The sequence below is a fragment of the Gouania willdenowi genome, chromosome 19, assembly GCF_900634775.1.
Source record: "Gouania willdenowi chromosome 19, fGouWil2.1, whole genome shotgun sequence".
NCBI lineage: Eukaryota > Metazoa > Chordata > Actinopteri > Blenniiformes > Gobiesocidae > Gouania > Gouania willdenowi.
In genome coordinates, this window is record NC_041062.1 from 3,001,420 (window position 1) to 3,267,944 (window position 266,525).

General features: G+C 37.2%; 14 protein-coding genes across 50 annotated transcripts; 10 read left to right on the forward strand and 4 right to left on the reverse strand.

The window, feature by feature from the left end:
• Positions 1-831: 831 nt before the first annotated feature.
• plekha4 (pleckstrin homology domain containing A4) lies at positions 832-17,726 on the forward strand. Of its 5 annotated transcripts, none has more exons than XM_028476938.1 (24): positions 832-1,033; positions 4,326-4,395; positions 4,495-4,593; positions 4,665-4,737; positions 4,826-4,926; positions 5,687-5,805; positions 5,894-6,097; positions 7,111-7,381; positions 8,340-8,399; positions 8,481-8,621; positions 9,546-9,605; positions 9,700-9,780; positions 9,907-10,059; positions 10,160-10,258; positions 10,345-10,453; positions 11,335-11,402; positions 11,475-11,579; positions 11,665-11,755; positions 12,257-12,312; positions 13,218-13,355; positions 13,427-13,810; positions 14,461-14,582; positions 14,697-14,794; positions 14,923-17,726. In XM_028476938.1, the coding sequence occupies exons 1-24, from the start codon at positions 993-995 to the stop codon at positions 15,978-15,980; spliced, it is 3,801 nt and encodes a 1,266-aa protein (XP_028332739.1). In that variant the 5' UTR covers positions 832-992; the 3' UTR covers positions 15,981-17,726. The 5 variants fall into 5 exon arrangements, with proteins under 5 accessions (XP_028332739.1, XP_028332741.1, XP_028332740.1 ...); XM_028476940.1 differs by having other exon boundaries at positions 8,481-8,597; XM_028476939.1 differs by having other exon boundaries at positions 5,894-6,082.
• Positions 17,727-19,688: 1,962 nt separating this feature from the next.
• LOC114481348 (liprin-alpha-3-like) lies at positions 19,689-50,537 on the forward strand. 4 transcript variants are annotated; one of them, XM_028476093.1, is made up of 32 exons: positions 19,689-20,047; positions 26,396-27,124; positions 30,390-30,491; positions 31,671-31,835; positions 32,834-32,908; positions 33,020-33,079; positions 33,280-33,408; positions 34,891-34,983; positions 35,201-35,253; positions 36,621-36,714; positions 36,840-36,974; positions 37,678-37,761; positions 37,967-38,098; positions 38,185-38,247; positions 38,318-38,397; positions 38,485-38,671; positions 38,747-38,940; positions 39,020-39,263; positions 39,356-39,495; positions 39,588-39,736; positions 39,856-39,952; positions 41,121-41,202; positions 42,057-42,257; positions 42,350-42,412; positions 43,991-44,017; positions 45,516-45,691; positions 46,923-47,020; positions 47,105-47,280; positions 48,510-48,578; positions 48,883-49,045; positions 49,964-50,031; positions 50,118-50,537. In XM_028476093.1, the coding sequence occupies exons 2-31, from the start codon at positions 26,789-26,791 to the stop codon at positions 50,014-50,016; spliced, it is 3,720 nt and encodes a 1,239-aa protein (XP_028331894.1). In that variant the 5' UTR covers positions 19,689-20,047; positions 26,396-26,788; the 3' UTR covers positions 50,017-50,031; positions 50,118-50,537. The 4 variants fall into 4 exon arrangements, with proteins under 4 accessions (XP_028331894.1, XP_028331893.1, XP_028331896.1 ...); XM_028476092.1 differs by having other exon boundaries at positions 19,689-19,943; XM_028476095.1 differs by lacking the exon at positions 33,020-33,079 and having other exon boundaries at positions 19,689-19,943.
• A 5,502-nt stretch (positions 50,538-56,039) lies between these two features.
• Positions 56,040-59,508, forward strand: fgf21 (fibroblast growth factor 21). Its single transcript, XM_028476104.1, has 3 exons — positions 56,040-56,133; positions 57,860-57,963; positions 59,218-59,508. Exons 1-3 carry the CDS (start codon positions 56,073-56,075, stop codon positions 59,506-59,508), a joined length of 456 nt encoding a protein of 151 aa, XP_028331905.1. The 5' UTR covers positions 56,040-56,072.
• Positions 59,509-60,815: 1,307 nt separating this feature from the next.
• Positions 60,816-67,113, reverse strand: LOC114481351 (potassium voltage-gated channel subfamily A member 1-like). Of its 2 annotated transcripts, none has more exons than XM_028476103.1 (3): positions 66,709-67,113; positions 65,765-66,528; positions 60,816-62,100 (listed from the first exon to the last, which is right to left on the reverse strand). In XM_028476103.1, the coding sequence occupies exons 2-3, from the start codon at positions 66,440-66,442 to the stop codon at positions 61,207-61,209; spliced, it is 1,572 nt and encodes a 523-aa protein (XP_028331904.1). In that variant the 5' UTR covers positions 66,443-66,528; positions 66,709-67,113; the 3' UTR covers positions 60,816-61,206. The 2 variants fall into 2 exon arrangements, with proteins under 2 accessions (XP_028331904.1, XP_028331903.1); XM_028476102.1 differs by having other exon boundaries at positions 65,765-66,525; positions 66,709-67,106.
• A 7,106-nt stretch (positions 67,114-74,219) lies between these two features.
• LOC114481349 (potassium voltage-gated channel subfamily C member 1-like) lies at positions 74,220-125,532 on the reverse strand. Of its 6 annotated transcripts, XM_028476097.1 has the most exons (7): positions 124,970-125,532; positions 116,816-117,507; positions 93,208-94,189; positions 91,713-91,907; positions 90,779-90,907; positions 85,175-85,215; positions 76,245-76,282 (listed from the first exon to the last, which is right to left on the reverse strand). In XM_028476097.1, exons 2-5 carry the CDS (start codon positions 117,434-117,436, stop codon positions 90,786-90,788), a joined length of 1,920 nt encoding a protein of 639 aa, XP_028331898.1. In that variant the 5' UTR covers positions 117,437-117,507; positions 124,970-125,532; the 3' UTR covers positions 76,245-76,282; positions 85,175-85,215; positions 90,779-90,785. The 6 variants fall into 6 exon arrangements, with proteins under 6 accessions (XP_028331900.1, XP_028331897.1, XP_028331901.1 ...); XM_028476099.1 differs by lacking the exon at positions 90,779-90,907 and having other exon boundaries at positions 74,220-76,282; XM_028476096.1 differs by lacking the exon at positions 85,175-85,215 and having other exon boundaries at positions 74,220-76,282.
• Positions 125,533-133,846: 8,314 nt separating this feature from the next.
• Positions 133,847-138,650, reverse strand: rexo4 (REX4 homolog, 3'-5' exonuclease). The gene is made up of 8 exons (XM_028476184.1): positions 138,190-138,650; positions 137,081-137,394; positions 136,187-136,333; positions 135,349-135,542; positions 135,174-135,262; positions 135,011-135,085; positions 134,388-134,462; positions 133,847-134,304 (listed from the first exon to the last, which is right to left on the reverse strand). The coding sequence occupies exons 1-8, from the start codon at positions 138,442-138,444 to the stop codon at positions 134,146-134,148; spliced, it is 1,308 nt and encodes a 435-aa protein (XP_028331985.1). The 5' UTR covers positions 138,445-138,650; the 3' UTR covers positions 133,847-134,145.
• A 208-nt stretch (positions 138,651-138,858) lies between these two features.
• Positions 138,859-142,422, forward strand: pigp (phosphatidylinositol glycan anchor biosynthesis, class P). 2 transcript variants are annotated; one of them, XM_028476185.1, is made up of 5 exons: positions 138,859-138,967; positions 139,061-139,145; positions 141,575-141,647; positions 141,713-141,831; positions 141,913-142,418. In XM_028476185.1, exons 2-5 carry the CDS (start codon positions 139,064-139,066, stop codon positions 142,041-142,043), a joined length of 405 nt encoding a protein of 134 aa, XP_028331986.1. In that variant the 5' UTR covers positions 138,859-138,967; positions 139,061-139,063; the 3' UTR covers positions 142,044-142,418. The 2 variants fall into 2 exon arrangements, with proteins under 2 accessions (XP_028331986.1, XP_028331987.1); XM_028476186.1 differs by having other exon boundaries at positions 138,875-138,973; positions 141,913-142,422.
• A 1,684-nt stretch (positions 142,423-144,106) lies between these two features.
• LOC114481763 (putative nuclease HARBI1) lies at positions 144,107-146,801 on the forward strand. Its single transcript, XM_028476799.1, has 2 exons — positions 144,107-144,920; positions 146,254-146,801. The coding sequence occupies exons 1-2, from the start codon at positions 144,215-144,217 to the stop codon at positions 146,673-146,675; spliced, it is 1,128 nt and encodes a 375-aa protein (XP_028332600.1). The 5' UTR covers positions 144,107-144,214; the 3' UTR covers positions 146,676-146,801.
• Positions 146,802-146,876: 75 nt separating this feature from the next.
• On the reverse strand, positions 146,877-161,800 carry LOC114481761 (receptor-type tyrosine-protein phosphatase H-like). Of its 4 annotated transcripts, none has more exons than XM_028476796.1 (19): positions 161,461-161,800; positions 160,406-160,436; positions 160,045-160,314; positions 158,787-159,056; positions 157,241-157,510; positions 155,983-156,252; positions 154,780-155,037; positions 154,455-154,694; positions 152,892-153,158; positions 152,705-152,798; positions 152,577-152,624; positions 151,332-151,413; positions 151,112-151,202; positions 150,502-150,578; positions 150,234-150,368; positions 149,966-150,088; positions 149,104-149,264; positions 147,156-147,291; positions 146,877-147,090 (listed from the first exon to the last, which is right to left on the reverse strand). In XM_028476796.1, the coding sequence occupies exons 1-19, from the start codon at positions 161,530-161,532 to the stop codon at positions 146,962-146,964; spliced, it is 3,024 nt and encodes a 1,007-aa protein (XP_028332597.1). In that variant the 5' UTR covers positions 161,533-161,800; the 3' UTR covers positions 146,877-146,961. The 4 variants fall into 4 exon arrangements, with proteins under 4 accessions (XP_028332597.1, XP_028332596.1, XP_028332599.1 ...); XM_028476795.1 differs by having other exon boundaries at positions 152,577-152,627; XM_028476798.1 differs by lacking the exon at positions 158,787-159,056 and having other exon boundaries at positions 152,577-152,627.
• A 2,238-nt stretch (positions 161,801-164,038) lies between these two features.
• Positions 164,039-167,417, forward strand: LOC114481217 (ferritin, lower subunit). Of its 2 annotated transcripts, none has more exons than XM_028475800.1 (5): positions 164,039-164,158; positions 165,560-165,663; positions 165,754-165,900; positions 166,002-166,127; positions 166,980-167,417. In XM_028475800.1, the coding sequence occupies exons 2-5, from the start codon at positions 165,562-165,564 to the stop codon at positions 167,127-167,129; spliced, it is 525 nt and encodes a 174-aa protein (XP_028331601.1). In that variant the 5' UTR covers positions 164,039-164,158; positions 165,560-165,561; the 3' UTR covers positions 167,130-167,417. The 2 variants fall into 2 exon arrangements, with proteins under 2 accessions (XP_028331601.1, XP_028331602.1); XM_028475801.1 differs by lacking the exon at positions 164,039-164,158 and adding an exon at positions 165,282-165,380.
• Positions 167,418-170,612: 3,195 nt separating this feature from the next.
• Positions 170,613-173,719, forward strand: LOC114481537 (synaptotagmin-1-like). The gene is made up of 8 exons (XM_028476457.1): positions 170,613-170,847; positions 171,494-171,669; positions 171,744-171,842; positions 171,927-172,094; positions 172,256-172,423; positions 173,080-173,197; positions 173,290-173,423; positions 173,510-173,719. Exons 1-8 carry the CDS (start codon positions 170,613-170,615, stop codon positions 173,717-173,719), a joined length of 1,308 nt encoding a protein of 435 aa, XP_028332258.1.
• A 1,748-nt stretch (positions 173,720-175,467) lies between these two features.
• mfsd1l (major facilitator superfamily domain containing 1-like) lies at positions 175,468-183,715 on the forward strand. Its single transcript, XM_028476407.1, has 13 exons — positions 175,468-175,599; positions 176,678-176,778; positions 177,567-177,676; positions 177,764-177,819; positions 177,911-178,054; positions 179,035-179,193; positions 179,275-179,390; positions 181,036-181,136; positions 181,245-181,356; positions 181,439-181,576; positions 181,913-182,049; positions 182,145-182,256; positions 182,323-183,715. Exons 1-13 carry the CDS (start codon positions 175,578-175,580, stop codon positions 182,476-182,478), a joined length of 1,464 nt encoding a protein of 487 aa, XP_028332208.1. The 5' UTR covers positions 175,468-175,577; the 3' UTR covers positions 182,479-183,715.
• A 2,391-nt stretch (positions 183,716-186,106) lies between these two features.
• LOC114481494 (actin-binding LIM protein 1-like) lies at positions 186,107-206,682 on the forward strand. 7 transcript variants are annotated; one of them, XM_028476367.1, is made up of 21 exons: positions 186,107-186,962; positions 191,650-191,790; positions 193,648-193,831; positions 193,913-194,022; positions 195,592-195,718; positions 195,851-195,944; positions 196,044-196,131; positions 196,212-196,270; positions 197,395-197,451; positions 198,303-198,380; positions 200,143-200,313; positions 201,618-201,647; positions 201,731-201,851; positions 201,972-202,058; positions 202,402-202,452; positions 204,338-204,402; positions 204,555-204,600; positions 204,692-204,699; positions 204,901-204,975; positions 205,160-205,240; positions 206,243-206,682. In XM_028476367.1, exons 1-21 carry the CDS (start codon positions 186,647-186,649, stop codon positions 206,354-206,356), a joined length of 2,103 nt encoding a protein of 700 aa, XP_028332168.1. In that variant the 5' UTR covers positions 186,107-186,646; the 3' UTR covers positions 206,357-206,682. The 7 variants fall into 7 exon arrangements, with proteins under 7 accessions (XP_028332168.1, XP_028332169.1, XP_028332172.1 ...); XM_028476368.1 differs by having other exon boundaries at positions 202,405-202,452; XM_028476373.1 differs by lacking the exon at positions 186,107-186,962 and adding an exon at positions 187,898-188,015.
• Positions 206,683-209,031: 2,349 nt separating this feature from the next.
• LOC114481938 (myosin phosphatase Rho interacting protein) lies at positions 209,032-257,682 on the forward strand. Of its 13 annotated transcripts, none has more exons than XR_003676287.1 (27): positions 209,032-209,790; positions 212,170-212,247; positions 213,712-213,777; positions 228,503-228,654; positions 230,690-230,774; positions 233,278-233,331; positions 233,853-234,072; positions 235,061-235,604; positions 236,570-236,705; positions 236,830-236,946; positions 238,973-239,029; positions 239,118-239,186; positions 239,289-239,378; positions 240,687-240,796; positions 240,942-240,980; positions 242,581-243,346; positions 244,352-244,468; positions 245,242-248,925; positions 250,386-250,533; positions 250,623-250,728; positions 251,449-251,608; positions 251,691-251,798; positions 251,862-251,948; positions 252,040-252,202; positions 252,767-252,852; positions 254,429-254,513; positions 256,523-257,682. XR_003676287.1 is itself a non-coding variant. In XM_028477018.1 (27 exons), the coding sequence occupies exons 1-27, from the start codon at positions 209,671-209,673 to the stop codon at positions 256,592-256,594; spliced, it is 7,341 nt and encodes a 2,446-aa protein (XP_028332819.1). In that variant the 5' UTR covers positions 209,032-209,670; the 3' UTR covers positions 256,595-257,682. The 13 variants fall into 13 exon arrangements, 10 of the variants coding, with proteins under 10 accessions (XP_028332819.1, XP_028332817.1, XP_028332818.1 ...); XM_028477018.1 differs by lacking the exon at positions 254,429-254,513 and having other exon boundaries at positions 242,581-243,007; positions 243,101-243,346; XM_028477019.1 differs by lacking the exon at positions 254,429-254,513 and having other exon boundaries at positions 209,033-209,790; positions 235,061-235,229.
• The last annotated feature ends 8,843 nt before the right edge of the window (positions 257,683-266,525 follow it).

The window sequence follows — 266,525 nt, forward strand, 5'->3', positions numbered from 1 at the left end:
AATAATAATAATAATAATAATAAATTATATATATATAATTTTATTATTATTAAGACTCCACATGAGGAAAGTGTCCCACCTCTGCTTTGAATGCGGAGACTTGCTCAAAAATAAACACCTCCAGAAGTTCCAGAATGTTCATATCATTTTCAAGTTCATTGTAATATTTTCAAATCATTGTGGCTTTTATATTTTTGATTTTTTACATACAGTATATTACATGACATTGTACAGTGTAATAGCTATTTTTCAATAAAATGAGTGTTGTAAAATTTAAAAATGACACTTTCCCTGTTCTTTGAAACATTTATGAAGGACTAATCATCTTAAATATATTTAAATATTTTGAATAGGTTTGTATTTTTTATTTTTTTAAATGGTGGAAATACTTGCTACAAGGGGATTCTGGTTATATATATATATATATATATATATATATATATATATATATATTTTTTTTTGATAAATGTGACTTTAATCGTTGTGTTTGTTGGGTTTTGATAACTGGACCATTATAGAGCATTATAAGGAGTCTAGATCTATATATATATACTGTATATATATATATATATATATATCTAGATGAGCATGAAGCTGGAGTATTCAGGAAAAATAATTTTAAACTTATGGGAGAACATGCAACATGCAAACTGCACACAGTCAAACCATACAACACTGTACTGTCAGGGTTAAACAGAGTTTTAGTTTTTTTTTTACTATGAATTCCTGAGTCCTAAACCCACACTGGACCAAAGACAGTGAGGCTGTGATGGGTCGGCTAAGAGGGAGGAGCTAAGGAAGAATGAAAGGGTTCACACAGAGTCTGCAACTAGACAACAGAGGAGCAGAGTTAGTGTCTATAGGTTAACCAACAACGCTGCCACAAACCAGAACTGACCGAGAAGATTCAAACCCAAGGTGTGAAAGCTGTTTGGACCAAAGAGGCCTGAGATCCAACCAAAGGAAAGGAAATGCAGTGAGAAAACCAAGTGATGGATGCTGAAGCAGGCGTCAGACGGGCCAGAATAATCAGGTACAACACCGTCATCATCTCTAGTGTTGATATATAACAGGAGGACTATAGTAATGTGTGTTTTTATTCACTTTTTGAATTCAATCTAAATCTACAGTTATGTATTGTTTGTTGCTCAGGCTATAAAATGTATTTTATTAATATTTAAATGCACAAATAAAAGTTTTGAATGTGTTCAGAAAGACTTATTTCATTCTTATGCCTTGTGTGTGTGTGTGTGTGTGTGTGTGTGTGTGTGTGTGTGTGTGTGTGTGTGTGTGTGTGTGTGTGTGTGTGTGTGTGTGTGTGTGTGTGCGTGTGTGTCCATAAACGTCACTGTGTTGCTGATTAGACTTATCTGTATTTCGATGGCTTTGAAAAGCACAAACCTGTGGGTGGAATGCAAATGTTTTGGTTTATGGGAGCGAGAGACATTTCAACATGTCTCTGTGTGCAGACTTCACATGATGCTCCAGTCCTCGGGGCGTCACAAAGCACACACTGTGCCCTCCACAGACCCTGCGTTTGTCCTCCATCTCCTTCCCTCTTTAGCATTTAAAGTCTTTCTCTCACTCCAAGTCAACCCCACTGATTAGGGACGAGATTTTCCAAATACTTCACGACACCCACTTAAAACCCCAGTGGCCATGATGTTGTTAGTCTCTGCTCTTCATCTCTTACAAGGACTCTATTGTTGTCCTGTTTAGCTGCTGCTGTCCCACTAATAGATGTTAATGGTTGATACCAACATTGTCTGTTCACGACCAAACCATGACAAACCTCTGGGCCACCCACGAGTGCTTGTGAAGAGCTTCATGTGACGTTTTTGTCTTTTTTCTCATGATGATTTATCTTCAAGTTCATCTTTTGCAGTTTGCCTGACATCAATAAAAAACCTATGTTGAAATTCGATCAAGGTTAGCGTAAAATGTCTGAGGTCGACTCTAACACTGAGCAAAAGTGCATCAAACAATGAAACTCAAAGAGGATATAGTATTGAATATGTGTACTGTGTATGAACGTAGGGGATTACTATGTTCATCAACAGTCAGCGTTATGAATAATGACCAATCTGAAGCATTAGTACAAGAAACAACAAAAGCTTTGTGTGTTTTCTCTGTTGTTCTTTGTGTTTTTGTCATTTTGTGTGTTATTGTTGCTGTTTTGTACATTTTTTTGTCATTCTGTATGTATTTGTTTTTCTTTATGAAACTGTGTATTTTTGTTGTTGTTTTTCAAGTCTTTCATACATTTTTGTAATTTATTTTATTGGCATTTTTTTTTTTTTAAATCAGTATTTTTGTAGTTTTTGGAGAACTTCTGTACATTACCTTTAGGGACCACATAAAAAATAGTTGTTCTTTGTGTATTTTCCACAATTTTGTAATTTTTTTGGAGCTAGTTTGTGTGTTTCTGCTATTTTATTGTGAAATTTGTGTGATTTTAGAGTCACTTTGCACAGCTACTTTGGATAAAGCATAAAATTAGACCAAGGGTTAGTGCTGAAATGTCTGAGGTCGACTCTAACACTGAGCAAAAGTGCATCAAACAATGAAACTCAAAGAGGTAATAGTATTGAATATGTGTACTGTGTATGAATGTAGAGAATACAATGTTCATCAACAGTCAGCGTTATGAATAATGACCAATCTGAAGCATTAGTACAAGAAACAACTAAAGGTTTGTGTGTTTTCTTTGTTGTTTTTTGTGTTTTTGTCATTTTGTATGTTATTGTTGCTGTTTTGTACATTTTTCTGTCATTCTGAATATATTTGTTATTCTGTGTTTAATGAGTGTCTATTTTTGTTCTTGCTTTTCATTTTTTGAGATATTATATCATTTTTTTTTATCAGTTATAAGCAGTTTTTGAGACATTTTATACATTCAATTTGGGGACCACATAAAAATTGTTGTGATTTTGTGTACTTTTGTTGTCCTTTGTGGATTTTTCTGCGATTGTGTACATTTTTGGAGTTATTTTGTGTGTTTCTGCTATTTTATTGTGACTTTTTCTTTGATTTTGTGTGATTTTGGAGTCACATTGAACATTTACTTTAGGGGATGCAAAAAATAAACCAAGGGCCTCAAGATACGCATGTCTGCTATATTTAATATGATTTAATATGACTCAAAACAAAGCATCATTTGAAAAAAAATACAAAATATATAAATAAATATTGAAATATTATTTTTTTATTTATTTATTTATTTTAATAGATTGAGTCATTATTGCATCCCAGGTCATTATTTTATGTTTGTATAATAATAATAATAATAATAATAATAATAATAATAATATAAACATAAATATAAATATAATAAATACAGATAGACATTAGCTGTAAATAATTAAAATCCAAAATAAAATAAATAAATAAAATCTGAGCAATCTAAAGGTTTAAAAAAAAACACTGAAAACAAATAATAATTTGAAAAATAAATAAATACAAAATATATAAATAATATAATTTAATTGTTTGTTTTTTATCTTAGGTCATAATTCGTCTCCTTTTTCGGCATGTACAAAAAAGAAAAAAAAAAATGTAAAAAAAAAAAAAAAAAGTGAATGTAACCATGTCGGAAATAAACTGAATAAATAAAATAAAAAATAAATATGTTTATGCAATAAATAAAAAATATTACAATGTAAGTAAGTATATATATATATATATATATATATATAAATATATATATAAAAAACACTAAAATCAAAGCATAATTTGAATATATATGCCCAAAATACCTTCTCCATTTCACTTTCTCTCGACAGTTGACTTCTCTCTCTCATAGCGTTTCAGGATTGGCCTTTACCCTTCACACACACACACACACACACACACACACACACGCACACACACACACACACACACACACACACACACAGCTGTCACCTGTCAGTTTTGTAGTAGCCGTTTCCTGGTGTAGCTCAGAATAGCTTAGTGGGAAAGTTGCTGAAAGTAAAAGAGCAGAACATCGTGTGGGATAATGAACAGATGACCACGAGAAATAATCTCGGCCGCAGTGGAATGTGGTGAGTGTGAATGACTGTTGATGGAAGGTAAGGCCTGTTTGTCCAGAGAAAGTATAGGATGGTCTCAGGTTTTAGCCACGATGACCTTTACAGCTTCATTTAAAGGTTTCTATAAGGAGATGTTGATTTGCTCGGTTAAAGGGTCATTGACAAGTTAAATTTGAGGTGATATTGAATTATATCTATGACTTTGTGTGAGTGTTTATCTCACAGCTTCATGAATGCAACCATCCCACTTGTTCCTGCATTTCTGATGTTTTTTTGTCTGTTTTCGTCCTTCAGAATGGAGGATCAGGACAGAGTCAGCCAAGCTTCCAGCGTGGCCACCATTTCCTACTTTCCTGTCAATAAGGTTTGATTTAATGCGTGCACGTCTCTTATTATGCAAAAACATGTTCACTGGATGGGAAATACTTGTTATATATATTTGTGTGTCTTTGTGTGATGACAGCAAAGCGATGGAAAGCTGCAAACATTTGGAAAGAGATGTCAGTCCGCTAAGAGAGACCCAAACTGCCCGGTGATCATTCGAGGATGGCTGAACAAAAAAGTAAATTCTTGTTATTTTATTTTGCAAATATTGCCTAAAAAGAATGGTGTACATTATATATTTTTTTCCAGGACAGTGCTGGTTTGAAGCTGTGGAAGAGAAGGTGGTTTGTCCTCTCCAACTACTGTTTGTTTTACTACAAAGGTAGATTAAAACTACTGCAGCCATGCATAAAAAAAACCTGTCATACTGTCTGTATTCTGTTATTGGCTTTTTTGTCGTGTTTTCACAGACAGCAGAGAAGAATCAGTGATGGGTAGCATCCCGTTGCCGAGCTACAAAATCCTCTTCTGTACGCCACGAGAATGCAGGAACAGGAAGTTCACCTTCAAGGTAACACAAATGCAGCCAAATAACACACACAGTGCAATAAAACAATACAAGTAGCAGCAGAAGGAGTTTAATTATGCATATAGTGCAAAAAAAAAAAAAGAAAAATGGAGATTTTGATTCAAAACTGTATGTTAAAATTAATGCTAAAAGTTCAGGATAGATACACATGCCAAAATGCTTTTATTGTGTGTTATGTTATGTTAGAATCAGAATCAAAATCTGTTTTTATTGCTATTATGTGAATATGCGTAGGCTTTTATACACAGAACAAAATTGTGGTCAGAAGTCTTGGCTTTTACCAAAAAAAAAAAGAAGGGGAAAAAAGCATAAATGGTCAGAAAGAAAATGAAATGAAATACCAAACAGAAAGGCAAGAATAGCACGTTTCAAACACAAGACAATTCAATGTGCGTTTACATGATTAAAAAGATTTAACAGTTTGAAAATCAATAACAACATTTCAAATCAGCAGTAAAGACATTAAATCAACAATTATGTGATTAAAAATCTCCCTCCCAATCATACGCAGTAGAGAAAAAACATAAACACAAGTAAGAAAATATATACACATCTGAAAAAACATCTGAAAAAAGTATAGCAAGTTGTGTGATACAGAAGGAAAACTTATATTTTGGATCTCTATGTTGTACGAACGATGTATTTCAATTATACAAACGTGATGTTACATTGTTTGATGCATGGAAATGATCACCAGTCCATATGTCTAATGGATTGTATCACCATCATTGTGTAAAACTAGGTGGTGCACCAGGGAATGCGCTCCTACTTCTTCAGCGCTGACACTCAGGAGGACATGTTGGGATGGGTTCGAGCCCTCAGTCAGTGTGCTGCTATGGAGCTGGACAGCGCCTTAAACCGGTGGGCTCCACCTCTGTCAATCTCTCACTTAAACTATACGTCTTTGCACTAAATCAGACAATCTGTGGTCCATTTCTTATCCTTTTAGGCGCTGCTCAAGTTACCAGGATTTCACACATTTAGGTGACAGCAGTGAATCAGTGGACTTTCCTAAATCCCCCTCTGATGAAGCAGGGCTTTCCCAGAGGAGGAGAAACGTCAGCAGGACTGTGAGCGAGCCGAATCAGCTCAGTGGAGGGAGGATGGGGATCATGCAGAAGGAGAGACGAAGTGTGCGGCAGAGGAACAGCAGGTTGTTCTACCTTTTTAGAGCCAGGGTATATCTTTTCATTGAACAAAATCCCAAGGCACACTTCGTAGCCTATATTAACAATAGAGGGGGTTCTGTGACCATACCAGCCTGTCATTGCCCAATCTCTTTAGATCTCTGAAGCTAAGCAGGTCTGGTTACTAGTTGGATGGAGACCACTGAGAATTCCAGGTGCCACAGTGGGGTGGCAGTCGTTTCAGTGGTATCTGTCATTGTGTCCCTGGGCAAGGCACTTCACCCACATTGCCTAGTATGAATGTAGTGTGTGAGTGAGTGAGTGTTGGTGGTGGTCGGAGGGGCCTATGGCGCACTATGGCAGCCTTGCTTCTGTCAGTCTGCCCCAGGGCAGCTGTGGCTACAATAGTAGCTTACCACCAATAAGTGTGGAGTATAAGAATATTGTCTTAATTCTGTAAAGCGCCTTGAGTGTCTATGATAAAGCGCTATATAAAATCCAATGTATTATTATTATTATTATTTTCACCTATGTCATGTTGTGGGCAGTAACCTGGATGCGCTGCCATATTGGAGGCACTCGGAGGTAAACACTGCAATAGATAAATGTCCAAAACCACAGAAAAGCTCCTCAAAATGCGTTATAGATGAGAAGGCATACAGGGAAGGACTTGGTCACCATATTTGGAAAAGTTATGGTTTATTGGTGTATTTTTACCAGATTTTTATGAATAAAATGCTAATGAGACTCAGACTCGTGGAACAGGGAGGGTTAACAGGGTCTCCTCTCTGCTCTGACCTGCAGCTGTGGTCGGGGGTTGTTGTGAAGCTGACAGGCTGTCTGTGCTCACAGCAGTTCAACGGCATATTTACACACAATAAATACTTAGGTTTTAAAAATGCTTTTTTGACCAATTCAGTGAAATTGAATAATTTCCTAAAGGACACCTGATGCAAGCGTGCCGCCTCACTACGGTTACTTAATTCAGACATTCCTCCACAGTGTATCATATTATTCTTCTTTTTTTCTGTTTTCACAGCCCATCAAACATCACACCAAGCCCCTCTGGCAGTGGCGCCCCCGTCAAAAACCCACCTTTAGATAAAGACGTGTTGGTGCCAGGGTCGTTGGTTTCAAGGGGTCAGCTGGGATCACGGTCTCACACACCTGTGGGCCGGGTCGACATTCGACCCAACGATGAGCCGCTCATGCTGGGTCAGACTCTTTACTTCGCACCTGCCTCCCCTCAGCTGGAGTTTAAATCCACTCCCACCACCCCTGACACGGACAGATGGCAGAGCCTGAGCAAGGTCAGGCCTGACTCAGCATTATTTGTATCCCAACCATTGGGGAAGTTCATCTAAAACAATGTGATGACGATTTTTTGGCCGGGCTACCGGACTCAAAACACCACTCCCTTTGTTGTTGTTGTTGTTGTTGTTGTTGTGTACACTAGTTAAAATCATGAGTCAAATATTACGACGGTTGGTGGTATCGAACCGTTGGCATATACCAATATATAAATGGGGCCCATTACTTCGTACGTGTCAAGTGGGCGCCAGGGGGCCCCATTTTTTAAATGACTACTCCTCCATTAGTTCTCGTTAGATCGGAATGCAGTATAGTATGAATACTCTCAAAAAATATAATGAGATGCTCTGAGCTGTTTTTTGCAAGGTGGCTCGGGGGCCCACCCCCCATTTCCTGTAATTTCTAAATTCATGGGAACATAGTCATGTGACATATTGTTTCAAAGGTAATTCAACGTAGATTACGATTATGCCTCGCACAATTTGATGAGGGGCCCGAGGGGCCTGCCCCCCCCCCCCCCTTTTTTTAGGCAATTTCCATTAAAGTTGATTTCTCATTTGTGAGTCAAATATTACGACAGTTGGTGGTACCAAATCACTGACTCATACCAATAAATGAATGGGGCTCATTACTCCGTATGTGCCATGGGGGCACCGGGGGGCCCCACTTTTCAAATGACTACTCCTACGTCTGGGCTGTAATTTGACATGGATATTCTATGAGCGGATGTCAAGAGCCTTTCGGAGACCTTTTTTTACACGGTGGAACTGAGTCATTTGACTGAATTCTCATGAACGTGGTATGTGCTATTCGGCGTGGAGACGTTCCACGGGCCCGGCCGTAGTTCAGACAAACTTGTTAATTAACCTAATGATTTTATAGCCAACTGTGCAAATATTAAAGCTTTTCAGCTGTTCCCACTTAACTTACATTGATTCTATATGTATGTGTTTGTAGCCTGTTCCGACATACGGCTCCGTCCATCATACACCAAGTGGAAGAAGACCACTAGAAAAGGTGATTATATATATATTTAAAGTATAAATCATTTTGTGGGTGTTTTGTCACTTTTCATGCCTATTTTCTCTCCTCTTTTAGAGCTTTTCCACAGGAACGCACACAGACCTGCTGCCCCCCCTACCTCCCTCATCCAGAGTGTCTCACCCTCCAGAGCAACACCACCACCATCATCACCATCACCGCAGCCATTTATCCGTATGTGTGCTGCCTCCTGCCTTGGTATAACTGAACTATGCACATGTCTTTTGTATAATTATTAACTTCTATTGGGCAACGGTGTTGGTATTCTCACTATACAATTATGAAACTATGTCACTTTACACACAAAGTACACACAGACATACTGGCAGCTGTGGTTGCCAGGGCAATTTGGAAAAATGTCTGTAAATCTAAAACCATTTCCAAATTCACTGTAATTTAGTTATGTTGTGTTTAACAATTACATGTTAAATAAACAACAATTAGGTGTAAATTCTACAGAAAAAATATTTGTTTATTAGGAGCATAGTCATAGAAATTCACTGGAAAGGGACTGGACTGTTTAAATTACACATTTTAACTCATTTGAGATTTTTTTTTTTTTTGTTTTAAATTAAAGGTCTATCATAAGTTGTTGGATTAAAACTGTAGTATTAACTTCAAAAATGTAAAGCCATTTTTACATTTACAAATTATTTATTTTAAATCCCACTGCTGCTCATAAACTACATTTTATTTTATTTTATTTTATTTTATTTTATTTTATTTTATTTTATTTTATTTTATTTTATTTTTTATAGTGTAACAACACTAATTCTGCTTTATGTGTTTATTATATGTTTTGCTTTCTATGTTTTGTGTCTAATAAATAACTTGATCTATTTGCTGTATTAATACACTTGAAGTTATAAAAAGTACATTTCTGGTTTTCTAACACAAGTATTGCTTGATCATGATTCGGATCTGAATTGTATTAAATTGATAGTTTTTTGTAAAAGAAAAAGCAAATGCACAGTTGTGTGTAGACATATTATAAGTGGTTGTAATAACAGTCATACTTATTTTATTTTAATTTGACTACATTAAATGCTGATTATTAATATTTTTCTTTGATTCTTTAAGAGAAAAGTTTTATGAACATAACAATGACTTTATGCATTTCAGCCACCAAAAACAGACTCCAGGGAATCTCAATTGGTTTGGCCACTCGAGGGTGATGCAGATGTAAGTATTAATCAATCAGAGATCAGTGATTATTGACTATGATACAGATCATCAGCTTTTATTGTAAGGATGTGTTTTTGTTGTCTCTCTTCAGGCTGTGTTAACCAGGTTGTGTGGCTGTGATAAACTGCTACAGTCTCTGTCTGTAGAACTGGCTCAGCTCACAATGGAGAAGGTTTGTCACCAAAAACACATGAGTTCAACATTATTATGGTGTGATCCAGACAAAAACCTCATTTAAAACCAATCTGGTTCATTTTAAAGTTGTTGGTTTAAATGAAGTGGTCTGGGACTGTTGCAGGACAGTGTGCAGTGTGCATTGGACGTGTCTAGGATGCAACTGGAGGAGTGGAGGAGTCAGGGGCCCCGAGCCCATGATGAAGTCCTGACCCAGAAGGCTTTGCTGCAGGAGGAGCTTGTTACAATCCGGGCAAGGATGTGTGATGTATCTCTGGTGTGTGAGAACACGCCCACACTAATCATGACGCTGAAATCTGTCTATTTTAACATAATATGTTTTTTTTGTTTGTTTTTTACTCTCTTTCCCTAAAAAGGAAATGGAGCAGGTGTGGAGTCAGTATGAGAGGATGGAGAGTGAGCTGTCGGTCATTCGTTCACACCTTCAGCACATCTGTAACTTTGGAATTCCCCCAGTATATCCATTATTATTATTTTTGACACAGCATAATAATCACGTGTCTCTGATATATCCATTGATAAACACTTTCTATCCAATCAGGAGCAGTCTCTGGCTCAGAGAGAGCTGTGGATGATGGAGGATATCCTTACTGGACTGAAGGTCAACAGGGATCACATCTGCTTTCAGCTGGGACTGCAGAGACATCACAGTGGGTTACGTTATGTTCTATAGTGACTAGGGTTGGAGTCAATTACATTTTTAGACTACAATTACGTCTTAAATAATCCATGTTCGATCACAACTCATTTAGGATTACAGCGACATTCCAAATAGAATTTTAATTAAAATCATTATTTTCCCCTGAAAGTCGATATAAATTATGTTCTGAATTACTAAAGTTCAATTACAACTAGAATATTTGCATTTCTTGAAGAAAATGCAAGTGAGGACGCAGGTGCTCGCCCGCATCGCACTGCATTAGCATTAACTAGCATTCGTGTTAACTAGCATTTGCATTACCGTTTAATAAATAAGCCCATAAAACATAACCTTTCTCTTGTGTTAGCTTTCTGTTAGCATCTTTTATGATAACGGGTCAGTTTGACCCATGTCTTAAATCAACTTTAAATTAAACAAAAAAATATAATTGATCATCTAATTTGTTTTTCATCTCTTGGTTACGTTGTTAGGCTTCCTAATCAATAAAAATATTGGTATTAATATTTTTGGTGTGGGTGTCGGAGCCATTTTTCTGTCAGTATATCCCTTAATTCATTTATTTTATTGTTTTATGGTAAAATGAGCCAGAAGGGAATTAACAGGTAAATTTGAAACATATTTTTTAATTGTTAACCATGTGTAAGCCATATAACTCACATGGTTCCAGAGATTTAATAACATTATAAGTGACAGTTTTTAATAGAATGTTTATGACAATTACAATTACAAAGTAATTTATCAACAGCAGCATGTTTTTCCAATTATGATTAGTTATAATTGTAATAATTTACACAATTACAATTAGAATTGACCCCAACCCTGATAGTGACACATGTTGACTATGGTGACCATTTTCTGTCTCTTTGTCAGTTTTTCAGTCTCCACATCCTGGGTCTCCAGGTTCACCAACAGAGAGGCTACAGAGTGGACTGACAATGGTAACAAACGACCACGTCAGTCTGTGTCTATAGAATGTTCATCGTTTAATTTTGTTCATATGATTTCTTCAGGATTTAGATCAAGCCCCACCAGTCCGCCCACCGTTACCTCAGGAGCTGCAGGAAGTCCACCAAAGCAGGGACCAAGACTCTGTCCAGACTGAATCACCCTCTGATGTAGTTATTATGATTATTATCAACACTGAACTTTGAAGTTTTGACCATATACTTACGTTTATGTCTCATTATTCTTGTCTTTTAGGTATACTACAGCCACACTGTTGATCCGGTGCACACACGAGAGAAGAGCCAGCCTGACCTCCTTAATGTGAATCCACAGAGAGATGCATCTGGTTGGAGCAAATCTTTCCATCATGCATGACATGAATAGACTGAAATTATACTACATTTATGTATTTATTTATTTTTCCAAGTATTTTTATTGGGTTTCATATATATTCTTACATATATTCTTCTAAAGGTATACAACACATTTTTGTTATTTTTCAAACACACAAAATATACACAGAAATATGTAAATTTAGATAAACAAAGGCATTACAGTGTGTTCCAAGTTGGTCAGTACAACCCATTAATGTCCACAATGTTACACAAACTGTCAAATATACATTAGTCTTCCAAAGATTATATATTATTGACTAAGGAGAGAAAATGGCCCCAAGTCTTATTAAAATTGTCTGAACAACCTCTTAAACTGAACTTAATTATCTCTAAGTAAATGAAAGCCATGCTACAATTTGCTGTGGATGTATTTGTGAGATCTGCCTAAACTATGTGCCAGTTTCTTGTGATTTGAACCTTTTTTTTTGTCTCTATCCTTGTTTCATCTTCAGAATCACAGTCTGTTTCTAAGTGGACCCCACAGGACACAACCACCTATTCCACCAAGGTTTGTCCTCATAACGTTCCGTGTGATAGACTGATCCAAAATGCTCCAAATATAGAAGCCTTCAAAGCTGATTTTTCCCACTTTGCAATCACAGCCAAATTCCAATTCTCTGATTCTTTCATCCTCCTTGCAATTAGGGCATGTTGCAGTGTCATTTACAGCCATGAGGGGGAAGCAGAAGCTCATGTCTCCTCACTGTTCCTCAGTGTCACTCCAAACACACACGCACACACACACAACCCCCCCTCATTCTCCTCTGAATGCATAAATGCACACACAGACATATAAGTCAAAGCATGCCAGCTGTCCTACGTGTTCATTTACACACTGCTGCATAGATGCAACTACAAAGCCACAGTTTCATCAGTCAGGAGGCTTCATTTTGTTTTGCTATGCAAACATTTGCTTGGTCCTTGAATGTGGCTAAAGTAGTGTTGTAAAACTCGAGACCGGTCATAGATTTCAAAGGTCTTGGTCTTGTCTTGGACTTGAAAGCTTCTTTATTCGATCCCGTCTCGGTCTCGGAGTGCCCGAACTCAGGATTTTTTTGTCAAGACCAGCGTTTATTTATGCTATTCTTCAACTTTACTAATGTGAGGAGAAGAACTTGGCTTCTTTGATTCATGCGTAACCTTTTTTTTGGTCTGTCAAATGTATTATAAAGAAACTAAAACTAAAGAGAGGTTCTTGAACTCTTCAACCTTGTGGTGGTTTTTGAAATTGATTTTTATGGCCTTGGTCTTGTCTTGGTCTTGGTCTTGTCTTGGTCTGGACTTCCAAAAGTCTTTATCTTGTCTTGGTCTCGGGCGAGTCTTGGTCAATGGTGGTTGGTTAATGTGGTCTTAAGCACAACACTAGGCTTAAGTACCAAGCCAATTATTTCATAACATTGCCATGTCTCCTAGAAAATAAAGATAAAGATGAGTGAAGAAGAACAGATTGAGAGGATGAAGAGGAACCAAGAGAGGATGATGAAGAAGAAACCTCCAACATCTTCTCAATCAGCCCAGGCTCCCAGTTCAAGCTCAGAAGCCGGAGAGGAGGTCAAAAAGTCATTTGAACTCTGACATCATACAGTCAAATAATGTACTAATGTAAACTTATGTTTCCTTAGGGTGCCTTTCCTTTAAGGGTTACCCGCGTCGTCACAGCCATGCTGCCCTCCTCTCTAGTGGCCAGAAGAGTTTCTGTGGAGGCTCCACCAGCTGAACTTGACACGCCACTTCCAGAACAGGTACCGGCAGAAGTGCAGCAAAAAAAGGCTGAACAAAGAAGCAAAATGTTAAACAAACCGTCCAGGCTGCTTTACTTGGACCGCAACGACCATAGTCCATCAGCTGTGGAGAAGAATGAAGATTATCTCAATAAAATGAATAAAAGACAGCAAGGCGCCTTCAGGAACTTTAAAAGGGAGCATTGGTTGGAGGGAACACCTCAGACCAAGGACGTCCCAAGCAGCCAGCAAGAAGAAAAGGAGAGTGAAAATCTAGATAACAAGGTGAGAATTACAAGTTTTCATCCATCCATTCATTTTCTGAACCACTTGCTCCTTCTTAAGGGTCGGGGGGGTCTGCTGGTACCTATTTCCAGCTTTTGTTGGGCGGTAGGCGGGGGTACACCCTGGACAGTGCGCAGTCTGTAGAATTACAAGTTTGAAAAACATAATTTAAGAAAAGAAACATGGTGTCCTCCATTCATGTTAATTTTGTTAACACAAATGTACAGTTGAAATACGAATAAAAAAGGAAGATTGTTGCACTTCTTTTAACTTAAAAATAATGGACCCTAGTAAATCAACAACGTACCTTATACCGAACCCTAATAATGCATATTAGAAGGAATCAATAAACATATATGTGTATAAAAACATAAATGTATCGTATAAGAAAGAAACTAATTAAAAAAAAATCATCACCACATTATACATCAGGTATAAATAATTTATGAATATAATATATTTGAAAAAGATTGTTTTTGTGGTATTTTAGGTTTGTTTTATTTATTTATTTCAGTTTTGTTAGTTTATAACTAATTTGTTGCATTTTAAAACCTATAGTTTTTTAGCTAAAGGCTGCAGTTTGCTTTGAATTGGGTTTTGAAAGCTTATTAAAAGACTGCACTGCTTTAAATATAAAACTCTTTGAACAGGCAGAAGAAGAATCATTAGCCCATGTTGCCCGTGACACCAGCGCTGACATCTGTCTCACCCCTGAGCAGCGGGAAGCTAAGCTACGTCGAGTGGAACGTATCCGAGAGAGAGTCATCCAGAGGTGGCAAGACTTTTAATTTCATTTTTATTTGCATATAGTTGTGATTATGATAACAATCCCCCTTTGGACAATGACCAACTTTACAGATTCTTTAACATACTGTATGTCTTTCAGTGCTGTCAACGATAATGCAACTAAACTTGGAAAAATCGAAAACCGAGGACGGAAGATGGAAGTCTCCAAATTGCTGAAAAATCACAGAAGTCCTACAGGTAATCACAATTAATGTAATTAATTTTAGGTCAAATGGGTTTAATGTATTATCTGTTGATTTTCTTTCAACTTGTTTCACTTTGGGCCACATGTATTTCTTTGAATCTTGCCTGTTTCCTCTGTTCAGGTCATGAAACTCGTGATGATTGCGGAAGCAGAAGGAATAACTCAAAAAGCTCTGCACAGCTTAAATGTTCAAATCGAACCGATGAGTGTGAAGATGGAGAACATCAACATGCTAATAAATCTAAAAGTCAGGTCAAGCCAGAGAGCAGATGGCCTCACAGCGGGAGACCAGGGTTTGCCAAAACTAAATTAAGACGTCCGGGTTCTCCATATCACATCTCGTCAATGACTGTCTATCAGCAGGAAGGAGGAAAGGGATTTGTAGAGCTTGCAGAAGACAAACGGAAGAAGCTTGAGGAACAGATTAATGGTGAAGATGAAAATGATTTCAACACCTTTGATCAGAGAGCCAAGTGGTACCTTTCCACCAATCAGTGGCAGGGATTCATACCTTTACAGATCCCTGGGATAGAAACACTGTGTGAAGAAGATGCAGCAGATGTTGAAAACCAAGCAGTTTGCTCTGATGACATCACTGATTCCAATGGATTTTCATCAGCAGTGAGTGAAAGTTTAGAGAAAATGAAGGAGAACCATTCACTTTTCTATAAGATTGCATGTGACATCAGCATATCTGACTCGGATCTACCAAAAACTGATGGGAATGCTCAACCATCGTCAAGACCAGAAGAAGAAGAAGACATAATGCAACAAGATTCAAAAGATATTCAGGAAAATGCATCGATCAAAACCTCAGAGCACACCCCAATGGAGAAAAGTGATGATTCAATAATCCCCACAAATGAATACAAAGATGAACAGATTACTCAAGGAAGTCAAAGTCCGAACAGTCTTCCTGATCGCATACAAGACAGCAATGCATCAAGAAGAGACAAACCTAGCTTGACACAAGAGGTTGTAAATGTCCCAATAGACCCAGAGTCATCCCAACCATTGAAGAGGTGCACAAGTTTAAGTAAGGACAACAGTGAAATCAGCCAAAAACAGTACAACAAACATGATGATGATGTTTCAGACTCAGCACAAGAAGGTAGAAAAGTGATCCGAAGTGCCTCTTTTGGAAAGGCAAGAGTAACAGTGTTAAGAACGAGTTTGTAGAGGCAAAAATGGGATAATCTTAAATAGATTATGAGAAAATACTTCAAAAGGACTTAAAATACCATGAGACAAGAAAAAAGCTGAAGAGAAGGAACGGAAGAAATTTCACTGAACCAAGACCACACAAGCTTACTTCGAATAAGACATTTCATTGGACAAAAAAACGAGTATGACCAGTGTCATTTGGGGTGAATCGCACAGATTATAGCTATAATGGCAGCAGTAGGTTAAATTGTATTACCATGTTACCACGTTTGCCCAGATGATGTGTTAGAAGGTATGATTCTTTGAGCCATGAATGGATGGCCCTGCCAAACAACCGGAAGTTTCTTTTCCAAGTACACGACAGTGGGTTTTGTTTTGTTTTCTAAACAAGGCTAATCCCAGAATATATATTAACAAGAGCACTCAAAGAGCGCAAACTTCTGCCAAGTGCCATACATCCTCCAGTTATCTGGAGGTTAAAGGAACCAACTCAACTTAACTAAGTCAAATTTCATAGACTTTGGTTAATTACGAACTGAGCTAGGAATTTTTGAACTTTCGCCAATGGTGAAAGATGTTTTGATTATTTAAACTGATCCAGACTCAGTAGATTGTTCCGAATCCTTACCCAAATACAATGGAATCTTCCATGGCATTAGGTCTATCTTTGGTTAACATTTTGTCAAAATATGTTTTCTGCTTTTGATGTAATCCTGCTAACACACAAACAAATAATTAAACGCTGGTTTAGCAAACAGGAGTTGTAGGTTGCTAATCTTTATTGGGTCATGAATCGTCATCTGTGAAAGTAACACCAATCCAGCTCTTATAAGTTTTAGTTTGAATCCCCAACAATCTATATTTAGTCTACTCATAATTACACTTGAGCTCCATTTATTTGATTTTATAAATGGTTCTTTATGATGTCATTTTTTTAAACAGCTTTAATTTACTTACTTGCCTCCCCTTGCACTGTGTTTAGTATGGTTAGAGGTTCACATACCCTTATTTAAAAACAACTGATCTTGAGGAATCAATGGTTTAAGGGGTCAATGATCTAAGCAAAAGTGGGACCAGCGCAATGTTGGGCTAATGGTTGTGAAAGGTTTTTTGTTAAACAGAAGCCAAGAGTTGTTCTATTTCTCAGTTTAGTTTATTCTAAGTTATAGTCACAAGTAAAGATTTTATTGGCTTGCTGTTTCTAAAAACTAAGCACTCACATAGATGGCTGTGGCAGAAGGAAGTATACAAAATCTTGGGAGTTCAATATTTATCTTCTTGAGCTGGTTTCGGCCTTGTCCAAGGTGGAGACTGGTGCAAATGAGATTGGTTGAATTATCCACAAGGAAGTCCAGTTCTCTCCCTTGTAGCCTTGAGGGTTATGTGAATGCTGAACAAGGCATGTATCTAAAGCAACAGGAGATTTATTCCTGTTAAAAAAAAAATGTTAGAAGGGAGTTTTTCTTCCTACTGTCGCTTATGCTTGTTCATGTGGATTTGTTGGGTTTTGCCCTTTTTCCTTTTTTATTACGAATTTTATATTTTGATAGCACATTGAGATGACTTTTGTTATAATTGGCGCTATATAAATAAAGTTGAATTGAATTTAATTGAACGAGGCTTTCAAGGCCTACAAAAGAGAATATAGAGGGTTTTCACCTCCGTCACGTTCTGGGCAGTAACCCGGATATTCGGCCATATTGGAGGCACTCTGAGGTAAAAAAAAACTGTGATGGATAAATGTCCGAAACACAGAACAGCTTCTCAAAATGTGTTATAGATGCAAAGGCATACTGGGAAGGAACAATATTTGGAAAAGTTTGGGTTTAATGGTGGTGCAGATCCATACGAGTTGGCTTCCTCGTCTTAGATCAATGACGACCCGGAGAGTCTTCCGTCTATTGCGTATCTTGATATGGTCACCTACTTGGTTTTAACCATTACCCAATCTGGGTCATCCTTTAGATAAAGGAATACAATGAGAAATACAGCTCTATATTTTAACAACTGTGTTGCTACTGTAGCAGGCTATTAAATGTGATTATATTAAGTCAATAATGGCACATACAGTAGCTTGATATGAATTTTACAATTATTATCACAATGAGAAAATGAGTTCAGAACCGCTGCTATCAACATTTCACTAACCTGACCGGAAATGGGACGAACAAATTCAGATGTTGTCCAGATGTTTGCCTCGTAGATCCTGGTTTAGCTTCGCTAACCACAAGCGCCTCCTTTCCTCTGATAACTTTTGACATTGTTCTCCCTAATTTGTTCTAACTTGTGTCAGTCTATAAAACTCCAAATGTTTTGATTGGAACAGCCAAAAACACGGCAATAATTCACCATTTCCTTTCGTTCGACATTCGGGATCTGCTTTGTTTACCTGCTGAGTACCTCCAATATGGTGACTTCCGGTTTGATCACGTGGTGATGACGCGCGTGAAAACCCTCTATAGTTTACATACAATAAAGAAATCAAAAAAATATATTTCAGTTAATATATGAACGAAACCTAAATATCTGAAATAGACACAATATTTGGTCATTGTGATTAATTATTTGCTCATTTCTGTTTTAACAATAATGTGAATTAAAAAAAAACATTAACATCTGAAACTGAAAACTGAAATGTTGTTGCTGTAAATTACATGCAAAGTGTATGAGGTGTATTCTATAAATTTGTTGCAAATGGGCTTCTGAGAAAAAAAAAATAAAAAAAAAATATGGCATTAAAATCCTGTTCTGCTTTTCCCATAATAACACTGTGTGTTTTGTACCTTAAAAATCCTGATTATTAAAAAAGCCCACTGCCTCACTGAGACTCCAGCATCCAAACTATGCGTCCACTGTTCACATTTATGTTCCATCCTTTTATTCTTCTCCCACCACAGCTATGGTCCCCAGGGGTGCTGGGCTGCTGCTCTGAGACCTGATGCAGGATTACATGGAGCCCCTAAAAAAAGCCTTTGTCACTTTAAATCCTTTGCCGTGTCTCAGTCGATGACATCATTGTCTGTGAACACATTACATCACCCCTTCCCAGGCTCTCTCGCTCTTAAAGACAGCACCACCTTATGTTTACTGGCACACAAACTCGGCTCAAACTCATTTTTTAGTACAAATATAATATCAATACTTACACGAATAGTAATGAAAAATTGCATTTTGATATTAAATAATTAATTGTATTTTTTTTTTTTTTTTGCAATTAAATCAAGCCCAGTTTTATTTGAAAACCTTTGGTTCTGTAATCACTTTATGTCACAATCGTCCATTTAAAGGCATTTTTCATGCATGTATCATTAATAAAATGAGTTAGATGAACTAATGATTGCATACAGTGTGGATGGGAGCGCGTGCGTGCTGCAGCAAAGAGAGGAAATGGGAATAATTCTTTTTTTAAAACAGAAAATAATGCTAATGTTGTATAACAGTGAAGCTATGGGGGAAAGGGCAGTTTGCATAAGGCAAAAAGTAAAAAGAGTGCTTTTCTATACTTTGTTAGGCTTTTTTTTAAGAGTAAAGTAAAATATATATATATTTTTTTTTTTTGCAATTTGAGGGAAACTATCAGTATTTGTTGCACAAATACAAACTGCATAATAATAATCAGTAATAATAAGGTGTATGATTATCCCCGTGCAGTGCGTGTTTGTGTCGTGATACGCGCGTGTAAATCACAGAGACGCAGAGGATGCTGAGCGAGTGTTTCTTTAAGAGCCGACAGAGGGGGGGCCTGTGCTAAGGTGGCGTAGCGCCTCTCTCCGCGTTCCCTTCATGTGGATAAAGACAGTGGGGGCTACGGATAACAATACTACATAATAATAGCTAATAACAAACACGCCGCACAGTCGGTTCCACTCTGCGTAATCTGGATGCGGTGCGCGCGGAGGGAGGGAGGCAGCAGCATCCGCGGACATGGATCTATAAGGAATATTTAACGTCAAACATGGACACTACAGGATGGCTGTGGTAAGGATGCAACTTCACACCGCCCCAGTTTCCTCTGAGGAGGAAGCATGAAGATGATGATGATGATGATGATGATGATGGAGTCTCCATCCCATCCATCAATGGTGCGGTAACAAGTGATGGAGAGGAAGGAAAGGAAGGAAGGGCTGTTATTGGCACCATTTGCATTGGAGTAAATGGGTTTAAATTGATTAGCCTGGTTTGACAGGTGTGTGCATGTGTGTGTGTGTGTGTGTGTGTGTGTGTGCGCGCGCGCGCGCGCGCGTGTGTGGCAGCACAGTTTATTTGGGGGGCGCTCGGTGGTGATGATTCTCTCTCAGATCATATGATGCCATTTTCTATTGCCCTACTATGTGTTGTTTGGAGCTAATTAATCATGGCTGCAGCCAGGCTTGGTGCCTATGGGGAGATGCTAGTTGGTAGTCAACCCTCCCTGTCACCGGCCCTGTGGGCTTGATTAGGATCCTATACAGACTTGGTGAAGAGGATGGGTAGAATGGGTGATGATGATGATGATGATGATGATGATGATGAGGTATTTCCAAAAATGCCTCCAATCGATATGCTTTGATGGTTTGCGCTCTCCAACTGTCGGACTTCTCTACTATAAGAATGTAGATCTGCTGCACGTCATCATCAGATGGTACTACCCTCCACCCCCCCTCCCCAACCAACCAACACTCAGAAATGGAGGTGTGGATGGAGCATCCTCAGAGTTCCAACCTGCAGTGCAAATATTCTTTATGATTCAGTTCGATTCCCCTGATTAATGAATTTCGACCTATCGGTTCCAATAATAATTTTCTCCATATGATTCATGCATGGCATACAGGGAGGGAGGAGGAGGAGAAGCGTTATTATTTTTCATGACTCTGGCTCTGTGTATTTTTCCTGATTGTAATGCAAATGATCAGCATCAGCCATGCACGCATTCCTTCACTGTGAAGGGGATTTAACCTTTAAATGGACGCAAAAGCAAGTATGAGGAGAAAACCCCCTCCTCCTTCATTCTTCAGCTTCCCATTGTCAGAAACTGCACAAAAAAAAAAAAAAAAAAGAAGAAGAAAAAGAAAAAGCCCTCTCCCCACCCTAAACTGTCTGGCTTGTTCTGCTGCTGCTGCTGCTGCTTCTCCTCTTTCTCACATTAAACACATCTATGACACCAAACTACATGTTATTTCCTCATGTTCCACAATATATGGAAGCGTGACACACAGAATAATCAGCAGCACAGACTGGTAAAGTATTCCTTATGGCTGCTGATGAGGATGATGATGCTCTCACATGTGCAGACAAAGTTGATGACACTCACTCTTAGTTAATTTCAGAGCCGTGCCAATATAGCTCATTACAGAAGCTCATGAATGTGCTTTATAGGAGATGCAATCATCACTTCTTTGTTATTGTGTCCCCATGCTCTTATTTTTGGAGCTGTATATTTTTTTATAGATAATCTTCATAATGCTCATAAAGCTGCATTTGTAACGGTTGCTTTCCATGCACTTATTAATCTGTCTTATCTCCCCGCATGCTTGTAGAGCAGAGATGAGCAACTCTATCACAGCGAGGGCCACAAAAATGTGATTGTATCTGATCTGAGGGCCACATTATCAACTTTGGTGTCAGCGTTGTGAATAATGATTGATCTGAGCATGAACATGGGGGGAAAGGGGTTTTGTTTTTCTGTCTTTGTCTGTGGTTTTGTTGTTTAGTCAGTTTTTCATCATTTTGTGTATTTTTAGAATCAGTGTGTGTGTGTTTTTTTTTTTTTGTTATTTTTTGTGTTTTTGTTGTAATTTTGTGTTTTTTCCTGTAATTTTCATGCATTTATGTTGTAGATTTGTGCATTTTTGGGGTCACTTTCTGTAATTTTGTGAAATTTTGTTAACAGTTTAAGTGTCTTTGTAGCTATTCTGTGTGATGTGTTGTTGTTTCTTGTGTTTTCATAGTCATTTTGTTTGTTTAAGTGGTTGTTGTGTCTGTCTTTGTTGTCATTTTGTGTTTTACGAGTCATTTTTTTGTATTTTTGTGTCCTTGCTGTCGATTTTTGTGTTTTGGGAGTTTTTTTTTTTTGTGTGTATTATGTTTGGGCTTTAAATAACTTCTTGAAATACAATTTTTAGGGATTTGTTTTTAGGGCCACACAAAATTAGACCAAGGGCCACATGTGGCCCCCGGGCCGCCGGTTGCCTATGTCTGCTGTAGGGGTTCAACACACAGATCCTGGAGCCACGTGACCTCACAGCGCGTAGTTCAAACTTCCTAAAGCACTGCTATGTTTTGTTTGGCTGCAGGTTTTAGTTTTTCTCGTGTAAATGATCAGAACTCATCATATTGTAAAGTCGAAGGACGAGATGCTTCTTGTAATTGTCGTGCGTGAAATCTGAGGCACGAATCACAAAAATGACTACATTCACGAATCACGATTATCTCATAAGAATTCTATCACATTCCCAGAACTTCTACAATAGTGTTGCATCCTGGTGTACCAGCAGAACCCTGTGAGCCTGCAGATTATGCATATTAGTTCAATAAGCTTCTGTTAAATAAAGACTTTATTTGTATATTAGTTTTTCACCACCTTTGTAGTAGTGCCTGTTGATTCGCTAATCGGGGCAGCTGATTAATCAGTGGGGCTATATATTAAAGAGGCTTACATATTTTTGCTGTGCTTTGTGCATTATAAGTTGCTGATTCAGCAGTAATGATTACAAAATGACAACACTGGGAGAAGTCACTAATTCATTGTTCACTGTTGAATTTTTTGCCTTTTGTGATTTTATCCATATTTACTGTTTGAGTTTTGAATTAGTTTTTATTTAATTTTTTTTGTTTACATTGTATTCTGTAAACACAGTTTGTACACATTTTCATTTTCTTATTCGTCATTAGCTTTACTGTCCTTATGTTGACAGTGTTACTGACTAAAGTTCCTTATTTTGGTTTAGCAGTGCTTCACTACTTTGTCTTTAAATTATATTTTGAGGATTATAAGAATTTGTGTTCATGTACAGTATAAATCCTGTGTATGTCAATGTTTTTATTTCATAAATCTACTGATATATTGGATTATCGACCTACATTGTGTATCAGAAATTGGCCTGTGTTAATAAAGACTTGATTTGTATAGTTTTTCACACAGGATACAAATACAACAGGTGCTGATTTTCTGTTGGAGAGAAGTTGGACTAAAGTTTATTGTGTAGCAACTTTATAGTTAGGGATTGTGATATAGATACTGTATATAGGACAATGTGACGGTTATTGTGAGCCTTCTGATTAAACATAGCTAGTATATTTTATCAACTGACTGATTTAAAAAAAAAAAGTTCATTATTGACGGCACAAAACCTGCATTAGAATATACTGTATAAATGCCAACATACTTATATCAGAAATGCATGATCACATGATGGTCATCATTTCTAATCACAAATCGCTAAAAAATCTCTCCAAAATCCATTAAATGTTTCTCTAGTTATTCTACAAATTTTCCTCAAAATGAGTAAAAAATTGGTCATAAAATGAAAGGAATGAAAGTAAAGATGTTTCAGGGACTGATATAAGTCACGTATTGCTTGAATAATGTCGATGCCCTCCTTATTTTATATATCTAAGCATTAGGTGGAAATGTAAGATATAGGACACAATGTTGAAATGGCTTTATTCCGCCTAAAATCTGCGTAACACTTCAGTATTTAGCCCCTAAACATCAGTTTTGTAAGAATGGAATTATTATATGTGATTAGTTCCTTGAATTTAGAATTAATTTTGTCATTATTGACTGTTTCAAATGAGGAAGCAGGTCATGACATGGTCTATAAAAGTAAATGCATGAAAACATTGTATATGTGAGAGATTGTCTGCATGCAGCCTTCAACTTCACATTAAAGTAAATGTTTTAGTTTTATGTTGACCATTCATTCAAATGACCTGCATACAGTATTTACCTATTAACCTATACCTACTTACATACATACTGTTGTTTTAATAAGTGCTCCAAGATGCAAGAACAACAAAATCAGATAATTACATATTCCCCCTCCAAATACGAGCTACCGTCCAACCAATTCTCAATGGAACAGATATTCTGCAGCGCATAAAACTCCTGACTACGCTATTTGTGCAATATCATCCCTTTTTATAGCCTATTTATTTTTGCTATATCACATTTAGAAGTAATAAAATCAGCAAATGTGATTATTTGACCACTTTCGACAAAGCTTGTACAATCTGACTGTGGCATGCATTTATTCGTTTCTCCAAAGTGTTGATTTTTTAACTAGTTAACATTTTAATTATCAGTGTGGTGCCAGGGATGGAAAATATACAAAAAATTAAGAAGGCTACTTGTTAGTTCTGTCCAATTAAGATAAATGAATAGGTTTTAAAAAAAAACTAGAAAAGCCCATAAAAAATGTGCTCACTTTTCTTTTCATTTATAGAAATATACTAATAGATTAGACTGGATATATTTAGATTTATCAACCAATGAAGTTCCTATATCAAACAAACCAATCCTTATTGAAAATGAATATTTTCGAGTGATGTAGAGCATCATTGCGTCACTGTTCTAGCACAGCTGCCAGATTATTTGTCTATATTCAAGTGTTTTATTAATTATTGCAGAGATTAAATACATAGCCAACAAAAACACCAAAAAATAGCCAAACTAGGTCAACATAGTTTAGCATTAATTTCGAAATACCTCATATGAGGCTGACTAAAATAGTTATTTGCTTTACGTCATTCATTCATTCCTTTCCTAGATGTAATTATTGTGAGAGTTAGTACTTGGTGCATGACATGAAACAGCTTGGACATGTTGCCAGTGTGGGTTTGAATCTGTGTAATTTAAGCTTCTGTGACATATACAACAACTCCTACTTGTTAACGCCGCTGGTCATTTTCTTGTTAAACCTCTTGAAACTGTTTTTTTGCCAACGTGGGTAATTATTGTCCTCCTATTAAAGCAAAAAGTCTTTTCCATTGCCCCTAGAGCAAATATTTTAACCCATAATATCCTGATTGAAATACCAGTTGTAGTATTACAGTATATTTCTAAGACTTCTGTCACAGCGGGGGCCAGAAACATGTGATTGTGTCTGATCTGAGGGGCAAAAAGGGTCGTATTTGCCTGTGGTTTTGATGTTTTCTGAGTTTTAGGTCATTTTGTGTGTTTTTTGGAGTAATTATAAGTGGTTTTGTTATTTTTTGTGTTGTGTTGTAATTGTGTATGTGTTTTTCTATCATTTTCTGCATTTTTGGTGTTGTTTTCTGTGTTTTCCTGTCATTTCTTGTATAATTTTGTTTACAGTTTGTGTGTCTTTGGCGCTATTCTGTAATGTGTTGTTGTTTTGTGTGTTTTTGTAGTCATTTTGTTTGTTTAGGTGGTTGTTGTGTCTGTCTTAGTTGTCGTGTCACTTTGTGTATCTTTGGAATTTTTTTTGTGCATTTTTGTGTACATTTTTGTACATGTGTGTACTTTGTGTATTAAATGTATTTCATTTCTGCTCAGTCTTACCATTATAAAGATGCCATTTAGTATTTAGGACTAATATAATATCACTACTGCTACATGTATTTTGGAAAAACTCCCCCCTGATGTTTTTTCGCCCTATCAGGAGCACCCTTTGACTTTTATTATGGGTTGTTTTGATGTCGGACTCACCTGCAATTTCAACACATTCTCACTCCCAACTCGTCACATGTTGACGTTTGGGAGGGTACGTTTGGCGTCATGTAGTGACACCAAGGGTCGGCCTGTGGCAAATTGGCTTATTACAAGATAGATTGTGGCTTTACAATTGTTTTTTATTACATTTCTAGTGAGAAATTTACCCGTAACTTAAGGTTAGGATTAGGTTTACTTTATAGTTAGAAGTCTTATTTTGAAAAGCAGCTTACGGACCCTCAGCGTCGAAAATGAACACTAAGGGGCTACCGCGTGCATTGAATACTGGCACTAAAGGGTCGTTCTGGAATGTCGAAATGTGACGAGTTGGGAGTGAGACTGGGTTGGCAATTTGTTTCAGTAGCCATTATCCAGAAATTCAAGCCGTTCATTCATGTATTTTTGGTGTTTTGATTATTTTAGATTTTGAACTTTAACTTTGTTGTGTCTTGAAAGATTTGTGCTGCAATGTATTATTTATAGAGGAAAAAAAAACTCCCTAGAAGCACCTAGAATGACTACGATATGTCAGAAATTACCTGAAAATGTAATAGAAGCTATGATCAAGAGTTGATTCAGAGCTAAAAAAATTCCCCCCATATCTGATGTATTATCTTATATTTACCTTTGTCACATCTGAAAATGTAAAACCCCTCATTTGGTATTAGTGTCACACTGTGTAACTATGGCTCTTCCCTTTACTTTGGTCTCTCATTTGTAATCTGCACAGTGAAACCTACTGAGGAGGATCTAATGCAGTGTCTGCTTTGTTTTTCAGCTCTCTCCACCGATGCTGTGAGGAGCTCTGCCTCGTGGACACCATTTAGGAGCCCTCCCTCATCCCTCCATTCCCCACAGCCCCTCACCCTCCCCACCCCCCCGCCTGTCCTAACTTCCTACTGACGGGTTTTCCCTGAGGACGCTGCATTTTCTTCTTCTTCTTCTTCTTCTTCTTCTTGCATAACAAAGGGACACATACGCATTGTTATCATTTATCATGTAGGGTGGGACAGTGAGGAAAAAAACCACCAAAGGAAGTATGTTTTTGAAATCTAAAGATGTCAACGCTTAGGATTTTAAGCTAGTTTCAACCCAAGGCTCCACAACCCTTTGCACACACAATCCCTTGATCAGTCGTCATTAATAAAACCGACTCACACGCCAGGGTCTCATGATGATGTGCGAGGTGATGCCCACCATATCTGAGGATGGGCGAAGTGGGACTGGCGGGGGTTCCTCATCCCCTGCTGGGGCAGGAGTGGGTGGTCCCAGTGGTGCAATGGGCGGAGGAGGGTACAGCAGCCGGGAGCCTCGAGGCGGAGGCGATGAAGGCGGCAGCACCGGAAATCTGGAGTCTCTGATGGTCAACATGCTGACGGAGAGGGAGAGGTTGCTGGAAAACCTGAGGGAGACGCAGGACTGCCTGGGCACGGCTCAGCTTCGCCTCCGTGAGCTCGGACATGAGAAGGAGTCTCTTCAGAGGCAGCTATCCATCGCCCTGCCACAGGTAAACAAGCATGGATGGATGGAAAACATCACTGTGAAGTCCACTTATGTTACAGTAACGCCTTTCCAGTGACATGAATTCTTTAATGTGGCCGTAGTGGCCTAAAGGTTAAAGGTCACAGGATTGTAACCAGGGTCATTGGTTTGAATATAAAGACTGGTAAAGGAGAATGATGGGAGAAAGTGAAAGGCAACTTCCAGATTACAACCACTTTGAGTCCTTGAGCAAAGTCTTTAACCCTCAAATACTCACCAGGGCTTTTCAGTAGCTGCCTCTGGCTCTAAAGGAGGGGTTCCCAAACTTTTCACAGCCCCACACCACTTTAGACATTTAACCTGAAGCCATGTACCCCCTTTCCTGTAAACTTCCATCCATCCATCCATTTTCAGACCCGTTTGTTCCTGTTTTTCAGGGTTGCAATACAAATACAAATACAAATCTGTAAACACACACAAAAACACCTAATTAATAAATATTGCTCGATTTATTTAATTATTGTTAAATAACAACTGGCATTGTTAAATTTGAGAGAGTCTGATTCTGAAGTCTTGTTCTGTATTTTATTTTCACGTTTTCTAAACTAAAAATCATCTTTCACACAAGTATGTGGTAGAAAAGAGTATCGAAGTCTTGATAGCACGTTTGGCTAGCACACAGCTAGCGCTTTTTTGATTATGGCCAGTCTTATATTGGCAAATGTGTAATTTGTGGCACCTGACTGCTGGTCGATTTATATTTCAGTTTCCAATTTGTATTCACAGACCCCCTATGACAATTTGCGCAACCCTGATGGTACCCGTACCCCACTTTGGGAACCTATAGGCTCTGAAGGGATTGGTTAAATGCCGAACATGAAATGATGACTAAAACTAGTGCCAAACTGTATATTTTTGTTAGAAATGTTTTAGTTTATTCGACCAAATCCTCTATAGACTTTGCCACCCAAAGCAGAGCGGAATTAGAAAAGAATGAACCACGAATATTCTGTAAAAACAACAGTTTTCTAGATAATTAAACTAATTACTGTCACCAAGGAGGTTATATGTTCAACGGCGTTTATTTGTTGGTCTGTTAGCAGGCTTATGTCAAAACGATTTTCAACAAAATTGTAACCAAAGATAGACCCTTACACATTGAATTTTGGGGCAGATCCGGATCAATATATTGATTCTAGATCAGTTTAAAAAATCCAAAAGTCTGTAGTATACTGTATATCTCATTTCAGTTATCTCACTGATCCGGATTGTGCATTTTATTGCGATTAATCAGAAGAAATACATACAGTATATCCATACATTTTGTCCTATTTTATTATCATTATTATATTATTATTATTGGTGATATAAATTTCTTCCAAGCCTTTAAAGTGTGAATGATCAAGGGACAAACATATGTTACATTACTTCATGAGATATACAGTAAATGCCTTCAAACATAGGTTTCTAGCTCTGGTTCATTTGTAGCCCCTGTCTCTGGTTAGGTTTCCAAATTAAAAAAATGAGGTTCATGTTTTCCTAAAACTAAATCTACTAGCTCCTATTTTAGAGGAATACTTGCACGAGGAATTGTTTCCAAAAAGAGCCAGTAAAAAGCTGACCCCTATCTAAAACACAATCCCAGTCCCTGAGGGCCAAAAGCCAAGGGACCCACTGAGTGGCCATCTGTAGCGTCCTCTCTATCAATGCTTTAAATGTCAGCTTGAATCAAGGTTTTTGAATAAGAAAAGAAAAGATCCTGAGCTACTGTATATAACGTTTAACCATTACTGTTAAACACCAGTTGCGCCCTTGCATCCCTTCTTTTTTACGAGATGTAAGACATCTGTGAAGGTGGAGTGCACGAGTTTCACTAAGAACCACGTAAGACGTCACATGTGCTCCTGTTTGTGCTGGAGGGGAAAATGTATTCAGTGTGACATCACACATGACATATTGATGCTTGGTTTGGTGGGCTGGGGGAGAAATTGGGGGTTCTCTGGTGCATTCCAGTGCACAGCCATTGTGTAACAGTGTGTGATGTAATCCATCTATGAATGTGAGTTCACGGAGGAGGGAGGAGCCAGAGTGAGTGATGCTGGGAAGTGTGTCAGTGCTTTACGTGGTTATTATGTAGGTTTACATCATGAATGTTCTCCTATATCCCTGGTCTGAAGAATGTTCTTCACAAACTTCATTCAAAATATACACTATTTACATATATGTAGAGGTGAAAGTAACTGATGATGATGAAGTACTCATCATGTTACTGTGATTGAGTTGTGTTTATGGGTACTTGTAGTTTCTTGAGTGTATTTATAAATCAGTAATTTTGCTTGTACTTACGTATGTTTTAAAAGAAGTAATTTGTTACATTTCTAGAGCCAAACTGCTGAGAAAATAATAATAATAATAATAATAATTATTATTATTATTATTATTATTATTATTATTATTATTAGTATTTTAAATGATCAACAGACATTGTGAAACTATAAAAAAAGAAAATGACCAGACAACAATCAAATGCATGACATCATAGGCGACCAATCAGATTAAACGTAATGTAACGCACTAAAACATCATTAAATGCTGGTTATTTTCTCAGTTTTAGAATTCATAAATGTATCAATACTTATAGCCTCATAATTTTTTTTTTTTTTTTTTGATTTTGAATTGAATTTTTTTGTGTTATTTTATTTAAAAAAGAATTATACATTTTGACAAACCTTTTATTTCATACAGATGGAAAATAAATTAAGTTCCAATTGTGGCAGATTTAATCTCTTCCTTTTTTTCTTTTTAGAAAGTGTCTATTTGTACGGTTGCCGTACGGACAACCCCCAGTGCTATTGGTACGGTTACCGAAGTACATGTGCGTAGCGTCTTAGGGTTAGGTTTAGTCTTAGTCACATGACCTAAACTGGCCAAATAGCGGCGCTACGTACGGATAGAATGTTGGTATATTGATACGGCAACCGTAGGGATAACCACTGCCTTCTTACTTTTACTTGAGTATATTGTCTAGTAACAGTACTTCTACTTGAAGAGCATATATCAGTACTCTGCATATGTGTGTTTGCATGTAGGCTAGGATTGAAATCTGTCATTTAAAAAAAATAAGAAATGTGATTTATTCATTTATTTTAGAATAATATAAATGCTTCTTTAGAACTCTCACTGCAGTCAAGCTGTCCCCTTAAACTATTAAAGGCAGGCATCCATACGAACAGTTTGTTTTCCTGCCCCTGAACGCAGCGTGTGTGTTTTGTGTTTTGGTTTTTTCGCAGGAGTTTGCAGTGTTGACTAAAGAGCTGAACGTTTGCCGGGAGCAGCTACTGGAGAGGGAGGAGGAGATTGCTGAGCTCAAGGCGGAGAGAAACAACACACGTGTAAGATGTTTAGCAGCCAATTTGCTTATTAGCACTGTAGCACCCTTTGTGTTATCTTCCTCACCCAATGTGCGTGTTGTGTGGGTGCAACACTGTTTCATTTTGCTTCTTTTCTTTTTCTTATTGTTTCAATGCTCTTCTCTCCTCGTGTTTTTTGTTTGTCTCTGCCTTTCTTTCGGGTGGAGAACAGCTGATTAGTTTGCGTTCGCACTGCACTTTTCTGCTCCAAAATGGCAGCGGAAAACCCATTAGTGACAGAGCTGCTGGTTTTTGATGCACCGTAATAACTCAGATTGTACAAAATTATGCAAAAAGAAGAACAGGGTAAAAGTAAAGTATGTTAGCGACTCATTTACTCACATCACAACCTGCATTGTTTGCCCTAAACATGTTAAAAGATGTTAAAACATGTTAAAAGATGTTAAAACATGGTAATTTTAATGAGTATCTCAAAACATCCACACACGCCTTCCCCTACTCCACATGTGTCCAACTCAAGGCTCCAGGGGCCGAATCCGGCCCTTTGGAGTATCCAATTCGGCCCCCAGGAGACAGCGAAAATAACAGAGAAAACATTAATTATTGTGTAAATGAAAACTCAACAATATTTTCAGGGGTTCACAGTTTTTACGGTGCTTGTGAGTCATGATTGGAGTCATTTTTAATGTTAAAACTGTTGAAAAAAAAATCCAAAATCTTACAAAATCAATTTTTGTTAAACTATTACATAACATTTCCCTTAATTCAATAGAAATTGGCCACAAAACCTAGGAAATTTAAATTGAAAATCCTGTTTCTGTCACTTATTGCTTGGATATTGTCGGTTTCTTACATAATTTGTATTTTATGTATACGTAGAAGTGTAAACTAGGGCATAATATTGTTGAAATTACTTGTTTTCCTGCTTAAAATCTGTGGCCCACTTGAGATCAAACTGCTCTGTATTTGGCCCCTCAACTAAAATGAGTTTGACACCCCTGGCACCGTCGGTTGACTAGTTTTTTAAGGCTATATGGTGTTTTTTCTTACTTTCTTACTTTCAGAGGTGGAAATCTGATTGAAAACGTGCTAGAATTTGTCTACCCAAACATAGCGGACTAAAGCAAACATCTGAAATGCTTCCTAACATCTGGTTTCCATTGCTTCTCACGCATGTTGCACTTCCTCATGATTTGATAGTTGCTGCTGGAACACCTGGAGTGTCTCGTGTCTCGTCATGAGCGCAGCCTGAGGATGACGGTGGTGAAAAGGCAGGCCCAGTCCCCCGCTGGTGTCTCCAGTGAGGTAGAAGTGCTCAAGGCCCTCAAATCACTGTTTGAGCATCACAAGGCTCTGGATGAGAAGGTATGAAACGATGCCATCTTTTAAATCATCATTTTGGGTTAATTACTGCCACATACTGGCATGGATGGAGGTTTGCATCACTAATGAACTTACAGATGTTAAATGCACTAATGCTCAACTTTAGTTAAATAAGTACCCAAAATTATTGCAACAAACAATCTTTAAACTATTAAATACATTTGGGGTGATAAAGAAAAAATAAATCACAAACATTTAGTTTCATTTCAATAAAAAAAAGTCTGTAAAACAAATTCAAATTCAATACCTGACATAGTCATGACTTAATTTTCCTTTAGAAATCAATTATTTAGTGCTCTCTAGAATATACAGTTTTTGACAATGTTCTTAATATTATTTTTGGATGGCTTTACAGTTTTTTTTTGTATATTACATATGTATTTTATATAATAATAAAAAAACTCTATAATATTATATATTAATAATATGTTTTATTATATTTTTTATGTAATAATAATATATTTTATTATATTTTTATGTAATAATAATATATTTTATCATATTTTTCATGCAATAATAATATATTTTATTATATTTTAAAAATATATATTGAATATCAAAAGTTGCTCATAAAATTTATTTTTATCAGCTAACCATTAAAAGGTTGTTGTATCATATCCTTTGTTTTCGCCTGTTAATATGTATATATATGTATCCTTTATTCTTTTTTGATTTTTTTCTATTTCTATTTCTATTTATGTATAGATTCTATTATTTTTTGTTTATTTAATTTTGTCTTCATTGCACTATTTTTCGGGTGTCTTTGGGGTTTTTCTGTGCGTTGTCTTTTTTGCACTTTGTACATTTTATTGATCTGTCACGTCAGTAAATGTTGCCCCTGCCGTATGAATAAAGAATGTCTACTCTTATTATATTTGTTATATTTCTGGTATATGTGAAAACTCTCAAACCAATCATTTTATAAACGTTCTGTTCTGTACTGTATGAAAGTGAACTCATATTGATGTGTTTTTCTGCAGGTTCGAGAGCGGCTCCGTGTGGCCCTCGAGCGCGTCTCCATGTTAGAGGATCAACTTGCTGCATCTTCTCAAGAGGTAACGCCTCAAACCTTCTTCATATGTGACGACACTTTGTTTGTTTGGCTCAGTAGGCAGGAACGTCATTTATTTGTATGTTTTGTTTTGTTTTCTATCTCCTCTTTTCAGGTAATCTCTTTAAAAGACCAAATTAAAAGACGTCAGCAAGGGGTGAACGGCGGGAAAGATGTAAGGGAGGGTTATGTGCATGTTGGTTCCAGTTGTTTTTGTGTGTGTGTGTGTCGAGATAGTCCGTAGAGCAGTAGCTACGTAGTGGGTACCTTGGTGTGTCGGTGTGCACTTTCATACTGTGCGTCTCTATAAACTGGCTCTAACTGAGTTCTCTTTCTTTATCACCCTGGTTTTTGGCTGTATTGTCACCATGCCAGCGACTTCCCAACGGGCCCTCCTCTGGCCTGGAGGACGGGGAGCTGGAAAGGCAACGGGAAGGAGAGATAGAGCGGCAGAGAGCAGAACTGTCCCAGCTCAGGGAGAGGCTGGCCCTCATGTGCCGGCAGGTGAGTTATTCATATCTCTCATGAGTCATGGCACCCACAGGTGGTTGAGAGGAAAATACGTTTGACTTACACCACATGTGTCAAACTCAAGGCCCGGGAGCCAAATCCGGCCCTTTAAAACATCCAAATCGGCCCGCAGGGGAAAGTAAAAATGGCTGAGAAAACAGTGTAAATGAGCAAATAGTTTAGTTGTGGATATCTCAGTAGAGTTGCGAAGGGGCGTAAAATATCTGTCACATTTCCACGGGAACTTTAGCTCTGGAATTTTGACAATATTCTTAAATAGAAACTTTTCATGGGAATTATTTACTGAAATTAGGCAGAAATTGGGGGTATTTTTGAATCACTGTATCATATCCACTCATAAATATCAGCATTTATGCAAAATAATACACTTAAAAAAAACAAAAAAACATAACATTTTAACAGACCTTTACAATTATTCAAGTGGAATTTCATTGAATTTTACACAAATTCAATGAAACTCTACAATATTTGCAGGAGTTTGCAGTTTTCACATGCTTAGATAACACGAAGGAAGTCATTTCTACTCACAAATTGTTGAAAGAAACCTAACTTTTCCAAAATCCTGCTCATTTCTCAAATTGTTGGGCAAAATTTCCCCAAATTAAATAATTCTAATCACTGTCATCTATTGGTTGGATATTGTCAGTGCCTTATACATATTTCATATAATTTATACATTGTACACGCAAAGTAGCACTATAGTTGAAATTGCTCGATTCCAAACCTCTGTGGCCCACTTGAGATCAAACATATCCGTATTTGGCCCCTGAACTAAAATGAGTTTGACATTCCTGCCTTAAAACACATTCAGGTTTTCACTACACACAATTTCTGATTTCCGATATTAACCGATACCTATAGAAACTTTAAACCACCAACCTAATTATAGCTCACAACAACATATACAGTATATTGCCATGGTAACACCTTATGCCTACTTTTAATGTAATGCCTCACTGGAAGTATTTTACATAAAACATGCAAAATAAGAAAACACATTTAATTTCAGTAATGGAAATAGTGCCATATTTATTTTATCTCAAACAACAGCACGTACATTGGTAAAAAAACATATACCGATGTAACATGCCGATAATATCGCCGATAATATCGCCCATCTCTGGTTGTAATCACCATTTTCCAACATTGTTTCCACAGTAGATTTATTGTTGTTTCTAGTCACTGTTTCCTCTTGTGGCTCCTTTAAAAATGGAGTTATTGACATGTTGTATGTGGCACTGGGTTGAAAATGTCTTATCTTCACCTGAAGATTACAAAATAAGGAAATAACTTGGTAATAAATTACCAGATGAGAAGCTGACAGCCAAATGGATCGGACACTTTATGACTTTTGTGATCAATCACTGTCTTGTCTACGTACAATCTGCATTGTAGCAGTTGACAATGTGGACTGAAAGGTACCTTTTCACTCGTTGTCCTTCGGTGTCACATCAGGTCGGCGAAATAGAAGAACAGCTTGCAGCCGCCAGGAGGGAAGTGACGAAGTCAGAGGAGGCCAATCAGAAGCTCCAGAGGGAAGTGAAAGAGGTCTGTTAGGCCAAGTTTTCTGTTTCAGGCCAAAACCAGCAAACAGAGAATAGCATATAATTAGCATCATGTACCAATATGCTGTTGATACTTGTGAGCATTTTTGCTTAGTTGTGATTTATACACAATTATTTTGTTGTTTTGCTGAGGAAACACTGTTAGGTTCTGTATAAAGAGTAACCACACTTATTGTGTGCGTTTATTGTCTTATCTGCAGGCTCTTTGCCAAAGGGAAGACATGGAGGAAAGAATTACGACCCTAGAGCGCAGGTAACAACAGCTGAATGAGTTTGTATTGTCTTAAGTGAAAAGCTGAAGCTAATGGCTGCTGAGGGATTGACCATGTGTTTCACTGGTTTTATGGATCAATGATTCAAGGATTTTTTAATTGTCATTATGTACATAGTGTACATAATGCTGTAGCGTCCTCATTCAGTAAATAATAATACTATAAAATAATACAAATAGAAAAACACAGGTAATATAAATAGAATATATACACATATAATACAAATATACAATAATAATACAATATTATACAAAACAACAGAACCCCAAGAGCATCAGCTTTAAAAAGACCCACATTGTTCACGAGATAATCCAAAGATATCTTCCAGCATTTTTTGTACAATTATAATTTTACATTTGTGACTCCAAGATGTATTTTCATTGCCTTAATGAAACCAAACAGTTACACTATGACAGTGGTTCCCTATGTGGGGTACGTGTACCCCAAGGGGTACTTGAAGACCTCTCAGGAGGTACACAGAAACATTTGTCAGTTTATTTTTTTAACATTATAGATTTATTTTTTTACATGCACACAGACTATTTTTTTCCTCATCCATCAATAATTAATTCTTTAAAATACACCAAAAGGTGAAGTTAAAATTCTAAAACGAGCAAAACATCAGAAATAAATAATAATAATAAATAAATGTGACGATACACTCAGCTCACGAGACGAGAAAAACTAAATATATGATGAGACCAACAGACTTTTATTTAACCGCACATGCATTTTGAAATGTTTTATTATAACTCTTTACATGCATGATGTAAGCATGAGCTTTTAATAAACTTCTTCTTCCACAAATTGAAACTAGAATTAAAATGTACTCCTCCTCCTCTTCTTTTCCTTCTCCTGCTTTAGGTTCTGGCAAGCTAGATGTAGCAAAGGTGCATTACTGCCCCCACAGGTCACAAATAAAAGTTAAAAAATCGAGAAATCTCATCGACTTTAATCTCGCGATATCTTGTTTGCACGAAATCTCATCACACCCCTTGAAATAAATGAATAAAAAGGCCTAAATTCTAGGTTAATGTTGGACGAGACACAGGAAAGAGTTTAGACGAGCCTGCAGACATAAAATAATGAGTGTATAATATGAGCTAAGGGGTACTTGCAATAAGAAATAAAGTCTAAAGGGTACATAGGGTATTAAAGTTTGGGAAACACTGCGCTGTGACATATTTATTTATTTATTTGTGTTATTTAATAACTGAAAAGCATAAGAAAACTAGTGCAATAAAAGTCTGAATGAGTGTCCTGTTTTTTAAGCTACACTCGAGCATGTGTTAGCTTTAGTATTTGAATAGCTCGTTGGTATTCTTACTCTCTGATGTTTGTAATGCAGGTACCTCAGTGCCCAGAGGGAGGCGACGTCGCTTCATGATATCAAAGACAAGCTGGAAAATGAGCTGGCAAGCAAAGAGTCTTTGCACAGACAAGTGAGTGTGTTGAGCTCAAACACTCCTCTGTATAGCGATGCTCGATGGTCAACCATTCCTGGGTTTATGTCTTCTGCTCTAGTTTGATGTGCCAAGCTTTAAAGTTTGTGTTCGGTGTTTTCCAGAGCGAAGAGAAGAACAGACAACTGCAGGAGCGTCTGGACGAGGCCAAACAGAAGCTTCAACAGACGCTGCAGAGGGCCGAGACGCTGCCTGAGATTGAAGCCCAGCTTGCCCAGAGAGTGGCTGCACTCAACAAGGTGCTTTACCAGTAAAGCTGGGGTATTCAGAGAAATCCATTCTGCAGCTTTGTTTTAGTAGATTTCACAAAGACTTAGAGCACATCAATTAATCAATATCGTTGTTGACTTTGATAGCTTATAGCGCATAACCCTTTAGACCACCCAATTGGCCCACAGGAGAAAGTGAAAATGACAACGTGAGTCATTTTGTAAATGAAAGTTGACATTATTTGCAGATGCTCACCATTTTCCCAGTGCTTATAAAGTCATTTCTAATGTTAACGTGTTAAAAAAACTTAAAATTCTTACAAATACCTACCATTTTCCTCAAATTATTACATCATATTTCCCTCAATTAAATAGAAATTGGTCACAAAATCTAGGAAATTTGAAGAGAAGATTATGTTGGGACTGATTTCTGTCACTCATTACTTGGAGATTGTCCGTTTCTTACATATTTTGTATTTTATGTATATGTAGAAGTGTAAACTTGGGCACAATGATGTTAAAATTACTTTTCCCCCATAAAATATGTGGCCCACTTGAAATCAACTGCTCCGTATTTGGCCCCTGAACTAAAATGAGTTTGACACCCCTGGTTTATACAGTTCAAAGTAAATAGGAAAGGAATAAAAACACCTAAACATGAGGAACTATCCAATCCTTGATTGTTCCTCAGTAGACTTTGTGACCTAAACATTTTTTTACATTTGCTTTTCAGGCAGAGGAGCGTCATGGAAACTTTGAAGAGCGTCTTCGACAAATGGAAGCTCAACTTGAAGAGAAAAACCAGGAACTTCAAAGGGTAATGTTTCCTGTCTCTGCTAGTCTCAGTCACTCAGGTCATGGTAGATCTTCTAAACTCTATCTAGGCAATTGGTACTCCTTATACGTTGTTAAAAAATGTTTCCAGATACCCTTTATCAGTTTACGGTGGTGAAAGCTGCTTTTGGTTTCTGCTTTGATCCTCTGATTTAATATAGTTATTTAAATGCCTCTTGTGGATTTAGGCGAGACAGAGGGAGAAGATGAATGATGAACACAACAAACGTCTCTCAGACACAGTCGACAAACTTCTGTCCGAGTCCAACGAGAGACTTCAGCTCCACCTCAAAGAGAGGATGGCAGCTTTAGAGGAAAAGGTGAGAAGCAAACAAATCTGCTCTGAGGCTCTTTTTGTTTGTGGAAAAACCTAAAGAAAGCTTTGTGTATCGCTCTGTGCTGCTAGAACGCTCTCTCTGAGGAACTTTCCAACATGAAGAAAATCCAAGACGATCTACTCGCAAATAAGGTATTTGTGAGAGCCCCAGATCAACATTCTAATAGTCAGATTTCTTTTACAAACGTATTCTTCTTTGTAGGAGCAGCTTCTTGCTGAGCTGGAGCGAATCCAGGTGGAGCTGGATCAGCTGCGAGGAAGACCAGGCTCTTCATATTCCAGGTTGTAGACAGGTTTTCTTGTCTTTTTTGCCTTTAAAATAAAGATGGAGTGTGGAATGTGCAATAATTATTCTGGATCTCACTGTAGGGCGGGCAGCGTGAGCTCACTTCCCTCAACGCTTTTCCGAAGATCTCTTCCAGGCAGCGCCTCCGAGCTGCGATACCCTCAGGGTGGAGGCTCACTCCCATCTGGTTACGGAAACTCCACGAGTGGGGTGGTGGTCCGGCGGGCTCACCGTGGTCGGTGGGGGTCTTCTAGAGATGACGGCAACAAGGTGCAAAACACTTCCAATAATGATAATGTCTGTATCGTCTGCTGTTGCACTGACACTGTTTATTCCTGGGTCCAGTACGGAGAATGGGACAGTGGCAACATGATGGGTCCTGGGTACGAGGGAGGTGTGGACGGAGGGTGCTCTGACGATGAGGAGGACAGAGAGACCCTGTTTGGTTCAGAGCTTCTCTCGCCCAGTGGACAAACAGATGTACAGACTTTGGCCATTATGCTTCAGGAGCAACTGGAGGCCATCAACAAGGAGATTAAGTGAGTTGAAAGTCTGTGTTTGAGGCCAATCACTGTTTAAGTCGAAGATATATAATTGAATTACTCTTGTTCCACTCAGGCTGATTCAGGAAGAGAAGGAGAGCACGGAGCTGCGGGCAGAAGAGATTGAGAGTCGCGTTAGCAGCGTGGCTCTGGATGCTTCCTCTCTACCCCCTTCGTCACTGGGAGGACGGGACAGCGTCGGGAGGGGCTACATGACTCCCTCCATCACCTCCTCCACGTTAGCGTCACCTTCTCCACCCAGTTCTGGACACTCCACTCCCCGTCTGCCACACTCCCCCGCCCGTGAGACAGAGAGACAGGTGCTAAAGCTGATAAACACCACTGAATTCTGACATCTAAGAACATTAAAGAGTAGATTTGAATCAACTGATGATTGATTTCAACTGTTCAGAATAGCAAAGAAGGAGAAGAATGCCGAGCTCTTGCCCTGATTGACTCCACTCCTCCACCTGTTCCTCGGGCGTTACGACTGGACCGGATGACACACACTCATCCAGGGGCAGGCCTCGATGACCTTCGTGAATTTCGCAGGTACTCTTATGAGTGACCACCAGCTTCCAGTGACCTATTTGGCTTAGAAAGTAGCTATGCATTGACTGGGTTTGTCCCGCTTTTTCTTGCAGCCTCTCGGCTGATGGTGCCACCACAGCTAGCCAGGATTCCCTCCACAAAGCCAGCAAAAAGAAAAGCATCAAGTCCTCCATCGGGCGACTCTTTGGCAAAAAGGAAAAGGGACGGATCGGCGCTCCTGGACGTGAATCAAGCTCACTTGGTTAGTGGACACTGCTTTTCCAAAAGCATTTATTCACATGGCAGTTTTGTTCTATATTTAATACAGTAAGGCTGAAAGAGAAAACAAACAATAGTAATTTTATCTAATGTTTGTTACAGCTTCAACACCATCTGATGACCTGGGCCCTGCAGATCCACTGGGTCTGGCTAAAATGGGGACTGGAACCGTGGAAAAAGACCGTCGCAGCAAAAAGAAGTGAGATCAGCGTCCGTAGTTGGACGCTTGTGCTCATTGAATCAGACGCTTCGTCAAAGACGCTCTGGACTCGTGTCCAAACAAGTTGGGAAGAGGGCGGGTTGAGTGCGTTTAGGGGAGGGGCTTCTTTGTTGCCGGTGGTGTTCATACAATGGATGATATTGTGGCGATCAGTTACGTTCATAATTCACCCAGTGACTGTGAAGTGGTGGAACATTATTGTGTTGAGAAGGCGGTATTTCCGGTTGGATATATTTTGGTGTGACTCGGTGTGTGCATTGTATGTCGGAGGGCTATAGAGAAGTGTGGTTGAATGGAGAATAAAGTTTGGAGTTCCTTGCTGAACAGGCCGCCTCCGACCCCCGTTCATCAGCTCTACGTTATCCAGAGAGTGGCTTGGCTTTATTTGCGCCTCGGCGCCGTTTCTGGATTCACCAGAGCTGCGCACCAGATGCACGTCAAAAGCTTGAAATCTCAAAACCAAAGCTTCAAAACGTACGAACATGCAGCGGGACCTCGCGACATTCCTAGATGCGCGTCCACCATATATTGTCTATGTAAACCTGATTCTTTCAACGCTTTTGACGTGTTTGGTGTGAACGCGCCATTAGATTAAGTTTTTAAACTCCTTCCACATTCTATCCTAGGATGATACCATGATGAGAGATAAGGGTTTATGTTTAGGAGTCTTTGTTGGGAAATTATGTTTTCCTCATATTTGACCATTAAATATTACACTAAATACACAAAGTCCAAATTAATTTTGCCGGTCATCACAGTGCTAACACGTCTTAGACTGTGGGAGGAAACCAGAGCATGATAAGTGGGATCATACCAACTCCACATAGAAGCCCCTTGGCACTGTGGTGGGTAAAGCAGATCATCGTTTCCTTTCTCTTGTCGCTAAAAATAATCTGCCCACTGAGCTTGGTTGATTAAACCACTTTCAGAGTAATGGGTTTGTTCTAAGTTTAAATACATTGTTTCTTTTTTTAGAGCATGTGTCCATACTTTGTTTTTCACACGTATCACAAGTCACAACTGTTGTGGTATCAATCATCTCATGTTCAATGTGGATTTCTATTTATAAAGGGAGACAGTGTGGTAAGGTGAGACATGAGGAAATGACTGTGATGTCCAATGCCTGTGTTTCCGCTGCCCTTTCCAGGCACGACTTGTTGGAGGAAGCCTGTCGTCAGGGTCTGCCTTTTGCCTCGTGGGACGGCCCGACTGTCGTTACATGGCTTGAGGTACGCTCATAAACCTTATTGATTCAAGATAAATCAGGGAGTTTTGGATCCCTTTGATCTGTTTAAGCCAGACATAGGCAACTGGCGGCCCGGGGGGCACATGTGGCCCTCAGTCTAATTATATGCGGCCCCCGAAGTAAACGTACAAAATGACAGAAAAATACACAAGTCAAAAGCAAGAATACATAAAAAATACAAAGAATTACAACCTTGTAGGAAGATACAAGTAAAAGAGAAGAAAAACAGAGAAAATATTCCAAAAACAAAACTACTCCCAACAGTGAACAAAATGACAACAGTACTGTAATACACAAAATTAAACAAAACAACAAAAAAACACAAAAATACTATAGAAAATTCAAGAAAATTAAAAAACAAAAGTACACAAAAACTGACTCTGCACACCCACAGTACTAACAAACAAGCTAAATTATAACTGAAATACACAAACATTACTCCAAAAATGCTAAATGACAATACAAATACACAATATGACTCCAAAAAACATACATTTTATTGGAAAAACACACAAATGGACTACAGAAATGCACTTAATGTCTTAAAACAAGCAAGACAACAACAAACATACACACAATGACAGAAAAACACACAATTACAGTAAAAACTCTTTGTTGTTGATTGGTCATTATTCTAAATGCTAACATGGATGTTGATTATTTGATCAAACAAACACATTTTCGTGGCCTCCGCTGTAATAGACGTTGCCCACCTCTGGTTTAGGCTTTAGGGTACAACGTGTTTCACCCACAAATACAACGATGACACTCATCTTCGTTCTGTCATCTGATTGTCTGTCCCATCGTGACAAATTGTACTTTGTTCTGTTCACCCAGCTGTGGGTCGGGATGCCAGCTTGGTATGTGGCGGCGTGCCGAGCCAACGTGAAGAGCGGCGCCATTATGGCCAACCTGTCGGACACCGAGATTCAGAGAGAGATCGGGATCAGCAATCCTCTCCACAGGCTTAAACTCCGCTTGGCCATCCAAGAAATGGTTTCCCTCACCAGCCCGTCGGCTCCTGCCAGCACTCGCTCTGTAAGACCGTGAACATCTGTCTAACCACACGTGTGATGTTAATTTTTGCCTCCATAGAGAAGAAGAATGACGTTTATTTCCTGTCGTTTCAGTCAACCAGTAATATCTGGATGACACACGCAGAAATGGAGTCTCTTGCCGCTGCCACGAAACCCGTAAGAATGAATATTACATTTTATCAATAATTAAAATAATTATTTATTTTTATTATTAAATCAACAATTTTAAAGCTACTGGAGACAAAAGATTTGGTAACACATTAGTTGAAGTTTTATACATAAGGCTGACATTACGCTGTCATTAGCGGTTATTAGCATTAATAAGGTGTCATGAAGGCTGTCATTAAGTGTCGTTCGCTAAATTATGACACCTTTGGAGCTATGTTGGCATTTTGTGGGTTAGGTGGAGGGATTTAGTGGGGTTAGGTAGGGTTAAGGTTATGTAAGGTTAGGTAGGTTAGGTTATGTAAGGTTAGGGTTATGGTTAGGTAGGGTTAAGGTTATGGTTAGGTAGGGTTAAGGTTAGGAGTTAGGGTGATGAACAACACATAATAACAGCCTTCATGACACCTTATTCATTCTAATGACAGGGGTCATGTCATAATAATGACAGCGTAATGTCAGCCTTTATGGTAAATGGTAAATGGTAAATGGACTTGATTTATTTAGCACTTTATCACCACACTGAAACAGTCTCAAAGCGCTTTACATATCAGCTCATTCACCCAATCATTCTCACACCAGTGGGACAAGACTGCCATGCAAGGCACTAGTCGACCACTGGGAGCAACTTAGGGTTCAGTGTCTTGCCCAAGGACATTTCGACACATAGTCAGGTACTGGGATCGAAACCCCAACCTCTCGATCAGAAGACGACCCACTACCACCTGAGCCACGGTCGCCCTTTATGTATAAACCTTCAAGTAAAGTGTTACCAAAGATTTTTATCAGATAAAGACACAAAGATCAATAAATCAAAGTTCATTTGCTCTAATAAAAGATGTAAAAGGTTGAAATTGACGCTCGAAAGTTTGTTTTCATCTTCATTGTAAACGCTCAGGTTTCCCACATTGCATTGTGGGATGTTGAGTCTCGTAGACTGATGCATAGTAGTATTTTCACGTCATTCTTACCCACATTTCTTACATGGACAGATAGTTGATATTACAGGGAATACCTGGAACAAACTGGAACAAAAATGCACAAGAAAACACAATAGGAATGGAGTAAAAACAGTTCTATGTTTCCATCTATGGGACTCCACATCCCACAATGCAATGCATGAAACTTTTACAATAATGTCGATAAACACATTTACGATGGGAATGAAAATAAACTTCCCTGCAGCAATTTTTACAACCAAATTACTTTCGATTGTCTTTACCTGATAAAAAATAAAATAATCTCCAACAGTGTTACAGAATAAGGAATTGGAAGCTCAGCTCTCTCATTGATGAGCCTTTCTCTCTTTCTTTGTTTCTGATTAGGCTTGTTTGACATCACCTTTCCCTTGCTACTCCCTGAAAATCTGTTTTGATGTAGTGTTTCTTGACTAATTCTCACTCACTAACATAGATTTTCCTCCCTCTGCCTTCCCTACCCCCCCCTTTTCACTTTGTCCTGACACCGATTCACCATAACAAACACACACTTGCACACACACAAACACACTTTCCCTGGTGATTTTTCCGTGCTCCCTTTTCTGTCTGACTTCGTCTTCACCTGAATCACAAGGAGATAAAGGAGTTCAGCTGGGATCAGGTGAGTGAGTGGGATTTGAGGACACGTTAGTGTTACACGCACAATGCTAAGGAACATTTTAGTACACATTATGGTCCGACCTGAGAACAAGCTCAGATGAACTACGGCCGGGCCCACGGAACGTCTACGCGCCGAATAGCACGTACCACGTTCCCGAGAATTCAGTCAAATGACTCGGTTCTTCCGAGTAAAAAAAGGTCTCCTAGAGGCTCTTGACATCCTCTCATAGAACATCCATGTCAAATTACAGCCCGATTCAACGAGCATTAATGGAGGAGTAGTCATTTCAAAAATGGGGCCCTGGGGAGCCCCCTGGCACATACGGAGTAATGGGTCCCATTCAAATATTGGTACGTGTCCATGATTCGGTCCCACCAACTGTCGCAATATTTGACTCACAAATAAATGAGAAAACGACTTTAATGGAAATTGCAGAAAAAAAGGTGGGTGGACCGTCGGGCCCCTAATTAAATTGTGCGAGGCAAAATCGTAATCTACGTTGAATTACCTTTGAAACGATATATCACACGACTATGTTCCCATAAATTTGGAAATGACCGGAAATGGGGAGATGGGTTCCGCGCCCCATTTTAAATAAATCTCATCATATTCATTCATAGAGTATTCATACCAAACTGCATTCTGATCTAACGAGAACTAACGGAGGAGTAGTCATTTCAAAAGGCGCCCCAATGGGCCCCTTTTATATATTGGTCGTAATATTCTTTTTTGGGGGGGGGGGCCTTGGGGCCTCCCTGGCCCCCAAATCAAAAATCGGGCTCCAAGCATCGATGTGTACACATTCATAGATTATATCTACCAAATTTCAGCCTGATCCGTTCACGAATAACAGAGGAGTAGTGATTTTAACTAGTGTACACAACAACAACAACAAGAAGAAGAACAAAGTCAGCACATTTTGAGTCCGGTAGCTCCACCTAAAAAAAATACTTTATAATTTAACTCGTTGCCAGATGTGTACAGAACAATTTCAGCTCTATGTGTGTAAAAGGCCCATGTTTGTGTAAAACTGATATGCTTATTTACATTTAGTCAAAAATCCAAAAATAAAACAGGCATGAAAAAAGCAACTTAAGTAAACACTTATGCATGTTTTATTTTTGTCAAATCAAAAGCTTGTAAAAGGATGACACAAATTTGCCGCCACTGATGGTTCCTGCCTTTCGCTCCTCATGCATCATGTGACTAAGCAGAGGCACGTTTTGCAAAGCCAGCTTGTGCTGTGTATACACAGGTGTAGTTTATAGAAAGCAGCCAGGAAATGAAAACATCTGGAGAAAAGCCTGTGGGAGGACAAATGTTGTTACTAATGGGTTGTTTTGTGTTGAAAATGACTGACTGTAAATATTTACCTTTTACTATTACTTAAATTTTATTCCATTTAATGTAATTTTTTGTTACGTCATTCATTCTGATTTGTAATATATTTATGTATGCGTATCAGGCTTTGTGATAATGAACCTTTACTTTTTCTCAGATCCTGGCCTATGGAGACATGAACCATGAGTGGGTGGGGAACGAGTGGCTGCCCAGTTTAGGTCTGCCCCAGTATCGCTCTTACTTCATGGAGTCGCTGGTGGACGCGCGCATGCTGGACCATCTCACCAAGAAAGAACTGAGGGGTCAGCTGAAGATGGTGGACAGTTTCCACAGGTTTGAAAAACAAAAGTATAGGAACACATTTCTACACAGGTTTATCTGAAACTATATCCTACAAAACAACAAAAGCAAAAGGTGGAACTTTCGCCTCACATTTGTATAATTCACTTCAATTTGACTTTATTTACGTGACAATAAGTCATCTCGTAGAGTTTTGTTTAACAAGGTTAAAATCTTAGAAATAAAAAATCAGTTTACATTTTTTGTTGATCTGTGTCTCACCTTTTATCATCTTCCTATCTAATATTTTATGGTAAGACTTTGCTAGAAGTTTTATTTAATTTAGTGTCATGAAGGCTGTCATTAAGTGTTAAATTATACTAAATTATGACACCTTTCGCTCAGGGCCGGCTTTAGGTCATTCGGTGCCTTAGGCAAGAGTGACTTTAACGCGCCCCCCCCGAATAAATCAATAAAAATAGATAACGTTTTTGTTTTTTTTATCTATACACAGTGTGTACATATTGTTATTTATTTTGAATATCAAGACAAAACGCGACGCAACAAACCAGTGGGAAAAAAAAACACAACCTATTTTTAAAATGAGAATAACACACTATAAACCTACAGGTACCTACAGGTATAGTGCAAATGTCTCGAGGGAACAACAACAATAATGGTGCAAAAGCAATGCAAACTAGTGCAATCAAAAGTTAAAATAAAATAAAAAAGTTTCAGTGCAAGGACATTTTCTACTTTCCTACTTTAACACAAATCATAAAACCAAAGAACACAATGTGCAAAAAACACAATAGAATTATTAAGAATAGAACAAGAATTAAAATAAAATAAATACAAATATGCATAAATATGGGTCGAAGATCAGCTGGTATAGTTTAAGATTAATATTTGGGTGGGTGCCCCTCCACCAAAACATATAATTTAATTTACTTTGGAGTCACTTACAGACACCTTTGGAGCTATGTTGGCATTTTTGGTTTTAGGTTGAGAGATCTAGTGGGGTTAGGGGTTAGGGGTTAGGGTAACAAACTACACTTAATGACTGCCTTCATGACACCTTATTAATGCTAATGATCATAATTATGACAGCATAATGTATAAAACTTCAAGTAAAGTGTTACTAAACAAAAATGATACATATTAAGAAATAAACACATTTCAATACAAACCTTTGCTCAAGTTGCTGCAAAAGGATCAACAAATACAAGGAAATGCTAGTTGTTTGCTAATTTATTTGAAGCTTATGTATGTGCCTTGTTCACAGAGTGAGTCTTCACTATGGAATTATGTGCCTGAAACGCTTGAACTACGACAGGAAGGAGCTTGAAAGAAGGAGGGATGAAAGTCAACATGAGAACCAAGGTCATTACATAGGATTGGTATTTTTTTATAGCACCAGTTCAAGTAAAAGATAACCATGGTAACCATTGGACGTTTCCTGCCCAGATGTGATGGTGTGGTCTAACGAGCGCGTGATGTGTTGGGTGCAATCCATCGGTTTAAAGGAGTTTGCCGACAACCTGTTAGAGAGCGGCGTTCACGGGGCTCTGCTAGCGCTGGACGATACTTTTGACTACACAGACCTGGCTCTGCTTCTTCAGATACCAAACCAGAACACACAGGTATTATAAAATCCATTATTTTGGATTTCTGCCGTCCGTCATGAGAAAAAACGTCACTTTTGGTTCTTCTACTTTAAGATCAGGAGGTTAAAGTTCATTAGAAATGATGGCCACATACTTACATGATTTACAGAATGTTAAACCATGGTTTGTTTATGGGTTTTTCTTCTTAAAACACAAATACAGTGTGTGCAGTTTGTCCATCTATGTAAATAAGGGGTGTCAAACTCATTGTTGTTGAGGGGCCAAATATGGACCAGTTTGATCTTAAGTGGGCCTCATATTATAGGCGGGGAAAATGAGCAATATCAACATTCAACATTCTGCCCTAGTTTATGTATAAATGATATATAAAGTACTGTATGTATGGGAATAACAATATCCAAGGACAAGTGACACATATCAGTTCCCGCAATAGCTTCACTTAAAGTTCTTTTGATTTTGTGACCATTTTGTGTTTAATTTGGGGGGATTTTGTGGAATGATTTGAGGAAAATTGCAGGAATTTGGAAATATTTCAGCAATTTGAGATTAAAAATGACTTCTATTATGTGATATAAGCATGGAGCAACTGTGAGGCCTGCAAATATTGTAGAGTTTCATTGGATTTGTGTCTTTGGAGGGGCTGAGATATCTACAACTGGAATAATTGAAAATGTACACAATGTTTCAATTCATTTTAATAGATGTTTTAGCCCCTTTAAATATAGCCTGACGTGCACAACACTTTTGTGCAGTTTGTCTATCTATGTATATAAGGGGTGTCAATGTCATTGTAGTTCAGGGGCCAAATATGGACCAGTTTGATCTCAAGTGGCCCTCAGATTTTAGGTAACGAAAATGAGTAAATTCAACATTATTTTACCCTAGTTTGCGTTTAAATGAAATATGAAGTATGTTAGTGACAAATATCAGTTTCTGCAGGATCTTCACTTAAATTTCCTTTGATTTCGTGACCATATTCTTTTTTATTTGAATTTAGGGGAATTTTCTCTAATAATTTGATGAAAATTGCAGGAATTTTATTTTTTTTTAGCAATTTGAGATTGAAAATGCAAATATTGTGGAGTTTCATTGGATTTGTGTATTTGGAGGGGCTGAGATATCTAAAACTGGATTAGATTCAAATGTACGCAATGTTTCAAGACGTATCGATCAATTGTTTTACCCCTTTAAATATAGCCTGACATGCACAACACGTTAATCCCTAATTCTGTTATCTTCTGTAGGCAAGGCAGCTCCTGGAGAAGGAGTACAACGCTCTTATATCCATGGGAACCGAAAGGAGACCTGACGAGGTACGACAAAGAAAAAGTCAAACTCCACTAGTTATTTTTACCAATAACAATAACTTTGAGTGGAATTCTTTAGCTATTTCATCAGCTATTGTATCAGACTCCTGCTAGCTTGTTGCTGCTATGCTCTTCTAAGTGGTTCAGCTGTGTTTTCAAGGCGCGCTAATCGCTTAGTTACAGCATGTGCTCCAAAGGCAGCAATTGTGCAAAATTGCCCGCATTAGCTCCCTACAAATGCATAAAGAAGACCCTAAAACAGACATCTGCCCCCTGAGAGCTGTAATTTCCAACCCCCTGCCATCTGCAGGACGGCACAAAGACGTTCACCCGTTCGCCATCGTGGAGGAAGATGTTCAGGGAGAAAGACCTCCGCGGTGTGACCTCAGACTCCTCGGAGACATTGCCTGCTAACTTCCGTGCCTCGGCCATCTCAACCCCGTCCGTGACCCTGAGGAAAGTCCAGAGCGAAGGTGAGACGTAGCAGAGTGAAAAAGAGCAGAAAAGCCAGAGCTGCCAGTAATAGGCGGAGTTTGTGGGAGTTTTCGTTCCAGGTTTCTCAAATTCATTTGAAAAAAAATGCAATTCTTAATATACTGTAATGTATGTGATATACAAATATTTCGAGTGCCATAAAACACAGTGACTGCACAAAATATGGTGTGAAGAGTACTGATATATCTCACTTCAGTAGAAGTACTGGTACTTATTGAAATTGTACTCAAGTACAAGTACAAGTAAGTATATCTACATTTATGAACTCTAAACCTGAGGTCAGCAGTTTATGAAGAGACCATGAAACGGAAATAAAAAATTATAATCAACTCAGTAACGGTTGGGTGTAGAAATGTAATGAATGACTTTACTTCTTTTAAAACGTACTTAAGTACAAGTAAAATTCCTAATTTAGAAATATACTCAAAAAAAAAGTACAAGTACCCATAAAAGCAACTCAATGACAGTATCGTGAGTACTTGTTGTAATCCATTACTTCCACCATCGTCTTCTTCTGTTGTGTAATTCTTCTTCACAATGTAAATGATGAAGCAACACTGCACCCAGCAGTTCATGTATGGTACTGCAGCAAAACTGAAGCAAAAAAAAAAGATTTTATCATGAATTAACAACATTAAACGACTCGTCAACACACATGTTTTCAGTCAACATTATCAATTATGTTACATTTTTGTTTTTTTGCATTATTGTATATGTTAAACACATATACACACATACACGAATCTCTAGACAGTCTATATATTTAATTCTAGTTCTTCTTTTTTCATTCTGTTCCATCTTTTTACTCCACAAATTAATATACACTTTAAAACCTTTACATTTAACTTCACCTTTTTTGGCCAATAATGTGCATTCTTTATCTATTTCCCTTCTAGTAAATTCTGGTCCACGAGGAGAGTCTGCATCTGTGAGGACGTACTCCTGTTAAAAAGAAAAGCACACGGTAGGGAAAGCACCACATGAATGCAGCTAAATCTGCAATAGCTAATACAATTCATTTTCAAAACGTGTTTTCCTTCATTTCTGCAGAAATGAACTGAATAAATATAAATATTTGAAGACTTGACGCTGAAAGATGACCAATGATGTTCAAGACCTCATGTCTGGAAATATCAAAGACATTGACCGGCTGGATGACTGCTTGGAAGATGATGATAAATAATGAGTGAATGTGTGTTTTTACCCATGGGTTTCTCTCCGTCTCTTCATCTAATCCATAGTTGTGGCATGATGCTGTTTGACACTGTAGAAAGTGGCCTGTAGAAAGTGACCATCGTGAATTCATCTTCTGTTTTTTCAAGCGCGAGAAGGCAATATCAACACAATGAATTTGTTGGTTTTTTCAGAGGGGGGGGGGAAAAAAAAGGTTCCTTTAAAAGAATGAATTTTTAAAAACACACAGAAACACAGTCGTTTGTCTGAATAGGGATCGGACTGATCATAAAGCAAGCCAAGAAAAGATCAGATATTTGGGCGTACAAACATGTTCTTAAGCCATAACTGAGACAAGAATCAACCAATGTGAATAGGAGGCAAAGCGAGTTTCTTTATGAGACAATTGTATTTAAATTGAGGGTGAAAAAAGAGTTGAATTAGTCAGCATTTGTGTTCATATGCATGCCAGAATCAACCATTTTAGAGTGAACGTCATGATATCAATCATCTAATGATGTGAAAGCTTGGATCAGGACTTTGTAAAACGTGTGTACTTTATTTTTTATCTTTTTATTTTTAATGATAACTGCTATTGTATGTATGTATGTACAGTATGTATGTATGTATGTATGTGTGTGTGTGTGTGTGTGTGTGCGTGTGTGTATTAAACCGTATGTTCATTTCATACTTTGTTTCAAGACTGACGGAAATTTCATTTATGGTCCAAAAAAAAATAAGAAAAGAAAAAAAAAAAAGAAATATGTTTTAAATTGTTGACATTTAAAGATATGCTACTTGTATGTGTACATTTTGGGGCGAAAAAAAAACAAAAAAAAAAAACAAGCAAATTGTGTTATGATTTAAATTCCTATTATTGGAGAATAGTGAAATAATTGAATATATTATGATGATAATGATAATGATTGTAAAAGATGTAATTAAAAAAAAACAAAAACATACCCGTAAGCATCTTGGTGATGGAGTTATTTCACATTTTTTCATGCATTCACTCACTCACAAGGGATTTACAGTGGATATAAAAAGTCTACACACCCGTGTTCAAATGTCAGGTTTTTGTGATGTAAAAAAAAATGACACCAAGAAAATTATTTCACAACTTTTTCCACCTTTAATGTGACCTAAAACCTGTACAATGCAATTAAAAAAAAACTGAAACCTTCCAGGGAGGTGAAGTAAAAATAAAAAACTGAGAGAATGAGGTTGCAAACGTGTGCACACCATCTTATAACTGTGTTCAGATTTAACCAATCACATTCAAACTCATGTTAAATGGAGTCAGCACACACCTGTCACCATTTAAAGTGCCTCCGATTAACCCCAAATAAAGATCAGCTGTTCTCGTAGCTTTTCATCTTCCAGCACAAGCCATGGTCCACAGAGAACTTCTAAAGCATCAGAGGGATCTCATTGTTCAAAGATATCAGTCAGGTGAAGGGTACTAAAGAATTAGATATAACATGCAACACAGTGAAGACAGTCATCATCAAGTACAGAAAATATAGCACAACAGTGACTTTACCAAGAAAAGTGGTCAGGGAGGCTGCCAAGAGGCCAACAGCAACGTTGACGGAGCTGCATGAATTTCTGGCAAGTACTGGCTGTGTAGTACATGTGACAACAATCTCCCATCTTCTTCATATGTCTGGGCTATGGGGTAGGGTGGCAAGATGGAAGCCTTATCTTACCAAGAAAAACATCCAAGCCTGGCTTCATTTTGCAAAAACACATTTGAAGTCTCCCAAACGCATGTGGGAAAATGTGTTATGGTCTGATGAAACCAAGGTTGAACTTTTTAGCCATAATTCTAAATGTTTGGCGCAAAAACAACACTGCACATCACCAAAACAACACAATACAATGAAGCATGGTGGTGGCAACATCATGCTTTGGGGCTGTTTATCCTCATCTGGAATTGGGGTCGTAGTCAGGGTGGAGGGAATTATGAACAGTTCCAGATACCAGACAGTGTTGGCACATAGCATTCAGGCTTCTGTTAGAAAGCTGAAGAGGAACTTTATCTTTCAACATGACAATGACCCTAAGCACACGCCCACATCAACTGAAGAGCCAGAGTCCAGACCTGAATCCGTTGAACATCTGTGGGGTGATCTGAAGAGGGCTGTGCACAGGAGATACAATCACAATCTGTCACATTTGGAGCAATTTTGTAAAGAAGAGTGGGCAAATATTACCTCATCAAGATGTGCCACATTGATAGACCCAAAAACACTGAGTGCTGTAACAAAGTATTAGTTTAAGGGTGTGTATGTTTATGCAACCAGTTTTTTATTTTTTCCCTTTTAAAGGTTTCAGTTTGTTTTTCAGTTGCACTGTACAGGTTGTAGGTCACGTTAAAGGTGGAAAAAGTCGTGAAATTATTTATCTTGGTATCATTTTTTTTTTTACATCACATAATTTTTGTGCTGTTCAACGGTGTGAGCTATTAAAATGCAAATCCATAGTTTATCCTGGAACTGTCGGCTTGGTATTAGCATGAGTGATGGAAAGTAAGTAAGTGTGTGGCATTAGAGAGGAGCTGTATTCCTTTTGGTCTAATAGTCGTTAACCAGTGACAGCTAAAGCTCAGTGATGCATGAGGGGGGGGTTGAAGGCTGGAACAGGTATGCTAATGCTAAAGAAATAATCTGTATATAACATTCCTGTTTTAGCTCCAATCCCTATATGAGTATTATCTGCATAACATTATAACTATTACAGGTCAGTGTGTTTCACTTACATTTAACCAATATTTTAAGGGAATTTAAGCATTTTTACAGTTTGGTTGAGTTAAACTTTATAAACGTACATTAAATTTTAAAAGATGTTGACTATTTCATTCAACAATAAATGTTAAATTGGTAAATAAGAATTCCCGTGGTTAGAATTTGCTTAAAACCAAAAATATTTAAATCATTGGTAAAGTATTTTCTAAAGTCATAAGCTTATGAATGTGAATAAACCTTTATTTATTGGCTGATAAATGAAATGATGTACTTTAGATTAAACGTCTTTGGACTCTTAATCTGAAACTCAGCTCTTCCAACAGCTCCGTCTGAACTGACCTCCTCATTACATCACATTCAGAGTGGCAGTGATGCAGTGCTGGGTTTACAGTGTGACGTTGAAAACATCTCCATGTCCGGTAAACACTTGTCCTGCATGTAAACCAGTGTCTCCCACTCCCTCCCACTCTCTCACTCTAAAACACCCATCATAAAAAGATCAAACACAGTAAAACTCAAAACAGTCTGAGTCACTTCCGCTGCAAACACGCGCTTGGCCGTGTTTCCGTAGATGACGCAGAAACGTGTTTACGTTACATCTTCTTGTCATTGTGAAACTTGGACACTTAGTTACTGAAAAATCTGTGTCTCACACATGAATAAGCAAGAATTTTTGTCATTTCACAAAGGTAAAAAATGAAATAAATGAATTTCCTATGTTAGGTATCATATCACGACTTATTAAGACCCCATAAACAAAGACATAGGGGCCAGATTCAGCCCTCGGTCTAATGTTATGCGGCCCCAAAGTAAATGTACACAAAAGAAGAGCAAGAATACATTAAGAAACACAAATAATTAAAACACTGTAGGAAAATACAGGATTAGACTAGAGAAGAACACTACAAAAATTAACAAAACGACAACAGTAATACACAAAATTACTCCGAAAAATACACAAAATTACAGAAAATGACAACAAAAGTACACAAAAAGATAAGAAAACAACTCAGCAACCCCATTGTACTAACAAACAAGCAAAACGACAACAGTAATACACAAAATGATTCCAAAAAAATGCAAAATGACAGCACAAATACACAACATGACTCCAAAAAACATATATTTGACAGGAAAAATACACAAAAGGACTACAGCCAACAAACATACACAGAATGACAGAAAAACACACAAAACTTGTTATGAATTCATGTTGGGTGTGGGATACATATGTATGTGTATATACGTATATATGCATATGTGTGTATCCATAAAATGAAGAGTCCGTCCTTAAGACTGCTCTATTGTAAAGTGCCTTGAGATACCATTGGTTATGATTTGGCGCTATACAAATAAAGATTGATTGATTGATTGATTGATATTTCCTGTATTAATGCTCAGATTTCTCATTATTCTAAATGCTGACATGAATGTTGATCATGTGACCCTCTGATCAAACAAACACATTTTTGTGGCCCCGATAAAAGTTGCATACTTCTGCCATAAACCATTACTTTAACAAGACGTAATCTGACACAAATTTTTAAAAAAATCAGTTTTTTGTCCACATAGAAGTTTCTTGCTATACGCAACCCATGTAATTGCATAGAGCCCATGAGCCACTAGGGGGCCCCAAAGTAGATAGCCTGTCTTTATCCCTAATATGCCCATAGAAAATGTATGATATATACTAAATAAACTGACATTTTAAGCTGTCAACAGTGTTTTGAAGTTGTAATCATGTCAAAATCATTGGATTTTAAATGCACACAGTGTGTGACATCAGATGACAAGGATTATAGGAATAATTGACCTTTTATTCATTAGTTTGTGGGCAATTTGTGGTTTTTATGCCGTTCATTTCATTTTTCATTCATTTGGGGGTTTTTTTTTCGAGCAGGGACAAGAAAACTAAAACTAAAAGGAACAAAAAGAGGAAACAACAGAGAAGAACAATCAGAGGTGTTCAAAATAATAGATAAACTCCATGTTTGTAATAATATGTCTGCTCAAAAGGAAGTGAGAAGGAGAAAGACTTATTTCGGTTTGGTTCAATTCATTGTTGTTTTGTTTTTGTTTTACATTTTATTTAAATCTATTTTTTTTTTTATTTTTTTTTTTATCTTTTTCTAATTAATGCTTGTCCCACAGTTGTGCATTTGCACTATTATCCTATGTTGGAATTTATTTTTGTTCTTACTGTTTACTTTTGCTATTCTATGGTGTTTCCTGCAACATATGAATTTCCCCTATATAGGAGATCAATAAAGGTTTATTATATTATATTATATTGTATTATATTTAATGGAATATGAATTGATCCAAGTAGCAACACGAGCTGGAAAAGTTTAACTTCAAACAGAAACAAAGGCATTTCATAGGAAGGTCACACAGGAAGCTGTGTTTACGCTGCTACAGAAATGTTCTTATTTATATTAATGTTCTTATTAATATTATTCCTGCAATTTCACAATTGCCTACTTTCCAGATTTAACAAGTTTTGTACAGACGACAAAAAAAAAAAAAAATGTCGTTTTGCTGGTGAGTGTTTAGCAAAACCTCTTCACCCACTTCAACTCATATCAGTCACAATGAAACCAATCCTAATGTATGACTTTTCTTCTTTATTTATGTACAAAGGTCTGACTCATGCTGGTGAAAAGGACCTCCTTCTTCAAACTGCTTTATAAACTCTTCAAATTCTCCTCAAGTACAAAAAAGTTGCTCGCACAGATTCCTGTATTTATTATTTATTCTTGTCTTCGGGATACTTATTTATTTCTTGTATTTATTTTTTCTTTTTAAAGCTTCAACAAGTGATTTTTTTTTTTTTTTTTAAAGAAATGTTTCTGTTTACAAACGCACGGTTTTCCTATTTTTCCTCAATTTTTCTAGTTCTTCCTTTTCCTTTCTCGTTATCGTTTTACCTGAGTGACTCTAACCCAATTCTAGCCTTTGATAGCCACGTCAGAGAGACGCATCTCTTCACAGGTACTTCACTTATTTTCATATCAATGTCACGTCTTCTAATGTGTTGTATAATCTTGTTTTTATTCTCCTTCTTGCAGCTAATCACAGACGTGGGATGTATTTGCATATTTCACAGGATGGAAAAGTCTCTGGAAGTGAATCCCAGAGCCCGAATAGTGAGTAGAAATAAGTCAATGATGTATTAGAACAGTGGTTCCCAAACTGGGGTACAGGAGAATTTAAAAAATAATCAGAAAAAAAATTAAAATAAATAATTAAAAATAAAAAATAATCAGAAAATGTTCCTAGTTAATTTCTAGGCTATTTTTTTGGACAAATTCACCACAAACTAATAATAAAATTGCTCTAATAAATACTATAATTTCTTGTAATCTATTGAAACAGGATTATTTTATGCTGTAAAGGCTTTTTTTAATCACACTTCTGACAATAGGAGACAATAATTAGATACATTTTTACAAGGGAGACTGTATCAACTATAACTGTATGACTGAAGTAATCATATAAATGTTGTAGTTTAACTAAATTCCACTTTAAATTTCACTCATTGTCTTGAATTTGTAGATTAATCCTCAGAGAACTAATGTTCGAGACACATTTAGGGGTTTTTTATTTCATTTTTTTAACTGTATTTCAATACAAGAGCGTGACAAAAACAAAATAAATGACCAAGGGGCACAAACATACTGTACTTTTATTGTTATTGTTTAAAACAGTGTTTGAAATACGCCATACAAAGCACTCGATACTGTATTCTATATTTTATCCAATTTTAGTAGCTGTAATTAATACATCATTTAATAAATGTTGTTTCTTGTTCATAGGCAGAGTGAGTTGTACAAGTGTTTTCTTTCATTCACGTGTTTTTTGATTGTTGTAATGTATAGTTATGAAATGAATAAATGAGTTAACTTTTTACGGTGCACCATGCACCACTGGGAGGTTAGCAACTGTATTGTTTTCATATGATGCTTCCAGGGTTGGGGTCAATTCTATAATTGCAATCACATAATTGCTAATTATAATTACAATGATTGTAATTTTAAAAATAATTGACTTTGTAATTGTAATTGCCATAAAAAAATTTTATAAAAATTGTCATTTATAATTTAACGCAGAATTGGGGAACCATGTTACAGTTATGTGTACAGTTCTACACATATGTAGTTAACAGTTATTAAAATATGCTTCATATCAAGCTTTCCATAATTTTACCATTTTAATAAATTTAAATCTAGAGGTATACTGACACCAAAAATATTAAAACCTATATTTTTATTGATTAGGAAGCTTAACAAGGTAACTAATAGATATGAAATAAATTAGATGATAGATATTAGTTTTTAGTGTATTTTACAGCTGATTTAGGACCCATTAGCATTAGAGATGCTAACAGGAAGCTAACACAAGAGGAAGATTAACTTTCATTAAAATATTTAATTCAGGCTCATTAACTGTGATTCATTGTTATTGAACTTTGAGAACGTGATTGTAATTGACCTACTGAGGATAAAAAAATAATTGTAATTTAATTGTAATTGGGAAAAATGCTGGTCAGTTGAATTGTAGTTGAATATGGCTAATTGAAAATGTAATTGTCATTAAAAAATGTAATTGACCTCAACCCTGGATGCTGCTAATGTTGAAAATAAAAGTGATGGTTGTTTTATATTTATATTCACTAGTTTTGATCCTTACTATATAATAATAATCAGTGAGCAACTTGCAGTTATCTTTATTCTATTTAGTGTTTCCAGGAAATGACGTGTTCATTAATGTTGTGGTTCTAAACTTTGTGGGCTTTTATACGGACCCACTGTATTAGAACTTACTGGATTTATGAAACATTGGGTAAGAAGAAGCATCTGTTCCTGTTTCCAGGTTTACTGCTGTTAAAATCAGTGAAACCAGGACACACAGTGATCCAGGGTCAGACATCATCCTTGTTTCTGTGCGTGGACCGAGCAGGACACCTAAGGGGGCAGGTAGGCTATGAACACTGAGGACCCCAAGGTATACAAAACACATTTACAGTTTTAAAAATTAATATACATAAGTATCTAAAAAATACAAATAGCAAAACACATCTACAATTTTAAAAATATATATATACATATTCATCTAAAAAAAAATGTATATACAGTATATATATATATATATATATATATATATATATATATATATATATATATATATATATACAAATAGCAAAACACTTTTACAAATGCCACGACAAATTTACAATTTTAAAAACACATTTTCATAATTAGCAAAACACTTTTACAAATATTGAGACAGATTTACAAAGGCACATTGTAATTTCAAAAGTATTTCCATATTTGTTCATTTATTTTGACCTTTTGTTAAAGTGTTGTAATAATTTTAAAAATGTGTTTTGCACTTCTCAGCCACCGTACCATGGTCAGGGTCAGGGTCAGGGTCAATTATAATTGTAATCACATAATTCGTAATTAAATACAATTATGACATAATTATAATTGTAACCGTAATTGGAAAAAATATGTTGAATAGTAATTGAGGTCAGATAATTGACTGTGTAATTGTAATTAGCATGAACATTCTATAAAAACTGTCAATTACAATTGAAATGTAACAGTTCTATTTAATCTGATTGTGTGAGTTGTAATCTGATTGTGTGGGTTGTACTCTAATTGATTTTGTGGGTTGTAATCTGATTGATTGTGTGGGTTGTTATATGATTGTGTAAATTATAATCTGATTGTGTGGGTTGTAATATGTGTAAATTGTAATCTGATTGTGTGGATTGTAATCTGATTGATTGTGTGGATTGCAATCTGATTGTGTGAGTTGTAATCTGATTGATTGTGTGGATTGTAATCTGATTGATTGTGTGGGTCGTAATCTAATTGATTGTGTGGGTTGTAATCTGATTGATTGTGTGGGTTGTAATCTGATTGATTGTGTGGGTTGTAATCTGATTGTGTGGGTCGTAATCTGATTGTGTGGGTCGTAATCTGATTGTGTGGGTCGTAATCTGATTGTGTGGGTCGTAATCTGATTGTGTGGATTGTAATCTGATTGTGTGGGTCGTAATCTAACTGTGTGGGTCGTAATCTGATTGTGTGGGTCGTAATCTGATTGTGTGGGTCGTAATCTGATTGTGTGGATTGTAATCTGACTGTGTGGGTCGTAATCTGATTGTGTGGGTTGTAATCTGATTGTGTGGGTCGTAATCTGATTGTGTGGGTCCTCACCAGAGTCACTACTCAGAAGACGAGTGCACCTTCAGGGAGCTCCTCCTGGCTGATGGATACACCCGCTTCCTGTCCTCCCACTATGGATTTCCTGTGTCGTTGGCCTCCAGACGATCCACAGACCTACACTCACTACCTTTCACACGGTTCCTGCCGCTGAGGAACGCTCTGACATCAGTGAGTGCATCAGCAACACCTCCAGACGACCTGAGGAACATTGATGTGGACTCTGACGACCTTTTTGGAATGGGTCTCAATTCAATGATCAGTCCTCACTTTTCAGCAGAAAAGTAACAAAAAACAAAAAAACAAGCACCAATCTGCACATATATTTAAATATTTATTTACAATAAGAACTTTGTTTGGTGTAAAAATGTTGTTACTTGAGTAATTTTTTTTTATAACTTATTTATTTATTGATTGTGTTCTGTTGCTATTTAAAGTATGGAACTGTCTTATAATTTATTTTATATTTTTTTGATCTATCTTATAATTTATGACAGTTTAAAAGTGTTGAGAGGAAACAGTGGATGTTTGGAAAGAAAAATTATGTTTACAATTATCAAGCTCAAATGTGCTTTAATGATTAATAAAGTTGAAATAAATATCTGATTTTTATTTATTTATTTTTTCCCCCCTAAATCAATGATCATACAACAATCCAAGCTTGAACTATGAATAAAATCTAAAGGGATTCAACTGTGACGTTAACAGGAATAAAAAGTATAGTTATTTTGAGTCCAGGGGCGCCCTCTAGCGGAAATAACAGATATGCAATATTTATTTTATGTTTTTACTGTATTTTTTACTCAAAAAATAAAAAACAAAAGGAATGAAGATATAATTCCTTCATTCATCTCACAATTTACAATTTAGAAACTCAAATTAGTCCAATATACATGTTTTTTGGAAGCATTAGGAGAACATGCAAATACCACATAAATCAGTCCACCCTGTGCACCCAGTTTGAAGTCAGGGCTTTATTTCAGGGAGACAAATGTGCTCAACTAAATAACATTTGTGCTGCACATAAACATTTAGTTACATATCAAATGATGACCACATTCATTTTCTTATTATAGTCTAATTGTAATAATGCATGCCTGGAAGTTTAACATCAAATGCTAAATTCTTTTTAATTGTTATTGTTGCTCAAAACCTCGTAACAGGCATTCAGAGTCACATACAAATTAAAGTACACACACATCAAAACACATTTTATGAAAATTATTCAAATATAATACAATCTTTATTAAAAACTCAGGGCACCTAAGAAAGCAGTTGAATTATACAGAGATGTTGTCTTTAGCTATAGCCTGTGTAAAAGGATGCATGAGTTGCGTATTATTCATATGTTTGCTTCCACTTCAATCCTTAAGGCACTAAGTGGCATTACTAAGACATTACAGTTACTTTCCAAGTGCAGGCATTCATCATAAACAAATAAAACACAGATAAACAACAATCTAAACCCTGAGAATCAGACATTTTTAAAATTCAACTATAGCTTTTATTTGTTTAGACTGCTTTAAAGTCGCAATAAATACAATTAAATACAACTAAAAAGTCAGAAATGTCTTTAGGAGGTATATCAGTGTTAGCTTTTATATGCAAATGGAGAGCTGCTTGTTTGCTGGTTTCTCTCTTTAGGAACATCTACCTTTTTACATAGTATGTGTTTCACTTCATCAGTCATGAAACAATCTTTGTTAAAAGGCAGAAATGTACGGTGGCTGTAAAAGCTCACAACGCAACACGGCAGTCTGGTAAAAATCCACGAAGAAGAGCGAAGAAAAGGCTCGGCCACTGACACCAACGTTATCGTCGCTATTCTTCGTGGATTTTTCCTCGACCGCTTTCGTGTTGTGTTGTGGAGTTTGTGTGTGTGTGCGCTTTCGTTTTGTGTGGCGTTCGTCATTCTGTGTTGTGTTGTGAGCTATCAGTGCGTTTTGTGTTGTGTTGTGAGCTTTTACGGCCACTGTAGAAATGACTCTAAACTTGAGTAACCAGAGGTTGCCTCAGATACACGTTCCCTCCTCTGTAATCTCTGTTCTGTCCCGAACACAGTCCACTCAGCAAAGTCCCATTCAGAGGATTACAGATGCCTTCAACTGCATAGTATTCTCCATCTGGATCCCTGTCCCCTTCCTCAAGTTCCTCCTCAGCCGGCTCCTCGTCCTCCCACAAACTTGTTGAGACGTGAGTGTACTCTATGTGATCTTCACATTCAGTCTCCCGATGGTAGAAGTAGCTGAAGTTGGACACGATGACAGGCACGGGTAGCGAGATGGTGAGGACACCAGCGATGGCGCACATAGAGCCCACCATCTTACCCCACACCGTAGCTGGGTACATGTCACCATAGCCCACTGTGGTCATCGTGACCACCGCCCACCAGAAGCCGTGCGGTATACTGACAAAGGCTGTTCCGTTGTGGTCGGCTTCTGCAAAGTAGACAGCGCTGGAAAAAAGGATGACGCCAATGAAGAGGAAGAAGATAAGGAGGCCCAGTTCACGCATGCTGGCCCTCAGTGTCTGACCAAGGATCTGCAGGCCTTTGGAGTGACGGGACAACTTGAAAATCCTGAAGACCCTCACCAGCCTGATGACTCTGATGATAGCCAATGACGTGGTGGGGGAGGCTTCGTCGCTTTTGGCTAGCTCTGTTCCAAGAGTGACGAAATATGGTAAAATGGCGCCCAAATCAATGATATTCATGACGTCTTTTAAGAACTTTGTTTTGCTGGGAGAGCAAGAAAAACGCATGATGAGTTCGAAGGAGAACCAGCATATACATATGGTCTCCACCATAAAGAAGGGATCTTGGAAGATACTTGGTTGGGGAGGCATTGGCTCCGATCCATTCTTGGATGAGGAATGAGGCAGCTGCAATGGAAAAGACAGAAACATATGAATTATATTTGAAAGTAAATAAATCATCATTATTAATAATAATAATAATAATAATAATACACCATATATACTGATTGTACAATGATGACCATGTTTAATTTTTCTTTTATTGAACACACTTGATCTTTTTCTCGTGGTTTGGTCAGAAAACCCTAAGACAAATAAAGTTCATTGACCAAATTGTCAAAGGATCAAGTGCAGTGTTGGGTGAGTCACAGATGAATTTACATTCACTGTACAGTCGGCAGGTACAGACAATAGTTAACTCCCACCCTTTGCACTGTCACTTTAAGCTTCTTCCCTCTGGATGGCGGTTCGTCCCCTAAATGTAGGACTCAAAGCACTTTATTCCTGTTGCTGTTATGTACACAAACGTGCTGTGTTCAGTGCTATAAGTTATTTTTTTGCTCTTACCTATGTTTTCTGTATTTATATCTTTGTCTTTGATTTATCTTTCAATCCTCTATTTGTGGAACTAAAGGTATTTTAATCAATGTCTGGTTTGCTTGTCACATTCTTGTGTTTTGTGTGTTTTACTGCAAAGAAAATGTACCTACGGGTACAAATAAAGTAACCTGACCTGACCTGATTAGCCAAATCTGATTGGTGACCAGTTTGACAACCAAGGGTCTGATTGAACATTGGTCTCAGGTGTGAGTGGGCGGGGTTACCAACTATATAAATCCTGCAAAGCCCCTTAGCTCAGTGGTTGCCATTCTTGGCCTGACACTGCAGCTATGTGTTGCTTTCTTTGTGGTTTTCATGTCACTCAAAGTTGTTTGCTGCCAATTCCCCTCCTGACCATGACTTCTGTCACCCACCTGAGCCATTTGTGACGTCACTATTCCTTTATTTGATTTTATTACGTGGCGTTTTGTTGTTGTATGTGCACGCCGTGTTGTTATTTAACAAACAAGAGCCGCAGTAGCATGTGAAAGAATCTCCACAGAGTCCCAACAGCCGGGAACCTCCATCCCATGCTGTTCACCAGCCTGCTCACACACTGCTGTGGGAACGTGTCCCATTCTGCAACAATCGTTTGTTGCTAGTCAGCCAATGTGCTTGGGTTGGTCACTCTGGCACAAAATGCACAAACACAAAAGCCTAATGACAGATTATTACATCCAAAATATATGGCAACACTCAGCTCTGCTGCTAATGTGGCTTTTACAAACAGATAATGAATAAACATTCACACCTATTGTCCACAAGCTGTTTTGTATCAAAGAAATAACTAAAAAAAAAAAAACGGTGTAGAAACATTTTCTCGGATCTCGAGACAATCCAGGATATATTTGAATGTGTGAAAAAGTAGTTTGATCTGTATATATGAAATGTAACCATAGATTGCATAATCAGGCTTTGTGGTGTATGTGATTTATATATTAAATGTGCACAAGTATTTTCTTGGTTAGTTGGTTAAGTTTTCCTGTTTAAAGTGATAACGATCTTTTCATACCTGGTTGGGCCAATCTACAACAATATTAATCTTAAACTATGAATTACAATTGTTTCTTGATGTTGTCCTTAGGCAAAATTAGAAAATTTGGTTTGAAGCTTAATTAACTCAGTTTAGCAGATGGAATGCTTGCTTTTTGTAACGTGACTAGTATATTTCAAGAATGGGTAAACCTGAAAAAATAAAAAGTAAAGTATGTCCAGTTCAAAGGAAAATATATTTAAATTAGCTCTGGCTTTATCCTCTGTTGGATCTGATATGATGCTAACTTCCGAGTTGACATTCTGTAGCACCTAATAGAGCATTCATGTGTGAAATGTTATTTGGTCATTGACAAATCTGCACAGAAACTATTTCACAGTAGAGACGCTTCAGCAGTGCTGGTATTCTAATAAACCACGGTATGTTGCTTGCCACCTTCGTCCCATTGGTTCTCACTTTTGGCAACAACATAAAAGCATTGCGTCATCAGCGGTTTGCCATTTTGCAGCTCCGGTCTGTTTTTCAGTCCACCTGTCATACTCTTCTGTATCAGCTAGCTTCATATTCAAGAATTTAATGGGGGGCCATTAAAAAAGGCTTACACCAAACACGTAGTTAAGGAAAATGTGGAAAGGGAGGAGCGTGGTTATGGGAGTATCTGTTTGAAACCTTTGATTAGTTAGGTGTACAGTATCATGTTGCAGGGTAGTTTGAATAAACTTGTGACTTTCAGTAGCGGGTCGTGACGGTGTTTATTGCTGAAGGTGGATATGTATGTGTTGATGAGCTCCAAGGGCTCTCCTTAGACTAAATATAACCCTGTGAGATCTCCAAAGAGAAACATGAGTGTCGCAGTGTAACTCTCATCATCCGTCTCCTCCTTTGACGCTATTCCCATCTGCCTGTCGGTGAAGCCGTGTGACGTCGCCCGAGCAGTTCAGTGAATCGACCACTGACTTGGACCAGAATAGGTTACAGTGGTCTCCTGGCAGCGAACTGCAGAGACAGCCTGGCCCAGCACAGCGATACTGAAGGAATGTGTTAACATGACCCAACGTATGCCACTCATTCTGTGAGACCTTTGAGTCGCTAAGCCACTGGGAGGCCTTGGCTCACCTTTGCCTGTGTATATAGCAACTTGTGACCTTTTATTAACACACCTAACTGTCTCCTCTCTGTCATTTCCTTTTCTATTTGTTTCAACACCCATCCATTACTTAATGTACCCATCAACACTTCCTGAATCCGAGTGTATCAAGTTTAACAGTCGACTAAAATAATCACACCATTGGCTAACAAAAGTTTAATTCTCGCTGCCACTGGTTAGCTTTCAGACATCAATGCCAAGAGATTCTCGTTAGTATTTTTCTCTGTAGTACTTTCCAAGCGCTTACTTGAACACTTCCCTCAATATCAGCTCTCATGTGACCAAAGCCGGAACACATACCCAATTCAAAACTTTTAGCTTGCTACGATTTGATTTTAGCGTCTGTACTTTCATAATGAACGTAATCTATACCAACACATTTCAATTAGTTTACACATGGCTAGCTGAATACCAACTGTACCAATTCCTAAACAAGAACACTCAGAGAGCACAAACCTCCGCCAAGTGCCAAACATCCTCTTTGCCAGATATTGGCAGTTACCTAGATCAGTGATCCTGATCGTGGTACCACGACCATTCACAATTTAAAGGCTTGGAAGAAATCCCCATTAATAACCATACAGTATGTCTAAATGTATGGGTGCCACCTTTCGTTTTTTTGGAAAGATCATGATGAAATGTGCAATAGGGATCCAATCTTGACGAAACTCTGCCGGGCAACTGAGGAACCATCCAGACATAACTGAATTCAATTTCATAACATTCTGTCAATTACGAACCAAGATAAACATTTTTGAAATTTCACCAAAGATGGGAGATGGGGAATTTTTCGATTTTTGAAACTTATTCAGAATCAATATTGATCTGGATTTAGTAGAATCTTTGATGGCATAGAGTCTATCTTTGAAGAAGATTTTGTCGAACTCCGTTAAGTAATTTGGATGTAATCTTGCTAACTGATAAACAAACCAATAACTCCTTGATGGCACTAATAATTTGTAAAGGTCAGAAGATTACTCAAACAGGAGATACCTACCACAAGACAAAAGTTCTTAGTCCTAAAATCAAATTTGCAGTGGAATAATTACCTCTTTGTCATTCCTTAGGGCAGGTAGAGTCTCAAGGCAGAAGATCAGAATGGACACCACGATAACCATTACACTTATAATAGCTATGATTCGTGCACCCGAGGAGGACTCTGGGTGCTCAAACAGCATCCACAGTTGTTTCTGGATCTCATTGGTAGGCAGAGGTCTTTCCTCCTCTTTTGGAAAACCTTCGTCCTCCTTGAAGCGGTTCATGATGTCCTCTCCAAGCTCGTAGAACAACAGCTCATCCATGAAAACATCCAAGGGTATGTTTGCAGGTCTTCGAAGTCTCCCGCCTGACTGGTAAAAGTACAGGATTGCGTCAAAGCAGGCCCGATTGCGATCAAGGAAGAGCTCGTTTCGTAGAGGGTCAAAGTATCGAGCCCTCCGCTTGGGGTCGCCCAGCATGGTATCAGGAAATTGGGCTAAAGTGCGAAGCTGAGTTTCGTAGTGCATCCCAGAAACGTTGATGGCCATCCTTTCACTCAGCGCCCATCCACTCCGCCACAGAGAGGCGGAACGACGTCTGTCTTTCTTCCTCTCCTTCTCATTCCCTTTGATCTCCTTCTCTCCTTTCTCCTCACTGTTGAGCTGGTTCTTCAAATGTTTATCACTCTCTCCATGGCTCTCCTTCTCTATGCCTCCTTTGTCATTGGCCTGTGAGTCCTCGCTGTCCATCCCTTTTTGCACCCCAAATCAGAGAAACGCTGCAAACCTCTCTTTTGGGAATTCGTCAAACACGTGGGGCTTAAAATCAAAACCTGCTTGAAACCAGAGAAACAAAACCAACAATGGATTCAGTTTTTCATCAGCAAACATATGCCAATAAACATCCTAACACACAGAATACATATTTTACAGGCAAGACACATGTAAATAGATGTTATTTCAGTTTACAAGTCATATAAAAGTTAAGATTGTTGTTGGTGAAGGACTGTACTTACTAGGTGTAAAACCACTGTTGACAGAGACGAATGAGTGATGAGGTCACATCGTTCATCTGCTGGAGCTCATCAGATTGTTTATGATCCACGCTCTCATCCTGTCACAATCAAAGTCCGTTGTCGTCTCTTTACTTCCTTGTTGCTCTCACACAGATCCAGATTCTCCCTTTGACCGGGTTGAACACAAAAGTCGCCTCCGGTCGTTTGCCCATCCGTGTTTCTGCCGCGTCCCTCACTGCCTCACGTTGTCGGTCATGAAATTTTTTGGGAATGCTGTCGTGTGGAAATGTGATCTCCAGCCCCTCCCTGATGTCCTTACCCTCCGTTTCAGCCGTGGAGAAAGACAACCTTCAACCTCATGATCAAATGTCATCTTTGCCTGGCACCATTCAGCGCTCCTGTTCTTAACAAGCATGACGGATAGAAGTCCTTCAATTCCTTCAGTGCTCCAGTGCAATAGTTCTCAAACTTTTTTGGCTCAAGTACCCCCTTTCACTTATTTCTGAATCCAAGTAAGAAAATGATTTACTCTTTAAAAACAACTATAGAGCATAGTTACATTTTTCAGTTACAATTATGTTTTCAATTACCCAAGTTCAATTACAATTCAGTTAAGATTACAGTGACCAGCATTAATTACAATTAATTTCAAATTATATTTTTTTTCTCAGAAAGACAATTACATTCTCAATTATTTACTACTACTACAATTAAACACAATTACTGAGTCTAAAATAAATATCCTAATAAAAGTTAACCTTCCGGGTCCTAAATCAGCTGTAAAATACAGTGGAAAAACAAATATCTATCATCTAATTTCTTTTCTATCTATTGGTTACCTTGTTAGGCTTCCTAATCAATGAAAATATAGATTTTAATATTTTTGGTTTGTGCGTCTGAGCCTTTTTTTGTGTCAATATAGCCCTCAATTTATTTTTGTAAATGGTGAAATGTGGGAAAGCTTGATATGTGTAGAACTGTAACATGGTTCCCCAGTTTTGCATTAAGTTATAATTGACATTTTATAGAATGTTCATGACAATTACAAAGTCAATTATCTAAACTCAATTACAATTTAATTATGATTGACAGCAACATATTTTTTAAAATTACAATTAAAATTAAGGTGTCATTGTAATTATCATTTACACAATTACAATGATAATTGACCCCAACCCTGGTGGCTTATACCTTTTATTATGAGTACTATTTAATTGAGTTACTTGTACTTGAGTTTATAACGTATGACTCACTTGTCATTTTACTTGCGTACAATTTCAATCAAGTAACAGGACTTCTACATGAATAGGATATATTTATCTATATACACAGTATATATAGATAGATATATATATAGTAATATTTACAGCTCTGCTCACCACACAGCCTATAATAATGCAACATTTGGGATTAAACTGCAGTAGCAGGCACTACCACTAGAGGGAGCTGATGTTTTAACGACTGGAAAAGCTCTGCAGACATTTCCTCACTGCAGACTTCATACAGGGAGGAAAAAACAGCTTGTGCTCACAAATATATCTCACTCCCATCTGTCCACACGTCACCAGTCTGTTTACTAGGAATCAGATGACCCGCTCTGTCCATGTGTTAATCAACAACCAGGAATCCACTAATTAACAAATAAACGCAGGCGGGAAAGCGTTAATTTCTGCTTTTATGAAGAAGAAGAAGAAGAAGAAGGCCAACCTTAAATGTAGAGACTGTTGTCCATGTGTGATAAACTATTTATTAGCTGTAACGTGTGTAGTGCGCTCACCGCTGTCCAATGAGATGATAGCACACACATTTCCCTCCATTTTTTTTTTCTCCCACCAACACCATCTGTAGCTGCGTTTCCATTACCCTTGGAAACGTGCAAAATCTAAATGGCGCAATAAAAACTAGTAAATGGAAACACCAGAATTTCACGCCTTAATGGGGAGGTATTTCACGCGTTTCGATATTGAAATGTGTCGCAAAAGTGCTATGGAAACACTTTTTCAGCAAATGGTGTAAACAGAAGAGGAGACCGGGACATTTCATAGCATTATACTTAAGAATTATTCGTGCCACATTAGACGTGAAACAACAAAGGAATGTAGAGTGTTCTAAGGAATGTTAACCTTTCCTGTGTCTCGTCTTCAGACCGTGGTCGGAAGACAACGGGGAGTCTGACTTTGCTCGAAGGGCCGAAGCCATCCTCAGCTTTGTGGTTATTGATTATGACATGGGACTCCGGTTTAATTCAACAGCTGCAACGTTTATTTTATTTTCACTCAAAAACAGAAATGCTTTTTCATTGTCAGAATATAATTGCATTTTAAAGTTAAAGGCACACTGTGGACTTTTTGACCTAAAGCGTTAACCCATATGAGTTATTTTAAATGATTCCTGAAGCCGATATACAGCACTTGACGGTATCGATGCTCCGAGCGAGGCTCCCATCTTGAAATACCGACCATGTAAGTTTGGCGAGACGGACCGTCTTTGGGCAGGTCATGTGACCTGGAGAACGGATCACTTTACGGCAGTCACGTGACCACAGGCTTGGATATACTCATTGAACTAAGGCTTTAGCTAGTATTTTTCCACCTGTTTGACTCCTGGTCATGGCCGAGGCAAGCAAAAACTGCTTCTGAGGAGGCTAAAAAGACTCCGCCGAGACCCGGCCCCCTCCGACGACCCGCCTTCCACCCGACGCCGGACACCGCCAATCCTTATCCCGAAGTTACAGCTCAACTACTGTCTGCATACATAATCAAAAGACAAAGGAGGCTGGCCCGACTGACTGTTTGCGACAGTGCTTGTGGCCACTAGGGGCGCTTGACGTGAAAGTTACAGGTCTAGCGCCCCTAGTGCCCAAAAGTGGCCAAAACTCAATTTGTTTAAATAAACACACACTGAGATTTAAGGTGCCTAAATGTCCTGTCCAACTGCATTTCATCAAAATGAATTTAGAAGATCTAAATGCATAAAAACATGCTATACATGTAGTACCTCAGTATATATGCACTCACTTTGAAAAGTAATTTATTCTGTTATTTAAAGTCTCAAAATCATGCGGTGTGACGTAGTGCGACTGTTCATCCACGACTGCCGTTTCAGAAACATCTTCAAAATTACCCTAAATCCATTCAAATGTATTTTCTGACCTATTTCTCAGGATTTCTTAAAGTTTTGTAGAATAGAGTAGTATTTTTTATTAAATCCAACATCTTACACTAAAAATCAGTCAAAAAGAAACCTAAAGTATTTGTTTTAGCCAAATTCAAACAAATAAAGATACAGATTTGAATATAAAATACTATAAAATACTTAAGTGTCTTACAGAACTTAATATAATTCATCTGAAATAAAAATAAATAAATAAACAAATCGGCACTGGTGTTAATTTTTGTTTTTATTGTGAGTTGATTTCAATGATTTTAAGCAACTTGATGTCTGGAAAAAAAACCATCTCGTGACTTCAGTTCTTTATTCAAGCTGCTATGGAGATTTGTTCACATTAGTTCGCATTGACATTCATACATTTTTAAGTCTCATTAGTAAAAAGATGTTCAGTCATGACACTTTATTGATATGTTTCTATTTTTCTCCAAAATATAAAAAGATAGATCATGAACATTCCATTGAAATATACTTTATACAGTTCTTGATGAGTTTTTCTTTGTGTTTCAACATTTCAAAAATAAGTCATAAACAAACACTCCAGTGGACCTCCTCAGCTCCCTATTTACTCTCCCAGTTAGATTCCAGTACAATGGACCAGTACGCAAGTCTGTTTTATAGTTTGACAGTATGTAAAATGAACATAAGCCTATTATCTTTGGAATGCTCACATGGATATTAGTGTAATGTTAAAAGGAGTGATTAGATATGTGTATGTTGTAACTTCAATATTTTCTGTAAAAAAAAATAAATAAATGAAAAGAAATGAAATATATAACCTTTTTTCCTAAATAATCTCTCTCATCTGTGTTAATTTTGTTGACTTAAAATCTTTGTCATAGTTTTTGTCAACTTCAGTTTTTTAAGTGACAATATCTAGACTATGACTAATTAAAAAAAAAATACATGTGAGCCAAAATTATATAAAAAAAAAAAAAATTTGGATTTGTAAACTGATATTTTTGTCAACAAATAAAAACAAAACTATTGTTCACATGGGACGAAATCCAATCAAAATCAAATCAATTCTGTCTGTGTTTACAAACATTAATACTATCCTGTATCAGATTGATCAATGGTAATTTTATCCTTAAAAAATGCATAAACTCCTGTGCTTTTTATTTTAGTCGACTATATCTGTAACTGATTTAGTCGACTGAAGTCTTAGTGTAATTTAGTTGACTAAAACAAGAATATATAATAGAAATATTCCTGATGACTAAATGTTGACTAAAACTAAGTTGTAGTTTAGTCAAAAGACCATGATTAAAACTAAATCAACAAAATTAACACTGAGTCTGATACGTTTGTAAAATAAACATATTTTTTAGGATAATTTTTCATTTTGTGCTGAACTGACGACAGAATATGTGCGTCTCATTGCGTACAGTAAGTGTCGATCAGTGGCATTTGTGCTGCAGGTTGCATACAGAATATTAAACTTAATAAAAAGAATAGAAATCAAACATGAATGTAAAGGAATCAGAAAAGGTGCCAGGGCTGCAGACGCCACTCAAACGCCTCCAGAGGACACATAATTAGGGTCCGAAGTCCCAGAATGGGACATAGGAACCTATTGTTTCTGCTCTTATTATTATTCCACACCATTTGACCCCCTCAGCCTGCCCAAAGTCTCACCACTCACTTCAGGCCTGCTAACAACTAGAGAATTTGGCATTATACAAATGCGATGGAACCGCACAACTGGCAGGTTTGACCAATTCATACGAAATTAGACAGTATTTCTGACCCCAAGATGAGCAAAAAGTTACATTTTGACCACGCCCAAAACCAAACAGGAAGTCAGCCATCTTGGGTCAAAGGCCAAGAATGGGGTTTCGCCCTGGAACCTAGTCTGAGGGGCTCCATCCGATTTGCTTCAGTAAGTAACTAAATAACTAAGAAAGTAACTCAATAAGTAACTAATAAAGTAACTAACTAAATATGTAAGTAACTAATGCAGTAATTGAGTAACTAAATATGTAAGTAACTAATGCAGTAACTAAATATGTAAGTAACTAATGCAGTAACTAAATATGTAAGTAACTAATGCAGTAACTAAATATGTAAGTAACTAATGCAGTAACTAAATATGTAAGTAACTAATGCAGTAACTAAATATGTAAGTAACTAATGCAGTAACTAAATTTGTAAGTAACTAATGCAGTAACTAAATATGTAAGTAACTAATTAAGTAACTAATGCAAGAATGAAGTAATTCAATAAGTAACCACTGCATTAACTAAAAAAGTAACCAATAAAGGTTAACGACCCCGGCCACTCCTTCGCACCCTAAGACGCCATTCGCAGCTTTAATTTCATATTATTCCTACAAAATAACTGATGAGTAACAATTAGTGCCAATTGATTATATATAAAGAGCAGTGTGGTTGATTCTGTTGTTTACATTTAGAATCTAACTGAGAACTCAAAGCATTGTTACCCACTTTTTCTTTGTGTTTAAATCAAATGGCAGTGGAAACAGAGAGATCTTTGTTTTTCTTTTGGCCTGACATTGATAAAACAATTAAAATGCAGAGGAAGGGGAAATGGAGAAGAAAAATAAATCACTAAATGGCCATGAAAACACAAAGGGCTCTGTAAAGTACAACAATTTTTGCAAGCGTGTGCACCGTCTCTAAAGGTTTACTTCTGAAATATTCATAAACATCTTTGTGACCGTCAAAGCCATTGTAGCTTTTATGCTTCGGAAATGGAAAAGTTAAAGTAAAAAAAAAAAAAAAACACCAAACTCCAATGAACAATTTTTGCAGAGACAAAAGTTCTAGACCCTGTAAAACCAATGTAGACCTAACACAATTCTTTAATAGGTGATCTACATGACATTGATGAGTCTCAGATTCTGGAGAGCCTCCCACTTCAATGGACTGGGAATGGACAGAGGACCATTCAGCTGCCTGAGCTGAGCCCCGGACCAGCAGGGCTTGAAACTCGTTTGAAACACCAAACAAAGGATGAGGTGCTCGAAGAAACAACAAAATACTGATTCTTGTGACTGTTCATAATTACATCGTTACCAATCCACCCTTGAAGAACACTGGAATCTCTTCTCCTGTCTCTATTTTCTGACATCATTTTGGAAGCTCTGAGTCTTTTTTGATTGGTGCTCACATAATAACTGTGCGCTGTAATGAGTCGCTGACTTGGTAGATGGTGAATGACGGATGCAAAGACCTGACAATCTAAAAAAAACAGGGGGGCAAAAAACAAAGAAGAGCTACCTCTCCACACTTGTGCTGACACAGCGAGTAGTGTGAGTAGTTTCCAGTTGCCTCGCGGAGGAAGACGTTTCTGCTCTACGACACAGTGTTTCTAGTTATCAGGACTGATTTCATGACAAACAATGACAGGAGGCTAAGGGGGATACGTCAAGACTGTTCCCCTCTCGAGAGATTATCAAGTCATTACGCATGCGTTTTTTTACACATCACTGTGAGGTGTTCACATTATCATTGTCTATATACTAGAATTTATTATGTTAGAAATAAAATAGCAAAACACCTACATTCAAGCACATCATCAACACACCTGAGTCCTTTAAAACCACACACAAACTTTGGAATGGCAATAAGTTCCATGCAAACCTGAAATCTCTCATGACTGATCGCTGTTATTACATCTCTTACTGTCTTATTTGTCACAACTGGATAGCCCAAGCTTTGCATCCCCAACGACTTGGACCAGAACTGCCTATCGCAGCCGAATCCTGCCACGGGGCTGCCCATACCTCTTAAAGAATGTCTTCAACAATAAGGATCGAAGACACTCAGAGGACCAGTGGTTATCCATTTGACCTGCTACAATCATGTGACAACTCTTTGTTTTATTGCCAATGGAAATAAGCTAACTATGAGTGCTAATCAAGCTGTTAAAGTTGCTGCATGGGAAGCTTGTTTTCAACTGCTGCTGTTGCTGCTGCTGCTACGAGACCTGTGCAAATGATTCAAAAGGGAAAAAAAAAACATGGACTTTGTGACTAAAGACAGCAAAAACAACTTTTGCACTAATGCAAAGTCTTGAAGGATCACTGTCGATTGAATAGGCAAGATAGAAAAAACACAGCTCATTGCATTGTAAAGTAAAACATAGAAATGAACAATGTTGGGCAGTAGTAGTAGCAGAGAGATTTCATCAAACTAAACAAAAGTCGGGGTGTACTTTGCAAACATACAACTTTCAATATTCACATTTTTTTTTTTTTTATAATTCTCAAAACAAAATATAGCTCTTCTCTCTCGTTATAATCTTTTTTAAAACATTAATTGCATATAACATTTTTTTTAAATTCATTTTATATATACTTTTTTGTATCTCTAGCACCCTTGTCTTCAACCAAGGGCTTGCAGAAAAGACAGTCATGCAAAGTAGTCATGCTGGTAAACAAAGTTACAAAAATGCATTATCTTTTTTTTTTTCTCTTCATTTGTTTATCTCAGCGTCCATCCTTTGTCATCCTCATGTCTTTACAGGCAAGAGTCTGTCATTGCTCATTGTCTTTCAGGGGGAAAAAAAATCCCATTGCTTGTGGGGAACCTCTGTACCCCTCCTTTAGGACAGATTATTTGTTTTCCATCTTTGATGTCATTTTATGATGTTAAATACTCTATTCACATCTGTATCTAATTATTTTCTCGAATGTATTATCTGCCATCCTGGACCATCCATCCAGAAATCACCTCCAAAGTCATGGAGAGTTTTAGATTTGTTTATCAAAATATAGATTTTCTCTCTCTGTACACTTTCGTAGTAAATCAACTCTTGGTCCATTTGTTCTTGTTCACCCTACATTGCCTAATGGCTCCACTCTTTCTCGACATCGACTTGCTAGGTAAGCAGTCATCGGCAGCAAGAGGGACGAGCGAGGCGGGGCAGTATGCATCTGGGGCATGAAGCCTCTTGGGAGTCTTGTGCCTAACTGGCAGTGTTGTTGGCCTTTTTTTTATTATCAGGTAGTGTGGGAGGGAGATTGCATTTCTCTGATTTGGTCCCTTAAAACAATAATTTTCAAGATCCTCGATAGGGGTGCTACTTTTCTCCTAATTTGGGCCAGCCATGAACTTTTGGCCAACAAGCTTCAAGGAGCTGTTTCGCCTCAGTCCGTTTTCTCCTTGTGGCTGAGAACTGTGTCAGTCAGTCCATGGGAAAAGTTCCTCCGAGAACTCGAAATGTGCACTTAGGGATGGGATGGGTGGCAGTTTAGGATTGATCTCTGCTGGAGAATGGACTTGGTACCAAACAGAGACGGGCAGTACGAGTATTCACAGCTCACAGCTTACACTGAATTTATCTTCTAATATACAACACACAACAGAAGGTCATTCAGCAAGTGCATGCTACAGGACCTTTGGTATCCAACATGGATTTTTGAAGATGATGCCCATGTAAAGTACATGAGAGATAACGATAAGTCTTATTTTTATATGATAGTGAGTTTTGATGTGCAGACTTCCGTACATGACTTTGTCGAGCTGATGCTACATGTGCTTTGTTTGTTCAGCTTCAAAGTAAGTGCTCTTTTCTGATTATCGTGTGAGGAGGGCAGTGTTTCCGTCAAATAGAAGTGAATGGAAGACATAAGTTCAATGGCAAACATACTTTTCAAGTGTTAAGCTTAATTATGACTGTAGCATTTGTGCATCTCTTCTTTTTTTTTAATATTGGAATGTTAAGAACCCTAATGATCAAGACCAATCTTTTGTCTCTCATGTACCCTTTCTTCCTTTAGTTTTTTAATTTTTTTTTTTTTTTTTACTGGAAAAAACCCAAGAGGAGAATGACATCTAGAAAGATCCCTTAAATGCATAATAATCCTCTCTCTTTGATTTGTTGATGGGTTGTCAAGTTAAATCCCAGCCAACAATGCTACAGTATGTTAGCAGAGATGCTACATTGTTCATCCAGTCCATGTGAAGACCAATGTTAATGTTTTTTGTTTTTTTCAGAGACCGGTGAAGTTGCCGACGGGACGGAGTTCCTACAAGATGGCGGGTATCGTGTTGTCGGAGACATGTCATCTGTAAAGTGTAATAGAAGTCCCGTTTGCTCCAAAAGTGTGTCAGTGCAATGCTCAGTCAGTGTTTCCAAAATAAAAGCCAACAGAAAGAACCAAAAAAAAGGGGGGGTTAGTAGGACAGTTTGTCGGTAGTGTGGTCGGAGTTTCCAGAGGCTGCTTTGGTAAGAATGGGAGGAGCAGACCAAGTGATTTCATTTTTTTTTTTTTTTTTAGATTCATGATTTAACCTCTGGGCTCTCTTGTCACCCCAAAGATCTCCTTCAAACTGTCCTTCCGTGTCCCACGTGCCGCTCAGGTGGCTCCAGCCACAAATATGTGATTACTGGTTACCGACTCCTCATTAGAGAGAAGGCGAATGCTAGAAACTTAACACTGTAAAGACAAGAACAGAAATCCATTAATATTATGATCAGAGAAAAATTACAAGATTTACATGTCAGGAATAACCAGTATCAGATATTACACACATCACAATCCTAAAATGTCTAAAATAGTGGTTTCCAACCTTTTTTGGGTAGTGACCCCATTTAAATATCTTATCTAAGAATTTCAGGTGACCCTACCTAACCAGATTTCTGTTTGATAAAGTGAAAGTATAGAATACAGTATCAGTAATATTATTATTATCAATTACTAGACATTTCAGCCGACCCCATTTAAACTCCAGGTGACCCCACCTGGGGTCCTGACCCCAAGGTTGAAAAACACTGGTCTAAAACATCTTTAACTTTAGGAAAGAAAAGCAGGAATTACCATTACCTGTAAACTGTGGGTTAACTTTGTCAGAATAAAGTACAAACAAATAAACTGTTATAAAATCTCTATAACGGCTCTATACAGACAGATGTGAACAGTTCACAATAAAAATCTACATATGATGACATGACTGAAGTATTATAGCATTAATTTTAATAAACGAGCTGCCAACCAACTGACCACTCACCACTCCACTAAGTCTAAGGGAAGGAAAGAAAGGCAGAGCATTTAAAAGTGAACAAATGTGTAATAGAGAGAAAATGAGCATGTGTTTATCACTGTGGATGTACGTGAATGTAAAAGCACACATTATTTTAGTAACCTTGGAGAAAATATGATTGAATATAAACACAAAAAAATTCAGTCTTTTTACATAAGGGAGGTTTTTTTTCTTTATCTTTAACTAAAAAAAAACAAACATTCTTCAGCCTTGTTCCCAGGGAAGTTCTTCAAATGTTCTCTTCCCTCCTTCCTTTCTTCCATCTTTTTTTTTCCCACTTTGATGCCGTTTTCTTCAGAGTATAGAGCTATTAAAGCTATAGAGCATCAACCACCATAACCTGCAACGGCCACTTATACAACATATGTTTTAACTTTGAAAGCATGAAATACATTCTCGCCAATTAAACCTTCGGAACGACAGATGTTGTTTTTTTTTTTTTACAGAGAGATTAAGACAACTACGCGTTTGACACTTTCTGCTTCGATGCTTCGTTGCGTCTGCACATATTGGACAATTACTTATTGTCACATTGAGGCCACGTTATATAACAAACACACAAGTCAAATAAGAACGCGCAAAAGAGATCTGGATTCCAAGTAAACTGTAGGATACTGAAATGCTCTTGTTGTAAGTACTGCTGCATACTAGCTGTTTGTATCTTACAATACTCAAAGTATTTAACAAGTACAGGACATTTGTTTGCAGTAGTTTTAAAAGTAGTAAATAGTTAAATAGTTTTTGTTTTTTTTTCTTTTAAACATTAAGGAACAATTTTAAGGAAATAAATAAACATCACAAAACAGACGAGGACAAGACAAAACAAGAAAATGTGAATTATATGTACCCCCCCCCCCACACACACACACACAAATAACAAGAAATCATAATATTCATAATACATCAAAAAGCCAGTTCCAAAACTCACCCAACATTGTAACATAAAATGAGTTTTGCTAATTGTTAAGATTTTTGATTATTTTGTAATATAATTAAAGCTGCTGGAGACGATAGCTATAATATTTTTTTTTTATTTAAACTGTTTCTGTATTTCATTTAATGTTGTCACATCACATGACGCCACATCACGAGGAACGCCATCAACGAACCAGAACGAAATGCAAATTACTGCCTTTTTTTTGTTCGGCAAGGAAACAACAAGGAATCATGGTAAAAATAAAGTAAAAATGCCTCTTAAAAATCAGAAATGTAACTTCCAACATTCGTCCCCAGCAGCTTTAAATAGCAGCGAAAAGTGGTTTATTAAATCTACAAAGCAAACATGAATTAAAGCAATTGGTATGACTTTATTGCAATCACAAGTGTAAATACAGATGTGGTGTACAATTTAATTTCCATAACCACTGACTTATGATCATTGCTTTAGGTTAAGCTAGTTAAATCTAGCAAAGTTTGGATCTAAAGTGACATCAGAGCCTACAGGTGCCTCATAGAGGCACGTACAGCTAATGTTGTTCTGTTCAAATTATTTCAACCACAGTCTGTGACCCAAATAAACCCCAAAAAGTATTGGGTGGAAACAGTTTGAGATGATAAAGTTTTAAATTTCAAATAAAAAACAACCTTTAAAAGGCAAACTCAAACCAAAAACACAAATAAACTTAAGAGTCCAGCCAAACACTTCAAATAAGTCTTTGACCCAGGAGTTGAGAACCTCTGCCTTGGAGGGAACTCAGTAATATGATTATTATTTTTTTTTACAGCAAGGTAATTTGAAAAATCAAGAAAATATAAATGAATAGAACAGAAAACAAGCGTAATCCTGGATTAACTTAACACATTAGATAAATTTGAAAATTTTCCCTTTAAATTGAAGTTGTTTAAAGAGCATTAATCTAAGAGTTTCCCTGCTTTTAAAAGTACATTCAGGTCGACACAATACAACATGAATCTATTGAAGAACAGACATTTTCATGCTTTTTCCAGGTATTTTTCACAGAACACTGAAAATACACAATGAACACCTATTCTGGTGACTTTGATCCAAAAATAATAATCCAAACCAGGAATGATTTATGTGAACTCAATCCATGAATTCACCCCAGCATTTAGGGGTTTGGAAGCACAGGATTATAATCAGGACCAACGATTGTATTTCTGATGATTATAGAACACAACAAGTTGCTATTAGTATTTACCTCCTGATTCCATTTACATTCATGTCATTATCGATCTAAAAGATATGTTAAATCATTGCATTTTCCTATGGACAAAATGTGTTTTTTTTTTCAAACAACAAGAACAAGTACAGAGAAATCACAATTCCCACAATCCAACAAACAGTAAAACGACATAAAATAGCAGCATAACATTAAAGAGTCCACTTCTCAGCATAGGTTTAAAAGAAAACTAAGAGAACATCGAGATCAAAAACGTGCTTGTTTTTTTTTTTCTTAGAAAATCTATCCACATATTTACACGTGGGTGTGCGCATTATGTCCTCCAGCATTAAATAAACGCATGTTTGTTGCATATATGAAGGTGAATCGTTTCCATTTTGACATAAAATCTATTTACATGTAAAAACAATAATGATTGTGTCAAAATATGCACATGGTAATTGAAAACATACCTAAAAATATATCTTAATTCAAGCCTAATAGTAAAAAATTTAATGTATTAATGGATAATATTGATTTCATTCTTCAATTTAAGATTAAGAACTGAAACAGCAAGTGAGTGAAACATTGGAGTTGATTGAGTTTTCACAAATTTTAGTTAGTAGTGTTAGTAGAATAATGGGATTCATCAAGAAGAGTATGGTACTTTGTTTTTGTTAGTTATGAAAGGCTATTTTTAAAACCTTTTTTAACTATTTTACATGGGCTTTATACGATAATTATTTAGATAAAACTCCAAACTGGGATTTACCAAGTCAATTCACTTAAACCTTGTAAGCCCCCTCCCCCAACCAATACTTTTGCATTAAAATCAAAGTTTTTACATGTTAGCAGCTTAAGTATTGATCCATTTCTGTTGCTAATTAATTGTGCAAATAATTGCAACTCTGATTTCTAACAACGAACGTTATATTATATCTGCTTATTTATTTGTTTACTGAGTAAACTATAAATGTGGATGTCCATCGGTAGGGTGTTAGAGGAATGAAGACTAAATCAAATAAAGAAATTGGTTATAAAATTAAATGTTTGATAAGAAATAACTATACTGTGTATCTTTTATTTTGACATCACTAGAATTTGTTACATAACAGACATAAACTGAAAGTTTGGTGTTGACACAGACTTTCTTAGTCTTTTAATAAACAGGTCTTAGGGCTGGGCGATATATGGAAATTCAAGATATATCGAGTTTTCTGTTTTGGCGATAAAGAAAACTACAATATCTGCATATACATTATTTTATATTCTCGCTTATTTTCTATCAAAATACTCGTTTTAGGAGTCGCTGCTTATACTTCTTAGAACATGTAAAGCTCAGTTAAATGGATTCCTGAGTACGTCCAAACCCAGACCTTCCCCATAAGAAGCCACACTACAGAACTCACTCACACGTGCTGTCCCTACAGGCGAAAAAGCCAAAAGTAGCACACATTGTGCAGCTGGTTGTTAATTAATGTGCATGTGTGACATTTTGCATCAGCAAATGTAACCAAAAACTGTCTTTCTGGTCAGACTTAATTTGGAATAAAATTATTAAGAGATTTAAATCGTATATAGTCATTTTGAGAAAATATATTGATTGTGTTTTGGTGCATATAGCCCAGCCCTAGTAGATCTATTAATTAAAACCTACACTAAATTTACTAAAATCACAAAATACAGTAACACATAATCCATTTAACACCAGTCTGATCTAAAACGGTGTAATTCATTTCACAAAATGAGACAAACTGTCTTGTTTTATGTCGATTTCACCTATTTTTTTGTTTGTGCTCCAGAACACACAAGAATTAATGTCCATCGATACATTTACAATCTAATGTGCACATTTTTTCTTTCTGTATTTTTCCCCCGCGTAACCAAATCCTTTGAATGTTTCTTCTACCAATAAAAACAACTACCCTTAAAGCTTGTTTATTACTTTAAACCCCATTAACTAACCCTATGCATGCATCATAAACAGCTGGATTCACTAGATAAGAAAGTCATTCTTCTTGCAATCAAGTTCTTTATTTTTTATTGCTAATGTTTATGCTCTTCAGCCAATTCACTGGATCTCACGAGCGTCCTTCTGCCTACAAAATCGAGGGAATGGGAGAACGACAGCGGCGCAGCGGCCCTGGGGGTTCGTAGGTTTCATAGGGGGGGCTAGTGATAGGAGCGAGCCGCAAGGACGAGCCCGTCACCCCTGATATGTTATTCAGACTGCGAGATTTCTCATAGTTTGTGGCTTTGGATGAGAATTTTTAGGAATTGTTTTTACAAATTGTGTTGATTTTCCATTTTCCAGGTGGATTATGATGAGTTTTAAAACACAGAAATTAGATTTTTTTTTTTTTTAAACATTAAGGAAAGATTTTAAGGGAATAAATAAACATCACAGAACAGACGAGGACAGAGAGGGACAAGACAAAGAAGACAAGACAGAACAAGAAAATGCGAGTTATGATATGTATTCTTCCCCCTCCCCACACACACAAATAACAAGAAAGCATAATTTTTATAATACATCAAAAAGCCAGTTACAAAACTCACCCAACATTGCAACATAAAACGAGTTTTGTATATTCTAAAGATTTTTAACACTTTTTTTTTTTTTGTTTTTTTGCCATAATGACAAACTGTAATACAGTTAAAGCTGCTGGGGACGATAGCTATGTTTTTTATTTAAACTGTTTCTGTATTTCATTTAATGTTGTCACATCACGTGACGTCACATCACGAGGAACGCCATAAACGAACCAGAACAAAAATGCCAAAAAAATGCAAATTACTGCCTTCCTTGTTTGGCAAAGAAACAAGAAATCATGGTAACAAATAAGGTGAAAATACTTCTTAAAAATCATAAATGTACTGTAACTTCCAACATTCGTCTCCAGCAGCTTTAAATAGCAGCTAAAAGTCAGATATCACCTCTGTTGAATTGACCACATGAAGTTCTGAAAGGCAACGCTTACATTTCACATGATCTTAAATATTAACATTATAGTTTTTCTTATTTAAAATGATAATAAAAAGAATTTATAAAATTGCCCAATAGACGGTTGGCTTTGTATTGGTTTGTAACCTTTATTTCAAATGGTCAGCTCAGTAATGTCCTTTCTGCAACACATTGAAACACTGTCTATGGAGCCCAGTAATAGTACGGTAATACTCGTTTACAGTGGGAAATGACACCTGGTGAGGAGGATAATAAATCCATTTGTGCAAATTACATTAAAAACACGTTATAGATGTTGCATGTAAAGCCGTTTGAACATAAATTTGATTTTGGTCATTTCAACCATCGGTAAACTCTAATAGTGCTCAAATTTGGAGTACATCATACATTCAATTTTGGTTTGGTTTGGTTTACTAGTGCACAAGTAGGGCTGGGAGATATATCGAGATTCAAGATATATCGAGTTTTGTATTTTGGTGATATGGAAAATTAAAATATATCCTATATCGATACACATTTTTTTTCATAGCTTCTTTTGTATCAAAATACATGTTTTAGGAGGCGCTGTATTCACATCTTCCCCAAACCAGTGTTCCTCAAATGGGGGTACGCAATGGCACCACAGGGGGTACATGAGAGAGAGAGTGTTGGTCCCACCCCAGGCGTGAGATAACTAGAAATTATAAATACTATAGAAATAAATCTACTCAGGAGCGACTAAATCAGTGTTTTTCAACCTTGGGGTTGGCACCCCATGTGGGGTCGCCTGAAATTTCTGAAAAATTTGAATAGATTTTTGAAATGTTTGAATTATTATTTGCGAAATTTAAATCTAGTTCAACTAAAATGCAGTAAAAAATAAAAAAATAAATATCTGAGGTCAGATATGATCAAAAATTGATTCTAGAAAAAAATATCTATGGGGTTGCCAGAAATTCTTGATGTTAAAATGGGGTCACTCTCAATCCAAAAAAAAAAAAAAAAAAAAAAAAGCCAAAAGTGGCCCAAATTTAACCCACAATTGTATTTCTGGTCAAACGTGTCACTAATACTACTATAGTATGATTTATATACTAATAAGGGGGCGGGGAAAAGCTCATTCAGACTTTTCATTGGCTTTTGACAATATTCCAACCAATCAGAGTGCAGGATTTGGTTATAATACCTTAGTATTACTACTAGTGTTTCTTTTGGCTTTACTAGTATTACTAGTAGACTAAAAACAGTCTACTAGTGCTCGTGAGATTTTAAGAATACTAGTATTATTCACTCGTGAACAACAACTTTGTTTTACCCGTAAATGTTTTTGACACACTAGCTTAATTTATGCTTAATCAGCTTTCCATACAAGGTGCAATCATCAATTCCTACAGAAACATATTTTTGTGTCTTTTCTCACTGTATGTGTTGGTGACTCACGCAGCATGCGGGTGTGTGAATCTCAGCCACAGTGAAGTTCAACTAAATAATGGGTGGAGTTTCTTCCATTTAAAGGTTAACACTTAATGTCTGTTTTATACAGATTTATTATCGCAAAAGTGTTTATTTTTGGTCAAACTCCAACCATCATAAAACCACAACCAGAAAACATAAAACACAGACTTTAATACAGTCAGACGCCCTTTGTGCCTTCCTGTTAAAAATGACAAATACCATCCTGTTGTGCTGCTGTGGCAAACTCAGCCACTTTTTAACGCATCATTTGAGCCAACCCTTAAAAAAGAACCTTTTTTTTAATTTTTTTGACCAGTTTGGGGAACATTAGTTGGATAGCAACTCTGTAAAATATTGATGATACACTTTCTGTGGACTCAAACAAACTTTAAGGGGCAAGTAAATACTAAATAGTAATTGTTTTAGTTTGTAATGAAACCTTACTTCCAGTATAAAGCTGAGGTTAATTCACTAAAAGCGTTATTTAGAAAACATATGTCATATTTCTAAGAATATTATACAATTATACCGAATTATATAATATTCTTTAGTAATTACCGTAACAGCTTGCCTGTTTTCTTCCACTAAAGACAGATAAAGGTGAAACAGAACACTACATTATATCTATTCTGTAAATAAATTCCTTTAACATATACAGTAAAGGGCATCACAGAAGGTGAAAATCCGAGGAATATTTCACCTGATTTAAAATCTTAAAAAAGTGGTGTTCAAACAATGGTCTGAAAGCTTTACAATTTAGATTTATACCATATTGAATACAAAACGGCAATATTAACAGATAGAGAAAATGGTATAGACTGATGATTGGAATAACAATACTTTCTAAATAAAGCTGCACCAAAGTTGCAATACGACTGCATTGTACAAGCTTTGGTTTGATCATCATGGAATATTTAAAGGTAGCATCAAATATGGAACATAATTCATGAAAATGAATGATGTTTGCACAAAAATTGTATCCGAAACTTTCACATCTTCTTTTGAGCTTTTTTTCTTTAAAAAAATAAATAAATAAAATGATTTGAAACTTGCAGCCAGGGAAACATAGAGGGAACACCTATTAACCATTATTTAGTTGCTTATTAGCATGCAAATTAGCAACATATTGATTCTTAATTAGTAATTATTACGTACTTGTTAATTTTTCCTCAATAACCTCAAAATTATTACTTATTAATAGTAAGTAAGGAAGTTGTTGGATATGAATTACAAGCTCAACATGCAAAGGTTAGGGTTAAAGTTAAACCTAATCCTAATCCTAAACCTAACCCTGTTTGGACTGAGAGACTGCCATTAAATGTATAATGAGGCATTAATAAGAATACGGCATTAATAAGTACCTAATGATGTCTAACTAAGAGACAATATGTTATTAATGCTAATAAGCAACTAACTGATGGTTAATAGGTGTTCCCTCAACTAAAGTGTTACCAAACATGGTATTATTTGTGAATAATGAAGAATGAAAGTAATGAAGAATGAGCAGCATCTTGGCTCTAAATGAGGTTGAAACAATAATTCTGCTGTATAGTCTTGATAAAAAAAATCGGGAAAAAGTGAAACAAGCATAAAAGTGCTTTGTGAGTCAGCCACTGCAGTAACAGTCTCTACTCCAAAACTGTGTTTACAGCAGTTCCTAAGTCCCAGGCAGGGGGTGTGATGAGTCTGCCTGTCACTGTGCTCAGTGATGACATAATACCTGCCCAGAGTCACACTTAATTTACACTGTGGAGGGAGCGTGTACCTACCTAGAGTCAGACTTTAGATACACTTGCACTGCAGTGGCGGCCTGGGAATGGGATGGAGAATGAGTGTTAATCACCGAGGGGGAGGTTTATGCACAGGGAGGGGACACACAAACCCACAGGGAAATGCAAATATCGTTGGCAGATTTTTACCCAGAGAGAAAAAAAAAGCACAATCCAACCGACTGCTTTGAAATAATGAACGCTACCGTGTGTGTGTGTGTGTGTGTGTGTGTGTGTGTGTGTGTGCGTGTGTGTGTGTTTGCAGAAAAAATGTCTGTTAACTCACCACCTGTCCTACCTCACATATGTCCTATTATTTCATGTGCGCATGACTGCATTGGACACACAGATTGTGCTGACTGTTCTGTTTCTATTCTCAGAGGTTCTTCTGCACATACTGTATTACTCCTACTGTACATGGGATCAATTTATCTATTAAAGATGGTGCGATCTCTTGTTACACATAATTAGATGTACTGACCTCTTCTTAACTGTTACTGAGTCTACAAAGACTACATACAGTACATTTACGTGGCATTTAATGTGTATTTCTTTTAAATAAACTGTGCACGCATGCGTCTCTTTTTTTCTTTAATGAGGTAAAAATCTGTCTCCGCCATAATATTTGCAATGTTGGAATGAGAAAAAACAATTGATCATGCATGACGGTTGAGTTTTATAATCAGAGGTGCACATAAGTTGTGCGCAAAATATCAAATTCAGCTCCTGTTTGGGCGTGGATTTGTTTTCGTTTTTCCGCCACACCTGATTAGTTAATACACATTTCTCCCCCTCTGCCTGGAGATGGGCGGAGCTAATGACACAGCAGCACCGTGAGCGCACAAACAGGAGGGCGGGAGAAACGCAAGGGCAAGTTATTCAAACCACACGGTGGAGGTGAGGGAAATGAGTGAAAGCAATTTAAAGTATGGACAGAATTAATATTAGATATAATTTATGATTTAAAAAGTAATTTTGTTGAATAGATAATATATTAATAATGTATGTAATCTACAAAAAACCACTTGGGATTGTAGTGCAAAGCATGAGCGTTCAAACGTCTTCAAAATGTAAAAGACGCTCCATTACTTTGGTCTATGTCTGCATCCTTTAGTGTTTCTGAAAGAGATGAAGACAGTCAGGAGGACAGTGATGATGATGATGATGATGAAGACGTTCTGTAGGATAACAGAAAGTCCAGTGCTTAATTGTTAGGTAAGCACTTCCAACAGTAATTGTTGGAAGTGCTTAAAATCTATCATTTCATTTGGTTTTTCAGATATTTGTACAAAACGTGTTTTCTCTTTTTCAATTACTATAAATACATTATTTAAAACAGAAATGTTGTTGTGCTGTAGTTTAAATATATCTACGTATCCCTCTAGTTTGTTCCTTCTTTGAGGTGGAACATTTCATTTTATTTTTTTAAGTAAGCACCAAGAAAAACCCTACATGCTCCCCTGAGCATGCACTAAAAAAAATTATGTGCACCCCTGAGTATAATACTGTATAAACCTAAACACAAAGTCACACATATTTTGTTACCACATAAAGTTTGGCTTTTTTTTTTTTACACAAAAGCAGCTTTTAAAGGTATTTTATCTTTAGAATAATGGTATATCTGACTTTAGTGACTATTCAAATTAATAAATAATGACAATTAAAATTAATAAATGATGATTTTAGTGACGGGAGCAAAAATATAATAGTTCAGAAATATATTTTAATCATTTACAGTTGCTTACCAGATTGATTTGCACAACTTTTAACTGACTTGGTTTTGTTGCTGCTCCAATTCATAAAAGACAGTTTATTAGGTATGTTGGAACTCAAATACAAACACAGGAAGAACATAGGGGACGTCCAAACACAATGACAAGAAAACACAGCTGTAAATTAAAAACTCCAACACAATAACAATTAACAACGCACGACCACTGACATCGAAACATAAAATAAGCCGTATCCATAAGTTAAAAAACAAACAACGACATCCAGGCTGTAACACAAAATCACAAATCTACGCCAGAAAAGGTGTATACACAAAGTTAGAAACACAAAAGGACAACATTTGTGTGAATATAACAACAAACTGAAAGAACAAGAGGGAGAAAGAGTTGAGTAGCAGAAGAGACACCGAGGAAAGAGACATAACTCAACACGACTGATGTCCTTCAAGAGAGTTTGCAGTGATTTGGAGTGAGCAATCAAAGTTGACTGTTTGACCTTTGTGAGCCATGCAAAGAGCACAGGGTGCAGAAAAAGTCAAATAACCAAATATACAAAAAAAAAGAAGACACAAGGACACAACACGTACATATCTTATCAAATAAAACCACACATAAAGCAGAAAGGACTGAGTCTAAGCTGGTAGGACAATCCCTCTTTAAAAACATCAAGGCAACTTCTTTGTTTGGCTTTAATTATGGATGAAAGTCAGCACTAACTTGGCTTTATTTGATTGCTAGATATACAAATGTTTTTCTACATGTAGTGTCCTAGAAGATGGAGCAAACCTTGCACATGACGGTGGACTTGTAGACCTTGTTATCAAATGCTTTGATGATCAAGTTTCAGAGATGGTGAGAAACGGATCCTGTTTCTCTAAGGTTTACTGTAAGTACAGTCTATAACTCCAGTGTGCATTTTAATGCAGACAACAACAATAGTGTAGAAAAAACATTGCACACTTATTCCATTATGTTGCCTACACAGCATCCCAAGGACTGCTGATTTGCTTTAAAGAGGGATTTTTTGCACCACTTTAATAGCCATTTACACTTAAAACCTGCAGCAATGTCAGCAAACGCAACGTAAAAAGGCTTGGACAGTTTAAGCCTTGCTTACCTTAGACAGAATGAAGCTACTTTTCTGTCAAATCTGTGCTAGCATTTGTATTTGTTGGTGAGTCAGAGATTCTTTCAGTCTCCGAGTGCAGTTCATACAGCTATTGATTGGTCCTCTCATTCCAAACTACTAGGAAGGACCCAACTTTGAACCACACTAGGCACTAAAAGCACAGTCAGAGGAATCCAGGAAATAGTATTTCACATCCATTACACGCTCATAGCAATGTATTTTAGTGTCTCAGCGAATCAAAAAATATGCACTGGTTTTGAAAGCTGAGTTTTTCGTTGCTATTTTCCAGCGTGCCATGTTCCATGAGCTACTATCCCTCGACACATGTGGTGCCACTGACCCCAGCGACCGTAGGCCTTGGGAACATGATGTGCAGCACTGCAATCTGACTAAAATCTGTGAGAAGTCATTAAAGACAGCCAGATTTTTACCATGAAATGCAGGCTATGTAATGTACATGTCAGTATGCATCAGGGTTCTCACCAGGAATATTTCACAGCATAGGAGGATCGTGCGGTGCGCAAGCGAGCGCAATGCGTTTACCACAGAAAATGTTTCAATTTTGAACCCTCTGTCGGCCAAATTTTGTGACGTAAAGCTAAACTTTTCAGTATTTTTTATCTTTGTTACTGCCTTACTTTAAAGCCAAAAGTTATTTGTTGAATTGGTGAAGATGAATTACGTTATAGAGTTACTCATAAATAATCTGTATAGAAAAGAAATAACATTATATTGAAAAGACTGATTCCAAGGTGTGCTTTACAAATTTAAATGAGGTATTATGTGGGCCCCCCCCCCCACCCCCCCAGATGCACACAGTGGAGCTTCCGTCAGACCCGAATGAAGCCAATGTCTCTTTAAGCCCCAACCCATTTCAACCGGACCAAATTCACATCCTAGCACGCAAACGTAGAATGATCCGTTGCGAGTTATAAACATGACGAGCAGCTTCATTTGCCACTACACGCTACATCTGGTTGAAGCTACACTGTTTATATTGGAGGGTTATTACGGTGACTAAACAGAGGATGCACACAGGCAACATCAGGCGCAGCTAAGTGGCTGCATGGGTCCTCGACGTTGTCAGGTAAAGACGGGAGCATCTGAACAAATCACCAGTATTAAATGGACGATGCGGCTGATGTTTGTGTTTCTCGGTTATGCAAATTAAATAAAGATGTAAACAACATGGGCATGCCTGGAAGTCCAAGTGTGCAACAATTATTACGACGGTACCGATTAAAAAAGGGACAAAAAACGACAAAAAATCCCCCCTACTTTGCTAAAAACTGAACACAGGGGGCGACATCACTCTGTAGGGGAGCAAAACTACAACGTAGGGGGCCCCTACGCTGAACAGCGCTGGTGAGAACCCTGTGCATACAGTATATCTTAGGCATTTCCCAACTGCAGTGCTTGCTTCTGTTTGCCAAGGTGAGGGTGTGTGGGGTCGGGACCGGAAACGGCACGAAAGGAAAAGCTAAGCCACGTACGACAACACAAACACAACACTCAGACGGCATTGAGAGGACAGAGACACAGTGTAAAAAACACGTAAGAATGAAAAAGCCCACATACACACGCGTGATATGACACAACCTGAAGGGAGAGACAACAACAACAACACAGAGGCACATCAGACAACAACGTGACCCGCTGTTCCTGTTCATTCATCTTCACTCTATCCTTTACTATGTGTTGTTGACACAGGACACAGACACTGGAGGTTTTTCATTAACCCTCCTATTATCCTTAATTATTACCACACATTTTACCCTTGGGGTCAATCTGACCCCAGGGATATTTACATCCAGAAATTTTTTTCTTAGAAAATTGTTGACCAAGTTTTTGTGTCAGGCACTTTTGTTCATTTGTTAATTACATGAACAACCCCATGATAATGAAACCTCAACCTGTTCTCTAGCGCCACCATCAGCACAAACTTTTGAATTAGAATTAATTTATCTTGAACAACGACATTAATGACCACAGGAGTATGAACCCTATTGGTTCTGGTGAGGATATGACCTTTTCTGCAGCGCCACCGTCAGGTCAATGCGGATGTAAGGCATACATGGGTCACACACAGACAGACAAGTTTCACACAGCTAAAACACCTTGGAGTCAAATTAACCCTAGGGGAAAATCAATGTGTGCAATGAGCACAAGGAAAAAATTATTATTATGGTCATTTTATGCTTAATCAATTGTATTAGGAATATTCATGAAAAGTCAAATATAATTTTTTGAATAATAAATATGAAATGGGGTCAAATTGACCCCTAGGATAATAGGAGGGTTAAGGCTGCTGGATGTATTTCCACATGGTTGCAGGTCAATCTACAAACTGTATTTGTGCACACTACAGGTAATGAGTTCGTATCTTAGAGAACTTCCCCTTCTTGTGTACGCGATTGTCAGACATTTTACAAAAAAACATTGCAAATATAAAAAGGTTATATCTTACAAATATACAATTTATCATTATCAGCCAAACATTGTCATAAAACTGCACGCACACAGATGAATATCATTGCAGGTGACAGTTGAAAACTTCCATAACATTTCGACACCTGAACACATCCCGTGACATACTGTGTGTGAATAATTGAATATATCTGTGTGGGTGCAATTGTAAAGAGTAGTGTTATGTCACGCAGCACCAGATAGAAACGTCTGCTTGTTTTCAGTTGAATTTCCTGAAAGTTTCCCTGTTTTTTGGTTTTGATTTTTTTTGGGTGTTACCTCTGGGCTATGGTTTGATCCAGGAGGAGGTGGAGTTTGCATTGAGGTCCTGCTGTAACAGTGACCCTTCCATCTTATACCAATCCTCAGTCAGAGGGGAGTCTGGGCTGGGTGCCAGGGCTGCTGCCTCTAGTTTGTTGTCAACAGGGGGGTGGGGGGGTGTTAAAAGTTCGAGGGAGTGTGAGGGAGTGTTTTCGGTGCAGGTTGGCGACAGTGGTGGTGGTGGTAGTGGTTGGATTGCAATAGAAAATGAATTAAGGTTTTGTGAGCGTGATGATTATGCACAAAGGGGAGAAAGCAAAAGCAGGGAAGGAGTTGAGGACAAGGGTTTTAATATGGAGGGAGAGTAGGGAAAAATGGAGGGTGGGGGAAATCAATTAAAGGAGAGTGGGAGCGAGGCCAAAATCAAAAGGACCATTGGAAGGTGGGGGGGGAACAGACAGGGAGAAACAGAAATGACGAGAAGTAAATTAATGCATGGTTAACTGTCTGCGTCCAGAAGACAGAGAAAGATTGAGTTTTTAAGCATGAGGAAACATCCCGGGACACACGACAAAACTTCACAGACACCGTTGACAGATGATGTAAGACGTGATTGAGGCGTAGCAGAGAGAAAGAAACAAAGATGATGAGAAGACGGACAGAAAATATTTTTTCTAGCAGAAGAAATCAAACATGATTAAAGCAGACATGGAAATACACGTATTATGAATGTAAAGAGGTGAAAGAAAGAGAGCAGTGTAGAAGAGCTACTGTACGTGCGTCTGTTTGCATGTGTGTGGCCAAGACCTAATTGTTTGATTCTGAACAATGTCTGCTTTAGTTACTCACTCGACAAATATGCATTAGTTTATCATCCCTGACAACATGCTGTTAGACATATTTACATATGACTTGATGTATTAACATCCCTGTCGTCTGGTGGAACACATACCTTTCCGGACATTCCCATCCGTGGCACGAAATTCCCTGGTGTTCAGTAGAAAGCAGGCTCGGTCCTGCTGGTAGCGTTCCCGGGTAGGCCCTCGACCAATGGGGCTTCTCTCATCCGGACTTAGCACCTGGTCAATGGTGGGGCAGTCCTCGTTGGCCAAGGCGGCCGAGGCTGCATCACCATTCTGCTTGGAGTCTAGATGATGCAAATCAAATAAGGGAGACTGTTGAGAAATTCATAGAAATGCATGTTTTGAGTTTATTGTATTACCAAAAGGGCTGGGCAGTATGGGCCAACATTCATATCTTGACATTTTTTCTCAAAATGGCAATATACAATATTTTTAACTCAATACATTATCATCAGAAAGACAATTCTGGATTAAATTTGGTGATGCTAAATGCTACACAGGGACATTTATTAACAAAACAGCTGCACGATTGTGCCACTTTTGGCTTTTTTATATATAAGGGACAGCATGTGTGAGTGAGTTCTGTAGTGAGGCTTGTTTAGGGGAAGATCTGGGTTAAACCATTTTTTAGTGGCTGATTATTTACAATTACATTGTAACAAAAAAGCTACTGTTGGGATAATGTGGATACGCAAAAGCGTTTCAGAGTCAGAGTCATTGTTAACAGGGTTGCGAGTTGCAGAATGGTGATCGTAATTAGTCGATATCTGTTGATTCAACAATGTCGTTAATTTTTAAAAACTAAACTATGAAAACAGCAGCCATTACGTTTGGTGCCTGACTATTGGATACAGCCGCAACATTTAGCTACCAAATATTGCAGCTTGAGGCTTTAATGACAACCTCACAAGTCACCCACAGGTTCAGTAAACATTAGGCTAAGCTGCAACAGAAGAGGTGTGTGTTGTTTTAATGCATGCTAATAATGCTGTAAACTTATATTGACAACTTCCTGATAGAAAGTCTGATGAAACCGATACTTCCTGGCCTAGCGATGACTAAGCCATGCACCAATGCATGAAAGGTGCATTATGGCGTCGAGTGACAAAAGCCTGATGCTGCAGCATGTGAACCCCCCCACCTTCCCCTCCACAAACAGCCCTATTACCTACTGTGTGAGTTTTCTCGCTAATGCAGAGGAAAATATGTGAAGTCAGCCTAAAGTGAGATGCATTAGTGTTGTTTTAACAGATAATCGATTTGATTTGTTGTCTTTCGCAGACAGATAGGTGCCTTAAAGCATCCATTAACATACTAGATTATCATAAATTACACATTAATTCATGGATCGCTCCATTGAGGTTAAGGAATCAAGCATACACAATGAGGTGAACGCCACTGAAGCCAGAGCAAAACTTCAAGAAAGTTGTTCTATTGAACACAAGCATGGAGGAATGTTGGCTTCAAACAAATGTGTTATCAAGTTATCAACATTACAGTCTTTGTCATCAATAGTCTCAGGTGATACTGACATACATTAAAAATGAACTACATTTAGAATGTAAACATTTTCAGCTCTCTCACCTCTGTTGATCTCGATAATTTCTTCTTGGGCAAGAGGACAGTCACCCCCTATGCCCCCAGACCCCATCACTCCACCTAGAACATTCCCCAAGAGCCTTTGCGGTGATGCGGTAGCCATTGCCAGGGCATCTGGCTTGCAGTAGTTGGGTGACCCTGGTTGCGGCGCTCTGGGAATGTGTTTGTTTTTCTTTTTGGGCAGCTTTTGTTTGGCCATGGCCAGGGAGTAGTACATGCCAAAGTTGTTGACGATGACTGGTACAGGCATAGCAATGGTTAGCACACCAGCCAAGGCACACAGCGCTCCCACCAACATCCCGGACCATGTCTCAGGATACATATCTCCATAGCCCAGTGTGGTCATCGTTACAACAGCCCACCAAAATCCAATGGGAATGTTCTTAAAGTTGGTGTGGGCGCTTGCTGTGGGGTCGTCTGGATCTGCGCCAATTCGTTCGGCATAGTAGATCATAGTGGCAAAGATTAGGACACCAAGGGCCAAGAAGATGATGAGCAGGAGGAATTCATTAGTGCTGGCACGCAAGGTGTGACCAAGGACACGGAGACCAACAAAGTGACGGGTGAGCTTGAAGATTCGGAGAATACGGACAAATCGGACAACACGGAGGAACCCCAGCACATCCTTGGCAGCTTTGGAGGAGAGCCCGCTAAGACCCACCTCCAGGTAGAAGGGCAGGATAGCAACAAAGTCAATGATATTCAGGGAACTTTTAAAGAACTCTAGCTTATCTGGGCAGAAGGTGACCCGCAACAAGACCTCAATGGTGAACCAAATGACGCACACGCCCTCCACGTATGTCAACCAGCTGTCAGTCACCACCTCGTATACGATCTCTTCATGGGTCATGTTGCCCACTGTGACGTTCTCTGTCTTCTTGAGGATGGTGTTGAAGGCCTCGTGCGTCTCCATGCAGAACGTGGAGATGGAGATGAGGATGAAGAATAGAGAACCAAACGCCACATACTGAAGGAACAACAAGAAACACACAAAAGAAAACCAGTTAGCAAAACATCATGAAAACTCAAACAGTTAAGACAATCATTTTTGGGAAGAATTTGACAAAACTAACAACTTTAGAAAAATCACAAATAAATGTATTTAATTAATTTCTTTGACCTTGGGTTTGCATTGTTAATAAAAGGTTGAAATGTTTTAAACCTAGTTGTAAATCATTTATATAGGTTGTATTTCGGTTTAATATTTATTATTTGCTCTGTGAATTTTGTCCTTGGTGGTACAATCCCCGAACTAGACAGTTTATTACTTATATTTCCCTCTAAAAAAAAAAAAAACAACCTATCTGTGTGATTTACAAGTCTACTATATGTACTTGTGCTTATCTTTCCAATGAAGCCTATTCAAATCCTAGTGAATCAATTACAGGGATGTGATAACGTTGTCGTGTGATTGGTTGCTTTCATGGTCGTGTTCCACTCCTGCGAGCCCCACGGTGTATTTATAGATGCAGTATACTTGTGCTTTATCAAATAAATAATAAAACACAGACATGGCCTGAAGAGCAAAAAGAGAAAGGTAATTCATACTTGAGTGGAGCCCATATATAAAGGAAGCCTGAGTGCCCTCGGTGCATTGTGCGTGTCATGTATTTTGAACATTATGCACTTATGTAAGATCAAAAGAGCAAGATACTTATAAGCGGGGGCCTTATAACTACAAACACAGGGAACCCGTTTCATTTATTTTACCAGAAAGGTCCCGCTCCTCTCTCCCGCTTTTATTTGAGTGAGAAATCGGAAGAGAGCCTCCACATATTTTCTCTGAGTGCAGTGGGCTTAATGCACTGCATTCATTAAGGAGATCAGCCGACAACGGCATGTATACCAAACAGTGGTGACCTTCGAGGAAAGTCAAATGAGTCCTGTGCCGTCATATCAAGATAGACTTCTTGAGTATCCTGACAATTAGAAATGTAAACAGTCAGGTTTTAGATTCTCTACCTTTTGTCAGTCAAAGCTGTCTCTGTAGGCTCCTCCCCCCCCATCTCTCCTTCTACTTTTATCTCCATCTCAAGCCTCTACCTCTTTTCTCCTCTGCTCCGTTTCTCACTACTCGGGTGTCTGACCTACTTTCTCAATTGCTGCAGCGCTCCCTTCTTCTACCATCACACACACAAATACACAAGTCTGAGACGGACCCAACCAGGCAAGGTTCTCAATCACCTCCAACGACCATACAAGCCACTGAGTCTCAAGGAAGAAGGGTAGATGGTAGATGGGACCCGTTAAGGGTGCTTCCAGATGTGTTCGGCACAAGAACTGTTGACATGTATCAATCAAAGATGTTCAATTCTCACTTTCTATACAATTGGTTTAATAATATAGTAACAGTAAATAATCCAGATTTGGGCACAATCTTTTAGATTGATTGAGCTGAGAATTGTTGTCCCACTCTCCAAAAAACACAAACATCTAGATCAGACGGGCTCACATCTGGTTCTCCAGAGCCGCTACCCAGCATGTTTTTGACATCTCCCTGCTCCAACACACCTGGATGGTGTCATTATGTAGCTCTACAGGAAATCTGATTACAAGTTACACTTTACACTGAGGTGAGGTGGACCAGGGTAGCATATAAAACAAAGATGGACAACTTTTATCACAGCGGGGGCCACAAAACTGACTGAGGTCTGATCTGAGGGCCACATTATCAACATTCATACATCTGGTCATTAATACAGGGGGAAAAGTTAAGGTTTTGTGTATTTTTGTTGCTGTTTTGTGTGATTTTAGAGTTATTTTGCACATTCTTGTTGTCATTCTGTGTTATTGGTGTAATTTGCGTTGGTGTTTTTGAACTTTTTTATGTTTTTTGTATGATTTGTTGTCATTTTGTGTATTTTTGCTGTCATTTTGTGTGTTTTTCTGTAAATCTACAAGTTTTGTTTGTTTTTTTTTTTTTAGTCATTTTCTTTAATTTGGCTGTTTATTTCGGGGTGCCACACAACTGATATGTCACAAAAAAGTCTTTGGGACTCTACTATGTAAACTCCATAACAGCAATAAAGCAATTTCCTATATTTGGTCAATTCTTATTTTTTAGGTAAAGAAAAGACATCTTTTTTTTTTTTTTTTTTTTTTTTTTTTAAATGACAGTATGTCTTTAAAATAAACAACTAAAGATTAAGATATTCAAAGCTAAACAGACCATTTAAAACCAGTAATCCAATAAAAGGTTAACCTCTATTACTTTATTGCAATTTGTTTTTACCACAGTCAGATCAAAACTATAATAAAATGCTGCCACAGATAATAAAAATAAAAAAAGATTAATCTGTGGTTGTAGTAATTAGATTGACCGGTAGTGTAAGATGGCCCAGTACAGTGAATTACACTATTGATCTCAACATGAAATCAATACTGATCAATTCATCACAGCTGCATTCTTTCTCTGCGTGTGGAGCTGAGGCTCCCTGCCGGCGCTTCGACTGCTTCACCATTAATAAAATGCATTTAAAGTGATTCATCCAACCTGCATGAGAACGCAGGTGGGGGACCAACCTCACTGTTGACTGTGTCGATAGCTACATGTGTCTGCAGTGTGTGTGTGCGTGTGCGTGTGTGTGAGACAAAAAGCCTACGGGCACAGGAGGTGTGAGTGCACACTGAGTGGCGGTGGCTGCACGAGGACTGCAATGAAGCAACGGCGAGGGATGAGCAGGAGAGATGGAGAGGAAGAAAAGAGATGGTGGTGGTGGGGGGGATATTAAAAGGATAGCGATCTGTCACCTCACACTTATTCTTTTCCTCAGGCACATTGTCTCTACACATGGTGAAATCCACTTGCATGTGTGTGTGTGTGTGTGTGTGCCAGTTTTAATGCCTGTGTAAACGCGCCATTTACAGGCACACCGTAATTTTGGTTATTCTGCTGGATTCCATGTGTGTGACACCTACAGTACAATGACCTTCAACGTCTAATAGAGACCCTCCTCAGTAACTAGACTCTGAAATTAGATTTGGGGAAGATCATCAGCATAAATTTGAATGATCTGTAGTCAGAGATGGAGAGAGAGGACAGAAGATGCTCTGTTGAGAAGAGAAAACAATAGCGGGATCCCCTCAAAGGAAGCAAGTGGTGAGACTGCAATGAAGTCGCAGAGGTTGAGACAAAAAAAAATAAAAAAAAAAAAAAGGAGGAGGAGGTGTTAAGGGTGTGTACGTAAGTGATATAACCAAGGAGAGATCGTTGACGCCGTTATTAGCCCTACGGGCGTTTTTTGCATGCACAGCGGTGAGCGCGCTCTTTTTTTTTAACGGGACCCTAGTGGCGCTGTGTTTACTGCGGCACCATCCAGAAGAGCTTTATCATTACAGTATTACCACCACAGCCCCTGCCTGGCTCTCTGTCACCATGACAACCGCTGCGTTAGCCTCTGTTTTCAGGCATCAAGGACAGGACTAAGCCAAATACTGCTCCTACAGCTGGTGCAAAGAGCTGAAGGTGGAAGAATGAGAAGCAGATAGTGATCGTCCGCTCCCACCAATCCATTGTCCCGTGAAAAAGCCATGATTTGTTTGCTTAAAAGTGAGTCACCTTGACAGAGTTAGAAAAGAAATAAATGTGGTTGTCATTAACAGTTTAATTCAGGGGTGTCAAACTCATTTTAGTTCAGGGGTCAAATACAGACTAGTTAAAATTCAAGTGGGCCACAGATTTTAGGCAGGGGAAAAATAGCAATTTTGACATTAATTTGCACTTCCAGGTATAAATTACATACAGTATAAAGTATATAAGAAATCAACAAAATCCAAGCATTAAGTGACCTTAAACTTAAATTACTTACATTTCCTTGATATTATGAACAACTGTTGTTTAATTTAGTAGAAAAATTTGCAGGATTTTGAAAAAAACAAGTTTTTTCATCAATTTAAGGTTAAAAAAGTACTTCTGTCATGTGATATAAGCATGAGGAAATTGTATATTTGTACCCATATGTATTTGGATGGGATGAGATATCTACAACTGAATTATTGTGTAATTTACACAATGATGCATGTTTTTTCTGTCATTTTTACTTTCTCCTGCAGGCCGAATTAGATGCTATAAAGGGCCAGATTTGACCCCTGGGCCTTGAGTTTGACACATGTGATTGAATTGATCCAAATTAGTATAATAAGCAGATACAAGCTTGATGTGGAATCTTTCCCAGAGGACAAAGTGAACGAGAGACTCGTGCTGCAGAGTCAGCAAAGATAAGGAGACAGTGAAGAATGATCTGAAACGTGCACGTGAATGAAGCGTGGAGAATATACTTTTAAGGATGTGAAAGCTGAGCGTTCTCCTGAAGGGTGACTGGAGCTGGTTTTAGACTATGATCCGTGCCGGTAATTAATCTATTATCTTAGGTGAAGGACTGAGACCATCACTCAGAGACTTTGAGAGTAGCCACTTAGCTTGGAGAGAGAGTGTAACCATGGTTGGGTTACAGGAATAGCCAGCGCTTGAAGGACTGGCAATTTTTCCTTTATTTTTATAAAACATTAGGGAAAAAAACTGACATGAACTGGACAAAATGCCCAAAAGAGAGAGAGTGGGCACCCTTTAGTGACATGGCGTGTGAAAACGGAAAAGTGAGCAGAAATCAAATGTGGAGAGCCAAACAGCAAAGATGCTTTTCATTTTTTTTCCCTCTGCACGTTGAATTATGAATAACTCTAGTGGCTTTTAGCCATTTATGACTATCAACCTCAAGACGTCTCCATGTGAGGTTAGTATTGGACTGGCAAGGCCTTTGAAAAAGCATTACAAGATGTTAATCACAGTTACACACGTTTGTTGTCAATGAAGTGTAGACCACAGAGAGGAAACTGTCTGTACATTAACACAAGGGTGCAGCCAAATTAAACACCAATAACTGTGGGAGGGGGGGATATAATCGGCACCCGCCTTCGATGCTAATGGCCTCCAAATGATGATGCAACCTCTTAGTCCTCTTTTTTTTCCATCTTTACTTTTCATGTTACATTTAATAATGCAAATGTCGTGAGACAGGTAAATTTCACGGCACTGGTAATGTGCTGTTGCAAAAGTAATGCACAGATATTGCTCACTCTGGGTTGAGGGGGTGGGGGTGGGAGTCCTTTAGGTATCTAGAAATCCTGTTCACAAGTAAAATTAACAGGATGATCAGGGCTGTACGCTGTGGTGAAAAGGGTGATAAGCTAAAAAAGCAAGTTTTTCATTTTATTTATTCATTTGTGACTAGGGACAATGCACTTTAATGAACATGAACATGTAAATGTGACAGATTGTAGCCACAGGCTAGTTTCCATCTGTAATCCACGGCAGGTTGATGTTGTGTACAATTCAATGCAGCGACTCAAATATAACAACATTTAGCTGAGAACAGACCAGAAATAAAGTAATCATTAATGCTAAAGTGCATAAAGCAGATGTTAAAGTACGTACTTTAGTGCTAAAGTGCAAACGTGCTAATATTTTGTCTTAAATATGAAATTGCACCTTGCACATGGTTAGCATTAATAGATGTGTTTATGTAGATTATTATTGCAGAGAGAGAGGAAAAACCCTTTTTAAAAAAACTACCATATGCATCTGTATGCATACTGTAGGTATATTTAGATGATTAAGCATGGTCACAATTCTGTTTTGTCCTGAGCCACACTTTGAAATAACCATTGAAACCTGCAAAGCTGGAGCATTCCCAGTAGGTGTACGTGTTCCAACCCTCAACTATGGAGAACTATTAAGCCAAAGACCAAAAGAATGTGATCATCAACAAACAGTAAGGTGTTAAAATGAGTTTCCTCTACAACTACTGGAAGTGAAAATCACTGCTTTTCTTTGTCCAGTCAGCAGAAAGGGTTTTAATGATTAAGTTAATCGACTTTGATCAGTAAAAGTATTTTAAACTATCTGCATCAAGGCTTGGTTTGATTATATATTAAGTGCACTTTCATTATTAATAGACACTGTAATGATGCTGTGATCTGCCTGGATACATATTCCTGATGCACGACACACACTTCAGTCACGTTCTGGGTTTCACCTTTGGATTGTGGGATTAGGATTTCTTTTGGGTCTGTATTAGTTTTATTATGAATATTTAGATGGACTCACACTCAATAGCAGCTGAAATAGCCATGTGTTTTACTGTAATGTGCAGTTTTTTGGCAGAAAACAATCATAACTGTGTGTGGATAGCAAAAATAAATTTGCTTTGGTGATTACTGATCCACCTCGTAACAGAGCGAGACATGCATGGTAGTCAGTGTTCCGTCTATAGACACGCCCACTCATGAATATGCATAAGTAGGCCGCAAATCAGTTTGTAGAGTTGCTCAGAAAGTGACTTTTCAGAGGCTAAAACTCTGGAAAACAGGCAAGTTTGGGAAAATAAACCTCAAATACTATGTTTTTGGGGTTCTTAGAATAAATAGAGATGGGTGAAAAATAGCATAATATGGGACCTTTAAGGAATACCATAAAAAAACTATGAAAACTCTCACTTCCTTGTTAAATGTCATAATTCATCAAAATAATCCAAGACAAGTAACAATGAAATATTGTATGTACTGTATATATTATTAAAGGAATGTTGTGACAACAGTTGATTACCTTAGCCAGGCACTAAACATGGGACACTATGGAATTTGAAGGACATAAGAGGTGAGGCGTGGAAAAGGTGCGCTCATGCCCGGGACAGAGGACGGACATTAAAGTAGTCAAAGTCTAGAACAATGTGCTAAGGAACTCCTGCATGTACGAGGCTCATAAAGCATCAAACAAAGGGACATAAAGAAGAATAAGGTGTGTTGGAGCAGGCGGGGAGATGTAAGTAGCTTTTCCTACAGGTACTGCTTCCAGAGGTCAGTGTTCCGTGAAGTCATCTTGGTCAAATATCTGTTTCTGAGATTCCCAGAATGACTCGACACTTTAATGAGTTGGCGTTAAGAACTCGCACACAAAGATACACTCAGACAGTGACTTAGTAATTGAGCCGTACATGCTCTGCCATTCAAACCCTGTATTTTCTTTCCGTTATAGTCATGTCGAACATTCCTTAAGAATAAATGTTCCTGATTAAACTCCTGCATATACGAGTGTGACACATCTCAGGTTTCATTTAGCCAAACGTTCTCTGTTACTTAGTGTGAACCTTTTGTGTGATGTGCTGACCCACTTGCCTCAACAAAACACAGTCACAAAATCCCTCCGTCCTGCAGGACTGGGCGATACGGACCAAAAATCATAACTCGATATTTTTTTCTCAAAGTGGCCATAAACAATATAAATCTTTATATTTTTTTTAATTCAACTGAAGTCAGACCAGAAACACAATTGTGGGTTAGGTTTGCTGATGCAAAATGCCACACAAACATTTATTAACAAACAGCTGCACAATATGTGTCACTTTTGGCTTTTTTGTCCTCAAAGGCAGTGTTTTTTAAATGGGGGTACGTGTTCCCCTAGGTGTACACGATGGCACTACAGGGGGTACTTGAAAGAGAGAGTGAGAGCTTTGAAAATATGGGGTTTTATAATAATATAATTACACCAACTATTACCAGCGACACACAAAATGACAACAAAAACACACAAAATAAGAGAAAAATATACTGAATAATAAAAAGAACAGACAAACAACAACAAAAATACACAAAATGACACCACAAACACACACTGAGAGAGAAAAATACTTAAATGAGAGAAAAATATACAAGTTCACTACAAAATACACAAAAATGACAAAGAATCAGACAAAATAACTTAAGAAGCAACCAAAATACACCAAAAAACACACACACTGAGAGAGAATATTTAAATAATACCAATAACAAGAACAAAAACACACAAAATAAGAGACAAATATACTGAATAATAAAAAGACAAACTAAACAAAATTAAATTAAACAAAATCCCACCAAAATGACATAAAAACACACACAAAATGATGATTAAACTATTTTGATTAGAATGTTCTATTGTTGTAGTCGGACAAAGGGGGTACTTGGATTCAGAAAAAAGGGAAAGGGGGTACTTGAGCCAAAAAAGGTTTGAGAACCACTGCTCTAAGGGACAGCACGTGTGAGTGAGCTCTGTAGTGTGGCTCGTTTAGGGACGGATGGGGTTAGGACGCACTCAGAAATCCATCTAACTGTGCTTTTCATGTTGTTCTGAGCAGCAGCAACTTCTAAAACATGTATTTTAATGCAAAATGGGCTATGAAAAATATATATCAATATTGGCGAATAGAAAACTCCATATATCTCGATATATTGCCCAGCCCTACCGTCCTGTCTCCTTTCTTTCTCCTTCGTGCATCATAACCCACTTCTACTACTTTCCGCCAATAAAAGCTACATCACTGTAAAATAAATACATAAGTCCTGTTTCTCTCCCGCATCGAGCTATCGGAGGCTCTTCTACGTCACCGTCCTATTTAAAGCGGTCATTTACTGATACACAAACTCTTCCTCCACTCTGCTGCCTCTTGGACAGGAAGAACATTCACATGGAAGCAGATGGTCACACAGGAACTGTGCCCTTCATAGCGTTTCTTTTCTCAAAGGGAACCAGCGAGAATCCAGTTTGTCTATTTAGGTGCCACATATCTACAAACATGAGCTCAGCATTTTAAATACACCCTGAGGAGTGAATATGTACACAAGCTTAAGAGGTTTTTGTCCATCCATCTATTCCTTCAACTCAACTCTGAAGGTTGGACGAGAGGTAAAGAACATCTTAGATAAGTTACCACACTGTTAAACCTTTTTCTTTCTTTATTTTTTCATTTTTTTCCTCTTGTTTCTTTCTCTTTCATTTATTTTCATCTTTATACGTAGAAACCCCAACCTAAAACCAAGAAAGTGGCTGGACTTTAATCAGAAATGACACTACGGAAGAGGATTAGGGCCAATTTTGATTGAGAAAATGATTTTGGGCAAATCAAGAATCAAGTTGAAATGTCGAGATTAAAGTCAAAAAATGAGATTAACGTTGAAATTTCAAAATAAAATGACCACTCTTACAGTACTTTGGAGATGAATCAGGAATAATCCATGCATGGTGAAGTAGAACATGCTAACTCATAGAGTCCAGGCCCTACAGTAGTGCACACCTGTCGTCCACCATATGTTCATATGTTCCCTGCAGAAAAACTTCCACATAAGCTCTGAGTAAAGCTTGTATTCATGAGCAGGATAAGTGGGTATAGATTGATTGAGGCAAAAATGGATCTGATTACATCATTGATCAAAATCATGGACTGTATTGGAGACAATGGTCCTAGTGGAGCTTTGTGGAAGCCAAATAAAACAGGAAAAGTGGAATAATTTGAGGAAATTTGCAGGATTTTGAAAAACAAAACTGACTGCCATCATGTGATATAAGCATGGGTAAATGTGTAAATTTGTATCCATATGTATTTGGAGAGGCTGGGATATCAACTGAATTATTTTGTAATTTACACAATGATACGTTTTTTTCTTGATCAGATCTGCGTCACATTTGCCTCCAGTCTGAATGTAGTAAGAAATCAAGAATGGCAGTAGAGTGAGTTGAGTTTTAAATAAATAGTTTAATTTTCAACTATTTCTGTGACCATTATGTTGCATATGGGTTTTAAAATAAAAAAAACAAGATTATCCAATGCCATTGTTCAAATATTAAGAATGTATTCTACCCATAAATGCATATAAATTCTTGAAATTAAGTGATTTTAGTGGATTTTTCTTCATATCAATAAAATGTCCGTGGTCTTAAAAACTGTAATTTATCTCAAAATTAATTAATTTCTCTAACATACTTTGAATTTATTTCACATGTTCTCTGTAATCCAAAGTGTTAAAAAACAAAGTATCTGTATTTCTTTGAGTTTTTGTAAGTTATGAACTCACATTTTATTCTATAACATCAAAAGCCCCCCTTTTAAATGTATTCCACTGACTTATTTTTTCTGTAAATCACATAAAAGTGGTAAAAATACACCATTCTACCAAATATTGATATTTTTGCAACAGAAATTGGTAGATATTTTATTTTGAATTCATTATAGATATTGTGATATCACATGTGATATCACATATAAACTGTGTTGCATAAAACAATAGTATATACATTTAACCCCTGTTTTCTATGATAGAATGGAAACAGGAAACTTCTATTTATGCTGTATCATCATTGTTTCTACTGTTTGATACTATTATTATTATTATTATTATTATTATTAATAAACATGTCCTTGTTGGCCTCAGACTTGTGACTCTTGTGACTCCCTTTGGTGTGAGAGTGAGTTCCTGTGAGTGATCGTCGAGGTGACATGTGTCACCTTTCAAACCATGAGATTTGTGGGCGTGCTCTAAATGTGAACGCACATCTGAGTGCTTTATGGGCAGCTACGCTTACACACTACAGGCCAATGTGCAAAGGTGAGCGCACGGAGGGTGATTGATGCTCGGTCAGGTGTTAAAGGATGCTGCATGTTGTCATAAAAGTGCGTAAATGAGTCTTTGCATATGAAAGGGATATTATTTATAAACAATGCGGCCCCCCAAAACTAAATTGTAATTCATGATGTTAGACATTATATGAAGAACAAAATAATAGAAAAAACTCCAGAAACACAGAAAACAACAGCAAAATGCACAAAATGTCAAGAAAAGTAAAAAAAAACGAACAACAAAAACACAAAAAGATAAAAAAAATAGTCATGAAACACACAAAATGACAACAAAGACACGCTAAAAAAACACATATACATATAGAAAAGGACTTCGAAGACGCACACAATTACACAAAATGACACCAAGGACAGAAAAACTACAACAAAAACACACACAATGATGTGAAAAACAAAAAAAGACAGCACAATTTGGCCATATTGACAAGAAATTCTACAAAATTTATTTAAAAACACACAAAATGTGTGTCGTCAAGCTTGTATTGATGCTCTGATTGGTCATTCTTCTAAATGCTGTAATTCATGAAGTTGGAAATTATATGAAAAACAACATAATACACAAAACTTGACTAGCAAGTCAAATTCCCTGTGCTGTTTTTTCATGTAGTCGGCAAAATAAACCTGATTCTGAAAACTCCAGAGACAGAAAACGACAGTAAAATGCACAAAAAAAGTAACAACTAATACGCAAAAAGATGAACAATTAAAAATGATTCATAAAACACACAAGATGACAATAAAAGGCACACTAAACAACCACTTAAACACACAAAATGACTACAAAAACAACAATATATACAAAAGGACTTTAAAGACACACAATTACACATATTGACTTGAAAAACACACAAAAAACAACAAAAATTTGCCATATTGAAGAGAAAATCCACAAAATATGTGTTTTCAAGCTTGTATTAATGCTCAGATTGGTCATTCTTCTAAATGCTAATATGAATGTTGATAATGTGGCCCTCAGATCAAACGATCACATTTTTGGGGACCCCCGCTGTTGATAGAAGTTGCCCATTTCTGCTTTAAAGGGACTTTCAATAATGCAATCACAGCTTTGTCTTTCTGGCTATAAGTGCATTTGTTTGTTTACATATGCTGCTGGGTATACATGTAGAAAATTGTGATTATGGTAAACAACATACTGCTTCCTGGTGTGATTTAACATGACTTGCTCCATTTACAGAGTCCCACCAGTGTAATCGGTTCTGGCACCGTGTGAGCTCTGCACCACGCCAGCATCCTGAATCATTGTTGTTGTTGTTTTTTGAGGGCACAAGGGGAAAGGTCCAGGGTTTACCACAAGCTCCGGCTAATTGTCCGTCAGTACTGTGGTGTTGCTGAGCGCTGAGTCAGCACTTAATACGCAGAGCTGAGCTGAGGAATAAAGAAGATGCCAATCCGCCCCGCAGGAGAAAGTATAACTTTAGCAGTTTTCAATTGACAAGGAAATGTAGCAGTACTAAAGGATAGATTATGGTTATGAGTGAGTGGTTTTGAAATACATCTGATAACTGTAATTATATAGCAATACCATCACTCCTCCACAGGTGTTATAAACATAGAATATAAATTCATGTCACCAAGATTATCGCTCCATCCTTTAGGTACAACTGATTTCGGTATTTTAATGGTTAAATCTGGGCCCATATTAACTAAGAATTCATTTATGAATTGAAATGAAATCTAAATATCTAAAGTGTATTATTCCCTCTTTTGTTTCTTCTTTGTTGAGAACTGTGGCGTAAATGGTCGTATCTGAGAGGTTGTGAATCTGCCGTCTTTTTTGCTGCATATTTTTTCTAGATTTGTTAAATTTTATGGTGAGACACTAAAAAAGTCCACTTATTTTACCTATATGTAGGGACGTAACGATTCACTCAACTCCCAATACGATTCGATTCACAATACTGGGTTCACGATACGATTCTCTCACAATTTATTTTACAAAATGGGACTGCAGACAAATGATGACTGAAAAATATTCCTTTATTTTTTTTTTGGGAAAAAATGAGAAAAAACTACTATTTTCCTTTTATTTTTCATTGTCAAAAGAATCCCTCGATAAACTATTCAAAACAATGCAATTTAACTAAAAATACATCTTGAATGAAATAAATAAAGGAATAATACAAATGAAGAAGAAGCCTATTAATTTAAATTCTGGTTCTATAGTAAACAATGCAAAACTGCATAATAGTTCTTTTTCTTTTTAAAAGTGCAACTGAAAATGTACTTTGTGCCTTAACAATTGGACTTTAAAAGAAAAAAAGTCATTTCACTGTATTTATGTCAGATATTTGTTTGGACCAGCAGATGGGGCTGGTAACCCAGTGGTCGGTTGGCAAGAAGAGATGCTATGCGCTAGCAGACAGAGCTAATCGAGAAACCTGACTTTTACAGATATTCGCGTAATATTACAGGTATTCTTTCGGTGCTAAAGGGGTAAGGAATCATATATGAACATGTTTAAGAGTAGTAGGCGATTCCGCCCACTGCCTACACTTCTGGACAAGAGAAGGATAAATATATAGCGCCCTCTGCGATTCAATTTTCAGAGAATCGATGTGAACCGTGATACCTGTGAATCGATTTTTAACTGTCTTACGATTAATCGTTACATCCCTATCTATATGTTAATTATTTTCCCATTCATAACATAGCTTTGGTTTGTTTTGGTGTTTTACTCTGTTTCTTGGGTCCCTGCGACTCTGAAGAACAGGAATAAGCAGGTCTGAAAATGGGTGTATGGATGGTTTCTTGGGTTTGGCACCAGAAGGTCACACAGTATCTCTGTCAACAATTTCCTGACAAAGCACCATTTGTAGCCCAGCATGTACAAGATGCCCCTTTGCCCCCTTCCAAATCTGACTGCGTACCCCGTGCTTTTTTCCTTCTTTTTATTGAAAGTATTCGTTTGAGAGGAACGCTGTGGGGCCTGTTTCTCAGTTCTCTCTGAAGGTCATGTATTGTGTGTGCTTCATTGTTGGCTGTTCTTTTGCATGTTCCAAAGACGGAGTCACACATGTTGTCATACACAGATCTATGAGCCGTCACCAGGCTGGATGGCTTCAGAACAACTCTTCCAATCAGAAATATGACCATGCGCAACACATAATACACAAAGTGACTTATTCATTATACAATGCAATGTACTCAGTAATAAGTAATCTAACACGTTAATATTGCCAAATTAGTAATCAGATTAAGTTAATATTGATTTTGTTTTATTCACGAATGTGACGATTCACATTTTCAGTTTGAAGAAAACTCACAAAATTGTACAGGTCATAAAAGACTCTTCCTAGGTTATTAGCAACAACATTCATATCATCATTTTCACTATTGTTTACATAAAAGAAATGTGGATATTTGTTTTGGTTTACTCTTTTATTCATCACCTCATTTAATAATTTCCAAACTTCTTTAATATTGTCTTTGTTTAGTAAAGTATTAGAACATATTTTTCACTATTTCGTAAAATATTAGTTCATTTATTTTTAAATTCAGATTTTGTTTTTAATCTAAGAAATTCTTTGTTGAGTGTGTTATTTTTCTTACATGCGTCCTGCAATCCTTTTGTAATCCATGGACAATCTTCATATTTTGGTCTTTTTTTTTTATTTTATTTTTTATCAATTTTATTTCTATTTATTGTTTTTTTTTTAAATTCGTTTTTTTTTTTTTTTTTTTTTCTATTTATTGTTTTATACTCATTCAAAGGTGGAGCTTATCTGCAATGTTTTGGTTCTATTGTTTTTATGATCTCATGTGCAGCACTTTGGAAACGTTTTGTTGTTTAAATGTGCTATATAAATAAATAAAGTGGATTTTCTTTTGTTTGTAAAACATGACTCATTGTGTAAATCACCAACTAACTCAGTTCTAGATACCTGAGTACCTTCAAATACACAAATTCAATGAAATTGCACGTTTTTCCCCACGACTCATAGTTTTCCCACACTTATCACATGATGGGCTGTCATTTTTTAATCTAAAATTTCTCTCAATTTTTCAAATACTACAATATTCCTTAAAATTACTCCTAAAATTTCACCAAATTAAACAAAAATTGGTCACAAAATCAAGGAAATGTTGAATATAAAAATGTTTTTTATAATAGTACTAATACTAGACTTTAAGGTGTGGTGCATCTTTAAAAGTTTAAAATCATCTTCAGTATTTTATATTTTGTATAGTATAAATATATTTTATCTCAACAAAATCCAAGTGCTCAGAAAACATTTCACGGTCTTGCAGTGGGTTTATGTGTCAGACTAGTTCGGGGAGCTGAGCTGTTGCCAGGCAACCAGCGGAGACACTGCATTGTCAGTGGTCCTGGCTAAAACATCTCTCGCCAAACTAAACCCTCTATAGAATATTGAATTATTAATCTTACGCATCTGTTTAGAAAGGGACATAATGTGTCATCATTAGTTCCTCATTTTAAATTACTTTTTTAACCTGAAAACTTAAAAATATAAAATAAAAAGTTTGTTTTTACCAATTTCAATAATAATTATAATGATTATTAAAATGTTCATAAAGGTGCATCAGATTAAAAATAACAGTTTTTGACCCGATTACTTCAGGTGGATCATGTAAGAGAAACAGGTTTTTTTTTTCATCCAACCAAATAACTTGTAGAGCATGATGCATTGTTCTGAATAATAGCATAAATAATAAATAATGAATCAGGTAAAGCACAGATTATTGATGAGAAAGGAGTTTGAATACATTTATTGTTCCCTTTATGTTTACCTCTCTGTGTTTCTTGCTTATCCAACACTATAATATCCTGTACCGTCCCTGTTATGAGACAATAAACATCTGCAAAGTTAAATATCGCAAACACACAGCGATCAGGTTGCGCACGGCAAGTCAAACAGAGGCACAAACAAAACATGAGAAGCCCTGCAGTCAAAAAAAAAAAGCTCTGTCAGGGAAAATAGATACAGGAACAGATGTACTTTTTAAAATCAAAACATTGGCAGCCAATCCACTGAGTCAGCAACTTTAGTGTACATATGTATAGATTCTGTTTTGTTTTTATTGTGCAATGTTTATGTATCTGTTTATTTATCTACTGCTGCTGAAACAAAACACAAATTTGCCTGTTGTGGGAAAAAAATAAAATGTAAAATAAAGAGGTTTTTTTTACCTGTCACATTTTCCTCAAGCTGAAAATGTGAATCGTCACATTCGTGAATAAAACAAAATAAATATTAACTTATTCTGATTACTGGTTTTGCAATATTAGCGTGTTAGATTACGCGTAACTGAAAAAAGTGGTCGTATAATAGTAACGCGTTGCTAAGTAACTTAAGTTTTGACATCTAGGATTGCAAGCGACTCGGTTGCTAAGTTAGAGGAAAAAAACATATTAAAATTCCAATGAAAGCCCTGCATTGTATAATGAATAAGTCACTTTGTGTATTATATGTTGCGCATGGTCATATTTCTGATTGGAAGAGTTGTTCTGAAGCCGTCCAGCCTGGTGACGGCTCATAGATCTGTTTATGACAACATGTGTGACTCCGTCTTTAGAACATGAAAAAGAACAGCCAACAATGAAGCACACACAATACATGACCTTCAGAGAGAACTGAGAAACAGGCCCCACAGCGTTCCTCTCAAACGAATACTTTCAATAAAAAGAACAAAAAAAGCACGGGGCACGCAGTCAGATTTGGAAGGGGGCAAAGGGGCATCTTGTACATGCTGGGCTACAAATGGTGCTTTGTCAGGAAATTGTTGACAGAGATACTGTGTGACCTTCTGGTGCCAAACCCAAGAAACCATCCATACACCCATTTTCAGACCCGCTTATTCCTGTTCTTCAGAGTCGCAGGGACCCAAGAAACAGAGTAAAACACCAAAACAAACCAAAGCTATGTTATGAATGGGAACAAAATTAACATATAGGTCAAATAAGTGGTGCACTTTTTCATTGTCTCACGATGAAATTTAACAAATCTAGAAAAAATATGAAGCAAAAAAGACGGCAGATTCACAACCTCAAAACAAAAGGTCAAAATACATAATTTGGCTATTTTGAATTCAACCAATTTTTGGCAATGGTCACTCTCTTTTACTGTATTACCTTAGATACAACCATTTACGCCACAGTTCTCAACAAAGAAACAAAAGAGGGAATAATAAACTTTGTATTTAGACTTCATTTCTTACAATCTACAAGTAGTCCTCTATATCAGGGGTGTCAAACTCATTTTAGTTCAGGGGCCAAATACAGAGCAGTTTGAACTCAAGTGGGCCACAGATTTAACGCGGGACAATGAGTATTTTCAACAGTCTTGTGCCCTAGTTACAGTAAATAGTAGGGATGTAACGATTAATCATAAGGCAGTTAAAAATCGATTCATAGGTATCACGGTTCATATTGATAATCTGAAAATGTAATCACAGTACTTTTTTTAAACAGCAGCTATATATTTATCCTTCTCTTGTCCAGAAGTGCAGGCGGCGGGCGGAATCGGAATAATTCTAATTATTATATTTAATCATTTGTATTATTCCTTTATTTATTTCATTCAAGATTTATTTTTAGTTAAATTGCATTGTTTTGAATAGTTTATCAAGGGATTCTTTTGACAATGAAAAATAAAAGGAAAACAGTACAGTATTTTTTATTTATTTTATTTATTTTATTTATTTTATTTATTTATTTCATTCAAGATTTATTTTTTTCCCCAAAAAAAATAAAGGAGTGTTTTTCAGTCATCATTTGTCTACAGTCCCATTTTGTAAAATAAAGCGTGAGGGAATCGTATCGTGAACCCAGTTTCATGAATCGAATCGTATCGGGAGTTGAGTGAATCGTTACATCCCTAGTAAATAGATGAAAAAAGTAGAAGGAAAATTCTATTTAACACCCACTGATCAAAGAGAAAGGCATTAACTATCAAAATTGGAGAACGAGCAAAGATAATCAATATGAAATCAATCAAGGGGTTGGCGGGGAGGGGCTGGGCTAGGAAGATTGGAAAGCTGAAGCCTTCACAGATAATCAAAGGAACCGAGGAGGAGGAGAAGAAGAAATGTCCTCTATCCCTATCGTGCATGAATGACTATTCTTGAGGTGCCTTTTCCACTTTCCACGATATTCAGCCTCCCTTTTTTTTCTCCTTTTCTGTTCCTCTTGCCTCCATTTCTCTCACCACAATCTCACCCCTTCTCCATTTCTCTCTCTCCCACCCCCACCACCCCGCTTCTCCTCCTCCCGTGCTCCCCCTCCTCTCTCCCGTGTCTACTGCAGCAGAAATGCCAGCACAGACACCACCAGCATGTGCGTGTTTATTATACGTGTGTGTCATGCCAGCACGGTAAAGAATCCACCATCATGGGCACCGATGGTAAATTTAAAGAAAACACCAAGCAGCACGTGTATTATTGAATGCTCCGATCAAAACATTGATTGCTGATGCGTTACATCACAGTCAGCCATGCAAACAAACCCCCTTTAAATCATTAGAGTAATGTCTCTCCTCCTGTCTCCCTTTACTTCCTCCCTCCGTCTCTCTCTCTCTCTCTTATCCATCTCGTTGTATTTCCACATCAGCATCTCATTTTACCTATCGTGCCTTTCCCGATCCCCTCAGCCTTGTATTCTCACACAGAAATCTTTGTGCAGCTTTCAATTCCAAACTGGTCTGACGCATTTAATTAGATACTTTAGAGCACATGTCCAATCCAACCCTTTAGACCATTTAATTCGGTCCACAGGAGAAAGTACAAAAAAATGACAAAAAAACATGAATTATTGTGTAAATCAGGGGTTCTCAACCTTGGGGTCAGGACCCCATTTGGGGTTGCGAGACACTGGAAGGGGGTCGCCAGATGCCTTCAAGAAACTAAGAATATTTTATTTTCTTAGCCCATTTTTGCTTGTTTTTACCCCTTTTCTGCAACTACACCAAACTTGCCATATTTGAACCTATTTTCATCACTTTTTTTGCCATTTTTTTCTACTTTACTAGTTTTTCAATACCTTTCTGCAATTTTTTCCACTTTCAATATTTTTCTAGCACTTATAAACCCTTTCCACCACTTTTACACCTAATGTCACATATGGTGACCGATTATTGTCGATTAACGATTTGATGAACGATTTGTCATGCCCATTATTCACCAGTTGAAACTAATTATTCCATAATTGGCACTTTGAACCCCTTTTGCCACTTTTTCTGTCTGATTCTGGCTACTTTTAACCAATTTCTGTGGGTTTTAAAATCCCATTTCACCAATTTTCCACCATTTTTTTCCACCACATGACTGTTCTTGAATGTTAATGTCTGTGTTCAACCACCTTCAGGTACAGCGGGGGTCCCCGGTCTCTGGCACCTTTATTTTGGGGGTCGTGGGCTGAAAAGTTTTATTACCACTGGTGTAAATTACCAAATAATTCAGATGTAAATATCTCAGCCCTTTTAAATACACACGTTCAATGAAACTCCACAATATTTGGAGGATGGCAATGTTCCCCATGCTTTTTATTACATGACTGCAGTCATTTTAAATCCCAGATTGTTTAAAGAACTCAATATATTTCACATTATTTCCTCAATTAAAATAAAAATTGGTCACAAAAATCAATGAAATTTGAAAAATAAAATCTGTCACTTATTGCCTGGATATTGTAGTTGCCTTACATACTTTATGTATCATTTATATGTCATAGTGCAAACTTGGGGACACTAATGTTGAAATTGCTCATTTTTCCTGCCTAAAATCTCCAGCTCGTTTAGGATCAAACTACTTTGTATTTGGCCCCTGAACTAAAATGAGTTAAATTGACACCCATGCTTTAGAGAAACCAGGGTGGGGAAAAAAAAACAAAAAACAAGTGATGTGGGTCACATCTCTGTTTGACGTGTAGCTAATAACAGTAAAATGAGATGTTAACCCACAGAAAGGAGCCAGAATCCCTCCTCCTACCTACCCATCATCACAACCTGGTGTCACATGCACAACCATCTGCAGCTACTCTATTGTTCAGTCGATTTTAGTCCGATATTGATCAGATAGATAGATAACTAGCTCCGTTGTTGCCCTGTGCAGGTTTAAAGAATGTTGGCGCGGTCTGAGATTAGATCAATTGAGTCAACACTAGTGACAGTTAGAGACGCCACTTCCTGCTTAGTCCCAAGTGAAGAGAGACAGATCAGGTGACCTACAGCAGACTATCTGTCCATCCATGCTCCACATGTTCCTGTTGGCTAAGAGGAAACCAAATCTGGGTTGACAAGCTTTTTGGTGCCACGATTCTTGAGAATCTAAATGGTCAGAGTGTTGTGGGAATGTGGGTATAGGACTTCCTGTAAAGCAGAGGGAGGCAACTTTTATCACATCGCGGTTGAAAAAAAATGTGTTGGTTTGATCACAGGCCAGCATTTAGAATAATGAGTGATCTAAGCATTAATACAGGAAAGAACAAAGAGTTTTCATAGTCATTTTGTGTGTTTTTCTGTAATTCCGTGTATATTTGTTGTTGTCTTGCTCGTTGTGAAGCATTTTGTGCATTTCTTTAGTCCTTTTGTGTATTTTTCCTGTAAAATCTATGTTTTATGGAGTCGTATTGTGTATATGTGTCATTTCGCGGGTGTTTTTGGGAGTAATTTTTATGTATTTCTGTTGTCGTTTTTTACTTGTTTGTTAGTACTGTGGGTTTGCGGAGTCACTTTTTGTGTTTTTCTGTACTTTTGTTGTCATTCTCTGTATTTTGTATATTTTTCGGAGTCATTTTGAGTATTACTGTTCTCGTTATTAGAGTGTTTTTATCTTGTCTTTTACTGTATTTTCCTGCAATGTTGTAATTCTTTGTATTTTTTAATGTATCCTTGCTCTTGTTTTGTGTATTTTTCTGTCATTTTGTACATTTACTTAGGCATGTACAACGTTTTCACTTCCGATACAATACCGATGTTGCAGCCTTGAGTATTGGCTGATACCAATATGGATCCGATGCGATATCAGCACAAATCATACATACTTTTATGACTTATTCTGTAGTGTGGAATGTTAGAAAAGGCTTGATCCAGTGATGTTACTCAAACAGAGAACAATAGTCAGCAATTCAAGTTCACTTCAGTTATTTTTTACAGTCAGTATATGGTGGGAACAACTGAGGGCGGCAACAAAAACATTAAAAACTTATTGGAGCGCTTATATCGGAGGTTTTAGATGCAGAGCGATAAAATCTGATATTCGTTTTCTGGCTGATATTGGACCGATATCCGATATCAATATCGGATTGGGACACCCCTACTTTGGGGGCCACATAAAATTAGACCGAGGGCCGCATGTGGCCCCCGGGCAGCCAGTTGCTCATGTCTGCTGTATAGGATACAGCTAGGTTTGGGTTGATTATAATTGTAATTGATAATAAATATGCTTGTGTGGCATTTTTCATCAGCAAATTTAACCCAGAATAGTCTTTCTTTCTGGTCAGACTTTATCGAGATTAAAAACACATATCGCCATTTTGAGAAAAAATATCAAAGTGTGAGTTTTGGTCCATATCGCCCAGCCCTATACAGTATGTATTTGTGCATCATGTGTATCTGCTGATAGTCTGGACCTCATGGTCATCACGCTGGGCGAACAAACTAAAGTAGAGAATTTAAAATAGCACCACTCAAAGCAGCTATCCTCAGTCAGCCCTCTACTGACTGTATCTGCAGGGTCTGAGAAGAAGAAAAACATCTAAGACGACTTGTTACTCTACACCTGTGTGATCAAAAAAAAAAAAGAGAAATTGTCTTCAATTAAATCTGTGACGGTTATCCCAAAACAGAGGGAACGTGTGCGTAAAAGGAAATCATCCTTCAACCATAGGACAGGAGAAAACTGACAAATAGAACTCAGCATTCTGGCGTGAGAAGACAAATAAGCCCACGTAGGTTGATCCTGTACGTTTGGCTGTATATTAAACGCGACTGTGGGGAAATACTGTGCGTTGGTGGTGCATCGTAAAAAGAAGGAGCACCGCCTTTAATGAAGGATGCGGCGGGGGGGGGGGAAGCAGGAGGATGTTTGCGTTTGGTGGAAGGAAATGTGCATTAAACGCCATCAAGTTGGTGGAAACGACCGCAGGAATTATGATAGCAATAAAAAACCTGTATTCACTGAGAATCCCTCATGTGTAGAATATAAATCAGTTTCATGGCAGGGAAGGTGATGCTTCATCATCAATTCTTAGAGCTTTGTTTTTTTCAACAGCCATTAATATCTATATCTATTAGGCTAAAACAACTTATTTATGATGCTGGTTGGTACCCCACCCCCCCCCCCCCCCCCAACCATATGACATTTAAAGTTTTACAAAGTTAATGAGTCATGCAAAAAGCAGTGAAAAGACGACGGTAACTAGGGCTGGGCGACATGACGATATTCAAGATATATCTAGTTTTCTATTGGTGATATAGAAAATGACAATATCTATATATATATATATATATATATAATATATATATTATTTTCTAGCTTATTTTGTCTTGGAGGAGTCGCTGCTTTCAGTACTTCTAAGAACAGCGTGAAAAGCTCAGTATGATGGATTTGTGTTTGAGTTCTAACCCAGACCCTTCCCTAAACACCCGCACTACAGAGCGTAGGGCTGCACGATTATGGTCAAAATGTTAATCAACATTATTTTTTTTTTATTAATATTGTAATCACAATTATAAATCACGTTAGGAAAAAAATCTGTGCTTTTTATTACACTATTTTTAAACAAACGTGTACAGTTTACAGTGCTAATAATAATAATAATAATAATAATAATAATAATAACAATTTAGCCAAGAATTTAAAATGTTCCAAAGACTAACGGATAAAATACATTATTGCAGAGTGCATAGCCCGTATTATAAATGTAAATATTGTCAACGATCTGATTAATTTAATCGTGGCAACCAAAATCGAGATCAAGATTAAAATTGGATTAATTGTGCAGCCCTACTCACACGTGCTGTCCCTTATTGGAGAAAAAGTGGAACTGTTTGTTAATAAAAGTGCCTGTGTGAATTGTACATTTATATCGTATATGGCCATTTTAAGAATTAAATATCGAGATATGAGTTTAGGTCCATATCGCCCAGCTCTAATTGCTAATAACTCACCCTGGCGTATTTGGATGAATACGGGTCCTCAAACAGCGCCCAGATTTTGGGTTGCCAGGTTTTCCACCAGCCAGCTTTCCGGGCGTCCTCCTGCATACACAGTCTTTTCAGGTCCCCGTCCGCGCCGCCCAGCGCCGGGTCGTCGTCCGGTGCGTCCGGTTCCGGTGTCTCGAAGCTGTCCAGTGCCTCCTCCGCGTCCCGGTGCTGCCGGTAGTTCATCCAGCAGCACGCCTCCACGTCCGTCTCATCGATGCCCCAGAAGGCGAGCTCCTCCTCAAACAGCGGTCCGCAGACGTCGTTGGGACAGTGCAACTTCCCCGTGCGGTAATAGTTGAGGATGAAGGAAAACACCGACGGGTGGCGGTCAAAGAAGAACTCGTCTAATTTGGGGTCGTAGTCGAAGTTGCTGAAGGCGTCCGGTTCGGTGAGCCACGACAGGCGGGTCCCGGGCAGCGTCTTTAAGGTGCTCCGGTACGTCTCATGCCGCACCCCCCCGCAGTTTATCACGATTTTCTCGCTTTCCGACGGACAAGTCATGTCTGCGCTGTAACATGCTTTGTTGGACGACTTGTTCCCACCCTTGCGCCCTTTAAAAGAGGATACACACACCGAACTGAGCATAGAGGACCGGGGGGGGCGGGAGAGGATGAGAGAAACCAACGGGGGGAGGAGGAGGAGGAGGGAGGAGGAGTCTGCGGGGAGAGAAGAAGAAGAAGAAGCAGAAGAAGAAGAAGAAGATGGGTAGAGATGTTAGCAGAGGGGATGAAACATTACAGAAACACAAATATCGTAGATAGAACACAAGCTGCACGTGAGTAACTTCTGTCTTTGATGATGGAGGGGACGTGTCACGTGAGCTGGTGCGGGTGTAGTGATGGGCAGCTCGTGCCCGTGTGCAGGAATGTGGAAAACAGGTGGCACTGAGTCAGCACTCTGGGGCTGCATGGTTGTTGACAACAACACAACTCACAGAGTCATAGTAATGATGATGATGATGATGATGATGATGATCATAGCCATGCTGGTGGAGGTAAGCTACATCTGCAGCCAGCAAACCCCCCTCCCCACCACCAAACACTCTGCCACACCAGGTAGAGCTGGGCGATATATCAAGTTTTATATTTTGGGGATATATAAAAAATTACAATATTACCTACAGTATATCAATATATATATACATATATATTAACAGCTTATTTTGTATTAAAACACTTGTTTTGATACAAATAAACTTCCACTGCTTTTGCTACTTCTCGGAACAGCATTAAAAAGCTCAGTTCGATGATTTCTGAGTGCATCCTAACCCAGACCTTCCCCTAAACAAGTCACACTACAGCCTCACTCACACGTGCTGTCCCTTAGAGGAGAAAAAGCCAAAAGTGGCACATGTTGTGCAGCTGTTTGTTAATAAATGTGCCTGTGTGGCATTTGGATCATCAAATTTAACCCAAAATTGTCTTTCTGGTCAAACTTTATTTGGAATAAAATTATCAAGATTTATATTTTGAGAAAAAAACATTGAGATATGAGTTTTGGTGCATATCACCCAGCCCTAACACCTATAGGTTAGGTGCTACACATCACATTCAAACCAGCAACCCTTTTATTGAGGACTGTGTTTCCTAAAAGTCGTTAGCCTTTCTTTGGATGCTCTTGTGACACTGTTGGGATATCTCATGTTATTAGTGCAGTGTGTGTGTGTGTGTGTGTGTTAATTACCTCCCTAGAGTCTAGTGTCTGTACTAATGTTAGATCTCCTCAATCAGCCTATGTGCGTGAGCTACACACTGCTGCAGCCCCCTCCGACCGCACAGAGATTCATGTGATGCACAATTATGTCAGCGTTAGCGTTCCCTCTGCCACTTCCTCCTGTGTGTGTGTGTGTGTGTGTGTGTGCGTGTGCGTGTGCGTGTGGAGGTAGAGAAGAAGGAGAGAAAGAAGCAATATATCTTGTTTGTCTGAAAATGAGGACATGAGGAGATGTAGAGGAAGTAAAGGAGGTGGAAAGTGAATGCAGCACCCTCACTGGGGCAGTTACAGTAAACAGCTGGTGTAATATCTCTAGTAATGGAACAAAAGAGAGCGAGAGTGTGTGTGCGTGTGTGTGTTATCGAAAAGGAGAGTGCGCTGCTCTATAAAAGTGAATGAATTCTGCTGCAGTAAAAAGCCAGTTATGTGCTTCCTCTCTCACTATCCCACTAAGGTCAGGCTTTTCACCATGAGCTGCATCACCATCTCCCATGAACGTCTCAGCATTCACACGTATTAACAGTTTAAAACACGGCCCATGCATGTATCGTATCTGTGCTAACCTTCTTCTCTATTCAAAGAAATGCACCACTCTCCTCTTTCTCCTCCTCCTCCTCCTCCTCCTTTCCCCTGCCCTCCCCCCTCTGCCTCCTGCTACTCTCTCCGACACTTTCTCACATTCCGCATAAAGGAATCACTTTTCATAGAACGAGGGGGGTCAAGGATTCATCTCTTCCTCTTTCTTTTTTTTTTTTCTTTCACAACACATTCTTGTTCCTCTCCATTTTCTTTCTCTTTCTCCTCATCTCATCCTTCACCTTTTCCTCCTGCTTTCCCTGCATACGGTGTCACTCGTTTTCTCCTTTTTGCATCCCTCCTATGCTTCCATCCCCCATCCCAAAGTACGCTACACTTTGGCTCAACTCTTCCTCATTTTCCTCACACTTTGACTTTCTCTCTAACGCAGGACACTGCAGTCTTTCAATCTGATTCTTTTCAAGTTGCATCTGTTGTTTTGAGCCTTCCCACGTACTGCACTTTTTTTTTTCATCTGAAGGAGTAACTTTTGCGAATGGAAAAGTTTTTTCTTTCATTTTTTTATTTTTTTCAGAAACACTTGTAATGCGCTTTTTTAATTTTAGCTTTTATTTTGGGTGTTTTTCTAAAAAAAAAAAAAAAAAGAAAAGAAAGAAAAATCGTCACTTTTTGGAGTTTTTGGCGAGACTGAGAAAAAGGACCCAGGTAAGCATATGCAAGACTTCGGCATGTGCTATAGATATAATATGTAGACAGGTTGGAAAATATCTTCCTAACTTAATTCACACACTTTTACATCATATTCTGCAGAATCCTCACATCTGCTTACTCAACATAGAAAAAAAAAGAACAGCGAGTTTGAAAAATGCTGCATTCTTCTTACAAAGTTGTTTCCAAACATAAAGATTTAGAGTTTTTACTAAACAATACTCAAGAAGGAGATAATCTGGAGTATGTGGGACAGAGAGTGTGGAAAATATCCTAATCTATACACTTAGCTTGTGTTTGTGGAGGTTTCCAGCAGGGATTTGCGTTATGGGACAGATTACGTTTCAGCACCATGGACAGAGGCAATCTCCTTCTCTCTGGACAAATTCTCTCTGAACTTTTGAGCTACTTTCATAATCTTAGTGAGAAACTTTGTTCCTTTGGGAAATCAAGCACCCAAAGGTTAATCAAAGTCCTCAACTTGAAGCTTTGTTGATGAAATGTTAATTATTTTATACACAGAGGGACTAAAACTTGTAACATGGCTTCTATACTTTTGTTTTGAGCCTGGAATCTCAATTTTCATATATTTCATTTTTTTTTAAATTGGGAATTTGCTATATTTACAAAAGAAAATGATTGATTTTTACCACCTTTAACATATAAGATTCATTCTTTTTTGGCGTCTTTAACACTACAGGCATTTTAGGCTCATTATTGAAGCAAGGAAGCAATTCATTTTAGGAGTGAGTCTCAACCAGTGAGGAAGACCAGGGGGGGAATAGGGAGAAAGGGGTGCACAGAGGCTGAGACTGAGTGTCTAAAGGCAAAAAAGGAGGAGGAATGGGGAGATAGCAAAGCGATGGTAAAAAAGAATGCGTTAGAAAGTAGAGAGAGACAGAGGTTGGTGAGGGTGCAGGAGGATGGAATACTCTCCCCCTCCTTTTTACAGTTTTCCCTCTCCTGCAGCATTTCCCCTTTGGCCACCATGTCCTGTGCCACCTTGCTATTTGGATCAGCACTGCACACACAAAGGGGGAGGACAGTGAGAGACAGAGGGAGGGACGAATGGGAGGAGCAGAAGGACACATTTTGGCTCTATCGTTGAAAGCCCCTGAGGACGGTGAGTCCTCAAATAGTAAGAAAGGGGGTGCTTTTGAGGGAGAAAAGAAACATGCACACAGCGGTGTGCACAAAGACTGCACTGACACTAATATATATTAGCAGGAATACTGCAGCAAGAGGGGGAGGGAGTGCAAGCTTATTGGATGCATTGACTGTGAGGTACCAGCAGCAGTAACCAGGGGGAGGAGAGGGAGAGGTTAGAGGGACCGAGAGGAAGACGGGGGGGATTTTGGAGAAGTGCTGACTATGCTGAACAGAAGCAGCAGTTGGCAGGAAAAGCAAAAAAAAAAAAAAAAAAAAAAAAAAAAAAAAAAAAAGCTTTACCAACCAGAGAGGGGGAGAGATGAGAAGGAAGAAGGGGTGGGGAGGGTACAAGTAGAGGAACAAGATGGGGAGGGGGAAGAGGAGGAAAGAAGCTGCAGTGGTTCAGGGGGGAACTTGGTTGTGAGGGTGTAGTCGGTGGATGCAAAATGCCCTGCAGTATAGTGAGAAGAAGAAGCGTGTGTTTCAGAGAGGAAGGAAGGCAAGTGTACAGATGTAAAAGCAGGCATAGCTGAGCTGAATGGTAAAGTAGCACCCAGAGGGAGGGGGGGGGGCTTGGTGCAGCAGGAGCAGGAAAGTGTGTAACACCATCAGTGTGTGTGTGTGTGCGACTGAGTGAGCACACATTATGAATATGTTTCTGATGCGCAGCCATTTTTTTTTTTTACCCACTCACTACCTAATCAAAGGATGTATCCACAAGGCTTCAAGCTGTTCCCCCCCACCACCCCACACACCAGCTCCCTCCCCATCATCTCCTCCTCCCTCTGCCTTATCTCTCTCCCTCAAACTCACAGTCCCTAGTGTTGAGGAGACCCCAGCAGGAGGAAAGGAAACACTGCAGCTACACAGAAAACACTGCACCTCCCCTTTTAGTGCGGCGTCACCACCACCCTGTGTGTGTCCTCTTCCTCTTTAGAATATCATTGCCCCTCCAGGCAGTTTCTGCCAGGAGGAGGAGGGGGGGGACGTCAGTGACAGAGGGGGTATGAGCTCCATCGAGCAAATAAGGAACGATAATAATTGGATAAATGGAAAAAGCAATGGAGAAGAAAAAGCACAATGAGGTTTAATCTAGAAATCAGTGCCACAGAGAGACTGTACTAGACGAGGGGGAAACAACAAAGGTGCTCTCATCAGAAAGTTAAAAAACAATAAAACTCAATAGTGGCCAATTCCCATGGCATCAATTAAGCAGCCATTCAAATAAGGAAGTAATGCCAAATCTACTACAGGAAGCTCCAAATGTGGAGATCTTCAGCGGTTTATCAATCCACTCACACACCCCTGAGGCTGGGACATTTGGGTAATTCATTCCTTCCAGAAGCTACAGCTGCTGCTTTCTTCTATAGGGAAAATAATCTACTCAACAATGTTTTTTCATAATCTTGGTTTAGCCAGCTGGAGATGATTTAGGTGCAAGCGATTAGTGTTGGCCCCCTGCCCATATTTGATTTTTTTAAAATATAAAGATGTATGTAATACAGTGTAGTGATTAATAAGAGGAAAATAGTCTAAAGCTGATGTCCAATTACGTAATTTTTCTTGAGGATTGTTTGAGGCAGTGTTTTGATCGTATAGGCGGGGTATGTTGTGTCCCATTGTGTTGAATTTATATTGTACTAAGACATTTTAGATATTTCATAGTTTTATGCCATGAAATACATTAAGGAAAAGTGTTCTTCAATTTCAAACTATACTGTAAATGTTTAAATTTAATTTAATTTCATGCATTGCAATGTGAATGTTTAGTTTTGGCCCTCGGCACAATCTACTGAAAATACTTTGGGCACCCCTGGCTTAAATCATCAAACTGTGTATCAACATTTTGGATTGAAACTATGCACAAAGCTCATTTAAAAATCGTACCCACAAATCTGCACCAAAAAAAACATCTTTAAGAGACAAAGTAATATAACTTGTGAGGAATAGAGATATTCGAAAAACCCAAACTGAGAAAAAAGCATTTTAGTTCAGGGGATCAGACTATGGAACAATCTAAATGATGACAATAAATTATCAAGAACACTCAATATGTTCCAAAAGATTGTGAAATGTAATATGTTGAAGAAATAAGAGACAGAAGTGTAATTGTTTAATGTAATTATTGTTTTATGGAGTGGGCAGAAATTATAAGTTTTACTTTTTTTCTGCTCCCTTTCATTCACATTTTCTTCTTTTTTCAATGTGGTGGAGAAATAAACGTGTTTTAACGTCTTCAATGAAATGAATAAACAAAAACAAATGATACCTTTGCTTGGCTATTGTAAGGAGTGATAAAAAAAAAAAAAATGTAGTTGTAATTTAAAGAAGGCATTGCTGGTTTGGCAGAGGACAGAATATCAATAGTAATCCATCAAAAACAGCCCAAAATACTGCAGGAAGAAGGAAGGGAAAAAAACAAGCCATGGGATAGTGTGTCGTGTTGTGTCGGGAAGGGACTCTATTTTTGGACCTTTTCAATATTTAGCTTTAAAAATCTGCTTCAAGGAGGATTCCCTTTCAGTGCAAGTTGCTTTAACCCTCACACCTCCCTCCTGACTCTTTAAGGTGTTTAAACCAGGCCTTCTTCTAATTAATGACACTGGCCTTCCTGTCTGGTTAGAGCCACTATGATCCAGCAGGGCAGTGATGTGCTATGTGGGGCCAGACAGACCGACAATAGTAGTGGGCTTAAAATATGACCTGTGGACCAGTAAGTGTCGGGAGAGAGAAATGTTATAGGTTGGAGGGGAAGGAGATGAAAAAAATCACAACAATGGCGAGCTGGAGGTCAGCGTGAAGGTTGAGGATTGGAGAGGTAGAAAAGGGAATTGGGAAGTAGAAAATAAAGGGAATGGCTTGTACAAGATAGAATAAGTTAAGGGGAAATCAAGGATCAGTGGTAAGTGCAACGCAAGCCTATATGGACACGACAGATGCATAATTCAATCACAGCCTCAAAATAGATGTAATCCTCCCTTTGCTTAAACAGCAGCGAGACACTGTCTCTGTTGGGGAGGCACTTTCTTCTTCTTCTTCTTTTTTGGTTAAAATCGAAGGGGTGTTTTCTGGGTTACCCTGAGTCTAAAAATAGTAGCAGCTGTAGATTTATAATGCAGGATCGAGGTGGCAAAAGCAAGGAGAGGGAGAGAGAGAGAGTGTGAGAGTGCAACTGCAAATGGAGGAAGAGGAGGTAGAGTTCCCATTTGGAGATGATGCCGAAGCAAAAGAAACATGGGCTGGAAAGTGAATCCACAGCAGCGTTATGAAAGCACACACTTTATATGTGTGTGTGTGTGTGTGTGTGCTGCAGAGGAATGCAGATGATGGGAGTAATGGAAAGGTGGTGATGATGATGATGCTGCATGGGGAATAAGATCATCATCTATAGATGTATGACTCCTGGATGAGATCTCAGTGTCCCTCTGCACGCTCCACTACCCCATACCCCAACACTACACCTGACAGTTCGCTTTGCACCCTCCTCCTATACATGGTTCCTCTATCAGACCTCCATTTCAGGGCCTTGACTCTCACCCAGTGCTACTATACAACATTATGGGCAGATGCAAGTAAATGCAAAACAGTTACTCGTGCAAGGCACGGGAGGTTTGAACAGAACGCACGCACATTTCTCTCAGAAACTGCTCTGATGTGGTGAAGATGGGGAAACACCCATCATTGGAGCAAATGGGGAATGTAAAGACTTTTTTAGGCATCATCACAGTGAAGAGACGAATTTCACAAAAATCAGCCAAGAGGTTTAAAATGTCAAATTTGACCATTTTCCACACATTCAGGTTTGTCCAAATCATTATTATATGTTTTAACCCAATAAAGAGGAAGAGGATTCATGCTTTGACGCTGTAATCGAGGACAAAACGATACTTGTTGAATGTGGGTTATAGACGCTGCCCTGTTTCTTTCTTTTTTTTTATGTTCTCAACCCATTTCACGCAGAAATAAATCCACACAAACAGATAGATTCACAGACACGGTTCATATACTCACTTGCTTTTGGTTCGTTTCGGGTGCGCGCTGAAACACGCACATCAAGCTTTGCAAAGATCAATCAGAATGTATAGTTTTCTCTGTCTGATCGTTCTATGGTTTCACTGAGGATCCGCTTTCTCGCAGGCATTCGGGATGAATTTTTTTTTTTTTTTTTTAATAATCTTCCACCGATTAGAACAAGTCGGAATAGGATTGCGCGCTGAAGAGCCCGTTGTTTGGATGGCGGTAAATGTTACTTAGAGGAGCTTATGGTCATCATGCTGGTGATGGAAAGGATGGAGCCTCTCGGATGAAATGAAGCAGAAGTCCACAATAAAAACTGGCCCTTTATTCCTCGATGTCAGAGCCACCTTTTTCTGTTATTGCCAGAGGAATAAAAAAGAACTGGCTGCCTTTGTTACAATGTCTCTCTCTCTCTCTACGTTTCCAGGCGCAGGGTGAAGCTACAATTCAAGCTCTTTCTTTTCCTGTGAGTCCCCCAGTCCAGATTCCAAATGTATATTTGCAGCCTGTAGAGTAGACACCTCTCTCTTTGCCTTTCCCTCTGTTCCTTTGGAGGATCGTCACCTTCTGCACTGTTTTTTTTTTTTTTTTTATTCTCGCTCAGACGATCCATGTGGGCGGATTAGAGAGGAAGACAGAGGGGTGGGAGGACCCTGGTGATCACAGGCTAATTTCTCATAGGATGCTCAACTTCATTTGCACATCAGGTTTAATAAAGCAGAATAAAATAAAATAATTTTACTTATTTGCAACAGTCTCCCTTTTCTTTTCTCTTCTTTTTTTATTCCATTGGACACATGCTCACTCTGCTGGATGGACGCACAAACACCATTTTGTCTACAGGTTCTCAGCCCTGGCTGACATCAGCAGTCATGTGGCACCAGAGTCAGAGGCAGGTGGATTGCATGGAGTAAAGGCAGTCATAGGCAACTGGTGGCCCGAGGGCCACATGCGGCCCTCGGTCTAATTTTATGCGGCCCCCAAAGTACCTGTACAAAATGACAGAAAAATACACAAAACAAAAGCAAGAATACATTAAAAATACAAATAATTACAACATTGCAGGAAAATACAGTAATAGACAAGAGAAAACACACAAAACTACGACAAAAATGAACAAGACAACAAAATACACATAATTACTCCAAAAAACAAACAAAATAACAAAAAATGAGTACCCAAAAAACATAAAAAATTACTCCGCAAACCCACAGTACTAACAAACAAGCAAAACGACAACAAAGATACAGAAAAATTACTCCAAAAAATGCAAAATGACGGAACAAATATATAATGCGACTCCAAAAAACATATATTTTACAGGAAAAACACACAAAAGGACTACAGAAATGCACAATATGCCTCACAATGAGCAAGACAACAACAAACATACACAGAATGAGAGAAAAACACACAAAACGACCATATGAACTCTTTGTTCTTTCCTGTATTAATGCTCAGATTGGTCATTATTCTAAATGCTGACATGAATGTTGATCATGTGACTCTCTGATCCAACAAACACATTTTTGTGGCCCCGCTTGTGTTGCCTACCTCTGGAGTAGGGAACAATTTCATAAAAAATACATTTAAAATGAAAACAAAACGTGTTAAAAATAATATTTTGGAGTATTTTTGACATTTTTTTTACGATACATGTATTCTTAATACATGTATTATTATACATGTATTAAGAATATACTCAAAGGGTTGGAACGGTCGAAAATTCTTGTGAGATGTACATAAACTGGGAAGAAAAATGATTATAATAAAAAGAATAAACTACAAACACTAGGACACGTCCGGGGACCAAATTATTCACCTTCATGACACCTTATTTATGCTAATGATAGTTGTCATGTCATAATAATGACAGCGTAATGTCACCATTTATGTCTAAAATTTCAGGTAAAGTGTTACCAAATATTTTGCTCTTTATTTCTTATTAATACTGTATCTTGTGTCAGAGAGGGAGCTTTTCTTATAAGGTAGATGATCCTTTTTAATCAATGAATGACTGAGGCTAATAAACTATTTATTAAGGATTTGCCCTGCAGCCGCAGCCTGCATCACATGATGACATCACCTTCTTCGCCAAACTTGAGATCTTCCATTTCAGATGGAAACACTTTAGCCTGCTTTAGAATATCTTGTTCAGGTAAATACATATCTGTAAATGTCCAATAAATAAACAAAAACCTAATATTAGAAGCTCCACTGTGTATAGTAGTGACACATATAAGGGCTTAATGGTGCGAGATGTTCTCTTCGGTGATGATCAGCTGCAGATGCACTTATTGACGAGAAGCTCAGTGAGTGAAGACATCGCCTCATAAAAATTACAACAGGAGAACCGAAGCTCATAGGGCTGCTCCGGCTATAACGTTTCAATCTGACCACAAAATGTCCTCAGAACAGCAAAGAGCAGACAGAAAACAAACAAGAGAAGAAAACGGTTATTTTAGGACAAGGTGGAAAATTCTCAAATGAACCTGAAAACGGGTTTTCACACGCTGATTCAGATCAAAGTACTGTTTTAGGTTCTAAACATGACATTTTCCTCTTAGAAGAAGCTCTTTTTTAGGAGTTCTAGTGCAGTAACTGAGTGTAAAGAGTATACTGATGTATAATACTCAAGTAGAAGTACTCTTACTTAATTGAAATTGTACTCAAGTACAAGTAAAAAGTACTCAAAGTAAAAGTTACTAGTTACGGTAACACTTTGGCTGATTCCACTCTGTCCTTCATGTCATTAGCATGAATGAGGTGTCATGAAGGCTGTCGTTAAGTATCGTTCGCTAAATTGTGACACCTTTGGAGCTATGTTGGCTTTTTTTGGGTTAGGTGGAGGAATCTAGTGGGGTTATGTAGGGTTAGGGTTAAGGGTTAGGGGTTAGGATTAGGGGTTGGGTTACGAATGACACATAATGACAGCCTTCGTGACACATTATTCATGCTAATGACTGGTATCATGTCATAATAATGTCAGCATTTATGTATAAAACTTCAAGTAAAGTGTTATCCTAGTTACTTTCACCCCCCAAGTTTATTTTTGATAATAAATCTTGGCACGGTCCCTTACATACAGTAAACATCTCATGTATAAACTTAAAAAGGAAGAGACCAAATCTTGCACAAATGGAACAAAGTGTATTTTCCACAAAGGGATCTGTATAAATAATAATTTACTCAGTAATGGTTGGGTGTAGAAATGTAACAAATGACTACTTCTTTTAAAACATCCTTAAGCACAAGTAACGTACCCATAAAAGCAACTCAGATACAGTAATGTGAATACTTGTAATCTGCTATTTTCACCTCTGGAAATAGAGGATATGTGTTATATCTGTGAGAATATCTGTTGAGTTTCTTAAACAACAAGCCACACTAAACACACACGCCGATCAATCCCTGGCTGCTTTTCCTCTGTGAGGTCAGCAGATGAGCAGGAAGTCGTTAAAAGCAAATGAGCTGACAGTGTCCTCACCACCGTGCGTAAATACTGAATGTTTGTTTGTGCTGAGATTGAGCATTTTATATATAATAGTCAACACAGAGGAATTCACTGCGAGGCAGCACATCACAGCATGGGAGCAGTGACCAGCAGTGACGTGCAGTCAGGGTAGGCAAGGTAGGCAGTGCCTACCCAAGGGTTAATTGACATTTTTGATTATTTGTTTTATTTATAACATAATTATATATTATTGTTTTTTTCCATTTCCTACAGTACCTATAAGTTCTTTATATCTTAGCCTCTAAATAAAGTGAAACCGTGAAAATGAAGGATGAGTGGAAGTTAAAGGGGACATTTTATACCCATTTTTCACCTTTTAAAACAGTTCCTTGTGGTCTAAATGACATATCTATGCTGGTGTTTGGTCAAAATAAAACATGGGGGAGGTTTATGACCCTGTATAAACCAGCTCTTTCAAAGCGCTTTGTTTTCCTCCACCTCCCCCGCGGACGACAACACAGCCGATTCAACTTGTGATGTCACAAACTGAGAAAATATGAAACGGAGCACTTTTCTCTGTGTTATAAAGCTTACACAGACCACAAACAAAGGACTGGATGGGTTTATTTCACATGTTGTGTGCCGGTGGACACTCAAGTTACCTCATATTGTTCAAAAACACTGCAAAAGCCCTTTGAGGCTGTTCTAGAAAGTTTTCATTTGACAATTAGAGAAGAACAGAACTGCAATGTTAATGTAGGATTCAGAACGCAGTGAGAAAAACCTTTATCGATGTTGCCTGGGGTTAATTGACAACAGTGTCCACTGACTCACAGCAGAATGAAAAATATCACCGCAGACCCTATAGGCCAGGAACATGTTTTATGTTCAGCATCCGGTACCAGCGAGTAAAACGAGTTTCTGAAAGGAATCTATAAGGATAAGCCACAAATCAGTTTGCAGAGATGCTTCAGTGTATTTGTAGACGCAGACTGTACCACAATATGTCAACAGCAACTTTAATCATCCCAGTCACGGACAACGTGTCACCACGGAGGGAGTCCGCAGGTTCCCATTGACACAAATGTGAGGATTAATAAACAAGTGTTTATTCTTTACACTCGAGTATTCTTTAATATCAAATAAAAAAAAAAGTAATAAAGCATTAAAAATGCAGCAGGAATGACACAGTGCATTGTTCGTCATTGTGTACAATACCAGTCTCAGTTGAGTGTTTATCCTAAACTGCAGAATATGTGTGTACCACTTTATTTGAAGTATTTTAGACAAATAGAATGAGAAAAAACAACAGGAGAAGAAGAAAATGCACGCAGGCGTGGAGAAAACATGCAGACGTCACACAGAAAGAATGTCAAACCTTTTTCTTTTCTGTTGTAAAGCTGAGTTTATATCAACTACCTGTTATGGATGCTTTAATAGAGGGGTGTCAGACTCATTTTAGTTCAGGGGCCAAATATGGAACAGTTTGGTCTCAAAAGCGCCACAAATTTTATGTGGGAAAATGAGTAAATTCAACATTATTGTGCCATAGTTTACATTTACATATACATCAAATACGAAATATGTCAGAAAGTGACAGATATCAGTCCCATAACAATCTTCACTTTAAATTTCCTAGATTTTGTGACCACTTTCTATTTAATTAAGGGAAATATTATGTAATAATTTGAAGAAAATTGAAAGATTTTGTAGGAATTTCGATTTTTTTTTTCAACATTTTAACATTAAATAATTACTGCAATTATGCGATATAAGCACCGGGAAAACTGTGAGCACCTGCAAATATTGTTGAGTTTCATTTACACAATAATTCACATTTTCTTTGTTATTTTTTATTTCTCCTGCGGGCCGAATTGGATGCTCCAAAGGGCCGGATTTGGTCCCCCGGACCATGATTTTGACTTTAGAAGGAAGGATTTTAGAAGTAGAATGTGGCTTTACATGAACTTAATAATAATAATAATAATAATAATAATAATAATAATAATAATAATAATAATAATAAAGAAAGTAAAAACAGGTCATGTTTTCTGGGACAATGAAAGAGAAGCTGTTGATGATGTTGACACACAGAGTTCTTAGTTCAAAACCAGTTAGTTTGTGTTTGCCTTGATTTTAGATTTTTGGTAAGAGGGAATGTGAAAAAAAAAAATTACTGTAAAGCAAAATTGTATATATTTTTCCAGAGAATATCAATCAATTAATTACTATTAAAGTTGTAAAAAATATGTCCTGGGAAGATGGATCCTGCGTCACGTTGTCTGTTCTTCAGGTCTTGAGAGCCTATAATCTCAGTTTTTTCCATCCACGCTGCAAATTACTGTTGGAAATATTTGAACGTAGACAGGAAACACCATTAAACCAATGATGCAGACTGTGGAGCACCAGCAGCAGTTATACTAGTGTGTTGTTAAGCTCTTCCACTTAAATGGCTGCATTAGCTTACATAATTCATCACTGTTACAGGCCCTCATTCTCTCCGAGCTAGTTATCGCAGGCTAAACGGTGTTAAACAATGTCAATATTTTGCAGTCACAACTAAAAAAGTCGACTACAAGGTGTTTGTAAAGTGATGCGTTGATCATTTAAAATCAAATGTAGAACATAAGCCTTCTCTGTTGTCGACTAGGACCTAATTTAGAGCTCAGAGGATGGAGACCAAGGGCACGAGGCTTTATTTCAGCTCCACACACAGTATTTGAAACAGCAAATCACGCTGACATTTTATTGGTGCACAGGTGGCACCTGATTTATCACTTCATTACAGCGACATAAACAAACAGGAAAATTCCTCTTTGTGAGAAAAGACATCATAGAGTACTGATATGACCTAGTCAGCAGCTCAATTAAATAGTACTATTGACCTTCACACACCCCATGTTTATTTTTGGTAATAAGTCTTGTCACAGTTCCCTTGAATCACGTGTCAAACTCAAGGCTCGGGGGCCAAATCCGGCCCTTTAGAGCATCCAATTCGGCCCGCTTCAGAAAGCAAAACAAGTTAGAAAAGCCATAAATCATTGTGTAAATTACCAACTAATTCAGATATCCCACAATTATTACACAAAGTTCAATGCAACGCCACAATATTGGCAGGGTTCACGTTTTCCCCCATGCTTATATCACATGATGGCAGTCATTTTTAAATCTCAAATTATGAAAAGAACTCTCAATTTTTCTAAAATCTTGCAAAATTATTCCACAAAATGTCCTTAAATTACATGAAAATGGGTCATAAAATCAAAGGTATTGAAAGTGAAGATCTTGCAGGGACTTATTGCTTTGATATCATCAGTGCCGTACATGTTTTATAATTTATTTATACGTGGAAGGGCAAACTAGAGCACAATAATGATTTTTCCACCTAATATCTGCAGCCCAAGATAAACTGCTTCGTATTTGACCTCTGAACTGAAATGAATTTAACACCTCTGCCTAGTTTGCATACAGTAAATATATAAATATAAATATATAAAAGGTTTGTCGAAACATACAATTCTTTTAAAGATAACACCCATGAATTCAATTAAAAATGAAGTATACATTTATGAACTCTAAAACTGATAAAACAACCTCCATTCAATGCTGTTTTTACACCTTGCGTTACGTTTAATCTGATTGGTTGCCTATGATGCATTTGATTGGTGTCTGGTTTTTTTTCTTCTTTTTTGTAGTTTCACAATGTTTGTTGATCATTTTAAAACAAAAATAATAATAATAATTTACCCAGTAACGGTTGGGTGTAGAAATGTAACAAATGACTTTACCTCTTTTGAAACATACTTAAGTACAAGTAAAATTACTGATTTAGAAATATACTCAAAAAAGAACAAGTACCTATAAAAGCAACTCAATTACAGTAACGTGAGTACTTGTAATCTGTTACTTTCACCTCTGTATTTGAATTATGAATTAAAACAGAGGATATATATGTGTGCTTGCTTGAGGGTAGGAGTTGCTGAGTCAGCAGCGGTGGTCAGGAGACAGAGGAAGACGATGATGCAGCTTCATGGAAACGCTTTGTTGAAGCCTTGGTTGAGGTTTAGCAGATAGAAGGAATTAAAAGTGGAGAGCGAGACAGAGTTGGATGAAGAAAACTGAAGAAATCAGCAGTTTTTCTATTAAAAATCTTTACCATACAAACAAGGGCTTAAACTCTCCCAAAAATATTCAAGTCTGTCCTTTCTCCACTACTTCTTTACATCAATGTAAGTCTGGTTTTCTGCTAAAACACGAGGGTGGACTGGGACAAAAAAAATCAGGCCTGGCATTTTCTGTCCAGACCAGACTTCACCTAGAAGACACCAACATGTAGCGTTTTATGTCTTCATTTTAATTATTATTCCTCCAGAAAACCTTCAAAGATGGAAACTTTAACCCTTTTTTTTCTAATGTACCTATTTCCAATAATTAACTCTTTTTTTCCTATTTTTTGTCAATTTTTGATACTTTTATCCAATTTTTGTCCTTTTTTTGGACACATTTCATCCAAATAAGATAACCTTTGCCCAATAAATACCATTTGTTTCCTTTTTTCCCTCCATTTTGTTCCACATTTTTGCCCTTTTTCACTATTGTTTGCCACATTTTACCCATTAAAGCTCCCCTTTGCCTTTAAATACCAACTGATTCGTTTTTATTTGACAACTATTGGACAATTTTTGACCACCTTTGTCTTTGGTAACAAGGAAAAGAGGACTACTGTCAACAAGTATGTTGAGTCTGGATCTTTAAAAGCTAAAGACCAAGTGAAAAACCTTGGTGTTCTGATTGACTCAGATCTTACATTCAGCGTCAGATCAAATCTATCACAAAAACATCTTCTACCACCTAAAGAACAGTTTTAAAGTCTTTACACTGGCTCCCAGTCAGCCTCAGAATAGACTTTAAAGTTCTGCTGCTGGTGTATAAATGTGTGAATGGGTTTGGTCCAGAATACATCAGTGACATGTTAGTCAGGTATGAACCCAGCAGGTCTCTCAGATCTACAGACACAGGTAAGATAGTAGAGCCCAGAGCTCACAGTAAACATGGTGATGCTGCTTTTAGTTGTTATGCTGCAAAGAAGTGAAACAAACTGCAGCAGAGCTGAAGTCAGCATCACGTGAACATTTTTAAATCAAAGGTAAAGACACTTTTTTTCTCTACTGCATATGATTGAGAGGGAGATTTATGGTCATGTTGTTGATGATTTTAATTGATTTTTACTGATGATTTTTTTTTTTTTTTGAACTGTTGAATGCTTTCTGTTGCACTTTTTGATCATGTAAAGCACATTGAGTTGCCATTTCTACCTGTTACCATCGCTCTTCACATAAAAACCAACACGTGTTTTGCCTTTGAATCAGGAACTACTTTAAAATAATTTCCAGAGCAACAAATAAATGCACAACAAAGAGCTTCATACATTTCTTTAATTCAGACGTCAGAGTTTAACACATTTGGAAATCATGACAAACAAAAGTCATGGTCAAAACAAAAAAAAGTTGGACATTTTTGTAGTTTTCAAAGACAAACTGAATTAATTATGCATTTGTTTCTGCTCTTGGACAATAATTTGGGGGATATTACAGGAGATAATTTCAAAAAAAAGTTCAAAATAAAACAGTTTCAGATATATAAAAGTCTTTATTCTAAAGCTCCATTTATCACTGAGTGTTTTACAGCGAAACAAACCCACAGATAGGATTTCTATTTATGATCCTTTCAGAGTTCTGCTTTTATTTTTGTGAAACTTGGCCTTTCCCTCACGTTTCTCATTGGAGTCCTTGTTTTTATGACTGGCTTTAATCTCGGCCTCCCACTGTTTTTTCACCAGCGTGTACAGCCTCATGGTCGCCTGGGCGTCCTGGACCTGCCACATTTAGAGAAGAAACAAACCTGCTTACAGCTTCTGTGCATCAAACACATCATTATTACCATCAGTGGTTAACGTACAGATGAATGTTCCCCCTGCTGGACTTTCACATGGAGGATCTCTTTACAAAGGGCTTTCAACGAAGGCCGACCACTCTACCAAGAAGAAAAGAAAAAAAACACACATTATAAGCAGAGGTGGGACTCCATGAAAAATTAATTACAGACTTTGTAATTAATTAATCTAAATTAATCTCATAATACTTGACACAAAAAGCAACATTTTTACAATTTAAATGGAATTTGGTAAATGAGTGAATAAATAAAAACAACAAAATTGTTTATTTCTTTCCATCACTGAGTGCTAACATAAAGTGTAATATGAATTAAGAATATTACGATTGCACAAACTTCAATTTAATTCTACATAGCAGTTCATTACATTTTTAGGGTTTTTTCAAAACATATTTTTTGTTGCTAATTATAGAGGTATTTATAGAAAAAACAATCCTGTTCTAAAAATGACGTAACCCCTCCCACCCCTTATCCCCCACATATCAACAGGAGGGGTACAACCAAACAAACAAACAAACAAATAAATAATATACATACAAATGCATTTTTATATGCATTAAAAAAGTTCAAAATAAAAGTCCCAGCCCTAATTATGAGTTGAAAACTTGAGGTTTGCATACAGATCTTACCTGTACAATCTTCCTGAAAGGTTTATATTTCTGCGTGTCCCGAATCTTCTTTTTTGGATGATCCAAAAGCAAAATCTGAAAGGCGAGTCGGTTATCGTCAGCTCACTTCTTTAATTAATTAAAATAATGGGTTATTTTTCACACACGTCAACCATTAAGCTACCTTTAAGTCGTTGTGTATCGCGTGTCCAACGACTATTCTTCCCTGTAGAATATCTGCCACCTCCTTCTGAACCGTCTGCACGTTCTCTCCTGCAGTCGCACAACCGGGGAATAAAAACACATTTCTCATCTCGTTATCGTGGTTTGCTTTGCCACACAGAAATACGACCACTCACCGTGTCTGATGTCGTCTGGGCGGATGCCGCTGACGGCGGTCCGGTAGTCCGTGACTTTCTCTGTCGGTTTCACGTATTTGTCGTAGATGCATTTCCCAAAGTGGTTGACGAGGGAGACGCGGGCCAGGATGCTGTCCTCGCCTTTAAAACCAACCCCCACCATCTCACAGTCGATGGCCACCACCCGCGTCAGTCTGACGATGAACATTTGGAAAACACTGTTTACTTTCAGCTGTTATAGCGAGTCATTTGCACAACAAACGTGAAACTTTATTTTTATCCTTTCAAGAGGAGTTACTGGAGTTTACCATTTGTTTGTTCTTTACAAAAGTTCATTTTAAATTAATTTCAAATAAATTCAGTTAAATATTTATTGTGATTCAACCACATGGAACTATATTTTGTTTTATTTTTGGTTGTATAAATACAAACCTCTGAGGACTGGAAATTCTGCTAAGTTCCACATGTTATTAACAATATTCAGGGAGAAAATTAAGATGTATAGAATAGGAAATAATATCTGATAAACTAATAATTTATTACACACAATACAGTCATAAAATGATATCAAACAAGGAGGAAAATTGTGCTTGGTGTCATTTGATAATTTGAAAATAATCATCTGAATGAGCTGTAGAAATATTTTCAAAATCATCTTAGTTTGAATGAAAAAATTACCCATTTCATTTATTTGACTTGATTGAAAGAAAGACAACAGGTTGGCGTCCCAATCTAGGTCTCAAACCATAGTTCGGTAATCGAGGAATCGTAAAAAAATAATCCAACATGTTAAAAGAATTTATTAGGCATGTTTAGTGTGAGGTATAACACCATTTACCCCTCGAAAGCACGTTCTTTGACCAGAGATCCCTCCACGTCTTTAGGCTTGGGCAGGCCTTGCTTCTTCCTCATGATTTCTGCAGCTTCTGCTCCCACCGTGGCCTCCACGTCATCAGGATCCACATCATCAAACCAAAGGTCCTCTCTGCACAAGCCCAGAAGAACAAATATAATAATGAACCAGTCACATTTCATTCATACATAACCAGTGGTTCTCAAACTTCTTTGTCCAACTACAACGTTTTACTCAGAATTCTGTGAAAAAACAACTCTAGATCGTAATTATAAAATAAATGAGTGATAACGCACATTTTAAATAATCTCATTTTGTAAATAAGTGGAATGAAACTTTATTTAGTGATTTATTTCTATAGTTTTTATCATTTAACCATTGTATTTCTAGTTCATGTTCTAATCAAGATCATTTCTATCATCAGTTTGTGTGTTTTTGGTGTCGTTTGGTTATTTATGTCGTTTTGTGCGTTTCGCTGTTATTTTTGTGTATTTTGTAGTGATCTTGTGTATTTTGTAGTGATCTTGTGTATTTTTCTCTCGTTTAGTGTGTGTTGCTGGTAATAGTATTTTTATCTCTTAGTGTGTGCGTGTGTGTGTGTGTTTGGTGTCATTTTGTGTATTTTGTTGTCGTTTGTCTGTTCTTTTTATTGTTCAGTATATTTTTCTCTTATTTTGTGAGTTTTTGTTGTCGTTTTGTGAGTTTCTGGTGACATTTATTATCATTTTTAACTAATTAAACATAAAACCCATATGTGTAATGCTTTCATTTTTTACCCCCTGTAGTGCCATTGCGTACCTCAAGGGGTACACGTACCCCCATTTGAGAAACACTGATATACGCTATAAAAATGCAGAACTCAGAGCGCTGAACACTGACTCTGTAGGTTTTGTCTCCTCAGAAACCGACAGCGTCTTCTTCTTCTTCTTCTTTGCTGCGATTAATTGAAGTGACTTCTCTCCCTCCTGCTTTCTCTTTGGAGCTGAAAACGTTCTCGCCTCTGGAGCAGCTGATGTCTCCGAGTTCTTCGGAGTCTCCTGGGAAACAGTTTGCTGTATTTTTTTCTCACTGTCTTTTTTAATGCGGCCAACGTTGTCCTTAGGAATAGTCTGATCCGCTTTTTTCTCCACCACACCGTTCTGATGCTTCGGGTCGACCGTTTGCTTCTTCTGAGGCTGACTGGCCTTCAGGATCTGTGGAGAACTCTCAGTTAGATCGTGCAAAATATAGAAAATGCTACTTTCTTTAAACTGGTTCTATAGTTATTTGGTTCACAAACGCTTTAGTGTCAAACCAGAAACTTTGACGTCATGATGCAACTGTTTCATTTTAAGATTATTCACCAAATCCTTTAAGTTTTGCATAAAATATTATCTATTAGGTTGAGGATAAAACAAGGACAGTTGCATGCAAACATCACGCCAGAAACAAATATACACTTTGTGCAGAATTTGTATTAGAATAGGAAAGATTCACAGAGATGCTGGACAAAACTGATGGCACTCATATGATATATGATACAGTGTGTAAGAAGACATTTATTCTGCAATATTTCACCGTGCGATTATCGTATCTATCCAAAAAATGTTCAAACCATTTTTTAAGTCAGGTTTTTTTTTTCATTAAAAAAACATTTATTTACGCTAACATATGCATAGCACATAAATGCCCAGTCACTAGGTATCAGTGGACCACATCGAACGATGTATATCGTATTGTTTAGTATCGAGATATATTGTATCGTCAGATTCATGGCAATGCACACCTCTATATAAACGTGATATGACGTCTTTTTTTTGTTCCTCTGTATAGTGAGAAACTTGAAATACGTTCACAAGAAATACATGTTGTATAGTGAGTCTGATATGAAAATATTTTATAGTAAAAACAAATGCAATAATTAATGTCAGGATGGTTCTTAAAATCCGAGCATAAGAAGATCATCGTTCAGTAATAATTTGATCAATAATCAACCCTTTCTTACAGACCTCTTGTAATATTTTCCAGTTGGCAGACAGCTGCTGTGGATCTGTTGGTGGACCACTTTGTGGAGCTTTTCTCTTTTCTGGAAGCATTTGTTTATTCTTGAACTTCTTCTTCATGTGCTGCTTTTTCTTCTTCGTCGTCGCTGTGCTGTTTGTGTCTGTGGCGGAGGACTTACTAAACTTAGCCTTAAAGTAGCGTTTATTTCCCTTCACTTTAGACATTACTGAAGAGTTTGTCTGAACACAAGTAACTAACATTAAAAAAAAAAGTACAATGAATTGAAGTACGACGAAGAGTGTCACTAACAAATGTTTCCACAGGAAAAAAAATAATAATAATTGGCTGTGATAATAGTCTATTCTAAAGGATTTACTCCCGTAATGTCAACGAAGTAAAGATAAAAACGTTGTTTTCCATGTAGCAGTCCAATGCCATGCTGTAATAGCTCCCAAACGTGCATCTGTAAAATATGTCCGTCGAAAGAACACTACCACCATCTAAAAATAACAATAACAACGATAAATTATTACATAATATCATGAAAAAATGTATTGGATCAATTTTTTTTAATTTGATAGTATAAAGCCTAGTACCATCCAAAAAAGACATTTATTTTCTGATTTATTTTACAAACGGAACCTTCGTAATCAGCTCTCGTTTTAGACGTCATGTCCGACAGTCAGCAGAGCTTTGTGTTTACTTCCGGTTTTTAGTGCAAAGCGGCTTTGGGGCGTTTTAAAGAAGAATTATAGATTATGTTTTTGTGGGTTAACAAATCTAGTAAGTGTGAGTTTATATTTTATAGATCTGAAAATTTGTTATAAATTCGTGGTCTGACATGTTTTGTGTTTCCGGTGTCGGTTTTTGTTTCAGATCATGGTGGAATCTTCTCCATCTCGTCATCCTGAAAGAGCAATTTACGGCTTCGTCCTCTTTCTTGGATCTCAGTTTGCTTTCTGTAGGTCAAATATTTTCTATTTTCTCCCAGAGTGTGTGTCATTCATTGAATCCCCCTTGTTATCATTGCAATACTATTTTATTACATGTGCAATTTTAATTATAGCTCAATTATGACTCCTAGACGATTGGGATAGTCTTGCTAAGGAAAATCCAGTTTTTGTGGAAGTGTTTAGAGGAAAAATCGAGGTGGAAAATCTAGCCCTTGTGGTCTGATCCACTAAAAAGAAAGATTAATTCAAAGTTGCTGTGGCTACAATAGTAGTTTACCACCACTAAGTGTGGAATGAAAGAATAATGCCTTGTTAGTCATGTAAAGCGACTTTGAGTGTCCAAAAAAGCGCTATATGAAATTGATTTATTATTATTATTAATAATAATAATAATAAAGTTAATGCCTTAGCTGTAGAAATGAAACAGAATTGTATCAATTCAATTCATTTCAACTTTATTTAGATAGTGCCAATTACAACTAATTTCATCTCAAAGCGCTATCAAAATATAAAAATTGTAACAAAAAGAAAAGAAAAAAAAACATCAACAAATCCACATGAACAAGCATAAGCGACAGTGGGAAGAAAAAATCCCTTCTAACAGTTTTTCTTTTTAACAGGAAGAAATCTCCGTTAGAACCAGGTTCAGAGGTGGTAGCCATCTGCCTCGACTGGTTGGGTTAGTGGACAGGAGGAAGAACAGAACAGGACAGAGAGATAGAACATCCGAGTGTTCCAGACTAGTTGAGCCGTGAACCACGGATCAGGAACTGCCATCATCAGCTTCAAGAACCTGAAACAGAACAGACAGAGAAGGACGAGGAGAAGGCACTAACTGCAGAAAAACATGATATAGATGGTGGATTGTGTTGGTGTTCTTCTATATAATCTTTGTTTTTAGTTCCTTAGGTTTAGGGCTTGTTTCCTAGTGGTTAGGTTAATGCTATTATACAGTATACGCTTTAGCAGATAAGTAGGTTTTGAGTTTACTTTGAAAGGTGGAGAGGGTAGCAGCCTCCCGTACTAAGACTGGGAGCTGATTCCAAAGGGGAGGAGCCTGGTAGCTGAATGCTCTGCCTCCTGTTCTACATATGGACAATTTAGGAACTTCCAGAAGACCAGTAAACTGAGAGCGGGGTGATCTGCGCGGACGATAAGGCACTAACAGGTCTCTAAGATACACAGGAGCTTGATCATGTAGAGCTTTGTATGCTAACAGGAGGATTTCAAACTCTACTCTAGATTTTACAGGAAGCCAATACTGGAGAAATATACTCTCTCCTGTTAGTACCTGTTAGTAATGAAGCTGCAGCATTCTGAATTAACTGGAGACTTTTTAGTGAGTTACAAGGACATCCTGACAGTAGAGAGTTACAATAATCTAGTCTCGATGTAACAAATGCATGGATTAGTTTTTCAGCATCACTCTGGGTCAAGATATTCCTGATTTTAGAGATATTATGGCGGTGGAAGAATGCTGTCCTTGTGATTTGTTTAATATGAGAGTTTAAAGATAAGTCAGTATCAAAGATAACGTCTGACTTTTTTACTGTGGTGCTGGGTGACAGAGTAATGCCATCCAGAGACACTATTTGCTCTGATAATTTCTCTCTGAGGTGTTTTGGACCAAATAAAATCACTTTGGTTTTATCCTGGTTAAGAAGGAGAAAGTTACAGCTCGTGTCTCTATCACTGTCGTCACGGCTCACAGTTTGATTTTCAAGCAATCTGTAGAGAAAGTGTGTGAGGCTATAATATATACAGATAACTGTCTCAATGATACAATTACTCATTTACGGCATCATATTAGGGCCACATTAAAATAGAATAAAACATCTTGGCACTCCGGGATTATATTCGTAATATTTCAAGAATAAAGTTGTAATTTTATGAGAATAAAGTTGTATCTTAATAACATCTTAATATTACGACTTTAATCTAATCTAATCTAATCACTTTTTTTCTCTACTGCATATGATTGAGAGGGAGATTTTTGGTCATGTTGTTGATGTCATGTGTTTGTTGATGATTTTAATTGATTTTACTGATGATTTTAAATCTTCTTATTGATTTTAAACAGTTGAATGTTTTATCATGTAAAGCACATTGAATTGCCTTGTGTATGAAATGCACTATACAAATAAATTTGCCTTGCCTTGCTTAAAACTATTATGACTTTAATGTAATTACTTTATGCCTTTTTTCCTCAAAATATTACAATTTCAATCTTGTATTGCTCATATTTCTTTTTTATTTAATGTGGTCCTAATACGCCGTCATACACTACGAACTAAATCATTTTTTTTTAACTGCCAGAAATAGAATATGATAAGTAGAGGTTTTGATGGTGTTTGCATTATTTATAAAGAAGATTTGATATTTTAAATAAACTTTCTTGTATTAAATGAAATAATATATTTAACGTTCTTGTTTTCAGTTCTTTACTGTTTTTGGGCCTTTATTCCAGAGGAGTGGCTCCATTCGATAGGACTTACTTATTGGCCTCAGAAGTAAGTAGACTCTCTGTAATTAGTGAAATAGTTGTGATTGGTTGAAATCAACTCTTCCTGTGCAGGTATTGGGCTCTTGCTGTTCCGACCTATCTGCTGGTGGCGTTGACACTCACTTTGCTGCTGCTGTTTGGAGTGAACATGAATAACACTGCGACACTCGACTCAGTGGACAACGTCACAGGTTCGACCACTGTCCAATGACGCTGTTTCCACCTTACACTGCAATCATCAGTTATAGCCATGTTCATTTTCTCTGTCATAGACGTGTATGCACGAAATCAGGTGACAGAACATCGCTGTGTGGGAGGAGTTCCACGCCTGAAGGATGTCTCCATCAGCGAAGTCAGCAGAAGGTTATTTTTAAATCATGACGATGCGCCGCAGTCACACTGACGTTTGTTTTTTTTTTTTTTTGCAAGTTATCAACTAGGTGAAATGTCATGGCAACTCAAAGGTGTATCTTGTATTTTTAAATGATGGATCATGGTGTTATATTTGAATACTTCGTGAATTATTTCTGTAATTTGTTTTTTATAGGAGTTCTATGTGTGGTTATTGAATCATCACTCATCAGAATGTAATTTAATTTGCTCGATCTCATATTATTTCATCAAATGTACTTTTATAAATGCTTAATCATCCCATGGTTAGCACAACTGATCAAATTTAGTTACGCTCACAAATTCACATGTATTCTGATTTAATTGCACTTTATCCTGTCAATTCTGATCTCATTTGATTAGACGGTATAGATGATAATGTGATGTCATTTTATCTGTGGTAAGTTGATGATCTCTGAATGTATATCTGATTTTATTTGTAAGCATCGAACAATAAGAATGTTCAAACCATTTTAAATCCTCTAAATAAAACTTATTTACAATAACGTGTTGCATTGCATTTTATCCATGCAGTATAACAGAGATGGGACACTTTTATCACAGTAGGGGCTGCAAAAATGGGATTGTCCAATATGAGGGTACATTATCAGCATTCATGTCAGCGTTTTGTATGTTTTTCTCTTTCACTGTTGTCCATCTTTTTTTGTTTTGTATGTTTTTGGAATCATTTTTGTGTATTTCTGTTGTTGTTTTGAGTATTTCTACGTCTGCTCTTTGGAGTCCTTTAGTGGATTTATTTTGTTGCGTTAGGAGTCATTTTTGTGTTTTTATTTTTTTAAAGATAGATAGAAGTCTTTATTGTCATTGCATAAGAAAACTATGCAAATAGTTAAAAAATAAATAAATAAATGCATAAATAGAAAGTGCAAAACAAATAAAGTAAAAACACAAAATTATGCAAATAGTTAAAAAATAAATAAATAAATGCATAAATAGAAAGTGCAAAACAAATAAAGTAAAAACACAAAATTATGCAAATATAAATATAAACCAGTCCAGAAATTGCATAATTCAATTATGTGTTAAATTTTTCACCAAACTATACACTTCTGCCAAATTTCATGAAATTTCACCTTTGGGAAGAGCCTCAAAAATCCAAGTAAAGTGTCAGAAAAAGAATAATAATTATAATATTAAGGAGAAGAATCTGTTCGGGAACAATAGGGCCTTTGCACCGCCTTCGGTGCTCGAGCCCTAATAGGCCAAAAACTTCATGGAGGACCAATATCTTTATTATAGTGTAGTGGTTACCAAACTTTTCACAGTTCCGTACCCCTTCAGACATTTAACCTGCAGCTATGTACTCCCTACCGCTGCACACTTCAAAAATCATAATAATGTCATGCAGCATTTTTCAACCTTGGGGTCGCCTGGAATGTCTAATAATTTATAATAATAATAAAAAGTCTGTCAATGTATTTTAAAATGTTTTTTTTATTATTATTTTTAAAATTATAACACCACACACAAAACTAATTTAAACAACTGTACTTTCACTTTCTCAAATATAAACCTAGTTAAAAGAAATCGCTGTTTAAAAATATCTGAGCTGGCCCATCTCTGTGCATTAATCCTTGCAACAACAAACATTATCAAAAGCTCATTCTGGAAAGAAAATAAAAGTCTATTGAGACGCCAAAAATGTGTGATATTAAAATGAGGTCACGACTCAAAAAGGTTGGGAACCACTGATGTAATGTCATATACAATGAAGCCCTACAGTGAAATTTGTTTCTGAATTTAACCTATCCTGTTGAGGAACAACATATAATACTTAAAAAAAGAATAATAATCTGTAACCATGGGTACGGTCTTACATCGGCTAATTTGTGGCAATGCATGTATATATTCTAGTTTCCAATTTTTGTTTTTTTTTTATTCATGTACCCCCTGTGATAATTTGCGTACCCCTGGGGGTACCCGTACCCCACTTTGGGAACCAAGATGGATTTGCAAACAGCAGTTTGTTACAAGTGTATTATATTGTGAACCAGCAGGGGGCAGCATCACAATAACAGCGTCTACGTAGCCTCGCTAGTGCAGAGAAGAAGAATGTGTTCCGCTTTGTTTTTTTTGATGTATTTATCATCAGTTAGTAGTGTTTGTGAGTGTATTCACTAAATAGTTAGCTGTTAGTTAGTGGGTGAAGCCACAGAAACACTGATGGCCTTCCCTCTTCCTCTATGGCTGGCGGTGCAGGACGAGCTGCTGCGGTGTGAGGAAGACTCTGGTTCTGGTTCTGGTTCTGGTCCTGGTTCTGGTCCCAGGAGCTGCTTTGACTCCTTCGATGATGAAGCTCTGTTTGAGCTCGTGCACCTCAACAGACCCTGCGCCGCTTTCATCACAGACGCGGTCCGGAGCCACTTACAGGCGGACAAGTCCCCCCTGTCCGTGGAGTCCATGGTCCTGGTGGCCCTCAACTACTACGCCCACGGGGTTTTATCCACCACGGCGCTGCAGAAAGTAGGGCTGAACAAAACCGAGTGTCTCACCACGGTGGTGAGCACCGTGTCCGAGGTGATCGCAGCGATGGCGGATCAGTTCATTTCGTTCCCGATGACCGACGACGCCAGGTGCAGGGTCGCCTCCAGGACCAAGGACTTCTGTGGGATCCCCAACCTGCTGGGGATCCTGGCCCCGGCTCACTTTAAGATCAGAGCCTCTCCCTATGAGATCAACGCCTTCAGGTCATTCATCAACTGCCAGGGCTTCACATCGGTAGTGAGTCAGATCATATGTGACTGTGATGGGAACATACTGAGTGTAGAGAAATGCTGTGCAGGCAGAGAAAATGAGCTGGACATGTGGGAGGCATCGCTGAAGCAGAAAGAGATGGAGGAAGGTTTGCATGGATCATTCAGGCTGATTGGTAAGATCATCCATCCATCAGTACTGTAGTAGGGGTGTGCATTACCATGAATCTGACGATATGATACGATATATCCCAATAAATCCCAATACTTAACAATAGGATATACATTGCAATATTTATAATAGTGCATGGACCAATCTTGATATTTTTCGTCAAACTGACGACATACGATATAAATCTTGATATTTTCGACTCAATAAAGTCTTACCAAAGAGACAATTCTGGGTTAAATTTGTTGACGCAAAGTGCCACACAGTCACATTTATTAACAAACAGCTGCACAATATGTGCCACTTTTGGCTTTTTCTCCTATAAGGGACAGCACGTGTGAGTGAGTTCTGTAGTGTGGCTTATTTAGGGGAAGGTCTGGTTCAGGAAATCCATCTAACTGTGCTGTTCACGCTGTTCTGAGACGTAGCAGAAGCAGCGACTCCTAAAATTACTATTTTAATACAAAATAAGCTGAATGGGTTATGTAATTTAAACAGTTTAAACTGGCAAATAATGGGCGTGACAAATTGTGAATTGTAGTGCTGAACGATGAATTGCATTTGCGATGTCGCGATAACATAAAACGTGATTTTCTAATCACAAAGGCTGCAATTTTTTACATTTTTTTTCCTTGTACTGTCCTGTTAAGTTCAGAGAGTGTTCAAGAAGTGCCGTCGTCCACATGTTCACATGTTTCATGAAACATGAAGTTAGTTAGATATGTTGAAGAGGTAAATCCACAAATTGGTTTGCTTTATTGTTGTAATCTGTGCTTTAATATTTACATCTTATGAAACAGATTGATTTATTGCTTGTGTTCATTGAAAAATACATGACAAGAGGCCCTTGAAAAAATAATCGCATATTAAATTGAAATCGCAATTAGATTATTTTCCAAAATTGTTCAGCCCTAGCAAATTGGCAAAAATAATCATGAAATATGGTGACAATAATGGGTCAACATATGCAATATTAGGTGGAAAAGTGGTGGAAAGGGTTTATAAGTGCTGAAGATATCTTGAAAGTGGAAAAAATGTGCCGAAAAGGCATTGAAATTTGATGGAGAAGTGTCAGAAATGGGAGTAGTGTAGCAAAAATGCATTAAAAGGAGCAAAAATATGGTAAGAAAAAGTGATGAAAATAGGTTAAAATATGGTAAGTTTGGTGTAGTTGCAGAAAAATATGTATAAATAAGTAAAAATGTATTCTTGGTTTCTTGAAGGCATCTGGGGAGGGAAAATAAATAACAAGGCAATTGATACTTGAATCTAGTGTTGACTCAGCATCTTCAATGTGTCTAACTAACGCTGTGTGTATTCTCTGGTGTGTTACGTTGCAGGCGGGCATAGCTACTACAAAAGCAAACACGTTCTGACTCCCGTGTTGGAACCTTCCTCTAGAGGGGAGTACCGTTTCAACGCGGCCCACGGTAAGCTGCACAACGTCATGCTGGCAGCGATCAGTGAAATGAAGAGGCGCTTCGAGTGTTTAATGCAGCTCGGCTTCGCGCACGAAGGCTCCTTGAACAAAAAGTCCATCATCATCAAGTCGTGCTGCGTGCTGCACAACATCGCCAAAAAGTTCTCTGTCCCATCCCTGCCGGTGGCGGGGGAAATATTCCCCCAGTGGACGGGGAAGCAGTATTCACTGGGGGAAATGAACCCTGAGATCCTGAAGGTGAGGCAGGAAGTGATCGCTAGTAACTTCTCTTACTGTGACAGCGAATGGGACAGAATAACCACAGAAGAAGAGGAGCAGTGACTTGTTTCATCGTCTATCAACATGAACTTTATTTCACCTTTATCGACAATTAAAAAACAATCCAAACAGCGTTTTGTCAGCAGGAGTGTGAAAGGAATGAAAACATGAAAGTTAAATGAATGTGAAGTGTGCATTAAAATACAGTAAAACTAATCCATGTAGTCATGATTTTTGATACAGTTTACAGAAACATACAGCATGTAGATCACGTTTGGGTTTATTTTTACATTAAGTGCTTTAGAAATGAGTGCAAACAGTGGACCAGGCGATGGTTTTTCTCTCTAAACTAACGAAGCTCCTTTAGTGCGGTGGCGTTGACGTAAATCGTGTCTACGTTCTCGTATATGCCTTCGTTGCTCCTCTGCGTCGGCTGCAGGTAGTCCATGATGCACTGGTGCAGGAACACGTACTGCGACTGCAAAGGGACACAGAGTTTATTTATTTATCCGTGAGTTCTCCTCCCGATGGCTGCTGGTTTACCTCCGTCTGCACCATGTGGGGTCGATGGAGCCTCATCTTGTGAACAAACGCATTGATTCCCACGGCTCGTTCCTTCTGCAGCTGCTGCAGCAGAACGTCCAGGGCGATGATGGTGCCTGTTCTCCCCACTCCAGCACTGACACACACATACACACATAAACATCAGTCTGTCCTTCAGCTTTTTACTCTACGTCAGAGCGCAAACCTATCACTGGATACTAATTTTTGTAAATTTTCCTCATAGTAATTCAGCTTTTTGTGTGTATTGAAATACATTAAATTGATTTCTAAAAAGTTTTTGTACATTCGCAGCAAGGAAACACTTTTATCTCAATTTAAACACTACATCTATTTACATTATTGCCAAAAAATCTTTTATAATACTGTTGATTTCTTTTTGAGATGTAGGAAAGCAGTGAGCTTGCAAACCTTTTTACGAGCACGAATCAGTTTTGCTAGAGATGTCTCGCAAAATGTGTTGCAAAACTCAAGCAGCGCAGATTCACACGAGAAAAGTAGTTTGTGCATCTGTAGCGGCAGATTGGAGAAGTTGTAACCGGAGAGTTGTAGTTGTAAACGATCATTTTTACACAATTAATTGAAAAAAAAAGTGAATAAATGTTGGATTACAAGTTTGCAGCTGTAATTTTATGTGTAAATATCAGTCTCTAAATTTTTTTCCCATCATTTGTGACATTAAATTTATTTCACGTGTGTGTAGATTTTTTATACACAAGCTCACATCACATTTTGCAACATGTACCTTCATAAGCTCTCCTGTGAATATCTAACTTGTACCATGATGTAGTGACCACTGGAGCCATGTAGGTGGCAGCAGCGCACCTTTGGATGAGAGATCACCCATGATGGGCAGAGGAAAAGGAAAGGAGTTAACGAGATAGGAAATGGCACTACGAGAGTTGATGCTGAAGCTCACAGCAGAGTCGCACACGACCAGAGCATGTGTGGAACTAAGTGGACGATTGAGAGTGTCGTGATGGTGAGAGAAAACGGTCAAAAAACGGGGCAAGCGGTGACACTCGGCACATCCGGGAGAAGGAGGAAGTTGCGTGTGTGGAGAATGACGGGGGAGAGACTTGGAGGAACGCAAAATACAGTAAGCGAACCATTCAGTTCTGACCTAGATAGCAAAATAATAATAATAATGTTGCCATCAAAAGCCCGGTTTCAGTCTTGTTTTTGTAGTTTTATAGAAGGAAACTAATGTTTGTGTCATTAAAGAAAAAGAAAATGTTTAAAAGTCACGACTAGCTTTTTTCAGAAAAAGACGTTTTTCTCAGCTTTTTGTCACAAACTGGCGATTTGTGTATAACTTACCTCTATTCAACTGCTGATTACGGAAGAACGAAACAGGCTAGAAACAAAATTATTCTGATCTTTCAGATTTCAGATTGTCAGTACAACATATTCCGTGGGTCTTTAAAAATCAGTGAAAATCACCTAAAACACCTCGCAATATGTGGTTGTCTGCTCTGAAAATGGCTGGCAGCTGTTTGTTAATAAATGCATCTGTGTGGCATTTTGCATCAGCAGATTTAACCTAGAAATTGTGTTTATGGTCAGACGTAATTTTAAATAAACTTGTAGAAACGTGCGAGGAGTCCACAGTGAGTCTTTAGTTGGTTTATTCACAACTTCACAACGTGACTGTATCTGTAGAACTACTTGCATGGGATACTTTTCTTCCGAGAGGTGGACCATGCGCACTGTTGACCAGTACGGCAAGCGATGAAGCACAATCATAACAGAATGATTTACACTTATCAAGATTAATAATATCGTATATCGTTATTTTGAGAAAACGATAAGAGTTTTGGTCCATATCACCCAGCCCTATAAAACCCTATATTTTTTCATCTCTCAAGTACCCCCTGTAGTGACATTGCGTACCCCTGTTTTGGAACCACTGTGCGTTTCGGTGCGTTACCTGCAGTGAACCACAGTGGGTGTTCCTGTTGCTTCTCTTTCTATGTGCTGCCTCATCAGTTCTCTGAACAGGATCAGGATTTCTGTGCCCTGCGGGACTCCGTGATCAGGCCACACTGTGAAGTGGAAGTGTTTCAGCGTGCGTTCCTCCGACGTGCTTTTCTATGCAGAACAACATTTATACAGAGAAGTTCAGTCACCGCGTGGATGTGTTTCCACGATATTTAATTATCAAATAATAGGTGGGGGACATCTAAGTTAAGAAAGTATCCACATTCTAGCTGTAGAGTTCAGGTGAAGTGTGTGGCATATAACTATAGATCAGGGGCCAAATACAGACCAGTTTTATTGCAAGTGAGCCACAGATTTTATGTGGGAAAACAAGAAATATCAACAATAATATGCCCTACTTTGCACTTCCACGTTTAAATGATATGAAAAGTATGTAAGGCACCAACAATATCTAAGCAATAAGTTACATATCACCTAAATTTACTTGATTTTGTGGAGGATTTTTTATCCACTTTGGGGAAACTTTGTGGAAAAATGGCATAAAAATTAAGAATTCTATCAACAATTTGCATTTCAGAATGACTGCCATCACATGATATAAATATATGATATACCCATTGAATATAAACATGTGAGCCCTTTGCAAATATTGTCAAGTTAATATCTACAATCGGATTAATTGATTATTTACATTGTACACATTGATTCTAAATGTTTTTTTCTGTCGATTTTTACTGTCTCCTGCGGGCCATAATGGATGCTCTAAGGGGCCGTAATTGGCCCCCGGGCCTTGAGTTTGACCCTTATGCTGTAGATGGTCCAAATTTAAAAAACAAACAAAAGATTTATACGTGTTTAAGGCTGAATTCCCGTAAAGTCCAGTTAATGTCCTGTTGCTCATATCTGTGGGTGACCAGCTGCTCTCCGTACAGCAGAGACTGGTTCCTGTCAGGCCAATACTTCTCACACTTTATCTGGGGAAAGGAAACATTATTATGAGTACAGTATATATGGAATAAGAAGAATGATCAAAGTCATTCATCGTTTTTGTTGCTGATAAATAAATAAACACACGTGACTGAGAGGCAGTAAATCCTTCCTGGTTTGCAGGAAACGTACCTTTCCTCTCTCGTTGCAGTTGGTTACCATGACGATGCCTTTCACTCTTTGTTCCCAGATCATTCTCCAGAAATCGTTGACGGTTGATGGAAGAGGACCCTGAGTGGCAATGAACTCTCTGTTGCTGTTGTAACCCTAAAACACATTTGCAGGAGAAACTACATGACCATAAATCAGATCGATCCTTTCTTACAAGATCAATGTCAGGGTTTGTTTTGATTGGTTTAATAAATGCAATCATAGGTTATCAACAGTAAATAATACCCACTGGCATGTAACTGGCATTGATGTAGTCGGACCCCTCGTTTGATGTGAATGTATTCAGCTTCACACGATTCCAGTCGTCTATGATATGAAGAAAAAAGTAAATTCAGAAAATTAAAGCAAAAATACACAAAATGATAGAAAAATACAGAAAATTACAACAAAAATACACAAAATGATAGAAAAATACAGAAAATTACAACAAAAATACACAAAATGATAGAAAAATACAGAAAATTACAACAAAAATACACAAAATGACAGAAAAATACAGAAAATTACAACAAAAATACACAAAATGATAGAAAAATACAGAAAATTACAACAAAAATACACAAAATGATAGAAAAATACAGAAAATTACAACAAAAATACACAAAATGACTGCCAAAACACACGGAATGACCACAAACACACACAAAGACAGAAAAATATGTAAAATGACAACAAAAACGCACAAAATCACCGAAGAATACGGAAAAAATGGCAATAGAAATGCTCATAATGACAAAATAGACTAAAGCGACTCAAAATGGACAAAATTGAGTTAAACAATACTGCATCACATTATAACAACATATTTGTGTAGGAATAGGAAGTGTGGATTAACTCACAGGGCAGAACATTACTGAAGCGGTTCTTGTCTTTGTTCTCTGGTAACGTTGCAACCCTTTGTGTCTGTTCAGTGCCTACAGGACTCAGATTCTATGTGGAAGTGTTACAGTGTTTACGACAGATAATTAAATGAAACAAGTGAAGACATAATGGGTCATAAAATAGGAAGAAGTGGACGAGGAAGAAGAAGAATCAAAAACAATCAAGTGTTCCACTCACCTCATATTCCTCTCCGAAGCCTCTGTCCTCATCCAGACTCATGAGAGCGAAGTGATCTGGAAACTTTGTGATGGGTATAGCTCTTTAAAAAAAAAAGCAAAACAATCGCTGCCAATGATAGATTTCATATTCTCATAAGCATCATGACTGGTAACTTTAGATACATAAATAGTTGAAATTAGGAATTTGTCATTTTTGAGTGAGCTGCAGCAGTTTGTCCCTTTAAAACAGACATAGGCAACTGGCGGCCCGGGAGCCATATGTGGCCCTCTGTCTAATTTTATGTGGCCCCCATAGTAAATGTACAAAATGACAGAAAAATACACAAAACAAAAGCAAGAATACATTAAAAAACACAGAGTATAATTACAACATTGCAGGAAAATACAGTAAAAGACAAGAGAAAAACACAGAAAATACTCCAAAAACACACAAAAGTACACAAAAAGACAAGAAAAACATTAAAAAAATTACTCCACAAACCCACAGTACTAACAAACAAGCAAAACGACAACAGAAATACATAAAAATTACTCCAAAAAATGCAAAATGGCAGCACAAATACACAATACAATTCCAAAAAACATGTATTTTACAGGAAAAACACACAAAAGGATGACAGAAATGCACAAAATTGATAAAAGTTGTCTACGTCTGCTTTAAAACATGCTTCACCTTTAATATAAGAAATTTGATGATTAACCTAGCAGTATATTTTCCATTTTATGTCTTTATTATAACTTATCTATTCATTTTTTTTTCCTTGGTGAAAGCAATGATGACTCTGGGTATGAAATGATTTATTTTAATTTTATTAATATGCATTTATTTTACGTTTTGTCTTTTGTTTGATCTATTTGCTCTATCTGGTTCTGCTGGAGATTTATTCCCGTTAAATTTGAGTTTTTTTCTCCCCACTGTAGCTGATACATGTTCATGGGGAACTGTTGGCTTTTTTCTTAAGAATTGTATATTTAGATAGGCTCTACGAGATGACTATTGTAATTTGCACTATATAAATAAAGTTGAATTCAATTGAATTCAATCACTGGTGAGAGTCCTCATTTTTTAATATTTATATTTGTAGCTGAATGGGAGGGTTATTTTGTGTTTAAATGAATATATGTATAAAATATAAATAAAAATGGAAATGTCAGTGACTGTACATGTATGTTAACATTTCTAAATTAAAAGAATATTATAGAATATAAAATATATATACAGATGACGATGAATCATACTCACTTGTCCTTTTTCTGAGATAGTTTGGAATCGCCAATAAATGGATTTTTCCTGCTTGAGAGAAAAATCATGAGTTAAACTGGTGTACTCACACTGTGGAAATATATCTTACTGTACTGTAACCTACTGACCTCATGAGGTTTGGCTTTTTCAGAAATATGAAGGCAGCAGCACAGACCAGGATAATAAATATCAGCACCGCCATCACTGAACCTGCGATGACTCCTTCAAAAAAAATTAAACCATCAAGCAAATGTGGATTGATCACTTTTAAATCTGTTATAATCAATTAAAAGTGCTTCAACCGCTGGTTCTCACCTCTGGGATCGGTCGAGCAGTCAAACACAAAGGCCCTCTCGCTCATCCTCTCCTCGTAACGTAAACTGACAGACACTCCATATGTTTGGGCCGGCTGAAATCCATTAATGATGGTATGGCGTTTATCATTCTCAGAAACGAGGACGTTTTCCCCCGTCACGTTCACTTCCACGTGAGTCCACAAACCATAAGGTGCATCCCAGACAACTCGGATAGAGTAACCTGATCCCCAGTAGTCGCAGTGAGCATTCACAATGGACGAAGGGGCTGAGGAAAACAATAATTGGATCTTGAGCAGAAAATACTACAATCTCGTTCATGTCAATAGAGTTCAACACACCAATTTCACTTTTAAAGAATACATTATCCACATTTTATCTTGTAGTGTAAAAAAAAAACCAAATAAATAAAAACTAAAAAAATGTCTGGACTATTTGAACTAGTAGTTTTACAGCGAGACCATAAACCACTGCAGAATTGGTTGAAAATCACTGGTTTAGATTTTACGAGACAAACATTAAAGGGATCCACTGTTTGATCAAGTTTGGCTTCTTAAAATATTTGTAATGTTCTTGTTCAAAGATCTATGCCTAACAAAATTCATTATTTTGCACCATATTCATTTTATTAACTTTTAAAAAAATAGGACTAATTTACAGTTTTAGAGCCTGTTTTGCCATCTTGAAATCACGTGATTGATGATGTCACACGGCCCCACTGCCTGTAAACTTCCCATTGTTTTCTATTGGAGTGAAACATTCAGCCTGATTTTTAGATCATTTAGTAGCTTTTTAGGTCATTTAGCAGTTTTTTTTAGATCAATTAGCAGTTTTTTTAGGTCATTTAGTTAGCATTTTAGATCATTTAGTAGCTTTTTCAGTCAAAATTACAACTTGTGCTGCTTTTGTTTGCCCTAAATAATCAGGAAAATTAAAATATGTTGATGTTAACCTCTTTTGTTTACCGAAAGAGAATGAAAACAGCTGTGACCCGAAAAAACATCTGTGACCGCAGAGGGCGACAGTTCTAACCCTGTGGTTTGGTAGTAGACAATGAAGCTGAGAAGAGCTCTCCTAAGAGGCCTTTACTCTCCCTTAAACAGTGCACGGCTAATGCTTTGAAGGTTGAAGTTAAGCGAATAATCAGACTGTTGAAGACGTTCCAACCTTGAGAATTGACATCCTTTTGGGAGGGGGTCCTTTGTTATTTTGACTAGAAAAGCTGCTAAATGCTAGTTAAATGTTCTAAAATGCTGCTAAATGATCTAAAGTGCTAGCTAAATGTTCTAAAATGCTGCTAAATGATCTAAAGTGCTAGCTAAATGTTCTAAAAAGCAGTGTGAATGTTTCACTCGAATAGGAAACAATGGGATGTTTACAGGCAGTGGGGCCGTGTGACATCATCAATCACATTTTCAAAATGGAGGAACACGAATATGGTGCAAAATAATGTGTTTTGTTCTGCATAGATCTTCTAATAAGTACATTTCAAAGGTTTTAGGCCACTTTTGTAAAAACCGTAGAGGATCTCTTTAACACACGAGACTCAGACGGATGTACTTACGGAGGAGTAGGCTGTGGTTGCACTGAGTTAAAGCTGTGTCCGATATATTACGATCCAGATACTCCAAAGTGATCTCATAGCTTGCACCTGGGTAGAGGTCAGTGAAGGACACGATTCTAATCTGTGTACTGTTGTGAGTTACTGTGCTATTAGTGGCAGTTGCACTTGTGAACAAGCCTTCCACCGTTCCTTGGATTGACGTGGAGTTAATGTGCCAGTTTACCCGACTGCAGTCAATGGCTGAGGGGGATTAAAACAAGTTGGATTCATGCAAAACTGAGACTTTATTGCTTTGAAATAAAACTGTGATGATGGCGTTTTGTACCTGTCACCGTGACGACTGGGGAAGGCGAGCTATTGAATCCAGAGAACGTGGTGATCACGTTGATTGTGTACTTGGTTCCAGGCTGAAGACCTTTGACACTATGTGACACCGTTTCAGAGGAGGTGTCTGTAGAAACCGACTCATGACGCTCATCGATGAGAACATTGTAGGCCCAGGCTTGGTTTGTGTGTTTCCATGTCAGGGTTACGGCATTCACAGAACGTTCAGACACCGTGATCGACTCCACTGCCAGAGGAACTGATGAAAGGGAAATAATTATTCACTTTATTGTTGACAATCATAAATTGCAAATTTTAAAGCTGCTGGAGATATTTTTTTTTATCAGACAGTATAGTTCTTGCTAAAAAAAAAAAAAATAAGATCTAAGTGTAATCTTTTGTAACTTTGCACACACTGGTACAGTACGTTATTGAACCTCCATTTACCATCTGACCTATCCCAAATTTTATTTAATTAATTATCATTTTGGGTTTTTTTAATAATATATCATTTTTTCTGTATTTTTTTTATTGACTTCATAAATTTTACTTTACATATATACTTACATACAGTATATCTATGAGTATGTGGGTGTATATATACATATATGTCTACATTCTGATTTTTTGTGACCCTCTTTTTTAATTTAATTAGTATCCAATATCTATTGCTCTGCTCGACTATTTGTTTAATACTATTGTTGCTGTTATTCCTACTGTAACTGTTATTGCGACTCTTGTTATTGACTTTTTTGGTTCATCCTTTGTTGTTTGTTTTAATGCACATAATTACTATACCAAATGTGCAAATCATCGTTAATTGAGTGACAAAAATGTGTCATAATAAGAGTTTTGAAAAAAGAAAAAGAAGATGTAAAAAGTTGAAATTGCCGCTTGAAAGTTTGTTTTGATCTCCACTGTAAACCCTCTCACATTGTGGTAAAGGTTTCTCCCATTGCATTATGGGATGTGGAGTCCTCTAGATGTATGCTTGGAATTGTTTTTACTTCATTCTTCCTGTGATTTCTTATGTTTGCTGTAAAAACTCTATCAAAGTGAATGAGAACATAATTGTAATTGACTTTCTGAGGATAAAAATAATTGTAATTTAATTGTAATTTGAAAAAACTGGTCATTGTAATCATAATTTAATTGAACATGGAAAATGTAATTGACCCCAACCTTGCCTAGAACCATCACTTACCTGTCACGGCTGTAAAATTGAATCCAGTGCTGCTGAGATTCTCAAACTCAGTGATGATGGTGAACCGGTATCTTCTCCCAGCATTCAGAGGAGAAACCACATGTTTCACTGACTTCTCAGCACTGGATGCTGTGATGTTTTCCTCTTTGACACCTCCGTTATCTTCATATCGTAACGTATATGTTGTAATGTTGTTGACTTTGTTCCACTGCAGAGTTATACTGCTTTCATTTTGAGTCACTGCTTTCACATTCTTCGTATTTTGAGGAGCTGAAAAGAATTTCCAGTTTTATTTAGTTAAAACAAGCTTTAACTAGAAGTTTAAACACATTTGCAATCCTATGGAAATCTATACATGAAATATAATTAGCCATACCATAATAATATGCTGTCATTATCTGTCATTATCATGAATAAGGTGTCATGAAGGCTTTCATTAAGTGCCGTTTGCTAAATTATGACACATTTGGAGCTATGTTGGCATTTTTTGGGTTAGGTGGAGGGATCTAGTGTGGTTAGGTAGAGTTAGGATAATGATTAACACCTAATGACAGCCTTCATGACAACTTATTAATGCTAATGACAGCGTAATGTCAGACTTTATGTATAAAATACAAGTAGAGTGTCACCGTTAAATTTGTGTTTTCTATTATTTTCAACCTTTAAAAGAAAACTACAAAAATGAACCTTAATAGTGCAGAAAAAGCAGCCCCATTTTTTCAAAATAAACTGCAAAAGAAAACAACAATAAATCTGTACTGTACAGGGGCTAATAATAGGAAAGCTCATATTTTAGGTTGTATTGTTATCATTTTGCTTTGAAGAATTATTCAGCCAAAATTTTTATTAGGGGCACAAATGTGGGAAAAAATATGTCTACTTTTAAACATTGGTTTCAGGAAAAAAATAACCCACTGTAATATCAAGTGTGGATTGCTTAATAAAGCAAGAAAAGACTAGCTTTCTAGTAACGCTATAGTTTTTTGTTTTTGTTCTTCTTTTTTGTAATGCAGGTTCGATTTCTATTTTTTCCACTCCGTTACCTTGAGTGGAAACACCTTCATCATTCAACCCCATGTTAAACAGAAATTAGGAAGAATTCAGCACTGCTGCTATACTGGTCCTACAGCACAGGATCCAGCCTTATTAATATGGAAAATGAAGTGAGCTACTGTCTGCAACCTTTGAGTTAAAGCTTATTTTATTTTATGTTTACCACAGTTTAGCAGCAATCAGTGATATAAAAGTGTTCACTTACCTGTCACGGCTGTAAAATTGACTCCAGTGCTGCTGAGTTTCTCAAACTTAGTGATGATGGTGAACCTGTATCTTCTCCCAGCATTCAGAGGAGAAACCACATGTTTCACTGACTTCTCAGCACTGGATGCTGTGATGTTGTCCCCTTTGACATCTCCGTTATCTTCATATCGTAACGTGTACGTTAGGATGTTGTTGACTTTGTTCCACTGCAGAGTTATACTGCTTTCATTTTGAGTCAACACGCTCACATTCTCCGTATTTTGAGGAGCTGAAAAGAATTTCCAGTTTTATTTATTTAAAACAAGCTTTAACTAGAAGTTTAAACACATTTACAATCCTATGGAAATCTATACATGAAATATAATTAGCCATACCATAATAAAACATACAAGGACTAACTAAACACCCTCATTATTTAAAAATTAAAAGTGCCTTTGTACTTTTTGCAGCACTGTGTGGATAGAAGGTTAAATTTGGTCAGACTTTATTTGAAGTTTTATACATAAGGCTGACATTATCTGTCATTAGCATGAAAAAGGTGTCATGAAGGCTTTCATTAAGTGTCGTTTGCTAAATTATGACACATTTCACTGAATTATGACATTTATAGAGCTATGTTGGCATTTTTTGGGTTAGGTGGAGGGATCTAGTGGGGTTAGGTAGAGTTAGGGTAGCGAACGACACCTAATGACAGCCTTCATGACAACTTATCAATGCTAATGACAGGTGTCATGTCATAATAACGACAGCGTAATGTCAGCCTTTATGTATAAAATACAAGTAGAGTGTTACCGTTAAATTTGTGTTTTCTATTGTTTTCAACCTTTAAAAGAAAACTAGAAAAATGAACCTTAATAGTGCAGAAAAAGCAGCCCCATTCTTTCAAAATAAACTGCAAAAGAAAACACCAATAAATCTGTACAGGAACTAATAAGAAAGCTCACCTCTTTGGTTGTATTTAGTCATTTTTATTAGAGACACAAATGCGGAAAAAAAATATGTCTGACTATGATACTTTTTTAACATATTGTATTCAGGAAAAAAATACCCACTGAAATATCAAATGTCTATTGATTAATAAAGCAGGAAAATTACAGTTTTCTGTTTCCACTAGTTTATTTTTGTATTAAAGGTTCGATTGACAATTTTCTGCACTTTTCCTTTTCCTTTCCACTCTGTGACCATCAACCGTATCCATGGAAACCCCAGAACAACTTTTTAATGTCATTTTTTAAAAAGGCAATAAAGCACATTAGGTATTACAGCAGGAACCACTGAGATGTACCTCAGTGTGTGATGGCTGTGAGCAACTTTCATGTTGTCCACTCCACTGAGTGGAAATACCTTCATCATTCAACCCCATGTTAAACAGAAATGAGGAAGAATTCAGCACTGCTGCTATACTGGTCCTACAGCACAGGATCCAGCCTTATTAATATGGAAAATGAAGTGAGCTACTGTCTGCAACCTTTGAGTTAAAGCTTATTTTATTCTATTTTTATCACAGTTTAGCAGCAATCAGTGATATAAAAGTGTTCACTTACTTGTCACGGCTGTAAAATTGAATCCAGTGCTGCTGAGATTCTCAAACTCAGTGATGATGGTGAACCGGTATCTTCTCCCAGCATTCAGAGGAGAAACCACATGTTTCACTGACTTCTCAGCACTGGATGCTGTGATGTTTTCCTCTTTGACACCTCCGTTATCTTCATATCGTAACGTATATGTTGTAATGTTGTTGACTTTGTTCCACTGCAGAGTTATACTGCTTTCATTTTGAGTCACTGCTTTCACATTCTTCGTATTTTGAGGAGCTGAAAAGAATTTCCAGTTTTATTTAGTTAAAACAAGCTTTAACTAGAAGTTTAAACACATTTACAATCCTATGGAAATCTATACATGAAATATAATTAGCCATACCATAATAATATGCTGTCATTATCTGTCATTATCATGAATAAGGTGTCATGAAGGCTTTCAATAAGTGCCATTTGCTAAATTATGACACATTTGGAGCTATGTTGGCATTTTTTGGGTTAGGTGGAGGGATCTAGTGTGGTTAGGTAGAGTTAGGATAATGATTAACACCTAATGACAGCCTTCATGACAACTTATTAATGCTAATGACAGCGTAATGTCAGACTTTATGTAAAAAATACAAGTAGAGTGTCACCGTTAAATTTGTGTTTTCTATTATTTTCAACCTTTAAAAGAAAACTACAAAAATGAACCTTAATAGTGCAGAAAAAGCAGCCCCATTTTTTCAAAATAAACTGCAAAAGAAAACAACAATAAATCTGTACTGTACAGGGGCTAATAATAGGAAAGCTCATATTTTAGGTTGTATCGTTATCATTTTGCTTTGAAGAATTATTTGGCCAAAATTTTTATTAGGGGCACAAATGTGGGAAAAAAAATGTCTACTTTTAAACATTGGTTTCAGGAAAAAAATAACCCACTGTAATATCAAGTGTGGATTGCTTAATAAAGCAAGAAAAGACTATCTTTCTAGTAACGCTATAGTTTTTTGTTTTTGTTCTTCTTTTTTGTAATGCAGGTTCGATTTCTATTTTTTCCACTCCGTTACCTTGAGTGGAAATACCTTCATCATTCAACCCCATGTTAAACAGAAACTAGGAAGAATTCAGCACTGCTGCTATACTGGTCCTACAGCACAGGATCCAGCCTTATTAATATGGAAAATGAAGTGAGCTACTGTCTGCAACCTTTGAGTTAAAGCTTATTTTATTCTATTTTTATCACAGTTTAGCAGCAATCAGTGATATAAAAGTGTTCACTTACTTGTCACGGCTGTAAAATTGAATCCAGTGCTGCTGAGATTCTCAAACTCAGTGATGATGGTGAACCAGTATCTTCTCCCAGCATTCAGAGAAGAAACCACATGTTTCACTGACATCTCAGCACTGGATGCTGTGATGTTGTCCTCTTTGACATCTCCGTTATCTTCATATCGTAACGTGTATGTTGTAATGTTGTTGACTTTGTTCCACTCCAGAGTTATACTGTTCATAGTCTGGGTCACTATGGTCACATTACTAACATTGTCAGGAGCTAAAGAGATTTAAAACAAACAACAACAAAATGTCACATTTGGCTCGTAGAGGTTTTAAAAGTTTAATCGGAAACAGGATATCACACTTACGCAGTCGGTCTCTGCTTGAGTTGCTAGCACCCTAAAAGACACACAGGCACACACACACACATATATATATATATATATATATATAACTATAGAAACATTCAAATCAAAGCTCATATTGTGAATCCAAATTTACTGGGGCTTCACTTCCCTTTTCTTAAAAATCATAAACATACAGTAAATACATCTTAAAAGCTACTAAATTATAAATACATTAATGAATGAATACATTTATTTAGTCAATCGGTTGAATACTGTTCTTAGTTTTTCTTCTTTTTGCCGAACACCAAATATGTAAATAAACAAAGCTTTAATTTTAATCTAAAATAATAAATTCAAAGAATTATAATAAGATTTTTTTTTTATTTTTACGATCAACAATACAGAGAAAATACCACTGTGTTATTTATCCCTATCGATGGATCTTTTTTTCTGGGAAAAATGTAGATTTCCCCTCAGATGGCACAGATACAAAGACATTCAGATACAATCTACTACTTTAATAAACTTTATGGAAGAAAGACACCAAAATGTAAAGAACAAACAAACAAGTGCACAAATGACTAAGTTTGGTAAATAAGTTTATGTTTGACGTTTATATTGTTTTAAGAACTTTTTCCCTAAATCAGAATTTGTGGAATACAGTATTAAATAATCATGCATGTTAAATGCTTTTTTTTTTTAAGTTTCTTTATGCTTTATCGTTTAAAATCATAAAATACAGAATTTGCAAGTATTTGTAAATCATAATCTGTCTCTACTTTCTTTGATACGTTTTTCCATCTGTAACACTAGCATGAAGTGCCCAGCAGCACACAGCTTTTTCTTCCTGTCATACAAATATAGCAATAAACACATAAACATATTTACCCACTCAGTCTATTTAACACTATTTCCTCATTCTTGCCACTTGATTCCCTCAGGAAGAACAAGAAGTAACAAAAATAGGTTGCTGCGGTTGCCAGAAAAATTAATTCATATTTCACAATCTGAAAAAAGTCTATATTCTTAGTTTGGGCGCCACTATTAAAGTAACATGTAAAATAAAAGAGACTTACCCAGAGCAGACTCACACAGACACACAGCAGAAAGCCATATGAGGGGTTTTTAACAGATACAACTTCTAACATTGTAAATAATCACTAAACTACACACAAACGATGACCATGTCCAGATCTTTAGTTGTGGTCAGAAGTTGAACAGCTTCAGTTTTGTTTTTAAAAGCAACAGTTGTTAATAAATCGTCTTCCAGGACCAGATGAAGGAAGTCCAATCTTGACTTTATTCCAGAGGTGTTGACTTTTAATTCCTTAACCTTGTCCTCCTGTTTTAACCTCCGCTCCCTTCATATCAGCTAAGTGAAGAACTGCTTCTCTTTTCTTTACTGGTATGCCCACAGAGACCTTTGCCCCTCCTGTTACTTCCTTATTAACGGTTACTGTGTGCTGATTGTCAAATGCTTCGTCAATCAAATGAACCTATCAGCCTTATATGTATATTAATGCTTTTTATACAATCTGCATTTTGGATATGGTCACCATTCTCAAACAAAACATTCAGAGTACGAATAGTTTTTGGAATCCCATTGCTTTTTTATCTTTCTATGCAGAAACATGGAGTATGTATTGCCTCCATGTCGGGGAGAACGAACGTGTGCTATTGTTTATGGCTTTTATCTGCAATAAAAGTGCTGATAAGTCAAAGAGAGTGTTGTGCAGCGCTAGGGGAAGACAAACAGGGCGTAAACATACAGTATATGTTCCTCATCTTGCTAAATTTGAATAAAATCATATTCCACATACACATGCACAGTGCTCATGGCTAATTCCATGTTTGCAGAAGGGTCTGTTTTTATGGTTATATGGGCACTGTTTGTAAGATCATTTTGCATTTACACTATCATAAAAAATGAACTCTAATATCACAAACACAAGGCTTCAAAGTACTTCTGCTAACTATTCTAATATAAGTCGTAAAATCTATCAGGTTTATAATTATTTACCAACTGAAGTTGGGTTTTTAAATTATTTATTTTCTTATAAATAGTAATATAGAACAAGTAGTGAAGCTATCAGTAAAAAGTAGGGGTGGGACAATACAGTGACTTTGGGAAATGATACGAGAGATATAATGGTCTCATGATATGAGATGATATTTTTGGAAATGGAAAATATATTTTAAAAATTCAGGGTTTGATAGCAATTTACTGTCGGTCTAAATTTTATGGACAAAAGCTTCAATGAAAATAAATGGAATGGTTTGTATTCAAAGTAAACAACATTTGCATCAACTGGAAAACAATAATTAACAACTGTAAACGATGGTTAAACCTTCCTTAAAAAAAAAGATAAAAGATACAAAATAAACAATTCTTCTTGATTTTCACAGATAACTTATATGTAGGGGTGTCACTTTAACGCGTTAATAGTGATTAATTAATTACAGGGAATATTAACGCACTAAAATGAATCGCGTTAATCGTTTTTTTTTTTTTTTTGCACCGCAACCAGCGCAGAAACTTTCTCCATTGCATGCGTTCCCGGTATACCCACAAATACTGATGCACCGGCTACAACGGTAGAAGCTGAGGAGTCTGAGAGCACGTTCATTTTAGTTAAATTTTTTTAAAAAACACTGATAATAAACATATTTACATAGATAGATAAATAAATAAATACACAGATAAATAAATAAATACACAGATAAATAAATAAATACATAGATAAATAAATAAATACACAGATAAATAAATAAATACACAAATAAATAAATAAATAAATAAATAAATAAATAAATAGATAAATAAATACATAGATAGATAAATAAATACACAGTTAAATAAATAAATACATAGATAGATAAATAAATAAATAAATACACAGAGAAATAAATAAATACACAGAGAAATAAATAAATACACAGAGAAATAAATAAATACATAGATAAATAAATAAATACACAGAGAAATAAATAAATACACAGAGAAATAAATAAATACATAGATAAATAAATTGATGGATAAATGGGTAGAGAGAGATTGACAAAACAAATTTACTATTATACATACAATATATTATATTATTAATATTTCATCAATATTTCCCTGATGTCTAAGCTAAAAGTGTCAGCAGCCCTTTATAGTCTCACATACATGTGGAATGGAAATGGTTCAAGTGTGTTAAAAAACAAACAATAAATTACTTTATAAAGCCACTTTGTTAAACATAAATGTTTTGATCTGCCACAATAATGCAATTTAAATGAAAATACCTCAAGTTGAGGCTGATTCTCAGCAATTTTTAGGTGAGATTAAGAAAAAGATTTATTAGATTAATTAATCACAGAGTATAATTAATTAATCTCACCATATATTTAGCCTATTGACAGCACTACTTACTGTTTATTAACTTGTTGAGGAACTGTTTCAACAAGATTAACTTGTGCTTTAATTCAGCCCTTCTTCTGTTTAGCAACAACAAAGTCTCTTCAATAAAACATTTTTTAATTAAAAAAGTCCTTTAATTGACATTGTCAGAGAGAAAAAATGGTAGAAAGTGAGATGTGACAGTGACTAACTTTAACCAGCAGGGGGCGGTGGGTATCCTAACGTCTCCTGCTCAGCGTCAACAAAGGGTACAAAAGGGAAGAAGAAGCAGCATTTGCTAAGCGAGCATAGCAGTAGCTAGCATAGCATGCTAGAGGTTCTCTGACTAAACACTGACTGTTTAACGTCGTCCTTTTTCTTCTACACACAAGGTGAGTGACCCAGAGCACAGCGCTGACTAGTATCGACAGGTTTACACTGGCATTTTGCATGAAATATATACATTTTCCCTGTTTTGTTGTTTTTTTTTGTTCGGTGCTAACAAATTATTAGCTGTATTTAAACTGTCAGATATTAACCCAATATTTCAAATTCCCCATTCCCCCTAAATTGAAAGAAATAAATTTTAAGATATTGAATGGAATCTACTCATCTAATGTTCTGCTGATGCAAAGATTTTGGTTTAGAAACAAGTAAATGTATATTTTGTTGGGAAAAAACAGTAAATTTTCACAAGCTAAAGTCCCTCAACTAAATGCAGTTTCAGAAAAGGATATTATATTTGGTCTTATAATGTAAAACTCACACCATGACTTCCTTATCAATAAGATCATTATACTTGGAGAATTTCTTGATACACTAAAATCAGAATGTCTTTATTGTCATTATACAATTAAGGTAAAAAAGTAAAACAACAGAAGAAGAATATAAGAAAAGTAGCTCTAATTAAGGTAAGATGGGCTAGTAGCAACATAGTAAATTATGACTAGATATTGCAGAAATATAAAATAAATATTTGCACAGTATGAAGTAAACGCAAAGCTAAATACTCCAAAATCAAACCTAATTTGTATGCCTTTCACAACTATTTTTTTTACTGTTTTTAATCCCTTAAAAATACAAAATACAGTCAGCAAAACGTTCAGCTGTGAGCCAAATAGCAAAATAATAATTTTGCCATCGTCTGTTGTTTTTTTAAGAAGGAACCAATGTTTAGATGTTATAGTTTTCAATAAAGCAAAAAAAAACAATGCTTTAAAGTCACTCAGATCTGTTTAAGAGAAAAAAAGCCTGTTTTTTTTTTTGTCAGCTTTTTGCTCTGAAACTGGCAATTTGTGTAAAACTTGCTCTATTCATCTGCTGATTACGGAAGAACTGAACAAGCTACAAAAACGAATCTTTAATCTTTCAGAATCTGGTGTTAGATTTCAGATTGTCGTACTACAAAACTGTCAGATGGTTAAACTTCCTGCTGCCCTCACAGTTTAACTGATAAATGGTGTTTACGAGTTTCAGTCGCTCACATTGTGCTGACTCATTGTGTCATTAACTTCGTACAGACAGCCCACCTGAAGCCTTTAAATACCTGTATTCTGTGAGTTGCAGCAGCCACAACTATCACTGCTGAGGAAGTCTGTACTAGTCCATTTATAGGTAAAATAAGAAATCAGAAGTTACTTCACTTGTGATTTTTAATTTTTCTATTCATGTGTGTTGGTTATTTAAGGGCTTTTTCCCTCAACTTGGAGTTTTCCTGCACCTACTTAGACTTATAGAGTTTTTTTTTTCTACTCAAACATTGTCATTACATTGTGCTTGTTTGTATCTTTCAGCGATGCAGTCTGTGGTGAAACAAAACCTCCATGCTGAGACCGAAGGAGACCTGAACAAACTCATTAACATAAAGCTCAATGCATCCTACACGTACCTGTCTCTGGTAGGATTCATAGTTTGATAGTGCCCTGTGGATTTTAGAGTTGTAGAGTTTTAATATTAGGTATGTGTATGCTCTCATTGTTTGTCGTAGGGCATGTATTTCGACAGAGATGACGTCGCCTTGCCAAATTTCTCCACTTTCTTCCTGGAGCGCTCTGCGAAGGAGCGAGAACAAGCTGAGAAGCTGCTGGAGTATCAGAATATGAGAGGAGGGCGGATTTTGCTTCAGACCATTGCTGTAAGCTCCAGAGGATCATTGAAAAGCTGTCATTTTTTCTATTTTGGTAATGTTCTGGTGCTTTAGCAGAGTATTTTTTTTTCTTATTTGTTTGTTTGTAGAAACCGAGCAGAGAGGATTGGAGAGGTGGTCTGGATGCCATGTCTTTTTCTCTAGATTACCAGAAAATTTTGAACTCGAGCGTGCTGGACGTGCACCGCAGAGCCGGCAGCCACACTGATCCCCATGTAAGTCCACCCTGTTCTTTTAGATCAGTGTTTCTCATATGGGGGTACGCGATGGCACTACAGGGGGTACTTGAGAGAGTGGAAAATTAGCAAATAACATAAAAAATATGGGGTTTTGTAATGTTTACTTTTAGCCTATGGCTATAATCTGACATATTTACATATGTTATATGTACTGTCCCTATTTAAATAAATAAAATAAATGCAATACCTTTTTTTAATTTGTTGCAAGAACAAAGCATGTATAGCGGTTGTAAAAGATAATTAACCTTATCAGATGTTAACATTTACGTATTGGACTGTCACCAAGTCGGTTAAATCAGAAATACAGTGGGTACCTGAGAGAGAAAGTGGAAAATTAGCAAATAAAAATACAGGGTTTCATAATGTTCATTTTGAGTTAAAAATGCTCATCATAATGATGATTGAAATGATCTTTATTAGAACATGAGCTGAAAATACAAAGGTCAGTGTTGGTCCCACACCAGGTGTGAGAGAACAGAAATGATGAAATCTATTCAGGAAGCTCTAAATACTGTTTCATTTCACTTATTTACAAAATGAGATTTTAAATGTGTTATCAAATATTTATTCCATCATTATGATCTATATATATAGTTTTTTTTTCATAGTATTCTGAGCAAAATGTTGTAGTCGGACCAAGTGGGTGTTTGGATTCACAAATAGGAGAAACTGGGAACTTGGGCCAAAAAAAGTATGACAATCATTGTTTTAGAAAGTCTTAAACACACTTGTGTACAACAAATGAGTCGATTTGTAGAAAATTAAGTCATTTTGTTTTTTCACTCGCTTCTAATTGAAACCTTTTTGTTTGAATGTATTTAAATGTAGCTGTGCGACTTCCTCGAGGAGCACTTCCTCAAAGACAGTCATGATACCATCAAGAAGCTGGGCGACTATAATGGAAGTCTGAAGCGTGTCACTGCGTCTGAGACCCATGGTCCTCTGGGAGAATACCTGTTTGACAAACACACTCTGTAAAGAGTCACACCAGTCTATTGATAGAAGCTCTATATTCACAGACCACAGTGAGCAGTAAACAAGTCGCCTACACTGCATTTGTGTCCGTTACAATGAAATTCACCAGCAGTTGGATAGAATTTGAAATACCTCAAAGTAGAAACATGCAGTACTAAAGCTACCCTTAACTATAAGTGTTATTTTCATCAAAACTGACAAACATTCCAATGTATCCTCAAAAGTTTGTAAAATCGCTCACAGAAATGATTGACAATGTTGAGCTTTTAATAAAGATTGATCATGCTGACACATTTTTGACTCGTTATTAAGGCTGAACATACATGTGAAACCATGTGTCCTCACAGATAAGCATCTGTTACAGTATACAGTGTGAGCACTCGCATGTCTGCTCTATAGAACACTGTAAAGATAACAGAGGGGTTGTGCTTATTGTGCACTTAATGTTTAACTATTAGGGCTTATACATGGCTTGTGGTAAAATCGCTCTGTTGGACAAAATTACATGTTCCAATGTTTTGATGACGATTGCAGAGCGATGATATATGGCAAACATAGGCAACTGGTGGCCCAGGGGCCAGATTTGTGTGGCCCCCAAAGTAAAAGTATACAAACCAAGAGCAAGAACACATAAATATAAAGAATTAAAATATTGCAGGAAATGCAGGAGAAGATAAGAAAAATACAACAAAAACACAAACTACTGCAAAAATGAACAAAATGACAAAGTACACAAAAGACTAAAACATGAAAAATGACTGCACACCCACAGTACTAACGAGCAAAACGACAACAGAAATGCATACCAATTACTCAATGACGGCACAAATACAGAATATGGCTCCAAAATACATATTTTATAGGAAAAATACACAAAGACTACAGCAATGCCTCACAGGGACAGAAAAACACACATACTATAAAAACTGTTCTTTACTGTATTAATGCTCAGATTGGTCATTATTCTAAATGCTGACATGAATGTTGATCATGTGACCCTCCGATCAAACACATTTTTGTGGCCCTGCTGTGGTAAAAGTTTCCTTCCTCTGAACTATGGTATACTTCTCTTATGGTTTAAGGAAACTACAATAACTAAGTTCACTGCATTTTTACTAACTATAGGTTAGCTGTAAAAACAAGAATAGATATCAAAATAAAAATTCCTTTTACTTCATTACATGGTGTTAAAAAACAGCTGAGCAAAGATTGAATAGGAAAGTACAATATTCTTTTGAATGAGGAGAAAACATTGATCAACATGTCAGCATTTAGAATAATGAGTGATCTCAGCATTAATACTGGAAAGAACATTGAGTTTTTATAGTAATTTTGGTTGTTTTTTGTTGTTTTGTGTATGTTTGTTGTTTTGCTCGTTGTGAGGCTTTTGTGCATTTCTGTAGTCATTTTGTGTATTTTTCATGTAAAATACATGTTTTTTTGGAGTCATATTGCGTATTTGTGCTGTCATTGAGTAATTTGTATGTATTTCTGTTGTCATTTTTTGTGTTTTTCTTGTCTTTGTGTAATTTTGTTGTAATTTTCTATCATTTTAAACATTTTCTGTGTAATTTTGTGTATTACTGTTGTCGTTTTGTTCATTTTTGTTGCAGTTTTGTGGTGTTTTTGGAGTTTTTTTTCTGTGTTTTTTTTTTTTGTATTTTACAGTTTTTTCCTGCATTCTTGTAATTCTTTGTATTTTTTAATCTATTCTTGCGTTTGTTTTGTGTATTTTTCTGTCATTTTGTACGTTTACTTTGGGGGCCGCATAAAATTAGACTGAGGGCCTCTGGGACCACCAGTTGCCTATGTCTACTGTTGGCAGCCTCTCACATCAGGAGCTTTAAATATTGGCTTCTCAGATGTAATTAAGCAAATACCACTAATCTGAATTATGTCATTGTTTGTTATTGATTTGGCGCAGGCTTCCTCTTTTCTATAATTATTATTACTATAAGGCCACGAGAAATAAATACAAATTTGCAAAAGTAAATCACTTTTTTTTTTTTTTTTAACTATCCTGCGATATCCAGATACAGCAGTGCACTGCAAACACATGACAGTGTGTGTGTGTGTGTGTTTTCTGCACAGTGGAACATTAAGCCAAAAGATGGAGATGCTCTCACTGAGAGTTGTTGGTGGATTGAGAATTGACTGACAGGGCAGATATGCTGAGGGGATTAAGGCAGAGCTCCACAATCTCTTCAGTCTAATGGATAAACTCAACCATTGCTGTTTTAATAAATCATTCTACCGTTGTAAACCATAAACATGTAAAACTGTTCAACGTGCACAAGTGTTAACATTGCAGCAGTCGCTCAAAGACTGACTTTTACTGGGTTATTTTATGATTCCTCAGTTATGCATAAAGCAACAGATGTGTTTTTCAGCCTTCTAATATCTATAGGGGGGATTAAATGACTACAGTGCACAAGTGATTTGCCAGCGTTCCAGCTCAGAGGAAAGAGTTGCAGAGTGTGTGACGGTCAGCATCAAAAGGATTGATATAGGTTCACCAGGGCTATCGAAAGGCAACAAACAACGCACCTGGAAATCAGAGAGGCTCTAACGACTCACATCAACAGGTAGGACTAACAGGAAATGGAAGATTTGATCATTTGTTAATAATATTTGCAAATATTTGCTTGGATGCAACTGAAAAACCATGTTTGCCAAAAGAAAAAATGATTGTTAATGATTTCTGTATTAATTCTAAAAATGCATTGAGTATAATGAATCTAAAGCTGGTCTCATCTTTGTGAATCTCATGTGAATCCTGTCTGGACAATGTTAATTTTCATAAATCATTGATCACACTAGTACAGTTATAAATAATAATAATAAAACATGAAACAAATATTTTCATTAAAAATGCAGATTTATTGTTCTCTACACTATAATTTATTAAAGCAAATAGAATAGAATAGAATGCTTTTATTGCCATTATACACAAGGTACAACTAAATTAAGAGAGAACTCTCGTGGTGCAAGATGCACAGAAAAATAAAAAGAAACATATATAAATGTATGAATGAAATGAAGCCGTGGTTAAAATTTCTATAAAAGCTAAAGGATCAGAACTTTAATGACAAGTAAATGGAGACCAAAATACTTGTAGTTTTTATTGCATATTTTAGAATCTGGGATTTTGGATTACTACCATAGAGACAGATTTTAATCCAGGGCTTCAGCCATGGCTGTGACTGGATAGAAATAGGGATGGCTTGGAACACAGTTGGTGAAACATGGGCATGGAGGAGATGACAGATAGTAACAGAGGGATTAGGGTCAGCCATGTTGAGCATCTGGCTTAGCCAAGTCCTGAGTGCGTCTTCCACTGAACTGCCACACATGAACTGCAGGGATTACACCGTCACCATGTGAACGAGTGTTAATAACACTGGGTGTAACAACCAAGCGTGCATGGCTGTGAACATAAACAGACCAGTGGAAGTAACCCTCTCTTCTTCTAAACACACAGCGCACATGAGGCTGCTCAGCGCCGGGGCCCGACTCCGGAGGGCCGCAGAACCGTCCGAGCCAGACTCCGAGGAAGGGACGGAACCGGTTCATCATGAGCACTCTCACTCAGTTCACCCTGAACATGCACACACAGAACATCACACAGAACATCACACAGAACATCACACAGAACATCACACAGAACACGACTACAATCACATGAAGGACAAGTTCATGAATGAACTAACGCATCTGCCCAGTAAGACATTTTTCATTGATATCACAATAATACACTTTAAAAGTTTGTTCCATCATGTGTATGACGTGAGAAATCCAACAACTACGGTACCTAATCATCAACTGGTGGTTGTGGTTGTGCAGAGCCACTCCCAGCTCCCACTTGGTCATTATCTCTCTAAACATGTGCTTAACAAACTGCCATGAGATAAGCGACTCCTTAAAAGTATTAATGTTCAAGCCTCCTCAACTGTTTTTCAGGGAGTTTACTTTGATCTCCTGACATTTTTCGACTGTCAACTGCCAGTCTTCTTCAGAGGCGTCTGCTGATCGCTTCGATGTTTCAGTCACTTTTAAATGAAACCTTTTTCAAACAGAAGACAAAAATAACTTGCAGGAAGTATTACGTGGAAGTCAAGGAAACATCAAAGCAATCAGCAGACACCTCTGAAAAAGACTGGCAGTTGACAGTCGAAATATGTCAAGAGATCAAAGTGAATTTCCTGAAAAACCGTTGTCTGAATCAATGAAACCTCAACATATTTTATATATAAAAAAAACTTGCTGGAGTGGTTTTTTGATATAGTTTCTTCCTGTTGATCGTTGCACTTGTGTGAATTCCTACCAATATCTTTTTTTTTTACTATTCTGAAATGTAAATGTTGCAGTTCCGATGTGGGCCGTAGGCGCCATTGTGGTTCTGGTTCTGGCTCTGGTGGCGTGCTTCATTTTCTGTGTTTTCAAAAAATGCTTTGGCAAAAACAAAAAGCCTAAGAAAGTGAGGGAGAGGAAGGCCGGTCGCCGCAGAAAGGCCAAAGAAGGGGAGGGAGAAGCTGGAGAGAAGGTAAACTTAGTTTGTTCATTATGACATAGTGTTTTTAGTCCTTTTTTATATTCAGTGCACTGATGGTTTTATAGGAGGGGGAGGTGAAGAAGGAGGGAGAGGAAGAGGAGAAAGAGCAGGAGAAATTGGGAAAGCTGGAGTTCTCGTTGGACTACAACTTTACAGATTCCCAGGTAAACAACATCAACAAAAAACATATATAAGACCCAGACCCTCTGGAGAACAGTCTATTACTTACTGCTTCACTTCCTCTGCAGCTCATAGTGGGCATCCTGCAGGCTCAGGACTTGGCTGCAATGGACATGGGGGGCACATCAGACCCATACGTCAAAGTCTTTCTGTTGCCGGACAAAAAGAAGAAATATGAGACCAAGGTTCAGCGCAAGAACCTATGCCCTGTTTTCAATGAGACATTTATCTTTAAGGTATTATTTTCCTATCATGGATTTTTATTAGATGTTGTTGTTGATTATAAGGTTCATGTTTGTTGTTGAGAATGTGTTAATTTTTGTAACAGGTTCCCATTGGGTATCTTTTAAAAAATGACCTAATACTGACCTGTTTATCGACCCTTCTCCTTTTCTAGATCACATACGCCGAGCTGGGCGGAAAGACTTTGGTGCTGCAGGTTTTTGACTTTGATCGTTTCTCCAAACATGACCTGATTGGTGAAATAAAGATTCCCATGAACAGTGTTGACTTGGGCCAGCCTATGCAACAATGGAAAGACCTGGAGAGTGGTGAGAAAGAGGAGGTATGTATCCATTACAACTTCACTTTATTGAATTACTGAGAACAATTGGTGAGTGAGAACTTAATTGCGTAAACCCAAATTTGCAATAAATGCTAGTTTGCATGCTGCTGTTCAAGTTTCATCATAGCTCAAACAAAATATAAAAATGCTATACAGAAATATGATTCAAATGCATATGTCAAGAGTTTGCATGGAACAGCTGATTGGATGTTATAATAATCAGTTTTAAACAGCTGCAGTGACAGGGAACAGAATAGTGGGAGAACTTGTAGAACCAAGACATCGTTCGATTGCGTCGGGGACACTTTCTAGTCCTTTTGAAGTTGTTTAAAAAAGTCCACCTTAAAATCCCAAATAAATACGACTTCAACATTGTGGTAGAGGGAAGTAGAACTGTGTTTCTGATTGGTTTAGAGCCTGTGATGTGTTAGATTCACCTTTAAACACACTGTACCAGCCTCTGCATCAGTGATTACATTGTCTGTACCTGACTCTAAACATAATCTCAGCTAATAATCATACAGGCTGAATCTGGCCACACCTTGGTTTACTTACAGTACTTCTTCTGGAGACAAAATAAGGCCCTGTTATAACATAAGTCACTGTTGATTTTCCAATGATTGTTCAAAACCGTTTACACAAAATGTTTTTTTTAGCAGGAGAAATTGGGGGACATTTGCGTTTCCTTACGTTACGTACCCACCGCTGGAAAACTCACGGTGAACATCATGGAGGCCAAAAATCTAAAGAAAATGGATGTTGGTGGTTTATCAGGTAACAGCACCAGGATACTCATTACTATCATTCTGTTAAGTATTGAAAACATGGAAACAAATTATTTTCCTCTTTTTGCTTTGATTATTTAGATCCATATGTGAAGATAGTTTTGCAGCAGAATGGAAAGCGCATTAAGAAGAAGAAGACGACGGTGAAGAAAAACACGCTCAATCCGTACTTTAACGAAAGTTTCAGCTTTGAAGTCCCCTTTGAACAAATACAGGTCGGCTTCACAGCACTGACTAGTAAGAAGTGTTTAGTGGAGATGCTTGAGTTTAAATATCTGTTCTTGTTTGATCTTTTCTTCAGAAAGTGCAGGTCGTCCTCACGGTGTACGATTACGATAAACTTGGAAGCAACGACCCAATCGGAGGCACCTTCATGGGTTACGGAGCCACGGGAGTCGGCCTGCGTCACTGGTCAGACATGCTTGCCAATCCCAGACGCCCAGTGGCCCAGTGGCACACGCTGTTGACGGAAGAAGAAGTCGATGCGGCACTTAAAGCGAAACCACGTTAGGAGTCGACACATTTGGTACATACAGTATCATTCATTCATTCAATGTGACCCTTCTGTTTTCTCAAACTGCATGTTTTATTTTCCACTTTGTCACTTCTAAAATGACTCAACAGGGGTGTGTGTAAGCACGTTATGTACAGACATTATTTTGATATTTGATTAATTGTTATTCTTTCCCAAATCTTTGATTTTTGTCCAACATGTAAAAAAGCTTTGCTGTAAATGTGCAGCTTCTGTGTATGGTATTGACTGGTTCTCTGTAGTGTTTCAATGCACTTGAAGTGTCACAAATCAACATGATTTCCTACCTTGTTGTTATATTTCTGGTTGGCCTTGTGCTGTGGTGAAAAAATCAAATAAACATTCTGGACAGTTACACAAATGCTGCTTTTATTCAATTCTAAAATTCATACGGTTTATATGCAGGGGTGCACATAACCTGTTAAGTCTGGGGTTGTATAATACATGTTTTGCAAGATATAATGGTATGCGTAAATAACATGGAATGTACTTTACTTTCAACTGAAAATGAACAAAAGCAGCGCAACTAAATATCTGTATACTGTATTAAAGTATCATCATTTCATCATCACTCTCTTTCTGACGGTATATCATCCTTTGATTTTAAAACAATAGAAGGTGTGATTGTGCAAAGTCTATTTCTTTCTCCCTGGTTGAGGATGTGATTAATTGTTTACAAGATCCCAACAGACTGAAATTATTTGAAAATTATCTGTGGATAAATAGCGACTCATTGCCAAATAGTTTGTGGTTAAATTGTGATGAAATATCAAAAGTCACATCCTGCATGCCTTCAGCTGGTTACATAATACTGAGCCACTACAATGAATGCTTACAAGCCTTATGCTGGCCATGAGCTTACAAAATATGACAAAGCAGTATTTATGCACCTCTGAACACACACATACAGGTGCATCAGGGGAAATTAGGAAGTAAGAAAGCTGCAAAGCATAAATCAAGCCCTAACTATAAGGACAATATGGCAGAACTCGTACAGTAGTAATTACTGTAATACTATGTGGTCCATTCTAAAGTGCCAAGTACATGGTACAAACACTAAAACACTAGAAATTCTCGCATTTCAGTTATCACAGAGTACAAAAGTACAAAAAATTAATAATTATGTTTAGAAAATTTCTAGTTGAACCTTCCTTTTTTGCACTTCTAGTGTAGAGGAGGATGAATAAAGGAAAATGTCCATAGTGTTTTTTATGTGTTCTGAATCATAAAACCCACATAAACTGAAGCATGTGCTGTATGGTCATCCCTGTCTATTATAAGATGATTTATGCCTATCTAATCAGAGAAGCAGTTGTGTCTTAATGTGAAAAGTAAAAAATAAATCATTGCAAATCGGCTTCACTGAGTGTGTATATATATATACGTTTATATTATGATGTATTTATTATTAAGTATAAGTTTTATAATTTTTATTATTATATTATAATTATTTTCGTTACTGTAAGTATTCCATTAAAGTAGTTAATCAGTAGCGTAGTCAGTACATGAACATTCATGCCCCTAGGGGGGGCTGTTACCCCAACAAACCACTTGTCTTGCGGTCGTTTCATACTTTTTGTTTGTTTTTTGTAATTAAAATTTAAAAAAAAAAAAATGGAATTATATTTATTTATTCATTTATGTATGCATTTTATAAAAGGTTTACAGTCGTTAACTCAGTCGTAAAAATTGCAAGTGACGGAAGTGACGTGATCCACACACACGCGCAGAACTTGTTGTGTTTCCGGTATGGATCGTATAATAAAATGCTAACGTAAACAACTGTAAACTATGTTAATTTAAGGCTCGTTTCGACAGTCTAAACTCTCTCTTCACAATGACGCAGCCGGCAGAGAAAGGTACGTCTGACTGAAGCCAGAATTAACTCATGTATGTGTATTTTTGGAATGGAAAGGTACAATTATTATGTACCTTGTAAAACTGGGGCACTAAAGAACTGACTCAGTCACTTGTAAAGCCAAAATGGTTGACTAATTATCTGTGATATGATTGGTACAAAAAACAAGACCAGGACAACAGTTTGTTTTTCCAATGGTCCCAATCTGTTCTGTTTATACCATATATTAATTATTCTAATGTTTATGCTCTTTTATTAAAGCACATTTTAGTTGTTTGGTAAGAATATCACAATTACCAGTAGATGAGGTTCTCTTGTCATGAGAAATGCATAGCCTATATTTAGGTTTTTATTATTTGTTGTGGAAGCTAAGTACTGTAGCAGTGTTTGCTGTTATTGTTCTATATTTATCAATTATCATACAGGTTGTAAACTCCCATAACAAGGAAATCAAACCTCTTAGAAATGGGGTGGATAAAAGTTTTGACCTTATTGATGGCTTTTTGTTTGCTTTTAAAATAAATTATTGGTAAAATATAAAATTAATGATAGATGAATATTCTTTAATTATTGAAATCCCATGATATTTAACATTGTGTATGTGTAGCATGGTAACTTTGTCTTTCTTTTGGCAACTACTGAGCACTGCATTGACTTTTACTATGTTAGGTTAAGTTTGTATGCACTGTAATTGTCTAGAAGAGAAATCTGACTTATTTCACTACAACATAGATATTAAAATATCCCACCGCAATCTTATAAAGTTGCTTTATGCAGCTCTGTAAAGTTGCTAACCTCAGCTTTAAGTGAGAGGATTTTCCTCCAGACTCGACATCCTCAAAAACGCTGACTACAAGGCTTTGTTTCCGATAGCAAACATTTTCCTCTTTTGCTACTGTTTTAAAATTAGTGATGAGGAAGGTATTTTTATGAGAAAGAAAAAAAATAAAAATAAAAATTAATACTTAATTGCATTACATGAGCTACATCATTATATAACATGCAGAGATTTCAAGGTGGTTAAAAAAAAAAAAAAATCAACTTGCTTTTCAATCATATTGTTGGTATTTCTGTTGCAGCGTATTATCGCTTCGTGGTGCTTTTCTTCAACTGCTTGCTGACGTTCGGCTCCTACTTCTGCTTTGACATCCCTAGTGTTTTGCAAGATCAGTTTCAAGGGGTGAGTGACAAAAAAAAAATGGAATAGAGTTGACCTCCTTAGGAATTGTTATCCACAATAAAACTTTCAACAAATGTCAAAAATAAATAAATAAAAAGAAACTAATGTCAAGCATTGAAATGTATACGTTTAGCTTTTTTTTTTAAATTTTTGTTATTTTTAAGTTTAAAAAAAAGGCTCCATGTGCATTTGATGCAGGGATTTGCATGTCACGATACAGTATACGATATACAGAATCCCAATACTAAACAATACGATATGCATTGCAATATATATCGCAATATCGATAATTATAAGTAAAAAATAGTATGAAATACAATTTTTTTCATTCTTTTTAAAGTTGTGAGAACAAGTACCGTAAATAGTAACTAACTGTAAATCAAGAACCAATATTTGTTTATTTGTTTATTTACTTAAATGCAAATCATAGATTCCCCATTTACTTCAAATAATATCACAGTCCAAATGAAACATTTTAGATTAAAATTCTTGTAACAATATACTGTATGTAATATAAAAAACAAGTGGAATGATTATCAAACTGTCAAATTATATATTTAAAAAAAAAAAAAAAAAGTTAAACTTTTGCTTCTACTACAGATTCTGATTCTGTTCTTAAATTCTTAAAAAAAAAAAAAAAAGTAAATAATCACATATATATATAAAAGTGCAGTGTGTTTTATAAAAATAAAGTGCAATCATCTTCCAAGCTAAAATGCATTGAGGAGTGAGGTAGTTTCTAAAGTCTGTCCTCACAGATGAATTATATTCTCATTGTCACCTGACAGAACCTGACCTGTCCCAATGCGACAGTGACCAATGGAACGACCGACTGTGTGGAAGGACTGGGAATGACTCCAGAACAATACAATTTGCTCTATGCCATCTATGCCTGGACGTAAGCAAGCAAGCAGCACAAGCCCTCATTGGTTGCATTGTGTTTGTGCTGTTAATTGACCTTTGAGGGAAAACTTCTTGTCTTCAGGAATGCTGTGGTCGTCATCATGGCTGGATTCCTGATCGATAAGTTAGGGAATCGCTGTAAGTGCTATCAATATCAGCAGTGTTTGTTTAAGATAATTACAGTGAGAAGGGTGATAGTGACTTGATTTAATTTGGCTGCTCTTTGTAGTCGGCGTGTTTCTGTTCTCCTTCCTGTGTGTTCTGGGCTCGTCATTGTTTGCGCTGGGCTCCCATTTCAAAGGAACTCCTTATCTACTGCCGCTGATGCTCACAGGTCGTCTGCTGTTTGGATCAGGCAATGGATCTCTGACCAGTAAGACTATTAGCAACTTTAAAACGACTTTGGCTGTGTTCGAAACCGCTTAAGTATGATTAGGATGATGAGTGTTTTCATTGAAGAATACTTCCAAGTTTACCAAACTTGCATTTGGAACCTACAACGACAAAAACCTGAAGCACATTGAGGCTAAATATCTCTTCTGAAGGTATTTTAAGTGAGAAAGTGACCAAGTAGAGTATCAAAACGTGCTCATTTGATTAATAAAACTCACGTATACACATTTCAGAGACATGCTATTATGCTACTGACTACACTTTTGGTTAACTTCAAAATAAGAGCTCTATTTACAAAAGAGTTAAAAAATTAATGGAATACAAGTAGTGATGCTTTTGTTTTGAAAAGGAGATGTTTGATTTTTAGCTTAAAGCCGATCCCAGGACGATTTTACATTCCGCTCGCAATGCATCATGGGGCAGTTGAGTAGTATGGGTAACACTATACTTTTAGTTTTATACATAAGGCTGACATTACGCTATTATCTGTCATTAGCATGGATAAGGTGTCATGAAGGCTGTTGTTCAGTGTTGTTAGCTTAATCATGGCACCTTTGGAGCTATGTTGGCATTGTTTGGGTTCGGTGGAGGGATCTAGAGGGGTTAGGTAGGGTTAGGGTTCAGGTTAGGGTAACGAAGGATGCTTAATAACACTTTATTCATGCTAATGACTGGTGTCATGTCATAATAACAGTGTAATGTCAGCCTTTATGTATAAAACTTCCAGTAAAGTTATACCTAAGTATGACTACTGTGCCCACTGTGCATACTTAAAAAATGTCCCGACATAATATACATCCAGGTATTGTTCGCATACTCAATATTTCTGTACTATCTAATATCATTCTTTGGCGTCGGACTTAGTATGAGTAGTACGTTAGTATGCCATTTCGAACACAGCCTCGTTCTGTGAACCCTGGCCATCGTTCCTAAACCACTTTCTTGTTGTCTTTGTATTAGTCGTTCAGAACCGCATCACCGCCTTCTGGTTCAGAGGGAAGGAGCTGGCTCTGGCCTTTGGGTTGACCCTTGCCTTCTCCCGCCTCGGCTCCGTCCTAAACTTCTTCCTCACCCAGAAGTTTGAGGAAAAATACGGCATGCAGTGGACACTGTGGGGTGGTACGTCAAGACCAGTGTCGAACCTTGAAGGCCATGTTCCCTGACTACATCACCTAGGTTTTTTGTTTGCTTGTTTTCTAGGAACACTGCTGTGTGTGCTAGGTTTCTCCTCTGCCGTCATCGTCAGTGCCTTGGACAAGATTGGAATGAAGCAGTTGGGTCTTGATGGAGCCATTCAGGCAGAATCCCGCAAAGTGGTACAAAGAGTTGCCTTCACAGTCCAGTGGATTTGTTGATTCGATCATGGAATAGATCAGTCGATGAAGTAAACATTAACTATCCAAAGTAAATCTGCCTAAATAATATGAATTATATCACATTTTATAATGCATTAAGAGAAATAACAGACTCATTAAATCAGTAATGAGTAATGCATTTAAAAATATTTAAATTAGAGAAGGTGTCACAAAACATTTCACACATTTTTTAGCTGCATATTTGCACATCACACATGCTGGACTATCATGTTTTATTTAAATGGCCCTAAAAATCTCATATTTAATTACTTACAGTGTGATTCCACCAAGTTCATTTTGTCTTCTTTTTGAAAAATATGTTAAGGTTTCATTTGTTTATACAACTTTTTTCAGGTAGTTTACTTTGATCTCCTGCTGATCACTTTGATGTGAAACCCTTAACATGTGAAATCAATACTAAATTTTTGATATGAAACCATAACATATTATTGAAAAAGAAGACAAAATTAACTTGCTGCAATTACTATGTGGAAGTCAAGGACATATCAAAGCGATCAGCACACGCCTCTGACGGAGACTGGCAGTTGACAATTGAAACATGTCAGGAGATCAAGTAAATTTCCTGAAAAAAAAAGTCTTCTGAATAAATGAAACCTCAACATATACAAACAGACAACTTTTTTTCAGGAAATTTACTTTGATCACCTGATATGTTTCGACTGTCAACTGCCAGTCTTCTTCAGAGGTGTCTGCTGATCGCTGTGATGTGATAACCTTAACATGTGAAATAAATATGAAGCCGTAACACAATATTTAAAAAGAAGACAAAATGAACTTGCTGGAATTATTACACAGAAGTCAAGGACACATCAAAGCCATCAGCAGACGCCTCGAAGAAGACTGACAGTTGAAACATGTCAAGAGATCAAAGTAAATTTCCTGAAAAAAAAGTCGTCTGTAAGTTATATGTTATGGTTTCATTTATTCAGACAACTTCTTTTCAGGAAATTTACTTTGATCTCCTGACATGTGTCGACTGTCAACTGCCAGTCTTCTTCAGCGGCCTCTGTTGATTGCTTTGATATGAAAACCTGAACATGTAAAATTAATATAAAACCTTAATGTATTATTGAAAAAGAAGAAAATGAACTTGATGAAGTTAGTACGCGTAAGTCGAGGACACATCAAGGCGTGTCAGGAGATCAAAGTAAATTTGCTGGAAAAAAAGTTGTCTGAATACATGAAACGTTATTATTTACAATGTGGTCACATCAGTGAGAGTGTTCTCTGAGGTAATATTCCAAGTAAAGCACACCAGGAGGATTAAGGATTACGTGCTAAAGCTCTAAGTTTCATAATGGATAACAGTAAACCTTTAAAATGACCTGTAGACTCTGTTTTGCTGCAGATTTTCACCTGACTATACTTGTATTGATCTGTATTATATTTGTATATTTGTACATGTGTATTATATTTTCCTGGAGGTGTGCACTTGTATTTAATCCATATTTGCTGACCATTATTTTTTGTAATTATGTAATTATTTCTGGAGCATCTGTAAAAAAAAAAATACAATTCCCCCCTTGGATAAATAATGTATATTTTATTCTGATTATAGACAATAACTCATGTTCTGTATTTGCAGAGAATTCAGGATGTGAAGCTCCTGTCCCTGAGGTACTGGCTGCTGGTTCTCACCATCATGTTCTTCTACAATGGAATCTTCCCCTTCATTGCTGATGCCAGGTGAGATCACAGAGACCTGTTAATAATGGTCCCATCAGTGTGTAAATGAGGAACACCAATGTAAAACTAGACACTTTTATACATTGAAATCTGCCGTGTCACCCTCAGTAAGTTCATCCAGGATAAATACAGCGGCTACAGCCAGAAGGAGGCGGCTTATATTGCAGGGGCGGTTTATGACAGCTCTTTGGTCCTCTCAGCCAGCGTTGGTATCCTCATAGTGAGTATAGCCCCACACCTCAGGCTGCTTGAGAGAAAGCAGTGCACATGTTGAAGGTTACACTCTTTCCCGTGTGTTTTAGGATTACGTCGGTTTGAGAGGCATTTTCGCTGTAGCCTGTGCCGTCCTGACGCTACCTGTGTTCGGGCTCCTGGCCTTCACCTTTGTTCCTCCTCTGGTCTCCACCATATGGCTCGGAGTCACCTACTCGTTTGCTGCTGTGAGTGAATGTCATTTTGTAAACCGTACTGGGAACTCAGTTTACGACCTGCCTTTTCCCCTCTTCTTTTCCTCCTGTTTTCCCACTTTTCTTCTAAATACGGGGCGCTGCCCCTGTGACGACCCACAGTTCTCCTGCCCTTGTCCTCCCATGTTATTTGTGATTGTCTTTTCATGTTTCTTGGATGGGATGAAACTGAATTGAAATTTTGCTGCTCTGTTGCTCTGGAACATGTGCAATGACAAATAAAGATTGATTGATTGATTGGACAAGTATAGCTTACAGCTCTGCAGAGGCACAAAATATCAATCATAGAACTTTTCCCTCCGTGTGCAGGCCAGCATGTGGCCGTCCATCCCCCTGGTCGTTCCTCAGGCCACCCTGGGAACAGCCATGGGCCTGGCCACCTCCATTCAGATGGTTGGGATTGGGGTCTCCAACCTCATTGTTGGACAGATTTTGGGCAAGTCGAGGTAAAAAATAAACCTTAAATCATAATACAGTATATCTTTTCCATTCCAACCATCTTCTCTCTGTTTTTCACTTTTGTTCCTTGTTTGTTTTCCAGTGAGACCAAGATCCCCCTGTGGAGATGGCAGAGGATGATGATCTTTATGTTAGCGAACACCGTTGGGTGCATCCTCACCTCAGTGCTGCTCAACATTGTCGATCGCAGACAGGTTGGTTTTTCAGACATGTTTTAGCTGCTTCTTTTTAGTCTTTGGCTGATACGTTTTTCTCTACAGGGCGGGACCCTGAACAAGACCACCAAGAGATCAGGACAGTTGGAGCGGGACTCTGACCGAGAGCCGCTCGCCCCTGCAGAGGAACCGCTGAATGAGGATGATGATGATGATGACGACGGTGACGGTGTTGTTCGCACTCGTTCTATCAACTCATGAGGTTTTCACTTTGTCAAAGGAGAGTTTTGTCTCTCTCTTTACATTGTAGCTCAGAAAGTATTCACAGTCTGACACAGTTTTGCACTCTACCTAAATATTCCCTAATCCAAAACCTTCTGTTAATCACATTTTTAATGTCAAGAATATTTTATTTGTAAAAGTCAATAATCAGACACTAGTAAAGAACTAATTGAGCAGTGCTGGTGTTTAGCTGCTTTTTGACTAAACTGATACTGTTCATTGAGAAATGGGTTTAGGATTTTTAACTTTGCCTTAAATATTTTCCACAAAGTGTTAAGAATAATTTCCAGCATAACTTTATTGTCGTATTTTCCACTAAAGCCACATCACCTCCCCTTACATGTCAATAGGAGCTGTAACTAGCGCATTTAGAGGAGGAGTAGCTCAGTGAATCACACTAATCATGGTAAACTTCAACAATTGTCACAAAAAAATCATGTCAGTGTTTATTAGTTCATGCTCATTTTTGTTATACATAAAAAAAAAAAATGAAAATATAAACAAAATGCAGTTTTTTAATGTGTTTTTGTCGATTTTCTTCTTACTGCTTTGCCTTCTTATGTGAATTTTAATGATAAAATCAAAAGTCGTCTTTATTCTTCAGGTTTTGAACATCAAATGTTAGTCGATTGTTATTGTTGGTCTTGTTTCATTGTTGTTACACCAACTTAAGGGAACTGAGGCCAGTAGGTGGCGCTCATTGCATTGGTTTATGATGATTGGCTGTCACTGGGTTGTTTTTCACAATGACCTCATTCACATGTTATTTATTCATGACATAAATCTCACTGTCAACAGATTCAGGAGCTCACCACTAAACGTGTGATGGATGTTCTTGTTAGAAAATGAAAAGAGATTCTTTTTCTAAGTCGGGGGATGTTATTATTGCTGCGTTATATTGAAATCAAATTCAGATATCAGCATTTTTTTTTATATTCGTCAAGTTTTACTGTTTTTCTGATTTATTTTTAAACAGTTAATATTTGAATTCAATTTAAAGCTTTTTAAAATAAGGAATTGGTCAAAAAATTTATTTGTCCTAAAATAAAAATGTTTTAAAAAAATCTGACAATTTTGAAATATTTAAAAGCTCTTTATAAAAATCATTATTATTCACTTTTTATTTTGGGGGGATTTGATTTCTTTAAAACAATCACTGATTGCAGATATTTGTACAATGAAGAATTGTTGAGCAATATAAAAAAAGTGTATCAAACTGGCTGATCATTCTCTTTGATTATTGAGGTTACACTAACAGTTACTTTGTTGTACCATGTTTTTTACATACTGTTTTAAAAATAGAAAATAGAAGTTGTATGATTGTTACTATTTCGTGCTGAGGTAATCAACTTTTATCACAGCGAGGCCACAAAAATATGTTTTTCTCTCATTCTGTGTATATTTGTTGTTGTCTTACTCGTTGTGAAGCATTTTGTGCATTTCTGTAGTCCTTTTGTGTATTTTTCCTGTAAAATATATGGGTTTTTTGGAGTCATATTGTATATTTGTGTGCGTCATTTTGCGTTTTTTGGAGTAATTTTTGTGTATTTCTGTTGTCGTTTTGCTTGTTTATTAGTGCTGTGGGTTTACGTCATTTTTTATGTTTTTTTTTTTCTCTTTTTATGTACTTTTGTTGTCATTTTCTGTAATTTGGGGTATTTTTGAGTAATTTTGTGTATTACTGTTGCCGTTTTTCTTCATTTTTGTAGTAGTTTTGCGTGTTTTTGGAGTATTTTCTGTTTTTATCTTGTCTTTTACTGTATTTTCCTACAATATTGTAAATCTTTGTTTTTTATGTATTCTTGCTCTTGGTTTGTGTATTTTTCTGTCATTTTGTACATTTACTTTGGGAACCACATAAAATTAGAATTTAGGCCGAATGTGGCCCCCGGGCTGCCAGTTGCCTATGTGTGATTTAGTGGGTGTGACCCTGGAGGAGTATTTAACGTGAGCATAAGTTTAAAGGAGGCATTGTTTTAGTTAACTGTGTCTGAGCTTCTATTTCTGTACAACAGGAAGTGTCCAAATTTATCCTGACAGACTCTTGTGCTCTGAAACAATGCCAGCGTCCTGCTGAGACAGCATTATTCCTACACATTACAATGAGATCAAGCATCTGCTTTAGTCCCTGGTCTAATGCCAAGGTAAGTATAGTGATCCCTGTGTTGAAAAGCTATATTTTTCAAAGTAAAAGTATAGAATTATTAGAACTGTAAAGGAATAAAATACAATATTACTACCATCTTACACTTGGCCATTTGAGTTGGAAGGTAATAGTAGAAGAAGGAAAATTGATTAATCAAATAAATTAGGATGAAAAATTTGCAAAAACAAATTGAAAACCAAGTGAAATATATACTGTACATATTTAATAAAATTTAAACATTGAGCTTCTGCTTTAGTCCCTGGTCTAGCACCAGTGATCCCTGTCATGAAAAGCCAATTAATTTATGGAGCATTTTTCAAAGTAAAAGTAGTGAAATATTAGGACTGTAGAAGAATTTGAGTTGGGAGGTAATGATAGAAGAAGGAAAATTGATAAATAAAATAATGTAGAAAAATATATATTAAGAAAATTGAAAACCAATTGAGGAGGAGGAGTAATATGGTAAAACTGAATTTATTGAAATGTTTTTGTATTCTTTTTTATATTGCATTGGATTTTTTTTTAATTTATTTATTCTGTTTTTTATTGTAAAGCGTTCTTGGGTGTCCTGAAGGGCGCTTTCAAAATAAAATGTATATTTTTATGATTATTTTGTTATTATTTTATATTTAAATGCTAAAAATTTTATGTAAACATTGTTTTTATTTATTTTTTAAGTGTTTATTATTATTCAGTAAAAAATAATAAAGTTAAAACCAAATTTAAACATCTTGAATTTGGCATAAAATCGTCCATGTTCTCTGTACGGTATGAACCAGTATGGAAACTGATAACGTGAGAGATCCAGTGTAACATGTAATTTAAAGCTAATCAGATACATAACTGGTTCCAAGACCATTAGAAGCTTTAAATTAATGAATTCTGGTCCTCGCTTGAGTTTATTCAGTAAAGTTTTGGGGATAATGTTCCAATTCTCACTGGATGTTACGGTGCTTTTCTTACAGTGTTTTTCTTTCTTCTTTTCATACAGAAGCTTATTGCATTCACAGAAGAAGAAAAAAGTTTTGTTTTTTCTGAATTGATGAGATATAGGTAAATAAAAAGAATTGGCCTTATTTTCTGTTTTCATGGGAAATATTTTGCTTTTTTTCCCCTTGTAAAATGATCTCATCAGTTCAGAAAAAAAACGAAAAATATTTGCTATAAAAAATTATCTCATAATTTCAGAAAAAGCAACATTTTTTTTTTATCTCATCAACTCAAAAAAAACGAAAATATATCCTATACAAAATTATCTTATCAGTTAAGAAAAACTAAAAAAATATTTGCTTTAAAAAGTTATCCCATCAGTTCAGAAAAAACCAAAAATGTTTCCTATAAAAACAGAAAAACGGGGCCAATTTCTTTTTAATTTACTTATTTTTATCTCATCAACTCAGACAGAAACAAAAAAATATTAATCTAGAAAAACTTTTTTTTTTAAATTACTTATTTTTATCTCATCAACTCAGAAAAAACGAAAATATTTCCTATAAAATTTTTTCTCATCATTTCAAAAAAAAAAACTAAAAATATTTCCTATATAAACAGAAAAATGGCGCCATTTTTTTTAAATTTACTAATTTCTATCTCCTCAACTCAGACCAAACTGAAAATAAATTTTAAAAAAAATCCTAGAAAAACAGCGTTTTTTTATTTACATATTTTTATCTCATCAATTCAGAAAAACCAAAACTTTTTTCTTCTGTAAATACAATAAGCTTACGTAATCAGGCGAGATATCTTCTCAAGTGGAGGTAAAGACACAAATAGAGGGAAGAAGGTTACCTGATAAAGACTGGAGCTCAGATCCTCTGTTCACTCTGAAGATAAACACTAAAAATATACCTTACTTAATCCTCTTATGAGGTGTATGGGACGGGAGTTAGTCTTTGACTGCTCGGATGTACACATACACACACACACACACACAATGAGTCATTCACTATAGCTGATTACCTGATCTCCCTCACTGCACCTTCAAGCTCCAGCCCATCCTCCATGGTTTCCACCTTGGGTTCAGTCTGCAGCCTGAGGTGTTTGGCTGAGACATTTGACAGCATGAGTGTGTCTAACCTTCTCAACCTGAGCAGCCTGGGCAGGATCTGTGGCTCCACTTCCAGCAATGAGATGGTGGTTTTCGACCGCGTGAGGAGGAAGAACTCAGTGAGGAGAATGTCGATTATTGAAGATGGAGATTTGGCTGAAGTGCTCTACCTCATCCCAAAGCAGTCCATGATGGATCAGCTGCCATTCATCAACCCCTCGGACTACATCCTGTGTGAGAAGTTAGCATCAATACCTGCTGAGATGTCAGGTAATGTCCATCTTCTCCAATAACAGGTCCTCTTCATGTTTTGTTATTGGATTATACAACTAAAATGATGAGTAGAGCCAGGGGCGTGGCACCACATTTTGGGCCCTGGGTACAAACCATCTTGTTGGGCCCCTACTGTAAGTTATATACACTTCTTCTTTTTTTTCTTTCTCTTTTAACCTGGAAACTAGTTTTATTGCATTATAATATAAGCTTTCTTTTTTTCTTCACAATAACCCAGTGGTTCCCAACCTTTATACGGGTCGTGAGCCCATTTTAATATCACAAATGTCCGGTGACCCCAGAGACAATTTTTTTCTTTTCTAGAATGAATTTTTGATCATGTTTATTAAAGTGTGTTACAAATACAGAATAGCCAGGATTAGTGCACAAAGTGACAAGTGCATGTGCCACCTTAGATATTTTTATACTGCATTGTATTTCTAGATATTTATATTTGAGGAAGTATAGGATACAGTTATTTGAAGTTTGTGTGTGATGTGTATTTGAAAAATAATATTAATTCAAAAAATTAAAAAAAAAATAGAATTTTAATAGGTTTTTACCCAAATTTTTCTTCTTCTTTTTTATTTTTATTTTTATTTTTTTACCAATTACTAGACATTTTAATCAACCCCATTTTAATTCCAGACAACCCCACATGGGGTCCTGTCCCCAAGGTTGAAAAACACTGCAGTAATCTAATGACTCCATGTCTATTAATTGTATTTTATAAATCTGTTCTACTATATTTAAGTGGTTTATAAATGATTGTGTTTGTGACATACTTTTGCTGAAATTTAGGGGTGGCTGGTATTTTTTATTTATTTTTAATTTTCTTTGCTGTCAGTGTAGATGAGGTCATGGAGCTCAGAAGCATTTAGTGCATGCATGCGGTCATCTTTCACACACACACACACACACACACTCCTGCCCTCTGTGTGTTTTTGGACCAACCCCTTCCTCTTGTTAGAGTAGCAACAAGAGGAAAGCCGGATCAGTGTGATCCACTGAGCTGAGCCACTGAGGAGCAGAAACCAAGTGTCATGAAAGGTACTGAGTGTGTGTGTGTGTGTGTGTGTGCGAGGATAACAAAGAACTCAAGAGTGTGTTTGTGTTAATATAAGTCCTTGACACTGGCTCCTTCACGCTGACTTCATTCTTGTACTGCTGAGATTCACTAACTGTTAGAATTGAGCCAATTTCATCATTTTAAATGTTGATTTCTACTGTTACTGTTGTTTTCTGCTGACTACAGAAACCTCAATAACTTCACATTGTGTTTGCCAAGTGGGCCAAATATGGCTCCCAGTCATTCCCAGTAATAGTGGGCCATTGTGCTGGGGTAAAACAACTAGCATGTGATATTGGAAATGCTTGTGAATCGGACCCGGTTTTGTATTGATAATTACATTTTGCAGCAGTGGGGAACAAATGGATGTTTTGTTGAGGCTGTGGTGACTCTTAACTTAATTTGAGCAATTTTTTTTTTTTTTTTTTGATAAAATCATCACATGATTGTTAAATAATTTGGTATGCAGACTTGTTTGGAAAAAGTCTCTATGTTGATATTCCATACAGTGATTGGAATACTGATTTTGCAGAATAAACTGTGTCCAAATATTGAGTTTTAACCCTCTCTTTGTTCTGTTTTATTGACAAGATATGAAAATATTCATGGCTTTTGTCCATCTAGTGTTTTCTGAAATGACCCCGATGTGCTATACTGGAGTTTTTTTTATGTTTACTCTTAAAACAAATGAGATGTGTCCAGTTTATTGATGAAAACTTTCTCTTTGTTAAAGAAGCTCCCATTAGCAACCCATGCAAAAAGAAAAAAGATGAAACGACAGTAAGATGAGTGTGAGAGAATTAGAAATAATCTCACAAATGCTTATTTAAGATGCATTTAAAAAAGTAAATTCAAAACTGTCATTTTTTTTAAAAAAATTTTATTGCTCAAATCAATATTTAAATACATACATGGACGCGCACACACACACACACACTTATATCCAGATAGTGGACTGTGAGATTAGTTGTCTGTCTCAGGTTTCCCTGCACTTGCTGCAGTTCTAAATCCATGCGTTGCTAATTCCTGACACCAGATCAGCTTCAGGAGGCGTTGAAGTCATGTTTTACTGTTTGCCCAAGAACTACAATTCATATGAATATCAGTCACAGTCACACTATAATGTTTACTCCGATGGCTCTAAGGATGGTTTAAAAACCAAATTATTCCTTGATTTGGGTTTGCAGTCATCGATTCTATTGTTCTATTGTTCTAGTGTTGTCCATTTACCTGCAGGGAAGTATTTCATATTTTTCAAAGACTCTAGTGGACTTATTTAAATGAAAAACTATTCTTTATCTATTTGTAGGCATATTAATATATAGTATATGTTAATCTCAATTATTTATTTTTATTTTTAATTCAATTAAAATCCTCTATTAACAAATTTGCATCTATTTAGATGTATTATGAGGTATTCTCCTCCTTTAGGAGATCTAAGGGGGGCCACAGAGAACTTACTTCTGATTTGCTCGTTTAACATCATGTCCCGCCCCCTGATATTAACTTGCAGCAGTCTCATTGGAAGAAATTGGAAGGACATATTGTAGTTCTAATGAATCTTGGTCTTTACTTTCAAATTTGCTTTAGGTAAAGTGTTGATATATTATTTTATTTATCCCACCTTTGCATTTAGTCTTAGTCACATTTTTTGTCTTGTAAAAAAAAATTATTATTTGAAATTAAAACTTGGTTAAAGGTTGTTTTGTAACATTTCTCCTGCTGTATTAACACAGACTAGTTTAATAACACTGGCCTGCCTTCACCTTGTTTTTTTGGGGGGGTGGGTTGGTGGGTGCATGGCCCGGTACAAAATACTCCATTGACTGAACTAAAGCACTTTGTTTTGTTTGACTTTGAGCCATAACTTTAGTGATATTTTGTCTGCTGAATAATTTGTATTGATAAAATACACGAAACAAAAATAAAAGGAGGATTAAAGTGTTATTTTCTAAATTTCTTTTTTCGTAGATTGTAATATAACCACCTTTTTCATTTCTTGCAAATATGATTTTTAGAATAGTTCATTGAAATTTTTAACATCATGTATCTGTTTTATTTGGTTTAAAAAAATGCAAATTTGTTTTGTATTGGTTAGAAAAAAAATCCTTTCGGTTACCCTCTCATCACCAGCTTTTCTTTAAGTCATAACCCAAAATGTAAGAAAAACACTAATAAATGGATTGTATTTATCAATTTGATGTGTAATGATTAATATACTTTTCCTAGTTATTTTATTATATTTTCACATAAGGTTCATGTGGACACCAGATTTTTTTTGCGAAATAAATTTTCTTTATATGCTTTTCTATTATATTCAATCAATATTCTTCGTATTTAGCCAAAATATCAGGAAAACACAAATAAATAATGTTGCTGCAGAAACGGTGAGTGTGCCGACGAGTAAAAAGTGAATAAAACCTGATAATGGTATATTTTGGTCGTTTTTGAAGTAAATATCTGCAGTTTTTCTGTGTTTTGTGATTACATGAGCAATGCGTGCATGCTGGGAGGACAGAACGCTCTCAATGTGCCACATTCTTTCCCCTCTCTCCTCTGCTAATCACTAGAGGGCCCCTCAAGTGGCCTTTGATTAGATTTTGCAGGCATCCACCGCTTAGGCATGAAGCAGATAGAAAAGGAAAGAATGAGGTTGAGACTGTTTTTACTTCAGCACTACGAGCTGCAGTCTGAGAACAGGTTTGACACATTTGGCCCAAACACTTTTACTAATCCTGCTTTTCAGTGCAATCTTAATTCTCTACAGAAAACTAAAGGCCTGTTTGTGAGCGCTTTCATTGTTTTTGTGAGGTAGCAGTCACATGGTCTCTTCTTCTTCTTCTTCTTGTTCTTCTTCTTCTTCTTCTTGTTCTTGTTCTTCTTCTTCTTCTTCTTCTTCTTCTTCTTCTTGTTCTTCTTCTTCTTCTTGTTGTTGTTGTTGTTGTTGTTGTTGTTGTTCTTTTTCTTCTTCTTCTTCTTCTTCTTCTTCTTCTTACTCTTCTTCTTCTTCTTCTTCTTCTTACTCTTCTTCTTCTTACTCTTCTTCTTACTCTTCTTCTTCTTCTTACTCTTCTTCTTACTCTTCTTCTTCTTCTCACTGTTCTTCTTCTTGCTGTTCTTCTTGTTCTTCTTCTTGTTGCTGTTCTTCTTTTCATTGTTGTTGTTATTGTTCTTCTCGTTGTTGTTGTTGTTCTTCAAGAAAAATCTTGTTATTTTTCCTCTTGTTCTTCTTTTTCTTGTTGCTGTTGTTTTTCTTCTTCTTCTGTTTCTTCTTCTTCTTCTTCTGTTTTATTTTCTTCGCTGAGCAAATCTATAAAATATCAGGGACAACAAGAAAGCTATAAATTAGTAATTGTTCCAGTAATCACAACATGTTTTTTTTACTCAGCATCTACTCACCGGCTGCCAAAAAAACACACAAAAGAGCTGTGGCTACCATCAATAGATGAGAATTTTGATGTTGAAATGCAACTATAGTTGAACAATTAGCCTCAAACGTAGCCTTGGGAGTGTTAGTAACAAATCTTTGATTGTTGCATTTTGTCAGAATGTTGCCGTATGATGTTGAATCTGTAAATTCTTCTCACCCTACTTCTTGTGCCTCTGTTCCTGCAGTTCTACATGCCCAGGAAGGCCAGCACTACCCCCCCATGTCTAAGAAAGTCATCCAATGCCTGCGATGTGGGGAACCATGCAAAGGCCAGGTGCTGCGCGTGCAGAGCAGCTACTTTCACATCAAGTGCTTTTCCTGCAAGGGTGGGTGTAACATAGAGATCAAGAAGATCCATTGATAAATTAGGTCTGCACTGCAACATGCATGTCACACAAGCTCACACAGTTTGAATACTAGTGCAAAGAAGACAATTAAATGGGGGTTAGACTAAAGTAAAGTACAAAAATTGGAAAAACAAAAAAAATTGGAAGTTAGGAGCAAAAAAACTTTAAAACATTAGAATATTTTTTTAGCTAAGGTTTTAGAAGGACCCTAAATATGAGTATAAAAAGAACTAAGACAATTAAAAGGGGGGTTAGACTGAAGTAAACCTTAGCTATTATTTTAACCAATTAAAACATGCAAAACACAAACTTTAACGTGAAATCCTGAGTTATTCTTCACATTTTGTCCAAATCAGCTTTGTTCCAAAACATTCTTCACTTGAATCCACTGTTGTGAGACCCTCCGGTGCTTCAGTGGAGCTCCTCTGCTTCATGGAAAACATATTTCCTCTGCTGGCTTTTGTTCTCATTAATCAGTTATGACAGGCCCGTGATGTCCCCTTCCTTTGAGCACATTGTCATGTTGTTTATGGTGCAGAAACAAAGAGACTTTTAGTACAGAGGAGCTTACAGTGTTGTGACAGCAGGAAGGAACGTTGATTGAAAAATCAAAGACAATAATTCAGTTGTTATTATTTTAGCAAATAATGAAACAATACCCGTGTATGATGGTGCACATGTAATGTAACCTAAAGGTAAAAATAGTGACGCACCGTGTAAAAGTTGTGAACATTCGGGAATGAGCTAGAGTTTGGACAGAAATAGAGGTGCATAAACACGTCCTTGGCGTCTCTGTCGTGGCAGACTGTAAGGGACAATGTGACTCCTGATATCCTGTCAGTCACGTACCACCATATGATCCCCCCATACACATACACACACACACACACAGGTGACATCTACATACCTAAAATGAACAAAAATATGCTCATTAACGCTGGTTCTTGTGTACTCATAAGCCAGGGCTTCTCGCTTCTCAACCTTGGGGTCACGAGACACTGGGAGGGGGTCGCCAGATGCCTTCAAGAAACAAAGAATATTTTTACTGAACAATTTGAACCTATTTTTGCTTATTTTTATCCTTTTTCTGCAACTGCACCAAACTTGCCATATTAGAACCTATTTTCATCACTTTTTCTTGCCACATTTTTGCTCCTTTTAATGCATTTTTGCTACATTACTCCCATTTCTGTCACTTCTCCACATTTTCAGCACTTATAAACCATTTCCACCACTTTTCCCACCTACTGTCACATATGTTGACCCATTATCGTCACTTTTAAGTTTTAACCAAATTCCATGCTTATTTTTGCCAATTCAACCACATTCACGATTTACCATGGCCATTATTTTCTAGTTTAAACTAGTTGTTTCTCCTTTTTAAATTATATTTCTGCCACTCAAGCCAATATTGACCCTTTTTACCACTTTTTCTGTCTGTTTTTGGCCACTTTTAACCCATTTTATTTCTGAATAAATCAAGGATTCACATCTTTAAGATGACTATATACTATGACACAAATACTAATAATACATTTCCTGGATAACAGTGGATATTATTCAGATAAATAAATGCGTTTATCACAGATTCATAGAACAATGGACCATTGTTTTTGCTGACTTTATGGATGGACCCCAAAAAGCTCTCCCCTTTATGCCCCCTTATAGATGGCCCTGTCCACATGCAGCGCAGCTTTATTTTGGGGGGTCGTGGGCTGAAAAGGATGAGAACCACTGATATAAGCAACATCATCCATTACTTGATGGTTGTACAGGTTCTTTGTATGTGTGGATTTAAAGCTTGCTCTTCTCCCCTATATGTGTGTTTGTTCACAGTGTGTGGCTGTGATTTGAGTCAGACTGGCTTCTTCATGAGAAACGAGAACCACCTCTGTCCACTGGACTTCCAGCGACTTCACGGCACGCTGTGCAACGGCTGTGGTGAATTCGTGGAAGGAGAAGTGATCACAGTGTTGGGAAAGACCTACCATCCAGCCTGCTTTGTCTGCACAGTTTGCAAGTAATAATACCGGTCATGCAAACCAAACGCGTCGTATGAGACAAAGTTTAATGAGTGTTTTGGGTTTTTGGTGATTCTCAGAAAGCCGTTTCCCACCGGAGACCGCGTCACGTTCAACGGAAAACACTGTGTTTGTCAATGCTGTAATGAACCCTCGTGTCTCAGTCCCTGTGACGTCAACCATTCCAAGAGTGAGTGCATTCCTGCTGGATTGAGTGGATTTATGAAAAGTATTTATTAAAACAAAGCTTTAAAATAGATCAGAGACAATTTGATCCCCCGCAGTCCCAATCAGACAGTGGATTAAACATTGAGCGTCAGTCAGCTTTGGCTTGTGTTGAGTTATTCAAGGTCAAACACACATCCATCGCACTTTTCCAGGTGAGACTCACTAACCACATGGTGCATGGATCGTATTGTGCTGGAAAACACGTGAGAAACTAACTAAACCAAAGTTTTTGTAAAAGTTTCAATCATATTATTGTTAATTTAATGTTCTTATTGATTTGTAAAATCAGGCATTGAATGTTTTTTGGATAGAAAAGAATGTACATACAGTAAATACATGTTTTTTGGCCTGTTTTTGGTTGATCATCATTGTTTTACTCTTAAAAAAAAAAAAAACCGCATGAAGCCTTTTTCTTTCCAAGCCAGACTACCGTCTACCATCATCTTCATTGGGAGTGTTGGATAAACAGTCATTAATTCCAGTCTAAATTCCTACGATTGCCAACCCAGGGAGGTGGATTTACTCCATAAATCCAGTCATCCTCTTTGAGATCTGGCTTTCCCATGACCCAGTCTGGACTAGGAGATACCTCAGCTTACCCTGAACCACCTAATGATTATAGATGTCACAAGGATCAATGGAGCACTCCGGGCGGCAAAGCCTGCAGATTTAGAGGATCTCTCTGCAGGACTGAGTACAAAGGTGCCTCTGACTTGGAAAAGGCAAGGCAGCTATTTGAGTGATATCATCAACCCTGGAGAATTTTTCCCTCTTTATAAATAGACCACTGATGTAGTGAGAGGAGAGTTTTCAGTGAGCCATTTCATTATGACCACAGATTGCTTTATATCTTTATAACACAATTCAACATTATGTCTCCAAAGAAGATGTTTGTCGTTTTCTCATAGCGGTTGAGCAGGATCATAGGAGATCAAAGGTCATAAATAATATAGCTTAGATTTTGAAAGCATTGCATAACATTATATACAGACAGGTCAACACATGCAGGCCATAACTAATTATTGCAAAAGAGGTTTTTTAAAAAAATTTGAGGATGAAGCTGAATAAACTGATATTTTGATTATATAATCAAGCTAAAATATTAATCCTGCATGCTGAACAATTTACCTCACACTCTACTATGTGCAATATGTAAATTCAACTTAGGTTATATTTATCTTTTTGCTGAGTATACTTCTGTTCTTTCCTTGTTTTTGCACCTTTACTTATACTGTCTTGACTGATTTGTTGTTGTTTGTAATTTTTTTTCCAACCTAACTTTGACACATGCACAAGAATTCTATTTTACCTGTTCTTTTTTCATGTGTACATATGGCAATAAACTTTATTCTATTCTATTCTATTCTATTAATCTTTTTTATTCCATGGCCGTTTTATGTGTGTATTGCTTTGCGCTGCCTGTATCCATAGACTACCACAAGTCAGGACTGTCCTTGCAGCAAAAAAAAAAAAAGAGGAACTTCTCAATAGCGTGTCAGAAAGTTGTGGTGTGTTTTTTGTGTGTTTTCAGGTTGCTTCGGCTGCGGAAGAGACATCATGAATGGCCAGGCGCTCTTAGCTCTTGAGAATCAGTGGCACCTCGGATGCTTCAAGTGTAAAGCCTGCAAGAAAGTGTTAAGTGGGGAATACATCAGCAAGTAAAGTCCAAGCCCTTTCATATTTCACTTTGACAAATATACACATAATGTGAAAAAAAATCTACATTTTTTTAGTGCAAGAAATTATTACTATAATTACTTAAAAAAATATGTATATATTGTGTCTTGCAGAGATGGCGTTCCTTACTGTGAGAGAGACTACCAGATTCAGTTTGGGATACAATGTGAAGCATGTCAAAAGTTTATAACAGGGAAAGTGCTTGAGGTAAAAAAATTAAAATAAAATAAAAAAATCTTCTCTAAAAGTGTAAAATGGGAGCACATGATTGTCATTAACTGTCTTTTTTCTCACTATTCATCAAAGGCTGGACACAAGCATTACCATCCCAGCTGTGCGAGATGCAACAGATGTGACAAAATGTTCACAGAAGGGGAGGAAATGTATCTGCAAGGTCAGATTTTCATCCTGTGAGCACACTGTAGAACTGTTGCAATTTGGTTTTGCAGCCGCTGTTCATTGCCGTGTTCATAGGTTCGGCTATTTGGCACCCAGACTGTAGGAGCCACAACAGGACAGAGGACAGCTGCAGGGTACGAGCTCTCTACATACTTTATATGTTTTTTTCTTGCAAAAAAAAACGAAACAATTTTTACATTGCATAACTGTGTACTGTTGGTATAATTAGAGCCCAATAAAATCCAGTTTCATTTTTTTCAAAATTCCGTTTTATTTTTTTTCTAATTTCCATTTTCCGCAATAATTTTTCACAATTCCGTTTTTTTAGAAATATTAATATTTTTTTTCAGAAAATAATAGTTTTTTACTCCTGTGAGGAAACAAAGTAAATACTAATAAAAAAAAAAGATAACCATAATTAAACCAAAATGTATGTCAAAAATAAAAATGTAATTCAAAATAATTAAAACATAGAAATAAGTTGTACTGACATGGATTATTCTGACTGCTCCTTTTTAAATATTTCTATGTCATATAAAGTATGGAAGCAGCATTAATGCCACACAATTTCCTCCCAGGGATCAATGTTTACTGAATCTGAGCAGGTTTATTGATTAAGTTTTGATCAGTTTAATTTAAATTAACCTGATTTAAATGATCCTGATGACATCATTTCAGCCCACAATGATTAAACACAAACAAATGGACACAAGGATACGTCAGTTATTTCACCTCTAGGTGCCAGAATATTTTACAGTAACAGACGTTATCATGAACCTACGATGTTTCAGATAGTTATTTGGTGGTTTAAACGGTGTTTAAACCACGGTGGCGGCGTTTCAACCAGATTCTGTCCATTTCTGTGTTCAACGGTGAATTTTGTTTTCATTGGTCGATTCCATGATTCCGTTTGCGATTTCGTTAATGTGGATTTTATCAGGCCCTATATAATGTGATGCTACTATTGCACAGAGGAGTGGATTGGGCTGTGCCAGTGTAGTGACGTATGTAGATAATTTGTTAGGGGAAAACATCCCAATGCTCAGATATTATAAAGATTGTCCTTGTGAGATGGCTGAATGAGTTCTTACTGAGAAGCAACTCTTCATTCAGGCAGGTTTTTACAACTCAACTTTGCCCTTAGGTGTGCCATGCATGCTGTGCTGCTCGAAATAGGGACCTAAGTGTGCTATGTGCTGCACTTCTGCTCTGATTATTTATATTTGTCACATTTTCTGCATAATGTCTTCCTTCCTAGGTCGGCAGACCAAAAACACCCAGTCTTGATTTCTTTTATCCCCCACATAAACTGAAGGTTATTACTGAGTGTATGCGTGTGATGATATTTTTTGCTCTCCTGGCTGAACAATTGGAGCTTGTGTGCAACACAAATGCTGCAAAAATTAATACATTAAAAATAAATATTGCTTTTCTCATTACAATGCACCATTACATTACAACCTAAGCATGCTTGGCTGTGCTTATTTCAGGTTTTCTTGCCTGCAAGCTACACTATGAGAGTCTATTAGAACAGTGGGGGTACTTGAGAAAGAGCGAGAGAGAGAGAGCGAGGAAATTAACAAATAATAGCATTGAGAATATAGGGTTTTTATAATGTTTATTTTTTTTCGTTAAAAATGACAATCATAATAATGATGATGGAAATTATATTGATTAGGACATGAACTGAAAATGCAAAGGTCAGTCTTGGTCCAACACCAGGCAGGAGATGACAAAATATAGATACATATATAAATAAATCTATTCAACAGGCGCTAAATACAGTTTCTTTCCACTTATTTATAAAATGAGATTCTTTAAAATGTGGGTTATCACTCATTTATTCCATCATTATGCTCTATCGTTGTTTTTTTTCATAGAATTCTGAGCAAATGGTTGTATTTGGACAAAGGGGGTACTTTGGGTCAGAGACAAGAGAAAGGGGGTACTTGAGCATTATATTAGATTATAGTGAGTGCTTTAGTCCATGTGAGGTTCACATGGATATCAAGAGTAAACAGATACAAAGACACAACTCTAGTCTGTGCGTTTAAACAAGATGGTATCCAGACTCACTAAAAGCCAAGTGCATTCTATCGAAATCTAAAAATACTTAAAAGAGAGAATAACTAATATTATTGTTTGTTTTTTCCTTTTGTATTTAAGCCCACCAGGTCATCATCAGAGAGCTCGTGTTCAAGGCCGGGCTCGTGCACCCCTGGGAGTCCTGGAAGAAATATCTATGTAAGTAGCGGATCCGATGTCTGCTCAGCATCCGCTGTGGTGCACAATTCACCGTGGGTTGATTTGTGTTTCATTTATCCCTTTATTTGTGCAGGGGAATCCCGGGGACAAAGTGTCTCTCATGCAAGATATTTCGTTATTAAACGATGGCGAGCATTTACAAAAATGACTAAATTGTCAAAAAAAAATAGAATTTTGGTTTAATTTACCTTGACAGATGTTGTGAAACTTCTTTTTCAATTTTGATTGATTGATGGAAGCTGTACATTCTGTAATGTTGTTCAGTAAAAATGATCCATGGATGAACGAAAAAAAAAAAAAATCTCCTTATATCAATACAGCCTGATTTTGTTGAGGAACAAGCAGTGCTTTCAGTGTCCTTACGTTTCCTTCCTTTTTTTACCCTGTTAGCTCGAATGAAACTTTAGCCGATCAAATATACAGAATGCCATTAAAACAGCAGAAACAACCCTTGTAAAACATGCAAAGGAAGCAAACAGGCAATCAAACAGACTAGTCATGATGGAAATACAATAGATATAATTGTTTTGTATGCGTGTGCACATCAGGACATTAAAAACACCATTGGGTGCAAACAATAAGAAGCATAGAGCAGAATGACTAATGCATCCAGATGTAATTAGCCTATGCAACCTGCACGGGGCAAATATTAAGTATTTCCTGTTGCACATCCTGATCCAGCAACCTATGGTGTTTTTTTTTTTAAAGTGAGTTTGGAATGTTTTCTGCCCTAAACAAGTAATAAATCTAGCTTTAATTCCCGTTCAAAACTGAACTTCTTGTACAGACAACAGCAGGCTCTTTCTAAAGTGCAGAAAAGGTTAAGAATGGAAGTAGAACAAACCAAATATAAGAGATGATCTGAAAATCCCTATATGCCAGTTGTTGTTTTTTTTCTAGAATTTATTTTTGATCACATTTTTTATAAATTTTTTGTACATTAATTCTGCCAGCTTAGATTTATATATATATATATATTTATTTTTTTTTTTACTTTATTTTAGTTGTACTCGATTTATATTTGACAACGTAAAAGTATAGATTGCAGTTGTTTAAAATTGTGTATTGTTTTAATATAAAAAAAATAATAATAATAATTGAAAAAAATTCAAAAATGTATTTCAATTTTTCAGAAATTTCAGGCTACCTCATTTAAACTCCTGGCGACCCCACATAGGATCCCGACCCCAATGTTGTAAAACCTCAGTCAAATTACACATCTGAATCTTATATACCTGTATCCATCCTTTTATTTAGTGTTTAGGGGTTTTTTTTTAGCTTTAAGTGACAAAATGTGAGAAGGAACAACAAAAAATATAATTTTTTTCCATTTTTCATCAAAATCCCTCAGGTTAACGTGATGCTTTGCACTGGAAACCAAGTCTGAAGTACAATCACATTTTTCCACTTGCAGCGATTTCCATCTCGCTCTGCATCAAGACATACTGTATAATATCTGACCACAGCTCACTTCAGTTGTCCCACCCATGTGCACATTTCATATTAGCTAGCTTGGTGACACGTTTACAATGGCAGAAAGTCTGAAAGACACTGCTCAACATTTAATTGATCAGTTTGAATAATCTGCTTGTGTGAATAAGATCCATCCTTTTATGTGGCGGGGCTAAAGTTTGATTCCTCCCTATGATTACCTGACCTAACCCATACTCTTTGTTCCTCCATCCTCTGTGACCTTCCCTCCTATCCTCCCTCTCCCTCTCCTCTCACCCCCTGATCCCAGGCAAAAGTAGAAAACGAGATCATTGATTACAGAGACTTAGCCGCAATTCCCAGAGTCAAGGCTATATATGACATAGAGCATCCTGATATGATATCCTATAAGTCTGTCAGCAACAACTCATCCACTTTGGACGAAAAAGGCAACAGACAGGATAGTCAAAGCCCTGCAGAGGTAACTTCATCCAGTGCTCTAGGTGATATCCAGTGACATGTGTGTGTGTCATTGTTTCCTGCTTATCAATCTTGGTTTGATTTGTCTGTCAAATCAAGGGCAGTCTCGTCTTGGTGTTCTTCTTTTGGTTGAAAACAAACAAAAATGGCATACTGTACATTCTGTCTATTAGGAGTTAAACTTTAAAAAAAAAAAATGTATATATATATATATATATATATATCCTGCTGAGAATTGCAATATTCTGTTCCGATGCAGAAAAAAAAACACATATACTTTTGTCAGATGACAAGCACACAAATGTCCCCTCCCATATTGTTGCTAAGCGATATATTGTGATTTTTCACCACGTGATTAACGTTTTGATCCAAAAACTTTTCAAATCGATTTTTTAAAATGATGTTTTTCAGTGAATAAAACATTTAATTGCGCTAACATATGCATAGCACGTAAACGCCAGGTCACTTTGCGTCAGTTAACCTCGTACGACTTTTTTAAACTACGCCACACATGTACGTATGTGGTTACTTAAAAATATATATATATAAGATTTTATCATAATCAGAATAGAAAAACAAACGTTTAACTTTTTTGGGAAATATAATTTGACAGTTTCTTTTTTATATTGGTACTTGAATTACAGTTAGTCACCATTTACTTGTTCTCGCAAGTTTAAAACAATGAAATAAATGATATTTCATACCATTTTGTACTTGTAAAGGTGACATTTTTATTTATTGATATTGTGATATATCGCGATGTATACTGTATTGTTTAGTATTGGGATATATAGTCTTGTGCCATGCAAATAATTGTGAATCGTATCATCAGATTCATGGCATTGCACACCCCTAATTGTTGCCAACAAAGAAAAACACACAATGAAGGTTGATCATTCACATGTATAGTCACATGTACACACAATCAATTCAGTTTAGTAATGAGATTATAGTTAAACCCAACCCTCAATATTTTCTTTTGAGATGCTTGGGAATCAAACCTCTGTCTTCTTCTTTTGCTAAGGTAAAGATGACGTTGCTAGGTTATTTATCACAACACTTATCACACAAATAATGCTTTTTCTGGTTAAAATAAACCTTCAGTTTAACAAAAAAAAACTTTCCTTTTCAACATTTTTGTGTCTTCATGTGAGAACCTGTTAAATGTTATTGTCCTGAGTGTAAAATCAACACACAACGTTCATTTAAAGTTGACATTTCACACCATGTTGTCTAATCTATTGTTAACCAGGGTTTTACTGTTTCACTGTGCTTACATTTGCTTTTTTCCTTTGCCTGTTTTAGTCCCCAGGGAACCTGTCTGTAGGAACAGAGGTGAATATAAAAACTGAAACTACGTGCACAATCAGCCATCGCTTATGAAAAGTCTTCCACTGAACGCCTGTTTCTCTCTGAAGGAGAGCTTTGAGCTGAGAACACGCATACCAAAATCTACAAGTCATGGATCCCTCGGAGCTCACAATCGTCACAGTTACACTCCAAGTCTGTCCAGATCTCCACAGCACTTCCACCGACCAGGTGAGGAAGCACGTGACACCTGGTTGGTGCAATCCAAGGTTCCCTCTTCTCATATTTTCTGTTATTTCACCATGACACCTTGTCTCCTGTACGATTCCGCCCCTTCTTGCACAAAAAAAGGTCCACTTTCACCTTCCCCCTCCTCGGGCTACAGCGACACTCGCCCCACTTCTCCTTTAAGTCTCCACTTTGTGTCTAAAACCAAAGGTAATGCCTTTTTCTGCTCCCTGTGCTCGCCCACTCACTCCCTTCCTGCTGACGCATGATGCATGGCCTGATGAACTGTTCACTTAGTGGTGAAACTAATATGCTGTCACACTGATTCAGGGTGGCAGGGTCATACTAGGTTATTATGAGCCATCTTGTGGTTTGAGGTTAAAAATAAAAGAAGAAGACGTCATTTTTGAAAGGTTTTGTGTGCAGTCTGAGATAAGACACGAAAAGCATGTTTGTTCCATTGAATCACAGCCTTTTTTTTTTCTAATACTTCCTCTGTGAAATACTTACAAATCGCCTACATTTGCTGACCCGTCATTCCTCTTCATTTCAGCAGACGAAGGCCTAAATCTATACCGCAGGCCTCCAATCTACAAACAGCAAGGTAAAGTAAACTATTTTAACTACACATTTCACATTACAGTTACACACACATATTAGGCTGCCAAAAATGCCCACATTCAAAACAATGGCCAATTTGTTTCCCAATTTATTCAGACACTAGTACGTCTAAATCAGGGGTCTGCAACCTTTACTCTCAAAGGAGCCATTTGGCCTTATCTCTCCAAGATTAAAGTCCTTCAGGAGCTGAAAATACACATGATCATGTCAGTCAACACATGCTAATTGCTCATTTCTTGCCACATATCAAACATGCATATTAAGCCGGCACATTGACAGTTAAATGAATCTGCCCCCCCACGTAATTAAAATATTAAGTAATATTTTCTTCCAGAATAGTCTTTTTGTTGATTTAGTTATCTTACCAGGGATTTAAAACTTAAGGTTAGCCACAAGTGCAATGAAAGTTGATAGTCTATAGATGAAGTAGGAAGCTGGCAGAGTGATTGCACAATGTGATTTATTTTTAGGTTGACAATAGGGCTGAGCAATATGGACCAAAACTCGTATGTTGATATTTTATTCTCAAAATGTCAATATACGATATAAATCTCAATATTTTTAACTCAATAAAGTCCTAACAGAAAAACAATTAAATATGCCGATGAAAAATGCCACATTTATTAACACAAACTGCTGCACAATATGTGCCACTTTTGGTTTTTGCTCCTATAAGGGACAGCACGTGTGAGTGAGTTCTGTAGTGTGGCTTGTTATGGGGAAGGTCTGGGTTAGGATGCACTCAGAAATCTAACAAAAGCAACGACTCCTAAAACAAGATTTTAATATTTTAATACAAAATAATCTATAAAAAATTTTTTCTCAGAAATACGGAAAAATTGTAAAGGACACGATTTGACTGTACTCTAGGAATAATATTAAATACTTGTATGATGTGATTTGTACTGTGTGATTGTATAAATAAAAAGAACTAAAAAAAAAAAAAATATATATATATATATATATATATATCTTTACATATATACTGTATATATCTCGATATAGGCGATAATGTAATTTTCTATATCGCCAAAATAGAAAACTTGATATATCTTGAATCACAATATATTCCCCTGCCCTAGTTGACAAATCGTTCTATCATAATTTTATTTGGTATTTTATTTCAGTATTTTTTTTAAAGCTATATGGAGCCATTGCAAAACAGCCAAAGAGCCACATAAGGCTCCAGAGCCCTGGTCTAAACTATAGAAGAAAATTGGGAGAATTTAATAACTCAACATGGAAAGACTAGTCTGTGAGCTCACAACCTTTTACCTGTGAGGAATTTTCCCACAATGCATGTAGAAACATGTTTTAGTTCAATTAAATCCAAACAAGATATTTTACAAAACTAAGAAAGGTTCACCCCATGTTACAAAATCTAATATCCATCCATGCTTATAGCCAAGTAATTTTCATCTTGAATGGCAAAGTAAAATGTATTTATCTAGTTACTGTATTTCTGTATTTATTTAATTGTTCATTAATTCATTCATGTATTTATTTATTTATTTAGTTATTTAAAAAAAAAAAAAAAAAAAGAAAAATGTTTGCCCTGTCTGTTTTGCTTTAAATTATTTTTTACTTCAAATAAACGTAAGGAAAAAAAATGCAAATAGTGGTTAACCCATCGCCCTCCAAAACAACATGTAAATATTGCTTAGATGCATTTTGTCACAATTTTAAATAATGTGTTCACAAATTTACTGAGAAGCCTGTTCAGACAGGGCGGATTGAAAAAAAGCGTTTTTGTTTTATTTCTATTTTTTTAAACCTAAATCTGGCATTGTTCATTTTTGTAATAATCCTATGAATATGGACGATTCATCCCATGATGAGCTTATCCATCTGCTGCTTCACTCACACAGATTTAACTGCCTCCACATCCCAAACATACTCGTTGCCTGGATATGGTCACGGCGGCCCAAACCTGGTGAGAAAAGTCCTACAAACATGATGTCTGTACTTTAGAAATCTTCTGATTGGCTGTCAATCATCAATGATGTGATTTTTGTTCAATGAAACGACATTTACATCATTTCTTTAATTGATTGAGTGAAACCCATGTTTTTGTTTCTTCTTAAGCCTCAATCAGCTGATTTTTCACACCTCACTGGGGGAAGATTTAAAGGTCAGAATGTAGACACTTTATGTATTACACTCCTTATATCGCTTCAGCACAACACTCACAACAGAAATCATATCTTTTCTTTTCTTTTCAGACTCAAAGGTATGAAAGCATCCTTGGACGGTTCTTCTGCATCTACTGTTGCTGTGCTTCCTCACTCTTTGCTTCTGCTTTGTCATATCTGTCATACAGTATTACATAAACGACTGACACATTTTCATCATTCATTTCCACTTTCAGTAATCTGCAAGCGTTAAATCCTTCCAATAATCCCTCACTGCATGTGTTTGCTTCAATCTGTAGCTCTTCCATGAGGGCAGACATCCATTAACCCGAATGGACAGAGGAATGTCTTTGCCCACTTTGTTGGAGCCAAAAGCAAGTATCATTATTGACTGACAGTTATTCAAAAATCTGCTTTAATTCATATGATCTGTCAATAAAATCATAGCCTTTAAATGCATGTTTCTAGCACCTTTCACAGTGTATGAGGGAGAAATTCAATGAGCAGATTTAAAAGCACAACAAGGTAATATTTCCTCTAATGTCTCTGTGTTCTCAGGTTTATCCTTATGAAATACTGACAGTGGCCAACAGAGGACGAGTGAAGCTTCCAAAGGACGTCGACAGGACACGACTTGAGGTGAGCGAGAGAACGAGAAACTTTGCCACCTACATCTGCATAAGTCAGACACCCACAAGTCCTCAGAGCAGAGGTTCTCAACTCATGGTTCACCTTCATTTAAATGTGTAAAAATAAAAATATCCACCTATGATATGTACGGGTTCTGTTCATACATCATAGCTCCATTTCATTTTACTTCCAACAATAGGAGGCAGTAAAATTGTACTTCGTTTTCTTCTGAGTATGACAGTTTTTTGGTTTTTTTTTAGTTGAGTTTTGTTTGAAATTATGTCACTTTCCTTCTTTTAAATCGGCGTTTTGATTTATTTGTAATAACATTTTTGGATAAGAAATGCTTTTTAGTTGTGCATGAATGTCATACATTCAAAGAATGTGAAGCAAAACCAATAAAATTTGACGATAAATAATATTTTATTGTTCATTTTGTAGACTAAGAATTTTCTTCATAGTTATTAATAACAGCATTTTTCAAAGTGGCAATAAACTATGACTTTTTTATGAGAACAAAAACTATATATAGTATATGGTAAAAAAAAAAAAAATTATATTTTTGTCAAATAATTAAAGAAGCATTGGACGAAACTAACTTGTGTGTATTTACAAACGTTAATATCATCCCACATCAGGCTGATAAATGGTAATTCAAGCTTTCATAAATGAAAAAGCTCTTGTGCTGTATATTTAAGTTGACTATATATCTGTAACAGATTTAGTTTACTAAAAATAGACTATAACTAGAATAGTCCTGATGACTAAATTATCTCTAAAACTAAGTTGAAAGACTATGACTAAAACTAAATCCAATTTTTCTGTCAAAATTAACACAGACTATTGTCTCTGACTGTAAAATTATTCAATTTGAGTATTTCTTGGTTTTTAGTCATTATCAGGTGTTGATGGTGGATTCTCTGCTGTATAGAAAACGTATTAATAAATAAAACACATACCAACGCTACACCTCCATCCATACTGATGAATGTTTTTTCCCTTTCTTTTCAGCGTCATCTCTCTCCAGATTCATTTTTTGACATCTTTGGCATGAGCGTTCAAGAATTTGACAAACTACCGCTTTGGAAACGGAATGACATGAAGAGAAAAGTGAATCTCTTCTGAAAAGAGTTCAAAGCATGCTGTTGGCCACAAATATTTGATTTACATGTCTGTCTTTTGCATTTTGACACATAAAATGTTTGATATGAAATGAGAACACTGACTCTGAGTAGTGATTCTACGGAGATATTTCCATAAAAGATGTTTCTATGGTAACTGAGCACTGTTTTACCCCTAAAATGAGGAAACCCTCAAACTCAATTGGAACTTGTTTTGTGATTAAATGTGTATTTTGCTCCTTTATGTTATGTTTGGAGTTGTGTTAAAATATACATTAACCCTAGTGTTGGGCTGCAGTTCAGTAGTTGGAAACTCTCTGTCTTGTGTCACTGGACTTTTGCAATGTTGAGGTTTTTTTTTTTTTTTTATTGATTACAAGTAGTGTCATAGTGTGTAAGTTATTGCTGACATGTTTTGGTAACTTGAGTTGTTCTTTAATAAAACAATGACCTCAATCTTGTTGAATTATGTGAATTACTAAATAAATAAATAAAAATGTTCTGCTGTCATGTTTTTCTTCTGTTGAGCCCTATTCAATAATCAGTAAAAACACAAAAATTGAGCACTAAAAGGATTGGAGGTCCATTCTTATTGACAATAAACTCAATATTTTTCATGTTGCTGTCTACCAATACAAATCCACATACCCTGATCCAGGTCAATTGGAGATGAAGCCCCATTCCAGCTGATTTAAGGCTGCCAGTTCATCACACACACACACACACACACACACACACACATCTTTGACAACATGCATGCTTTACTCGGACATATCTGGGCCTTGATGGCATTTGAGCCCGAGGTCGTGCCACATGCAAGTAGTGATAGCACAACAAAACCTGAGATCACAACAAGCATTTTGAAAAGGTCTAGGCCTGATTTTAAGAAACAATGTAGCATTAGATGTGGAGGAGATGTTCTGAATCCTGGTAATTTGTCAATTTATGACCACTGCACAGTGTTTTATTGAATGCAGTTGGTGATTTACCACTTTTGTTTTCTTTGTAAAAGTGCGCACAGTACTTATTATTTTGGCCTTACGTTCCCTCTACTTGGAGCAATCCTCAATAAAATATCAGCTTCACACATGAACCAAATGAATGTGTCTTTGTCAAAGTGGTGAGTCACACACATTTACACACTGTATCCCATCTGGGATCATCTGACCTTCAAAAAACCACTCAGATGACAACGACTGGCATCTTTCTCTGTCTTTGCTTTGCAATGATACCTCAATACTTGGAAAAACCCATAAGCTTATCTTTTTTTGAAATATGATTTTTCTCTTTTCTGAACCAATGTATCTGCTCTAAATTTTCTGAACCACTAAACCAACAGATGGCGCTCTGGAGCTTGAAAACGGATAAATATTTATTAAACCTCTTTTTGTTTTCAAACCTGACAATTTAATATATAGACACGCAATCTACACTAAAGTGTGTTTTTGCACTTTAGTACATCAATCTTTATTTGTATTTGTAAGAACTACCTTACATTTAATATTGTACATGTCTCTACAATAATCTGATAACCTTTAATTTAATTTAATAACAATAGCATACAAAGTCTAATAATATTTACCAACCTATTTTTTGTTTGTTTGTTTAATCTTACAAAATAGTATATTTAGGCAACAATGACAAATGTGTATAAAAGATCTTTTTCAGCTCGGGTTTATTTATTTATTTATTAATTTATGTATTAGGTTGTTTGTTTATTTATTTATTTATTAGTTTATTTGTTAGGGGCCATGCAAAACAAAACTGTCAAGCCAGAGTTAGCTATAAAGCTAATTTTCATCTGTGGTCCCTGGGTATATATTCTTTATTATTCAATAAAAAATAAAAAATAAAATGTTGCTTCATACATAAAAAAGTGTTTTCAACCAAACAACTTCACGTGTTCAAATGCAATTAAATATTTGACACACACACAAAAAAAATGCATTTCAACACTTTTTATGTGATTGAAAGTTTGTAGGTTTTTTTATTGTAGTGAAATTTTTGTTTTTTGATTTAAGCAATATTTTTTGAGTATTGAATAATAAGACATAAAAATATAACTTCGATAATAAAAAAATAAAAAAACACATTTTCAATCAAATAACTCACTTCAATCAGAAAACATTTTTAATTCTAAGAAAAAGTGTTCAAATGGTTGTTTTTGTTTTTTTTAAAGCAAAAATACTTAATTTTGTTTGTAAATACCTTTTTTGCTTGAATAATTATGTTTTTATTATTATTATTATTATTATTGCAGAAATAAACAAATATGGCATTTTACAATTTACAACAAAGTACCAAAATTAAGAACTTAAGCAACTTATCATTTATTCAATTCACTCAAGATTAAACAGTATTATGCTAAACAATCATAGAAAATAAAAAATAAAAATAAAACAAAACAGAGAATATCATTTGTGCATATTTGGAAAAATAAATAAATACATTTCATCAAAAATTAAACAATAGTAAGCAAAAATCAATTAATATGTCATTAATTTACAATAATAAAAAGAGGAGGAAAAACGCCTGGCCATGGACAATTTAAAGTCCACCTATCTAGAGGGAGGGGCTTGTTGGATTTCTATTGGTCAGTTAGGGGGACCGCCCTCCTTAGAGGTGTGTGTGTGATCTGATTGGCCGTCATAGCTGTCACTCCAAGCTCAGAGCCCCTCCCCTTCTCTCTGTGACTGGGTGTTCGGCCCAAACGAGGATTTTCACGAAAACATCCACCGGAGACTGCGCCGTATCTGCGCCCACGATAACGGGAACCCGCCGCTATGGATCCAGCGGTGTGACAGCCACGTCGCTGGCCTTTTCTAACGCAGGATAACGCTGTTTGGCTCCAAGCGAAACCGTTCCGAGTGGGTTTTTTTTACTGCAATGACTGCGGTTTCACTTGTTAAATAGAGAGGGCTGAAGTGGACTCCCTCCTCGGTGAGAGAGAGCTGTTTGCCCCATGGAGGCTGACGGGACACTTGCACTGAGCTCAAGGCCCGTAATGTCACCTGTGAACGGTCGAAAACTCTCCAGAGGACGCTTTTAAGACGAATGCACATCTTCACCAGCGTTGGACTCATTCTTGGAAAGTGTGTGTGCACAAAGTGAAGTTATCTACAACAGTCGAGATGATCCTCACAGATATGACTTAATGATCCCAGGGTTAGTCACCGCCTCAAGTCATTCAGGACAGGTGAACTAATGCCCGTTTCATGGACTTTACGCACACATAGTAAGCAAGTTGACCCATTCTGAGGATTCTGGGATTTTTCTCTCCCACCAAGTGTTTCCTCCCCCACCTTTTTAGAAATCACCATGTCATTAAAAGACAACTCTTGTCGGAAATTTCAAGCCAACATTTTCAACAAGAGTAAATGCCAAAACTGCTTCAAACCCAGGGAATCACACCTACTGAATGATGAAGACCTAAACCAGGTGAATACATGTGTCTGGAAATGATGACGTATACTAGCCTACATGATGTGATGCTGTTTTTGTGGCTGGAGTTAATGAAACATGAAAGGTTGTCATTGTGTTTTTGGTTGATGTGCACATTTCCAACGCATTGTTATGTGTTTAAAGACCGTGAATAGCAAAGGTTGGGTTAATTGGACATAATTAGTTTTCTGCCCAAGGCTGCACACAGTATTGACCTTAATTCATGCACATATAGGTCTATGCCTGGCTCTGCAGCCTGCAGTGGTTATGTCTACTGTGATGACTTTTGTTGTATATCATAATGCCTCCTCTTTTAGGTATTTGTACTTTTGCAGGAGAAGTTCTCTGTGGTATCATTGTGGGAAAATAATACCCAACAAGAGCACTGAGAAAGCGCAAACCTCCACCAAATCTCCTGGTTTGCCAGATATTGGCAGTTATCTGGATCATGATCATGACATTTCCATCCCCATTATTAACGATACAGTAGGCCCAAATGTATGGGCACTTCCATTCTTTCGAAAAATATCGCGATGAAATGGGCAATCGAGATTCGATCCAGATGAAACTCAAACTTGGGGGGGCATAATTCAGAAACCAAACCAACCAGACATAAGTGCGTCAAATGTCATAAAGGTCCGTCAATTAAGATATGATTTTTTTAAAGTTTCGCCAATGATGAGAGATAGGAATTTTCTAATTTTTTTTAAACCGATCCAGTGTATTGATCTGGATCCCCTTTAAAAAAATAATTGAATCTTCAATGGCAGAAGGTCTATCTTTGATTAAACGTTTGTCACAATCCGTTCAGTAGTTTTGACCTACTTAACCAAATGTACTTCCTTGAACTTGATAAAGTTGTTTGAGGTCCCTCATTGGCACAAATCGTGATCTGTATACCCAAGAACATCCATAAACTACTTCCCCATGATAGCTGATTGTGTCTTTAATAATCTGAAAATTGTCTTAGGTTTGCTTGCTTTGATGGTCTCTCTGATCCACTTGCCATGAGCTTTGTCCTTTTTGTACAACACTAGTGAAAGATCACCTCTGATTCTCAAAGACTGAACATTGGAAACGCGTTGGTCACTGTTTAAAAGTCAGATTCAGTAGACCAGCCATAACTCAGTAGGCCTATATCATTCCTTCTTTGCTGAAAGAGCTCCGCCATCAATATGACAGAACTTTATTATGGGAGGGGTAAAACTTGAGTCATTGCAAAATGAACGCACTCAAATTAATTTTTAGCCACTAAACCATCAAAGGGTCAAAATTGACCTTGATTGAGCTTATTTATTTCTCCATCTCAAGTGGCACTTGCTGTTTAGGTTTGCTGTCAGGTGAGGAGAGATGTCCCATTCCTCCCAGTTCATTTTCTCTTTAACTCTCTCCACATGTACAGCACACCACACACCATCCAAGTTTCACTCTATATATCCTGAGTCACATTATATAATACTATTCCTAAACTTTTTGTTGGTTTGTCTTGCACTACGGCTCATATTCTTTTCAATGTCAGATGTTGAACTGTTAAAAAGATGTACTTTTGCATACAGACTTACTTGGATGAGAAATATGCTGTACATCTTGTCCTGTAATCAAGAGGAAAGAGGATTTGACAGTGGATTCAACTTGGCGGTACATGGAAAAATGTTATCGCTGTAATCAAAAGGCCTGATAGCAAGGCTCATAAATGCCAGGTGGCTCCCCAAATGCTGAAGCTTTTCTACTTGATTTCTTACCGTTTCAGAGTGTTGGGAAAATTTGAATTACATAAGCTGCTTAATTTGTTAAGCTCTCCAGCAGAAGGAGTGTAAACATTGAATAAAACTCGCTCTTCTGTTCAAATAATCCTCGGGTGATTCCTCTAGGGGTTTCTTCTTTTGGCAAACAAGTGCTGACTTCCAATGTAGTTGCACTTCATGTATGTACAAGAACAATTGTGGAAAAACTGCCAGGTCAACTTTTCAGTACGAGTTTGAATCGTTAATCTACACTTTCGGCACCAAAGATCGTCTTTGCTTGTCTTTACAGCTCTCTGCTGTTTCCGTGCAACTCTTATGCTTCTTGCTTCCCCCTCCACCCACCAGTCCACCCACTATGAGGATCAGAGGGAAAGTCATGTGTGTTAGCCTTTCCTTTTTTTTCCAGGGCAGCATGGTGCTTTGGAAAAAAGCCAACTGGAGAATGTCGCCTGAAGTCAACTGAAGTAGCTAGTGGCAAATAACACACCAAAGTGTGTGTGCTGCTTGTGTAATGTTAAGCATAGCTTTTTCTTGCTTTTTGGCTAAACTGCATCGGGTTAGATTCAAGTGTGTGTTATTAAATGGTTGACCAATATGTTAATGCTTGTGTGTTATTGTTGGCTTTTAACAGGCCAAACCCATATATGGAGGGTGGTTGCTTTTGGCACCGGAGGGAACTAATTTTGACAATCCCTTGCAAAGATCTCGGGTAAGTAGTTTTTTATTTTATTTTTATGAAAGTTTATCTATGTTGCATATGTAATTATTTGTGTTTCAGTCATTTATTGAGATAAATAAGGTTTCAAACTTTCATTTGATCAAATATTTTATTTACTCTTCTTTTTTTATTTTTAGCTTCACTCATTCCCATAGTTGTTTGTGCTATTTCTGTTGACCTGCTTTAGTGCAGTATAATATATATATATATATATATATATATATATATATATATATATATATATATATATATATATATATTTATTTTAAAAAATGAATGAACAGGATGTCTCATCGTTGTTCTTTCAGTAGTTGCTCAGAGGAAATCTGATATCAAAATAATAATCAGCCCTCGCAACGATATTAATGCGTTAATCATACCACTGTAACCTAATGCATTGTAATAGGAACCCTGGTTATCAGCTCCCAGGTTACGCTGGACTGTTGCATCCCTGTATAGGAGTCAGGAGAATGTGGGGGAGGAGAGGGAAAGTCCTGGTTCTCACAGTGGTGCTGATAGCTTCCATATGTTTTTTTTTTTTTTTTTTTTAAGCAAAAGCAGTCCAGGACCTACTATCTACCGTCTGCTGCTGCTTTGACATCATCAGTGATACGTTTTGTCTTCTATTACAGTCAGTCAGCCTTTTACTGGGGGGTGTAATTGATGGCTGCGTGTTTGCTGAGGCGAGCCGAATGCTCTGGTTTTGACTGACCAGTATGCGAGTAACGCAGACGAAAAGTGTTGATGTGTTAGTTGAGTCATGTTTTGGGAACACTGGTTACTCAGTGTGTTTTACATACCTTCCTAAGAGCCAGTCACGTTCCATTTTAATTCAATGTTTAGGTGCAACCACACTATCTCTTTCTAAGCTCCTACTGAGTTCAGTTTGCACACCGGCTTTCAATATTTCATGGATTGACCTCGGTTGGAATAAGAGACAAGGAAATTTAACACTGACAAAACGGTACATTAGGATATGAGATGTGTGGCTGAGAGCTAATCGAATCAATGACAAATGAGATCAATAACATAAGTCAATGTAAAATTGTACTAATTAGAACAAAATTGGTATTCTGGCCAAATGATACAGTGACCCTGATAGAATTGGTAGTAAATTCACACTTACAGAAACATTGACAGTTGATAAGGCTTCCTTGGTTTTGAAGATCACTTTGTCTAGCTTATTTTGTATTTATTTCTATAATTCCAATAGTTACAGCTAGTTTCAGCATTCAGCTGTGATAGATAAAAAAAAACAATAAAACAACACACCCTTCTTGCTTATATAGTTGTATAGATTGGTGTATAAAGTAGGGATGTAACAGGTTTTTTTTATATAACACTTTGCTTCAGTTCAAACATACCATATATCTACTTCATGTACATTTTCTTATATTCAATATAATATTGCATGTAATGGCTGGTCTAAAAATGTCTTTTTGTTTGCTTTTCCAGAAATGGCAAAGACGCTTCTTTATCCTCTACGAGCACGGCTTACTTCGGTATGCTCTGGACGAAATGGTGAGTAAAGTTCCTCTTTTCTCTTTGCTCAGCTAGAAGTGTCACTCTTCAATTGATGGCAGCCGAAGTGGATTTTACATGTTCTCTCATTGTCACCGATGGGTTTTCCTGCAGTATTCCAGAATCTATCCAACAACCCAAAAACACATTCATAGGCTTCAATGGAAACTGTAAACAGGAGTCGAGATGTTTTTGTATTTTCCTGTGATGGTCTGTTTCTCTGCCTTAGTCCTTTGTCAGTGTCCACTGTATATATATATGTATATATATATATATATATATATATACCCTGCCTGCTGCCTGGCCCCAGGAGGAAACAGGGTTGACTCCAGCTTTTGTATTTATTAAACAATAAACAAAATTCTGAATTACTATCTTTTGTTAAACAATAGATGATAATGTTAAGAATAATCTTGGGTTCGTTCCAGTCTTTATTCATTCTGAAGGAAGTTTGTTTGTTTTCCCTCGAGTTAGTCACGTGTATGTCACTATCCTAACATGTGTTAGGTTAACGTCAGTGTCTTTATTGACTTTGGGCATGGCCATCTACATCTGCCTCTGTGTGTTTTTCCCTGTAAAGGTGACTTTTTCAGGGTGTAGGCCTAAATCACATGGCACTGCAGTCCCTATATTGATGTCCTTTTTATTATTAAAACCACTTAATGGTGCCATCAGTCAACACTTCTTCATTATTTTTTTGCACACACACCACAGCATTTAGGAAAAGCGATTTGTTTACACTCAGAATAGCTAGTTCAGCACTGCCAAACAGAATGAAGTGCCACCACGCGCTGTTGAGACCAAAAGTCATGTGCCGAGCTGTGTGTGTATTTGCTTAAGTAACGCACTGCACTCTTATTGTGCAAGAGCCCAAGGGCAGTTCAAGTCTGAAGAAGAACGAGGAAACATTTTATTTTGTCTATTACAATTCAGGCTTAAATTTTGGCTGACTGTGACTCCATGCGTCTCTGTAGATCAACTGCTTCCACGCTGTATTGTATGTTGGTTTCGTATGCGTTGCTAATTATTGATTGACCAAATGCACAGCTGAACAGCCATACTTTGCACTTTGAAGCAATTTTGCTTGTTGTCGATGGCCCTTTAACACTGTATGCAGTATCCTCTGGTAGAGGAGAGAAATACTGTACTGAGACCAACTGAAACAAAGGCCTGAGGAGCCGGGATACGGACTGGAATTTCTTTTCTTGGCCGTCTCTTCTCTGCTCAGTGCATTCTTTTGCTGTATTGTAAAGAAGTGCTATGCTAGAGCCCTTCACCATTTTGCACAATTAAAACAGTCTGATGTTTTTTCTAATTACGTGTTCTGAATTATAGTGAATTAACAGATAAAAATGCTCTCTATGTGATATTAGTCCAAAGCCAATAAATAGTGTTTGTGAGATGTTGGTAGAGGAAGAAAGCACCACTAATTAGATGTGTATGCAGGAAGGAAAAAAAAAAGAAATAGGATATTTGGCCTTTCTCGTGTTTTCTCTCCATGTCACTCTTCATCTTTTCATCGTCTTTCTGAATGGAGGATCAAAAGCAATGAGGCTAGCAAGGGTCTGTCCCTGGAAATATCAAGTGACGCTAAATATAGCGCTTTGTTTATTGTACAAAGCGCATTAGAATAATTCTTTTGTGCTGAATAGTTGGCTACACAAATTTGGCTAATTGGCATTAATGTCAGGCACACACATCCATATTCATGTAATCATCCTTTTAAAATATGCAGTGTATAAAGCTAAAATATTCTACAACCAATCTAAAGAGCGTGCGACTTTTGGTTGAGTCGAAAGATTACCAACTTAAGGCAGAACATTTCTCCTGACCACATCAGAACTCCTATCGGAGAGGGCTTGTTAGGGTTGTAGATGAGGAGGTGCCCCTGTGTTTTTCTCCCAGCCGGGTTTTTATGGCCTTTCTGTCTTGGCCTAACCAAACCCAGTTGGGCTGCGGTTCCAACCTGCAGGATGTGGCATGGCTCTGGGGAAGAGGAATGGGTTAGCGAAAAAAAACCTAGGAGAGATCACAGCACTCATGGTCTCTGATTTGGGGTTGCCCACCTATGGTGAACACCCAACATCTCAAAACCGTTGCTATTATTTAATGGTAAGAGCAGTGGTGGCGAAGAGTAAAAAAATGTCACTGCAGTCAGAGGATGAGGTGGAGACATGTTGGAAAGATAGAGTAAAGCCAAAAAAAGAAAAAGAAATGTTGGCTCACGTAGAACATGTGCTCCCATGCAAAGCTAATGTGTTAGTTCAGCGTTAGTGGCGTCTTGGCACAGAACAAGACAGGAAGTTGAAATGTGTTGTCGAGCTAGTCCCTAAATGAAAGCACAGTCCAATCTATTTTACTCTTCTGTATTTGCTGAATGCACAAGCTAGTTTTTTTTTTTTCCCAGAGCAACCGCACACAGTTATGTCGGGGAACCTGTTGCCAAGGCAACCCATTTTGTCTCTTTGTCAAGCAACAGTCAATCATGGTACGCATAGCATGGGGCAGATTGTTGAGTTTGGGGCAGAGCTCTAGCTGTGTCTGTCCTGATGGCAGCAATACAGGTGGGAACAGTCTGGAAGCAAAAGAATGAGCCTGTGGGTTGAGTTTTTCTCTCAGCTCAGTCACAGTGAGCTGGCTTAGTTTGCAAAAATAGATCTGTCGCAGCATCAAAATACAAGTGCAAGGCAGGATGGGACAGTCTGAATCTGCTGTGTGAAATGAGCCACGGTGTTGGTAAGTGCACATAGGACTGAGGGTGCTTGACTATGTCAGCAACAGGTGCTGCCAGCTTAAACAAAACTCCCTCACTTTCTTAGCGAGACTCGGTTGACTTTTTTTTCCACAGAGTGTTGGCTTGATTGTTACATCAGGAGCACTGAGGTATCAACAAAACAAATCACACAACTGCATATTAACAAATCCATTATCACCTCGCAGTGAGACCAAATCATTAGGTGAGAAGAACACTCCAAAAAGCCATACTACAGAGTGTGAGTGAAATCATTCACACCCACACTCTCAACTGCTTGACTATGCAGTCATAAATACACCACACAAGAGTTGACTCCATGTGTTTTGGCCTAATCATTATCTTTTGTTCACACCCGGATCGGATCGGATCGTTCTCCTCAATGTCCATCCTTTTTTTTGCAGCATTGATCTTTTATTGGTGTTTCAAGACGAGCAAAACAGTTTTTCTTACTTTATGTGAAGGATTTTGGAGAAAACCACAGCAGTATGTATTGGTCACAATGGTCTGCACATACACACTACACCTGCAAATAAAGCACAGCTACCTATTAGGTTGCAGTAAACAAAAGGCCCTTTCAGAGAGACTTGCATTGCATTTGCCTTTAGAGTGCATTGACTGCAGTTAACTGTCAGTATTGCAGTGATATGCCTTGTTAGGTTCCCCGCCTTTTTTTATTGAAAACATGATGTTCTCTCAGTCATTTTCATGTCATCAAAGTTCAATTAATTTCCTGTTGTTGCTTTTATTAAAGAATTTAAAAAGTCACCCTCTGCTATTGCACTGTTCAAGATCGGAGGGAGTTTGGCCAACTTTGTTGCTTTTGCCACATGTTTTGGCATTCTTTTTAGTTGAGACATAGTTACCATTCCACTACAAGTTCTTGACAGGCTCGTATACAGCTTAGCCTCAGTTTGCATGTTTACCTTTGGACAAGACTTTTTCTTACAATGGAGCATGTGTTCCTCTTTCTCGGCTCGGGTTTGGAAAATATACAAGAGATTTTGTCATGCCCCTGTGTAAATGTGAAAAAATAATTCATTAGGCGATGGTCAGGCGGGCTCTTGGTGCTGATTGGCAACCACCAATTTAACACCAATGGATTTCCATTCGAAAAGGTGTTGGGTTTAAGTGTTACAATAAATATAGTTGACATTCCCAACACTTGTGACCATTGCAAATCTTCCATTTTGGGTCATTGTGGATTATTTACTAAGTGTGGGTCTCGGGTGAGGCGTTTGTTGGTTTTGTTGAGATATGGTGCATGAGAGTCTTCTTTAACCCCTGCCCTTCCTTTCCCATGGTCACAGTAAGAACTAATCTGCTGCAGTGTAAACAACCATGGATTACTCTGAGGTCATTGTACCCATTGCACTGAGATGCAAAGTCATGGGAACAACCAGTCATTTACAACTAGTTTAACTTAAAAAATAAAGGAATGTCTCAAAGTTATCTCCCAGTTTGGTGTGTTTATCTACAAATGTGTTTTGTTTTCCAGTCCAGAGATGGAGATATTTCGGCTTGCTCAAATTCCTATGTATCTGCAGATCTAAGCTCTTTTCTGTGCCATTATGGTAGCTGGCTGTTAACTGCCTACTGCAGTGCGAAAACTATAATTATCACTTCTCTCATCTAACCAATACTGACCAGATTTTCACTGTTAAAACACAAATCCTTTAAGTTTTTGTAACTTCTTGGGAACTATTTTCTTATTAAACATCATATACTATTAAGAATCAGTTAAATTTAGTGTTAAAAACTTGTTTTTGTGACTGTTGTTTGTGTACAAATGCCATGAGGATATAAATCAGTTGGCAATGGCAGGGAACTTGACAGTCCCAATACTTAAAAAGTCCAAAATGATGATGATTTGGACTGTATTCCTGGACATAGGCTGATGTGTCCAGTGAAACCACAGGTCTTAATATACCTTGTTGCACCCACTTTTTTCCTCCTCTCGTCATGAAACACTCACTGTGATGTGGATTTTTGTGCAGTTGGAGGCTTGCAATTTAAGACGGATCTAAATTTAGCTCTGATTTATGTCTGTGGTCTTATCAGTCCTCATACACTTTGTCTTCTTTTCCTTTTTGGGATCCAAGCTGACATCATGATTTTATTGTTGCTCTGAAAGTCGGAGCCCTCGAAGGATGCTACATTCAAAATCATGCTCGCTTTTGAAAATTACCTACCCTCCGTTTAAGTTATTAAGTATATAAAATCTTATTTCTTACCATCATCAGTAATACATGACATCACTCAGTCACACACATGTAGGCCAGCCAATCACAGACCAGAAGCACACTATAAACAGGAAGCATTCAGTACAAGAGAAGAGAGGCTTGAAAGTAGAATGCGGGAAGCAATCAGAGGAAAGCTGCTTGAACGTAGCTCGCGCACAGCAGCACAGTGCTAACGACTGAGCAGCTAACGGTGCAGACCGGCATTTCTGCCCTGCACCCGACAGCAGGAGCGATCGGCAGCAGAACAGATCGCCCAGGTTTTTTAAAGACCGTTTGAACCCCACGGATCAAAGGATGGTGAGCTACCTACGGAGACAATTCGAGATCCAGTGAACTTCAGTCCTACCATGGCGGTAGAACCAACTTCACTGTCTATAGTTTCTCTTACAGTGGAACTAATCTAGTGAACTTCAGTCCTACCAGGGTGGTAGGACCAACTTCACCTTTTATACAGTAGTTTCTCTTACAGTGGAACTAATCTAGTGAACTTCAGTCCCACCAGGGTGGTAGGACCAACTTCACCTTTTATACAGTAGTTTCTCTTACAGTGGAACTAACTTTGTCCCCCCAGGCTGTTAAGCCTAGTGAACTGAACTAACCCCATCGGGTGAACTCTTCAAAGTCTATTTTTCAAGACTTATTGTATTATTTGTTTATTAAATCGATGTTATCTTTTTTCTATAACAGCAGATTGTGTATGTCTGTTTTCTGCACATCATAGCAATCATTCCCAACTCACACTTGAACCTAGACACTAAACTCTGTTAAATTCAGCCTAAAATACTAAACAGTTAAACCTACATTTGACTACACGTGAGTTAAAGAAGACAAGAGTAACGCAATCAATCTACCTTCAGAACAATTTGTCATTAAGAGCAGAACAACTGGATTGTTTTAAACTGACCTTTTACATCCCTTTTCTTCTGGGTTTGTTTTGCTCCTTTCCTTTGCCTTTGCTTGAGTGACCACCTCTTTCCGGACATGGCGAGGATAAAAATCTTATCTCTTTAGTTTGTTCACTGTTTAGCTTTTTCCATTCGTTTAGTCTTTGTGCATCCACCGTATGACTGAGAACCAAGTCTTTTCTTTCAAGATTCAACTACTATTAATTATTATTGGTTACTAATTGTTAGTTGTAACTTTTTTTTTTCTTATTTGCAATTAAAAAAAGAACGTATAGTCTGTAAGGGTTTATGCAAATTTCATACTGGACAGTTCTTATATTGTAACACTTGACAACAAGCATAAATCTTAACGTCTTTTTTTTTTTTTTTTTTTTTAATGGACTCCACTATGGAAAGAAAAAATAGGGCATGATTTTTTTTTTTTTAGTTGTGTAGGGTTTTTGTTGTTCTAAAATGAACTTTGTAATAAATCTTGAACTTTCCTAATTTTCTCTGTTGTTTGAGGGCTCATTTTCTTTAACTGTTGTCGTGTTATAAATTATGAACCGTTATTAGTGTGACAACGGGGTACACAACATTAGAATGTTTTATAGGAGGTGAAGTAAAATGGTTCCAACAGACCTAACCTACTAAGGGATAACAGCTCCAAAGACGCCCCCCATGTGAATGAATTAATTAGATTTACAAACATGAATCAAAACGTGAAACATTTGTTTCTAGTTCATTACGTTTTTCAACTTGACACAGGGGGAATATTCTTCTTGAATATGAAAAAACTGGCAATTACAGCGAAACTGGTCATGTTAAAAGTAAAACACAAGATTTTTAATAATATTAAATCAGCCAAAAACCATAGCCCAATCCAAGACATTGAAGACTATTATACCTGAAACGTTGAGTTTCTATCATCTATTGCAATGAGGAGATCCTTATCCACAGCTAGTAAGGTAATTTAGCCAAGCTAGACATTGAGCAATTGAGCACATAAGTCCAGACTCTCTGTTCTGCTATGATTATCTTCATGCTCACTGCAGCATGAACTTGTGGACAGGAACATTTAACACTGAGGCAGCGACCTATCAGCACCTTCACTGGAACAGTCCTTCAGAGATGAGGAATAGTTCGAGTTTTCTTCAGATGTAGAAGCTCATTAGATGCCAAATCCTTGGCCTCTCAATTTTCCTTGGTAAATATGACTGCCATGCCTGCTTGAAGGGATTACTTGAGTTGATTGTAGTCAACTGCTGTGCCATGGTAAGAGCTTTTTTCCACAGATTCTCTTTTCATCTTCCATACATTTATATTTTTCCTTGTGTTCTTGTTATTTTTAATGATCTCCAGCAATTACTTAATCAAGGAAACCTTTGTCTAAGAGGCACCAACTAAACCAGTAACCACTCTTCCATGCCTAGACAATAAGGCTTTGAATGTAGCAGCCACTAATATTAATAAAACAGCTTTGAGTGCTTCTAAATACTACATTAGGACACTGACAAAAGGTTTCGTTTGTAGAATTGCAAAGGTTTGGTTTGCTTTCAAATGAGTTCTAATAGAATTAGATGTAGGTGGGATTTTGTCTTTGAGCATTGGTTTGAGTGTAGAAAGGTGCATTTACAGAAAGAAACGACGGTAAATGGAATTGAACTGTAGGTTATCACTGGGATAGATAATTTAAATTGCGTGAACCCAACTATTGATTTAGCATCTTTTATTTTGTGTATTATATCTTTGTATACTTTATAGGTTGTGTGCATAGACATAAACCAATCAGTTACATAATCTCTGTTTTAGGACATCCATCTGTAACTGGGTATGAGACTGTGTCTATCATGCCTTTAGTGACCACAGCTGCAGTTGGATGTCTCTCAGAGTTGCGACAGGTGCAGTTGTATTACATGATCTTTGACCTTTCACCTCGGCTTGGTGATTTGCCGATGTAGCCACCTGTTTAGGTGGCAGCTCTCCAGCTTGGATATCTTGAAAAAACAAGAGGTTCCACAGAGCTGGATTTGGATGTAGAAATGGTACATGTTTGTCTCTGTAAAAAACCAATAAAAGGCAACTTTTGGTCTGTTTTTGTTTTTTAATAACAGATTGTCTAAGTTAAAAAGACAATCTTTCTTATTTTAATCATGTAAGGAATGCCTTTGATGTTTAAATACTTAATTTTGCTCTGAGAAAAACTGTGCTGCGTTTGTGGTTGTTTATGTTCTTTGCAAGTGAGTGAAAACATTGACATCCACCAACAATGCTGGATAATGAAGCGTCAATTAAAACCAGCCCAATAACTGGTGCTTCAAGCTATCATTAATGGAAGTTTTAGAGAAACTAAGTGTTTTTATTGGTACCTGGTGTGAATGTTTTATGTATTATTGCATTTAGTGCCAACATATTGTGTAAGATATCTGTTTGCATACTATAGTTTAGTACGTACTGTATAATCTAAAGTATAGAATGTGCACTGAACGGATAAATAACTTAGCGGTGGCTTACCACACCTGGGAGACATAAAGAAAACGAGAAGTAAAACTAAACGGATCAAAACACGGGCCAGGTGCATTAATGGTACAAACGTTAAAGGCAGCTCGATGGCAGTTAAAAGTAAAACGATACCTGTGTGGAAGACTGAACATAACTCATTCACACGTATTAGTCCTCAAAGATGGGTTGACTTTCCACAGCTAAGGCTACACAACACAAGTTAATTGCAGCACCTGTTTCTTCAGCCAGCCTATCTGCTCTGTCACCACCTCAACATCGGCTCGCACCGTTCTCACACTCAGTCGGCTTTTAATTACAATGCAACAAGCTGTTATTAACAAAATTACAGATGATACCATTGTCTTTCTTTCTTTTCCTCTTTGGTTCTTCCCAAACGCGGTTATGTGTACCCGTAGGGGTAGTTTAGCATAACGTAGGGGGTTCAATTAAAACATTTGTCATCAAAATGTTCTGGAACAGAGAGCTTCAATACTGTTGCATATAATGCACAATAGACCTCATTTAATCCAGCTGCACAAGCTGAAAAACTCTTCATTATCTAATTCAGTCCTCTTCGTCCTCCTCTGCACTTGTTCAATGTTGGCCTCCTAATACAGCATCAAACCACCCACACTCTCTCGCCACTCTTCACCGAAGCACTGCTACCACCCTCAGCCTTTTCTGAAATTCCTGCTGCAAATATACGTGTGAAAAATGGGGTTTTTTAACTCCTGTTCTTGTTAATCTATCTTCCAATATTATGTGTTAGTCCACAGTGAGCTTTAGTGGTGGGTAACTGCTGTTTTAAAAGCATCTGATAGTAGTAAATGCATACCAGCAGGATGAGGTTTATCTGTAAAAGCATGGAGAACTGTTCTTGGCCCTGATGCAGAGAAGTCAGATATCCACCATATGGCTTCCTGTGATTTTTATAGCACTCTATGTTTATCTGCAGTAGAGGCAAGAGTGAGGATCAGTAATGCAGTCAAATCTGTGCTATTGGGGTGGTTTAGGGTTGTCTTGATATTGCGGTAAAATTACAGGACTTGTGAGACAGTGATGATTGTAATCTCGTCCATGACTAAGCTGTCAGCCCCAGTTTCTGGTCTGATTGCTATGTATATCTTTGTATCATTATCCTGGTCCCAGGAAGGACAGAGACGATTTGATGCTCCGAAAGGTGACTCCATCCATCTGGAACTTGGGGATGAACTCCCCACAGCTGTTTGTTGGCATGCTCACCAATCAAAAATGTGTGTTTACACGTGTTATCCACAGTTGCTATGTAAATATTTATTGCATAATTGCTCTTATTGGCAGCAACTAGAGGATGGACCCGGATTCTGTAAAGATCTGAATCTAGAGCCAGTTCACCAGCTCTACTTAGACTCCATTGTCTCTAATGATTGAACTTAAATAAATTAGGAAGGACTCCCTTTGTATCCTGTTGTGACATGTTTAAAGACATGTCTTTATGAGAATTAACCATTGAACTCATTGCAATGGAAGGTGTCACCTTAGATGTTGGCAGACAAACTGGCACCACATACCAGATGGCAGATGTGTTTAATCGGCATTTATTTGTTTCTTAATTATATGGTTAGAAAGCAGGTGTCATTAAAGTGTGTTTATAGTAATAGATCATTAGTATGTATTTAAAATCACTACGATTGACATCACTTTTCTGCACTGTATATTCCCATACATGAATCAGAGTGAGCGAACTCTTTCTTATCAAGACAATAAAGCAGTCAGTCGCAGAAATGTTGATGGAAAAGAAGAGATTTGGTTTTAGCAGTTGCCAAAATAAGCAAATATTTCTCTTGCTGTGTCATTAGAAAGACGCATGTTTGCTTTCGCTGTAGAAAGGCCAAGAGAAAAGGAAGCCAAGGACCCAAAGACGAGATTGTTTAGTGACACACACTAATAATTGCCATTTTTTAAACCGTGAACATCTAGCAAGAGTGTGCTGTAAAAACATAGGAGGATTATTTACTTAGCCGTGGATTTACTTTTGAATTAGAGCTTCAAGAACTGTGTTTACACGCCTACATTTAAAAAGCCAAATAAATGGAAAACGAAGATGGCCAAGCACCATGAGTAGTGATGATGCCAAGATGAAGAAACTGCAGCCACTTTGGCTGACTTTAATTTTTTTTTGTGAGGGGGGCTGTGTTTTAAAAAATGTTGAAATCATCTTGCAGCAGCGCTTGTAAATATTTTGAAGACAAATAGCGTGAAGCATGCAATCTTCTGCTGGAGTGAAATGTATTTCTCATCACAAATAGAAGAATGATGAGTGTTTGACGGTTAATTTGTATAAAACGGAGCTCCCTTCTGTGCTCTAAAACCTGCAAGGTAACTCAATGTATGTTGTCAGTCAATCATTCAGGCCAGGGGTGTCAACTTTTTCCACAAAGGACCAAACGGATGTGAGAGGTTCGGGCCCGCTATATATAGTCACTATCAACCCAGCAGTCATACTGAAATTTGAGTTTCTTGTAAGGTCAAAGCTTCTCTTTTGATGTTCTTGGCAGTTTGTTTGCAGGTTGTGATTGGCTTTTCCTGATTACCTGTGAAATTTGTATCATCCCTGATCCAATCAGGACAAGCCCGGTGGAACTTTCTTTGATCAGTTTTGTTTGTTGTCTTGATTATAACAAACACACGTTTCATGTTTGGAGCCAAACATTTTTTAAACCTCCTCTACGAGCCAAATAACAATGGACTGGAGATGCATTAGGCCCGCGTGCCATAGTTTGGACATGCCTGATTTACACTGATATTTATTTCTGCTCTCGCATTCCTGTAATGACTATTATGAGTGTGCCAATGACTATGGTGACTTCCTGCTCTGATGAAGGAAAGAAAACAAATGTTTCTCTGCTTTGTCCCATCTCCCTTTCAGACTGTTCTGAATGTCCATTTGAGACAGCTTTTACACTGTTGTCTGGACAACTCAAGAGACAAGAATAAGTTTATGCAGCCTTCATCATTTCCATGCACGGATCACAAAAGGACACTTGTTCCAGCCTCTTGTCTCTGGGTTATTTCCTTGTTGAGGGTTAACAGGAGGAGTGGCTCTGTGGACTGCGGCAGCTGACAATCCCACATTGTGTGAACTTGTGCTGATTCACAAAGCATCCATTGTAGTGAGCTGTGGCCCGGGGAGAGCGGACTGGGTCTCAGTTAGGTGACAGAGAGGTGTTGGCTCGTGGGGCCCAGGTCTGGGGGCCCAGAATTCTGGTGGCAGAACCAAAGTAGAGGAGAGTGTATATCAATGTTTAGACAACACAGTGCTGGAGCTGGGAGGATACACGTGTGTGAGATGATTTCTTACACTTTGACCCCACTCTGCAACTACAAACTATGAATACGCCAGCTCCCGAATCGCAGCAGACAATTGTCCCAGAGAATCCAATGCAGTGATTATAACCAAGAACTTAAGCTGCTTGTACAACTGCTTGTAGCGTCTGAATTGTTTTGTTGATTATCCTCTATCCTCTTCTGATTCCGCTTAAGGGTATGAGATGGACCAGCAGTCCAAAGTCAAAGTTCACAAGACACCCTCTTTTTTTCTGCTGAACTGCTGTTTTCCCTGACCACCAGTTTCAGACTTTAATCTCCTTCTCGTAACCACTATACGGTTCCTTCTCTCTGCGTTAAACCCTTTTCTGTCTTTGACTGAGTGTGACAAGGCTCTCAGGTCAAGCTGACGCCAGTCTCTCTGGCCAGTCTGAAGCAGGCCTAGGTTCGCCCCCAGCTGTTCCAAGGTCTATTTGCATGTCTGTATGTCAAACCCGGCTGTTGCCCTGGCCTCTCACCTTAATGTCAAGAGTCCTTTGGTGATTTTAAAGCCACAGGCATAAGAAACTGAACAAAAAAAACATGGCTGACTGACCTGTCATTGCCTTTGTGGCATGTATTTGACTTTATTGAAGCAATAAACATCTTGCAGTCCTAACTTCAGATTTCACACTTAAAGCCTAGATTACTAATGGTTAACCATGCACTGTAGTGCATTAATCCTACTTTGGTTTTTTCCATAAATCTATAGTCATGTTATGAACACAATACATTCCCACCTACAGTCAGTAGAGATGCCAATTAGTCAAATACTGTACATATATTGTAATATTTGAATGGTGAAACTTGTTCTTCCTAGTCTATACCTACCCCCTACCCTTCTCAGATGTAAAGTTTAGTTGTTGTTGTTTTTTGTTTGTTTTCTTTAGTGATGACATGTCTGAGTTCACTGCAAAATCATTTTAAGTCTTTGTATAGTTTTAGTGCAGTTGGAAGTTTGTTCCATTCTGAGATAGTTTTAAAGGAAAATGCCGATTGTCCTAATGCTGTTTTTCATTTTGGTATGGTACATTGGCCATTGACTGTTGACCTTGTTGTTCTGACTATCTGATCAGAGGTTAATTGGACAAACCTTTTCAGTGATGGAGGTGCCACAATATTAATGATCTTGAATAGTAACTTTAGATTGTCCTAAGTGCTTGCTTATAAAGCGATTCTAAAGGTTTTATTGTGGCATGTGACCAGCATGATACACCATAGAGTAAGTGGGGTAATATTGTGTTGAAGGAGGTTTTGGCTCCTTGTATTGCCAATGAATTTCTTGTAGATTTAAATGTAAACAGATTATATTTTATTGTATGACATAACCTTTTGACATGTTTCTATTTAAAGCACAGATCTGTTGTTCGGCGTAAACCATTACAACCAGAAAGCTATTCAAGCAATTGTTGACACTAGGTTTGCTGGATTATTACATTTATTTTGAATGGCAAAAAAAAAAAATAGATTATTTAAAAGATTTGCTCAAGTTTTGTGAAAGTTATTAAGAGGACAAATGATCGTTCTGAACTTCATCAAATAGTGAATATTAACCTTTCTTCTCTACTAGTACACAAATATTAGACACAACTATGCGAACAATGCATATGAGAGGAAACCACTAAAGTTTATTTTACCTGTTATCGTTGACTCAGCATAGTGTTATTCATTGTACTTGAGCCATGAATACATTGAATGCCTGAGTGTGCTTGTGTAAACTTGTATGTAAAACCTCAAGTCATTGTACACAGAGTGGTATTATTCTTGGAATCCTGTGCTCATGTTATTTATGGCTGACAAGGTGTCATCCCAGTCAGTGTGCATACATTACTGAGTTTTTTTTTTTCGTAGTTATGCTTCATGTTTTAATGCAAGAGAAAATATGGATGGAGGGTTGATTTTCTATGATTTACACAGCTCTATTCACTTAATAAATAGTGTACTATTTCTAATATGTTTTTAATAATCTGGTTTTATTTATTAACCAAATGTTTTGGCCGTAAATTTCTTTTTCAACTAAAGTAGTTCCACATGGCTCTAACCGAGCACCACTTGAAATAGTTGTCTTCCAATTCCTCATTGTATTATAATTTAAAAAAGATGAAGAAAGCTGTGAAATATGAACATTTTAAGAATTGCACATTTTTAAGCAGACAAAGTTTCTGGTACATTGGTTAGACGTTTGCCTCTGAGCGAGAAAGCCCTAGATTAGATGGCTATCATGGAGCCTTCTGTGTGAAGTTTGCGTGTTCTCCCTCAGGGTGTACAGGTGTGGCTGCGTGCTCCATCACAGCAGCTTTAGGCAACTGTCTATTCCAGGAGCGTCAAACTCATTTTAATGTAGGAAGTTTTTGTGATGGAAAAATCACAAATTCAAACAAAATCCTGAATGTTAAGCAATTGGTTAAAATTCCGTTGGATAATTATTCAAGTTTTGAAAATAATTGTGATTGCACATTACTGTAAATGATGTAGTAATGCAAGCCTCGGCGCATTGTATCTACAATTTATATAGTAACTTACGCTAAGTCCTGTTTTTGCTGTATTTTTTACCTTCCTGTGGGCCGGACTAGATGCTCTGGTGGGCCGGACCTTGAGTTTGACATATGTGGTCTACTCTAATCTGCAAATTTGTCATTTGATTCATTGTAAAATGTCAATAAAAGAAACTCATAGACGTCAAAATACCAAATCAATGATTTAGCTACTCATGGCTTTTTTTAAGTGGCATTTTCAAATTTTATATTTTAGTTTATGCTGTTACATTACCTGTGCCCTTGAACACAAATTTCAAATCCTGAAAAATATAAACAATTCCCGGTAAGGACGTTTCTCACTGCACAGAGCGAGTGGGATGCACCGAATGTGGCAAAGATTTAAATACTCTGGTGGGTTGTGTGAGAAGAATAAAGACTGTTTGGAAGGACTGGATTTGTGGGCCCGTCTGTTCACTTTCTCACTTCACGCCTTCGCTCTGTATCTCTGTTCTGATCGTGTAGCCCAGCACTCTACCCCAGGGTACCATCAACATGAACCAGTGCTCCGATGTCATCGACGGGGAGTCCAGAACGGGTCAGAAGAACTCGTTGTGCATCCTGACGCCCGAGAAGGAGCATTTCATACGAGCCGAGTGCAAAGAAATCATCAACGGGTAAGATTGAATGATCTGTCATCATTGGATTTATCGTTTAACATATTGCACCCATCTGTAGTCGTGTGTGCTTCAGAAGGTCTTTGGCCTTTTTGTAGTTGAGGTGTTCTCTGTTTAAGGCCTTCTGGTTTGGGCTGATGGAGATTAAGGCGAAATAGTTGTGCAACTGCTGTCGTAGCCAAAACTTCTCTGCCCCCTGCTGTCTCCCTCAGGCTGTGCTTTTCACAACATTGTAGATCACACTGCAGTGACAGTGCACATTCTCAAGCTGTTTTCCTCTCACTGGATTGCTGGATACCCATAATCCCTAGCATTACTCCACTGAGGATACACAATGCACAGATCCTCTGCCTTCATATCACAGGATTGTCTTTAGATTCTTCTCGTCAGGTGGTGCGTCCGCACTGTTTTCATTTTCTGTAGCTGTAGCACACATTTTACAGCTCACATATTACTGCTGGAAAAGTGTGACTCACAACACCCACTCCTCGCTATGCTACTTGATCTATCACTGCACACCCACTCTGCTGTCATCTGGCTTCCATGTGTTGGTGCTCGGCCATCGCGCTTCGTATCTGCCTTTGCAAAGCGAAGGAAATGTTCCGCATTAATTTGCCCCCTCAAATGTCCTTCTCACTTGGATAAAGGAATCCTGTGGTCAGCCATTCAGTTAGAACCACATCATTATGTTTTTGTCTATGACAGTTAATAAAATGACCAAAGCCTTTCACTCACTTTCACTTGGTTTGAATGTCAAACCGATGTGGAGCGTTAAGGAACAGGACCTCAGCTGTTATCAAAAAATGTTGTTGTGGTCAAGTTGTCGAACGTGAATGTTGGGATCAGTTGATTTAAAAACCCGCATCTTGTAATGAGATTATGTTATGGTATGGGACACGTGTGATACTAGTTTTCAATGAGCGGACAACGAAGTTACAAAGTAGAATTGGGAAATACATGCAATTCCTACTAAATAAATAATCATGTGGGTTTGGGTGAAACCATCTAGGTATGGGGCGACCAGTTCTTTAAGTGGGGACTTTTTACGGCTTTCCTCACTCGCTTTAATATGCATCGCTTTGCTTTCACCACAAGGAAGAGCCAAATCATTAGGTGACACAAACATGTGTCCCGCAGCACATAACTGACAATTTATATTCAACATGTTATTACAGAAACTGTATTTCTGGTCAATGTTTTGAGCTTTTGCGATATTGTAAAGGTAAAAGGTAAGCAAATATTGCTAAAGTGGCATGGGTGTGCAGGTATTGGAAAAAACAGAGGCCAGGCGTAATACTAAGAAAGGAAAAACAAACCGTAACGATAAAAAGTTTTTCGAGAACATATAAATTATGAGTTCTTTGTTTTTGTTTCTTTTTTTTTATGTTATTGTTCATGTCCACGTGAATGCACTGAGGCTTTAAGTCAGGGGCGTCAAACTCGTTTTAGTTCTGGGTGTCAAATACGGAGCAGTTTGATCTCAAGAGGCCTCATTTTATGCAGGAAAACTAGTAATTTTAACATTATTTCACCTACATATACATATACAGAAAATAGAAAATATGTAAGAAACTGACAACAACCAAGCAAGATATGCGTGCTAGATATCAGTCCCAACAGGATATACACTTTAAATTTCCTAGATTTTGTGACCAATTTTGATTTAACAAAGGGATATATTATGTAATATTGTATTATGTTTTCTCATTCATTTTACTTTCTCCTGCGGGCTGAATTGGATACTCCAAAGGGTTGGATTTGGCCCTCGGGCCATGAGTTTGACACGTGCTTTAAGTTAATAAAAGCGGCTCCATGACACTTTGATTTAGAATTGGCTTTGTTTTTTGCAGTTTCTGTATATATATAAAAAAAAACCTTTGATATATAGATTGATAGACAGATCTATATATAAATATCATCTGTCTTTTTGTCTCATATTTGTATGACGGACTGACAGCAGGTAATTAAGAGGAGAGCCGACAGTTATTTCTTCACACGTAAAGCACTGCAGGCGACTGACTGTTTCTCCTCACAGGTGGCAAGAGGCTCTGACTGTGTATCCCAGGACCAACAAGCAGAACCAGAAGAAAAAGCGAAAGGTGGATCCGCCCACTCAGCAGGTATTTCAGTTAATCACACATTTTATTAAGTACATTTATTTTTGCACACATCCTAAAAAAAAAGAAAAAGAAGAAGAGTATAGATACTGGTGATGATTTAAGACGTCTGTTTTGCTTGTTTATCTAAGATAAAAGATTTTTGAGTTTCGATATGTTTTGTACTTTCCATGAGTGTTTCATCTGTCCAGGTTCAATAATGATTACCGCCTGTCGTACTATCGTTTGGCAGTGATTCACATGCAGTTGAAATCTGCCGGTGCAGCTTTGGTTATTGATGTTTGACAGCTGTTGTCTTACCTGCCAGAATCCCTGTTAAGTTAATATTCTCGTGGATTAGATCAAAGCAAGCTTTTGAAGGCAAGGGTGGCATCTCACCTTTAGGATTTATCATCACGCATTCAAACCTGTAAAATGCCTTTGGGGATTCAGGGAAACTCTTGCGACACAGAGGCCTACAACCATCCTAATAAGACACAAAGACAACTCTTCTGAAAACAGAATTTGGGACTCTGCCACTAGGTTCTGGTTGAGCTACTTATTAGTCGAACTTTTACGCTTAATGCTTCGTGCAGCGGGCCAGTGAGAAAATTTGTAATAAAGTGCAGAATCGCAAGACTCCAGGGGAGTGATTCAGATTTATTTAGGGATCACATTGCAGTGAGCACTCTACAAAGTTGACTTCAACAGTCTATGAGCAAGAATAGTCAACATTTGAGTCAATTTGACACAAAGTGCCAATAAGAAAAAAAAAATGAGTTTTCATGTCTGTACAAGCTCACATAAACTGCAGTCAGACGAGGTATGAATAAAACAGCAGGACTAGCTGACATCATAATGATCTCAACACTAGGAGGAGATAGAAGCATATTGCGATTGTGTGGTGCCGACCACCCACCATTAGGCACAACCTCTGCTCTATTGCACTTACCTCATTTTGATGCCAGTCTTAATTTGTTGTGAGTGATCTGGAGATGATTGTTCGGATGATCTGATGACGGCACCTTCTGACCACACTGTGACCCTCCCAGACTTACACAAACAAGCTAATTTGTAAGCTAGCATTTTTTATCATTCATCTTTTTATTGTGGAGTAACAATCCCGCTGTGTTTTGGGCATCTGGCTTAGGAAATATCTGAATCATAAAAATTGATTGTAAACTGCTACTTAGACATTAGACAGTGTAATATAACCAACTTTTTTTGAGTGAAATCTGATCATTTAAGCTACATTAACCTTCTGATTATTTGATCAATCAGATATCACAAACAAGATTATTTCCTACCTTTTTGAAAAAAGAGTTTACATAACTATAAACTATTGATTCAGTACTACAGCTACAGGCATGCTACAACAACAAATAAATTTAAATTTATCTCGTGGGATCAAATTGGACGGTTACAGCTTTATGTGTCAAGTGGAAGTAGCTGAAAAAAAAAACTGTTATACCAAGGCCCTGGAGCATAAGCTGTGACTCCACTAGTGGAAAAAATAACATTTCCATATATATTTTTTATATATAATAATGTAATGATGATATTGCCTACATACAGAAAAGATAATTTCTGCAAAAACAAAATGCTTTATTAAGGATAAAGATGAATATCTGATGTATAGTTTAAACATCGTAGATACTTTGCTTGAGAAAAAAAAAAACATGTAAAAGATGAAAAATTGCTGCTCGAAAGTTTGCTTTGATCTCCACTGTTAACGCTCGGTTCATTGACATTGTTGGAAAAGTTTTGCGAATTCCATGAAGAGTTTTTACTTCGTTCTCACCAGGATTTCTTGTGTTTCTTTGCCAGACAAGGAGGACAATGACAGTTTTTCTTCTAGTTTGTTCCAGGTACTCCCAGTGAAGTCGTAACAACAACAAAAACACAACAATACATCCTACAATGAAATGCGTGAAATGTTTTTGGTGAAGTCAATAACCTAGTGTTAAAAGTGGAGATCAAAACTAACTTTCGAGCAGCAATTTCAAACTATTTCCTTTGATTTATTGATCTAAAAGGCCTACATTATAGATTTATCTGATAAAGAAAATGAATCTCCAGCAACTTTAAGGAAAAACAGAGAAAGCAGAATGATGGGACCAGAATATTATTGTTCATTTGAATTACCAAGGCCATCACCATGGCGATTGTGTAGGTGGGAGTGTTTGTTATTCAGGGTGATTGTATAGTACCATAGATTAGTTCTAAGAGCGTAAAAAGCCTGCTGCCTACTTTTTTGACCATTCTGACAAGGCATGTGTGAGCTGCACATGTTGGTCTGGTTAGCTGTGCTCTCTTCTTCAGGCTTCTGACCTTAATACCAAAGCAGTGATATAACAATGCAGCAATGATAAACAGATAATGTGCCTTAGAGTATGACTGAATACTTTTTATACTCTGTGATTGTAATGTTTGATAGAATTAAGACAAAAGACACTTTTTCAACCTATCAGTTACTATTAGCTGCCCAGTGTAGACAATAACCTTTAAGGCTTTGTGTGATTGGCAGGGTGGACTTACTGCAGGACAGTGTTTTTCCTCTGAAGACATGAACGGCCACCCTGTGAGTGCAGCAAAGCTTAACGTTTCACCTTAAATTTAAAAAAAAGAAGACAAATTCAAAATCTGTTCATTAAAGTCCCAGTTCATTCAGGTGAAGGGTAAATAAACCATAATGGGTGTGTTTGTGGTGAGGGCTGGAACAGAGAGTTGTGATTTAAGGGTCTCCTTTTTACTTTGGAAATCTTTCTTTCTGTTGTTTTTGTTTGTTTTGCCGATCACTCACGAAAAGGGTTTTCATGGTATGATATCTTCAATATGGTTATAAATGGGACGGAAATTCTCCACATGTACTCTGCTATGGTTGTATTGTGTCTCTCTCTCATGCCTTGTCATGTTTCCTACTGCTCTGTTCCAACTAATTTATCATTTAACCCACCACATTTTGATTATAATTTAAAAAACTGTAAAAAAAAAAAATAAAAATAAAAAATCAATTCCTGGATGTAGTCTCTCTGTGACCATACCTCCCTTTGTGCCCATTCCTCCACTCATTCACTCCTTTTAACACACCCCTTCCCCCAGGAGCCTGGTCCTGCTAAGGTGACAGTGACCAGCAGCGGGGGCAGCATTCCATGCCTGCCGAGCAGCATCGCCAGCGCCGAACGCGTCCCAATGACCCGGGCCTCGATATGGCAAGAGGAAAGCCGCTGGAGCCGAGCCACCATCCCTTGTAGCCGCAGTGCTTCCTGCCTCAGCCAGATGAACCAGAGCCAATCGGAGTCCAGTATCAGTGCTCAAGACGGTGAGGATTAAAGGAAGAGCAACACGCTGAAACTCAGAGTTAAGAAGTTCTGGGTAGCTTTAGGAACTATTTAGTTAGGTCGAAGTCAGCGTCTCACGTTTTCTGACTCACAGTCTGCATGGCCATCTTAAGCCTTGATTTATACAGTACTCCTCCGTGTTCACATGTAAAACAATCATTGGCACATACTTGCTTTTCCGACAAATCCAAAGTTTCCAGCATGTTTTATCGATATGGGACCGATCCAGAGTGTCTAGAGAAAACCAATGCATGCTCAAGGTATGCAATCCCTGTTCAGGAAGGTTGAGGGCAAATTTATTTATTTTCTGAAACCCACAGTCCTCTAGCTGCAATCAGCGCCTGTGCAACTCAGCAACCCAGATAAAAAATGGCTGTGGTTGGAGGTTACTGTCGGCAAAACTCGAGTGTGATTGATGAATGGTTTATTTAAAGTACGTTAAGTATTTTGAAAGGTACTTTAGAAAAACATGCCATTTTTTTTAGGGGTGTGCATTGCCATGAATCTGACGATACAATGCGATTCACGATTCGCATGTCACGATACATACATATATCCTGAAACTAAACGATACGATACACATCACAACATCAACTTAAAATTTCACCTTCACAAGTGCAAAACGGTATGAAATACAATTTATGCCATTTTCTTTTTAACTTGGGAGAATAAGTAAATAGTAACTAACTGTAAGCAAAAATAAAGTGTTATGTTTATCAAACTGTCAAATTACATATTTCTAAAAAGTTTAACTTCTGTCAATGCGTAAAGACGCACAGTGGCTTATCTGGTACTTCTGGATGACGTGGTGCACGAGAGACTCTGGAGGGAGGACGAGGTGCTGCGGGAGGGCGGATGAGGCTGCGGAGACCCGATTTTTTTCTTACACCCTTAGCCATTATAGTGATTAAGATGAATGGTCAAAGTGTGGGCTGGACTTTTTTTCTAACATTATGTCTGTCTCCCCAGATGCTGGGACTGTGAGCACTGGACGAAAGGTTCGAGTGGAAAGCGGTTACTTCTCTTTGGAAAAGACCAAGTCAGAGCCCTCTCCACTTTCTCAACATACACATCAGCATCTTCCCCTGTCCTCCTCAGCATCCTCCTCCTCCTCCTCCTTAGGAGCTCCCACTCCCAGGTACATCTCAGAATCACAAACTCAAACTACACCCCATCACCCCCCCCAAGACCCTCTTCCCTCCCCAGGTTCTCTGAATTCCCCTAGCTACTCTACCATCAGCTCCACCCAGAGCTCACTGGACTCTGACCCCAGTGGGGCAATGCCTGCCTGGGAGGAGCACGATAATGATGGTGGGAGTGGTAATAGTGTGAGTGGTGGAGGCAGGGTTGGCCGCTCTGGCAGGGAATACGCTGCGCTTTCGGATGTGCCAAGGGCTCGTAGGCTGAACTATCGGGAAGCTTTCCGCTCTGACAAAAAACGTCAGGAACTGAGGACGCGGACTCGAAGTCCTGGCAGAGAGGAGGTGGCACGGCTCTTTGGGGAGGAGCGCAGGTGAGGAAAGGGAGTCGTGCTCAGCATGCTGTGCGAAAGAGAAGATCTCTGACCAATGTGCTGCATCTCTTTTTTCAAAAATCAGCTGCAGAAACGCATATTTACTTATGGCTGTCATAGAAAGCTAATAAAACATTTAATTTTTTTTCTCTCTACTTTAAAACCTAATGACAGAATGTTAAGTAAATATGTCAGGTTGATGCATTGCTGAGACATAAAGCACCTTAGTTATTTAGCACCACCTTGTGGCTGCGTTCTATAGAGCATTTCTTTCTTTAGAGCTTCAACATGATTAATTTTTGATTTAGATGCATGTCGGACTTTTTGCCTTCTACCTTTCCAAGCTTTCATCTTGCTACTTTGGTTTTGTTTTCTCTCTTTTTCCAGAGATTTGTGAACAAAACTTCTCAAAGCTCATACTCAACCACTGGTCCTCTACCACCCTGATGCTGTTCCCCGCTGGTCACCGCTGACTCCTGCTTTTCTATCATTTCATACCTGCTCTGCCTTGAGGCACACACACCTACACGTTTACTGCATATGCAGTGCAAACATACAGAGAGTTGGTTGTAGAAATCTTTCGTCTTGTTAAAAGAGCTTTCTTAAGATAACATGGACTGCTGCAATATCTGCTGCTCCTGTGTTCAATTAATCCACCATTCTTTTTCCTTTGTACCTGTTTAAATTTTGAAATATTTATTTACTCAAACAGTTTTTTTGCTTTTGGGATTTTCACCAGAAATACATTCTTACTAAAATTCTGTTTTCCATTTGTATTCAGACATAATCTAACCATTATTAGTTCTTTATCTATCTGATTTTAATGTAATCTGATTTGTTTCTGCTGTAATTTCTGTCATCCTTGGTGGCTTGATTACGTTTTGTTTCAGTGACTCCTTTAATCTACTGCGTACACATGTAATTCCATGCTTAAATTGTGAAATGAGCTCTTTTGTGTCTTCTAGGCGCTCTCAAGTCATTGGCAGATTTGAAGATGGTCAAAATGTTGAACGTATGGACACAAGCAACTCGAACGAGCCTTCGGCTAATTCCAGCCTAAGAGAAGGACGCAGTGAGAGGCGCTATCTCACCAGCAAACATGTACGTTACATTTTTATTTGTGCATTTCAAACTGAATAAATTGGATCAGGTTGTAAAGCAATCCTTCCAAAGTCATCGGAATGACTGATTTGTAATTAATAACTGTACTACCTGTGATTTATAGGACATGTCCTTGGATTCAGGACAGGACCGCGTCGTCCCTGATGTGTCCAGCTCTAGTTTTACCAACCTACGAAGAGCCAAATCACTTGATCGGAGAGTCACCGAGTCCTCAATGCCCGTGAGTCGTAGTAATATGTCTGTGTTGCTGAGGAAACTGAAATTAAATCACAAGTTAAGTTAAAAAAAATAGAAGATATACACACATGGGCTTGTACACATGTAAAGCATTTCATTGTTTTTATATTAGTAGAAACAAACATATTATAACTGACACATCATCCTGGCTGAAATACAGTCTGCGTGTTGTCACTAAGTCAAGCTCTCACTATTACAAACATCTGCTTATTGTAGATATGGTGGATATGCTATACAAATGGTGATTGATTTCATTGTTAAGCACTAATACCAATAATTACCCTGCATTTATCAGTTTGTTAAAGCTTCAGCAGTGTTTGACTGGTCACTGGAAAAAACACAAGGTACTGACCGATGTTCAAGTGTTCAAGTTATTACCATAAAAACAAAAATAGAGTCATGGATGAAAGTATTGGTACAGAAAATACAACATTTCTCACAGAAGTAGTTGCAATAACAAATGTTTTTGGTATACATGTGTTTATTTCCTTTATGTGCATTAAAAAAAAACTAAATTTTGTGTAAAATTATGATAAATTTGGCTTTTTTCTTCTGCTTTTTTGATGTTTTTTTTACAACGCACATTAAGGAAATAAACATGTGTATACCAAAAACATTTGTAATTGCAACTATTTCTGTGAGAAATTATGTAATATTCCTGGGGTGCCAATACTTTCCCACATTTTACCATTTAAAAAATGCCGACACAAAAAAGGCTCAGACGCCCACACCTAAAATATTAAAACCCACATTTTTATTGATTAGGAAGGCTAACAAGGAAACCAATAAATAGGAATTAAATAGAGGATAGAAATGAGTTTTTAGTGTATTTTACAGCTAATTTAGGACCCGTTATCATAAAAGATGCTAACAGAAAGCTAACACAACAAGAGGAAGGTTAACTTTTATTAGGTAATTAATTTCAGGCTCAGTAATTGTAATTGAACTTTAGTAATTGAGAACGTATTTGCAATTGACTTCCTGAGGATAAAAAATATTTGAAATTGGAAAAAATGCCAGTCACTGTAATCGTTATTGAATTGTAATCAAACATAGATAATTGAAAACGTAATTCTAACTGAAAAATGGTAATGGATCCCAAACCTGGTGTTAGCTCAGTGCTCAGTTCTTTGGGTAAGTACATGAGTCACGTACATCACTTGCACATGTGTTCTCACATAAATTACTCACAGCTGACAAAAAGCAACAGTTCACTTTTCAAAAATAAGATTAATGGAGCGGCTCAAGGCTGCACTGGTATCTTGTTGATGTCTGACTGCCACAAGGCTGATGTGAGGTCTGTTCAGGGGCCATCCATTCAGCTCGTTTGGTCCTCCCTGCTGAGGCTGCAGCTGCCAAAAATCTCCGCCCACTTAAAACCCACACACCACAGATGATTATAAATAGCTGGCACTGGAGCAGCCAGTCATATGTACACCACTCAGATAGAAGGAAAGGAGCAGACCGGCCGCGCATGTTTAGCCATCAGAATGACTCTGTGCCAGACGGTGACACCAGTTCTGATCAAGCATAAGAAAAACAAGGTATTGGTGAGTGAGCAGACACTCAGCTTTGGACCAGTGGTTTGCCTTGGCGTCTATAAACAGACCAGAGATTGAGGTTTCGTTGTGCAGCAGTTTGTGTTTCACAGGGAAAGTCCGGCTCCCGCTAGTTAGTCTCAGCTGAAGCCGTAGACGCCTATCGGTGTTTGTACTGCCTGAACCGAGCTTTTCAGATGTAAACAATTGCACACATTGGGTGATGTTGTGGTATATCGAGAATAGTGCCACCAAAAGTCAAATTCTAACAAACTTTCCAATGGAGAATAGTTTTCCCCTTTGCAATGCTATGAATATTTGTTTAAAATGTATATTTTTTAATTAACCTAATTAACTACTTGTTTTTTTGTTTGATGTATTTCCTTGTTATTTATTTGTTTTATTTTGTTTTTTCAATTATTTGTAAATAGTTAAGTTGTACTACATCACAATGGGCTTCTTGCTTTGCAGCCGGACCTCCTCAACTTCAAGAAAGGATGGATGACAAAACTGTATGATGATGGAATGGTACTGTAATAGTTTTTTCTCTCCTCTTTTTAGTTGTATATGTCTTTAAAGTGCTGGTTAAAGGTGTGTTTTTTCTTATTCTTCACAGTGGAAGAAACACTGGTTTGTTCTGACAGACCAGAGTTTGAGGTACTACAAGGACTCTATAGCAGAGGAGGTGAGCGTTACACTAAAAACACACAAAAAAAACTTGTTTAGGATATACTTTTTTTTGTTGTATAACATATCATCATGTATGTTGCATATATCTCACCTTTAGGCCTCAGAACTGGATGGAGAAGTTGACCTCTCTACGTGTTACGACGTTAAAGAATTCCCAGTCCAGAGGAATTATGGCTTCCAAATCCTTGTAAGTGCCATTTCTTCATGTCATCGAGGGTCCTTCATCATCACGAGTGACAGGAAAGCTCTTTGTCTGCACCGTTTAGCTCCTGCCAGTCTATAAACACTGTAGACAACATGTGCTGAAACTTTGGGTATCAGGTTTTGCCATTTCTCTTCCTGAAACCGTTTGACCCAAGGATGTCAAACAGCCTGTCATCTCTCTGGTGGGAAAGGCTGACATCACAGCAATCTAAATATGCTGCAGTCATGCATGTCTCCTGCAGCGTGTGGCCTTCATCTTTCACGATATGTTTTTTTAACCTCTTCCATTTCGCACAAACACATTTATGTAATGTAATTCTGTGACCCTCTTTTTTTAAATGCATGTATTTCTCTCAGATTTCTTTTATCACCTGTTGCTGGCATGTTGTTTACAGAGCCAAAGGAGTTGCTTTGGATTCAGTTTGAATCTGGGAGGAGCTTTTGTTCCTGTTACATATAGATTTGAGCAATCAACACTGATCCCGTGAGAACTGTGGCTATAAGGTGACATCTTTTGTCTACAGGAGCTTCCACAGCAACTTTTCTAGAGGAAGTCAGAAATAGAGTAGTGAAGAGGATCACTGTCTCATTGGCTGAGAACAACATGGGTTTGGTGTCGAGAAATTAATAACTGCAGTATTTATATCCATGCTCTGTGCAGTGCGCTGCAGTTGAACAGGAAAGGGTGCTGTTGTCATTACACAACAAACAGATTCATTCCAAGTTGGGATCAAATGCCAATTTATGTGGAAGTTAAATTTTGGATTTTGGCAGTGAAAATAGTGTTTGAAAAACCTTTTATTAACCTTATTACGTGGAAATTATCACACATGTCCATAATGATAAAATTGGAGAATCTGTTACGAGAAGTTGTGACCTGAAATATGTAAACCATTTTCTTAAAACACTAAAGAAAAAATGGGCAGGTGTCATCATTTTAAAAAAAGAATAAGAAAAAAGAAAAATTTCTAATTCCAGCAATTTCTTTTTGAGTAATATGTTAAGGTTTCATTTTCAGGAAGGTTAATTTGATCTCCTGACATTATTCCTGACCTAAGTTTCCTGCAAAAAAAGTTGTCTGAATAAATGAAACCTTAGCATATAATTAAAAAAAGAACTTGCTCTAATTATTACGCGGAAGTCAGCAGACGTCTCTGAAGAAGACTGGCAGTTGACAGTCGAAACATGTCAGGAGATCAAAGTTAGAATAATTTTAGTATTGAAGGTTATTACCACCTTCTTGTTGTCTAATCTTGTCAGAAATTAAAATGAGCTGCCTTTCTGTGTCTAGTGTAAAGATGGAGCGTGCACCTTGTCAGCAATGACCTCTGGAATCCGTCGCAACTGGATTCAGGCCATAACGAAGAATGTGCGAACCACTATTGCCCCCGATGTCACACGGTAATACTCTGTGGGGATTTGCAGCTACCTGCGGCAGCTTCTTTCTCACTTTTGTTTGTTTTCAATCCGAAGACTTGACTCCTCCTCACGGCTTCTTTCCTCCTCTTTCTCTTTCCCTTCAACCGGTATTTTCCCACGCTTCCAGGAAAAACATCTCTCTGAAATTATCCGTTCTGAAGCCCAGGTTGGAGTGCTTGTGTGTTGAGTGTGTTCCCTTCCTCATGCAGTGATGTTATTGCTAAGCAATGTCAGCACTGGCGTGTTTGTTGTCCCACCATATGCCATGTGATTATTGAGTAATGTCTCCCTGTAAACTTATGCCACTGTTGAGCCACACGTAAACATCCTAGAATAATCTGCCCAACACCACAGTCGAGTCTATCCATCGTTGTAATGTGACTGTCCACCTTGTAGCTTCTAAACTGAGAGTCTGGTAAAAACAACTGAAGAAAATAACCATGGAACAGGGGAATTGCACATGTCATTTTTTAATGTTTGTATTTTTAAAAGCAACATAGGGAGTTTTTAGACTCTGCTTTACTTTTAAAATGATCACTGAGCAACTATATATATTTGCTAGAAAATATTGTCCAGAAGTTGAAGATCCGCAGGATCATCGCCAACCTCCCAGAATGTGTCGCAATGGGAGCAAATTAATAGAAACAGATGTTATGAATATAACAGTAATGCCGGAATCAGGTTTTGCAACTAAATATTAAGTTGTGTGTCCCATCCTTCAGCCCACTTATTAGTTTTATTGTAGTTTTTAATTTTCTCTTAAATGACTGTAACCAAACATTGTTTTTTTGGAGTTTTTTTTATTTTGATTTTGATCAATTAGTCTTTAATAAATTAATTTATTTTTGTAATCTAAACATAGATTCATAATATCTAACCCAGCTTCATAATAATAGTTTTATTTGGTCTTTTTTTCATTTTATTTATTTGAAATAATTTTTAGTTCACTCAATTTGATTTTTTTTTTTTGTCAGTTAAACCCGTAAAGTGTTCTGTTCTATTCTAATTACTTTCATTCTTATATTTTAGTATGTCTCAAGTTCCCACACAGAAACTGCTTATTAGCTCATTTAAAAGCTCCCGCCCCTTAACACAAAGTTGACACTGACTTAATGATCCACTGATTGGACGAAAATTGCTGTGCTTCAAATGTGTTGTTAAGAGCAGTTTTATTTTATTTTAAATGTAATATCCCTGTCTGTTTGATGTAATGATTTATCACATTCTAGAATTTGTTAGTCTTTTATGTGCATAGTTTTTACTATTTCTTCTCTCTTTTCTTTTCTCTCAACTTCCCTTCCTTCTCGTTTTTCCTCTCGTCTTTGAATCAGAATTGTTTTGTTGCATCATTCTGCCCTTTAATGTCACCAGTGCAACACATTCCTTCCTCTAAGCTCCTACATAAACTGCATTATTAAAGCTGCCGAAGGTGCTAGGCTTACCTCAGATGCTGACTTAGAATAGCAAAGCTGCTTTTAGCTGTCAGCGATGTTATTGCTGTGGCTTGGATGCATGTCATTTGTCTGGTTGTATTTTAATTGGAGGGTTGTCTGGCCTTGGATTAAAAAAACATATCTTCTTTTAAAAGGCCTTGAATATATGCATATAAATGTAAAATATATGTAAAGACATACATTGTCTTCTTTTGGTATTGGCCTGTGTTGTCCAGTAAGGCTTCATGTACTTGTGTTGATGTTTCTAGTGTAATTAATAATCATTAGGCCAAGCCATCCAACGCATGTATTTTTGTGCCTTTGTAAATTCAGATCTCTCCATGATGAGACACAGAAAGACCATGTGTTGTTGGAGCCATGTCCCCAAATCACACCCGAGCAAAGCCTCGTTTCTGAGCTCCCTAAGCCAGAAGCCAACAAACGCCCATCTGGGAACAACGAGCCTCCCCCTGAACCTCGGAAAAGTCGAGTCCGGGAGCGCAGGCGAGAGGGGCGCTCAAAGACGTACGACTGGACTGAGTTCAAAAAGGAGCAGACGCAAAAGCCCGTGAAGGAACGTGCCGACACGGTCGATCTCAGCTCCTCGTTTTCAACAGTCTCATCTCACTGCTCGGCGTCTTCCTCCCCCACATCCTCCGCCTGCTCTGCGGTTTCTACCTCATCTCTTCAAACCTCTTCTTTATCAGCTGCCCACACACCATCTGCGGCTGAAGAAACGGAAAAAGAAAGTGTTAAAAAGGTCATCCGTCCCCAAAGCACGAGTGCCTCTCACACACCAAATACTGTCACTGTCACTATTATTTCAACTTTAAATTCTACATCACCTGTTCAGCCATTGACACCTGAAGGTCGAGATCAAGGAAAAATGGAAGTGGACCAACCGACATCAATTTGCCCAGAGAGCGAAGACAAGAACAAAAGCTGTCACGTTCGAGAGGAGATAGAGCAGCGATGGCACCAGGTGGAAACGACTCCGTTAAGGGAAGAGAAGCAAGTGCCCATCAGCACCACTTTCACCAACTCCAGTGACTCTGACAAGCTTCCCCCACATGAGCTGACTGCACTGCTCGACAAAGAGGTGTGTTCTTGGGTGTAGAGATGTAAAGACACTGTTACTGTCAGTTCTGAAGCAAGAATTGTTTAAGCACCATTAAAATTTACTTTTTAGGACTTAATTTGTGCTTAAATGTAGACATTTTATGTATCTGTGGCATCTTAGGTAGATTTGAAGCCTTGGGACTGTAAGTAAACTCACACACTTTAAGTTAAACTTGATTTACCAAAGGGCAAGTTTTGGAAATAAACATATGATAGTCCAACACAGTTAACAATAATCACAAAAAGATACTCTGGCTTGCACTGTTTCCTTAGCTTAATCAAGGTTCCTGCAGATCCTTAAAAAGTCTTAAAAGGCATTAATTTCATGAATCTAAAAATAAGGCCTTAATTTTTCATTAAAATGTCTTAAATCAAGGTTTCAAAAGTTTTAAATTTGAATGCATAATAAGTATGATTTTGTGATTGAATTTAGTCTCGCATTTCAAAATAAATGTTTTTTTTTTTAATGTATAAATAACATGGAAAAATATTAATTTAACGGAAATTGCCTGTCCAGCAATTTCTTAATGGCTGTTTTTGGAGTGATTTTGATTATTTTAGTCTGGTTTCTTGTGTATTTTTGTGCGTTTACTTTGGGGGTCGCCAGTTTATTTATTTATTTATTTATTTGATAGGGACAGTGCAGATTCATGAACATCTGTAATACAGTGTAAATATGCCAGAATATAGTAGAAAAGCTCATTTCCATCTGTTGCACGTCTGCACTAGACACTAGAAAAAAATTATCCTAACCCTATGTTATTGATGTGGCATTTTTTTTTTTCCCCAATTATGTTTACTGCGAAGTTGGTCTTAAAGTTTATTTCAAATGGCAATAAAAAGTCTTGAATTTAATTTGACTAAATCTGTAGGAACCCTGTTAATGGTTCAGGTCTAAAATAAATTACAGTGTTTTAATTCTCAAGATATTTGATTTTCCTCATGACTTTTGTATGAAAGAATTTCTCTGTTCTGTTTTGCTCAGTTGGGACAGAAGCAGAAGGAGCTGGACCGACTTCAGAAGCAGAACAACCTCCTGAAAGAGCAGTTAGAGAATGCGCTTGGAAGAGAACAAAGTGCCAGAGAGGGTTATGTACTGCAGGTATTACACTCTCTAGTCATCACCCAGATGTAGCTTTTGTTTTAGAAATTATCAACATATACCAGTATCATGTGACTTTTTTTTACATTTGATTTACCTTAACCAAAGAGTATACATGGTCAGTTCTGTTGTTTGCTTGGGAGTTCATAGCTTTATAATAAGTAACAATAATGTTTGTGCACTTTAACTTTAAGAACATGCACTAATAGGTGTGGGTGCCTTTTTTTTCCTGAACTTGATATGCATGGTTGCGGTGTTCTTAGCATGAATTTTCACTAACTGTTTGTGATGGGAGTCCCACATCTCCTGGGAAAATAACTGATTTGATCTGAAGTTATTGAGGTAAGAAATGTGATCTTAAAGCCTTGCGCTGTGCTTTTTCTCGCTATTGCTGTGCGTTCTCTTCCAGCTTGATTCTCGTATGTCTATTGTTCTAATTGCATGCTTTAATCAATGTGTTTTTTTGTTTTCATTTGGCCATTTTAAGACACAATATTGACAATTTGTTTTGGTATTGTTTTAACTCGGTTCAACCTTTCCCTCACCCATTTAAGTTTCCAGTTTATTTATTGAGATTTGACATTGTCATTTATTAACCCAATCCTTTTAGTTTCCGAACGACTATGGAAAAAGCACAGTGAAAGCTTGGAGCATTTCATAACAAGACGCAATGAAACGTATTTTCCTGGTATTACCTGAGATGTGGTTCTCCATATGTGTAGGGAAAGTAAAATGACAACATTAACAAAATTGTCTCATCAATCTCTTTTAAGAGTGCTACACCCCCTCCCTCTTCACCGCACAGAGTTCCATGGCAGAACTTGCACAAGCTTAATCAAGACTTACAAGGTGAACTGGAGTCCCAAAAGCGGAAGCAGGACCTCGCTCAACAGCAAATCAGGACTTTAAAGAGAAGCTATACTGAAGCCAAGGATGTCGTTGACCGCCATGACTGTGATGTTCAGGGACTGCAGGATAAACTTGCTTCTGCAATGGCTGAAATCTTAGCAAGTGAACAGGCTGTAGCCAGAATGCGAAATGAGCTTAAGCTAGAACAAGAGCGATCAAAAGAACACGAAGAAGAATGTGACCGTAATGAAGTTACCTTACGAGGACAGCTGAAAGACAGTGAGGATAGGCTTCGGGAAGTGGAGGCCGCTCTCCTTGAGAGAAGTCAGGCCCTAAGGCACTTAGAGCGGCAGCAAGCCCTGCAACGAGACCATGTCAGAGAAATTCAGCGGTTACAGGACAAGCTTCTAGAAGTTACAGCTCGATTAACTGCAACTGAAGAGGGTCATGTACTGAAGGAGGAGCGCCTGAGGAATGAGCTGAGTGGTATGCAGGAAAGTCATGAAAGAGAACGACAAAGCCTATGTAGACAATTAGCTGAGGCGGAAACCGTACAGAAAGAAATTGAAGACAAACTAATGGAGGCTGAGCAGCAGGTAGAAGCCTTGTTAAGAGGAAGACAAACCTCGGGAGGCAAAGAATGCAAGGAGGAAATACTCAAGTTACAAGAGGAGCTGTCCCAAAAGACTGACATCATTGAGACTTTGAGAGAAAGTGTGCGTAGGCTGGAGGAAGAGAAAAGTAATCTCACGTGCCGCTGTCAAGAGCTTATTAACCAGATTTCAGAGGCAGATCGTGAAGTGAACAAGCTCCGCAGTCGTCTGGAAACTGAAGAAGCAGATTACTGCACCTTGGAGCACTCATATGAAAGGGCAACACAAGAGTTTCAGAAAATGAGCCAGTTCCTCAGAGAAAAAGAGGAAGAAATCAGACAGACTAAAGAATTGTATGAAAGACTCATGGAACGCAAGGAACAGGACCTCAAAGAAGCTCTTGTAAAAATGACAGCTCTTGGAAACAGCTTGGAGGAAACGGAACAGAAGTTGCAAGCAAAGGAAGAACTTGTTTGTCAAATGAGTCGAAACCTTTTGGATAAGTTTGAACCCTGCACTGCAGAAAAGAACATGCATGCCAAGCTGATGGTCGCCGAGGACCGCATTGCAGAGTTAGAGCAGCATCTTAATGCTCTGCAGCTGGACTATGCTGAGCTACAAATGGAAAGGCAGCAAATGCCAGAACCGAAGAAAACAGAAAGTGATAGTGCGTTACCTTCTTCGTCATCAAACTCTGAACTTTCAATTGAAAGCTCGACCACAACAGAGAGCTCCCCAGAGGATAAAGATCCACTAGCTAAAAGACCAAAAATACGTTTTTCCAGCATTCAGTGCCAAAAATACATTAGTTTTGAGGGTATGGACAGTATTCGCCTTGGCCGAACATTTGACGACACAGGACAAAATGTTAAACCAGATATTGATATAATGCAAAGGAACATTCCCTCTGATTTGTCATTCCCACATTCTAGTGATCCAGAGAAGTTTATCTCTATCATACATACCCTGGAGACCAAATTACTAGCTACAGAGTCCAAGCTGAGAAACCTCACGCAAAATCTAGTAGGGCAACGATCGGCCCCTTCAGAAACTTTACAGAGTGAAATCAGTAAGGAGAAAACACCGCAGTGTACTATTGCCGTTAAGCATTACAGACATGCTCTTATATGTGTAGAAAATAGTCGTGAGAAATTAAGTGCCATTCTGAACAGTGGCCATGATACCACAGACACACAACTGCACTCATTGACTGAGATAGAGAAGGATTTATTCAACGCATCATTCTATATTCGACAGGGACAAGAGATAGAGAAGCAATCACCAGCTGTGCATCAAAGCTTAGCCCCGGACACTGTAGATAAAGAGGCTTTGCGATTGTTTAGTAAAACTTTGTCTTTTGAAGCCCTAGTTTTGAACAAGATGTCTTTCTTGATAAAGACATCAAAGACCGACCTCTTGCAAGCACTTGCACAGATATGGGAAGACATTGAGCAAATTAAGAAGAGTGACAAAGATTGCTTAGCAATTGTTTATGCTGATGTCTTGACAAGAAAGCTAATGCTGGAGACTGCGTTTTGGAATGAAGTGGAAAAGGCTGAGATAGATGTGAATAAATTAAAAGAAAGCACTCCATCAGCTGATGCAGACATTGATGCCTCGGCTGTTTTCAACACTGTCATTAAAGCAGAACTTGCATACTCAATTCAAAACCTTAAACTTTCCTATGACCAGAAATTCAAGATGCTGAAAAGGGAGTTGATTGAAGCATATAAAAACCTTCATGAAAGGGAGACCGCTCTGCAAGCAATAATTGAAGCTTACAAAAGGCCTGATCTTAAAAGTGTGATTAAAGAAATAAAAAGAAATCGGAAGTTTGGAAAACCAAAGTTGGCAGACATTCATCCTCCGGAACTTGCTCCATATATGGAGCAGATCGAAACAGAAGAAGCCAAAATCTTTGCTGAGGAAATAATAGATAAACACTTATGTGGTGAAATGCCTTCTTGTGCTGTTGATGCTATTGATTCACTCAATAATGCTCATGATAACTTGGCTCATGAGCTTCAAAGACAGGCGGCAATCCTCCACAACTACGCTGAAGAGATTGAAAGTGGTGAAAACAATCCTGGGCTGTCTCAAATGATCCAAGGACTTCTGGGAATCCAAACCTCACAGAACCTGACGAGTACCTCTCTTTGTATGCGTGACGCCCTGATTCAGGCCCAAGTGGCATATGTGGCATGTAGGTTACGGGCTATGCATGAACAAGATGTGGGGTGGTGTCGACAGACCAGTCAAAACATGGACTCGCTGGTTCAGCAGCATGCCCACAATGTCACCGCCATTCAAGAGAAATTTGAAGCGTCTCTAGAAGAAGAGCATCTAAACTTCTCAATTACATTGGCCGCACTTCAAAAGGATAATCAAACCCTGAGGAGTGAGATCAGCGAGCATGCAATCCAGCTTTCCCGTCAGCAAGAGCAGTCAATGCTCCTGGAGAAACATTTTCTCGAAGAGACTGAGCAGCTTAAACTGAGGCACGAACACGAACTAAGCCAAGCAGAGCAAAGCCGTGTCTCGTCCGAGCTGGCTCTCCTGGAGACAGCAGCTGACAAGCAAAAAAAACTGGAGGTTCTACTGGCAGGCATCAATACCATGGAGGAACAACACGAGAGTCATGTAAAGAAATTACAGCAGGACTTTGAACTGAAGATCTGTGAGCTCAAGCATTTGCACAAAGAGCAGATTGAAAAGTTACATTCCCATCATGTAGAAATTACTCCATATGGCAAAGAGAACATGGCAGACAAAGAAGGACCTGAGGTTTCAAATTTGTCTTTTTGTGGTGACTGTATTACACCTATGGAAGAGGAGGAGCAGGGAAAGGAGGAACAAAGCTTGACAGAAGTTGACTCTATGGTGGTCCTGAAGGACAGAATTCAGGAACTGGAGACTCAGATGAATAGCATGAAGGACGAGCTGGAGAACAAGCACCTTGAAGGAGATGTGGCCAGCCTGAGAGAGAAATACCAGAGAGACTTTGAAAGTCTGAAGGTTTTTGCTTTTTCCTTTTATCTTCACATATTAAGCCTTGTTTAGTAGGAGTCGGTAGTAGACAAATAGTCACATTGCTAAATCACTTTCAATGCTCTTTGGCCAGTCGACTAATATTCACTGATGATGTGGAATTGGGAAATGGTGTGATTTATCTATGTATAGCTTACAATGATAACCAGATCTGCCTGTAAGACAATTGTAGCTTAATTGTGACTGTACTTTGAAGATGTTTTGGCATCTGTTACCCAGAAACATAATGCCTGATGCAGTGAGCCAGTTTGGAAAAGGCCTTAATGATACCCTCACGGTATCGATTCTCTATCATCTTCCTAACTGTTATAATACCATGTTATATAAAAGATGTCGTTCGTTTTCCCCCTGCCAAATCTTTGAGCATTTAGACATTTAGCTACACATTTTGTGATGGATGCTCTTCAAATTAGCTTTTGTAGTTTTCTTTTTGCTTACATTGATAAATTAATCTTAAGATATGCGTATGGATTACATTATCAAGACATTTTATGCCCTGGTGGTTGCAATGGTAAAGCTTTTTTGGACTGATTAAAGCCGATATGTTATCGGCTTTATAAGTGGCCTACCGGTGCTCATGACCACATCTCAAGGATTAACAACCCAACTTGTGTAAATCCTTAAACTTACTAGTCATCAGTGCTGAAAAAGGCCTTTTAATGAATTCTGTATTTATTTTATTCTCAAAGAAGAAAAGTTATGTTTCTTATCACAACTAGTAGGGAAAATAATTGATAATTCAACTCTGGTTCCTCACAGGCTTATGGTAGATATGCAGTCCCCTCCAAAAGTATTGGAACGGCCAGGTTTTTGTTGTGTACTGAAGACATTTGGGTTTCAGATCAAAACATGAATATAAGACAAAAGCTTTTATTTCATGTATTTACATCTAGATGTGGTAAACAACTCAGGACAGAGCACCTTTTGTTTAAACCCACCCACTTTTTAAGTGAGCCAAAGTATTGTAATATGTGACTGATGGGTGTTTCTAGTTGCTCAGGTGTTGCCTTTTAGATTGATTGCTTAAACATTAAATAATTCTTGTTTTTGGCTTTGGATTTCACTTGTGAAAACTGCTCACCTAAAGTGATGACAATAGTGTAATGTTGCTAGGGTTAAAAACAAAACCCAAAATAAGTTGTTGGAATTTTACTGAAAAGTCTCTAAAGCCTCTTTTTTGGGCTCCTGTGAACATACCATTTCCCACATTCCCACCATTTCCTTCCAGTGTAGACTTTCTCTGCTTTAACAGCCTCTCTAACATAGACCTTGCTGTAGAACTTAAAATTGTAGCATGCTTCCTATCACTGATCTTGCATGTACCTCAGGTGTTTCCTAGTTATTGCACTAAGTCTTAACCACAAAGTGAATTATGAGGTCAAATTACGGAGTATTTTAACAAAGTTTGGATGCTTTTCGTCTCGTAGGCGACGTGTGAGCGTGGTTTTGCTGCAATGGAAGAAACTCACCAGAAGTTGATCGAAGACCTCCAGAGGCAGCATCAGAGGGAGATCTCCAAACTGATGGAAGAACGAGAGAGGCTGTTAGCTGAGGAGACCGCTGCCACAATTGCCGGTGAAGGAACATTTCTTACCACACTGGAGTGTTTTTCAGGAAGACTGGAGAACACACAGCTCAATACACATGATTAATTTCTCATGCAGCTATCGAAGCAATGAAGAACGCACACAAAGAGGAACTGGAGAAGACTCAACGCTCCCAAGTCAGCGGATTAAACTCTGACATCGATGAACTTCGCTTGCAATACGAGTATGAACACAAACACAACAATCCTAAGATAAAACAAGAATAGAATTATTTCAAGTTTTAAATTATTTAAAACCTCTGCTTTAGACTAGAGCACGTGTCAAACTCAAGGCCCGAGGGCTGAATCCCCTTTAGAGCATCACATTTTTTTTTCAAATTATTCCACAAGATTTCCCCAAATTCCCAAAGTCAGTGAAATTGAAGTGAAGATCCTGCAGGGACTGATATTTTGTCATTTATATGTAGAAGTTCAAACCAGGACACATTCATTTTTGCATGAAAAGTATGTGTACCACTTAATCCCAAACTGCTCCGTATTTGGCCCTTGAACTAAAATGAGGATTGTAAAATGTTTTGTGTTATTGTGAACTAATAATCATGATACCATGTCCACAGATTTGTTTTAACGACACGATTTAAGACCTGAAAAGTAAATAACACTGTTAATGGGTTAATGGTGTTAGCCAGCTTTGTCTCTAAGATTAATGAGTTAGGAACTGACTTTGCTAAGAAATTTCTAATAATTTTGAAGTGGTCCCAGAAATGCTGGTTCTTGTAATCTGATCTGACAGAAGAGAAGGTAGAATGGTTACTTTTGGATGAATCTGAAAAATGTGCTTTTCTATGGGGCTTGTTTGAGTTTCCTGAACGTTTCTACATAGTTATCATATCACTTCTATGTTGCATTCCATTAAACATCTGACGTGACTGTCCGATGTTTAGGGAGGAGCTGCGGTCCATTCAGAGAGAACTTGAGGTTCTGTCCGAGCAGTACTCTCAGAAGTGCCTGGAAAACGCTCATCTGGCTCAGGCCCTGGAGGCCGAGAGACAGGCGCTCCGACAGTGCCAGAGGGAGAACCAGGAGCTGAACTCCCACAATCAGGTCAGAGTCAAACCTCCGACGCACATAGTGAACCAACATACTCGTGCACATGTGAAAACATGATTCCTCTGGTTCTCCACAGGAGCTGAACAACAGGCTGACTGTAGAAATCACTCGCATGCGCTCGTGTTTCAGTGGAGAATCGGCCCTGTCGCCGCTCACACAGGGAAAGGATATCTATGAACTTGAGGTGAGTTTATATTTAGTCACACATTGTGCTTTTCAATCTTATGTATTTCCTTCCATTTTGTAGGTGTTGCTGCGGATAAAAGAGTCAGAGATCCAGTATCTTAAACAGGAAATCCACTCTTTGAAAGATGAGCTACAGTCTGCATTAAGGGTAATACAAGGTTTTCACTTTTCTCCCATTTTCTGTAAAAACCTAAAACCTCCTAAACAGCATACATTTACGTATTTCATTGTTTCTATAGGACAAGAAGTACGCCACAGAGAAATACAAGGACATCTATACAGAGCTGAGCATTGTGAAGGCCAAGGCAGACTGTGATATAACCAAACTGAAGGAAAAGCTGCTTTTGGCCACCGAAGCTTTAGGCGAGGGGACGGTCGATGGGACCGTCACATCCGGCTATGGTGAGGAAAACGTTGAACCGACACTAAGTTTTCTTTTATTTCATCATCCCACGATGTTGAAAACCTGAGAGCCAATCACAGGCCTACATAATTAATCCTGTGTTTAATTTTAAAAGTCCTGTTGACCTGATATGGAGTTAGATTTGTCTCTTTAATATTCAATCAGGGAAAAAAAAAATATTTTCAATCAACAAAAAAGGTTTGAAATTCAAAAAAATTTTGAGACTCAAATAATTGTATTTGAACATTTTATTTCTTTGATTGAGAATATTGTAATATTTTTTTTATTTATTGTAATATGTATTTTTTAATTGAAATGTTTTGAGGATTAGCAACCACCACGGTGGAAGCTAATGGAAATCCAATGAACAAATATCAAAATTGGGTTATGAACCCAATAAAGGTTGAGAACCACTGCATTAGTAGCTGCAGAGGCTATTGTGCTTTATTATTTAAATGCTTTACCTTGTTTTATGCATGTGTCATTCAAACTGAATGTACTAATGTTCGGTTATTATTTTATTGCGGGTTAGTGATAACAATGTCCTCGTCCTGTGTTTTCAGATATAATGAAGTCTAAAAGTAATCCGGATTTTATGAAAAAAGAGCAATCATCAGCCTCTAAGGCAGGGAGGGGTTTGAGGTCCAAGGTGAGTTTTTCTTTTTATTTATCGTTAGAAGTTTCCAGTCTGTGTTCCACTGTTGGAGCTTATATTCCTGGGGGTAGCACCAGAAAAAAATCTGACACCCCTCCCCCATGGTAGAACAAAACTCAAAGTATGATATATAAGAAGTGAGAAAATGATTGTTGTGGTCTCCAGAATTGGTGGCAGGGGTGTATTTTTGTGCATTTTAATAGAGATGTCCTGATAAAAAATGTTCACTTTTGATGCAATACTGATATTGCAGCTTTGCGTATTGGCCGATACCGATAACGATCCAATATCAGCACGAATCATACATACTTTTATGACTTATTTTGTAGTGTGTAATGTTATAAAAGGTTTGATCAAGTGATGTTACTCAAACAGAGAACAATAGTCAACAACAGTAGGGATGAGAAAAACTGACCCATTTATTATTAACCTATTGTTTACAGACATTTTAACCTGCAACATAATATCTCCAGTATTCTACAATTGAATAAATATTTGCGATTTTAGATGCAATCCGATAAAATCTGTTTTTTTGTTTTCTGGCTGATATCGAACCGATATTCGATAAAATATCGGATCGGGGCATTCCTACATTTTAGTGATACACCCTGTGGAAGATTTTCGCAATTTATCGACATGTAATTTATCAAATAAATGTGTTTAAAAAAAAAAAAAAGTTTGTCATATTTGATATTAAAATGTTGACAAAAATGAGACACTTCTTTAATAAAACATTTTTGAGTGTCTTCGAAATGTATTTTGGCCGTCAGATGACAAAAAGTGAAAAATTATTTAAGATCTTAAAATCATCCCAGTCCATTCCAAATTTCGGTAAATTTTCCTTTTTTTCCAGTTTTGTTTGAAAATTAGCTGGTAATGTTAGTGAGGGGACAATATTTACACAATAATTGTTTCTTCTTGCTAAATGTATTATTTATGAGCTTGGGAAATGGACTGGGATGATTTTAAGATCTTAAATAATAATCAACCGTGTATATTGACGATGTTATGGACAATCTTGCGCAAAATTACTCCCCGTCACAATATTTTTGACTGTTATTTTGTCACTTTTTGTCATCTGACGGCCAAAATAGATTTAGAAGTGACCCAAATTGTTTTGTTGAAGATGCATCTCATCATTGGTACCAAATATGACATAAACAAACAAATCTCAAAAGTCTTCCACTGGGTACATCACTAAAATGTAGGAATGCCCCGATCTGATATTTAATAAAATGACTAAAATGTGCTCAAAAACAGATTCGCCACCAAGTCCTGAGACCACATCGATCATTTGCTTACTTTTTCTATATCGTACTTTGAAAAAAATACAGTTGTTTTGTTCTACCATAGGGAGGGGTATCTCCCCAAATAAGACCCTTTTTGAGACATGGCCGTTAACCTATTATTTATGTTATGGCTGTGAGTAGAAGCTTTATCTACTATGTCATAAACTGTTATCATTTATTCAAAATGCTGTTTCACTTCTGTCTGCCATCACTGTTCTTCCATAGAGTCACAGAAATGTGTCTCATATGTAAGTTTGTCACGTGTCTCTTTTATCCGTCAGTCTGTCACTGAACAGGTCACATGGGATAGCTGACACTCTCATTGTGGGGTGCCCCCCCTCCCCAACCCCTGCCCCAAGATATGCTGTAGGTATAGCATGCAACGTAGACAGAAGACGCATGCCACACCTTTACCTTCACCCACCCCCCTTCCCCACTCCCCACCCCCTTTGCATGACCTCCCCTCACCCTGGAACGCCCCCCACCCCCACCCTTTACCTCTGAGCACAGCCACCAGCTGAGTGTCACCAGTGTGGGAGTGGTTTCATGAGCTGTTAAAGGAGCTTTAAAATGTCTGTTGGATGTTTTTTCACACACGTCCCTTTTTGTAACTGTTTGTGATTTTTTGAGTTGGTTTGTAAATGCATCAGCCATAACATTATCAGGCCCTTCTACTGTTGGGGGGGGGGGATATCGAGCACCAAGAAACAAACAGTTAATTCCTTAAAGCTGCACTACTTAAATCTTGAACCATGGCAGAGGGGTGTGGCTGAATTCAAACTGTAAATCCCGTCCCCCACTCTGATAATCGCGCAAATTGCACAAAATCGCGCACGAGAGCTGAACGTGCACTACCGGTAAAACACGACGCCACGAAAAAGGATGCTCACAAAATATAGGAAAATGGAACATTGGATTACCTGTCTAGAAGGAAAACAGCCACTTGCACGTCCAAGGTTAGTCCAAGATTGAAAACAAGTTTGCATCGTGCACGCGCATCACTACATATCGTGGCAGCCAATGAGGAGGCTCCTTTGTGGGCTCTGCTCACCCCTCCTTTCTCTAAATCCTGTGATTGGAGCTGGAGGGGGTGACCGCCAAGGCATAGACAGCACGCACAGACGTACGATTTTTTTTTAGAAATGATTACTTTTACAATATACTATATGATGCTAATAAGAATCTTTTTTTAGGTAAAGAAAATAATTTGAGTACCCTAGCTTTAAAGAGTAACTAAACCCTGGGTGTTTGACTGATGTGCGTCTAGGCTGGAAGTTTAAAAAAACTGCCTTGATTATGGGCGTGGCTTCTGTAGCACACACGCCCAGTCTGTTCTATAAAATCTCAAAGACTAATCTATGCTATGCTAACTATTAGGGGTGTGCATTGCCATGAATCTAACGACACGATACGATATATCCTGATACTAAACAATACGATATACATCACGATATTTTGCAATATCAATAATTACATATTTCACCTTTACAAGTACAAAATGGTATAAAATACTATTTATTTCATTTTTTTTAAAACTTGCGAGAACAAGTAAATAGTAGCTAACTGTAATACAGGCACCAATATCAATATCTTAAAAAAAAAAATTACTTTTGCTTCCACAACAGATTCTGATTGTGTTAAGTTTTAAAATTATTATTATTATTTTATTAAAGGTAGCCACATACATCTATAAAAGTGCACAATATGTTTTATTAAAAATAAAGTGCAGTAAGCGTTAGTGGTAGTTTAACAAGGTCTGATGTGGTTCACTGACACCTAGTGACCGGGTGTGTATGTGCAGTGCAAATGTTAGCACAATGAAATGTTTTTTTTATTAAAAAAAATCAAATTGAAGCAACCAAAACGTCACTAAATAAATTGTAATGTTTGGGTTTTAACCCATAGAGCGCAGTCACTCAACTTTTTAAAAAATTGTAATACTTTGAACTATTCACATTTTATATGTCAATCAACAAAACTACTTCATACTCCAACACATTTTGTTTTCAGCAGGAAAAAACTGGTTTTGGGGGATTAGTTACCATTTAAAGTTATTTTAATGTTCACGGTTTGGTCTTTTTTAATCAAACTGGTGAGTGAAGCGTCCTATACTGATTACATTATCCTACTGAAGTGGATTACTGCTGAATCCATTTACAAATATATTTCATTTTGACAGTCAGTGGCCATAATGTTATGGTTGATCACTGTGTGTGTGTGCGTGCGTGTACGACAGCATTCCCATAGCATTCTTTGTGTGTGTGTTTGTTGGTTCTTTTTTTTTTTTTAGCAGAGCAGGGTAAAACATCTGGCGTTTACAGCTGCGCAGTTTAAAACAGATGTGTTTCATGGACTTTTCCTTGTTGTCTCCTCAGAGTCTGAAAGAAGGACTAACTGTGCAGGAACGCATGAAGCTCTTTGAGGCTAAAGACTCCAGAAAGATCTGAACATCCGACGTCAGCATGGGATGGAGCAGAAACACAAGATTTGGATTTCCTCCCATCACGCCTCCATTTTGAAGTCGAAATTATGTTTGATCATCTTTATTTTATAATTAAAGTTTTAACAGAATCAATCCCGTGTACAGTTTGTGACATGTTTTCCTGTCCTGGTTGGAGTTTTAACAATAAAATCAAAACCTTTGTTTATATCCAAAATGCCAAAATAAACAATACACAGTATGAATATTCTATCTATTATCAAGTTTCTGCTGTATTTTAAATATTGTTAGTGTTTATATTTTCAAAAATATTGCTATATTGTGGCACCAGTTCTGTTGTACATAACTACTAGATATTAAGTAGGATATTATTAGCTTTTGATTGTCGGGGCATCTGCTGTACTATATAACAATGATTGAACGAACGTGGAAAGCAATGTGACGACTGCTTTTGTATGACTTTCTTTTTATCCGAGTGTTTGCGTGTGACGCGGAGAATGGAGGGAGGGGGTGATTGCACTTACCACTTGACTACTTGAGGAAGCTTGTGTGTCTTGCATTGGTTTTTGTGACTTGTTATCGATATTTGCAGTGCAACCAAACTTTCCCATTTTACTCGGTCTGTTGGTGAATACCGGAGCTTGTTCCACACAGTTTCAGATTAGCTCAGTAATAGACTTTATATGCATGACTGTACAGAACATTTCAAATCGTGTAGTGCGATCATGTTACATCATTTTTTTTCCTGCTTTAATGTGGAACTTTAAACACTAATAAGCTTTGCTTTGCAAGTCCTACTGTTGACATGTTTAGATCTTACTGGAAGAAGCAGCCGTGAAGCACTTATCGCCCGACCCCTGAGCTCCCTCTGAATACTAGACGTGCCTCATTTTGCGTGAAGTTTGAACACCCATGAAACCTGTGCAGCTATGATACACACTGTATAGTATTTGATCCACGCCTTGTATATCTGAATATGCCACATGTTTTTGTTTTAAACTTGTTCTTTGCTCACTAGCTCTATATGAAATATATATGAATATTTTTATTTTCCATTTGAATGTATATCGTCAAATAAATGAAGTGTTATTGAAATCTTGAAGTCGCATTTCTTTTCGCTCACATTTATCCAAGGGTGTGGATGTTTTGATTTTAAATGTATTAAAACAAAACATAAAAAGTATACATTTAAAAGAAGAGCAGCATTTAATGAAGTTATTTTCTAATGCACAACATTGCTGCCAGTCAGAAATAAACTGAGACTAAGGTATTTAAATACGGTAAATACTGTGGCTGCTTATCAGCAAAAAGCTTCAGGGTCTTCTCATTTGTATTTTATTTCTTATATTCATTTGTAGAACATGTTTAAACTAAACCAGTGGCCATTTTGCAATTTATAAATATTTATTTTATTTATTGTGGTCATTTTGCAGGGTCTTTGTTTTAATATTTCTTTATTCAATTATTGAAAATGTATCTGTTTTTATTTTATTTATTTGTGATTTGATTTCAAATCAAACCATAATTAACGAGAAGAAAAGTGAAATACGGAAAAAAAAAAAAAAATATATATATATATATATATATATATATACACACGTGGATATAAAAATTCTACACACCAGGGTGGAGGGAATTATAAACAGTTCCAGATACCAGGCAGTGTTGGCACAAAACATTTGGGATTTTTTTAGAAAGCTGAAGACGAAGAGGAACTTTATCTTTCAACACGACAATGACCCAAAGCACACACCCACATCAGAGCCAACACAAATTGGCGGTAAAGCTGTTGTAAGGCATAAAAAAGAGCAAAAAAATTTCTATAGCCTTACCTTCATTTTTTGGTGTTTTAAATTTTTTCGCCATTTTTTATGCCTTACTATAACCTTACAACCATTTTTTGGAGTTTCCAATTTTTTTGCATACGGCTTTAATAGGACCCTAAAAACTAGGTCAAATATGATAAGCACACGTAAACGGGGCTGAAAATGCAGTTCGGCATGAAAAATGAGAAAAATGTGAAAACACCTCATTTTCGGAGGTAAGGCTAAAGCAAGGCATAAAAATGGAAAAAATTCAGATTTTTTTTTTCTGAGATAAAGTTATCATAGGACCCTAAAAACTAGTTCAAATATGATGAGCACACTTATACTGGGCTGAAAATGCAGTTTGGCATCAAAAATGTGAAAACACCCAAATTTCGGAGGTAAGGCTATAGTAAGGCGTAAAAATGGAAAAAATTTAGATTTTTTTTTTCTGAGATAAAGTTATCATAGGACCCTAAAAACTAGTTCAAATATGATAAGCACACTTATACTGGGCTGAAAGTGCAGTTCGGCATGAAAAATGAGAAAAATATAAAAACACCTCATTTTCGGAGGTAAGGCTATAGTAAGGCATAAAAATGGAAAAAATTTCGATTTTTTTTTTCTGAGATAAAGTTATCATAGGACCCTAAAAACTAGTTCAAATATGATAAGCACACTTATACTGGGCTGAAAGTGCAGTTTGGCATGAAAAATGTCAAAAATGTGAAAACACCCAAATTTCGGAGGTAAGGCTATAGTAAGGCATAAAAATGGAAAAAATTCAGATTTTTTTTTTCTGAGATAAGGCTATCATAGGACCCTAAAAACTAGTTCAAATATGATGAGCACATTTAAACTTTGCTGAAAATGCAGTTCGGCATGAAAAATGAGAAAAATGTGAAAACACCTCATTTTCGGAGGTAAGGCTATAGTAAGGCATAAAAATGGAAAAAATTCAGATTTTTTTTTTTCGAGATAAAGTTATCATAGGACCCTAAAAACTAGTTCAAATATGATAAAGACACTTATACTGGGCTGAAAATGCAGTTCGGCATGAAAAATGAGAAAAATGTAAAAACACGTCATTTTCGGAGGTAAGGCTATAGTAAGGCATAAAAATGGAAAAAATTCAGATTTTTTTTTTCTGAGATAAAGTTATCATAGGACCCTAAAAACTAGTTCAAATATGATGAGCACACTTATACTGGGCTGAAAGTGCAGTTTGGCATGAAAAATGTGAAAACACCCAAATTTCGTAGGTAATTTCGATTTTTTTTTTCTGAGATAAAGTTATCATAGGACCCTAAAAACTAGTTCAAATATGATAAGCACACTTATACTGGGCTGAAAATGCAGTTCGGCATGAAAAATGAGAAAAATGTAAAAACACCTCATTTTCGGAGGTAGGGCATAAAAATGGAAAAAATTCGAATTTTTTTTTTCTGAGATAAAGTTATCATAGGACCCTAAAAACTAGTTCAAATATGATGAGCACACTTATACTGGGCTGAAAGTGCAGTTTGGCATGAAAAATGTCAAAAATGTGAAAACACCCAAATTTCGGAGGTAAGGTTATAGTAAGGCATAAAAATGGAAAAATATCAGATTTTTTTTTTCTGAGATAAAGTTATCATAGGACCCTAAAATCTAGTTCAAATATGATGAGCACACTTATACTGGGCTGAAAGTGCAGTTTGGCATGAAAAATGTCAAAAATGTGAAAACACCCAAATTTCAGAGGTAAGGCTATAGTAAGGCATAAAAATGGAAAAAATTCAGATTTTTTTTTTCTGAGATAAAGTTATCATAGGACCCTAAAAACTAGTTCAAATATGATGAGCACACTTATACTGGGCTGAAAGTGCAGTTTGGCAAGAAAAATGTGAAAACACCCAAATTTCGGAGGTAATTTCGATTTTTTTTTTCTGAGATAAAGTTATCATAGGACCCTAAAAACTTGTTCAAATATGATGAGCACACTTATACTGGGCTGAAAGTGCAGTTTGGCATGAAAAATGTCAAAAATGTGAAAACACCTCATTTTCGGAGGTAAGGCTATAGTAAGGCATAAAAATGGAAAAATTTCGATTTTTTTTTTCTGAGATAAAGTCATCATAGGACCCTAAAAACTAGTTCAAATATGATAAGCACACTTAAACTGGGCTGAAAATGCAGTTCGGCATGAAAAATGAGAAAAATGTAAAAACACCTCATTTTCGGAGGTAAGGCTATAGTAAGGCATAAAAATGGCAAAAATTCAAATTTTTTTTTTCTGAGATAAAGTTATCATAGGACCCTAAAAACTAGTTCAAATATTATGAGCACACTTATACTGGGCTGAAAGTGCAGTTTGGCATGAAAAATGTCAAAAATGTGAAAACACCCAAATTTCGGAGGTAAGGCTATAGTAAGGCATAAAAATGGAAAAAATTCAGATTTTTTTTTTCTGAGATAAAGTTATCATAGGACCCTAAAAACTAGTTCAAATATGATGAGTACACTTATACTGGGCAGAAAGTGCAGTTTGGCATGAAAAATGTGAAAACACCCAAATTTCGGAGGTAATTTCGATTTTTTTTTTTCTGAGATAAAGTTATCATAGGACCCTAAAAACTAGTTCAAATATGATAAGCACACTTATACTGGGCTGAAAATGCAGTTTGGCATGAAAAATGAGAAAAATGTAAAAACACCTCATTTTCGGAGGTAAGGCTATTGTAAGGCATAAAAATGGAAAAAATTCAGATTTTTTTTTTTCGAGATAAAGTTATCATAGGACCCTAAAAACTAGTTCAAATATGATAAGCACACTTATACTGGGCTGAAAATGCAGTTCGGCATGAAAAATGAGAAAAATGTAAAAACACCTCATTTTCGGAGGTAAGGCTATAGTAAGGCATAAAAATGGAAAAAATTGAGATTTTTTTTTTCTGAGATAAAGTTATCATAGGACCCTAAAAACTAGTTCAAATATGATGAGTACACTTATACTGGGCTGAAAGTGCAGTTTGGCATGAAAAATGTGAAAACACCCAAATTTCGGAGGTAATTTCGATTTTTTTTTTCTGAGATAAAGTTATCATAGGACCCTAAAAACTAGTTCAAATATGATAAGCACACTTATACTGGGCTGAAAATGCAGTTCGGCATGAAAAATGAGAAAAATGTAAAAACACCTCATTTTCGGAGGTAAGGCATAAAAATGGAAAAAATTTCGATTTTTTTTTTCTGAGATAAAGTTATCATAGGACCCAAAAACTAGTTCAAATATGATGAGCACACTTATACTGGGCTGAAAATGCATTTTGGCATGAAAAATGTCAAAAATGTGAAAACACCCAAATTTCGGAGGTAAGGCTATAGTAAGGCATAAAAATGGAAAAAATTCAGATTTTTTTTTTTCGAGATAAAGTTATCATAGGACCCTAAAAACTAGTTCAAATATGATAAGCACACTTATACTGGGCTGAAAATGCAGTTCGGCATGAAAAATGAGAAAAATGTAAAAACACCTCATTTTCGGAGGTAAGGCTATAGTAAGGCATAAAAATGGAAAAAATTCAGATTTTTTTTTTCTGAGATAAAGTTATCATAGGACCCTAAAAACTAGTTCAAATATGATGAGTACACTTATACTGGGCTGAAAGTGCAGTTTGGCATGAAAAATGTGAAAACACCCAAATTTCGGAGGTAATTTTGATTTTTTTTTTCTGAGATAAAGTTATCATAGGACCCTAAAAACTAGTTCAAATATGATAAGCACACTTATACTGGGCTGAAAATGCAGTTCGGCATGAAAAATGAGAAAAATGTAAAAACACCTCATTTTCGGAGGTAAGGCTATATAGTAAGGCATAAAAATTGAAAAAATTCAGATTTTTTTTTTCTGAGATAAAGTTATCATAGGTCCCTAAAAACAAGTTCAAATATGATGAGCACACTTATACTGGGCTGAAAATGCAGTTCGGCATGAAAAATGAGAAAAATGTGGAAAAACCTCATTTTCAGAGGTAAGGCTATATATAGTAAGGCATAAAAATGGGAAAAATTTAGATTTTTTTTTTCTGAGATAAAGTTATCATAGGACCCTAAAAACTAGTTACAATATGATGACCACACTTATACTGGGCTGAAAATGCAGTTTGGCATGAAAAATGTCAAAAATGTGAAAACACCCAAATGTCGGAGGTAAGGCTATAGTAAGGCATAAAAATGAAAAAAATTCAGATTTTTTTTTTCTGAGATAAAGTTATCATAGGACCCAAAAACTAGTTCAAATATGATGAGCACACTTATACTGGGCTGAAAATGCAGTTTGGCACGAAAAATGTCAAAAATGTGAAAACACCCAAATTTCGGCGGTAAGGCTATAGTAAGGCATAAAAATGGAAAAAATTCAGATTTTTTTTTTCTGAGATAAAGTTATCATAGAACCCTAAAAACTAGTTCAAATATGATGAGCACACTTATACTGGGCTGAAAATGCAGTTTGGCATGAAAAACGTCAAAAATGTGAAAACACCCAAATTTCGGAGGTAAGGCTATAGTAAGGCATAAAAATCGAAAAAAATTTTGATTTTTTTTTTCTGAGATAAAGTTATCATTGGACCCTAAAAACTAGTTCAAATATTATAAGCACACTTATACTGGGCTGAAAGTGCAGTTTGGCATGAAAAATGTCAAAAATGTGAAAACACCCAAATTTCGGAGGTAAGGCTATAGTAAGGCATAAAAATGGAAAAATTTCGATTTTTTTTTTCTGAGATAAAGTTATCATAGGACCCTAAAAACTAGTTCAAATATGATAAGCACTCTTAAACTGGGCTGAAAATGCAGTTCGGCATGAAAAATGAGAAAAATGTAAAAACACCTCATTTTCGGAGGTAAGGCTATAGTAAGGCATAAAAATGGAAAAAATTCGAATTTTTTTTTTCTGAGATAAAGTTATCATAGGACCCTAAAAACTAGTTCAAATATGATGAGCACACTTATACTGGGCTGAAAGTGCAGTTTGGCATGAAAAATGTCAAAAATGTGAAAACACCCAAATTTCGGAGGTAAGGCTATAGTAAGGCATAAAAATGGAAAAATATCAGATTTTTTTTTTCTGAGATAAAGTTATCATAGGACCCTAAAATCTAGTTCAAATATGATGAGCACACTTATACTGGGCTGAAAGTGCAGTTTGGCATGAAAAATGTCAAAAATGTGAAAACACCCAAATTTCGGAGGTAAGGCTATAGTAAGGCATAAAAATGGAAAAAATTCAGATTTTTTTTTTCTGAGATAAAGTTATCATAGGACCCTAAAAACTAGTTCAAATATGATGAGCACACTTATACTGGGCTGAAAGTGCAGTTTGGCAAGAAAAATGTGAAAACACCCAAATTTCGGAGGTAATTTCGATTTTTTTTTTCTGAGATAAAGTTATCATAGGACCCTAAAAACTAGTTCAAATATGATAAGCAAACTTATACTGGGCTGAAAATGCAGTTCGGCATGAAAAATGAGAAAAATGTAAAAACACCTCATTTTCGGAGGTAAGGCTATAGTAAGGCATAAAAATTGAAAAAATTCAGATTTTTTTTTTCTGAGATAAAGTTATCATAGGTCCCTAAAAACTAGTTCAAATATGATGAGCACACTTATACTGGGCTGAAAGTGCAGTTTGGCATGAAAAATGTCAAAAATGTGAAAACACCCAAATTTCGGAGGTAAGGCTATAGTAAGACATAAAAATGGAAAAAATTTCGATTTTTTTTTTTTGAGATAAAGTTGTCATAGGACCCTAAAAACTAGTTCAAATATGATAAGCACACTTATACTGGGCTGAAAATGCAGTTCGGCATGAAAAATGAGAAAAATGTGGAAAAACCTCATTTTCAGAGGTAAGGCTATATATAGTAAGGCATAAAAATGGGAAAAATTTAGATTTTTTTTTTCTGAGATAAAGTTATCATAGGACCCTAAAAACTAGTTACAATATGATGACCACACTTATACTGGGCTGAAAATGCAGTTTGGCATGAAAAATGTCAAAAATGTGAAAACACCCAAATGTCGGAGGTAAGGCTATAGTAAGGCATAAAAATGGAAAAAATTCAGATTTTTTTTTTCTGAGATAAAGTTATCATAGGACCCAAAAACTAGTTCAAATATGATGAGCACACTTATACTGGGCTGAAAATGCAGTTTGGCACGAAAAATGTCAAAAATGTGAAAACACCCAAATTTCGGAGGTAAGGCTATAGTAAGGCATAAAAATGGAAAAAATTCAGATTTTTTTTTTTCTGAGATAAAGTTATCATAGGACCCTAAAAACTAGTTCAAATATGATGAGCACACTTATACTGGGCTGAAAGTGCAGTTTGGCATGAAAAATGTCAAAAATGTGAAAACACCCAAAATTCGGAGGTAAGGCTATAGTAAGGCATAAAAATGGAAAAAATTCAGATTTTTTTTTTCTGAGATAAAGTTATCATAGAACCCTAAAAACTAGTTCAAATATGATGAGCACACTTATACTGGGCTGAAAATGCAGTTTGGCATGAAAAACGTCAAAAATGTGAAAACACCCAAATTTCGGAGGTAAGGCTATAGTAAGGCATAAAAATCGAAAAAAATTTTGATTTTTTTTTTCTGAGATAAAGTTATCATTGGAACCTAAAAACTAGTTCAAATATTATAAGCACACTTATACTGGGCTGAAAGTGCAGTTTGGCATGAAAAATGTCAAAAATGTGAAAACACCCAAATTTCGGAGGTAAGGCTATAGTAAGGCATAAAAATGGAAAAAATTTCGATTTTTTTTTCTGAGATAAAGTTATCATAGGACCCTAAAAACTAGTTCAAATATGATAAGCACACTTATACTGGGCTGAAAGTGCAGTTTGGCATGAAAAATGTCAAAAATGTGAAAACACCCAAATTTCGGAGGTAAGGCATAAAAATGGAAAAAATTTCGATTTTTTTTTCTGAGATAAAGTTATCATAGGACCCTAAAAACTAGTTCAAATATGATGAGCACACTTATACTGGGCTGAAAATGCAGTTCGGCATGAAAAATGTCAAAAATGTGAAAACACCCAAATTTCGGAGGTAAGGCATAAAAATGGAAAAAATTCAGATTTTTTTTTTCTGAGATAAAGTTATCATATGACCCTAAAAACTAGTTCAAATATGATGAGCACACTTATACTGGGCTGAAAATGCAGTTTGGCACGAAAAATGTCAAAAATGTGAAAACACCCAAATTTCGGAGGTAAGGCTATAGTAAGGCATAAAAATGGAAAAAATTCAGATTTCTTTTTTTTCTGAGATAAAGTTATCATAGGACCCTAAAAACTAGTTCAAATATGATGAGCACACTTATACTGCGCTGAAAGTGCAGTTTGGCATGAAAAATGTCAAAAATGTGAAAACGCCCAAATTTCGGAGGTAAGGCATAAAAATGGAAAAAATTTCGATTTTTTTTTCTGAGATAAAGTTATCATAGGACCCTAAAAACTAGTTCAAATATGATGAGCACACTTATACTGGGCTGAAAATGCAGTTCGGCATGAAAAATGTCAAAAATGTGAAAACACCCAAATTTCGGAGAAGGCTATAGTAAGGCATAAAAATGGAAAAAATTCAGATTTTTTTTTTCTGAGATAAAGTTATCATAGGACCCTAAAAACTAGTTCAAATATGATGAGCACACTTATACTGGGCTGAAAGTGCAGTTTGGCATGAAAAATGTCAAAAATGTGAAAACACCCAAATTTCGGAGGTAAGGCATAAAAATGGAAAAAATTTCGATTTTTTTTTCTGAGATAAAGTTATCATAGGACCCTAAAAACTAGTTCAAATATGATGAGCACACTTATACTGGGCTGAAAATGCAGTTTGGCATGAAAAACGTCAAAAATGTGAAAACACCCAAATTTCGGAGGTAAGGCATAAAAATCGAAAAAAATTTTGATTTTTTTTTTCTGAGATAAAGTTATCATTGGAACCTAAAAACTAGTTCAAATATTATAAGCACACTTATACTGGGCTGAAAGTGCAGTTTGGCATGAAAAATGTCAAAAATGTGAAAACACCCAAATTTCGGAGGTAAGGCTATAGTAAGGCATAAAAATGGAAAAA

Coding starts and splice junctions, on each gene's coding strand:
- LOC114481494 (XM_028476367.1), top strand. CDS start 186,647: ATGGTTTCCACCTTGGGTTCAGTCTGCAGCCTGAGGTGTTTGGCTGAG. Junction 191,791..193,647: donor CAAGTGCTTTTCCTGCAAGG/GTGGGTGTAACA, acceptor GTTTGTTCACAG/TGTGTGGCTGTGATTTGAGT. Junction 196,271..197,394: donor GGACAGAGGACAGCTGCAGG/GTACGAGCTCTC, acceptor CTTCCTTCCTAG/GTCGGCAGACCAAAAACACC.
- LOC114481763 (XM_028476799.1), top strand. CDS start 144,215: ATGGCCTTCCCTCTTCCTCTATGGCTGGCGGTGCAGGACGAGCTGCTG. Junction 144,921..146,253: donor TGGATCATTCAGGCTGATTG/GTAAGATCATCC, acceptor GTTACGTTGCAG/GCGGGCATAGCTACTACAAA.
- LOC114481348 (XM_028476093.1), top strand. CDS start 26,789: ATGATGATGTGCGAGGTGATGCCCACCATATCTGAGGATGGGCGAAGT. Junction 27,125..30,389: donor TATCCATCGCCCTGCCACAG/GTAAACAAGCAT, acceptor GTTTTTTCGCAG/GAGTTTGCAGTGTTGACTAA. Junction 34,984..35,200: donor TCCAGAGGGAAGTGAAAGAG/GTCTGTTAGGCC, acceptor TCTTATCTGCAG/GCTCTTTGCCAAAGGGAAGA.
- rexo4 (XM_028476184.1), bottom strand. CDS start 138,444: ATGTTAGTTACTTGTGTTCAGACAAACTCTTCAGTAATGTCTAAAGTG. Junction 136,334..137,080: donor GAGGAGACAAAACCTACAGA/GTCAGTGTTCAG, acceptor GGGCTTGTGCAG/AGAGGACCTTTGGTTTGATG. Junction 135,543..136,186: donor AAAGAACGTGCTTTCGAGGG/GTAAATGGTGTT, acceptor GTTCATCGTCAG/ACTGACGCGGGTGGTGGCCA.
- LOC114481761 (XM_028476795.1), bottom strand. CDS start 161,532: ATGTTAGAAGTTGTATCTGTTAAAAACCCCTCATATGGCTTTCTGCTG. Junction 154,695..154,779: donor CCCAGTCGTCACGGTGACAG/GTACAAAACGCC, acceptor AATCCCCCTCAG/CCATTGACTGCAGTCGGGTA. Junction 152,628..152,704: donor AAAAAGCCAAACCTCATGAG/GTCAGTAGGTTA, acceptor TTTTCTCTCAAG/CAGGAAAAATCCATTTATTG.
- mfsd1l (XM_028476407.1), top strand. CDS start 175,578: ATGACGCAGCCGGCAGAGAAAG. Junction 176,779..177,566: donor TGCAAGATCAGTTTCAAGGG/GTGAGTGACAAA, acceptor GTCACCTGACAG/AACCTGACCTGTCCCAATGC. Junction 178,055..179,034: donor AGGCAATGGATCTCTGACCA/GTAAGACTATTA, acceptor TCTTTGTATTAG/TCGTTCAGAACCGCATCACC.
- LOC114481217 (XM_028475800.1), top strand. CDS start 165,562: ATGCAGTCTGTGGTGAAACAAAACCTCCATGCTGAGACCGAAGGAGAC. Junction 165,901..166,001: donor TTTTGCTTCAGACCATTGCT/GTAAGCTCCAGA, acceptor GTTTGTTTGTAG/AAACCGAGCAGAGAGGATTG. Junction 166,128..166,979: donor GCAGCCACACTGATCCCCAT/GTAAGTCCACCC, acceptor ATTTAAATGTAG/CTGTGCGACTTCCTCGAGGA.
- LOC114481537 (XM_028476457.1), top strand. CDS start 170,613: ATGAGGCTGCTCAGCGCCGGGGCCCGACTCCGGAGGGCCGCAGAACCG. Junction 170,848..171,493: donor TGAACTAACGCATCTGCCCA/GTAAGACATTTT, acceptor TAAATGTTGCAG/TTCCGATGTGGGCCGTAGGC. Junction 173,424..173,509: donor TCCCCTTTGAACAAATACAG/GTCGGCTTCACA, acceptor TCTTTTCTTCAG/AAAGTGCAGGTCGTCCTCAC.
- LOC114481351 (XM_028476103.1), bottom strand. CDS start 66,442: ATGGACAGCGAGGACTCACAGGCCAATGACAAAGGAGGCATAGAGAAG. Junction 62,101..65,764: donor CCCTAAGGAATGACAAAGAG/GTAATTATTCCA, acceptor TTTCCATTGCAG/CTGCCTCATTCCTCATCCAA.
- pigp (XM_028476185.1), top strand. CDS start 139,064: ATGGTGGAATCTTCTCCATCTCGTCATCCTGAAAGAGCAATTTACGGC. Junction 139,146..141,574: donor TGGATCTCAGTTTGCTTTCT/GTAGGTCAAATA, acceptor TCTTGTTTTCAG/TTCTTTACTGTTTTTGGGCC. Junction 141,648..141,712: donor CTTACTTATTGGCCTCAGAA/GTAAGTAGACTC, acceptor CTTCCTGTGCAG/GTATTGGGCTCTTGCTGTTC.
- LOC114481938 (XM_028477015.1), top strand. CDS start 209,671: ATGTCATTAAAAGACAACTCTTGTCGGAAATTTCAAGCCAACATTTTC. Junction 236,706..236,829: donor GCTATCTCACCAGCAAACAT/GTACGTTACATT, acceptor TGTGATTTATAG/GACATGTCCTTGGATTCAGG. Junction 239,187..239,288: donor AGGACTCTATAGCAGAGGAG/GTGAGCGTTACA, acceptor TCTCACCTTTAG/GCCTCAGAACTGGATGGAGA.
- fgf21 (XM_028476104.1), top strand. CDS start 56,073: ATGTATTTGCATATTTCACAGGATGGAAAAGTCTCTGGAAGTGAATCC. Junction 56,134..57,859: donor TGAATCCCAGAGCCCGAATA/GTGAGTAGAAAT, acceptor TCCTGTTTCCAG/GTTTACTGCTGTTAAAATCA. Junction 57,964..59,217: donor CAGGACACCTAAGGGGGCAG/GTAGGCTATGAA, acceptor GGTCCTCACCAG/AGTCACTACTCAGAAGACGA.
- plekha4 (XM_028476938.1), top strand. CDS start 993: ATGGATGCTGAAGCAGGCGTCAGACGGGCCAGAATAATCAG. Junction 9,781..9,906: donor CTCAGCTCACAATGGAGAAG/GTTTGTCACCAA, acceptor GGACTGTTGCAG/GACAGTGTGCAGTGTGCATT. Junction 12,313..13,217: donor CAACCACCTATTCCACCAAG/GTTTGTCCTCAT, acceptor CATGTCTCCTAG/AAAATAAAGATAAAGATGAG.
- LOC114481349 (XM_028476101.1), bottom strand. CDS start 117,436: ATGCTCAGTTCGGTGTGTGTATCCTCTTTTAAAGGGCGCAAGGGTGGG. Junction 94,190..116,815: donor ATTCATCCAAATACGCCAGG/GTGAGTTATTAG, acceptor TTGTTCCTTCAG/TATGTGGCGTTTGGTTCTCT. Junction 91,908..93,207: donor AATTATCGAGATCAACAGAG/GTGAGAGAGCTG, acceptor TGCATCATCTAG/ACTCCAAGCAGAATGGTGAT.